The sequence below is a fragment of the Phaethon aethereus genome (assembly GCF_964289735.1).
Source record: "Phaethon aethereus genome assembly, chromosome: Z".
In the NCBI taxonomy this organism is placed as follows: Eukaryota; Metazoa; Chordata; class Aves; order Phaethontiformes; family Phaethontidae; genus Phaethon; species Phaethon aethereus.
In genome coordinates, this window is record NC_138577.1 from 53,453,449 (window position 1) to 53,741,806 (window position 288,358).

Here is a 288,358-nt window from a genome sequence, read left to right on the forward strand (position 1 = left end):
TAAACTGGATATCTAAAGGGTTAGAGACTTAAAAAATAAGTACTAGATCTACCCTCAGCACATCTTTCATTTTCGCTAAGCATTGCCTTTACATTTTTTTTCCTCTGCTCAGGAGGTACTCCTGCTCAGGAGGTACTGGGATTTCCCGGTGCAGATGCCCCAAACACATAGACGGTGTAAAGGAGTAATATGTATGCTAAATAAGTGGGACTTTCCTTCATGGAGAAGAATGGCAATTTCCTGGGGACATAATTTTGTTCTAAGAGGTATTCATATGCAGTATATGACTTTGGAGTAAAAAGAACAACAATGAAACACCAACTGAGTGTTTTGCCAGGAAAATACATTTTTAAAGAATTTCAGAGTGTTAAGGTTTTGGTAGCAGTTTGGGGGGATTTTTCTGTCCTTTATGTATTGCAAAGGCTATGTACTGTAGAACTTGTTTTTCATTTTTTAGGACTGTGTAGTGTGAAATAGGAATGAAATATCGAAATGCTAGCAAGGACGCCACAGACATGGGGAACTGCAACTATTTTATTTTATTTTCACTACACTTTTGCTCTAACTTATTAAGCAGTTGCTAATCCTTCTGGTTATTATTCAAACAGAACTACACTTTAAAGAACTTAAAAAATCATTCCCTCTGCAAGGTCTGCTGCATTTGAAGAACTGTTTCACCATGTCCTTTGCAGAACATTCACTTAGGTATTTGTTGTATTTTATTAAGTACTCCAGTGCCCCAAACAGCATATTTTTGGTTTTTGTTTTTCAGATGAGCAGGTCAGAAAATTGCTTCTTCAATTACAATATTAAAAGCTGCATTGAAGTGGATCAAGCCTTCATTTGCTTTATGGCACTCAATGTATACAATTTTAATACAAATCCGTATTGCAGAACATTGCAGTCATGATATTGTATTCAAAATACCAATAACTTCCAAAGACAACATTAGCAGTCAGATGCACTCACAAAGTTTGTTTTTTTTTTTTTTTAATTCCATGGTTTTACTCCTAATAAAATAGGAGTATAATAAAATTATGCAAAATCACAGTACATCAAAAGATGCAAATACCTTAAATGAAGCACTCTACTATAATACAGAAAAACCCAACCAGACAGTGTTCCACATCAAAGCTATTTCAGAAACAAATGTGGCATTTTAGGGAAAGAATTTGTAAACTAACAGCTTGGAAGCCATGGAAGGAAATGGCCTTCCCAAATAAAAAAGCTTGAAATCTCATCTTTTTTGTCGTCACAAGAACCTATTAAAGTGATAATAGATATTTTCCTCATATGTTCGTCATTATATATGGTTGATGTACTGGTTTATGTTTTGCTGTGCTTTCTAAACTTTCTGCTCTTCCTTTTTCTTCTGCAGAAAATAGGAGTTCTTCACAGGTATGTTTCTAGTCCCTCACCTCATTTTTGACAGAATGGAGAAGGCAAGTGTGCCTGTCCCTCCAGGACAACCTACAGACCTTGTATCCTGGAGAAAAGGAGAAAAAGTGGGCTGATGATGTGGTATGTGTGGTAAAATAGTTCTGGAGATATTGTGAGTAGGAACACATGAGCTTTTTTATTGTACCCTGCCTCTGACCACCATGACTTCTGGGAAAAAGCCTAAAAAATGTGGCTTAAGTGGAGAGGCATAAGGTATATTTTCCAAGGTTGTAACAGTCGTGAAATTACAGATACATCCAGACACTTAATACTTAACATAGCTGTCCTCCATTACTTTTCCTGAGCAGTATTCCAAACTCTTCTGTACTCTTTCCCTCCACAGCCTGCTGACTGAAGGTTTTGCCCTAGGCTTGTAAGACCTGTAGGTGTATACAACGCCATGATATTCTTCACTTAATTGTTCTCTTCTCCTTTCCCAAGAAAGCCCGATGCTCTCTTTGTTCTCTTAATCTGGTCCTTAGAAAACCATTCATAATGGACCTACTGTTTCTTTCTTAAATGTAACACATAATTAGAGCATGTTATGAAGTGAAGATAAGGCTAGTTTTTTTCTGCATGTACTACTTTGTACTCACTGATGCTGAATGACATTTGCCCTCTCATTTGCAGTCATGCAGCTTTAAAGGAACTTTCTGTAGCTTTTCCTGGGAGCTTTCAATGGAAGTATTTTGGATAATTGAGTACCACCTTCCAAGAACCAGTACAGAAGGTATCTAGTTGTTTTCCCAGCATCTAAGGTTTCTCTGCCCAAGCACAAACCTAGACCCTGGCAGATACTGAACTTGATTGAGGAAGCTTATTATATTACAAGGGAATGCAAGGCCTGAAAAAGTTGTTTCCAGGGAATTTGTAAATCTCAGTCTGCTCCTAACTGTCCCAAAAGGATGGTGATTTTGTCTCTGACTTCAGATTTTTATTTCAAAGACATATATTGTGCCTTTTGTATCATACAACTTACTCTCACATTTTTCATTTTCTTTAGAGCTTTACTTATAGTAAATTCCAGATGAAAAAATTCCTTATGTTTCCATCACTCCAGTTAGATACATAGGTTTCATAATCATTTGCTACCAAATCTGTATTCTGTATTTGTCTAACATTTGCTATAGCTGCTGGATCTCCTTGAAATTAAGATCTTGAACTCAGCAGATGAAAGATTTCCATGAATGTAAAGGAACTTCTACAGAAGTCACTGGAAAATAATTCTTTGTCTCGTTTATTCATTGGCTATGCTCTTTATTGTCTTTTTTATTCTTCAGGGAGTCATGATGTACTTTCCATTCCTGCAATGGGAAGTACATTACTCAGGAAAAATCAAAGACACAAGTTAAATCTGTCAGCAGTCTGGGTGACATTTTATGTAAATCACTTTATACCAAGATATTATTCCTGTTTCTATCACTATGCTAATGATTTGTTTCCCTAATGTTGCTAGTAGGTTTTCTGTAGAATAAGAATTTTAGTCATAATCTGCTCAAGTGCATTCATTCCTGATCACTCATTTCTCCAATTTAAGTGCAATTGCCATGTAAGTAGTAGCTTCATCAGAAGCCAGAACAAAGATATGCAAATACTTTTATGTGTATATAGCTCTAGGTTCCCATGCTTGAGCAGAGGATTGGAGCAGATGACCTCCGGAGGTTCCTTCCAACCTCAATCATTCTGTGATTACGTGACATGTCTGTGTTATGGGTAAAAATACATGTATATATATATTACATATATAATTGTCAAAATTCATTTCCCCTGAAGGCTGTCAAGCAGGCACAGCTACTTCTCTTATGATTAATTGATTATCTTCTACCTAGACAAAGAGAAAGCTTAATTAATATCCATTAAATAACTTGCATGACTTTCAAAGCATCATTTGGAATACATATCAATAAGTAAAATCCAGGAGTGATCCTCTAGACTAAATTAAAAACAAATCAGTTTTTAATTTGTTTCACTGTTTTTTCACAATAATTATGGAGTATTGTGAGGGAAGCTCTCACAATTTATCTGAGAAATCAGTGTGACCAGGTGCGTCTCTGCAGTGCAGGCAGGATGGGGAACAAACAGGAGGAACTGGAGGTCTGTGTGTCACTGTGAGGGTACAGACTCACTGGGATTACAGAAGCACAGTGGAAAAACCCACATGGTTGGAGTGCTGCAGTGGATCAGTACAGGCCCTTTGTAAAGGATAGGCTGGGACTGCAAGAAGTGGGAGTTGCTCTGAATGTGGGAGAGCAGCAGGAACACATGGAGCTCTGTCTGGGACAGGTTATCGGATGGCTTGGAGTTTATGGGTCAAGATTAGAGGGCAAACCAGTGTGTGCAGCATTGCGGTGGATGACTGCTACAGACCAACTGGTCAGGGAGAAGTACATAAGGCTTCTTCAGCCAGTTGGAAGAAGACCCTGGTGCTCATGGGGGACTTGAACCACCCAGATAATCTGCTGCAGAGACAACACAGCAGGACACAGGCAGTCCTGGAGGTATCTGAAGTTAACTGATCAATAACTTCCTAAGACACGTGACTGAGGAGTGGGTGAGGGAAGGTGCTCTGTTGGACCTTGTATTTACAAATAAGGAGAACTGGTAAGGGATGTAACGGCAGCATGAACTGCAGCAACCCAGGGAGGCTGCACTTCAGGAACCTGGAACAAGACAACAAGGCAAATAGCAGGATCACAACCCTGGACTTCAAGAGAACAATCTTTGGCCTGTTCAGGGACCTGCTTGGAAGAATCCCATGGCAAGTAGTCACAGAGAACAGATGGTTCAGAAAGAATTAGTTTTCAAGGATCGCTTCATCCAAGCTCAAGAGCCCCATGAGCAAGAAATCAAGCAAAAGTAGCAGGAGGTCTACAGAGATGAATGAGGAATTCCTGACCAGACTCAAACGTAACAAGGAAGCAAAAAGGAGCTAGAAGCAGGGACAGGTGACCAGGAGAAATAAGTAGGCAGTGCAGGAATGGGGCTAGGAAAACTAAAGCCACCTGGGCTTTATCCTGACAATCAATGTGAAAGGCAACAAGGGTTTGTACAGGTATATCAGCACCATAAGGAAGATGAAGGAAAATGTGGGCCCATTGCTGAATGCAGCAGGGGACATGGTGACAGAGGACATGGAAAAGCTCAAGGTACTCCATGCCTTCTTTGCCTACGCCTTCACAGATTTGCTTTCAGGAATCCCATGTCGAAAACCAGTGGCGAAGTCTAGAGCAAGGAAGACTTAGTCTTGATGTAACAGGGTCAGGTTAGGGAACATACAAACAGATTAGACATTTTTATATATGAGCCCATGAATGGGGTGCACCCACAACTGCTTGGGGAGTCGGCTGATGTCACTGAGGCATTGATCCTCTTTGAAAGGCAATAGTGATTGGGGGATCAGAGGAGGCAGGTGGTTCCTGAGGACTGGAAGAAAGCAAGTGTCACTCCTGTGTCACTCCAAACTCATGAAGGAAAACAGGTGATTGGGAGTAGTCAGAGAAATCATCCCTGACCAATCTGACAGCCTTCTACAATAGGATGACTGGCTTGGTGGACAACATAAGAGCACTGAATGTTCTTTATCTGGACTTCAGTAAGGCTTTTGACAGTGTCTGCCATAACATCCTCAGAGATCAACTTTTGAAGCACAAACTAGACAATGGGCTGAACTGAGAAGAGTCCAGTGATGGGCCATGAATATGATTAAGGATCTGGAGCATCTTTCACATGAGGGGAGGTGAAAGAACCGGAACTATTCAACCTAGAGAAAAGAAGGCTTAGGAGGATCTTACACATGTGTATAAATACCTGATAGGAAGAATGAAAATGAGGGAGCCAGACTCTTCTCAGTGGTACCTACTGGCAAGAAACAGGCAATGGACACACAAATTGAAATATAGGAAAAGCTGCTTAAACATGAGAAAACACTTTTTTTACTGTGAATGTGGCTGAACACCGGCACAAGTTGCCCAGAGAGGTTGAGGAGTTTGCACCTACGGAGATATGAAAAACCTGATGGGACACAACCTTGAGCAACCTGCTGATGCTGCTTTGGACTACATGATCTCCAGAGGTTCCTTCCAACCTCAACCACACAATGTTTCTGCCATTGCTGTTTTCAAGCAGCCTAGGCACTTTTTAATCATAATTTTCATTTCATTTAAATATTTTGGACAAAAACAGTGTCATGAACTATTCCTCAAGAACAGCACATAACACAAGAAATTTTAATAAAGACAAAGACAATGCACCCAGCAGCACTTCAACAGAAGAAAATACACTTGTCAGAATGCATTATAGTCTTATAACACACTTTGAACCACAGAACACGACTTTATGCAATATTAAACATAATTCAAAAAGAAAAGAAACAGTTCATCATAGGAAGTTTTCTTCATTTTAAGTTAATCACAATGCATGTCCTCAGACCCAGGAGGTTGATAATGTTCCAGTTTCTGTTTACTGCAGGTGAAAACCCCATAGCCACATAATGATTAAAATCCTAATAACACAGGTCTTGTTCATCCTTTACAGTATCTATGATTCTGTGAAAGTACAGCTATTGTTCTTTGTTATACAATGAACTGCATTGACATAAGTACAACAGCCTGCTGAAGAGTAGCTCTCCTACAGATAAATTAAAACATATATATTTATTGTTCTTTTCTGCACATCATTTTACTGTTCTAAAGCAGATGACAGCAACCAAGGCTGAAGTGATACTTTCATTCTAGCTGTCCTTTTCAGTTTCTCCTAATTTTCCCTAATACATGTCTTTGGGACCAGCATTGGTCCCAATGGTCCCAAATTGGTCCCATACTTGGTCTCTGCTTAAAACATGAAAAGTTTTTCTACAGTGTGAGTAAATGTAATTGTTTTTTAGGTATGCAACAGTGAAAACAATTTCTCTCCTTGTATATTCCAAACAGATACGTCATGCTTAGACAAACCTATCACGCAGAAAATAGAAAGGCCAATGAAAAGGAAAGTAGCTTATTTCATTGAGACTGCTATTATCAAGGACGTAGTATTTTCAGCATAATAAGTGTTCAAATTATCTGCTTCACTGTGGACAAAAGTTTCCTTCTACGATTCAAGGCATTTTCATGCTTGGTGTTCACTGATTGGAGAAGCAGGATGTGTTCAGCTTCATGGAGCAAACCCAGCCTAAGAAAACTCAGATGAAAGACCATAGTTTTATGGGAGGTGGAAAGCTGTAAGTCTGCTAATGACCTGGAGTCTTCAGCTTTTATAAATTCTGCCAGTAGAACTATGAGATCAAAGAGACTTTAGCAAGTAGGATTATTTAAAAAAAAAAGCAACCCACAAATGGATTTTGAAACAAAACATAGCAAAATAATTTTCGCTCATTTTCTTTTTATACCTCCACCCCCACCATTAATTTTAAAAAACTCAGAGATGTAGAGACCAGGAAGAATTCATATATTGCTACTCTGCTGCAACAGCAAGCACTCAATATAGGCTTCCACTACAGTTTTCAGGAAACATGTTTTGGACAAATACTGATGGTATAGGTAAACCGAATTAATTACTGCCAGGTCAGCTATTTGGCTTTAGAAGTGCTGTAGGGGAAGAAAAAATCAAACCAACCAACCAATAACAAAAATGAAAACAATTAAATAGAATCTAGGGAAGCAGCAGTCAGGCCAGTAGCCTCAGCATTAAGGTGCAACAGCCACAGAGGAGGGAGATTTGTAGATAATCATTCACTGAGAAGGCTTCATCCTACAGTTTGGAATTGTTTAAAGTCCTGAACTGCAGGAGGGAGTTGGGGATTTTATTCCTCACTTGTGTTATAAGTTTTCAGCCAAGACTTTCAGATGGGGAAGGATTCCCCCCTGTGATAATGTCTGGTGAACATACAAGAATGTTCTGAAGAAATGTCAAGATGTGATTTATGTTTTTTTAATGCTCCCACTTTCTTGCTTGATCTCAGTTTTAGTTTATTATTACCAGCTTAGTTCATACCTCCCAGCTACATGAGATGTTCTCAGATATACTTTCTGACACTCATTTGGGAAACATCTGTAATTATCTGCCATGCAGAATTAGGGACCATACTGTGAAAGGTTAGATTTGTTTCTTATCAACTTTGTTTACAGCAAAATCCCAATGTGACATCAAGTAAAAGAAATGATTGTTTATAAATAAAAACAAGGCAAAACAAAAAAAAATTATTATCCCATCTCACTGAGTCGTAGATGATTCCATGGAACTTCTGAAAGCATTCTATTAGTAAACAAATAGAGAATTTTTTTGATATTTTAGACATTTTGATTAAAAACAGTCTGCATAGTCCTTGGCTTTTTGCATTAACAGTGCACCAAGGTGGCCCTGTTTGATGAAGGACTGCAAAAGCCGGCTGAGAGCAATTCAAGGGAATAATTATGTCACCCTATGAATTAAATCTCACCACTGCTTTCCCAGAAAATCTGACAAGCAATAAGAGCAAGAGGACCTGCACTGAATTTTCAGTGAAAGAGTGTGTTCACTTTTGGAGCAGATATTTTCAGCACATTTGGTTTAACTCATTGTCACAGCCCCAAGAAATATAGGCTGACAACAAAGAGAACAAAATTGCAATAAAAGTTAACCAAGAAAAATAACAAGCTGCTTTAAGACATTGTTCAAAGAAAACATGGGTATTAAATTACTACAGAGGGTTCAGTTTCATGTTTTCAGACCTCTGCTGTAAACTCATTGAAATGAGGCTGGAAAAATGAAACTCATTCATGTTTTCATTTACATATTCCAGAATATTGCAAGGTGGTATGCCAAACAGAGCCATGCTGAAATCAAATATGTTAGTGTGCAGACCTTAAGGCAATTTCATAGCTACAGCTGAGTTGCTAAGGCAGCTGGGCCACTCAGTGAAATTAAACATAGTAAATTGAAGGCACATGTAATTGGCTCTCTGTATTTATTGTTCTCTCCCCTTTCAGTGCATCTGAATATGCTCAGGATTGATTTAATAAAACCTCTTTTGGCAGAATTCCTGTTTTCTTTCTTCTACTTTCCTATAAAAGATCTTAGTGAACATCAAAAACCAGATTACAACTAGTATTAAATGAGGTATATATGCAAAATGGTTCTTCAGAGGTTCTCAGGTCCCTGTGTTATTTGTTTGCTTTTCTCCATGGGGGTCTCAGAGGAAAATGAACTGATTGTTATGACCTCAACCAAGTCTCTGTATTCTTTTTCATACATTTGAGGCGATAATCTGTTTGTTTGAGTTTTCTACTGCCTCAGTAGAAGTTGGTAATGAAAACAAATATGTACAAACGAAGGCTACCTTTCTTGTACCCAGATATTTCTTTGACTTTAATAACCCACCAAAATCTGTCATCAATGCAGTAATTACAACAGCAAGTTAGAAGTGCTCCTCTTCCATTTACTTCCATCTGACACACTTGTTACCTATACAATCAGTGCTCCTTTGCAATGCCCAATTACCTCCTAAGTGTCAAGGTAGGTCTTAACAAGTTAACTGAATGTGGATGCAGCAAGAGCCCAGAAAAAATAAAGTACCATTTTTCACCATTAGGTCTTCACAATTGTGGGTGATCAAGTGCAACTACAACTAGCCTGCTATCCCAGGAAGGGGTATACCACTACAGTCCTCTCCTTCACCCCCTTTCTTGTCCAGCACCAACCATTCAGCAGCAAACTCATATACAAACTAAAGTCCCCAGAATGATCAGCTCCACAGATGCCTCCCCAGCACCTGTGCTGTACTGGCAGTGCTTAGTTTGTTTGAAAGACGGGGTAACCAAGAGACTGGCAACGCAGTATTAGTGCCACAATGACATATTAATTTCAGGAAGGGAAGCTCCCTTTTGCATTCAGGTCTGCAAAGAGCTGTTTTGAATTGCAGTGGACACCAGTTAACAGGCTTGTGTGCAGGGAGGTGGTGTGAACTCCTTCCCAGCAGCTTGGCTAGCTCCTCAATTTTTACAGACAAGGATAGTGAAGGGAAAGTACTCAGGCTCTAAGAGCATTTCATGTCACTATGTGCATGTGTCTGAAAGTAGACACAGATCTAATAGGATGGCATAAATACTGATTTAAGACAACATTAAAAAAATCAGCAAAAATAAATGAATTAACAGAAAACTAATATTCCCCCACTTTTCTTCTTTCACTCCATTCCCCTCGTAGATCTCCAGCCTTTCTGTGGCCACTCTTAAAACAATTAAAACTCAAGGACTTTAAAACTGCTTTGTTTGTTCTTAGACTGTGTAGCAGTGGTGGTGGGTGCTGCAGATCCCCAGTGAGGAAGCATTTGTTAACCTCCAGAAAAAGTAATTCTGTGGCATGTCTGCAAAATCACCCTAGTCTGCCAAATACAGCGTGGCTGGAGGAGACAATATCCTGGACTTTATCACTTCCATTGTAAGGACAAGGCAGGACATTGAAGCTTACATCATGTGAAAGTTAAAAGAAGACAGCAACATAACCTCATCTCTTGACAGCTTTGGTGGTGAACAAGAAGTGCAGAGCCTTCTCTCTCTTGCTAATTTTTAATGGGACTGCTAAAATACCTTAGTTATTGCATATTACCCTGCCTTACTCCCAAAAAGCCATTTCCTTCCCGCTGCAAAGCCTAACACATTATATGGCCAGCTTTGAGTACAACGTCTATCCTGCTCCCCCCTGCTAATGCCGCTCAGCACCACAGTAGTTCTCTGCATTTCAAGGAGAAAAGAAGACTTTACATCATTAACATTGGGTGAGTTACTCCAAACCTCACCACACTTCACAAAAAAGGAAGTTCTTGCCATTTATAAAATGGATAAATTGAACTGATACCAAAGGGAATCAATCAACACATAAAATACATGCAGAAAGTAAAAGGCACGCATATAACAGATTTAAAAGCCCTTTTGTAAACAAGAAGGATCTTCATTATCTTTAACTTAATGGAATATCAAATGTTACCAAAAGCACAGTGTTTCTGACAGATTCACATTAATTTCTCCAGTACTTACTGGAAAGCAATTAGCTATTAAAGGATTTCTTCTTTCCTTCCCCTTCCCCTTCCCCTTCCTCTTCCTCTTCCCCTTCCCCCTCCCCTTTCCTCTTTTCCCTTTTCTTTTTTCTTTTCTTTTCTTTTCTTTTCTTTTCTTTTCTTTTCTTTTCTTTTCTTTTCTTTTCTTTTCTTTTCTTTTCTTTTCTTTTCTTTTCTTTTCTTTTCTTTTCTTTTCTTTTCTTTTCTTTTCTCTTTTCTTCTCTTCTTTTCCCTTTCCTTTCCTTTCCTTTCCTTTCCTTTCCTTTCCTTTCCTTTCCTTTCCTTTCCTTTCCTTTCCTTTCCTTTCCTTTCCTTTCCTTTCCTTTCCTTTCCTTTCCTTTCCTTTCCTTTCCTTTCCTTTCCTTTCCTTTCCTTTCCTTTCCTTTCCTTTCCTTTCCTTTCCTTTCCTTTCCTTTCCTTTCCTTTCCTTTCCTTTCCTTTCCTTTCCTTTCCTTTCCTTTCCTTTCCTTTCCTTTCCTTTCCTTTCCTTTCCTTTCCTTTCCTTTCCTTTCCTTTCCTTTCCTTTCCTTTCCTTTCCTTTTTTCTTCTCTTTTTCCTTCCCTTCCCTTCCCTTCCCTTCCCTTCCCTTCCCTTCCCTTCCCTTCCCTTCCCTTCCCTTCCCTTCCCTTCCCTTCCCTTCCCTTCCGTCTCCCCTTCCCTCTCCCCTTCCCTCTCCCCTTCCCTCTCCCCTTCCCTTCCCTTCCCTTTTCTTCTTCTTTATAGGCAATTTAAAGTAGTTAAGAACTGTCTTATTTTATAATAAGTGGGGAAAACAGAATTATTACTTTTCCTTCATGTAGAAAATGAACTGCAGAAGATGTGTCAAAAAATTCTAAGAACCATAGTACAATATGACAAAATTGAAACTTTTACGAGGAAAGCTAAAAAAAAAAAAAAGAAAAAAAAGAAGTCAAAATAAGAAAAAAGAATTCAAAGGGCAAGATTATAATTTTATATATCCCTAATGGTTCATTACATTATTCTTACCCCTACATTCCAGCAGCAGCTTTAAAGTGGTCAGGTCATGTCTGATAAGCATCTAACTTAACATAGACTGCTTTAACTTGCTCTATAACTGAGCTGGTACTGGTCTACCTCAGTGCCTAAACCAGCTGGTGCAAGCCAGGTTAAGTGCTGAGATCCTCATTGCAATCAGTTATCTCACCCTAGCAACACCAGATTTGCCCATGGGAAAATAATGGCAGCACAACAATGACACTTCTAAGAGTCAGAGTGCCCATCTGCCTAAGTACTGGAATTGCAGACTTAGCAATAAGTACTGAGTTTGCATTTCAGAACAGATGATCCCACCAAGTGGGCAAAACAGGTTGCTAGAATAGGAATAGGTAACTCACTTTTTCATTCCAAATTTACAAATATTTTGCTTAGACTATCTGACTGTACTCATTTACAACTTTTCACCTCTTTCTACTTTTGCACATGCAGATTCCTCCTCCCACATTCCATTTCTTTTTTAAGTAGAAAAGGTGAAAGGAGAGGCTTTAAAAATGACTGAAAGTGCATGGAGAAATGTAGAAAGGGCTCCAGTGGGAAAAAAAGTAACATGCAACCATGTCAGGAAGACAGCACTTCAAAGTAAGGCAGAGTTGCTGAATCAATTATATTGCCAACTTTATTTCTCATAGTTCATAATTTCCAAGAGATCGACACGGCAATCTTTCTGGTATTTTGAAACATAATGACTCGATGTTACACTTCCAGTGTTGCCCTCAGGATCATTGCACAGGAGGCAAAATGTTTCCTGGGCATCCCTGGCTGACTGGCAGACTGTGGTCTTGCACGACTGCGCCTCGCCGTGTTTCTCTTCCAAGGATCACCATGAGCTGTCAGAGAGACTGACATCTTGAATTATCAATGAAGTCCCTCTCTCTCTTCCTCCTCCCTCTCCTCCTTTCTTCAAGAGCTGCTCATTTGACCTGACAGGATATTTCTTTTATTCCTAGACCAAAAGGATGTGGTTTATTTTCATATCAATCTCCCAGCCTCAACTCACCTGCTTACTACAGTGCAAGTAATTTGGTGCATTTGCTTCAAAGGAAGACATTAAGCTAATTTAACTATCTCAACACGGTTCACCAGAGGAGGACAACAGCCATGTAGAGGAAAAGCCCTCTCCACTCCACTGCCATTCTCCCACAGAAGGGTTTGCTGGAGATGGGGGAAGACCATGCATAGGTTTGGGGCAGGAGTTAGAGCTGCATGAATACTTTGCCAAGTCACTTGATCCCGAGCTGGGCCACAGCGCTCAAGTCTTCCCTTCACCAATGAGACCATGTCCAGACCTGAAGAGGACAGTTCTGGTCTGTTAGCAGATTAAGTTATTTTAAAGCTGTTGAATACAGCCACCTCTCATAATCCGGCTGTTACAACCTGTTGAAGTTAACACATTAAAGAGGAGTGTTTTTTCATGTAGAAAAGTGTGGGAAAGGCTGGAGAAGGATTTTTTTCAGTCATGCTGCAGGATTAGGAACCTCTGAGGTCTGTGTAGCCAAAAGGCAAGGCAAATCAAGGAGATTGACAAGGAAGAATTACCTTGTCAACCTGGCAGAATAATGAAAGTATCTGGGTATGTAACATCAGTGTTACATACTGTTGCAGATTTTACTGAGCGGTGTTATTCCCAGAGTATGCCCTCAAAACAATGTCCATAATATATAATTCTGAACCTGAGGAAAAAAAAAAGATCAGGTACATTTATTATGGTGTTACACTACATCACTGCATGAAAAATAGTATTTTCCCACTTGGTGATGAGGACTGGTCTGTGAATTGCAATAATAAGGGGTAATTGTAAACATGCCCTTTTTAAGCTGAATTTAGTTTCACAGTCTCTCCATAAGTTTTTTCACCCCATTTGCATATGGACACAGTTTTTGTTGAGATCCCACTAGCCTTTCAGAGGTTAATATTTAAGGATCACCTCCTCCAAACTCAAAAATGGTCCACACCATCACGCAAAGGTGGCAGGAGGCCCTGACTGAACTTGGACATAAAAAGGAAGTGTAAAAAAGGTGGAAGCAACAGCAAGTGGCCCATGAGGAGTATAGAGCTGCTGTCCCACCTTGCAGGGATGGGATTAGGAAAATCAAGGCCAAAAGAGTTGCCCCAGGGAGCCAGGGATGTGGAGGAAAACAAGAAAGGCTTCCAGAGATACATGAACAGCAAAAGGAAGACTAGGGAAAACACAGGCCCACTGCTGAATGGGACAGGAGAGCTGGTGAGAAAGGACACGAAAAAGGCCAAGATACTCAACATCTCCTTTGACTCAGTCTTTATCTGTGAAAATGGCCTTCAAGAATCCCAGGCCCCTGACACCACAGGGAAAATCTGGAGCAAGGAAGACTTAGCCTTCATATAGGAAGACCAGGTTGAGGAGAACTTAAAAAAATGGACATACATGCACACGTGGATGCTGAGGGAGCTGTCTGATTTCATTGCAAGCCCACTCTTGATAATCTTTAAATAATCCTGGTGACTGGTATAGGTGCTTGAGGACTGGAAGAAAGCAAGTATCACTCTTAGCTTCACAGGGGCAAGAGGAAGACCCAGGGAACTATAGGCTGGTCCGCCTCACCTTGATCCTTGGAGAGGTGACAGAACAACTAATCCTGGAGACCATTTCCAGGTACATGAAGGGTAAGAATGTGATTGCAAGTAGTCAGCAGGGATTTACAAGGAGGAAATTACTCTTAATGGAATAACCTGTTACAATCAAGTGACCAGCTTGGTGGATGAGAGGACTCCAGTGGATATTGTTTACCTTGACTTTAGTAAGATTTTTGACAGTATCCCATAACTTCCTCATAGATATCATGACAAACTATGGGTTAGATAAATAGACAGTGAGATGGATAGAAAACTGTCTGAACATCTGGGCCTAGAGAGTGGTGATCAGTGCACAAAGTCCAGTCTGTGGTACACTACTTCTTCTGTACTTCAGGGCTTAACACTGGGATCAGCACTGTTTAACATCTTCATTAATGACATGCTAACATCTTCTTTAATGACGTGAACAATGGGACCGTAAGCAAGTTTGCAGGTGATACAAAACTAGGATGAATGGTTAATACACCATTTGCTATCATTCAGAGGGACCTTGACATGCTGGAGAAATGGACAAATAAAAACCTCATTAAATTCAGCAAAGGTAAGTGCAAAGTTCTGCTCATGGGCAGGGATAATCCAGGGCAACAATACACACTAGGAGCTGACCAGGACTGGAAAGTGACATTGCGGAGGAGGATCACAGGTCCCAGTGGACAACAAGCTGACCAGAAGCCAGCAATGTGACAGCAAAGGTGGCCAACAGCCTCCTGCATTGCATTAGGAAGACCATTCCCAGTAGGAAGACAGAGGTGGTCCTTCCCCCCTACTCAGCACTGATAAGACAGCTCTGGAGCTCTGAGCCCCATTCTGGGTTCCCCAGAACAAGGAGACATGGACCTACTGGAGTAAGTCCAGTGAAGAACCACAAAGATGATTAAGGAACTGAAGTATCTGATATACAACAGAGGCTGAGCAAGATGGGAGTGTTCAGCCTAGAGAAGAGAAGACTCATGGGCATCATATCCATGTGTATAAATACTTGATGTGTGGGAATAAAGAAGACAGAGACAGACTCTTCTCAGTGGTGACCACCAACAGGACAGGAGGCAACCGACCAGTCAAACCATGAAATTCAATCCAAACACAAGAAAGCACTTTTTTTTTACACTGAGGGTGGTGAAACACTGGAACGGGTTGCCCATGGAGACTGTGGAATCTGTCTTTGGAGATATTCAAAACCCATCTGGACAGACCCCTGAGCTACCTGCTCTAGGCAACCCTGCTTTGAGCACAAGGACATATACTCCAGAGGCTCCTTCCAGCATCAACCTCTATGTGATTCTGTGTAATTGCAAGTGTAAGACTGTAATTGTAGGACTGCCAGTTTATACAATTCACTTGTTTGCCTCATCCATCCATTTAGCCACGTTCAACAGAATTAACTATCCAGCATCACGTATACCAAAAAAATACAATTGCAAAATGCAAATGGGGATTTCAGATCATTAATAATGCAAGTCCAAGTTTAGTTATTCTCATGTGATAACAAGGATTTGAAATGAATTGTGATAAAAGATACACGGAATCAAGGCAAGAATACACTTTTCTCTATGAAGTGAATAGGAGTTTGGCTTTTCATTTCAACAAAGACAAGATATGTGCAGTGACAGTGAATAATGTCAGACCCGCAGAATCTTCATGGAACATACAAAGGTGCAGTTTCAGGACAGAGTAGGAGCATTTGCATTAATTTTATTTCTTGGCTTGCTGAAATGGAAATGTTAATGCCATTTGGGGTTTGTTTTGATTTTTTTTTTTTAATTTATAGGGATAATTGCTTTAGCAGCAGTAGCTCTAATTGTAGCAATTAGCAATGTCACTTTTTCCTCTTTAAAAAAATTTCCAGCTGAGAGGGTGAAAAGAAATTATAAAAGAAATGAGATCAAAGGTACTGAAGAATTCCCATAATGGCATATTTCATTTCTACTCTCACTAAATAAGGAGACAGCAGAGTGATTTTCATTTTTGAGCTTAACATGCAATTTTGAGAAGAAAAAAAAATGACCACATGAAGGAATTGTAGAGACCACAAAAAGTGGTCTAAGACACCATCTGTTCTTCACCTGAACAAAACCTCAGTTTTCCATTTCACAGTTCCCTTTCTCCTGATGTGCTGCTCACCTAGAGGTAGGTGAGTGACAACAAAACGTTAAGGACTAGCCAATAAATACATAACTAAATGAACTGCCGACATCTGTGCTACATTTTGTGTCCTTTCTCTTCTTATGCCCTTATTCTGTATTTGTAAGGCTAATCAAGCTCACTGACTGTTGCATCTTCATTCATTGCAGTGCTTGTGTAACTGGGAAAAGAAAAAGAAACTCAAAGTAATTTACATTTCCAAAATGCTTCCTGAAATTTTTCCAGAAATATGTTGTAGGCCCAGCCTCCCCCAGTTTTGCCATCTAAACTACCCCATCAACTGCTTCATCCTCTTGTGAGGCAGATAATGATGGAGGAGCCTGGTAGCTCCTCCCTTTGCCCCATCCTCCGTCTTCATAAAGCAAACATTAGTAGTACCCAGTAAGGCCAAGATGGATAGAGCTTCACCTCTGCTACCCAAGTGAAATGCCATGGGTGGACAGCAAATCACTTGCAGAAGCATGTCATTGGACAGAGATGGAGACAATGGCACGGGCATCAGCTTTTTATATTGCTTTTTATCATCAGTCTCTATTCAGCAAGTTAATATCCCAGTATCCTTAAAGTCATGGCAGTTGCTTTTGACTCTCTCTTGCAAATCTATCTCAAAATCCTCTCAATCAATTACTGGTGCATTTTACACAGATTCTGGTCATGCAACTGAAACTAAGGCATGCCAGCTGTATCAGCCAAACTGAAAGAATAATATATTTTTAAAGGAACGATAAAGAGACAAGGCATTTGGGTGGCCTTTAGATGAATAGCTATGGTAAAACTAGTACTGTTCAAGGGTTCTGTTTCAGATGCCATTAATACACTAAGCAGCTGCATATTTAAGCCACCTTTAAACCATTCTGCCAGCCACAATGGCTGCACCTCTCTAGAAGCCTAAGTGCAACTTCTCTTCAGCCAGCACATAGCATATTTAATAGGCTGCTATATACCCTGAGGTAGTGCAAAGTGATATACATCAGTTATTTTATGAAACACTGATTTGCAGCTCAGTATCATTTCCTGGCACATGACATCACATTTTAACATAACACAAGATGGCCACTGACTTCATGCCTTTTGAGAAGAATATTGCTATAAGGGGAAAAAAGGCAGAAATACGTAGCTGCCTGAGTTTATGTTGTGAACAAAAGGCTTTACTGCACTAGAATATAGGGACTTTCACTATATTCCAAAGTTTTCCCTTTTGGCTCCAGTAAGCAGGACATGCAAAGCAAATTTAATTATGGATAGTTGCTCAGCTACTCATGTGACAGCACTTTATAGGAGGAAAGAAGGGAAGAGTGAAAGAGTGAGGTCTCGCTATAACATGTAGAATATAAATATCTTACTTGCAATAAGGCAGAAAGTCAGAGATTGGAGGCCAGATCATTGTCTGGCAAAAAGACAAAAGGCAGAAGGAAAGAAGAAAGGAAATAAAAGCAATGGGAAATAGGAAAATGGCATATACTTGACAGAATAGTTGATCGGGAAAAAGACAGAACAAGTGAAATATATAACTTCAAAAACAAGCATATATAAAAAGGTTAAGAGGAGTTTGTATATGTATCAGTTAAGATATTTGGCTGTTTTGAGTTTGGTCTCCCTTTAGAGAAGGCCTATTATCTTCAAGCTTTCAAACTAGAAGTTGTGAAAGTAGATTAAATCCAGTGAGAAACTAAAACCTAGAAAAACTTTTGTAGAAATTGAATTTTGGCTGTGAAATGAATACAGGATCAGGCTGTGTTTCAATCAGCAGAATTTGTTCTTAACCATCTGTTCTACATCTTGAATTAATATTAGACCCTTCCCTGGAGTGGTTTTGGAGTCTTAAATAATTCTGCTTCAAGAAACAGCCAGAACAACAAACAGGTGGGATTGGCCCTGATAAACATGAATGATGTCCAAAGGCACTGCTCTGGGTAGAAGCAGCAGGAGCATCCGACAATGTCTGTTCTCTAAGCACACTGCAGATTAGGTTGTGTGGATGTCAGGGTCATAAAGAGAAGAAAAACAGGTTATTATTGCCTTCTGACATCACTGTAAATGTACAAGGTGGGGTGGTGGAGGGAGGGAGAGAGAAACACATTAATTTTAATGGCTTTTTCTGGTAAATTAATTATTATTGTTGTAGAGAAAATTCAGCTAGCTGACCATGTAATTTATTCTTTGCAAGTTTTCATTTTAGTATCTTTTCAAAGAGAAACATTCTAAAGAGGATAACTTTCCTTAACGTAGTGCTCAGGGGAGTGATCCAGCTGCACTAAAATGTCTAGCAGCTGAGTTCAGTTTCCTTTAAAGACCATTTTATTATGGCAAAAAAAGATTGAAGGGCAAGATACTTAATACATTTGTGCTGTTGAAATGTTAGTACAAGTTCAGTTTTTCATTAACAATTCTGTGCTATACATCTAACTTGTAAAAGGTCAGGCATTTATTTCTGCCCATAATACCCCCAAGAAAGCTCCTCCAGTCCACAACTATGACCTTCCAGGTACCCTCCAAGAGGTCTCAGTCATTTCTTCAGCCCTGGCCACTGGATCCTCAATGGAAACCACAGAAGCATAGCCTAGAACATACTTCAGTTAGGAAATCCAGTGTACTGCCAGTTTCAGTATTAATGTAGAGGTCGACATCCAGGCCCCTTGTGGCAGTAACCATGGGTTGTCCTCTAGTTAGAGGAATGATGCTGTTTAGGTGAAGACTACATGGTGACACTTTCCTCACGCATGGGGGTTTCAGTCTGCGCTAAACTTTGTAGTTTCCTGGAGCTTTGAACAATGATGTGAAGATGGACAAATATGGGATAGTTAGTTTCTGTATTTCTTCTGAAGGCTGTTCATCACATCATAGCCCTTTCTTAAATATCAGGTGAATGAACACTGTGAATAACTAGCCTCTTGTCCATATGCACCTAATGAGCAACTGTAGCATCTTTCCTTTGCTCTACTTTATCTTAACAGTGAGTTTGCCTTTGTAAACTCATTCCTTTTATATTAATTTTCCTGACTTGTTTCCTGGAGTCACCCTTGCCCTACATAGAGCATTAGGAGCCATTCATGGCTTGATAATGAGGCCTCTGAAGTTCATGTCCTAACATGAAGAGGATTCTAGCTCCTTTGCAGCTGGGGAGGCCTTACGCTGTTAATGGCCAGAAACTGAGGCTACATTGGTGACGAAGATGTGCTGGACTTAGTCACTGAATTGGTGTGAATCCACCAACAGCTGGGGCTGATTTGTCTTATTTGTCTATATTTATCTATATTGTACACACTGATTTTGCTTCTGACACTCCTTAAAAGGTGTAATTGGTACTTTATCCCAGTGTGTGAAAGCAGATGAAACAAGGTGTAAAAGCCAGCACCTTCCTTGCCTTGCCAAGATGTTGCCCTGTGATATGAGGCATTGCTCATTCCACATCAGTCAACCTGCAAGATAATCATGACTGCCTTTTGCAGAGCAGGGCATGCCAAAAGAACAGCTTCCCTTTCTTAGGTCCAACACATCATCCCCAGGACCTCAGAGAATTTGACCGGCATTTGCTTATTGCTAAGCAGGTATATATTGTAGGACTAACGTGGAATGCTGAGCTGTCCCTCTTTTTTTTTTTTCTTTTCTTTAACTCTGCAATCGCTTTTAACCTAGCTCTCTTCTTTGCCTCTCTCTACCAGAGATGGCTGTATGTTTATCTCAAATATTCAAAGCTGCACAAGCTATTTACCTGAAACTTATTTCCTCTGGATTAGATAGGAAAGGCTTGCGAGCTCAGCTGCAGTTCAGGTGAGGGAACATGAGGGTAAACCAGACAGAAAATCTTTGTATGCACAGGATAATTCCTTGAGATCCTGCATATGTCTAGTGTTTTATAGGTGAGTCCCAAAATTGTCATTCTCACTGTACAAGCTGAGTAACTAAGGACAACTATGAAAGTTTTGAATTCTTTGCATATCTTTCAGTTGGTCTAAGCTTTAACATTAGACTGCTTTACCTCACTGTAGCCTCATAGCAGTGAACAATGTAAGCAAAGAGTATTAGTTAATACTCCTTAGACATCTGAGCCAAAAGTTTTGTTTCAATACCAATATTTTCCAGTAATTTCACTGCTCTCTCTTCCTTGTGATTACATATTAAATTAAACCATGATTGTTAAAATAATTAATTTATCTAAAAATCAAGTGTGGGATCTCTGACCAGAGCAACAAGATGAAAAAACTTAAAATTTATTCATCTCAGATTGAAATAAATTTTAACAGATTTGGAGAGCTTGTGAATATCATATCATCATGAGAATATTGTATCATCAGTGATACATGCAAACAGCCTCTCATGTGTACCCAGAAAAATATTGTAACTTTTTAATGAGAACTGAATGATGTATGTATATATATGTGTTACATGCACACTCACACATCAATTTGTTGATGAAGAGTTTTGCTGGTATGGGCCAAAATGTTGAAGCAGTTTTGCAAGAATTGGAAACCAAAGAACATGCAAACATTCATTTCTCAAAAGTCAGTGTCATTTATATTTGCTTCATACAGATCAAACTCCAAAAGGATAAATTCAAATAGTTTTTAAACGGTACATTGTTATTTTTAAAATGCTGCATCTGTTTCAAATTCATGCTTAAAGGACAGACGTTTTAGCAGGGCCTGTAGCGACAGAAAGGGTAATGGTTTTAAACTAAAAAAGGGTAGATTTCAACTAGATATAAGGAAGAAATTTTTCACAATGAGAGTGGTGAAACACTGGCCCAGGGAGGTGGTAGATGCCCCATCCGTGGGAACATTCCAGGTCAGGTTGGATGGTGCTCCAAGCAACCTGACCTACTTGAAGATGTCCCTGCTCATTGCAGGGGGCTTGGACTAGATGATCTTAAAAGGTCCCTTCCAACCCCAATGATTCTATGATTCTATAATTTAGTTTTAGGTAGTCCTGTGAAGAGCAGGGAGTTGGACTTGATCCTTATGGGTCACTTCCAACTCGAGATGTTCTTTGATTCTACGATTCTATGATTCTATGTTAAGATGTTGCATTCGAAAATACAGAATACTTACCCAGTATTAGCTGCTCTTCCTTGTGGGACTGTTCAATTTGAATAATACAAACCCTACAGCACATTGGTGGCACAAGTGCTTAGATTACTTCTACTTCCAAGAAATACAGCTGGCAAGCATCTGGAAACACCACTTTGCAAAGGTCTGGCAACTATTTGAATCATCACTTTTCTGGCACATTTCTTCTTACATGGAGGAGCTAAAACTAAACAACACTACAGAACTTCCACTTGGGTGTGTATTCAGTGAATTTCATAAACTTGCCTTCATAAACCAGTAAATTATTCCATTCCTTTGCCATTTAACTGAATCTTTTACACTGAGAAAGGAAAATGCTTTAAAACATAGGAAATGACAGTCTTAAAAAAAAGTCACATGAACCCACATCATCTTTTCCATGATCCAAAGACAATACAGCATCTGAACTAAGCCACTTGTCACCATTTAAGCCTAAATATTTCATTATAAAGGTTCTCCTGGAATTCTGAATTAATGTTACTCCTCCTCCCCACATTCACAGTGGTCATTTCAAAGCTATTGAACTACAGAGCACCTCACACTCACCTGTCTGCTTGCTCCAGCAGCAGGTGTTGGCCCTGATGCAGTGTTTCATGGCAGTGTAACCTGGAGACTACACAGTTTTATCTCACTGAACATTGTGACCTGGGGATTTAGAGTATTATAACAGAACAATAAATGTTTCAGACTTTTCTTAACTAAGTTCATACGATATTTTGGATTAAAAGTTCTTCACATATTGCAGAGCAGGGCACTATGACCGTCAAAAGTACTTCTGACATACAGTATGAGACCTCTGATCAAACTCTATTTCTCCTGCAGTGTTTACTTCAAAAGTCACACGTGGTGACAAATTCTTTAAGGAAAAGTTTTGATAGGCTGCATTTAAAGGGGCTAGCATTTGCCAGCATGCTAACAGACTCCCCCACCAAATAATGCCTTTAAAAAGTAGACTGTTTTGGTGTTGTTGCAATATTCAGATGATTATTCTTCCAACACAAATAGTTAGGATGAATGATGACATCTTCCTCTTTCAACCAAAATGATTGGAGCAGATTAGAACTTGCCTAGAAATACCATACATTTTTTTACCTCTGTATACCTAAAGTAGAAATGTTTTCCCTTCAACAATTTTAGACTCAAGCTGGTCTTTCACAAACACAAAGCTTTCAAAGCCATGTCTGCAGATTAGACAAATATAGATTTCACAAATATTATTTATAAAGCAATACACAATTTTAATCAAAGGAAAATGTGCAATCTTTGAGGACTGAAATTAACTACAAATTACTAATTCAATAATATAAATAAATTTGCTTTTTTGATAATGGTCTTTTTTAGGATTCTGATGATATTTCCTAATTGTAAAGATATAGTCAGTAGCCAAGGCATAGTTTTTACATAATTTTTTGTGGGTGGAGCTTTACACCTGAATCTCATACTCATTTAAAGAACTCAAACAATGGAGACATACAATTTTAAAATCATTGTCATCAAAATATTGCTGTATTATTTTTAAGTGACACATCTTTTATCTGAGGCTTTTATTTGCTATATTTCATTATTCATTTTTTCCAGAAGATGGCTTTAAAATAGTTTATATATAACATAGTATATCCTAGTATTTTGTAATGAGACTAGACCATTAATCAACAGCCCATAATGACTACAGAAAAACACAGGAAGCATCACTTCAGGTCCAGTTCTCCTGTAAAACAAGAGAACACATTGGCAAACACTCTCTTCTTTGTTCCCATTTCCATTCCTCTTAATTTTAATTTTGTTTATTGTGCAAGAAAATCTGCATGAAAGGAAAACCAATGTGTGCCACATCTTAAAGACAAAGAAATCAGTAATCAGGCAACGCATTTCTGGGCAAATATAATACGCCTGCAGTAGTACTGAAAGGCAGGGGAGCATAAGCCAAATGGCTCAGAAACATGCTACCTGGAGAACCTTATGAAAATGACCTTATATATAAAAAGAAGTGCAGCCGTCAGACTTGGCTGTGAGTGTAGGTGATCTTACAGATATGAGATCACCGGCAGCCAATGCAAAAGCTCTATGTCTGTCATACACCTCTAACTATTTCACAGATCACTGTGTTTCCTTACACAGAAAGTAATTAACAATTAACCAATGTAACGGACTAAATGTGTGCAAGAGAAAGGGCAGGAAACCCCATTTCCACAAAAGACTCTTGTAGAGTTTTTTTACAAGGGGAAGCACATGTTACCTTGGTTTTGGGTCTCCAGCAAGTTCTGGCGCTGAGGAACCGGACCTGGATTATCCCATATTTCATCTGTAGCTGGTGAGGGTTTGTGTACGAAAATTTAACATGAAAATTTACTCTTACGCTTTAAATGGCTTTAGAGAGCCAAGGAGAATCTCCATTCTTTATTGGATGGGAGGGGACATTGTCACCAGGATGAGGAAAAGGCTGAGGTACTTAATGACTTCTTTGCTTCAGTCTTTAATAGCCAGACCAGGTATCCTCAGGGTATTCAACTCCCTGAGCTGGAAGACAGGGATGGAGAGCAGAATAAACTCCCCATAATCCAGAAGGAAGCAGTTAACGACCTGCTACACCACTGGACACCTACAAGTCTACGGGCCCTGATGGGATCCACCCAAGAGTACTGAGGGAGCTGGAGAAGGAGCTTGCCAACCCACTCTCCATCATTTATCAGAAGTCCTGGTTAACAGGGGAGGTCCCAGGTGACTGGAGGCTTGCCAATGTGACACCCATTGTCCTGATTTCAGCTAGGCTAGAGTTAATTTTCTTCATAGAAGGTAGTGAGAGGCTATGTTTTGGATCTTGGATGAGAAAATGTTCATAATGTGCTGATGTTATGAACATCATAACATCATGATACAGCCTGAGGCAGAGAAAAACCTGAAAGTAGTATTCCAGCAATTCTAAGACTTTATGTTGAATCCCTCTCATATATACACAACATCTTAGTACAAAGACACTTTTTCAGTACAATCAAGGCAGAGTACACAGTTAGGAAAACAGAAATATGAAAGCAAGGTAAAGTATTGCTAAGGCAACACATAAAAAGGAAAGCAACATTACTCCTTCCACATGTACTCTCTATTGCATGGCATGCAATAATTCATGATAATTAAACAACTGGAGACTAATTTCAAATTCTTTCATAATGTGTTAGATTTTATAAAATTTTCTGAATGTGGCAAAACTGAAATTAACATATACAGTCCCTGCCTGCATAATACATGCCAGAAGCCTCTCTTTGTTAGTGCTCAGAGTTTAAGCCCACAGTAGCAGGCTCTTGCTGGCTTGATCACAACTTTTTCCCGTGGTTGCTCTTGTTTTATGAGCAGACAGAAAGATGATTTAGTTCCCTTTAACTCTCTTATAGAGCCATTCCCTCCATGAAAAAGGCATAAAGATTGGTGAACACTCAAAAACAGTGCTGAGTTGCCCCCCTATCGCTTTGCCCACTTTTTCTTACTTGAACTCAAGTCAGCGTCTGTAAGTTTTTGTCTTCTTTTTTTGGTCAACAGAATTGTAAATAAATATAGCTTGTATTATGCTGATTTATCTCATTTTAAAATCTGTTTACTGTTTATGCCAGAATTACTTAAGCTGGGGTTTCAAGTGTTAAAAGGATGAATATGAATTTTGAGTCACATTATCTAGCTCTTTTTGAGTCCTGAAAATGAAAAAGCGTTCTTTAGAAATGTGACCGTTGCTCAATTCAGTAAGACTATGCATTGCATGTTGGGCAGCTCAAAAATCTTTTTTGTTCTATTTTATCTCCAGGAAATCTAGCATTCTGGCAGTCCAATGTAGTGAAAAGCATGAAAGCTGAGCCGTGAATATTACTCTAGACATACAAAGAAGTGTGCTGATGAGTACATGGAAGGCTAATCTTCTTCAAGCCATTGTTCTTAAAATGAAGAGGGACTGTGGACTCTAGCAGCAAGGACAACTCTGGAAGCACATGTTTCTGTCATCCTTTGTCCTTCCCATTTTAAGCTATGTGTTTTTAATTTTCATGTGGAAATACGGCAATTTTCCCAGACGCTCTAGTATGTGCTGACTGCTAAATGCATTGTTCGATGATGAAATAATTGTATAGGCTTCTTCACAGCATTCCCATCAAAGTAGAAGGGAGCAGGGATATATCAATCTAGTTTGCAAATGAATGCTCTTGACACAATTTTTTATGTTCTTATTAACTGGAAAATTACATATTCAAAGGCCCTAATATAATTACAGTTAGATTCCTAAAATGGAAAAAGTAACTTTAAATTTGTCAAATTCTAAGTATTTGTCAGGACGTTCTGAAGTTTAAAGAGACCATTATATCTCTATTTTTTCCCTAGTTCCCATTACAAGGAGTTCTGAACCCTCCCCTTAAGGAGGTCAGTCAAGGTACTGTACTGGAAATGCTACATGCCTGAATCAACACGGTAATTCCTATTCACTTTGTGAGCAAAATATTACACAGCAGTATCACTTAGGGCCAGCATATGAACGCACAAGCATAAATAAATTCAGAATTAGTTATAAAGTGGCCACAGAAGAAGTATACTGAAGGTGTCCCCTCCACACTTACCCCTCTTAAGGGCCTATTTTGTAACTATATCAAATGCTGTCAGATGCTTCCAGCCAACTGACACTGTGATGCTGTAACCACATTTCTTTTCAGAATTCACTTCTTGTAAACACAGAAGCTGTCAGATTGAAGGGAAATATGTGAACACTAAAAATGCTAACACTAATTGCTATGGCAACGCTGAAAATTCTGATGTTAAAATTAGACATTTTGGTTTACATTTCCCCTTTTCGATGGAGAAAAAAAACCAGCTTAATAACATTTCATAGATCTTTCTTATGATGAAAATATTTAAATATTTGTACATTCTTTCATAGAAAATCTCTAAATACAGTTAGGAATCCCAAACAAAAACTGATTCAGATCTGAAATCCATAAAAGACTGTAAATATGAAATGAAAATATTCTACACATATGTTCTGCAGGTAGAACTGAGCGATGCAGTTTAGAAAGTAGACAGCAATTATCTTCAACACATGATTATCTCACGAGTCAGTAAAATGCTTTATTTCCAAAATAGTTAACAGCAACACTATATGGACAAATAAAAGTCTGCTACATGTCATTCACTGAAAGAACCAGAGGAATGTCAATGGTGCATTTAAGAGGCACAGAACATGTTCTTTGATGGTATAGAAATAAAAAATTAATTTTAAGAAAGATTTATCTGAGGGAGGGGGAATAAAAATTTCAAATAAAATGGAATAACATACACTGAGGTTCCCACCTTGATATCAAGACTTCAGCTGAAGCTGCCATGGCTTAAGCTAAAACCCTGAGTTATTCTAATATCTAAGAAGGGATGTAAGAATAATAGAATTAGAAGTCGTTACAGATTTTCATTGCTAGCCACTTTTGGATAGCCTTCCCTGCTGCTTTAAATGAATGTTGAAGTGAAGACTGATAAAGCATCAAGGCATGCGGTGTAGAGCGGAGGGCACCCGTGCTGCTGCCAGCTGTAACTGCTGTGTTCACAGGGGTGGTAAGGAAAGGACAGCCCCGCACTCAGCGTTTGCTTTTCCTCGCACACATCACAGCCTGAGCTGGTCCCTGAAGTGATCCTCTCGGACTGCCCCACAGCTCCCCCCACCCACCAATAGGACGGAAGGGGAATCACTGTATGAATAAATCTTGCTTGTACCGAGAGGAGGCTTGAGTGTCCTTCCAGAGCTAGGAGATGCTTCAAAGGCCCAGAGTGTAAGCTGGGTTAGACTCAAACCTAAAATAAATATTGAAGACCACTGACTTCAATAGAAATTAGCTCTGCTTCACCTGGTCTAGGTACCTGATTCAATAGTATATGGTTAGCTTTCAGGCATACTCCTCCCATACTTGAATGTCTCTTAGTAGGGCCAAAGCATACACATCTCTTGACAGAGACAGAGAATTTTTGAGAAAAAAAGATGAACTTGAGTGACATGAAAAGAACTCCCTCATTTTTATGTAGTCGGTACTGCTCAACAAACAGTTAACTTCAGTGGTAAAACGGTGAGGGATTTTATGCTTTTGTTCTCCTAAAACCAAGTAGCAATCAAATGCAACTACATTTTTACTGTTTTCAAAAAGCACTGCAAGAGCAGTGAGAAAACTGGGGGAAAGTTCATGCAAACAAAGATGAACAGCATAGTTCACCAATTTTCATAATGAAAAAGCATCAGAGTTGCTGGTTGCCCAGAACTAGAACACAATGATGATATGCTACATTGCATTATCTGTGTGGTTTCTTCACTTTACAACGCATGGAAAACGTGTGGGAGATGAGACAAAGATGTGACTCTTGACAGAGCAGGGAGCTGTGCTCATTAACAGGTTTCCCCTTCCCCCTCTTACTTTGTCACAGTTGTCAGCTCATCTCAGATTATGGAAATGCTTTCAATTTGCCTTTCTGCATTAGTCTGTCGCTGGTTTTACACTTTGTTCTTTCATCAGTGGCTCTTAATGACTATTATTTTCTTCTACAGTCTTTGATAAACTCATGCAGTGTCCCTTCTTCATGTTTTAATCCTATTGAATTGAAGGCAATGACTCCAGCAGTTGCAAATAGAGTTAATGCAGGACTAAAATACCCCACCACACACAAATTATTAGGTACCCACTTCATGGGTCCCTCTTCCGTGCAGTTATTTTGGGAGATAAAGCCTTCATGTGAGTTAAAGAAAGGCCAATATCCTGCACGTGTGGAAAAGAAGGAGAACAAAACAGATTTCATTACATTTTATCTGGACCTGGCTGTGGCTTCAGTCCCATTTCCTGGGCAGTTCTCTGCTGCCTGCTTCTGAGCAGCCGTCAGATGTCCCTGCCTGCTTGCCAGTGCCAGAGGCTGGCAGGAATAGGCTCTAGCTGTGCAACACGTCCAGGGATGGACTAGGGGTGATACACGTTGCTCGCTCCCAGCTGACAAAAGCAAAATGCTGAACAAACACAAGTGTTTTTCTGAAGATAACTTCCAGCTGACAGGTTCAGAACAAGTATGTTCAAAGGTAGAGTGACCCTATCTAAAGACAACTTTTATGAGACAACTGTGGTTTTGGTTTGGGGTTTTTTTTTAATTGATCCATGAAGACAAATTCCCTCTTACTGGCACTGTTTCTCTCCCTTCTTTTTCAGGCAAGAGACACCAAAGACAAAAGTGTGTAAAGCTTTTATATGATTAAATTAATTGCATGCTTGAACCTCATAGAGGGGGACTTAAAATGGAAGATCTACACAGTGGTAGAGGTAAGCCTCTGTAAGCAGACACAGACAAAAGTTTTCTGCAACATACATTTTTTCCATTGAATGCTCTAGCTATGAACTTCTAAATCCAGAACCATTCAGTGGAACTTCAAGTTGCAAGGGGACTTAGCTGCAGAACTCATTGATCTTAATGCAAATTGCACAGCTAGAAATGACTCATTTCTTTGCAAATGTATGAATAGATGTTCAGTCATTTTTTGTTATTTAGTATTTCTACTGACTGAAGCATTTATACATGAAGTAAAGCTATTGGAAGCTACTGTAACAGAAATTTCTATACTGTTCAAGTTTATGTTTCTATGATTAGGGTTTCCATAACTTGCAAGAGATTGTATGTAAGTTACGGAAACACTAATTATAGAGATTGTATCATGAGATCCTAAATCGGCATATAATTTTATTAAAGGGTGAAGCACAAAGACAATATACGGCAAAAACCACATGAGGCTTTTTTGTTACTGGAGTGCACTGAAGCCCCCAAACAGACATAATAGTCTATTGTACATGATACAAACACAGGCCAAGAAGTGGAATGGACCTCAGAGGCCCACTACCCATATTTTAAATGAGAAATGAAGAGAGCAAAATGAAGATTCAGCAAAATGAACTCAGCAATGGCAAGCAGAATCCACTCCAGATATCTGTGTAAGATGCTTGTTTAAAAACGTAACAACAGTTTCGCAGCAGATTCTTATGTTGATGATGAAAGAGAGGTGGTGGGTGTATAGACGAGCTCAGCTCCAAGTGAGTTTTCCAAGTGCAGAAAAGCAGCCTTCATTTTAAGGAAGTCAGAAGATAGTTATCCAGCATGTTGCTGAGTTCCTAACTTATGTTTACTCAACATACATAATGAAAAAAATATCGCATATTGTTTTGGATCTTCCTGGGTGTCTGATGGTTTTTGTCCTAACTTTGAGTTCTATCATGACTTCCAATGGAATTTATTAAGATTGTCAAGGAAAAATAAGGACATTGCCAAATTTTTCCTCACACAATAAATATAAATGCCCTTGTCAAAAATGTACACTTCATGTGAGTTACAATCGCTTTAATAAACTTCAGGAAATTGCATTATGCAAAACGGAGCATGTGTTGTCAATCAGTCAAGGTTACTTAAGCCAGGCAGGTACCCTCCACAAATCATCACTGTCAGTTGAAACTCATAATGCTGATAAAACTGACAATAAAAGAGGATTTCTAAGGGGTCAATGGTGATGGTGATGCTGATGTTTAATGGCATCCTATTTCTAGGAAAGGCATCTTGATCTCATAGGTTTTAGCAGGTTGTCAAATTGTATTGCTTTGATTAAACGTTGAGCTGCAAACTGATTGTTCCCATGATCAAAAACATACTAGCTGACAAAGCGAGTCACACTTGATTCCTTTGGCATTTGTTCAAGACCATCTCCTGTGACTGGGGAAGTTTTCCACCAGCTTCTGCCAGCAAGGTCCTCTGAAGCCATTTCAGCTCTGACAGCATGGACTTTCTCTAACAGTTCTCTAGCTTCAGTGATGTTTTTATCCTCACCTTTTCCTGTGAACAAAGTTAACAACCTATTTCCCAGGGTAAGCAGTAAATTTATTCCTGACCTCTCATTCTTATCTATACCACCATGGCATGCAGAGGGCCTGGGCACAGAGCCCATGGAGATAGGGTCCGTGTACACCCTATCATTATGCTTCTCCAGCCACTGGGAATTTAATCTCAAAACTCACCTCCAGCATTTTTTCCATTCTCTTTTTTTTTCTTGCACCCCCTGAATCACAGAATCATATAATCATAGAATCTTTGAGTTGGAAGGGACATTTTAAGGTCATCTAGTCCAACCCCCTGCCAGGAGCAGGGACATCTTCAACTAGATCAGGCTACTCAGAGCCCTGTCCAACCTGACCTTGAATGTTTCCAGGGATGGGGCACCTACCACCTGTTTGGGCAACCTGTGCCAGTGGTTCACCACCCTCATTGTGAAAAATTTCTTCCTTACATCTAGTCTAAATCTGCCCTCTTTTGGTTTATAACCATTACCCCTTGTCCTATTGCTACAGACCCTGCTAAAGAGTCTGTCCCCATCTTTCTTCTAAGGCCCCCTTTAAGTACTGGAAGGCTGCAATAAAGTCTCCCTGGAGCCTTCTCTTCTCCAGGCTGAACAACCCCAACTCTCTCAGCCTGTCATCACAGGAGAGGTGTTCCATCCCTCTGATCATTTTTGTGGCCCTGCTCTGGACCCTCTCCAACAGGTTTCCTGTGCTGAGGGCTCCAGAGCTGGATGCAGGACTCCAGGTGGGGTCTCACCAGAGCAGAGCAGATGGGCAGAATCACCTCCTCGACCTTCTTTCTCCTAGATGATACTTTTTATGTCACTTTTACAGAAGCTGATCTTACCACAACAGCAAAGGTGCTGCAAAGCTTCTGAGACAATTTAGGAGTTTCAAATTATGACTACTTTAATCAAACAAATATTGTCATCCAAATGACATTCATCTTTCACTCTGTTCCCCTTCCCTGCAGAATTACATTTTAATAAAAAAACTTCCTGCAGAAAATCTTTAAAATCCTACATCAAAGCTGTCTGTAAAGATGGCTTCATCTATAAATGTCCCATTAAATAACAGAACTTCTTCTGTCTTACTCTCAAAGTGAGCACAGATGAAGAGGCAACTATGATTCACACATATGGCTGAATGAAAGTGGCACAGATTTCAAAAAAAGTTCATTTATCAAAAAATGCATATCTTATATCACAAAAATACAGTTTATGTAGAATATGGCCTACTGCAATCTGTCTTATTAGTCTGATTTATTCATCCTATCTGGTTGCAAAAAAGCACTTTCTGAATCGCTTCATTTTGATACAGTCCTTTTTTGATACAGAATCTCACTTCTGTATCAAAATAGTATAAACATATCCTGCTCTGAAGGCCTGCTTTTCAGTTTCTCAGGAACTGAAGGAGCTTTTAGAAAAGGCAAGTCGTTCAGCTAGTTTGTGTCTTGACACCCCCCACCAATCTCATGCATTCAAGATGGGTATGAAAAAATGGGAAACTCTGGTTCACATCAAGTTTTGTTGGAGAAGACGGTAACAAAAGACTAAATAATCATGAGTTAATGTTTAAAAGTATTTAAAAAAAAAGACAGAAAAGATTTTGCAAGAAAAACACAGTTAAAACATCTAAACATATCTTGTTGTCAGTGTTGAAAGACTTGTTTCCTAAGCAAAGTTTTATTTCCTTAGAATGTAGATCCAGAACCAGATCCCGAGTGCTGTCCAAATGTGATCTTAGTGAGTGGCTGCCTTGACACTGTCTACAAGTGGCAAGCCATTCCCAACCCATCCATTTTGCTTATTTTCTGAGCAAACTCAAGACTACGGAGATACCACTTGAACTCCTATGTCAAGCAGCAGAAATTGTGCACCACACTCTCTGATGTTGCACATTGGGCAGGAATCATATTAGCTTTATGCTCCTTTTTTAGTGCTGGCATGCTTTCAAAGACTATTTGGAAGTCAGGTTACAACTTTATGTGGTCTGACTCATGCCAAAATTAGATATGTAAACCATCCAGAAAGATGGGGTGAATATGCCACTGAGTATATTTATAGGGAAAAGCCCTCTAAGTCCAAAGACATGTAAAACACACAATCTGTGTTACTGGTTTTACTCTGTAAATTCTGAAATTGCTACAGTAATCTGGACTGTACAGCTTGCCCTTGCAAGATCAATTACTTTTTAGCTGTAGGAAACCTTAGAACACTTCTATATTGAGTTCTAACAGATGCTTCAGTCTTAGAGGTATTCCTTCATAGCCTTACAAAACTGTCGCTTTTTCCTTCTCCTATCTGTTAAATGCCACCCGCAATAATTTAATTGGTCACTTGTTGCTCTCCAGAGTTTTAACCTGTACTGGTCCGCGGGTGAATCTGTTTTGACAGCTTTATGATGAAACCAATTTGGCATATACTTATTGCCACTACTAATAACCACCATATTTAGCAAGTCTAAGTGATCCAGAGTAGACAAAAAATATAGGGAAGTAACTGAAAGAGCCATTTGATCCCTTTCATGGAAGGAAATGTCACTGACTAAAAACCCTCAAGAACTGACAAAATACAGATTCTCTTATTTCTACAATCCTAACAGATAGCAATACATACAGAACATTTCCTATCAGTTTCAGTGACATTCACCTTAGTGCATTTTCTTCTATAACCAGGATATTACTATTGCTCTTTGGTGCTTTAGACTAGGTTTGCAGAAACCAAAATTAAGCCAAACTTTTTTCTATAAATACCTTTATTATTAGAAAAGAACATGAAAGGGGCAAATAAATTCACCATTTAATAGTAATTGGATCACAGTCCCAGGTTTTCAAATTCCAAATATGCAATGGCTTAGTTTATCAATACAGTATCATAGCACTTAACAGATATCTCTGGCCCTGCTGGTAGTCAAGCTGGTCAGCTTACTGTCTCAGTTCAGTCCTCAGCAGGTAACTGCCCTCTTAACAACAGCAGCACTGCAGTTTATCTTAGAAATATCAATAAAAAAACTTCCGTAAAATGATCCATTCTTTTCTGTCTGCTCATCCCTGCATCTTTTCCCTGTGGCATCTTCATATCATTGAGTATCCTACTTACTGCTGCTTACCCTCCTTACAAGGTGGGTCCTGGAGAGAAGCTTGTAGCAGCTGTTTTGCACCTATGTATTCACTCCACAGATGTTTTTCAATTAGCAATCCAGCAGAGTTTTTAGCAGTATGAATTACACCTGGAAACACATTTAGGCTACTAACTCAGAAAGGAATCAATCGTTTCTACTGGAAGGCTGCCTGAATGCCATCATTTGAAAAATGGACCTGCATGGATAAACAAAACTAAGCATAAAGCATACAGAAGGTGAAAGCAAGGACAAGTAAGCTACAGGGAAATAGGGAGACACTGTCCCAGCATGCAGAGGTGGGTTAGGAAAGCCACAGCCAAGAGTGGACCCTAGCAAATGGCATAAGGTTACAATAAAGGCTGCTAAAGGTGCATCATGAGAAAATGGAAGAGAAAGGAAAATGCAGGTCCATTTTGCTGAATTCGGTAAGGGACATCATGACAAAAGACATGGAAAAAGTCATGTGTCTTATTTGTCATAAGTCAGTGACTTAATTGCCTAAATCTCACTATAAAGATTTGCCTTCAGGAATCTTCACATCTCTGTTAAGACTTGCCTTCAGGAATTTGCCTTCATAGACAAGATGTTGATGTGTAGGCTGGATAAGCAGACAGTGATGTGGGTGGAAAACTGTCTGAATGGCCAGGCCCAGAGGGTGGTTTTCAGTGGCACAAAGTCTAGTTGGAGGTCACTAACTGGTGCTGTACTTCAGGGGTACAATCCTGTTTAACATCTTCGTTAATGATCTCAGTGATGGGGCAGAGTGTATCCACAGCAAGTTCGCCGATGATGCAAAACTGTGAGGAGTGGCTGATATCCTAGGGGGTCATGCTGCAAAGGGACCCTGACAGGCTAGAGAAATAGGCTAGAAGTTCAACAAGGAGAAGTTCCTGGAAAGGAACAAGCCCCGTTCACCAACGTATGTTCGGTTTGGTGGACAATTACCCAACTGGTAATCATCTTCGCAGAAAGCCCTGGGGGTCCTGGTAGACAAAAATTGAACATAGGCCAACACTGTGCTTTTGTGCCAAAGGTGTCTAATGATATCCTGGTCTGCATTAGGAGGAGTGTTGCCACCAGGCTGAGGGAGATGATCCTTCCCCTCTCCTGAGGACTAGTGAGGCTACACCTGCAGTACTGTGTCCAATTTTTGACTCTCCAGTACAAGATGGAGCTACTGGAGAGAGTTCAATAAAGGGCCACTAAGCTGATGAAGGGGGTAGAGCATCCCTCTTATGAGAAAAGGCTAAGAAAGTTGGGACTGCTTAGCCTAGAGAAGGCTTGGTGGGATCCTATTAATGTATATAAATACCTGAAAGGAGGGTGCAGAGAGGACAGAGCCAGGCTTTTTCCAGTGGTGTCCAGTGACAGGACAAGAGGCAATTGGCACAAACTGAAACACAGGAGGTTCCATATAGACATCAGGAATCATTTTTTACTGTGAGGGTGACTGAACACTGGCACAGGTTGCCCAAACAGATGATGGAGTCTCCGTCCTTGGAGATAATCAAAAGCTGTCTGAACATGGCTCTAGGTGTCTCTGCTTGAGCTGAGCAAGAGATTTGGATCCCAGGCCTCTGATACCAATGGGAAAGTCTGGAGCAAGAAAAACTTATCCTAGGTGGAGGAGGACAAGGTTAAGGGCTATTTGAACAAACTAGATATACATAGTTCCATGGGACCAGAGAGGTTACACTCATGAGTGCTTGGGGAACTGTCTGATGTCACTGCAAGGCTGCTCTTGATCATCTTTGAAAGGTGATGACACTCAAGGAAGGTTCTTGAGAATTGGAGGAAAGCAAATGCCACCCCACCTAGCAAGATGGAGGATACAGCGAACTACAGGCTGGTCAGTTTCTCCTTGATCCCACAGGGGAGATGGAGCGAATAAAGCTGGAAACCATTTCAAAATATATGAAGGACAAGGTGACTGGGAGTAGTCAGCATGGATTTTCAAGGAAGAAATCATGCCTGATCAAGCTGGTAGCCTTCTACAATGAAATGACTGACTTGGTGACTAAGGGGAGGGCAGTGGATGTTGTTTATTTGGACTTTAGCAGGTCTTTCAACCCTTCTATAACATCCCCATAGGTAAACTGAAGATCTAGACTAGATAAATGGACACTGAGGTGGACTGAAAATTATCTGAATGGCCAGGCCCAGAGATTTATGATCAATGTCACAAAGTCTAGATCCAGGTCAATCACTAGCGGTGTACTGTGGTAGTCAATACTGGGGATAATATTGTTTCACGTCTTCATTAATGACCTGGATGATGGGACTGAGCACATTCTCGTACAAAGCTAGGAGGAATAATTAGTATACCAGGTGAGTGCTACTATTCAGAGGCACTTTGACAAGCTGGAGAAATAGACAAACAAGAACCTCATGAAGTTCAGCAAAGGTAAGTGCAAAGTTCTTCTCATGGGCAGGGATAATCAAGGGCAACAGTCCACACTAGGAGCTGACCAGGACTGGAAAGCGACTTTGCGGCGGAGGATCGCAGGTCCCAGTGAACAACAAGCGGACCAGAAGCCAGCAATGTGACCATGCTACAAAGAAGGCCAACAGCTTTCTGCACTGCATTAGGAAGACCGTTGTCAGTACGAAGAGGGAGGTGATCCTTCCCCCCTACTCAGCACTGATGAGACAGCTCTAGAGCTGAGTCCAGTTCTGGGCTCTCCAGTACACGGAGACATGGACATACAGGAGTGAGTCCAGTGAAGGGCCACAAAAATAATTAAGGGCCTGAAGCATCTGTCATACCACAAGAGGCTGAGAGTTGGGAGTCTAGAGAAAAGAAGGCTTGTGGTGATGTCCTTGTGTATAAATATTTGATGGCAGGCAACAAAGACGACAAGAGCTGTAGTCTTCTCAGTAGTGCCCAGTGGGTCTAACTAAATGGGCACAGGTTGGCCTTTGAGGCTGTGGACTCTCCACCGCTGGAGACATTCAAAACCCAACTGGACACAGTTGTGTGCAACCTAAGCCAGGTGATTTTGCTTTGAGCAGGTGTTTGGACTAGATGATCTCCAGAGGTCCCTTCCCATCTCAACCACTCTGTGATTGTGTGTGATTCTGTAAAACACACACAGTACACAAGCATGAGAGTTTTTAGTAAGGTGCTTATTCATCTTCAGGGAACTCAACTTCACTATGCAAGGGAGGGTGCCCTCCAGAGGCCTCGCTGACTCCAGCACTCTGGGAGCACTAACAGAACCAGCCTTGCAGTGGAGAAGTATGGGTGCATTTCCCCACCTTGATTCTCTCCCAAACACTTTTCCTGACATTTTAAGTTTACTTCACAACTATTACTGTCAGACAACACTTAGCAGTTAAGTTTGCAATAAAGCAGCATAGTTGTCACGAGTGTTAGAAGGAAAAACAGTGTTATAAAAATGTGACCTCACAAAGTCTGATATATGACTGAAGAGCTAAGCACCTCCCACTTCTTCAACATTTTCTCTCTGTTTTCAAGGTTTCACTTCTCTGTGCCACTGAGCCCTTTAACATCTGCTGAATCAGTGAGTCTTGTATGTTTCAGCCCTAATTTTGGAGATGGGTTTTAAAGGCTGGAAAGGTTTTGTGTTCCTGTTCCTGGCAAGACACTCAAGATGTCAGGAGAAAAGACTAAGGGGAGTGGTAATAAAATTCAAAATAGTTTAAAGAAGTGACAGGCAAATGGAAATGGCTTCCAATGGAGCTGGGAATAATTCAACAAAGTGCTGTAGTTCAGCAGTTTTACACAGCAGTGACATCATTACAGTGTCTAACTTAATCATATTTGTATGAATAAACTAGCAAGGTGTTGAAAAGTAATTTTACCTGAAATAAATAATTTTGGGTTAAATGCATAAGCTCACAACAAAATCTGTGCCCAAAATGTAATTCCTCGCTATGGCAATACTAAAAAGGACACAGATTTCCTTAGTCCTCTACATTTGTCATCAGTACGTTAGTACAGCAGAAGCTAGAAACTGAAGGTGGAATAGGAAGGGGAAGGAAGATGGGAGAAGACTGCAGAAGCTCCCATGGACTACCAGCTTTTTGAAATTTGAGGGTATTAAAATCTAAAAAAGAAAAAAAATTTTCAGATGTACCATAGCATTGGTATTGCTGTTTCCCTACCACCTAACTTCAACTGTTACCACCAAAGACAACTCTTCAATCTTATTCTCTCTGTTCAGAAATAGAAAATCCCAGTAACACAGCATCAGAATAGATATTTACCACTCGGAGTGTGGGCAAACCAACATGAAACAAATGCAGGCATTTTAGGCTCTGATAAAAAGCAAACACAAGTAGGAATATTTTAATATTAGCTTGGCATTTGCTCCTTAAGCCACCCCCAGGTAAATCAGTGGGGTGCAGTGCTGCAGAAATGTTTCCTGTAACGTTTCCCATGTTTCTCAAAGAGCACTGCAAAGCATTCTGTACCCAGTGCTTAATGGTTACATCTACACTGGTTCTTCAGTTGTTTTTCATTAAACCTTTCTAAGTTCTTCTTTTCTTCCTGTAGTTTCTTTCCTTCTTTTTCTTGTGTTATTTTCCCCATCTACTTTAATTTCCACTTTAACTAAATTTTGTGTTTACACAGGTACTTTGTTTTCTGCACTCTGTATCTTCTCCTTCTTTTCAAATTCATGTCCTCTTATTTCTCCCTCTCTTTATTACTGGCTCTTGCCCTTACATATCAAGGCTAGTAAAATTGCTTATCCATGGACTGAATTTCTAGCTCACAAGCAAAAAACAAAAAATCTATTTTTTTGGCTCCTTACATGATTCCCCATGCATTTTCTTTCCCATCACCCGCCAGTATATGCTCCTGTCACATACACAGAATTTATGCTTTTCACAGGACTTAATGAATGGTCTTCCCCACCTGGTGCTGAGCTGAATCCAGGCAGGCCTGGTAGCTCCCTTCTGAGCACTGCATCGTGTCAAGAATACGGAAAAAGAAGAAAGGGAATCCTCTCTGGTTTCTTGTATAGTGCCTTCTTTGCCCAGACCCATGTTTCTCTCAGAGTGGGCTCTCTTTCAAGGGTGTTCTAGGTTAAATCTTGATCTCTCTGGTCTCTTTCTTACATGAGGGCAAGATCCGGGGATCTGCCCTTCTGTCTTTCCCTTAAACACCTGTTTATGATGGCAGAAGTTACGACTGAAATAATTCTAGAAGCAATACCAATCTTCTGCTACTGGCAGTTCTGGAGTGGAAAACACAACATTTCTCATTCACTTTTACCACAGACACCTTCCTGTAACTTGTTTTGTTAAAACACCTATATTCTCTGGATATCCTCCAGTATCAGCACATGCCAGGTGCACGGCTCATCACTTGGCCCCAGTTATTTAAATAAATTTGCTCAGCTTTGTCAACAGAAAATATTCAGTTATAACTCATATTCATTCTGGGTTTCTCATCAAGCAAAACCATTGTATCAATGCAACAAATAACAGACCGTAGGTGAACATCCTTTATTTCAACCATGTAGCTGCGGTTGCAAGATTATACCAGCTGTACACTACTGTCCAGAAGCCTTTGCTTAAAGAAACCTTTTCTCATTTAAAGCAGTCATGTGTCACATAACAGGGCAATATATGAAGTTATAATGGAAAGACTAGAGCGTCTTAGGCACAAATAGAACAAAGCTGACAGAGATCTCACTCCTAGTTAAATAACAACAAATTGTTCGTGGGAGCAAGTCATGAAGGCTTCCCAAATAGCAAATAATAAAAATGTTCATGATCTCAAGCACAAGCACTTTTTTCCCCATCATTCATTTTATTCTTTCTATCCTTTTTTGGATGAAATCACCTAAAGGCAATTTACCTGCTCTAAGTAGAAGTATTTGGCATCTACATTAGCTAGCATATATCTCTTTTAAGAGTATCTTCACAGAGCCCATTGCATAGCTGGAGCCTCCTTTTTAAAGGCATACCTTCAGTTGGTGTGCCCAGAAGTTGCAGCAGCAGGTATATTTGACCTAGGTACCTACCATCTGATTGTCCCACATCAGAGTCTGAATCTGAAGATCACTGTCTCACATATTTAGGTATGTAAATCCAGTAAATCTTGCCTGCTCTATGAAGCTGGATGTTATGCCCATAGCTTTGCAGTCACTTAAAATCACTGCTAGACACAGCTGATTTGTAAAGACCACCACCACCCTGCAGGCATCCTATGCAGAGCTGAGGAGATCTTCCCACCAGCACTACAAAAGAAACAAAACCCAGTGGCCTACAGTATGTAGCACATCTTTTCATCCATGCCTAATGGCTAAGCTTTCCACTAATACTACATAAACACTAAATAGGCAAGGATGTTTTTAATTTATCTCCTAAGTTCCTATAAATGGCAAATATCTGTTGAATAATTAGGTGCCTAGAAAATAAGGATGTAAAATTACAGTTTGTATCATATAGTCCATATATGTACTATCTTACATCCTAATAGCCATTATTTATTTTATTAAAATTATGGAACTAATAAATATGCTTCTGGGATTCTAGATAAAAGATTTGAAAGCAAACAAAAAAAAACCCCCGAAAAAAACCAGATTCTGTTCATTTTTCTGGACTTAATGATTAGAAATTTTTTGCATTTCCTTGCCTTGGTGGGATTCCAGTATGAAGGAGACCAGAGGAAGGGATAAAGTAATAATATTCAGAACACTTTTAACTTATAGTGAAAGGCAAATGGAAAAAACCTGAAGCAGGACTGGAAATTCATTCAGTGAAACGCTCTAGTTCAGCAGTTTTATATGGCAGTGACGTCATAAAACCATAACAGAAATATCATGCTAACTCAAAAAGTTTCAAATACTGTAGTAATATATACTGCAAATGGGAAGACGCAAGGAAAAGAAAAATAGGAAGGAGTGAGTCATGAAAAGCCAGCTCATTAATCAAGAGAATAAATGGTGACAAAAGAAAATGTAAAGAAAACTATTCTAAGAAATGAAAGAATTAAAAATGGACTGATGTAACTTCATACGTTACAGACTTAAGACAGAGAATTACCTTCGGTGATATTCAGTTATTGTAAATAGTTAGACTTTTGTGAAACATCTCATTGTGCTGCAGTTCAGGACCATAATCATCACTGCTACCCTCACATCATGGCTGATTTTTGTGTGTATCTTCTATAGTCATTTTTTGTTTTCTTCTCTTCTGATTCTCTTTTAAAAGTAGAACAGAAACACAAAACTTTCCTCTAGCCACAAATTCTTAGTCCATATTTTTTCCAAAAAATTTTAACTGATTTCAAGCTGCAGGAAAATCAGATTTAGACTGCACATGTATTTTGCCTCCATTGTAAAGCTAGCATTGTTCTTGGGAGAAAAATCTTCTGTGTGGTAAACTATGTCTAAACCAATCACTAGAATTACTTCTCAAGAAACCAAAACAAGTTTAAATTGCCTATTTAAAGAAAGTGGTTGTTAACTCATGCTCCTTGGAAGCATGAGTTAACTCACAGCTCCTCAGGATCTGCAGTACACTCCGATGAGTCATTTCACCGGCATTATAGTTTTTGCAATAGTCTTGAGGCACTACTAAGCACACACTGGTACAAAGTTTTGGGCACATCCTTCTGGTCTTTGGTAAGTGTAGAAGGTGCCTTTCTACTGCTTTTTGGGAAGACCATTTGGCACCTTTTCCCCCATACGTTCCATGATGTAGTAAGACTCCAAGTCCATGGTCCAGGCCACTAGCCCCACTGAGTGTAAAGACCGCTGGCTTTGCTCATTCCTTCACAAGGCCCCTTGAGAGGAAACAGGGAATAGATGTGGGACCAGACTTCCTTTCCACCTGTGGACAGGGAGGCATAGAATCTGCACAAGATAACCTGCCACCCCAACCCAGTGAAACCTCAGTTCACCATCCTCCTTTCATTCCTCCCGAGTGCTGATTAAAACAGCCCTTTTGCTTCCCAAAAGCAGCTGATGGCAGCAAGCGCAGCTCTTCTCCTGCGCTGGCTTGTGCTGCCTGTTGGCAGCTCCAAGGACAGGTATCTGGCAGTGCTGGTGGCAGCAAGGAGTTGACTTGGGCAGAAGGCACCGACTCCCATGGCTGAGCCTCATGCCTCCCCCCAGCTCTCTGCCTTTCTCCAGATTGAAACCAGTACCCCGATGCAGAATATACTCAGCAAGTCTCAGGAAGCCCAACTGGATGTTCCTCCTTCATCCAGAAGATGCAAATGCTCTGTTAAATTAAGTACTGTGAATGGGAAAACATGTCAGGATGGGGGTAGCGTGGGGATTTCTGAGGTTTCTGTGTGGGGGTTGCTGAGATTTTTTTTTTAAGAAAGGCAGTGTCGGAAAAGCCGAAGCGTGAGCAGTTCACAATGCAATTCCTAGCAATGAAACCAGGGAAGCTATTCCCAGGGTGAAGAGGTTTTGGAAAAATTGGTCATTATGTTGTATTGTGAATTAGTTATGCATTTACAAAGGGACATCATACACATAGAAATTTCATTTTACAATCAAGATTAGGATTCAGACTAGACAAAATCAAACAGTTGATTAGCAGACATTCCCATCTTAATCTATACATTCATAACATTACTCTAACACTTTTGTGCTTTTTTTTTCTTTTAATATGATCTCCTTAGAAGGCATATTATTCCTTAAACTAACACAACACAAGTTCTCAAGTTATCTCAGGATAGTTGTTTCAAAAGACAATGCAATATTTCATAATAAACATTTATAATCATTTTTTTAACAAAGTAATTCATATATAAACGAATCAGTCAGACACTAAATAAATATTTGTACTGGTAAATACTAGCATTTTGCTTATATGATGTAGGACCTGATCCTGCAAGCCCTCTGTATACATCTTTATCCCCACTGAATGATTGATTTCATTTCTTGTTCTGATCTACTATTTTACTTTGAGCTGAGCAAATACTTCCTGGCCACTAAGTTAAGTAACAAAATAAGCACTGGAATACATCCCAGTAGACAATGATTTCCATAGACGTCTTTGTAAATATTTTTTTTTTTCCATGTTTATGAAATCATCACAAATGTTCATCAACAGGCATTCATTTTTTTGATATTTATAATCATCTGACCTGCGTGTTAGTCGAGACTGATCAAATAAATTGCATGTTGCTTGTTCTTGGCTCTCTAACTGAACAAAGCAACCTCTGCACTCAATTTAAAGAACAGTTTCCAAGCATTATTTCATAGGCGATACTGAATTTTACTTTCTCCAGACGTCTGGGCTAGGAACACAAGAGCCTCCAGGAGAATAACAAGCCAGGAGCTCTCCCTGGGGAGGGCAGACAACCAGGAATTAACTTCTAACTGTTCTCATCTACTACAATTACTACCTTCTCCAGGGGAATGGGGACAGCCTTTTTTAACGCATACAAAAAGCTATGGCTGGCCCTTTAATTCTGAGTTTACTTGTTCCTTTTCAGTCATGCCTTTTTCCTTGCATGGTAAATCTAGAACAAAGAACTGCAGATAAGAGACATCAAGTGACCTACGCATGCTCCTGGTGCCTTAGGAAATTTATCAGGATATCTTCATACAAATCAATGTATTGGTGAATTCCAATCTCTTAGATGTTTTTTGAAAGAAAACACAGAAGGCGTCAGTTACAGCTGAAAATGTATTTAAGCATCAGAAAACTTAAAATCAATAATTGCTTATTTTTTCTTGCCCAGCTTTATTTGAAATATAGTTTGAAATCAAGGGTACTGAGTTTATTACACATACCCACTGTATTAATTTAAGTTTGTCCAAATTCTGATGGTTTCTTGGGTGCCTCTGAGTTCTTACCACAGTATAACATGAAACGTTCCAAGCATGTGGCAAAATAATGCTTGTAACAAATTGCTGCCTGAATTGAAAAGAACTTATTTTGAAATTGCTCTCTCTATATATCTATATATATAGGGATATACACACACGCGCGCACACACACACACACGTACACATATATCCCTATATAAACATTTCTCTAAAACACAGAAATTGATTTTATTATTTCTTATGTTGGTATAATTTTAAATACTTTACTCTGTGAATCCACAATATGACAACTTCAGGCTATCCAGAGAGATAAATCTTAACACAGTCTTATAACCTCCACTAATATAAATATATTGGCAAGGAATTTTGACCAGCAATAGAAAATTTTTAAACTTAAATAATTATTTTACAATTACTTTGATTTTAACAACAAATTTATACTGAGTACCAATATTCATGGAAAATATAAAAAAAATACAGCTTTAACTTCTAACACTGTGTTTCAAGTGAAGATTTATCAAAGGAATGTAAAAGAAAATTGTGTATTAGAGACTCATTCTAAAAAGAGAAATATTAACTTATACTATGTGTTTCAAACAAAGAATACTATATGCCTGCACTTTATCATAAACAACCATGTTAAGTCGTAGTTTCTTCTTGCCTGCAAATGAAAGACGTTGGTTCTCAAATCTTCTAAAGTGTACATGAGCATTTGATTAAATCCTGTTCTTTGGGAAAATAAAGTTCATTTACACTTAGAGTGAACAACAAGGAGGAGTTTGTTATTCTAATAAGACATTTAAGGACCTTGGTAGCCAGTACCAGTTGTATTTGCAAGTAGCTCCTCAGTTTTTCTCTTTTTTTAAAAAATAAAGGTACAATCATAGTTATTCATTTACTTTAAAAATTCTAAAGATGAAGAAAAGTAGCGTTTATACATATAAGTCCTCATATAAATTATAAAACTCAAGTTTATCTTACAGAGTTCCATCCCCAGAAGAAGCATAAAGCACTTTTGTGGTACCTTCACCAGTAAATATTTGTATCACATCAAATCTGAGAAATGCAATAAAGATGATACTGCATCCCAAAGCTGAAAGAGAACATTCTTCTGATGCACTCTCTTGTGATGGATGTGCTCCATGGGATCATATGATTGCTGTGACTTGACTGAATTTCAAATAAAGGAAATACGAAGGAATTCACCTCACCAGTTCAGTAGGTATGAGAAATATCAGTGAACAGCAGACTCAACCCATTTGAGGTCAACAGTCTTTGGAAGACAATGTGGAGGGAGTTTAAAACTACAACAGCAAAATCAATTAATAACAACAATAATGAGGTAAACTCCCCTAAAAAGGCCAAACGGGTTGAGATGTCAGGAGAGAGTTCGATTGTACCTGACACCCAAATGTTTCTGTAGCCAGAGTTCAGCGAGCTGCATGGTAGAGGCAAACGTACTTGCTTTGGATCCTAAGCACATTTTGTATTGTTTTGGATCTAAACTGGGGTCACACTGAACCGGATGAAAAATATGGACAACTCCTACTTCTTGACTTCTGAAAGCCTTCAAGCCAGATGTTATTACTTTATTAAAGAGGTCTACATCCTCAAGTCCCCAGCCTTGAATTGAAGTATCAAATCCACCAGCAGTAAGTAGATCACTTTTGTAAATACAGGTAATTCCAAATCCATACTCCCTCCAAAATCCAGTTCCTTTTGTGAAAACAAAACTACTGTCAGCTGGAGGGTTGCTGCCATATATTACTTTTGGATCATATTGGCTAAAGATGATAGGGTAGTAAACCTGTTCTCCCTGAATAGTGTTATCTCTGCATCGCTGGAGGAAATCTGGTGTGAATAACAAATCAACATCACAGAACAGAAGCAAAGTGCTGTTGTCAAATTGAGATGAGGCCATTTCAAGACCTAAACCTCTAGAAAACTTTCCTGCCATTGGAATCAGGGTCATATCTGCCTTAGGATACTTAATGCTGTATTCTTTCATTAGCTCTATGTGTTTGCTGGAGTCTTGGCCCATCTCGGAACTGAAGAGAATTATTGCCAACTTTACATCCTGCCTGGGAATCAGACAAGTCTTCTCAAAGTTATCCATAAATCTTGAGAAAATGTCAAATCTTCCTGTGAGAGGGACAAGAATATGTATTTTCTTGTCACTGCGTCCCCCGATGTCTTTGGTGCCTTGGAATGATGAGGAAAAAATCTTTAAAGAATTTGAAAGAAAAGAGAAAGACTGAGTGTTAGTGTTGGTATCCTCCAGCAGCCTTCTTACATCCAGCTCCTCTGCTTCTTTGAAGAAAGGTTTGCTAAACAATTGCTGAAGGTAAGCGTGGCGTCTCACTGGAACCGTAACTTTCCTTCCTTTGTGCCTTTTGTACAAAAGCAGTAAATCCAAGATGTACTCCACTCCGTGCAGAGGGTCCACCCTGCGGTAGCCATACTGTATTTCCTTGAAATCAATGAGCCTTCCTCTAGATCTAGAGTTCTCATTTATCATTTCCATGACTTGCATCACAGTGTCATCCAGTGCAGCCCGCAGGACACTGCTCAGGCTCTGTCGGGGTGGCTGGTTCTCCACCATCGAGTAAAGAAATTTTCCTGTCAGGAACTCCCACTCGATGACTTCATCCCTTTCACGTGGCTGGAAACGATTGAAAGATGGCATTACTCCCAGTTGCTGATCTTCCTTATTTACTTCACTGTTACTGAGCTTGCTCATCAGGGCACTTTCTCTATGGAGCTGGATGGTCCGATAGCGCAGTTCGGAAATTTTGCGACTCAGTATGTAATTGTGCAGTCTGTATTGGTAGGCTGGTCTTTTGTTTGGATGAAGTGTTATGGCTGTGTGAATCTTGCTGTTGTGAAGATCTTGAATGTAACCCTTGCGGTTGTGTTCATAGTTTTCATGGAACAATTGTTGCATCTAGAAAGAGAGAGAGAGAGAAGGAAAAAAAAAAGGCATTAAATGGAAGCACTTCGACCCACAAAAGGACCCACACTGGTACCATTGATCATTACTAATTTTTATAGATAATAGCTATTTTTAAGCACAGACCCTTAAATTATTCAGTAGGAACTATTTACACTGTTTTAGTCTCAGTTTCACTACTGTCCAAACTAAGCAAATATTGACCTCTAACTAAACAGAAGGACAGATATCTTGGGTTTATCTTTACTTTGTCTAACTGCAGAACTAAACGCAACACTTAGTTAACTGAAGGTCTGTAGGTAATATTTTTGAGTTCCTAGGTGCAGGCTGAATGCTGCTATGCATGAAAATCTAAGCATTCACCTACATCAGCACAGATCCTTACTAAAAGGCTAGCAACACCAATCATGTTTTTTAAGAGGACCTTGGATTTATGTCTGTGGAGCACAAAGCTGGTTGTATTTCCTACAGGTGTACGCAGATGGACACTGCTACTTAACATTGAAAAACTGAATGGACTTCACTTCAACAAAACTATTTTTTTTCATGCAGCCAAAGAATTCCATGACTGAAATATAACCATTGGAATATGTGTGTTGGCAGGGGCACATATAATATAGTATGTCAATTAAGCTATAGGTCATGCTAGTATAACTCATCCTAAGTAACTTCCAATGTATTCCTGCAGCAAGAAAAGGCATTCCACGTCCGTCAGTTAGTAATTGTAATATCTTCTAAATAGTGAAGAGATACATTCTATGGCTGAAGTACAGGTCTAGGATTTAAAAGTATCGCACCTTTATACCTTTCTGTGCTAACAGCGAAACTATGAGCAAACCATGAAATTTTCTGATTCAGTTTCCTCCCTAAAATAAAACTTAGAAGTGATATGGAGGAGTAAAATATTAACATCTTAAATACACTTAAGACCCACCACTCTTCGCTAAGCTAACACATACTAACTCCAGAGAAACAAAATTATTTTCCATGAGTAGCTGATAAAGTAGAAGAGGCTTCTCTTTTTTCATCTGCAAACAGACTGATCTGTAATTAATACATAAGGAAAATGTGTTAATTAGATAGAAAATGTTGTTCAAGGAGGTGTTGTAAGCATGAGCTATAATCAGATTTTGAGACGGGTATTGAATTTTGTCTTTTATATGCTGAGGAAATCAAGAGAGGTGAGGTCTGATGACACAATGCCTCATGCAAAACATTTAGCTCATTTTACTGCAATTCTAGAAGAAATGTTTTGCTGCTAGAAGTAATATAAAACATCAGGCAATAAACGTAAAATAACTCCTAGTAAAGCTAAGAACCTTGACAATTATTTAAAATCCGTTAGCATGTATGAGAAATATACGTTGTCATATCTAGTAAAACAGAATTTTAATACAAAATTTCTGGAATCTCCCTCCCACCACATTCAGACCCCAAATGACTCTGCTTGAGCAAACGTAACTACTACTATTAGTCAGCATTTTTGAGGCTACAGTCATATAACATGGAGAAAAGAACAGCCTAATTCTAAGAACTACTTTAAGCTATTTTAAATTTGCCTTTAATAAAACAGATATGTCTGTTATATTAAAGAGTGAATGAGAAAAAACATACATAGTTACAAAATGACTCAAATATTCCTCATTCACAGAACTTCTACCTAAATTTGTCAAGAGCACATTTGTTCTGTCTTGGGAGGTGGGTATTTTGCTTGTCACGCGAGATGAAATGAACCAGCGACATGAGGGTTTGGGCGACTTCCTTGCTAACACAGAGCACAGGAACCAACACCACCTTTACTGAGTCAGCATTTAGCCAGCAGTGCTGGCAAAATAGAAATATGGCTTCCTTGAGGACAAGAGATCGACACTGGCAGGACAGGCAGATTAGAGATTAGGGATTGAATCCCAGAGAAAAGTGCCTGGGAAAGGGCTGGGTGAAAATATTTGCTCTTTGCAAGAGTAATTTTCCCTTCTCCCTCTACAGTTTACCTTTTGAATAATGAAAAATGATGAGTTTATCAGGTGAGATTTTCATCTCTCCAGTTATAAACTACATTCCCTTTCTGGGCCCTTTTATTTAAAGCTGTCTACTGTGTGCTCTGCAAGATGACTGTGCTTTTGTATTCTTAATTTTTTCTTGAAAAAGTTGAATCCATGATTTTCATGTTTAGAGTTTCACATTAAAATTCCCTTAAAAGAAAATAAAGAAAAAGAAAATGTAAAACACTGAAAACAAAAGAAAGAAGGGGAGGCTGTTTGGTTGCTGAATTATATCAACATCCTTCCCCACAAACCATGATGCTCCTTTATCAAAGTCCTCTAATCAAAAAGAATCACTTGAGTTTTTCTTCAACCACAATGAAGAATTGTATTTGAGTATAACGGAAACAACCATTAACTACCTTTATACATTTAGCTTATGGTACATGAATTTTCACAGTAAGTTTTATACTAAGTAGAATAATGTACTTTATCCAAAAAGATTTTTAACAGATGACAAACTATTGCTGTAAAACTAAATGTCATCGTCCTATTGTGCAAATTCTTCTGTAACCCTTGACTTATTACAAGCTCTGCTTCACAGAAGATTCATTAGCAGCACTCATTTAACAGGAATACTCTATTAACTTAAATACCACATTTTTATTACATTCTAATTTCAGATGCCTTGGTTTATTAGATATGCTCTGCTGAAATCATAGCAAGAGGATGCACTCCATTATACTAATGATTTTGCTTTTGATAATCAACAACAGATTAACAGCAGCAATGAAAAAAAAAATTGAATCAACTCAGTAATACAATATTATCACACATATACCAAACTGTACTGATCCATTTTAAATTATGTCACTGAACAATTTTAATAGATCTCAATACAGTGAAAACAGTTCAGAACAAGTATGACACTGAAATCATAAACTCTTGCTGAAGATAGTAGGTTTTAATCTTCGTGCCACACAGAAATTTCTTTTCAATATTGCAGGACAAAAATATCTTTTTACAGCTAAAGTTATGAACATCTAGATGAAAGCAATTAAATGTGATCCTAACTTTGCTTTGAAATTTCTAAGCAAGGTGCTCAAGCCTATGAGGCAAAGGGAAAGATGACAAGTTTCCTGGAGAATGGATTTGTACAAGGGCCTGAATTGGTGAATGCAGTAAAAAAAAAATCTGGAAAAGGAGGTGATTTGGAAAGTGGCAAGAGCTACTGAACCTAAATTAAAATTATTCAGCATGGTTAAAGTAAACCTGCCTGCAAAAGTTCTCATGATTTTGAATGGCTAGGTTAATAAAACTGGATTAAATTCTGTGTAGATAAATGCAAAGCACATGTGAAGAAGGCAATACTAATCATACCTGACGAATGTCAGACCTTGTGCAAGCTGTTAGGACCCTGGAAAGAGAACCTAGTTACACAGTAGGCAATTCTGTGCAAATGCCATGTTGATGTTCAGTAGTGATGAAAGAAAAAGCAAATAGAGTAAGGACAAGCCTACAGTGAATCAGAAACGTCATTATATGGTTGTGTCCATAGTGCACTTGAATCTTGAAGGCTGTGGGCAGGTACCTTGTCAGTATCGTGATGCTCCATCTGAAATTGGTAACATATGTGTAGAAAGGTACTAATCCATGTCACCAGATGACCAAATGTGGATCATTAGATGAACAGATGACTATGGTAAAAGGGCGCAATCCAAACAGGACCAACCCCAAGATCTATAAAGTCAGTAGCACCATAAGAGAAATGGATAGGAATAGTAATCATCTCTTTTACATAAAAAACTATGACACGTACAATGAGGCTCTCAAGATTCAAAAATAGAAAAGGAAATATGTAGCTCAACCACAGAACTTACTGGCACAGCAAGCTGCTGATGGTAAAATTTTTGCATGGCTTCAAAGAGCAAGCCAACAGCTTAGTGGGAGACTTCCGTCATTGCTATGTTAAACACAAAGGTATGCTTTCTGCACAACACTGCTGTACTGCAGACTCCTGGAGCCACAGCTGAGCCTATATCACAATATGTCTTTATTGTCGTACATTCCTGCCTTGGCTTCTTCTACTGGTTATTGCACAGAGATGATATTTTGTGAAATCAATGTTTAGATGATATTTTGTGAAATGAATGTTTAGTCTGACATGATACAACCACTTTAAGTTCACTGAAAGCAGTGAACGGGAGAAGTTGTCTTTAATTCAATATAATACATGGAGGCACATTTTATTTTTTCATATTGCATGACTTTGTGACTTTCCTGAAGAGATTGCTGTCTTCTGACATTTCTAACAGCATAACTAACATAAGATTTGGCAAGGACTTCTGCTTGCCTCTTTTCATGCCAGCTGAAACTACAAGTTGGCAAGAAATGTGAATAATCTAATCATGCGCTGAGGAACTCTGAACTGCAAGCAGGAATAAAATAAAATGAGAAGAAACAAATTAAGAGTAAAGGCAACGTTTTATTATCGTGGCAGAGAAATACAATAGCTAATACGTAAGCACAATGTAATTTGCACTGCAAGTTCTGAAATCATTGTAATCTCTGTGATTTACTGATGTAATAAGAAATGAAAGTTCTTATTACATATACACAAAAGCCCAAACCAACCTACTTTATTATTGCAAGACTATCACATATTAAAAAATTGAATGCAAATAGTGCTTGCAATGCAAAAAGCAAATGCTTTTTAAATTAACATAGTTTTTCTTTGAGCATTGTTTAAGAACAATTTCTCCCATTTAACAGAGAAGTCACAGAACTTAATCCTTCATCAACTCTAGCTCTTCCTAAATTTACAGTAGTACTAAACTGTTGACAATTTTATCTAAACTGGACTTTTAATAAATTTAGAAGTAAGATGAACAGGAACTATTTCTCATCTTTCTTCACCCTGTCCTTTAGAGTTTAGCTCTCCTAAAGATGAAGATTTATTCACTATTTCCAGCGACTTTAAGGAGCATTTCATCCATATGAAGAACACATGTAAAATCTACTGTGTTCAAGATGATATGGTTTGGCTAAACAACAGCCAGATGAGTACCTTAATCAAAGGATAAGTTAAAAAAAAATAAAAAATTCAGGTAACTACAGACATATTAGGACATTCTCAATAATGTACTATAATAAAATGCAACAGTAAGCTATGGGTGATCATAACTTTCTGGACAAGAAGACATATTTCAGCAAGCCACTATGCATGGTGCTATGAGAAAAACTGTCAGCCTGGAAAAGATAAGGATTAATACTGGAATTATGAAATGCATATGAACTGGATAAAAACCAGCTATGTTTAAATGGGGAACTGTCAGTTTGGAGGGAAGTCATTACAGAAGCTTCTGAGGAACAACATCATACATACCTAGTGACACTGACACAAAATCTGGGGCACTGCTCATGACACAAAGTCAGGGACATAATGAAGAGAAAAGAAGAGGAGACACCCCACAACAAGAGCTGGAGAACTTGGAGAGAAGCAACACTGCAGAAATTCAGTTGTTATAAAAATACAACACACATAATACTACACCCATGGTTTTAAGACATAGGTGACTAAATATCTCAGGAAAGTTGACCTTTTAAACTGGAAATAACAAGTAAGGAGAATGTAAGAATATTAGCAGACAGTAAGGTGACATGGAGAGATGATGAAACATCAGCGTGAATCCTCCACAGAAAATGAAAACAAGATTTTGTGTTGCATCAGTCAGAATATTTCTGAAAGACACAGCAGGCAGACAATTTCTCAGAATTCTGAACCTGCACCTTCATCAAATGTGTGGGACCAAATCATTGTAAATGACATTTACCAGGATGAGAAAACTATCCTATGAGAAGAGGCTAATGTTATTTGGCTTTTTAACCTTGCAAAATGAAGGATAAAAATCATGTTGTCTCTAAATACATTAAATAAATAAGAAAGAGATAGTGAAAGCAAACTAACCTTATGTTTACCTGGGCAGGGCATTAAAGGAAAATTTCTAGCTATCAGAAGAAAAACGGTTTAGATCAGATTTTCAATATAAGTAATGCATACAATTTAATCAGGTTATAAAAAGTTGGATTGCTTGTGAGTAGGGGAATCAATGACTTGAGAGATGCATTCAATTTTTTCTAATGATACAGTGTTTGTTTTTTAGTAAGAATTAATTACATGTTATTAATTGGCAGCAGCCAACGTTCCTACAAAGAGACATTATATTGAAAATACTTAACATCTTCCTTCTGTTCACAGTCCTCAGCCAACAGTAGTTCCTTATGCTTCTACTTAGTGTAATGCCTAACAAAGCAGCTTTATATCTGTAAAAACGATAACTGATAATGTAATAGCTTTATAGCACAACCATTTTGCCCCCACCTCCTTTCTCACATAAATCAAGACATTGGACTGAAATCATGTCAGCACATTGTAAGCCAACCAATACCAAGACAGGCTAAGATAAATCGCTCATGAAACAGTGCTGCTCTGTTAATATTAGTAGACTTTTTTGACATGTCATCTCTTTACAGCTTTAAACTAAAACATCCCACTCCAAATCCCCAAGTTTTCTTGCCATGTAGGAGAGATAATATAAGAAGGATGTATAAAGTCATCCTGTTTTGTGTACGATTCTAGCTACACAAAACAGGGATGTATAGGGATACTTCACCAAGCACTCAATGTAATAAAATCCAACAAAACTGTACAGGCAAAAAAAGCATATGTCAGAAAAAGAATGGTGAATACTTGAACCGTTGTAATTTAGCCTATAAATAGGCAAATTAAACAGCACTGACATGCAAGTACAGGAGCATACATGTAAGAAAACAGCAAAATGTTTCAAATTACCCTCTGCACTACCAAAGTGGAACAATTGTGGGAAAGGCTGCATTTCAGAAGTCAACAGATTTAAGGAAACTAGGCTGTCACCCTTTTAGCTTGCTCATGTTTGGTGTGTCTGGTGTCACTAACCCCCTTCTTTGGCACAAACCAGCTTTCAGAGTAGGAGCACTACCGGTAACGGGGAAGGGGTGAAGGATTAATGAACTGGTAACAATGCAAGTGCAAACCGTATCCTGGGCTGCATTAAAAGCAGTGTGGCCAGAAAGTCAAGGGAGGTGATTCTGCCCCTCTACTCCGCTCTGGTGAGACCCCACCTGCAGTGCTGCATCCAGTTCTGGAGCCCTCAGCTCCAGGGGAAAGACATGGACCTGTTCGAGTGGGTCCAGAGGAGGGCCACAAAAATGATCAGAGGGATGGAATACCTCTCCTATTAGGACAGGTTGAGAGAGTTGGTGTTGTTCAGTCTGAAGAAGAGAAGGCTCCAGGGAGACCTTATTGCAGCCTTCCAGTACTTAAAGGGAGCCTATAAGAAAGATGGGGACAGACTCTTTAGCAGGGCCTGTTGCGATAGGAAAAGGGGTAATTAAATTAAATTTAGATTTACACTAGATATAAGGAATAAATATTTTACAATGAGGGTGATGAAACACTGGCACAGGTTGCCCAGAGAGGTGGTAGATGGCCATCTGTGCAAATATTCAAGGTCAGGTTGAACGGGGCTCTGGGCAACCTGATTGCTCCTTGCAGGGGAGTTGGAGTAGATGACCTTGAAAAAGGTCTCTTCCAACTCAAACTATTCTGTGATAACAGCAGCCCCCCACTCACTGCCAATCTTCTTTCCATTGGCATGTGAAAGGGCAAAGGCTGGCTCAGGGGTTTCAATGATGGTGAAGAACTCACTCATTCTCCCTATTCTGAGAAGGTGTAACTGATTTTTCTGTGATAGCTTCAGCTTTGTGTAATTCAGTGATCTTTAGATTTGTGGTTGCTCCTCCACCCCCATGTCACTGAATGCTCAGCAAAGGAAAGCACATCCATATTGTCATGGAGTTATACGGTGGAGTACTGGCAACTGTGCTGGGACCAGCTACATGCTTACAATATGAGTCTTAGCAGCTGAATATGCCCTCCTCAGCACTAACTGAGTATAGCTACAGACCAGCAGGTAAATCCCACTGCAGTTTCGCCATTCATTTGCCTCATTACTAAAGGTTATTTATCACAGTAGCATTGCCTGCTACTGCATCTAGGCAAAAGCCCCAAGCATCCACGCATTTTAATTCCTTTTGAAGAACTTGGCAGGACACATGCACTTGCGTAGGCAATAGGTCTGTGCTTACAACTTTTCTAAACAATAAAACTGTTCTCAGGTTCCCCCCAGTCAGGTGAAGGGACAAGCCACCCTCATGCAAGCCAAATCCTCCCACACCCTCAGGGCCGTACTGACAAAATGGATCTTGCCCCGTTTCCTGCCATCCCAATTCCATGCCAATTTTCATTGCCATGCAATTTAACGTTTTTGCTTGTGTATGGACAAATCTGTCACACAGCGAGAAAGGGACAGTTTAAGATCAAGAGGTAAAAACTATTTTTTACTTTTAATTCAAGGTCTAGTAAGGCCAGGTGCTGGGTCCTGCACTTTGATCACAGCCCCATGCAACTCTAGAGGCTTGGGGAGGAGTGGTTGGAGAGCTGCCTGGCAGAAAGGGACCTGGGGGTGCTGGTTGACAGCCAGATGAACATGAGCCAGCAGTGTGCCCAGGTGGCCAAGAAGGCCAACAGTGCCCTGGCCTGAATCAGAAATAGTGTGGCCAGCAGGAGTAGGGAAGTGATCGTGGCCCTGTACTCAGGACTGGTGAGGCTGCACCTCAAATACTGTGTTCAGTTTTCGGCCACTCACTACAAGAAGGATGCTGAGGTGCTGGAGCATGTCCAAAGAAGGGCAATAAAGCTGGTGAGGGGTCTGGAGCACAAGTCTTCTGAGGAGCGACTGAGGGAACTGGGGTTGTTCAGTCTGGACAAGAGGAGGCTGAGGGGAGACCTCATTGCTCTCTACAGCTGCCTGAAAGGGGGTTGTGGTGAGGTGGGTGTCGGTCTCTTCTCCCAAGTAACTAGCAATAGGATGAGAGGAAATGGCCTCAAGTTGTTCCAGGGGTGGCTTAGATTTGATATTAGGAAAAATTTCTTTATGGAGTGAGTGATCAAGCATTGGAACAGGCTGCCCAGGGAGGTAGTGGAGTCATCATCTCTAGAAGTATTCAAAAAATGTGTAGCCATGGCACTTCGGGACATGGTTTAGGGGGCATGGTGGTGTTGGGTTGATGGTTGGACTTGATGGTCTTAGAGGTCTTTTCCGATCTTAAAGAGTCTGTGAAAGCAATTATTTGCGTTTAATATTCACAGTATATTTGTCATTATAGCCTATAAAAGGGAAATGCTCTGAGGTATTACGTATCAGTGCAGTCAATTATTGTGATGCAAAGGGTTTTTTTTCACCTTGTTTGATTGGGTTTTAGGAGTCCTAGGAAGTATTATTGTTTGAGGCTAAAATTTGAGGCTAAAATGAAAGCAAAAAATTTTTTTTTCAAGATTTTTTACTACTTTTTACCCTCAGTTTTACCTAATTTTCTTCAGAATCCATTTTGATACAAAAGACAGCAAAAATGAACAGCCCTATGCTCCCTGAAGTCCACTGTTACTTGGAAACAGCACTTCAGTTTCCATAAATGTTAAAAGAAATAATAGGAACATCTTTACTGTAGCGAAAGGTTTCATCTACACAATGTACCAAAAAAGTTTTCCTTTTACGCTTAGCATCACAATTATTTATTAACAGCTAATTAATATAAACTGCCCTTGCACAGTGACAGGCATTCTACCACACCATTCTGTCATCCCCAAACTTCTCTTCTGCAAAAACACGAGTTTTGGGAACTTGTTAAGTAATGTTAATCCAGTGCAACCTGATGCAACTTTGATCTTCAGCCTTGAAGCTGACCCTGCTTGAAGAGCAAGGGACTGGACCAGATGATCTTTATTTAACTTAAATTATTCTATGACCCTACAATTCTATATTAATAAATATTCTGACATTCTGACATTACAAAACATAGTTTGAAGAGGAACAGACTGTGGCAGAAATGTCTACTGTACTAGCAGTATTAGGGAATCTGCACATGGCATCCTCCAAAGGTCGTTCAAAAAAACCATAAGCTTTGGGAGACTGGAAACACTGCCAAGTCAGAGTATTTTTAACTTGTTAATACATGACCTATGTTATATGGCACATATGCAGAAGCAAACATATAGCATGACGCAAAATTTTTTGGAGTAACTCAGCCTTAAAGAGATGCTACTTCCTCTGTTTATTTATCCTTTTTTCCCTTTATCTTACAGTTAATTTTTTGACCTACCACTTTTCTTGGGAGTGTCTTTCTCTTCTGCAGACTTCTAGAAAGGATTTAGATACAGCAAAAAATAATAATTCTCCTGTGCTTAGTAGACAGACTTCCATTCAATCAGATATCTAAGTCTTCTTTTTTTTTTTCCCCAGTAGGTCTAAAACTAAATAGTTTATATAGACCTGGAATTATGTATCAGGAGGCCTATGAGAAGAGTACTACAACATTCCTGAAGATGACATACATAGTCTCAACAAAAGTATTGTACACAGCCGGTTAAACAAAAGGACACCAATGGCAATTTCATCACCTGAACTTCCATGCAACTTTAAAAAGCTGACTGATGCAGTTGACGCCGTGAAGAATGCTGTATAACATACTGTGATGACTATGATATTTCCTTTTTGCTAACAAGACCGTATGCACATTTACCAGATAAATGGCAAATGAGAACACTCAGCTTAATACTGAATACTCAATACTTATTTAATGGTCAAAGTAGAGCCGTTAAAGTAATGCCTGAGGAGAAAAATCAGTTTGCTAAAGTTCTCTGAAAAGCACATGAAGGTGAGACTAGAAGTTAGTAAGAAAGAGGTATTTTAAAAAGTCAAAACAAAAAGTCAAAAGAGAAAGCATCACAAGAGGACAAGGATGGGACACCAACCTACCCTGTGGAGTAGTGAGGACCAATACAGCTACATGACGAAGCAAGACCTGGGAAGGTCAGATACACTGGAAGGAATTTATCAGAAAACATGTCTTGCCCCATATAGAAGGTGGCAGTATACCAGCAGATCTCTTCTCTGCTAATAAAATGCTTCTGAAGGTAAAGACAACAAGGCAGTCATTTTCTAATATTGAAGGGTTGCTAGACTGAAGATCAACCCCAAAGGGGCCTGGGACTGCCAGCCAGTCTCACCAGACCTGCCGGTATATGGCTGAAATGTTAGGTCATTGAAGTTTGCTGTCCTCTGCGGACTGGAACGAAACAGACAGGAGTTTGGTGAGTTTCTCAACACAGAGTTTGTTCAGATCTCTGATCTGATTTCTAGAGATATTTTCTCCTCAGATAAGAAGTGTTTTCATAGCTGAAAATATTCATAACTCATAATAGCAAATCAGATTACTAATAAAAAAATAACACAAGCAGTGAAATGAGAAAAATTATTTAAAAAGTCATTGAGGTCCTCACAAAAAAATCACATTACCTGGAAAAAATCCTGTAACTTTATCTGTATTTCAATACAATCCATAATTATGTATCTAAAATATGATTTCTCTGGAGGCACAGGCACACAGCTTGTTTTCTTTACAGTTCATCAACAACAATTTTCTTTATCTTAAGAAGTTATTATTCTACTGCAACTACACTTCAGAATACTGTTGGTTTTACCCTTTAAAGAAGCTTTTGAAGCCTTTAATTATTAGAAGAAAATTCAATAAAGGCTTGCATAACCAATTAAGTACATATTTATATTCCAGGACTATCAAATAATGTTGAAACGATGTATGAAGAACAGCATCCATAACTTCTATTAAGTAACACTATGAATTCTGTGCTTACAAATCAACTGTCTGAATATATTACAAATTTTTTAACATTAATGCCTAAACACTGCAACAAAAACAGTGTAGGAAAACATTTGGCCTCAAGTGTCTTTGTTTATTCGCAATTAGCAATATTTCACAAAGAATTAGATTAAGTATTTCAATTCCCCTGTCCATTAGGCTCATTTGGATAGATTTTCCACACAAAACAAAGGACAAACGTTATAAAGAGACACATAACGGAAAAACTTACTTAAAAGCTTAGCATAGGAGTAATACTTGGTTATATCTTTAAAGATGGAGAATAAGAATTCAATCTGCAGCATCCACTTTAAATTACACTCAGCCAGGCAGCATCAGATAAACTCACTGCAGTCTTTTATGCAGTGCTGGTCTAAGGACAGAGGCAAGAATGTGAGATAGAGGTAAGACATGTTTTTAAAACTAACTAGCATAAAAGGAAAATATAAACATGCTTCTAGGGAAAGAAAACTTTGAGAGACCTAAAAAGCTGCCTGGAAGCCTTTTGGATATCTTAGATAGATAGCTAACTAGTTTCCTTGCTTCAATCTCAGGCCATGATGTTTGGATTTCTGTTTTCTGGTAATGTGCAACATATTGATAAAATCTGAGATATCAAAAGGTATAAAGGATGACAGAAATTGGCAAGCTAAAAAGAGAAACCAATCAGGGCGAGTGTGTACCTAAGACTTACAAGAAAGAACATATTGTTAATATAAAAAAAGGCAATCTCATAAAAATCAGCACTTGTAGCAGAGCACTGACTTTCTGTTTAAAATTCTAAGGGCATTAAATTTATTTGCTTTGCTTTGAAGCCTGTGTGTTTATTCAAACTGCACTCAAAATCTGGCATCTTGCAAAAGCTCTTGGGTGGAGTAGGTGTTCAGTCATCGACATGCTGGAGCAGAGAAGTCCTGAAAGACAGCATCCAGAAAGGAAAAAAAAAACACAACAAAGAAACCATAACAAAATTTTTAAATCTGGCAGAGGCTACAACCCCTTCTGCACACATTTGCCTGGATATGAGACCATGAATGTCATCCCACTTCATGTGATTTCAGTATATCTAGGCTTGACAGACAAATGACAGATGACACAAGCACTGAAGTGTGTTTAAGCATTCAGCCATGATTTAATATATTCATTTACGTCTATATGGAAGTGGTTTGGGAGATTTAGAGCTATGACAGAGGGCTGCCCACAGCAGGAAATACTGCTGACTGGTAATTTTGACCTTAAACGATTGAAAAAACAGGGATAAATTGTATCATTACAGCAAGCCACTGAGCAATGCCCCACTCAGGGTGCCATAACCTTCTATCTGCATGAGGTAAGAGGGAGGAAATAGTTCTTCTTCCACTTGTCTTTGACCATGCTACAGCATTTGCCTGCTGTGTCCAGACCTTTTCTAGCTCTTTAGGCTCACCTTTGGGTATGCAGGTGTGAACACAGCGTTCAGTGAGACATGACGCCTTATTGCCAAGAGAAAGGAGATTTACAGAGCCCTTTTCCACAGAGCTAAGTCTAGGTTCCCCTCTTTGCTCATTGAACTAGTGGTGGGGCTTTGTATTCCCATTATGCAGAGGTCCTGCCTGCCTGGGTGCAGGGTCTACCCTTCCCAGGCAGGAGCAGGTGACTGAATTTGTCACTGGGAGCAGAGCCCTGAAGATAACTGCAACTAAAACCTGCCTCCAGCCAGATTTTTCTAATGCTAGAGATATTAATTTTACAGAGGAACCATAAAGTGATGCAGTTACAATAACACAGGAATAATTTCCAAGTAATAGGTAATGGAAATCAGACATGCCTTTTTTACTAGGACAAAGAAATAGAAAATCAGCAGATGAAAAATGGAGAAAAGGAAAAAGTCTGTGTGTGATAAAGTAGCTAAGGAGCCAGGGCTTCTTAACATCACTGACGCTCAGAACTTAGCGTGACATTAAAAGGATTAAACATACAGATAACAAGAACATCCAAGGCAACATTATAAGGCACAAATGCAGTGAGAACCCTTGCTGCTCTGGGGCAAAAGCGATTTGGTAGCTCAATAACAGCCTATTGCAAGGTCTCAGCATGAGATCACTGCAAAGATCAAGCCTACAGAATGCAGTATCAGTAACTCTTCTGAGAGAAATGTATTTAGTAAAAAAAAAGAATTTGAGCACTTTCACATACATCACATCACATTAACATACTGAAAAAAAGGATTTTCAATACCTTTGGACAACAAAACAATAAATGTGGACTGGTGAAAAGAGAACTCTTTTTTTAATTTGCTAAGCACATCTCAGGAACATTTAAATATATTGCAAAGTCCCATTTTCAACTCTCATGTTAAGTAAGAAAACAGAAGCATCAGCAGACATACCTAGTATGGACCAAGGCTCTCTATTCTCTCTCTGCTGATTAAATACTCCCTTCTAACAATAAACTTATGCATAGAATTTATAGCAACCTCTACAAAATTTCTGAATTACTGAAACCTGATTCTGGTGGCTGGCAGACCTAAAAGTGGTTTCCCAGAAGTAACCACTGGAGAATTAAAGACTGAACTAGAGCATCCAAGAAGTCAGAATTCTCCCAAATAAACAACAGGCAAAATCTGTACAGTAAGACTTTCTGTTACACTTCTCCATTCCCGTGACATAAAAGCTGCTCAGCAGTCTGCATACTGATAGCCTGCATGATAGGTCAGATTTAACCTCTTTTTGATTTAATTTTCCTACACTCGCTGAGTCATTACTCAGCTGAGGAAGTGAACAGCATGATGTCCTTGTCAACCTGGTTTTCCCTTCTTGCTTTGTCAGTAAAAAAAAAAAAAAAAAGGACGTTTAAATTAAGATTTTACTTCTTATGGTGTAATCAATGAGATTAAGTATAGCTTCCTTCCACCAGATTTTATTAGCAGTAAAATTTATGATAAATTATGAACCAACCTTGAGCTAAACATCCAATTAAAATAACATAAGCATGGCAGGATGTCTATTATAATGTTTTTCTTAGAAGAAAACCTAATTATATTGCTATTATACTTTTCCACAGGCATAGTTGTGTTTTCTGACTGAATAGGATGGAAATAGTATTAATTAACATGAACGTATTCTTACAACATCACTGAGAATTAGTCTTACACTTAAAATAAGCCTACTGAATTACATGCTTCTTGGGGACTGGAGATGTTGCATTGAACAGTGACTTTTCATCCCCCCAGGATTATAAAATATCCTTAACAAGATACTCCATTGTTGGATTTCTGAAATGGAAGTGCTGCTGTAAAAAGACAGTCTTCCAGCTACAGAGTGGTAACTTAAAACCCATTTTATACTGCCTCATATGTTTTGTGGCTGAAAATGTTAGTGGTTTTAATACATATTTGAAGATTTATGTTATGAAAAAGTGGTATTACCCTGCTAATGGCAATTTCTAATTCAAATAATAGAATTCAAACTTTTTTTTTTTCAGGTGTGCATTCATTGGCTCTTCAGTAATTAGCAATTTTCTTACAAATCACAAAATTATGTCTAGCTTGGCGACTAACTCATTAAGGAATTCGTAATCTACATGCACTGTGTCTTGTATAAAATTATATCACATCATTCTGTTTTATACCAAATCTGTCCTAGCACAATCAAATATACAGAAAGCAGTTCTACAACTGCTTACCATAAAGATTTTGGAACAAAACAAAACAAAACAAGATGATAAATGGGGAAGTACAATGGGGTAGAGCAAATTGCCAGGATTGATATATTTGGAGAAATACTCAAAAGAAGCAAATCCCTGGTGAAAACAATTCAGAAAGGACTTTGGATTTTACCAATACAATTGACCTAAGTAATTCAGAAATGAGTTGCCTCTTGTTTTTATTAAATTGTTGGTTGGCTTGATTTTTGTTTTGAATGGAGGATGTAAGGCAGAAGGGAACAGGGAAAGGAGAGTAAAAATCAAAACAAAGTGCAATAGTTCATTTTCATTTTCTCCTGTCTCTCAATGTAAAATGTTATAAAACCTTGAAGGAATGAGACCAGAACTATAGAAAGCTGGGCCTATTTCTGTAGGATAATATTACATTTATTTTTAATAGGATGAATATTTAGAAAATTACTCCTCTGTCAAGGTAGCCAATAGTTCTATTTAGTAATGATGGTGGCACCACATAGTAAGTTAAACTCTTTCTCACAGAATTTCATTTTATGATCAGCTTGAAAAAACATTACAGAGCTGTTTGAAACCCACCTAACGGGATTATTATTACATTTGTTTTCTTGGATATATGCCTACAGGAAGCTTTTATTTCTGTTACAACCGTGCCTAACAACTCCTATGAAGAGTAAAACCAGACAATGTTTGTTTAAAATACTGAACAAAATGGGGAAAATAATGAAGAACTTTAGGGAGAGATGATGATAGGAGTAAGTTCATTCAAAAGCATAGCAACAAAATTATTTTTCCTATACTGTGATGGAAGGCAGATGTGGAATGTGAGAATGCAAGCAGTAAGGCACAAAGGGTATTGACACTCAAGTCGCACTGAGATAGGGTTTAGGAGGATGGGTTGAAATGTCACTGTATCTGTCTCAAAACCAGGTAGACTTTGTCTTCTGAGAAAAACTATATACTATAATGTGCAAATGACTTCACCTATACATAGAGTTCACAAATCTTACCAAGAAGGAAGAGAGAAATAACGTATTGGAACTTCCTGCTAATAAGCTAAAATGCACTGAGAGACATAATTGGTTATTGTTACTATCACTATTGTGAAATGCTGAACTGAACAATTGTTTGCTGAAAGATTTCATCAAGCAAGCAGGAGATTCAGCTGTCTTCATTGGAAATCAGTTTCGGTCTTTTCTCTTTAGTGTCAGCTGGGTTCTTTAACATTCATAACATCTATCAACATATTTTTGTTACAGATGTCACCCACAGGATTTTCTTTCAAAAAGACATCTAAATATAGAGATCTGGCACTGTTTGGAATTGCAGTGACCTCTTTCACCAAATAGGCATGTTGTATTTAATCTATCTGTAAAAGGAAAAATAATGCTGTTAGTAACTCAGACTTAAGCTTTTTCATACTTAGCCTAGCTATACAACAGCTGCTATATCTTAATGTATTTCAGTCACTGCAAGTCTGAATTACAGATACGCAGGTGACATAGAATAGCTCAACACCAAAACAATGAAAAAAACCCCATCTAGCCCAAAGGATCTTTCTGTATTTACATAATTAGGAAGCATGTAAGTTGCATCAGCTCATTTCTGTACTTGAATCAAATTGAAAAACCTCTTTTCCCATTTTACAATTTTATTCTTTCTCTCATTCAGCTTATAGAAACTGTAGACATTTGAACTAGTCCTCACTTACCTTTCCAAGATAGGTGTCTACAACGTATTTCCTCACCAACCCCTAATTTTAAAATGCCCACATTAGAAGCCTTAACACATTATGACATGAAATCTATTTTTGTATAAAATAAATTCAGAATCATAATCACTGAACTTTCATCAATTTCGTGCAAGACTTGAAGGAGAAAGCAAACCCTGGACACACAGCAAGAAGCATCCACAGACAATTATGTTTAATAACTGCTTTAACATGGGCAATTTCTGGTACAGGAGGTGTATTTTCAGTGCAGTCTGATCTATTAATTTCCTACAGTTGACTTAGATTAGAAGTATGAGAGGAAAAAAACAGAACCACTTAAAATATGAAATAATCCAAAACCATTGTTTCTTATTAAAGACTGTTTCTGGAGATCCCTGAATAACAGTTTCATAATGCCTTCAAAAGCATACAAATTTAGGCATATGAGGCCTTTAAGGAGTTGAAATATCTCATTTGATACTACCCAGAAAGCTGACCCACAGTAGCTTTCATAATGTTATTTTAAGTGACTTTTGTTAACCTAGGAGAGCCACAGGCCTCTGCTTCTGCTGGCCTCCAAAGTCTTCACTTAGCATCTGGAAAAGCCTTCAGTTTTAAAAAAGATTAAGTATAACAACTTAAGAAACACAAAAAAACAAGACAACTTTTACTTAACAAGTTCAGAGAAACAGTGGATCAGCGTTTCTCAGTTGAAACAACTACCTTCGTCTTGGACACCAGTCACAACCACCAAAACTAAGAAGGCAGAATCCACAAAGGTGCTCATTTTCTGTAAATAAGCTAGAATATATACTAAAGATGTGTGTTTTAAGATACAAATTGATTTCATACGTGATTCCTTTTATATTTATTACTTTCCATTGCTCCATAGGCTAGTAACAACTAATTTAACTGACACTGACTTACTGCCAGACAGCTTTACTCCTGACTCTGTATAAATAAACACAGAAGGTAAGAAGTAATATACAGAATTGTTAATGTAATGTCCTCATTAGTAATTGTAGACATTTCTACATGCTTATTGCATTGTATGTACAGGCAACACACCTGCTTGCCAGTTCTGCTCTATCTAGGTGTACACAAAACACAGATGTTTATTGTTCTTATTCCAAATAAGCACTATACAGTTCTTTTTGTAAATGCTATGAAAGATGTAAGTGAAATGCATGACTAACTTTCCAATTTAGGTTCAGTGAAAGTGACCCAGAAGTTATCAGCTGAGAGATTACAGTAAAGGCTGTTCACCATAATGAAACAAATAGATTTTTCAGAACACTTAACTTTAAAGCTCATGATACCAACACTGTTTTTCTAAAGCTGACAGCCACTTGAGAATTACAGTAAGCATGACTGGTCTCAAAACCCTCTCCATTACCTACACATTTACCTTCCAGAGATGAATTATAAATTCAGTAAGCTCAGTATCTCCAAGTGAACAAAGTTGTAAAGAATGAAAACTTGCATAAATATATGTCGTGGTTTAGCCCCAGCCGGCAACTAAACACCACGCAGCCGCTCGCTCACTGCCCCTCCCGCAGTAGGGTGGGGGAGAGAATTAGGAAAAGAAAAAAAAAAACCTTGTGGGTTGAGATAAACACAGTTTAATAGGACAGAAAGAAAGAAGGAAACAACAATGATAATACCGACAAAGGAATGTACAAGAACAAGTGATGCCCAATACAGCAATTGCTCACCACCCGGCGATCGACAACCTGTCCCCGAGCAGCGATTTCCGCCCCCCGGCCAACTCCAGTTTATGTACTGGGCATGACGTCGGATGGTAGGGAATATCTCTTTGGCCAGTCTGGGTCAGCTGTCCCGGCTGTGTCCCCTCCCAGCTCCCCGAGCACCCCCAGCCTGCTCGCTGGCAGGCCAGCACAAGAAGCTGGACTGTCCTTGACTGCTCAGCAGCAACCCAAAACATCAGCACATTATCAACAGTTTCTCATCCCAAATCCAAAACAGTCTCACACTGGCTTCTGTGAAGAAAACCAGCTCTATCCTGGCTGAAACCAGGACAATATAGTATTTGGAAATACAAGTAGCTAAAATATGCATTTCCCAGAAACACTGCACAAATTACAATTCAAATTTACAATAATTTGAAGTTTGCAAATTAAGATTCAGAAGGTAGGAAGCACTGGGTCCTTTACAAAATATTAAGTGAATGTATTTTAAAAGGATTAAAACATAATTCACTTCCCATATTCTGCAAGCAAAAAGATCACCAATAGCACAGCATCTAATTGGAATAAATGACTGCATCACCTTTCCAACCCTGTCAACACGTCCTCCCACTTGCTGCAGTTTTTCCTCAGATGATCTAAATGTTTTCATACAATGAAGTGCCAAATAATTCTTTTCCAGGTGTATTTAATTGGAAATGAATGCTGTATTGCAGACTAAAAGAGGGTTTGTAGGTACAAATCCTATTTTCCACCTATATCGAGTAGATTAATAAACAGCATTAAGTCTCCCTACACACCTTTTCACTTGTAAAAACTCAAAAGCATTGATTCAAATACAGAATTAAGCCTGACCTTCCCCAGTTTCAAAGTGTAGAAGATTTCAGTGCCTCTATTCTTTACTAAATTCTGGATGTAATTTTCCTGTTCCTTGCCAAGAAACAAAAATTAAGAACAAGTAACCACTGTCCCATCCATACTACATAAATAATTGCCTTTCTCCAATTTCAGACTTCACAAGAAAGTTCAGGATCAAAGGTATGGCACATGGCAGCCTAGGGCTAGAAGATTAGAGAGTCAAAGCACAAAGGCTCAAGCCTGGGCCAGAAATAGCCACAGAGGGCCATTTTGACTCCTGGCTGCTAATATTAACTCAGTTTGGTCTCCGAGATCCACAGCACAGGCTTCATCCTTTGAATGAAGGCCAATTAGAAAAAAAATTTCCAGTCTGCTTTTAGCTACTGCTGAACAAAAAGGAGTGTAGAAATCAGAACTCCTAACGTCTGCTCTAAAAGGTGCATGCTCTAAAACCTACAGCTTCTTCTGTCTCTGTCCCCGTGGTCACTCCTAGTGTATTTTCTCCTTAAAGGCTTAGTCCTGGCCAGTGCTCCTCTGCCAGCTGTAGTGTCCACTCCCTCATTCCTTTCCTATCCACATTCCTGTACAATTTTGTGTACCCTCTCTACTCCCTGCTGCTGCACAAGGGTGTTTCTGTTTCACCCCCTTGAGTCATTGCATTTGTGTGCTTTGGTGGGATAACAAGTACTAGTCTTTTTGGCAGGCAGGAACTGTCAGATGGCAAAACATCCTTCCAGTAGATGATATCTTTGGAGAGCATCATTCTCTATGTCAGTTTGGAGGTAAATTTTCACATTGATGGCAAGTACTCATCTCCACCTTGGTCACCAGCCCGTTAACTTTCAAGCAGCCACCCCCAAGTACGAATGTGAAGCAATTTACCCATAAGAAGGCATGTCTTTTTTTCCTTAATACATATCAGCAATACAGTTTCCCTAATCTTGTTCTTCAAAGGACAGCAGTGTTTTTCACAAAACTTAAACAAATCTGTTTGTGGCATAGAAAATTTCAGACCAAATGGTTCAAATCTGGCAAAATTATAAGCAACAAAAATAAAGCCCTTTTCTAGGAAGATTTATGCAGCCTGTAACTAACAGCAGCATAATTAGCCCAGGCTACACTAAATAACAGCATACACTCTGTAGAAGAAGAGGGGCAACCTTGGGCTTCTTACAGAGAATTAAGTTTTCCTTCTGCTCACTAAAGCAAAAGACAAATAAATGTGTTTGATCAAAAGTCCAGGCATGTTTACATGATGCGTTCTGATTTATCCAAAATTTCCTATATATAAATATAAATTAATATAAATAGATATAAAAATAAATTTACTACACTATCTATACTTGATAAATGAGTTCTCCTCCTCAGGGACCTCCTCAGGGTTTGTGGCTAGATTTGCAGTTGTTTGAGTACTAATTTAATTGAGTAAAGATTTTAAATATTTTTCTGAAGATTTAAAAATTTCCTTAAGATTTAAAATATTGGGATTTTTCATTCTTTTTTCATCATTTTACTTATATATATTTCTATCTTTTTACATTATTTTCTGTCACCTTTTAACCGCAGTCATAGCAGATTTTTTTCCCCGTTAAGAGAAACAATATGCCATGTGCCCTGGCATTTACCAAAATTTAGGTCAATCTAATCTTCATTTCACATCAGAGATTTTTGAAGTTTTGATAGGAAAACACATCTTTTATTTCCCTCTAGGAAACTGCTGCTGCATGTTTGGATGAGATTAGCCAAAACATTTTACATTTGTGGCTGGTAAAAAAATTTGAAGTTTGATATTTGCAACTACTCCTTCAGATTCCCAGTTGCAGAAAACTCTGTACTTTACCCAAGGCTTCTCAGTACTTTTTCTATCCCCAAAGAACTATTTTCTCTGGACACAACACTGCAGGTTAATAGCTAACTATAAAATGTAGGTCTTCTCAGTTTTGGCCAGGCATTTTTTGAGAGGAGCCATTTTGCGTTCCAGCTGAGTTCTTAACTAGCCAAAGGTGCACTGGGTAATTCAAAATTATGAATATGGTATAATGCAGGCACTAAATACATAACTGAAGTTCATGGATTTTTCTTGCAATGTATTACCCCAGATTTGAACTCTGCTGAAAATGTAGAAGAAAACCCCATAATCTGACAATTAAGTAAAAAAATGGAAGGAGACTTCTTTGGATTATGAATCAGGTAAATTTAAGTCCTGAAAGGTTAAAAATATAAAAATAAGAAAAGCAACGTTCAATATAGTGTTGCTGTGCAAATATATCCAAAATTTGGAAGGGAAAGTAATGCAATACATTCTTTCACAGAATGAATTCCTACATACTGTTTTCTTCAGAAGGCATGATCATGCAGACTGTTTTTACGATCTTCAAGCAGGATGCGACATGGAGACAGGAGCCTGCACTAATAAAAGCCTCAAGGCAGAACTGCAGCACTGTAACAAACCTTTGCTGGAAGCAGCCCAACTTACACTTGTGGGCTCAGCAGTGTGTGTATTGTATTTACAGCCTTCTACCAATAGGAAATCTTTGCTGATAAAAGAAAAACCACCATCACTTACACTAGCAAAGTGCTTTGCACAGATGTTCAAGAGCTATGACAAAAATTACATGTCAAGCTGATTTTATACTTGGTTATATTTTCTTTTAAAACACATGGGTTTCTTTTTACAGCTTGTAAAGCCAATTTTTATATATATTTTAATTATTTCTATTCCATCCGTGCAGTTTAATTACTGATGTATTTCCCTGTTTAGCAAGATATCCATCTCCATATATTTAATTACTATCTATAGCGAAGAATGGAAATAACTTAATTTTCCTTATGAAAGTGATGAAGCATCTTTTAAAGACAGCACAAATAGGACATGTCATCACAAATAACTAACCTAACATCACAAATAACTAAACAAAGTGCAAAGAGTAAGAACTGTAACTGCAGTTACCTTTACTAGCCTCTATATTTTATCAGCTAATTGTAAAAAACAGTTTTGTTGATAAGACAAAACAATACATATTCAATGTCTAATTCCACCTCATTTTACATAAAGCTTGTCCAGAATTGCATTACAATTGTCTCTGCAAATCCACAAACTCTATCTCAGGGTCTCTGAAAAAGTGTCACTTTTTGGTGTAAACACCAAGATACAATTAGTACCATTCCCAGTTTAAACTTGGGACAGAATCATTCTGATTTTGATGCAATACTGCACATACAGAGAAACTGACACCACTCCCCCTTGAGAATGTCTTTTTTTGTAAAGCCATAAAACATAACGTGGGTCCTGTTATGAACATTCTCATGGTTTTAACAGAACCCTGACTAAAGGGCACAGGTGCTTAAACAGTCATAAAGAAACACCAGTAGTAAAGAAATCGTTTGAGTGACTCAGTTCACAATTCACAGTTGGAAGGTTACATATGTGGATATATAAAATTTAGGAAAATCCTGTAGTTAACTCCTTAGAACTCATCCCTCCGATTAGTAAAACTAGCATGGCTGCTTTAACCGATGAAACATTTCTGGTTCTTTTTTTACTCCTGGCTTTTCTACACATGTGAGATGTTTCCAACCAAATGGAGTGTAATATCATAAGCATCATAAGCATTTATCACCACAGCTCATAAAGCATTTTCTCTCCAAGAGCAACTGCCGAGAAATAACGGTGCATTTCAATGGCGACATTCTAATATAAGCAAAAAGACGTACAAAGCCTGCAGAGAAGCAGTAATATTGCCAGAGGCTAATATGTGTATTAGTGCAAATTCTGAAAGTCTTTTAAGAATGCATGGAACTTTTCAACAGGCTGAGACAAATGGGATCAAATTGTACCCAAAAAAGGGCATCTTTTACATTTGACCTAGCAGTAGTCACACTGATAATGCTACCAATGATAGAAGAAAGCAAAAACTATAGCCTACCATTCTTTGTAAACAGCAGCTGCATTTAATTTCTATCAGAGCTGCTGTGAAATATAAGAACTTGCTAATCACCTTATGACAGCTGCAGTGTTTTATTAGAAAGCTAAACAACTGAGAAGATCCTTCTCTAGGCACTGGCAGATTACACGTGTCGAAGTGCATCACTGACCAAGAACACAGGGTTTATGTTAACTAAAATATTGTCCCTTCCATTGCAGTCATCACCAAGAAAAGCTTCAAAACTGTAGTTTGTTGTGCTTGATTTTAATTTTAGATTAAGATCACACCTTCATATGTACTAGTTATCAGACAGCATTAGGAAGTCTTCAAAAATAAATGATTTATCAAGCAAATTCACTTCATGTGGTCCTGTTATATCAGGGTGAGGTCTTTATTGGAGCAGCTAGCTCAAGTTATTATACCTCAATTACTCTCCTTACTTCAGCGCAAATTAAAGCAGTCATTCTATGAAACAATACTGAAGCCAGCATGATTGATTGCGATCTCGAGCACTTCTGTAACTCCAGCTTCCACAGCTCCCTAAAATCGCTGTTCAGTTGTCAGCATCGCGCAAGTTTTAGGGCCACCTTCCACACTGTGACCTGGGCTGCCTGACATTATCTTAAATCACCTCTTCAGTCACATCAAGGATTTTTATACAGAAAATGGGTAAATTCAAGACCAACAATAGTCCGCCTTCATTATTGTGAGTAATAGGGAGAAAGGAGAAAGAGGACCAGCTCTGTGGGCCTGCTCATGCCCTGCTCAGTTTGCAGCTCAAATAATCCAGCCTTGATTAATTCAAGTGAGAATCCCACAAGAGAGCTGGGGGCACAGAGAAGATGGACCTCTAAGCCAGCTTCACCATCTATCACACAAGACTATGAACTGCAGCAATGGAGTCTCCTGTTGCTTGCAAAAGCACCATTTATTGCACTGACCATATCAAATCTGATTTCTAAAGGACCGTAGACCACTAACCCATGTCCAAAGGTGGTCTTATGTGTATATTAAAACCTGCAAGTGTGTTGTTAATTGCTGCCTGAGCAATGGAAAGGACAAAATCCACCAGCTGCAAAGTGCAAGTGATTTCTCTGATCTTTCTGGTGTGACGACTGGAGAGATGATTACTCACATTCCCGCGTGTAGCTGCGCCTTCCACAATTTCCACAGAGTTTGCAAATGGTTTTTAAACATTTCTTACTTTACTTACAAAGCAGTGTGCATACATATAGGAAGTGCGAATGACAAGCACTATAGTGCCATGCTATCTCACACAGGCAAACTTTTCAACTGGTTTCACTATGCCATGTCTTTGCCAAAAGCACATTAATTTTTCATGACTGCATACTGACAACATTAACATACTGATGACTTCCTACGATCCAGAATGGTGTGTGTGTCCCCAAGCAAAAAATCAGGCTATTGATATGTATACGAAACCGCTCCTTCCATGTGTAACTCAACTGATGAGGTCAGTGCCTTGTATATGATGTTTTTCTTGGAATTAAGGATTCCTCTTAGCCCGTAAGGAATTTTACATTAGTTAAACTTTTGAGAAAAACAGTTATTACTTTCAAAGAGTGCACAATAATCACCCTTGTGCCATATCCCTGCTCCAAGGAGGAACTAAATAGCATTTGATCTAAGAAAACAATGTAAGTTTCAAAAAATACAACAACAGAAAAAGATGGATATTATAATGCTAAAATGAGTTTTGCATCATGCATAACTTTTTTAATGATACTGTTTCCCAAAAAGTTCTCATTCGTATTCTATTTATTTTAGTTGCTTAAAGCTATATGTTTTGGTTTTTTCTAGGTATTTTAGCTGTTTATATGGTTGGATTTCCTGTGTTAGCTAGTGTAAAAGGATACTAAAATTCTTCTTTCCCTAGACAAGGATATCATAACCCTCCTTATGTAAATAGCAGTAAAACAGAGTCCTTTTCTGTAAGATTCTTTAGAAATCTCGATACTGAAGTCAAAAAAGAAAAGCAAGGTAATAACAAGACAAAACAAACACATAACAGACAAAGTCTAGTATTTTGCAGAAAATTAAAACTTATAAAGACATACAAGAAGACAAGATTCACTGAAAAGAGACGACCAGAAATACAGTAAATTCCAGCATAATAAACCAATGGAGAGAATTTGTAACTTGAGCATTTGTAACTTATGGATTTATTAAGTCTCAAAATAATAAACTGAAATAATTTAGCTGATCACCCTATTCTCAGACCCTAAGATTTAAGAAACATCCAGACGTAAGCAACATCACCTATGACCATCGCTGCAGCGTTCCAGTGTAAATCCTTGGCGAGTCTCAATGCAGAGACGGGACAATGTACAACAGTGAAGTGTACCCGAGACCAACCTGTCTGAAAAAACAGGACTCTCAGAAGGTGACTGAGCACAATTATTCCAGATTTTGTCACGACTGTTTCAGTAACAAAGTCACAAAGAAACACTGCTTCTATAATAATATCCTGGTAAACCAAATGTTCAACAACTTCCCCCCCTCCCAAAAAAAGAGGTAAACAAATATGCACTATATAGCCTACAAAAGGAATAACTTGCGTCTTATCTGAATGTACTTTCAGCTAAACATGGGACTAGATTTCCAAATAATGCTGATGAAGTTAAAATTGTATTAGCAAGACATCATGCATTAAGTTTATACCAGCAGCTAATTTTACAAGCTAATGTTCAGTAGCCTGTAGCTAATCTGACAGCTTCACAGGGTATTACATAGAACCATGCATTTTCCTCTTTTTTTTCCTGCATTCCTCAAGACAGAAACTTAAATATTTTTTTTAATATTCTGCAATTACTGTTGCTTGATCAAAGGTAAAACTTTCAAAAAATAAAATTAGAAAAAGGGAGGAGCATGCAAGTATGCAGGAAATGATGACATGAAATCCTAAACAAGGAGAGAAGGAATCAATCGTAAGCAGGTTTTGTTTTTTTTTCTCCAAGTTTAGTATTTTGTGTCAGGAAATAAAATAATTCAAAGAATCTGAAATTGTTCCAGTCAGAATAGAAGATAAATATGATGAAATCCAATTAAGATAAATCTCTAATGTCACATCTGGAAATACTAGCTAGTTACAAATCTTGTCACAGTTCATCAGTTCCCTTGACCACTACTTTCCCCCTTTACCTTGACTTGGGATGGCTACCGTAACTGAGCTGCCTTTTAGACAGCCTTTTCTTCTTTCATCTGTCAAACACCTTAAAAAGAAAAATGCACTTTAAGACATCATTAAAATTGAAGAGGGGGCATTGTTCTGTGCAAAAAAAAAAATATTATTTTGGTTTATTATATGGACCCTGCTAACATCAAGCCATAACACCAAGAGCTGGTAATCTGCTGGAATGGTATGTTCAACATACAATATAAACAACTGACAGTGCTGTAACACATGGTCAAGCCCAGGATCACACACATCGATGTTTATTGATCTCTCCCTAACCTACTGAATCCTTGAAGGAACATCTCAAAATAAACACTGCAGGGAGCCTAAGTTACTGATTACTTTTACAATAAAATTGCATGGATAAACTTAGAAAACTAAGCACTCCTGCACTTTAAAGGGGATAGGCTTAATATCAGCACAGATCATGTTAATTTGCACAAAAGCGCACACACACACACACAAAAAAAGTACAGAACGACTTTGACAGATGAAAACAGTCAAATTTTAACCAAAACAAAGTGAGAGATTTGAGTCAAACATCTTCAGCTATCTTTAGATATTATGGTTAAAACACCATGTTGTGTTTCACTTAGTTCTCTTCTTATAAAAATGACCACTGCATGTTACTGACAAACACGATTTATTAAGAAACTTTTTTGCAATACTTTTGTGGGATCTGGGTGGCATTTCCCTAATGTGATCAAAACATGATTTTATCATCATATTTTTCCACCTCCTTACACTTTTTCCCCGCTTGTGTTGTAGGTTTCTCACATGCAAAGCATTGTAAGAAAAAAAACAGTTTTCTGCAAATTGAACTTTCCTCAGAGCTAAAAGATGGTTGAGAGCAACAAATAGTGCTATAAAAATATAGCAATCATTATTACTGTTGCAAATGTAAACTGAAATAGAGCAATCTTGTAGCTTGCATTCACAACACAATTGTTCTTTAACATCCTTACCTGCAGGCATAAAATAACACAACTTATTTTGCAAAAAACTGTTTTCCTTGTGTTCTGTAGTCTTTTGCTGCACACATACTATGCTCCACAGAAAACGTTTGTTTTCATGTGAAAGTGAAAGAGAAACATATTTGCTGTTACATTTATTTTCCACCTAATTCCGTTATTAATTAAAGAAAATGGTAATGATGGCACAAGACTGGAATTCATGTGTTATATTGAAAAAGTCTTGTAAGAAATAAGCTAAAAACTAATGCCTACATAAAATATCTGCGTTGTTTGCTACCTTCACTAAAGGATAAGGATTATTTAGGGAGAAACTGCCAGTTTCTGGTTTGAAGATTCTATGGGTTCTCAAATTTCCAGACTTATACGGGAGAGTACCTCACCCTTTATTCCAATATTCAGATATACCTAACGAAGGTATTAATTCTAACAGACTCTTCAAGCCTTAAAAAAATAACATGGCATAATAAACATTTGGTTTTAACAACCTGTGGTGGGTTGACCCTGGCTGGATGCCAGGTGCCCACCAAAGGTGCTCTGTCACTACCCCTCTGCAGTTGGACAGGAGAGAGAAAATATAATGAAAGGCTCATGGGTTGACGTAAAGACAGGGAGAGATCACTCACCAAATACCATCTGTCGTGGTTTAGCCCCAGCCGGCAACTAAGCACCACGCAGCCGCTCGCTCACTCTCCCTCCCACAGTGGGACGGGGGAGAGAATTAGGAAAAACCTCGTGGGTTGAGATAAACACGGTTTAATAGGACAGAAAGAAAGAAGGGAACAATAATGACAATACCAACAAAGGAATGTACAAGAACAAGTGAGGCCCAATACAGAAATTGCTCACCACCCCGTGATCGACAGCCCGTCCCCGAGCAGCGATTTCCGCCCCCCGGACAACTCCAGTTTATGTACTGGGCATGATGTCGGATGGTAGGGAATATCCCTTTGGCCAGCCTGGGTCAGCTGTCCCGGCTGTGTCCCCTCCCAGCTCCCCGTGCACCCCCAGCCTGCTTGCTGGCAGGCCAGCACAAGAAGCTGGACTGTCCTTGACTGCTCAGCAACAACCCAAAACATCAGCACATTATCAACAGTTCCTTATCCCAAATCCAAAACACAGTCTCACACTAGCTTCTGTGAAGAAAACCAGCTCTATCCTGGCTGAAACCAGGACACCATCACAGGCAAAACAGACTCAATTTGGGGAAAATTAATTTATTACCAATCAAATCAGAGTGGGATAATGAGAAGTAAAAACTACATCTTAAAACACCTTCCTGCCACCCCTCCCTTCTTCCCAGGTGCAACTTTACTCCCAAACTTCTCTACCTCCTCCCCCTGAGCGGTGCAGGGGGACGGGGGTTGCAGTCAGTTCATCGTATGTTGTTTCCACTGCTCCTTCCTCTGCAGAGGGAGGACTCCGCATACTCTTCGTCTGCTCAAGCATGGGGTCCCTCCCACGGGAGACAGTCCTCCATGGACTTCTCCAACGTGAGTCCTTCCCACAGACTGCAGTTATTCACGAACTGCTCCAGCCTCAGTCCCTTCCATGGAGTGCCGTCCTTCAGCAATGGACTGCTCCAGTGTGTGTCCCCCACAGGGTCACAAGTCCTGCCAGGAGCCTGCTCCAGCACAGGCTCTCCATGGGGTAACAGCCTCCTTTGGGAGGGGTCCTCCATGGGCTGCAGTGTGACAACACATGTCACCATGGTCTTCACCATAGGCTGCAGGGGAACCTCTGCTCCGGTGCCAGGAACACCCCCTGCCCCTCCTTCTTCACTGACCTTGGTATCTGCAGAGTTGTTTCTCTCACATCTCACTCTTCTCTCCACTGCTGTTTTACAGCAATTTTTTCCCCATTCTTAAATATGCTACCACAGAGGCACTACCACTGTTGGTGATTGACTTGGCCTTGGCCAGCAGCAGGTCCATATTGGAGCCAGCTGTCATCGGCTCTGTTGGACATGGGGGGAAGCTTCTAGCAGCTTCTCACACAGGCCACCCTTGCAGTCTGTCTGCTACAAAAACCTTGCCATGCAAACCCAATATACAATCTAAGCATGGACAGTTGGTTATGGATATTCACAAAACCTCAGAAGGAAACATGCTGGGGGCTTGTTTCTCTCAAATCATAAGATCATTCAAGAGCCACTAAAAAAAATAATTAAAAAAAATGCTGGTCTTATGTCTTCAGGGCCAAACACTGTGTTTTCCTCTGGCAAATAGGTTAACTTTGTCAAGTGGAAGCATTAGGAATGAGATCACAGGCCACTTGAAGCACTGGGCAGCAATGTAGCTAAATAAGTCTGTGAGCACTTACACATCCTTAACGCCGCAAAAGGGTCCCAGTTACTTGTGAGCAACCACAGGCATACAGGAAACTGCATCCCATTACCTCCTATCTAACCATCTGCTTTCATCATGAGACTGTAGTAGTACACTCACTGCACTTTAATTAGAGTCAACTCCACATATGTGGTGGAAGGGAAGAAAGGGAGAAGTAACCCTTTATAGTATTTTTCTGGATTACTCCAATACTTCTTATGTCATCTGACTAAAAGAAATTAATCAAAAGCTTTATGACTTGTCTTTTGAAACTCAAATTACAGTTTTCAAGACAAAAACAATTTCTAAATGAAACACCGTTCGTTAGAAGACAATCCAGGAAAAAAAAATTGAATAGGAATCAGGAAAAAACCCCTAAGGACTGCTGTTTGTGTCCACTGCCAATTCAAAGTTACATTTATGCTGGAGAGGGAGCTTGTTCAGTTTTTCTGATTAGTTTGCTGCAGTACCTCTGCTCACTGACTACATATACCATCAAGATGTGGCACTAAACTAACCTAATGATGCACAAATATCTTTTTCAGTATAATTCAAAATCGGTTTCCAGTGTTCAAACTGCTGAAATATTGTTTAGAACAGTTCCTCTTATCACTCTTCCCTCCAAATGTGTTAAAGAATACTCTGTAAACACTAGCTCTCCCCAGCTGCTAGTATGTTTTAATGGACTCCCATCTTTAAGTAAGGTAAGGGGGTTGCTGGACTGAAGATGGCTCTTTTACAATTAAAGATGAAGAATACATAAACTAGGCTCCCATGAGGATATCTATTTTAGCTGTCATATTCTATTACAGTTCACAAGTGCTTTTTCAACACAGAGCAGAATATAAAGTGATTGTGCATAGAGTTTATCAAATGTCCTTTAGAATTTATCTGGAAATTTATTTCCATTACAGATAGCCACATACTATTTTACAATTTCAGTACTGTAAATAAGATGCTTTATTTCCATTAACATCTCCAGCAGGAAAAGACATGTAAACAACCTGTACCCCCCCAAAATGCTTATAATCATCTACCTTCTGCTTTTTCAACCCACAGGACCCTGACACTGGGTGTCACAAAAGAAATTCTGAAAAATAACTAATGCTGTAACACTTTGGACATGCCAAAAACATATACAGAAAAAGGGCTTCAATGATTCTGAAAGGGGAAAAAACTCATCACATTGAGATTATAAGTGAGAAGTTTTTCACTGGAAAGAGAACATTTCGGGTTTTCTCTGCTGATTTTCTAACACTAGACATCTACTTAAAGTTAGCTTTTTTGCAGCTACTCTCCAGCACATCTGACTTGTGTGCCAAACTTGCTTAAGAATTAGGGATTTCCATTAGGGAACACCTTGCAGCTGAAGAATACTCGCCAAAATATGAAACCTTGCTGCTATGTTAACATATTTTATCATACTCCCCACTGGTCCCCTGCTTCTTTCATAAAGAGAGTGTCAGTCACATTTTTCATTTGCTTTAGGCAGTAGACCTGATAGCAAAACCTTCCTGGGTCCACAGAAATGTATTACTGCAAGATCTATTGCTATACATTGCTTAATGGGTGCACAGAGTGTTGTCTTTTTTTTTTTTTTAACAGGAAAAAGGAGTGTCTTCATAATTTTGAAAACTAGATGTATTCATCCCAGAAATGGACTGACATACTACTTGTAAAAATAGTGATCATCTTCTTCATTGTACCTCAAATGTTCATTAAGCAGAGAGAATAAGAGTAGATAAATAAAAATTAAAGAAATGGCAGTTCTGTGATTCAGCCGCTGCAGTCTGAGGAACTCCTGTAACAGTTCCTTATGCCACCATAACTCTACTGGTGACACATGTGACAAGTCACTTTGAGTCATGATGAAAAAACTGAAGGATGCAAGCAAGAAGGCACTAAACAGAGACTTGGGCACGTAGAACACAAAGTCTGATTGAAACTAGTTTTAAAGCTTATGCAAATGCTTGCATATACCCAAGTCAATACTTGCAGATACTCATCCCAGCCTTTTTGCGCTTGCACGGAGCACTGCTGACTGCAAAAAGGTCATCCATAAACTGGCTAAATAACAATAGCAACAACAGGCACTGTCTGCAAATACAGATACACCTCTAGATGTACCATGACACTGTCTGGGTGTCAGTGCGCTGACTCCCAAAGATGTGATGAGCTCAAGCTCATGCAAGTGTTTCTGCTAAATCTAGACTACCTCCAGGAACGTGAGACTTCTGTTTTTGTATCCCTTCCCTGTCTTTCCTTGTTCTTCTCTTAGCCATTGTGCAGGGCTCTTTTTCTTTCTGGCCTCTTCTCTGGAAGTGAGAGAAAAGGGATATTCATGGAAGTAAGATTAAAACCCAGCTCAGTTCAACAAAGTTCCACCCTCCTCCACCTCCAAAACTTTTCAAAAGAATGTTAACAGCAGTTTTTCTCATAAAAACAAAACAAACCAAAACAACTCTCTGCAGTTAAAAAAAGAAAATAAAGGATACTGTAAAAAATTCAAACCTTCCTTAACGTTTTGTGTTTCAAATCCTTTAAGTGATTTCCCTCCTTTCTGTGTTTTAATGAAGTGTTTAAAAGCTTTAAGTAGCAATTATTTGACAGGTACAAGTCTCTTGTGTCTGAAAACTCAAACCCTGTATGACTGCTTAGTATTCTTCCATGAGAGGATCACACTAATACAATTGAATTTCTGAGCTCGTTTAGTCTACCAGAATTAACATACTTAGAACAAATAATTAGACATTTGCAGTGTATGAAGGAAAGACTTGTTTTAAAGCACCGGAAATCTGTCAGTTATCACCAGAAATTGAGACTCTTCTAACATGGTAGAAAGTTCTACAAGCCAATGGTTTAAACTGTACTAAACACCTCAACATGCTTTCACAGTAAATTTGCAGCAGCTGGCATATGCCAAACTCATACATTCTCTCTAGGTCCGTCTTTCTGACAATATTTGACAAAACAGCCTTTGTTTTTGGAACAGTGGATTCGACATTTTCTTATGCGCCCTCCTAAGTAGTTCTCCTTGTGCTTTAATACGCAGTTCCGAGGACAGCTGTAATGATCTCCCTGACCATCGAGCAATCGTGATTGCTGCCAGTAGACTTGGGAGTGGAATGAGACCAAGAAAATGACATAGGTTTTCAAATCAGGTGCTTAAGAACTTCAAGATGCAGACACAGGGCACCACGAAGGAAAGACATGAGAATATATACCACAATAGATTTTGGAAACAGATCCAGGAACTTTTCTGAAACATGTTAAGATGTTATCTTGAATAGTCTAATAGGAGAGTCTTCAGCAGCTCCTCCCCTTCCCCCTCTCCAATAGGTCCACAGATATTGAGGACAGCAAGCACCATTACCTTGACTTTCTATATTACATATTCTACAACATTTTATGCTGAAATTCCTTAAACAACTCTATAAATGTTTATTAAGTCACATCTTTTGAAAAGACTGTCAATCTTAAAATATCTGGAGAGAAAAAGCTTACATACCTATTCATAAATCGTTTCAACTTTTAATTGTCCTAACTACTAAACACTGTGCCTTGCTTCCCTTCTAAATTTGTCTTGTTTGGATTTTTGTTTGTTGTTGTATTTATGATGCCTTTGGGATTAAAAAATGTTCACCAAACCAAAACATTGAACCCATGCAAAATTTGCTGCACCAAAAGGGATGAGAAATGTCTGGGGAATGTATGATGGAAGTGGTTTTGTACAATTCCACACTTCCCCATTTCCATCCAGAATGACTTAAACTTTTGTATCTCCTAGCAAATTAGGGAGGAAGGAGGGAAGGAAGGCAGGAGGGGAGGAGGAGAAGAGGCAGGGAGGGAGGCAGGGAGGGAGGATAAGCATCTGGAACAGAAATTGAAAAAACAGTTAAATGTTTGCTATCCTTAGTTGAGCAGAGGAATTAGGCTCAAGAGAAGGGGAAAGAAATGCAGGAGGACAACATGCTTCAAGGCATTCAAAAGAACTCATGAACCTACTCAGCTAGCATGATTCTCAACTACCTTAAACTTAAAATGGATATTTCATTTCAATAGTCCATACAATTTAGTCCTTTTTGACATATACCACCTTCAGCATCAAGTTTTCCATTACAATATATAACTCCAGAAGAAGGATGTCAAGATTTGAATTGCCAGCATCTGTAAACCTGATTATAGTTAGGTATTTCATTGCTGAAATAAAAGAAGAGTTTTACCCCTTGTTGCCTCAATTTTATGAAGAAAGATTTAGAAAGATTTGTGTTATTGTTCCAAAAGAGATATTTCTGGATTCTCAGGCATAGAAATAACAGGAAAATCAAACTGTCCCTTCCTGGAATTTTTTCTTTAGAAAGATTGGATTGACATGGCAAGACATTTCTGTGTTTCCTGCCTTTAATTGGAAACACTTGGATATTCTGAATCTTTAGTAAATACATAATTTCTTTCATCTTTTTAAACTGTAATTGAGATCAGTGGGTGTTAAAACAAAGTACAGCTTTAGACATTGTTAACAAAACCTGCTTCCTTTTCTCCATCACATGTTTGCTCCTTAATTCAAAAAATAATGTATTACATGGCCCCGCCTTTAAAGGAAAAGCTATGGAAAAGACATTAACTTTAAATGCACAGAATGGGGAAAAAAGAGAGGTTTTCTATATTGCAGGGTGGCTAAGAGGAGCAAATGAAAGAATTCATATACATAAAGTATTTTTTGTATTTTATAAAGATCTATGTTATTATTATATAATATTGTATACATAACATGTAAAATAGTTTATATGTAATAAATAATATATAAAAGTTCTTAGCATGGCTAGTGAAAGAACACCTACAGGAATTTGAATTTCCCTACAAACCCAATCACAGTGTGTTAATGCTCCAAAGCATCATTTAAAATAACAGCAAATGTAAGACTGCTTAAGTAAAATGCACATACAAATGTGACCACCAATTTCCTTGCAGATCTGGTATCTGCACAGACAAGCAAACCCCAGAGATTCTCACTTGCAGATGTATCTAAACTGACATGTTTCTCTGTTCATGTAGTATATTGCTACTCAGGGTCTATTTTTGTCACTTACTGGATGCCTCCAATATTCCTGCACTAACTTTGAGCAGTTCCTGACTGTACCTAGAACAGAAAAGCTGAACTCTACTGTATCTATTCAATTTTTAATTTTTATTTTTTTTTAACTGCCTTTAAACATTTCTGCTCACTGCACCTTCACATTCCCTCTTCTAAGCACTTTGCAGCTCAGAGTGGGAACAGTGAACCGCGTAGCATGGATGTCAGCTGCTGTCCATAAACCCCAGGCAACACATTTAAAGAATGTACCAGTACAAAACTGGATTTACTGCTGCAACTGCAGAACTCCCCACTGTGCAACAGCTGCCCATTTGGGTGATCACAATGACACGCATGACCCAAAGGACAGATCCTGCTGTAGGTTTCCTCTTACCTGTCACCTCATCTGTTTAGGTCTCATTCCCAGAGTCTCAGATCTCTCCATGCCATATTTGCTTTATTCTGATCAAACAATGGCTACCTTGTGTTTCAAGTGCCAATTCGTTCATTTGTATCCCCTTTGTACTGACAGTTGTCAACGTTCATTTTATTTTAATTATCTTATATTATTTTAGCCCACCAGTAAGTTACAGTAACACAGCTGAGTTGTTTAATATGCTTCTTCAGTTGTTGTTAAAATTATTACCCTGGTTTTTTCTATTAGCAAAAATATCAGTAGCTATCTCCGCATTGTTTTAATCATGGCTCCTGAGAACTCTGTCCAGTTCTTAAAGTTCTTTCGTTTATAAGGTGACGAACTTCCCCACCACTGCACCCAACTTCCTCAGCCCCACCCTCCCTCCCAGTTCACTCCACCTTAGGGCTATCATTGTATTCTCATTTTCTACAGTATCATGCATGCTTTCATTCTGTCTCCTCTGCCATCGTTTTTGGAGGCTTTGTGCCCTTGCCATTTTCTTCATTTCACTGCAGGAAGACATCAGAAATGCAGTTTAAGTAAGTAACACATCCAAGAGCAACCTGCCAGCAAGTAAGCCAAAAAGGGGTTATCCATTTTCATGCACTAACAGACAGACTAAGAGATCAGAACATCCATTAGAGTACACAGACAAGCTTACAAACCACAGGTACTTACACACCTTCTAGTTAAGCCTGGTATTAAATCCTATATGTTATCTTTGGCAAAGAAATAGCTTTCCAAAAGGCATGCCCTGATTTGAAGGTGTCAAAGGGAAGAGTGCTGTGTGCCTCAGCTGCTGATCCAGGAAATAAACACATTACCTTTAATATCGTAAAATTTTCAGTTTGCATTTGTCTGCTTGCACATTTCAGTCTCTTGGTCTTGTTTTGTTTATTTCGATAAGAAAAAGAACCATTCAGTACCAGTGATTTTTTCACCTCTGTGTTCAAGTAATCCAGTCAAGTCTTCATCTCTTTCCTATAAGCAAAACTACTGAACTCTGTTTTCACCCCCACTGACATTTCCTCTAACTCCTGGACAGATTTCCCATTCTCTTTTGAATTATTCTCATCTTTCAAAATGTAAATGCTAAACACTCTCAGCTGACATTCACAGATGTCCTGGTTTCAGCTGGGGTAGAGTTAATTTTCTTCACAGAAGCTAGTGTGAGGATATGTTTTGGATTTGGGATGCAAATAATGTTGGTAACATGCTGATGTTTTGGGTTGTTGCTGAGCAGTCAAGGACAGTCCAGCTTCTCATGCTGGCCTGCCAGCGAGCGGGCTGGGGGTGCACGGGGAGCTGGGAGGGGACACAGCCAGGAGACCTGACCCAGGCTGGCCAAAGGGATATTCCATATCACACGACATCCTGCTCAGTATATAAAGCTAGGGCAAAGAAGAAGGGGTGGAGGGACATTTGGAGTGATGGCGTTTGTCTTCCCAAGAGACCATTACGGGTGACGGAGCCCTGCTTCCCTGGAGATGGCTGAACACCTGCCTGCCCATGGGGAGTGGTGAATGAATGCCTTGTTTTCCTCTGCTTGTGTGCGCAGTTTTTGCTTTACCTATTAAACCACCTTTGTCTCAAACCAAGAGTTTTCTCACATTTACTCTTCCAATTCTCTCTTCCATCCCACCATGGGGGAGTGAGCGGCTGCGTGGGGCTTAGCTGCCGGCTGGGGCTAAAGCATGACAACAGGTTTTCGTGGTGGAAGTAAACCCACCTCCTTTCTATTTACTTCTTTCTCATTTTCAAGGATTTTGCAAACTCTGGTGGCCACACTGTGAGCTCAGGTTCAATGTTTTCTGCTCTGACCCCTGAACCCTGTATAAAGCTGTTTTCAGAGACAAAAAGCCTCCCACCACATTTTATAGGAACACTTTCTTTTCCATGTTCCTGAGGCACTCACTCTTCACTTGCCTTGGTTAAAAGCATATGCAGGTCAAATTTACTATCCCTCTCCTCTAAATTATTTTTCAATTCTGCCTTTCACCATCTCTGTCAGGCCTAGTAGAAAATGCAGTTCCTAGAAAGAACTGCTGATGATCTCTCCCATTTGACAATTTTTTTTAAAGATCTGACACTATGTTAATTGTATCTTAATGGCTTTAACATGGGCTCTCTTCACAGCACACAATACTATTAAGAAAAATTATGCCAAGTGGTATTAAACATTTAACAAAAATCATTAGTTCCAGACAATTTATCCATATTAAGAAAACATGAATCTCATCAAGGGATGCAATTGAAGCCTGCTGACAGTTTTTATTTTCCATGTAACAGTTCTGATGAGCATTAACTATATTCGTCACTTTTAAAGTCATAGAACCATAGAATAGATTGGGTTGGAAGGGGCCTTTAAAGGTCATCTAGTCCAACCTCCCCGCAAGAAGCAGGGGCATCTTCAACTAGATCAGGTTGCTCAGAGCCCCGTCCAACCAGACCTTGAATGTTTCCAGGGATGGGGCATCTACCACCTCTCTCGGCAACTTGTGCCAGTGTTTCACAACCCTCATTGTGAAAAATTTCTTCCTTGTATCTAGTCTAAATCTACCCTCTTTTAATTTAAAACCATTGCCCCTTGTCCTATCACAACAGGCCCTGCTAAGGAGCCTGTCCCCATCTTTCCTATAAGGCCCTCTTTAAGTACTGGAAGGCTGCAATAAGGTCTCCCCAAAGCCTTCTCTTCTCTACACTGAACAACACCAACTCTTCTCAGCCTGTCCTCATAGGAGAGGGGTTCCATCCCTCTGATCATTTTTGTGGCCCGCCTCTGGACCCTCTCCAACAGGACCATGTCCTTCCTGTGCTGAGGGCTCCACAGCTGGATGCAGGACTCCAGGTGGGGTCTCATTGGAGTGGAGCAGAGAGGCAGAATCACCTCCCTCGACCTGCTGGCCACGCTGCTTTGGATGCAGCCCAGGATACGGTTGGCCTGCTGGGCTGCGAGCGCACATTGCCGGTTCATGTCCAGCTTTTCATCCACCAGTACCCCCAAGTCCTTCTCAGCAGGGCTGCTCTCAATCCCTTCAACCCCCAGCCCGTATTGATACCGGGGGTTGCCCCGACCCAGGTGCAGGACCCTACACTTGGCCTTGTTGAACCTCATGAGGTTCACACGGGCCCATTCCTTGAGCTTGTCCAGGTCCCTCTGGATGGCATCCCCTCCCTGAGGCATGTCAAGCGCACTACTCTGCTTGGTGTCATCATTTTAAGTCTAATTAATTTTTCTTCAAAAAATTACAACTAATAGTGAACTATTGAACTTAAAGATGTTAATCTGGTTCCAGAATTAATTTACAGAAACAAGTTATGGAAGAAGTACAATCTATGACAAAAGAGCAAACCACTCTGTGGGCTTGCAGAATCCCTGTCCTGGTTTCAGCCAGGATAGAGCTGGTTTTCTTCACAGAAGCTAGTGTAAGGATATGTTTTGGATTTGGGATGCAAATATTGTTGATAATGTGCTGATGTTTTGAGCTGTTGCTGAGCAGTCAAGGACAGTCCAGCTTCTTGTGCTGGCCTGCCAGTGAGAAGGCTGGGGGTGCACGGGAAGCTGGGAGGGGACACAGCAGGAGAGCTGACCCAGGCTGGCCAAAGGGATATTCCATACCACACCATGTCATGCCCAGTACATAAACTGGAGTTGTTCGGGGGGTGGGAATCGCTGCTTGGGGACGGGCTGTCGATCATCGGGCGATGAGCAATTGCTGTATTGGCATCACTCGTTCTTATACATTCCTTTGTTGGTATTATTATTGTTGTTGTCATTGTTGTTTCCTTCTCTCTTGCTGTCCTATTAAACTGTTTTTGTCTCACCCACGAGGTTTTTTTCCCAATTCTCTCTCTCATCCCGCTGGGGGAGAGGGGAGTGAGCCAGCAGCTGTGTGGTGCTTAGTTGCTGGCTGGCGCTAAACCACAACAATCCCTCTGAATCAAAGTACAAAACAAGCTACGTTAAAGCTATTTCCTTTATGTTACCAAATTTTGAAATGAGTTTGATCTGAAAAGGCTGCAGGGCACATGATTCCCTAGTGTTATCCCACAACAAAAGGACAAAGCATGCAGAGACAAAATCAGCAGCAACATATAAGAAAGTTACCAACAGCTGTCCCATTCTGACAGACATGATATGTTCTAATACAGTAAAGTATTTCACAAATTTATTAATTAAAAAAGTAAAGTCTTAGCAGACCACTATTTCAATGGCATGCCTAATGTCACCTTTTTGCTCTTTATTTTTTTTTTACAAGGAGAGCCATGAAAGTCCTGATAAATTCAAATGAAAATCACTCTTTGTTGTCTCAGCCAAAGCTTCTTCCTCTCTTTATCTCCCCTAAGTACAGAATCTACCTACAAGGTTACAGGAAATATTGAGAACATTGAGCTGGCCTCAAGCATAATAATCACTTACTTGTTGCTGAAGAACTGTTAGAAAATATCCAGGTCACGGAATTATAAAGAAAAGAGCAAACAGAATGGCCACAACCTGAGAGCATATAATACACATTTTGTGGACTGCAACAGTGAAACCTCAGAAGTGAACACAGTTTCTTCTGTCTGAACATAACCCCCTGAGGCCAGCAGCCAAAATAACCAAATAGTCTAACTGTGCTTTTACAGCAAATTATATAATTTCACAGTTGTAGATCGTATTACCAGATGACATCATATTTTGAAATGCTTGAAACTCCTGGCTGAAATCTACTGTTTGTGAGCATACTGTCAAAAAGTCTGTAGCTCAGGTATATCCTGAAATCTTACCCCATGCTTTACAGTTCATCATTAAATGCACAGATGACTATAAAATAGTAAAATATAATCATATAAAAACTCATTTTTACTCAGAAAATGAAGTATTAGGGTCAGATACGTGCTACCTAGAAAGTAAAAATAAACAAACCACCATAAATGGCTTAAATACAGTTAGTGCTTGCTGTGTACATCGGCTATGTGAAGACACAAAAACCAATGGCATTTTTAAAATAAATTGCACTGTAATTACAATGAAACAGGAATATATTAATGCAATGCATGAAATACAATAATCAGATAATATCTTACCAGGAAAGTGTGACTCAAAAGATAACCTTTAGTCATCACACAAGCAGTCCGCCAGGAGTCACACAAAGGGATCACAAGAACAGACTCTAACATACTAGCCACTCCCTCTAAAAAAGATTTTTAGTAAATGTACAACTCAATGTTATATGAAAGGAATCACTTCTGTTGATAAGTACACTACATACAGCATTCACTGGAAGTCTCAGAAAATAAACATACCCATGAACTGTCACCTGTGGCTATAACATAGGGATCACAACTGACTGAATTCAGGAAACTGACCCTAATATGGGGCTATTTGTGTCTACATGTTTAAGACTATACAACTGACTCATTGACAAAGTATATTTTATAATTTTTTGGCTGTGACTTGACTCTTAAAAATAGAGGTGGAGAACATTTAAGGTTCTGAGCATTTAAAATGAGAAAAGACTGGAGGAGTTGAACAAGTAAGGATATTCAAGAAAAAATGACTCAAGGACAAAGGAATATAGCATTAAGAAAAAGGCAACAAGAGGATAGAATACTGCTTAGCCAGATTAAGATTTACTGCACAATATATAAATATCTCTGAATAATATAAACCCATACATGTTACACTAAAGAAGATATTACGGTCTTAAGCTTGTATACAACAGTCTTCACAAAAAACAGGAACAGCAAAACAAATAGGCTCACTAAAAATATATTCTGAAAAGGGATGAAAACACTGTAATATTATTCAGCTTATTTCTATTTCCAAGAGAGTTTTCAAGATTGCAGGCAAATCTATCATTCTTGATTTACCCTACTCATAAATAGAATAAGAGTATTTAGGGCAACATCTGCTGGAATTTACCCCCAAATGTTCTCTCTAGCCACAATTTGTAAATAAATCTCCTTGGATTTAAAAATTATGATAACTGGTCTCCTCTGGATCTGACTTTCAGTGGTGTCAGTATCCAACAAGGACAAAGGCATAAATGTACTCTAATACACATCTCAAAATATTTTGTTTCTTTTTCAGAGACCTAGGCAACAAATAAACAAATGCTTGGTTTTTTTCCCAATGTTTATTTTACTTTTCTGCACTGATTACTTTTCAGTTCCATTAAAAACAGTCATTAGTTTGACTGTTTCATCCAGATTTGTTTCAAGGGAATCTAATCCTTATATAATCGGATGCTTTTCTGCATTGGTTAGATTTCAGACTCTGAAAGACTAGGTTATATCCTAGCCTTTTCATCTTATCACGCAATCCAAGTCTACTAAAAGTGTTTGACTATAACAATATAGCTAATGTGGCCAGAAAGAGCAGAGAAAGAGCTGCTGATTTAATGCTAGTATCATTAGGCACCAGAGATTCAATTCTGAAAGGGAAAAAAATGCACATGACCCTCTTTTATATTGCTCCTCTTCCAGAAACAAGAGCTCCCAGAATCCTAAATGTATAAATATACATATAGGAGTTTTGCAATTACAGTACGTCAGCCATAACATTACATTATATATAGCATCACTGTAAGAGGAAACAGATCAATTCTATGTGTACTTTCTTTTACTAAATCTCAAATCCATGGACCATCACATCTGCTTTGCTGTCAAACACACATGATGAGCATTATACCCATCACTTATGCAAAAATCAATTATTTTTCAAGTAGATGATCTAGGCAAACAGAACAAACACAGAAACCACAAAATGTTTGTGGCATATACAGTTTCCCTAGATAATTCCTCATGCAATAGATAAGTAGCAGTTTATCCCAGATGTTTTTCACTTCTACTCTCAGGTACAAAGTCGTTGGTTTCAGAGCAAGGAGTGGAAATTCACAGGGATCACTGAAATGACTTAAAAATCATGTAGCATCCTCTCACCCTACACACTACATGTCTATGACATTAAATAATTCTGCTAACTGTACGTCACAGAATAGGACCTGCCTAGTTAAGCTCCCGTAATCCTACAGTTACGCTTGTTTTTTCAAGCATCTGCCACTCCCTGCTCTCCTCCCTCACTACTTTATTCATCTTGGCAGGCAGCTCTGCAGGAACAACCAGCAGCTGCTGCGTCTGCAGAACCTGGCAGTAGATGACAACAATGCTCTAACAATACGCGCTGGAGACACTATTTCAGTGTGCTCTCTACAGGCTTCTCAGCCAAAATCCAGTCAGGATATGGAAGTTTCAATTATTTAAATGAACTAAAATAACAAATGGGAGACAAAATGAGGTTTCGCTCTGCATTCCAGAAGAGGCAAAGGCCTTTCAGTGCAAAGTAAAGATCCAACTCATTGAGAACAGAGAGCACAATAAATCAGGTTGCACTTATTAACAACAATTAGCTCAAGCTATTAAAAACATTTTAAAAGAATATTTAAAAAATAGGCTTACAGAGTGCCTTATAGACAGTAATGAGCCCTAGTAGGATTATTATCAATAATATTGGTGGAGAAAATCCTAATACCTATCCCATTACTAGTAGTATGCACACAACTGCAAATAGATTTATGTGAAGAAAGCACAAAACCCTCTAGATCAATTTATAATCTGTATGTTGAGGAAAAACAGGAGTTTATTACTGCTCGGATTTTAAGCACAGAATCAAGCACCACTTCATAACAAAAAAGGTTTTACTTTTTCCCACAAAAAAATATGCACAAACTTATATTGTGTTGTAAAAAAAAACCACCTAAAAAGACATTCCACCCAGCATGCAGTCTTCTTTCCACCATAAACTCATAGGGCGAAAATACCACCATTTCTATATGCTCAGGCCAGTAGCTAGCCAGTTATTTGTTACCTTTGAATCCACCAAGGGAAAAAGTAAAATGTTATTTTCATTAAGTAGCTGTAGTATTTAAATTTGGAGTGTTGTATCAAGAGGCTAGGTTCTACCTCCTGCACTGCTGGGATTTTACACAATATAGAAGGTTCCATGTTCTGGGTACATGGGGTGTCCATGTCCGGTGTTGTTGGGATGGGGCTGCGCAGTGCCATGCGCCCGTCATGACCAGTCACTGCCAGTTCCAACCACCTCCAACAGACCCACTGCAGGACACAGCCGAGCCCATTGGCCATGCTGGTGGTGCCTCTGTGAAAGCATATTAAAGGCAAAAACGGTGGGCAGAGAGAGGCAGCGGGAACAAAAAGGGTGAGAAACAGCAGAGGGAACATCAAGGTCAGAGAAGGAGGAGAAGGAGGTGCCATTTTAATCAGCAATAAATTAAATTAATTTTCCCCAAGCTGAGTCTGCTTTGCCTGTGATGGCAATTGGTAAGTGATCTCCCTGTCCTGATCTTTTCTTCCCCCACCCACTGAGGCAGGGGGGTGATCAAGCAGATGGGTGGGAGTTTTGTCCTTAGCCAAGGTTAATCCACCACACTGGGTCAAATGCTTAACGAGCAGCTTCCAGTTTTACAAGGGCAACTACCAGAACAATCATGTCCAAACACTTTTTGGCATGAAAAGCTTCTACATTCCAGACAAAATAACATATTTCATCACAAGGCCTGTTCGTGACCTAATTTTCTAATTTTGTCTGGAGAGAGCTGCCAGGATACATATTGCCAAGAACACTGAGCCAGTAAGCTGAAAACAAGCTTGAATCCAGAATTCCAGACTGCACCAGCAAAAAACTCATTCTGAATATACCCTAGGTTTACTAAGCTACGTTAAGACCATGACCAATAGCTACATCTGAGCAAAGATTTAATTTCTCTGAATGTAACTAAAGGGAAGTACAAGCCCCTGAGTACCTGGCTGACACAATATGCTTAGCAGACAAATTGTAATGCAACACTCATTTTAGGATGAAAGAATAAATTGAATCTAAGTTAGTAAAAAATGTAACTGATATATTCCATCTACATCTTTTTCAATATCCCTTTTGAGTGACAGCTGAAAATAGCAAACCTATAGTCCATTCTTCAGAGACAGAATTCAGTGAAACAAAAAGACATAAAAAAGTAACAGATGTTCCTTACTACTTCTAGAAAAGTTCTTCTGAACTTTTCACTCAGCCAAGCTTCAGCAGTATTGGTATTTTAACACCTCCAAAACAGTAGAAAAGAAAAATTCTCTAATGAATACATACATTCAATGCTCTAGTCTTAACAACACAACTGTTGCATAATGACCATCAAAAGATTTTAAAAAAAAAAACCAAAACCAACAACAAACCACCCTAGAAATACACCCTACTCTTTCCTTTCCAACACAGGATAGTTGTATATAGTCTGGAGTTAACCTGATTTCAGAGTATGTGAAGATATCAAGAAGAAATGCAGTTTGGGAGCAATGAGTGGTACACAGCTTCTTCACTTTTAACACTTTTTTTTTTTTAATATGCACCTAAGGCAGAGAGCAGCAAGGTCCAAAAATCAGGTTTCACCTTCCTTCTTAAGATGCTACAGTCAATGTAAATCAGAAAGCATTAAAATCACTTAGGCAAGTGGGAACAGAATGAGGACAAGGTCATAGAATTACAGAATAACAGAATCTTTGCATTGGAAGGGGCATTTAAAGGTCATCTAGTCCAACCCCCCTCCAAGAAGCAGGGACATCTTCAACTAGATCAGGTTGCTCAGAGCCCCATCCAACCAGACCTTGAATGTTTCCAGGGATGGGGCATCTACCACCTCTCTCGGCAACTTGTGCCAGTGTTTCACAACCCTCATTGTGAAAAATTTCTTCCTTATATCCAGCCTAAATCTACCCTCTTTTAATTTAAAACCGATAGCCTTTGTCTTATTGCAATAGGCCCTGCTAAAATGCCTGTCCTCATCTTTCCTATAAGACCTCTTTAAGTACTGGAGGCTGCAATAAGGTCTCCCCAAAGCCTTCTCTTCTCTACACTGAACAACACCAACTCTTCTCAGCCTGTCCTCATAGGAGAGGGGTTCCATCCCTCTGATCATTTTTGTGGCCCGCCTCTGGACCCTCTCCAACAGGACCATGTCCTTCCTGTGCTGAGGGCTCCACAGCTGGATGCGGGACTCCAGGTGGGGTCTCATTGGAGTGGAGCAGAGAGGCAGAATCACCTCCCTTGATCTGCTGGCCACGCTGCTTTGGATGCAGCCCAGGATACGGTTGGCCTGCTGGGCTGCGAGCGCACACTGCCGGTTCATGTCCAGCTTTTCATCCACCAGTACCCCCAAGTCCTTCTCGGCAAGGCTGCTCTCGATCCCCTCATGCCCCAGCCTGTACTGATGCCCGGGGGTTGCCCTGACCCACATGCAGAACCCTGCACTTGGCCTTGTTGAACCTCGTTGAGGTTCACACGGGCCCATTCCTCGAGCTTGTCCAGGTCCCTCTGGATGGCATCCCGTCCCTCAGGTGTGTCAACCGCACCACTCAGCTTGCTGGCATCTGCACTTGATCCCAATGTCTATGTCACTGAGGAAGATATTAAAGAGTACCGGTCCCAGTACAGACCCCTGAAGGACACCACTTGTCACCAATTTCCACCTGGACCACTACCCTCTGGATGTGACCATCCAACCTATTCCTCATCCGCTGAACAGTCCACCCATGAAATCCATCTCTCTCCAATTTAGAGGGAAGGATGTTGTGGGGGACTGTGTCAGAGGCCTTACAGAAGTCCAGATAGACAACATTTGTAGCTTTCTTCCCTTGTCCACTGGTCACTCCATCCTAGAAGGCCACTAGGTTGGTCAGGCAGGACTTGCCCTTGGTGAAGCCATGCTGGCTGTCTCGAACCACCTCACTGCCCTCCATGTGCCTTAGCATGGCTTCTAGGAGGATCTATTCCATGATCTTCCCAGGCACAGAGGTGAAGATGACAGTTCGATAGTTACCAGGGTCCTCCTTGCTACCTTTGTTTTAAAATGAGTGCAATGTTACCCTTTTTCCAGTCTCCAGGAACTTCATCTGACTGCCAGGACTTCCCGAGTATCATGGAGAGTGGCTCGGCAACTACATCAGCCAGTTCCCTCAGGACTCTGGGATGCACCTCATCAGGTCCCATAGACTTGTGCATGTTCAGGTTCCTCAGGTGGCCTTGAACCTGATCTTCTCTTACAGTGGAAGGGACTTTGCTCCTTCAGTCCCCATCTTGCAGGCTATCCCCTTGAGAGGTGTGTGAAGAGACAACTGCCAGTGAAGACTGAGGCAAAGACGTCATTCAGTACCTCAGCCTTCTCCTCATCTGTTGTTACCCATCTGCCAGTCTTGCTCATCAAGGGGGCTACACTTTCTTTGGTCTTCCTTTTCTGGCTGATGTTCTGGCTGACATACCTGCAGAAGGCCTTCTTACTATTCTTTGCATCCCTTCCCAAGTTCAGCTCCAGCCGTGCCTTGGCCCTCCTGACCTCATCCCTACACAACTGGGCAGCGTCCCTGTATTCATTCCAGGATACCTGTCCCTGCTTCCACTGCCTGTGCATTTCCTTCTTGCCTTTCAGTTTGACCAGCAGGTCTTGACTCAGCCATGCTCATCTTATGCCTGCCTTTCCTGATTTCTTACATCTGGGGATTGAGAGCTCTTGCACTCTATTGGAAACATCCTTAAAGATCTTCCAGCTCTATCTTCTGCTCCCTTGTCCCTAAGGGCAGTTTCCCAGTGCATCCTACTGAATGACTCCCTAAAGAGCTGGAATTTTGCTTTCCTAAAATTCAGGGTCCTGACTTTACTCTTCAACTGACTCATATCCCTCAGGACTGCAAACTCCACCAATGCATGATCACTGCAGCCCAGGCTGCCTCCAGTCTTGATGTCACCAATTAGCTAACATGCATTGGTGACCAACAGGCCCAGTACAGCAACCCCTCTGTAGAGCCGTCTATTACCTGGCTTAAGAAGTTACCCTCCATGCACTCCAGGAGTCTCCCAGATTGCCTATAGCTTGCCGTGCTACTTTTCCAGCAGATGTCAGGGTGGTTGAAGCCCCTCAGCAGGACAAGAGCCTGCAAGCGTGATTGCCTCCTGTAGCTGGAGTGAGAAGGCTTTGTCAGTAGACTCCTTTTGGTCAGGTGGCCTGTAGCAGGCACCAACCACAAGGTTCCCTTTGTTGCCTCAGTCCCTGATGTTTACCCATAAGCTTTCAACCTGCTCATGGCTATTCCTCAGAGACAGCTGTTCACACTCTATCCATTTCTTGACATAGAGGGCAATGCTTCCACCCTTCCTTCGTCGCTCGTCCCTTCAGAACAGCCTATAGCCACGAATAGCCACACACCAGTCATGGGATTTGTACCACCAAGTTTCAGTAATGACTACCAGGTCATAGCTTTCAAGCGGCACGGTGGCTTCCAACTCCTCCTGTTTGTTGCCCATGCTGCGTGCATTGGTTTAGAAGCACTTCAGCTGGGCTGTCAGCCGTGTAACCCTCTTAGAAGAACCTCCTTCAGTTCCTCTGAGGTCTTTCTCTGGTGCAGCAGGCTGAGAGGCCTTGCTAGCACCCTGTCCCTCCAACCTTGGTGTGTCATCCCACAGCTTCTCATGGGTGAGTCTCATATTAACCCCCTTCCCCTTCGACTCTAGTTTAAAGCCCTGTCAATAAGATCCGCTAGCTTGCAAGCAAAGACCCTCTTCCCTCTTTGTGAAAGGTCTTTTGTGTTTGTCAAAAACTGAAAGTTGTAACAAAGGATGCAAATGAGAAGAGTAGTAGATATCCACCAGAGAAGAGGACGGAGAAACAGAACAGGTTACACAGACATGGCATCAAAATGAGAAGAAATGCCAATACAAAACATGAGCCCTATGAATCATAATTTGTCTTTCTTACTACTAAAACCCAATGTCTAATCTCTTCATAGCCTGGAGAGGAAAAAAAACCACAATATCGAATTTCGAGATCCAGGTGCAATCATCTACTTCTTCCGATAATGCTAATAATACTGTTTCTCAACAAATCTTTCAAAAGCCTAAATGAGAAAGAGTAGAAAATAATTTCTACATAAAACACCACCATAAATCCTAGTTGAAACACAACTCTTAAATTTAAGCCTCTTTCACTACTTTAGAAAAGACCGAGGAGAAACATGCTGCTTGATGCAAAGAGATGTTCCCTGTCACCATAGTGGAATGCACAAGTATTAATACTAAACTGCAGCATGACAGAGGAACAGAGAAAAAAGGTAGTAAAAAGAACCTCGGTTAATACTGAAATAGATTTCTTAATGAGGTTATGAGAAGTCCCTCACTGGAGGTTTCTAAAAAGCAGCAAATATTTATCTGGAATGACATAGGAATCGATCCTGCAAGCATGAACTACGTGATCTTGTGGGGTCTACACAAACTTGATTTTTCCAAAAGTTAATGTTAAGAGCTTCTTCTATCAAGGCTAATAGCAGTGAATACAGGTGATAATTGCTTCTCATGAAGGAAATGAAAATACATAGGTAGAATTATTGTTGCTTATTTAAGAAAAGGACAAAAGAAAAGTCAGGGGTTTTTTTTAATTCAACCAATTCATAGCCTAAGCTGCTGTTTTTATAGATGCAACTTTCAGAAGATAGACCACATGTGATATGCTGACCATCATGTTTAAAAGAAGCTAAGGGAATCTAGAAAAAAGTTCTGAAACATATTTTGTATGGTGACACCTTACCTTGAATATTATCCTCAGGCTTGGGCATAAGTTTTTTATGAAGATTTCAACAATCTACAGAGGTTGGGGAAAGCACAAAACCAGCTCATGCCAGAAGCATGATCTAGCTGGGGAAAACAGAAAGAACTACAAAGAGAAGAATGATCAAAAATAAGGTATCAGCTTTCCATTATTCAAAAATACCACTATCAAGAATGTGGTTATGAACTTTTCCTCATGTCTATTAGGCCACCAGGGAAAGGATATAAAGAACGGGATTTAATTTGCAGCAAGGTTATTTTGCTCTCACATTAGAAACTGGCATTTTATCTATACATACAGTGGAAAAACTGTATGACATCATTAAATAGGATATGTTAGAGTGTCCTACCTGGGAGACTTCTAACATATTTCAATGTTCTTAAATTTATATAATGTGTGGTCTAAGTAGATTTAAGCAGGCCTCCGCCAACTGAATCAGTTGAGGTCAGATGACCTTCATGCAGTTATATTTGTGTGTCTAAATATCCCTGAAAAAGTAAGACCTACATGTTCAATTCAGCCATCAAAAATTTATGTAACCATGTCAGAAGAAACAAATCAGAAACTAAATATATTTTAACAGTGAACTAGGTTAAAAAATGATGCATTGTAGAAATGTCTGAGCATTTATGAAATAATAATTTATATAGAGAAACATCTACTTTTATACAGATACATTTTTGTAAAAACTTCTGCATTTTAAATACTGTCAACAATAATTAAAAAACAAAACCAAAACACCACCCCCCCAAACCTCTGAATGATTGGTATAAGATCTGAGTAAGACCATCAGTATCTGGAAAAATACCATACTCTTTCTGGAGGACTTTCAGTAACCTTGGAGTTTTCTAAACTGCTCAAACCCAATACTCAGCAATAAACATTGGTCCTATCTCAAAGGCTATACTTTGTTTGACTCTGGAATACAAAGATAGGTCAAAACATTTGTGGTTTCCTCAGAGGAATGCCCTTCATGTACTAAGTGAGAAGTGCTATATCTACTCTTGAAATTATCAAAGCTTTTATACACGTCAGGCAGAAGAAAGTCTCCCTCCCTTAAATTTGTCCTCCTGAAGACCACTACAAAACTCTTGCTCAGAGGCATTAAAGTTTATTCTATAAGTCTCATTGCTTTTTTGGTCCTGTTTACCGGCTGCTTTGTAAAGAGGAGAAATCCAAGGTTTTCTTTTTAAAACACTCCCAAGGACCGACAGCATATGGCAACTCATTCACAATCAAGTGGCAAAAAGGCTGTAACACTACATTGCCTAGAGGAGCTCAAGCTCTCCAGCATGTGGGCGGCAACCAGTATGTTCCAATACACATCTGCGGGTAAGACATCGGAGGTCTGAACAGAACCAACATGATATCAAGGACAAGCAGCAACCTTCTAGGGATTAACATTACACCCCGTCAGAGCTCTTTGAAGTTCATGTTCAGAGAGGTACTGTTAAATTCGACTTGGATGGGAAAAAACATATCCACTTGAACAGGTGTACCTGGAAATCCCACCTGTGAATTCAGCACTATAATCTCCCCATTTCATTAATTTTCCCACTCTTCTCCAATGCCACCGTCACTCTAACTCAGGGTTCATAATGACACACTGTGCTGAGTTTCTCCCACTCAGCTCTTTTATAAACAAATTATCAATGAATAAAAGTTTTGGCCATTTTATCCACTTTTTCAGGGTGATATGAAAATGCCATAATGTGACTGTCTCTCACGACAGAACATGCGACGTTCAAATCATACAGAAAACAGCCTTCATGCATTTTGGTGTGTTCCAAATCAATGACCAAGAACTACAAACAAGATCTTGGCATTTTAATAGGCACTCTAATAAAACTTTCAGCTCAGTACTAGGTACTGAAATACAATGAACAGAATTTTAGGAACTAAAAGGACAAGGATAGAGAAAGTAGAAACTGCACTATTGTAATCAGTGAGTGCTCTTCCAGACTTTCTCTAGTTGTAAATTTAGAAAAGGATATAGCAGAACAGAAGGGAAATGGACACACAAATAAGAAGTAGAAAGGGAGGACGTGAGTGAAAAAAATAGTTACAAGTCAAAATAGCTATAAGGAATGTGAATGAAGAAAATATGGAAAAAGGAAAAAAAAGAAAGCAGAGGAATTACTAGCAGAGGATCCTGCCATTTATAATTAAAATATATGTGGCATAAGGTACCTAGAAGAAGCTCCAACACAGTCAAGGATATTACAATGTCTTTATGAAACTCAGGTTGGCAAAGCCAAATCTTCCATGATCATGAGAAAAGTGAAATGAAAATCCACAACTATAAATAATAACGTAGGTTTTAAATACTAATGAATAATAAAACACATGAACAAAATGCTCAGTGACATTCTGATCTAGTGACTAGAATATTTACTGAAGTTTTTCAGAATAGAAAGAGGACAGCTGTTTAAACATATTTTGGGGACAAATTATTCATTATTCCTTTGATTTGTGTAAGCTTTTTGATAACTTGTTATTCAGTCTAATATTCTATAAAATTGAGTAAATGATGAAGTTACTGCTTTCACACTATTCCTTTTTACTAGACCTGTTTTCTCTTTTTTATAATGTAAGTTTGATCACTCTTCTGTTCCTTTCTCATTGCACACCCTTTTTCCTACTCTCATCTTTTCTACTTTTCTTCCAGCTCAGAACTGTATTTGCTGCCTCACTATTTTTCTTCCACAAACTCAAACCTTCATTACCGTCTCACAATACATACAGGTGCTGCATGCCATTTGATATATGAAAGGCAACAAAGCAGTCGATCAAGAAAGGAAAGAAATACAATGTTGAAGTTGAAATACGGAGTATCATCCAATTGATCATTTGTCAGCCAACAGATTAAGTAATAAGAGCTTCCCCCTCACACAAAATTTTATGCACAGTTCAATCAATGCTTGTCATCAGTCTGGGCTTGGCCGTTAAGTTTCAACCACATCAGAGACTGCAAGTTTGAAGAAAATCAGTGGTGGTGTTGACTCCTGATCTGAAGAACTACTCATCTAAAGCCCCTGCTGCCTGGATCTAAACACAGGGCAGGCACCCAGCTAGCACGTGGGTGTGCAGCATCCTAGCCCAGCAGATGGGCTGCAGGGAGAGTCTGTCAGAAGAACATTTATCAGAGCTAGTGTTGAGCACAAATCCTTGACTATGCCATTTAACTAATATTTCTGTATTGAATGCACAACTTCACATGCTGCAAACTCTACAAGCTGGAAAAGTTATTTCTTGGTACCTCTGTGGGGTGAAACACGTCGGAGGGAGCAATATCCCTATATCAACATTTTGAAACACAGATATTATATTGTTCGAGTGGACTAAAAAAAAAGTCTTTGTCTTGTTAATTTTTAACATTAATATGCACATTTCCATGGCTAATGTGACCTACAGACCTGCAGGCAAATTCTGGATTTATATCTAAAGTATTTTTTTCACTGGCATGGTTATTGTCAGAGGGCACATCTCCTTTGCTCATTCATCTGACATGGGAAATGGCTTCAGACTGCATTATACACACTTCACTTTTTTGCTTTCTGTAAAAGTCATTTTTAACAGTTTGACTAAGTAGAACTTTAAAGGGCTTCAATTAACAAGAATTCAGCCTACCCAAATAAAATCCTTATTAACAGAGGCTAAATGAAACTTGAACTGCACTATAACCTAATTAAACATTTTTAAAGGAACATCCATGAGCTTAACCTAAATTGGTTTAACCAACTTAAACCACTGTAACTTCGAACACCAGTAGGCCTCAGATTTCTTACCCTCTCATGATTTCAGCACAATCTGAATGTACACAAGTACTGAACTTTGGCAGCAATTCAGCTCTGCACCATGCAAACACCACAGCTACAGGAAAGGACCATGGTCTACAAAGGTGCCAGACCTGGCCTTTCTTTAGGTCTAACAGAAGTTTTGTGAAACTAAATTTTGTCAGTATTGCCAGATTTGTCTAATGCAATGTGATCTGGAAACCAGTTAAATGGCATTTTGCCACCTTTGTACTGTGAGTTTGTAGATCAAGTTACCTAAATCTATACAGATCCCATTTTTGGGTACAACCCTTTACACAAGCATTATCCAAGTATTTTCAGAAAACCATGACTCCTCTTAATTAAGTTTTAGTTTAAAAATCTGTTATAAGGTTGTCTACATGATAACATAATCCAAGAGCCTTAAGAGGCCCCACAGAAGGTAGGATGTTGGTACAGTAAAGCCCATCTTTGTGCGGCTCCTGCTCTGGCAAGACCCTAGGCTGAAACGGGGGGTGGCAAACCCACATGCAGTTAGAAGGGACAGTATGGGTCTGTCACCGTCAGTGACTTGCCACCAGCATCTAACTCCTTGTCAACCCTGACTGGACAGATAACAGGATAGATTATAACTTAGACAGTTGGTAGAACAGGAGTGGAAGGAGGGGGAAAAGCATCTAGCTCTGGAAGAAAAACATTTGAACTGTCTAAATGCAGAACCTAATTTAGCCTCTCTCCCTGAGTCACCTTTAAAAAGATGGAGGCATCTTCTTCCACTCAGTGTAGAAAGAGTCCAAGAAGATGAGCTGATGAAGCTGACATGCAGTAAGCTCATAGGTAGACTCACAAGTAGGTGACCACGAAATCCCCATCTGTACTTTTCCACCTTCGAAGGTGTTATCCTTTGTTATTAAGTCTATCCTTCTGCACTTTTGAAACAAAAGGAACACAACCCATTGTTTTAAAGTGCTCATCTAAAAGATCACACTATTTGAAACTTGCATCACACCATAATTATCCTGATTTATTTGGCCTCCAGTACCAACTCGCTTTTAAACTTCACAGCTAAGTAAGACACACATAAAAAACCAGAAACAGCTTGCATGTGATATTTAAAGATACTATATTTAAATGTCATGTCTTGACAGGAAAGAAGCTACTATGAAGACCTTGAATATGGAAAGCAATTAAATATTGATATAAAAATTAGTAGGAATGGAAAGCTATTAATGAAGATTAGATTTGCAAGGTCACATGTGAAGACAATGAAAATTATTCTGGAACTCTTCACAGGCAAACACCCCTGATTGTAGTAAAATTTTAAAGTGTTACCTATACTCCAAAGTGTGTCTCTACACAGCTATAAAGCATCTGAACGATTTAACTGACAAGTAAAGAAAACTGGAGAATGTATTATACACAGATTTCTAGTTATATATATTTAACACTAAATTCAATACATTCTGCCTTCTCCTCTAGCGTAATATTCATCTGCAATTCCTGTTGTTACTACCTTCTGGATAAGAAGGAAACTAATTTTCTTTCATTAAAAGTAATTAATTAATAAACAATAACAAATAGATAATAGTAATAATAAAAAAGATGCAGACCTTTAATGATATCAGCATATTTTACTAATTAATCAGTTGTAAGTAGGTGCCCCAGAAAAAGCAAAGGTGTAGTGCTTTGGCAAGACAGATTAGGAAGACGGTACAGGAGAAAATGTTGCAAAGAGCAGTTGAGAAACTGTATTTTCTGTGTCCTAGGAATACTTTTTTTGTTTACAAAACCCAGAAAATTAAACATGCCAATGAGTAAGATATCATGGAGAACCAATGGGATAAAACAAATATCACTTTAAAAGAGTGATTTTTTTGCTGCCTACCACTTTGCATCACTAATAAAAGAATTTTCACTCTTCTGTGTGGATCTCAACATGCAATTTACAGCATCAAAAAATGAAAGCTTTAGGTTTTTTTAAAAAATTAATATTTTATTATGCAAGATACTTTTCAAGGACAGGCTGTTGTAAAAAATCTGACTCCAGTATATTCTGTTGGAGAATAGAAGAAATGGACCATGCAGTATATACTGTAACAATTTATAGTTCCTAAAGCCATTTGAAACTCTTCCCAGCACATATTTTCAGGCTTCTTCCCCACCCTCCCACCCAGGCATTATAGCAAAACACTTAAAGATGCTACTAATAAACCAGCAGTGAATCTTTCAGGGTTTCACCCAAATACATTAAGCCTGAAATATAACTTTTAGCCGTGGCAATTTAGGTAAGGCTGTTACAACTGCATTGTCTTAGAATCATTTTGCAAGCAGTTGCTACCTGAACTTTTAGAGGAGTGAATTCAAAGCAATTTTTCTAAGTGATCATAAATCCTCTGACCTTCACTTGCTAGTTCTGTCTTCCTTCATATGTTACCGTGAGCTGTAGAGTGGACCTGCTTGACCCGAGTGGAAAAATGGCAGGTCCTTTTTCCATGTTTATGATCAAACAAAGCTAAAATGAAACTAATGACCATCACTTTGGTGTCCGCACTATCTAACTTCACACAGGGATCAGAATTTATTTTAAGCACCAACAGCTCCCATTAGGACTAATGGATAAAACAGTCGAGAAAAAATTTTAGGAGAGCTGTTCAGCTTAGGTAAGGGTGAGAGCTGGCCAAACTCTGGATATGCCATTTAGTTAGAGAAACCTGTTCCTAGCTCTTTTATAACCCATAACAGAATTGCTTGCTCCTCAGAGAGCACGGTTCCTCTATGTGCACTAAGAGTAAAGACTGAGGAGATTGTTCCATCTCTTTCATTCTGTTCAGCACCAAATCTCTCCAGTCCACCCAGAATCAGGTATCTGCAATGATATGACAGACAAGAAGAACTTGCCAAAGCAAACCTACATGCACAGTAAACATAAAAACCAACCCTTTTTCTGCTTTCTGACATGCTGAGGACTGCACTTTAGGGAGAAAACAGGCAGATGGAGGCAAACAACATGTGTCCTACTCTCCTGCTGACAAACTGCTTTTTTTTCTTCCTGCTGCATGTCTTGCAGTGGAAATGCTTCCAAGACTTCAGCATTTCATACCAAAACTTCTTCATGTCTTCCTTCTGGAGGACAAAGAAGTCTCAGTTTTTTCCTTTTTATGAAAGTCGAACTTACTTCTTTGCAACAAACGGTACACGGTTTGTGTACCTTCTGGTTGATGTGTCACCAGAATTCAGCAGTTTGGTATCACAAGACTATAGAGGAAAAAAAAGAAACAAAAGTAATTAACTAGTTAAAAAAAAAAATCTTCTAGGTCAAGAATACAAGATCCCCAAGCATTCTGTGGATGATCATCTTCTAAATTACTTTTTTTGAAAGCACAAATATTGTTTTGTGGATGAAGATTCCAGGAAAATACAATATTGTAGTTTAATATTTAGTACTGATGTTTTAACTAGCCAGGTTAGTTACACTCTTTTTTTCCCCACAGTAGAAATTAACTCTAAATATTTTGAATTTACAGGTCTGTAAAATGGCACTATTTGTTCTACAGATCAACAGGACTTACTCAAAAGGATGACACACAGCGCTCTAATAAACCAGTTCCTGCTTCCAATCTGTGGACAATCCCGTTGTTACTCAAAAAGCCGCACTCTTGTGTCTATAGATACTGAGATAGGCAGAGAGATCAGTCACACTTCTCTGGTCTGCTGCTACTTGGATTTCCAGCTGAGAAGTGCCTAAGAGCAGGCTCAGTGCTGTGCTCAAGCCACCAAAGCTACTCTGCCGTCAGCTCTCTGGTTCTGCAGCACAGCTATACCCACCTGCTGCTGTGCTTCTGGCCGCAGCGCTGCACCATCTGATATCCAGACAGGTATCTTAGCAGGCAAACTCACACTATGGAGCCACTAAGTGTAACTTAACTCTCCTTTTTTTCAAGCTTCCAGTCAACGGGGAAGCTTGCAGCAATGGCACAGAGCTATCCAGCTGAAAATTACTCAACATATAAAGCTCTGTGTTGGCTATGTGCTACAGGACATTGTATTAGACTTACAGCCTTGTCAGTGGAAAATAATATACCACGATTTCACCTGGTTATTAAAATGCCTTCAGAAAAATAATAATAAGAAAAGTATGTTCATGCTGGGCTAGCTCAAAAGTTCAGGCTGTCACCTTAGGGTGACAGCATTCACAGGCAAAAGTTTGTACCCACAACTTTTGTAAGGATGACTAATGAGCAAAGGCAGTAATTACCACTAAACTTTGTAGTGGGGCAAAACTATGTTACACGTATCAGATATTTAGAAGCTAAATATTCCTATAAAAACATGTACTTTGTGAAACACAAATCATAAACAGATTTAGAGGCCAAAGTGAAAACCTATTCAGTCAGGGGAGTGATGATGCAGTAAGTCTCCATGACTGGAAGATTCACTTTAAAAGCACACCCCTAGCACAATTAAAAGTGCTAACTGGCAAGGAATAGCATTTTAAATGCTAACAATCAGTGTTTTGCTATTAATCCTAGACATGTAATCAAGATTTGTGACCATGGGAAGATTTTTCCCACAGTTTTAGGCTTAACGTAGGTCCTCCAGGCTTGTTCACAGACCAAAACATGTATTTAAAACGCAGTGACTTCTATAACTATTGCAGATACTAAAGAAATCTAGGTCTGTTTTAACTATAAATTTCTTGTTATAGTAGTTCAGTATGCCAAATGAAAAATATGGTAAGAATAACAACGTAAGCTATGTGCGCTTTTTGAAAGTTTGGATTTGCGCACAGAAGGCTCATTTGATCCCATGGTGGCTCTTACACTTTTCCAGTAGTGGAAAGCTCAGGTGAAAGCTTTCTAGCTGGTATGCATGTGGGTGCTTGTCCATGTGCACAGGCATACATTGCAGTGGAAAGGAATGCTATTGCCCAAAAGAACAGCAACAGATTAGTCATTATCAAGACCTCTGTGTTGCATGGTGCCCAGATAAGTAATTTAAAAACGTATGTAAAGTAATTCCTGTAGATAAGGAATGTTGTCCTTTCCTCGGTTGTCCTTTCTATAGGATAGGATATGTTTTCACAGCAAAAAACACTGCACCTGAGAGGTAGTTCTCGGTGAGAACTTTGCCATCCCCAAGCTTGCAGAGATGGGCTGTGTCAGCTCAGGCTGAACCCACAAGGAGCCATGCAGGAGGCAGCCACAAGGTGCTTTACACAGAATCCATTGATTTTTCTGTTCTCAAGCACGTAACAGCTATTTCCATCTTGTTAGTATTATTTTGATGCTGAATAACCTATACCATTCTTGCTTTGTGTAACACTGCTCTCTTACACCTCCATTGCACGATGCTGTTACTGTGTATCACCACTTAAAGCAGAATAAAAATGAATTATTTTAGCAAGTTGTGTAAAGTTCTGCTGTGGGTGGACTCCCTCTATAGCTAAGGTAACACCCTGGCACTGTTACAGTCAAAGCGCACTTCCAGTGCCCTGTGAGGCTGCAACAAACATAGGCTATCAATCATTTTTGATCAAATCAAATTTAATACCAAAGTAACCACATAAAACCTAAAAAAATTCCAGAACAATCTCCCCACCAATTATCTCCTGCCCAGGTATCCTCACCTCAAAATCATCCACAGACATGGTCCAACTCTATAAGGGTCATTTGGGCTGATGTAGTTTGAAAGCGGTAGTTTAAAACCATAATTTGTCAAACAAATCTTCCATGTAAAGTAGCTGAAGAATTTGTAACTATGTTGGGCAATCTGTAAGTAAATGGTGCTAAATATCATCAGTTTCATATCTATCACTACTGGAATGTCAACACACAGTGCAGACAAACACTTCAGCTACCAAACAGTGCCAGCTCTAGATGTAACTCGAGAAAAGAAAAATACTTAATTGTCTTCAGAAAATACAGACAGCACTGATTTAAAAAAAAAAAAAAAAAACCCCACACCTTATGCTGGAGATCTGGACTATTGTTTGCACTAAAACAACAGTAAAATATTTCAGTAGTCAGCCTATGACACCTGTAAAATCCTCCCACATACAAGTGAAAGGACAGATGGTATCAATAGGAAGCTATTTACTGGATAATAAATATGGACTTACTAGACTGCCATGTTTATGTTGACAGACAGAGAACATATCTGTCAGCAGTACATATATGTATCAGCAAAGGTTTACATATAGGAATGAAACTGTGTATTTCACCATAATGAATTCTATTTAAATCCATCTGAAGATATTTATTTCCACATTTATTTTTATTTTCATCCAACTAGTTCCTGTTATATTCATTAGATGTGCTTTCATTTAATTGGATTCTCTCTATTCTCACAAGTTGCCTTTCCTATCCTGAGGCTACTCTCTTCGTTTCAAATTTCTTGTTTCAGGTTACTGCTTGTTGCACTCACCTTTGACTACTTTCACTGTTATTTCTACCTGCATGGATTCTATTGCTGATAATATTTTACAGATTTTCCTCTATTAGGACAAGTACATGACAAACTTTTTTCTTCCATTTATGTCCACTCATTCACCCTTTCATTCTTTATACGCGGACTCCGTATTTTCCATGGAAATATCAGGGGGAAAAAAAGTAAAAAAGGGAAGAGTGCTTCAATTTGAAAGTGCTACTGAAAACACCAGTCATGTCCCCACTCACCCCCCCACCAATCACAGACCAGAACATTGCATTGAAAGGAATTGTAGCCATGAAACTGTGAGAGAATATAGTTTGCTATCAGTGTTATACTGAAGAAATTGTATGTTGGATTGACCATATCGCATCAGTTCCCATCACAAGTCTGAAAATCTGAAAATGCAACTATTGTATGCAGTGTTGTCTTCAGTCCCTCCTAAAACACAGAATTCTTTGTTGTTTGTGTGATCCCCACTCCCTTCATGTCTCCTGGGCCAGTGTGTATTTTCTCCAGCACTGTGGCTTCAAGCATCACTATAGCTGTTATAAATCTCCTAAAGTTTAATAACTTCTCTTTTTGAGAAGGAAGAGAAAATAAACCTTCATTCATCAACGTAGGTTGTATTAAGCTAATGACATTGTTCACAGTACCCAAACTAAAATTCTCTATTTCTTTATTCAGATTTGACATTTGGTATTCCTGCAACCTGAAAATATTTTTTAGATTCCATATATGAGATGTTTGTGATGTATTATTTTTAATCAACAGTTCCATATTCCTACAGACTGAAATTGATTTTTCAAAGTTTGCTAAATTTATTTACAGTGAATCTTCTCTCACAAAATGTTTTCAAAACAGAAGGCAATCACATTAGACCTCTTAAGTGGCATTCAGAAATAATGCATAGAAAATCCCTAATTATTATTGTGACTTTTATACATAACATGGAAGTGTAAATAAAGATTCTTTAAGGTTTATTCCACTTGCCTGTTGTCAACCTTCCTGAGGTTACACAAGGATTTTACACATAGAGAGAAATTGTACTTAAAACCCACATGCTGTGAAGCTTTATTTCATTGTATGTTCTGCTCTACTAGTAAATAACCCCATAAATCAAGCGATCTAAAATCATACAGACTGTTTATTGAAAAATGTTATTTGAATGTAGAAAAATTCAGAAGTCTTATTTAAACACACAGAAGTGCATCACTGCCTAAACTAGACCTATATTAGAAGAGAAGCAATAATGACAAAATCCCTGATTCTCAGATATGAATAATAATCTTTTAAACTTTTTGCCCATACAAACATTGCAGCAAGGTTTGACTAAAGCAACACATTGTTGACTGTCCTAGACAAACAGGAAAAGCACAATCAATTCAAAAGCAACTGAGAAAGTCTAACACTTAGATTTAGCGTTGGCTGGGTTGTTGGTTGGGTTTTATCTGAAGCTCTCTCTCTCTATATAAGTAAAATACTTACATAAGTATATAAGTAAATAAAATATATATTTAAAGTAAATATTATATATATATAAAGTAAATCTTATATATATATAAGTAAAATACATAGAGTTCGTAATTTATTATTAAGTTTTAAAATGTATAAAAGCATTTCTAATGAACTGTCACATTTTAGTAATCAGGTGAGTCAAAGTTAGTCACATGTAACCCTTCATGACTGTGCCCACATAATACAGCAACCCTTGACTTGCATTTCCCAAAGGTATGGTTCCATCTATAAATTTCTTCAGTATTTTTTCTGCAATACTTCACCAAACAAAAACAACCATCAAATAACACAGAAAACAGAGAAAAAAAGGCAAGGTCTTTCCTAGTCTTCAAGTGTTAAAGTGAAATTGTCAGGTATTTTGTCATCAGAAGAGTACATTTGTAGCTCAAACATAAGTATTGTTCTAGCATGAAATCACTAAACACACAAATGTTAGTAACTGTCCAAAATGAGTTAAATGTAAGCCAGTGAAATAGAGAACTGTCATAGGACATAAAATTGGTACTGGTATACTCACATGTCTACTTGTACAGAACTTGTGCAAAAGAGTCACAGAGAGAAAGTAACATAAAAACTAAAGAAAACATTCAGTTTGAATAAAACTTATATCTAGACTGCAAATAGGATTTAACAATTTGAAAGATTTTTTCTTCTTTAATGGATAAACCATTTATAGGTGTCTTAGAACTATTACAAGTGAGCAAAATGTATCAAAGATTAAAATATCACAATACTACTGGAAATTGGCAAACATATGAGGAACTTGTAGGAATAGATTACAAACCTGACGTATAAACATCATTGTTCTTTTAGCATCAGGGTTTGTGTTTACTTAAAAACAGCACAGTGTCCAGATTAATTCCAATTTAATTTAAAGCATTTATGTTAGAAACCCTAATACACAAGGTTCAACCAGTGAATGGTAAAAGCATTTATTAAGAATAGACAGCAAAGGCCAGCCTTAAGAGCTGTAGTAAGTAAACCTTCAATGTACTGTCTTCCCATATATACAGATATTGGGTATAATTCTATCAGTAAATATTGTTCCTCTTAATGTTTCAAAGGCCTTATTTATCAGATAGTAATAGTACAATCCATTTTGCTCCAACCGGAATGTACACTGCATTTTTAGCATGTAAAATACTCTTGAGAATGTATTGTCTGAAAAGATTTTGGAAACCTTAAAAATTAATATAAATCTGGAGAAGATATTTCAGCCTACTTCAATGACTTCAGTATGCTGTACTATACTAAGGCAAGTTCCGAAAGACTACTCCAGTAAAATTCAGTAAAATGTAACAACTGCAAGACAACATTGAACTACAATTAAGATGCCAAAAGTGTCTGTAATGACATAATCACGGCTTTAAACAAAACAAGCATTTCAAGCAATCAACTGGTGAGGTAAGTCATTATTATTTATTAGGGAAAAACTAAATGTTCAGTTATAATGAAAAGCAAAGCAAAGGTGAACTTATAATAACTGTTTTGGACACAACAGAAATAAGGCTTAGTACAGAATTCTGATGTAATTATATTTCTGCTGTCATAACTTATGGTAAACCTTAAATATCCATGGTCACACCATTTACTTCAATTCTTGTAGGACAAGTTCCTAATTACATTAGACTTTTAAACTTTTAAATCCATGTGGAAGATTTGGACAGATACACCAAATCTTCAAAAACTTACAGAACTATGTTTCAAATTCACTGACTTCTATCATTTTATTTCACCTAGATCGAGAGCTTTTTGAAACAAAATGACTCTTTGAATCATTTTCAGATGAAGTTATAAACTGATGAAAGCATTATTCTATACTAAAAATTAAATAAAAAAATTAACACCCAGGGACTGCATAAAGCATACTTGCTGATGCAATTTTGGGTTGCAGAAGCAATACTCATCACTACCTCTGCAACTGAATTAATGGGATTTGCTTGCAGCAAAACATGCCATGTTTACTTATAATTTGAAATAAAATTAATAACTTTATTATATATATATTTCACTTTTCTAATTACCCAGATGAGGTTAACTGGAAACACCTGTTGATGGAAAGAACATACCATTTTTTTTCAATCCTGGTTTCTTTTTTTAAAGCAGTCGCAGGAAAAAAAAAAGGAAGGCACATCTTGAAAACTGAAGACTCTTTATTCAGAGAGAAAATCTATTTCAGTCATTTTTAGAGCTTAAAGCGTGCATGTGGGGACATTTGTTCCCAAATGAACCTTTCAAAATGGATAGATGAAAAAAATTCATGTAAAAAAAGTGCTTACAGCTTTCTGAAAGTGTTCAAAAATCTGTAAAATGTGTGTATGTACTACATTAGAAGAGTATAATGCAGTATCACTAGCACCTTTTGGGAAAAATACTTCTGTTACTGGGTGCAATCAGTTTGCATTATAATGGTGGAAGTTTCCCATTGCCCTGCAATTCTTCAGGCGTATCCACATGTGTACGTACACCTGACAGCAAATGCCTTTCACAAAGTTCTTCAACAAGAGTGAGAACTGCTAGTATCATTTTTTAATATTGGTGAATTCAATTAGTATTTTAGAAGAACAGAAAGTCCTGCGATTAAATTAGCTGTCATGTGAAACATAAGAATCAAATCTTATGAAGCTGAATAACTGCAGCAGAATATTCACTCCTTACATGTATGACTTGTGCTGTGATACAAATCTGTCAAATGGTCAGTAACCCATCAAAGTGACCACGTTTATTCATTCCAATAACTTACTTAGCATAATAAAAGTTAAAAATCACATCAGAATAGATGTGTTCAAACATAAAACCACACTGCTTTGATAGCAATTGAACCTTCTTTACGATAGTCCATGGCAAAAAACTTTGCCAGAAAAAGACAAATATTGGTGCAACATATTTTTATCAACCACCTAGAAAACATTGATATTAATCTCTGTTTCACTATGTTTTGAAAATAATTTTAATATAGATACATATTCCAATGGGCAAATTGTTCATTCCAAGAAAAAAAAAGAAAAAAAAGAAAAAAATCCAAACCTTTCCTTGATTTATTTCCATAAATATTTTCGTCGTGGTACTACTTTGATTTGCAGTTTGGTATTTTCTTACAATGCTACTTTGCCTTCTGCAAATTAGCACCCTACTTAAAGTGTCATATATGAACAGCTTCTTTTCCTGTGTGCGAAGACTGTGATTTGCTGAGGCAAATAAATTTGATGAACTATTTGCTGTGGAAAATATTATTCCCATAGACTGAGAAAGTAATTTTTAAAAACAAACCTAGATGTGTTAGAAGTTGTCATTATTATTAATGTAATCTGTTCAAATCTTACAGTCTAACGTAAAGGCATTTTACGTACAGCCCTTTAATGTATGAAATCTATTTTTTTCCACTGTGAATCAAAGTAAAACACTATTTATCCTTTCCCCTTTTGCTAGAGTTGAATTAATACTCCTGCACTTACTAATCTTAGTTGGTTCTTTTCTCTTTCTTGATCAAAGGCACAGATAAGCCAAGCAATTGTATTCCAAGGGAAGATTTAGAAAGCAAAACACACCACTGCAAATTCATTGCACAGAAGAGCAAACATAATTGGTTCTAAATCTGTCTTGGGAAAAACGATCTGAAGCAACAATAAATTATAGCAGTGAGCATACAGGAGTTACACAAGATGAAAACTGGACCTCCACTGATTTGAAGTTATCAGCTAATACTTCTAAAACAAAACATATTAGTTATCTCCTAGCGGAGTTTATCACATTATTAATGGCGCTCCTACTGTTCAAGTCGTTCATATTATCCAAGACAATATCCAACATACATGAGAATTTCTGAAACAACTTTTCTTCCAACACTTGAGCTCTGGTCTCCTCCTAAAAAGAGAGTCAGAGCTCTCAATATCCGGATGTGCCCATCACATGCATGGATGTAGTAAACAGTGCAGACTCAAAACCAGAGCAAGAACCCTCTTTTTTAGAAAACTCGTAACACCCTTCTCACCCACTTACCCCACAGTATTGTAAAGCAAACGTATAGTAAGACAGTGAAAACCCTTAAACACATTCCCTTTCATATCTGACCTTCCAAGTTTTCCAAAGTTCAGCTCATCAAACTTTTGCATCCAACTTTCTCTGCCTTTGCATTCCTTTCTCATCTAGCTATTCAGAATAGTTTCCAACAGCACACAGGCAGGTGTGTTTTGTTTGGGTTTTTTTTAAAGATTCTCCAGTAAAGAAGGATGTGAGATGAGATCTACTGTTTCGCTAATTTTAACACTGAAGATAATATATAGAAGGCACATACAGGAAAATACTGTTTCCTTACAACATGCAAAAGATGAGACGGTACTAATGGGAGACAGCTACTGAAAATAATGCCTACGGATTGTAGGCATTCAAATAATTTGGGAAATAAAACATGAAATTAAATTTATGCACTAAAATTGGAACAGAAAGATCTATACATTATATGAAATCTAGGTTCTTAGGAGTTTTGTGAAGTCAACATGAAAGCTAATGGATCTGACTAGCCTTGGAGACACATTTCATCCTTCACATCTGGCAGCAAGGATCTGCACAGCATAGTGCCACCTGCCTCCCCTCCCAAAGAAATAGTCTCCTGTCTGGAGGCATTCAACATAGCATGTAATTAATAAATAGTTTGAATAATATATTAATGATATTATATAATTAATTATAGTAAGATAGAATTAGACATTTCTTAACATATAATTGGAAAATGTATTGCAAGTTTGAAAGTTCTAGGGGAAAGTTCTTACTTCTGAATGAAGTAAAATAAGATACCAGATACTGGATAAATACCAAATTTTCAGCCCCAGCTGTAATCATTCCCTGTCTGCTTACCGATGTAGTGTTCAAGACAACATAGCCCATAGAATATAGCAGAATTAATAACATAATCCCTATAATAAGATAAATAGAAAAATGTTAGATTAACTCCTGTATCAGAAGATAGGAGAGCAAAGGAAAGAATCCATAGGGAAGTAGCTGAAGAGAGGTTACAAATTATGGTAATTAAGAAGCAGAGAATACCACATCAAACAAGCCTATTGATTAATTCCACAACATCAATAGAAAGCAGAAAGAGAATGAGGCTAGTTTGACTTCCTGCAATGCTGGGAAAATAAGTTTACAGATTAACAATTTGGATAAATGTAAAAAAATGTTACCTCGTTAAGACCAGCATCTGCCGTTATGAAGACTGTATTTACTAGAGCTTGGGATGGCAGTGAGAAAAATCAAATCAAATAACAGAGGAAACAAATGGAGCAGAAACAGAGGTATAAGGAGAGAGAGAAATCAAAACAGAAAGAAGATGGACTGCAAACAAAGTCTATTACTGCAGACTGAGTGTGACACAAGATCCTGAGAAAGATACATAACCCTGAAGAGAGAACTGTGAAGGTTGCCTGTTCCTAGAGAATTATCTGCCCAAGTTAGCTAGATCTCATAAGTTATTTGATTATTATCTGGCTATACTATGAATTTACTTTGGCTACTATTGCTAATGCATGTGAATTCACAATTTCACTTAACATTCTTCTAGTTAATGTCACTCCTTAATTATATAAATATCTTAAAACTATAAAGCATTTTTATTATGGCCTCATGGTGCAAGATCTTTCACTATTGTCAGTACATACATAGTCATGATATATATTATAATCTACACTCAAATAGTACTCTGCACCTCATAGGATGGTTTCATTTGCAAAGTAACAAAATAGGGTACATCACACTATTTTTATTGCATTATATGATATCCCTGCATTTCACAAAATGGAAATAATCCCCCAAAACAAAAGGGTATTTTTTACAGATAATATACAGGCTTTATTTAACAGATTTGAAAAACAGTTAGACAACAGAGTATTTCTGAAATGTAAGTATCTAGACTAATAAAAACACTGTCAGTGAGAACCTAACCATATTAACAGAACTGCACTACAAGAAGGTTTACTTTTTTAAGATACATTCAACCCAGGCTAGGGCTTGCCATGAACTCTACTTTTTTTTTTGGCCTGGGATGAACTCTACTTTTCAAGTGAAGGTGTTAGCAAATGAATGTGAAAATAGCAAATACTGTGTTGTCTTGATAAAAGAAGTAAAAGCATGTTTCTGTAATTCCTAGACCAAGAACTCAACTCTTCTTCAACTAATACAGCATAGTTCTCTTCATCTCTATGATCTACATCCAAATGTAAAGAAAATACATATGCAGAACTTCCAAAGGCGAGTTTTTTCAGAATACCTGCACTTGAGTATTCTCATGATAAGCTGATGAGAAGTATTACATTTCTCTAGGAGGACACTGACCACTACTGACACCATAGACAGCAGGACACCGACCAACAATCTTACTAGATTAATTACATGAGAACTAAATCAGGCACCACTTTTTACATTACCTGCTGCTAATTCTATTTGAGGATCTCAAACCACTTTACAACCATTAGCTTTTAGCCTAATGACATACTTGGGAAGAAGCCAGATATGATTTTCCTCATGTGATTTATATATGCCACAAAAAAAGTTATTTGCCCAAAAGCACTTCTGATGCTCCCTAACATACAAATTCTGATGCCTACCACATGTTGTATTTCTTCCTCCTGCTTTCTGTATTTCCCTATCCTACCTCAACTTTTAAAAATCACATAATTAGAATGCAGGTTATGGAAAATTCAGTAAAGTGTCAGCCTAGCATAAACATATTAGCACAACATTCCAGCCTAGTCATCAAAAGCAAAACCCAAGAAAACTATTTTTAGGTATGAAAGGATGGAGAAAAAAGCCAGGTGTGAGTTATGAATCAGATGACTATTTGCATTATGCTCACTCCCTAGACTAAAAATATCTTAATAAAGAGGGCTTATCATACTTTGGGGAATAACGTGTACAAAATTTATCTTTTTGTTAAAACCCACATACAGCAGCACATAAATGCCAGATCTGTAAGAATGGCTTCTGGAATAAAGAACTCAAATATTCTTCCTTTGCAATAATATCTGCTAATTTTTCTCTTTTAATAAACTATCATTATTTCTACAAAACAGAGACAGCTCAAAATAATTATATGTGAAGTTGGAATCAGAGAAAGTGAGATAAGATAAAGTAAATAATTCCTGTGTAATTAAACAGAACAAGAAAGTTTTCCATGAAAGAAAAAACAAAACCCAAACAAAAAACAAACCAGAAAACAACGAAAAAAACCCCACAAAACCCATCCCCACCAACACAAACTGAAACCCCACCACACTCTTCCTGGCTGTGTTCCAACACATTAAAATTTATCTTCTGATAAAACATCAGTTACAAATATTTCATAGTAAGAAATACAATACTGCTAACTGCACTCAAATGTTGATAATCTGGAAAGTGGGATTGCCATGCTATAAAATACATCGGTAATGTTCATCTATTTTACATGCTGAGGGGCATCTTACAGAAGAGCATGCTAGAGTACTCCCAGCTACATTTGGGATCGACTTATGCTACTGTACACACAACAGAAACAAAACTCACATTTTATCACGTTTCATACATAGCAAAGAATAGCTAGCTTTTCAGGAAAAAGCAAACAATAAAACCAGAAGAAAAAAAACAGTGGAGGTTATTCCCCCAGTGTAGGTTATAAAGGATTTCTAAAGACACTCCCCCAAGCAAATCTGTGACAAATATATTCCTCTCCCCACAGATGGCTGAGGACATGCAACAACAGCTCTAGCTTCCCAAGTCTATTCCCTGTTCTGTGTAGCTCCTACAGCTCCCACATGGGGAGTCCTCCCCTTCCTTCACCACCTGGTCAAGCCCCCAGATTTCCTTTTTTCCTCCCATCCATTCATCTCAGTTTCCTCTGAGGCTTTGCAGCCCTATTGCCTGGTTTGAATTACCGAGTAATTTGCTATTAGAGGGAAGAAAGGGGAGGTGTTGGGGAAGGAAGAGGGGATGATACGTTTCTTTATGTACAAAGGAGAAACCTGAAGATATAGGTAATCTCTCTCCTTAGCAAGGCAGCACCACTGTTGGAGGGATTCAAGCTGAAGGAGATGAGAGTGATAGGAGACAGAGGATAGAAATTCTGTTTATCACCATGGAAATGGACTTTTGATATTTATAATCATATATATTCATTTGGTACACCATTAAAATTATTTTTTTCAAACCATATTTATTAACCTACACCACATTATTCCCAGCAAGTACAATGGGGAAATTTGCAGTTTTTCAATATGCCTTATGAAAGTAAGCTGCTAATTTTCTTTTTTATAAATGAAGAACTATGGCAGAGAAATTAATGATAAGGTTTATATTAATGGTGGGTATAAACCTATTTTGTGCTTGCAGTCACTTATGTCACTCATTATGTGCTATCCTTTGTTCCACTGGCAAGAGCTCCATCTATTTATCTCCTAAGCATTATTTTTCCCATATGCAGGTAAAAAGTACATGTATATAAAATTGGAAATTGCACCATAATGCACGTGAATGAGGGGAACAAATTAAGCTGTTATGGTCAATCTTCATATCGACACATTTTTAAATGTGACTGTGCAACATACCTTTGAATATAGTATCTACATAGTCAGATAAAGAACTTCATCATTTTTTAATACTCTTTTTGCATCAATTAAAGTCTAAATCATAAATGTCCAGCTCAGTAAAATTCAGTACCAACTTCTCAATAACATAGTTATGAATATTTTAAAGGGAAATACTAATCTTAAATACTAATCAAAGCAATGAGACACAGTTATATATACACTTGTGAAATTTTATTTTATAAATTTAATGGGTTTTATATGTGCTAAAACTAGTTGAGAAAAGATTGCTATCTAGACTAACCAATTCTAAATCAATATCAAAGCACCACTTCGAGCCAGAAAAGAAGCATTGCTTGTCAAACAAAAAACCACCTTTACCATTTGATGAATGTACATTTAAAGTTTTCACAGCATAACTGTTGAAGGAACAAATGCTCTCTCCCTCCCGAATGTTTTATATTACATGAGTGAAAAATAATTAAATATTACATTGCAATTTTCGTTTAACTAGTAGGCAAATTCTAAGCTTTATCATCACCTAGAATAAACCTAGGCTCCATGTAACTAGCTCTATTACAGACATGATAGAATTATTTCAATTCTGTGTTGCTGGTTTGGGCAGTAAATAGAACATGATGGATTTTTAGATGGTTATTTCACAATATCACTGAAACAATTATGTTGAAAACTTGGCAGTAGAAATAATTAAATTTATGAGACAATTTGTTCATCAATATCACACCTGAGAAGTTTAATCAATCATTCAGTCATTCACTATCAGTCCCTGGAAAATCTCCCAGTGTGAGGAATAGCAAAGGTAATTTAAAAATAACAAAGCACACCCGCTGGAAATGGAAGAGAAAATATGTATAATTTATTTTACACACAATGTGACTAATACGTATACTTGTTGCAAATGGTAGAGGCTGACAGTGACCAGCATAGCAATAAAACACATCAAACCAAGTAAGGTAGTCTACTTCGAAATCAGAAGAAAATTTGGAACCAACACAATCCCAATAGCCAAAACACAAACTTTTCTGCTATCTACAGGGTTTTTTGGGGGGAAGGAGGATGCAGAAGAGTCAGGAACAAAGGAGAGAACTTGAGCCTGGAAGGAAAGGGGACTCAGGATGGGGAAGGTGGTTGTAGTTTCATCTTTGCTTCTCTCCATCCTACTGTATTTTTAATTGGCAATAAACAAAATTAATTTTCCCCAGGTTGAGTCTGTTTTTTCAGTAACCCTAACTGGTATGTGATCTCCCTGTCTATTTCAATCCATGAGTTATTCTGTCTAATTTTCTATCCCCTGTCCTGTTGAGGAGCCGTGAAAGAGAAGTTGGGTGGGCATCTGACAGCCAGCCAAGGCCAACCTACCACAGTGTGTGTGTGCACATGCACCAAGACAGCCACAGATTACCTGGAAGATTAACAGCCTCAATTACACAGTTCTTGCACAACATAAAGAATATATTCTCCAATATCTCAGAAAATTACTTGGCAATGCAATACCACATTAGCAGGAGCGAAGCTTACACATACGCACACACAAGCTGCCCCCCTCTACTGTTGTCCCCGTCCCGCTCTACCGGCAAAAACTAAGTATTGCTGCAGAAGCCCAGAATTAAAAAGCAATTTTTATTCCTCTAGTCCCATTATCAAATTCAGATACCTTGTAAATATGGGAATTCATCACCACCCTTTCAGCAGAATGGTATCATCACTGATAAGCACTGCCTGCACTTCTTGTGCATCCTCTACACTCCAGTGTCCGCAGTAATAGCCAGGTCTGCTCTCATAAACGCGGCACAGCTGCAGCACCCTCTTTGAAGTATGTCTTAGAGAAGAACATCTTCACTTACGTTTAACAACCTAAGAATTGGGACACTGCTCTTTCAGTAAGTTCTACTAAATCTCATTTTCTTTACTAACTGGAGCTCGCAGTTGCTATCTGCTTCATAGTTCCAATATTTCAGCTTTATTTTTGGTAGATAAAGATATATAAGCGCACATTTATATAAGTGTATTTTCCAATTCAAACCACAGAACATTGAACTTAGTGAAGACAAACCTAGCTGCCTTCATATTTTCCTGCTCATTTTTCACTCTCTTCATAAGAATGAAAAATTTTATTAAGGGCAGATTTAAAGTAAAAAGGAGTCAACATTTTCCATTAGGAAAACAGTACTGTTTCTATATCCAAGTCTTTCTATATGTATTGTATCTCTATACTACTGGTTAGTGTGATCTGGTAGAATATGCTGGTAGCAAAAATGCTGGATGAACAACAAGTGAAAAGAAAATGTCATTATATGATAATTACTGCTGAATGTCATCTCTTGCTGTTTTATATTTCCAAGGGGGAAAAACAAGTAGATCAGAGAACATTTTTTCACTAAAGCAGAAACCACTTGAATCCCGATGATTACTGTTGAATTCAGCAGAACCATCTTCTCCAGCTTTACAGAGTGAAAATGTTCTTGTCTGCTTTTCTACACAGTATGAGGGATTCATATAAAAGATTATAGGACTTACAACAATATTCAATCATAAATGGCATAAGCAAAGGCCAAAGTTTGCAATGATCAGCTTCTCCAGCTTTCTTATTTTTTCTATATATTCTTTGGCCTACACCAGCAGTATCATGAGATCACATTATCCTAAGGTGGTAATACTGGCAGGCTGTGAATATTTAATTTGAAATGGCGAGAAGGGGAAAATTTGAAGTGCTATTCTAGCAACAGCAAGGACACTAGAACTGAGACTCCTTTCACATTCACTAAGGATCCATTTGCAACCACAAAAATTACTGGGCTGTGCAGCAGAATTGCAGCTGAAAGCTAAGGTAGATTGGGGGGGGGGAGTGGGGGGGTGTTTTAAATCTGCCAGAATTCACTCAAAACAGTGGGCTTTCCCAGGCATCCATTTCAGTAAATCTTAAAATTTAATGGAGAGTTTTATTTTCAATTTATCAACTATACAAAATTAAGCTAGGAGAAATCAATAAATAAAATATGCACATATATGAGGGAAGATTTATTTGAAGGAATATAGTATTCTAAAGAACCAAATACTTTCTGAAATTAATCATCAGGTTAACATCACAATTTCAAAACAAAATTACAGCTTCCTTATCTTTACAACTACATAACTGAATATTCTCTGTGGGTGACAAGCTTAAGTTTACATTGATAAAACTCCACCATCACAGTAGGAAAATCAGGAAATGTTATTCAACCTCATTCACTTCTGTTTTGTAGAGGTTTCAATGTTTGCCTTATCCAATTTGAAAGTTAAATAAAATGTTTCAGAATAAAACAAGCAAATGATACAGCAATTAAATTATGTCTGACGAGTCTTACTGTGAAGACAGAAAGACATAGTTATTCTGTGAAGCAAGAACTTATGTTGCTGTAGTACAGCATACTTGAAATAAAGTTTTAACTATTCCTGTAAAATAACTGATAGAAGAAAGAAATTACTTACATGAATGAAACCATAGACTCTCCCTGAAGGAGAAAAAGAAAGTATGCTGTTTCACATGTGGTTTCCACAAACATGTATCTTAACAGCTGATACAAAAAATTTTAGTAGATAGGATTCAAAAAAATCTGGCGAATGGTCTCCATCTGAATTTGTGAAAGGTGGATATCTAATGCTAATTACCACAGATTTGTTGTGTTTAATATTTTGACAGACAAATTTTCTTCCTCCTTATATTAGCAACTTTCAGAATCTGATGACATCCTATTTTAACAATTCCAGAGTTTCCCTGAAATTATTGGCAAATAAAGAGGGATGTGATATTTCTCATAAGCAAAAGCCAAAATTAACTCTCCCCATTACACCCTTTCTCGCCACCCAATGGAGAGAAATACAGTACTTTTAAACTAACATTTCAAGTTTCTTAACCAATGAGAAGACTGAAAAAGCAGTACCATCCTTTTTCCACAACGTTCTTCTAGTGTTAACAACTCTAGCTATTGTTTCCATGAACAGCCAGCATGCTGATGAAACTATCTCCCTCCAACAGCTTTCAAGCATATCAATTCAAAAACAGTACAAAATGAGAAAAAAAACCCCTGACATCCTATAGATATACTTTTCTTCTTACTTGACATACAAAACACCAAAAAATAAGACAAATTATGCTTCTCTGCTTTCCTTCTACAAAGGGTTTTAAGAACAAATGTTGACAGACTCGCACAGAAAAGCAAAGTGGCAAAATTCTCTCATCTAGATTGGGAATGGTCAGTATTCCATATATTTCTGTGCCATGGAGTCTGAAAGGCTACAAATAAACCCTTAAAGTAACAACTGATACAGTACAACCTTGCATCTGATTTTATGACAGGATTTTTTTTTTCCCAACACAGCAGATAGCGAAGGCTGGCAAGATACGTCCTGTCCAAGTTGACTCGAATGAAGGGATGCTTTTAAGTTAACACAGAGCAGCTGGGTTCACAAATGCACTTCTTCAGCGGATTATGGGTGAGCTCACAGGGCTAACAAGAGGCTTTATACATGTCTATGTCCAGTTTTAAGCAGAACCAGGTAGGCAAAGTTCTCTCTTTTCCATTTTCAAAAGCAACAGTTTCCCCTGGTCAAAGTAAGTGTGTTAAATTGCTTAAAAAACTATTTAGACAAAATACAGTCTTTTTAATCAAAAAGTTTTACTTTCAAGTCATCTTGCTAATTCAATGCCTGTATTCTCTCATTGAACAAACATTGTCAGTAGGAAGGGGTAAACTGATATTTATTGATGGAAGAAGCCAGCAACAGGACTTACTGCCATTCTCTATTCTGCAGAAGTGCTTAACAGCCCAACACCCAGACCTCCTGAGTGCAGGGCTACTACTCGATCCACTGCATCACCACTGAGCTGAAAGTAAAGCGTGTGCACGTGCAAACATGTTGTCCCTGTGCTTAATCACACTGCTTTGTAACAGACATGCAGTAAGTTCTCACACTTGTTTTCCAAAACCAAGGTGCAGCTTATTTCTTGTAATAGTTACTACTGTTCATTATTTTTCATTACCTCTAAGTGAGAATCTATGTAGGAATTCTTACTAACAGAATTTACAGCTTCCATTTAAGAAACCCACCAGAAAGACGATGTTCTTCAGAGAAAGTATGCTCTTCTCACAGGTGAATATATTAAGGATAATTTATAGCGTATTAAAGGCTACAGGTTTATACTATTTATCAGTAAACCTCAAAAAAAATCTGTTTGGCAATAACTGACATATTCCCTGTGTGATATTGTCAACTTCATCACTTTTATCTCTGTCTTAAGAAAGCTGCAAAGAGAACAGACAATGAGGGGCCGTATCTCCTGCCTAAAATTTGACAGCTGTTTGGGAGTGCTTTTCCTATGCTCTGGCCGTAAAGCAAACAACCAGCTGGACTCTCTATTTCTATAACATTAACTAGTCCAGAAGAACTGAAAAGTCATCTTTCTTAAATATAAATTGAAAAAACAGTTCTTAAGTTTTGTTACCACTTTCATAATCTCTGAAAAAAGACTGTCTTGTAGATGCAATGCTTTTCACAGTTCCTACCAACTGAAGACTCTTAGGGGGCTGTAAGACTTGGCAAACTTGTAACACACCATTATCAATAAAACCAAATTTTTGCAATTTCGCTTGCAGGCCTTTGTTTCCTAGCAGTAGCTGCATCATACCATTGGAAGCTTTATGGCTCTGAAGTTTCTGCTCTAATCTGTTGTTGGCTTTGGTAGACGTTATCTTTACTCTTCCCAGCTGTCTCTTCCTGTCACTGTTTTGACTTCAGAAGTTATTAGCCATATGTTGTGTCTCCTTAGCCTACATGATTCTTCATAAAATATATGGTTGTTCATAGTGATGCTCACAAATTAAAAGGAAGAAAAGAAGTGATGTGACAGCAACATAAGTACTCTGCAGGTCTCAGATGAGCACTGCTGCTATAACATAAATAATATTTTATGGCCTTTAAGATTGGTGAGGAGGTAGAAGGAGAAGAAACCACAAAGAAGTTCCCCACTAATACAAAACATCTTCAAGAAACAGGCAAAAATACATCAGAAGACATGCTGATAAGTTTTATACAACACCAAACTGCTCTGTCTGGTTTTATGTAATGAGAAGTTCAGATAACCTAGATGCAAAGGATAAGAACAACTAGCTCAAAACCAATGAATGAAGTTCTTACAAGAATATTCTAGTTGTCCATTAATTAAGTCTTATCCTTTGTTTAATTTTAAATTAGCTGTTTCCCTCTCCAAATTAAAGTATGCGGATGTCTTATTAGTGGCACATATTAATTGGACTGCTCTAAATATAGTGCGAAGATGAAGATCACAGACAGCAAATTACCTGTAAAATGTGGCCATTTTAGATACGGTTGCTAGAAGCTTTTCTGTGCAATGATCTGTTTCTGCACAACGTTAAAAAGTGTAGTTTACAGGACCCTAATGTTTAAAGGTACCAGCCTCAAGTCAGAACACAATACCAGGATTATTCCTTTGATTCTGTGTAATATCCTGGTTTTTAGGGGTTTTTGGAAACCCTTCCCCTAGGTTGATGTGTTTTCTTTAACACTGTACTTATCTAAGTATCATCAAGGTAAAATTTAGTAGAATGCGTATGAACAAAGGTGTTATAATACTACCATAGAAATTTCGGCAAGGAATTTTAAATTACTCAATAGCCAAACTTTACGACATTCAGTTCCAGAAGACAAAATTTAGTCAGTCCTTCCACGGAGTAAGAACACAACGGAAATTATAGCAACATCAAGAATATTAACATCCCTTATTAATCAGTGAGGTAAATGAGATATTCCTTTCTAGTAATTTTATAAACAAGCATATCTTAAAACAATGAACTCTGCAACAAAAAGGAAAGTAACTAAGCAAGAAAGAATTGTGATGTGAAGGGTAAATGCAAAGACACCTAAATCTGACATCTGAAGGAAAACTACCTCATGTGTGGGGATGTGGCATGGCTGGGGTAGTAAAGTTTAGGCAACGTGGTTTAAGTCTAAGCACAAAATGATTCAGGAAACAATGACTGGAATGAATGGCTCTGCAACTGGCAAATATAGTTAACCTTTCTTATATATACCAGCAGGGGAAACAGGTGGAAGACTTAAAGGCACTTTAGATTCAAATAAAATATTTTTCCACTATCTTCAATTACATACATACCAAGGTGAGAGGAAAAAAAGGATACATGCAACTTCTTTCATTGCTCAATTTTAAGTCATTGTTTTCATGATCTTTGTTTTTCATTTATTATGGTGCCCTCCCAAACAATTTGTGCATCATTTATTATTAGTAGTTTATCTTTGTAAGTAGAATTCCAAGATTGCAAATAAAATAATTTTACAAAGAACATAGCAGATACAAGCTAAACACATTTCCTATGCTGTTTAGACAATAAATTTAATTTTAATATGTTTAATGCAAAAAACCAAGAATTATGTAAGAAAGAACACATTTATTCTGATGCATGCTCATACATGGCGTTCAGCCAAATACTGAGTTGTGCTAACCAAAAAAAGTTACACATACACAAGTCAAGCTGTGTTTACAACACAGGGTAAGAAAATCAATCAAAAAACAAAAACCTTGCAATAGCATATCAGTCCAGTGTTCCTTGGTTTATGAGAAATGGAAGATATATGCATCCCTGTTTACACGACCAGCTAATAAAGTCTCTTCTGCTGCCTACAATTGCTTAGACTGTCAGGTCTGTAAATAAGCAAAACTTCAGAAAGAGCCATTACTGTTGCAAAACCATTCGCCAATCTGTGTTGTAAAAGCAGCAGCATTTAATATTCATTTCATCCCAAGAACACATTTTCAGTATATCTCCATTATACAAGAGTCACCATGAAATTATAATCAAAACCCTCTGAATGACAATCAAGATTTTTCCTAATAGTTTAATTGGTACTTTCCCATTTGACTCATAAGAATCTTAAAACAGAGACGTAAACAATTGCAGCCCCGGTGCTCTTACTGTCTCTTTCACACTAACATTACAGAAGGAAAAATAAATAATGAAGCTGTGGTGTGTCTGACCATCATCTTTTTCACTCTCTTTTTCTCTCTATTGCAAAAACAACTCAGAACTATCCATAATTCTGGAAGAACAAGGACTACTATCTTTAGAGTAACTTATCATTATCATGAATATTTTCATAAAGGCAGAGGAAAAAAATGACAGGTCTTAATGGAGCAAAGGTGCTACTTTTTAATACCTCCTAATAAAAGGAAAAAAAAAGAAAAAAAGAGAAAGAGGTACAGATTTTAGTATTAAAATCAGATTTTTATTTTGTTTGTAGTTAACTAACTATTTTATAAGTCTTTGAAAAAGAAATCCTAGGTAGAAAAAAAATATCCCAAACTTGTGTATCTATCCTGATGGGAAAGGCATTTGAGTTTAGCAACTGTTCTCAGAAGAGTATAAAAATACCTTAATTTAATGCTACAAGATTACCACGACCACGGTGATGAACTATGCACCAAAAATAGAAATTAATTATCTTAGGAAGTTCTAAGAATATTTTAAGATTAATCATCCTTTTCATTCACCCAGAGAGGTCAATCTACTCAGCTTTTGCTCTTTAAGTTCTAAATGTGCAGTTTACACATCAAGAGCATAAACCAGCTGTTACAGTAGAAATGATAACAAACTGCCAGTGTTTTGGTTAATTATGTTACATTCCAAGTTTAAAAAAAAAGCAAGGATACTTATGAAGACACTAGGAATCGCATGGTTCGTGAAGACATTGTTTGCAATTTATTTTTATTATTCCTTTAAAAGCTTCATTATTTTTAAATTAAAAAGCTGTTTCATTATATAACGTCGTATTGAATCTCTACAGCCTTTATAACACCACTGTTAAACATAAATAGTCTTTTTCTAAAGGCTTTTATTAAAATTAACTCAGTTTCTTTAATTTCTCTTAGAATTCATGGCAACTATGAAAACATTTATGGAAATAACTCCACTGGTGAAACCGTTTCCTGAAAGTGAACCACCTCGTCAGAGCAGTGTCTGCCAGAATAACGGTAGCTCTGTACTGAAGCAGCCATGGATTTTTACTCAGTTAGGTAAAATGTAGAAATAAAACGCACTTGAGAAGGAGCTGCACATTGTTTGCAAAAGGACAGAGGAAGGCAGTAACAGAAAATACTACCTTTTCCATAACTGTAGTTTTATAAACACATTTGAAACTTGCTCCAGGGTTTTTGCTGTTTGGTGATAAAAGCAATATATCTTCTTCCAAACAAATCAGAAGCAGAATAACATAAACTGCAAAAATATTTTTCCACTCTTAAGAATGCCATGCTACAAAGCCAAATAATTAATAAAAAGTAGGATGTTGGTGATACTGACCAGATCCTCTTCAATGAAGAATTCCCAGTTTAAGACAGCGCATCGTATACCTAAACCTGCCTACACAAGTCTATTGAATCAAATGGAAATTAAAGACTAAGAGCTGTTCTAACTTAACTTGTATATAATTATACACATGTATATATGTGAATAGCCTCATTCCAACTGAAATACTTTGGAATTGGAATATACCAGTGCAAAACAAAAACAGACATACACAAACAGCAGGAGTTAATTAAAGAATTTCCTCCCTACAGACAAGCTCTTCAAGTTTATTTTACATCCATATATCAGAATCCACATACATTCATGATCAGAATTACCATTCAAACCAATGGTCAAATATAGAGATTGTAAAATTCCCAACAATAGTTTTTATCGTAAGTAATGTATAAGACTACATCCAAGCTGACAGTTGTTAATGATTAAATTATATAGACATGTTAAATAAATTCAGAACTAAAAAGGAGACGCTCAAGTGCCTCTGTAATATTAACAAATAAAATATTAATCTATCCCTATGAAAAAAGAACCATGCGCCTACCTACTACTCAAGGAAAACTGGCATCATTGCAAGTAGGGACTTAACTTACCAAGTGTTCTGCTTGTTATTTCTAATTTTCCATGTCTGTTTTTTCAAGTTGTCTTACAGCTCCTGGCTAAGGAAGACTACAGTTGCTTCTACATTTAAAATGTTTAGCTAGCTAGCCCCCAAAGGCCAGCTTTCCTAGAGAGCTGTTTCTAAATAAGAGACGTCAAGTTACATGTAATGTCTCTCCACAAAAATATTCAAAGCTACAGTCTACAGAAGTGTTTATAGGCTACATGAGCTGTAAGAGAGTCTTGGTCTTCTCGTTATCTGCCCTAACCTGAAGAAATTAGTAGCTACAATAGTACTGGCTTCCAGGAAGTACAAACTTTTAATGTTTATATGCTGTCTAGCAAAAGGAAAATCAGTATCTGATATCATTTCATTCTGTAAAACAGTGTAATTAAAATTATCCATTCCCTCTGCATTTTTAGGTCAAGTACTGGGTGACTGATCAAGCTAAGGGCCAGTTTAGGGTTGAACCAGAGATTCCCTTTAGCGGTAACTCTTCCAACTGATGTGACGGCAATACCACTTCAAAGTTTCCATCACTGCCAGAGACTTCTGGCCCCTTGATTTATCAGTCAGGCTACTTAAATTAAACTGATGTTAAATGAGTCCAGTTCATTTTCATTAAAACAGGACAAGGTGGAATTCCAAGGACAACAGTTGCAGAGAGAAGTGACCTTCCTTGGAATGACAGTGGCAAAAGGAATATTTCAACTTTCCTTTTAAAACCAATATATTCCAATCTCAAAGAAGCTGCATAGAGAAAACACGGACAAGTATAAAAACCCCAAAAGCTTCATGACCATTGCAGTCAAGGGCTGAAGCTGTGGTACAGCAGTGTAAAGCTTCTGCTATATCATCACTTTTATTTATATTTTTAACACTTGTGGGTACTTAATTCATGACTAAAAAAATAAGTCTTGTTAATGAGGTAAGCTGACACTGAGAAGCTGAAATCTAAGTGCAAGTGGAAGTTATTGGAGAGTATGCTTTTCCAGAGAGGACAAACAGTGGTGGAATCAAGCGTTTAGCAGTTCATAATTGAGATACAATACAATAGTTAGAAAAATATGACTGCAGGTGTCTGAGAGATGGGGTTTCCAAGAAAGGGGAGCTCAGGTTTTTAATACTGATATGGTAAGACTAATTTCCACAAGCAAAAGACAAGCATGTATGCTTTTCTGCAATGATTAATACTACTATTTTGTTGCTATGTAGTCATTTAAATAATCTAGTAAATTATTAAGCACAGATACCTATCAGTCTGTGTGGCTTTAAAAGCACCAGTGTTTACTGTCACTGAAACTCTCAAGTAGCCCTTTGTATTAAAGAGTGCTTGTTTTATTATGTTACTAGCCTAAGCCAAACATGTTAGTAAAAACAGCTGTGAAAAAAAAGAGGCAGGAAAGAAGCCTTAAACACAGAAAGCCAGACAGTGCTATCTTTTATTCTTTATCTTTGCACGAACACCATACTGTCAGGTTTTTCTCCCTCATCTTTGATGGGGCACAGCTTTAACCAGTGGAGCCAGACAGTTTGCTTCAAGTGCCCAGTAGCTGCCATCAAAGGCTTTCTGGGTCAATGAATTCCATTCACTGCGATGCAGATAGGATGTGCACAGAAATGAAACAAGAGCTCAGGATTTTCAAGACAGCAACCCATCTCAGCACAAAGGTAACAAGTCCAGTAAGGTCTTGCAAAGCCTGAAGAAAAGTTTTCAAACGGCAACTTTTGACCTAATGCAAGATAACCCTTAACTAAATTACTGTTTGGCTCTTCTAGACTTTTGAGTAGAACAAAGTAACTTCATTTCAGAAGCACTGCTGCCATATGCAGTTCGTCTTCTTTTTGATTCACTCAGAAATAAGGGAGCAGCTCCTCTATGGCAGTTATCTAAACAGCGTAGCGTCTTCATCTTCTCAAAGCGCTCCTTGTTCCAGTCTTAATCTCAAAAAAACAAATTGTGCTTTTAATTGGGATAATTCAGGGTGCTAATACTCTGGATTGCAAAATTGCCAAGCCAGTTGGATAAAGTTTCTTTCATGCATCAATTAACATGTAAAGAAAACCCTTAAATAAGAGGTAATATACTGAAGAATACTGAATCTCACATGCCCTCCATTAATCAGAGATTGATTAATTAGGCTGAAAAGGAACAACGGAACAAATGAAATGGAACTTTTATATAGCATCACTCAAATTCAAGGTGTAGTGTAGGCTACACTACACTGACTATTTCATTGCCTTGTGCACTTCCTTGCTGCTTAAAATTTCTTAGCATAAATCAGACCATATTTTGTTTCTGGATAAAATAGTAAAGATTAATTATAATGAGAACTTTTAGCTTAAATTACCAATATTTGATGCTTAGACTGGTTCTCACTTAAGAAGAGGTGGGAAATGGAGTAATATGGCAAGACGAGCTTTAGAGTAAGTCTTGCCAAAGGACTTGTTTCTCTTTGTTTATTAGTTGGACCACAGGGATGCTATCTCACAATCTGTGACTATGGTTAAGTTTCAGGGAAAGTTATTAAATAATTTGGTGTATTTCAATGAAGAAAATTTTTACACACACTAAAAAAGTTACAACTTGTATCATTGTACTTAATATTACTGATTATTATAGGACACACAATAGCAGTTCACACGAAAAAATGTTAACCCTCCATAATGTTTCTTTCTGTCATTCTAGAAAACACCAAAGCCTTCAATAATTAAAATGTCCAACTTCAAGCATGTGAACAGGCCTGCCAGCAGCATTCATGTGGTCATGCCTAAGATTATTTAAAAGAACCTGCTGAGTGTGTGTCTTTGGCATTTAAAGAAAATATTTTTTTTGTCCTTATGTCTCTAATAATCCAGACTTAATTCCACCATAACTGGCAATTGATAAAGCAGACAAAAGAAAAATATGGAGATGATGATTTTCAAATGCAGGCAAAAACTATCTTGTGTGTCTTCTTAACATAATGGTAAGTGGGAAATGAGGACGAAGGACCTCCCCATGCTCAATTGCCCTTTACTACAAATATTTTCAAATACGAGATACACCTCTCCACTACCCCTCTCATTGCCCAGACTATCACCTCCTGCATTAAGTAGGATTCTGCAGGAGGAGACCACGTATAGATCGAGAAGGCATCTTCAGAATTCTCTTGGCAATTTTCACAAAATCGCATGTCATTACTACACAAATACAAAATAAAACACAAAAAACAATCATGAGATTACCATAGAAGGTGTTAATTAAGTTTCTACAAATAAAGTTTAGAACAGGTGGTAAATCTAGTGAAGGGTAGATAGTCTTGTCCCAATCTGAGGCATCACACTAGCTACACAAGGTACCTAGGTAGAAAGCAATTTATATAAAAGATACCATTTGAATCTTATATTGCCTTTCTTCCCTCTCTGTTGCATACATGCCCATGCGTGGGGATGCCCCCATACAAAACTTTAATCATACCTACCTCTACACGTATTTATAGACACTAGTGGAAAAAGATGACAGGCAGTGGGCAGCAAAATAGTCACTATTTACTTGATGTAATACAGATACAGCAGTCAAACCTACAAACAATTCTATTTTTTCTGTAACATTCTTAGGTACTTATCTCTATTTGCAGAACAAAACCAAATTTCAAAGGCTTGACAGTCACCATTAAATGAATTCTAATCCTCCTGACATGCCATCAAATACATTGATCTCTACTGAGAATATGCAGGCTACTCCAAAGATAAATGTAATTAATAACTTACAGCCATGCAATCTCATGAAGTGCATTCATAAAAAGTGATTCAGAAAAAATAAAGAACAACTGAAATGAGCAATTCAGTTTAGCTTCATGACAAAGCTTAACACGGATTCTGAAACTAACTCTTGACAAAGAGTTGACAAGATTTCAATAATGGTTTCTTCAGACTTAAATCACAGACACGCTATCATTTCACACTTCTCTACACAGAAAATACCCCGGGATTTTCTATCACTTCCCTCTGAAATTCTTCAGTCTCTGTGTTAGGAGCAGGGACACACCACATTTCAGCATTTCAAAGATTACCTGAAGAGCCAGCAATACCCCTGTGACAGCTGTTTCTCCGCGATGCTTGGGATAGCAGACAGGTTTTTTCAGTCATCTCTGGGGCAGTGCACTCACCCCAAGACAACAAAGCGTCAAAGGGGCTTATGCAGCAGGGTTGCTGAAATGGGTCCTATTTAATAAAAAAAAATGGGATCCAGTTGATAAATAGAAGAAACGCAACCACTTATCTGAAGGAGGTGGTTTTGTGCGTACTTTGGTACCACTTCTCGAAGCTAGAGACGGAGAAGGCTGCTGCCAGGGCTGCAAGGCTCGCTTGGTGCGGCACAGGGCTTGCGTAACTCCCTCGCCCTGCTGACGGACTTACAAACAACAATCTACCTGTTGAATTTTCTGTGCTAGTGATCCTTTCTCATTGGCATGCACTGGGTACATGTTTGAAAGAGAAAGAACTACTTCACATTTTTCTTTTAAAAATGGTGAAGCCTGAGATTTAGCTTCATTGTACAGATAGGTCCTTGCTTTGACAGTGTCATTCCCTATGCTCCTTCTACACCAGCAAATGCGCGTCATTTCAGTGCTAAATATTTCATATCTAAGCATCATATCTTCACCTACAATGATAATAAAAGGCAAAAATTGAATACGTGATTTTTTTTTTTTTTAACGATAAGCACGAATGCAACAACGCATCCAAGAATCGGTTTTAAGGTGCATGAGTTGGCTTGGACATGTTATAAAAAGTTGTTACATGTACATGCACACAGATGTACACACAGTATTATTAATAGTTCTTTAGAGAACCCCACTTTGCTGCTTCTCATATTGCATTACTAATCGTGAATCTGAACCTGAACCTTGAAAATCTCACTCTACATGAAGGAAACTTCAAAGCATTTTTGGTAAGACGATAAGGACATACATGTATCTACAATGTAAGGATTCTTTCTCACCCTCAAGCCTCCTTCAGTTAATGCTCATGTGGCAAAAGTTGGCTAAAACAGAAAAATGTTGAAATCATATATCCTCTATAAACAGATGTCAAAGTCAGAAAGTATCAAGTATGCTACTAAAGCCTGATTAAATTTTATCAGCAGTAAGCATCATTCGAGATTATGTTCAGACTGAATTCTAACATCCAATATCTACATTGTGTATGTCTGTGTCTCTACAGTGTGTCTAATCCAACTACATAGCAGGTTTAATTAAAAAGCGGATTCTCTCCTTTCCTGCCCTCCCCCTTTTAAATCTAACTAGCTCAGTATTCCAATCCCAACTCCAAGTTGAATCAACATATGCTGTAGCATCAGACAGCCTTTTCCTTTTAACTGAAAAGTTGTTTTTCCATTTCCTTTCCTAAATACCTGTGTGGTACACTAACAACCAAGCTCACTCTCAAAGCTGGTAAAATAGTACACTTATATATATACACACACGGACAATACATACATGAATAAATTCCTTAAAACTTGTTCACTGAATCAGTCCAGAGCCAGAAATAAAATTAAAACTTTTATCACAAATCAGAAAATAAAGATTTTAAAGCGTTAATTAACAATAGCATTCCTAAAAATAAGAAGTAAACAATATTAGCTTCTGGGGATAAATTTGAGAGAGTTTAAAGCACAATAAAAGACAGATTAAGTCTTGCATGGTTTATGAATGGCTGAGGTCAATATAATGCACACGTTTGAAAAGTCAAGCAAGTAAGTTAGGATGAAAAATATTTTATGATTCCATGTCCTGGACAACTGAAATTGGTAGTCTGCTGAATGAACACTAATAATAGAACATGGCATGATCAAAACCTTCAGGTTTGATTGTTAGTTTCTGTAACTTTATTATTCTTACTGTCACATCTAAATGTGTATTCTGCCCTTGCCCAACAGACCTTTCTTCTTGAACTTTAAGAAGTCCCTTGGTTTCTTTCACATCTGACTCTAATAATTGTCCTCATACCAAAATCCTTATCCTCTTACTTTTAGCAATCCCTCAACAAAGATTGCAATCAAAAGCTGTATTCCCTAGCCTGGCTGTTGACAGTTAAGACAAAGGAGTTTTGTTCATTTTGCAGCTAACCAGAATTTCCAGAATAAGGTTATAAAACACATGCTCCTTGGATTTTCTCACCCCTGCTGAGGCACCTCATTTTTTAAAATGTGTGCAGGCTAACAGAAGCTGCCCTCCTCCCTATTTATTATCACCCACACTCATGGAAACTTGGCTCCAGCCAGCAGTTCTGCAAAGCACCCCCATATACTCTGAAGCTAGACCTGTGAATGCAGAATTTTTGGTAACACCTAGAAACCTCCTTCAACATTGTAATCCTACTGATCTGCACACTGTCCCAACACACTGGAAGTCATGACTTTTTTTCACAGTTATTGTTAAGTCTCTTCATAAAAACACACCTTTGTTGACAAATATTCATCTGGATTACTCAAAAGCAAGAAAAAAGTAAAAATCATGTCGATGCAAAAACAAGACACTACTTAATATTGCACCTGTTAATTATTGTAAACAGGTCAAATTAAGTATATCTTGATAATCTTCACAAGCTTGCTTCCAAATACTTTAGAATATTACAGAGTTAGATAATCTAGGAACTGAACAAACCCTAGAAACTGGCATTGTAGAGCTTTTCAAATACAAATTATTTATGAAGTTGCAAATAAAATTTTAATGTTTCTGAGCCAGAAAATAAAAGGAGGGATCTGTCAAAGCTGCAAAAGCTACCTGATACCCAAATCTAAGTTTTGAAGAGAGGTACATTGAAATTTCAAGATATCACTGATCAGAATAGTGTGCATATGCTATTACTGTGTTGCTATAACTTTTGTTGTGAGTCTGCTCCATGTTGTAACACCTTTCATGGAGGATAGATTGTCATTGGCAATAAGAAAACACAGAATCTGATTTTTTATTCTAGCATTAAACCAGAAATATCTGCTAAGTGTCTTTTAAAATCCATGGTTAGAAACATTATTATTAGAAAACCTTTCTGTTTGAATATTATAATTGCGTTTTTTAAGGTTCTTCCAATCAGACAAATAAACTATTAATGAAGTGTAAATTTAGAAATAAAATTCCATTTTTCTAGCAGGTTTCAACACAGGCACTGGTAATGACCATCAGTACTTAGAGAGGTAAAACAAGGAAAGCTTTTCTAAACGTGATTTCTCTGGCTGAAGATGGATGTTTTCAATCTCTTTTTTCACACATACCCTCAGAGTTGAGCCTCGCTATAACGGAAGACAATGCTAACACTCAGGAAATTTAAATAACTTTAAAAAAACCCCAACAACTTATTCCATTACATTTGTAAAAACTGTTTAAGCATCCTATTTATGACATACTCCTACACAGGTATTTTAAAGCCTTTATAGTTCTGTAGAAGTGAGGATTTTTTCTGTGACAGCTACAGTGACATAAAGAAGCAGAAAGAACCTGCTGTATGATTTGACACAGTGCACATTGGCCAATAACTTAAGGCAGAGACTTCCTGGAAAAGATAAAAGTTCAAGATCCAAAATAAAAATTTGTTTTCTCCGTAGGAGTAGCATTTGAAGGGTTGCTGTCAAGGGTTTTTTTTTTTTCTGCCAAATTCTGGATCCCAGCTCCTTCCCCAAAATAGTCCTGAGCAACATCCTCCAGATTGTTTGACAGAATCAAAGCCTTGCTTCAGCTTCTTGATGATTCCTAAAGCCTCCTTCACAGAATAAATTTTCTTTCAGACTTTCAGTCATCCTGAGGTAGCTAAGTTACTCAAGTCAATCAAACTGAAATGAAAAATACTTTTAAAAAAAGGTTTTTCTCCCAAAATAAGCTACAAAGAAAAAAAAAAACTTTCAAAGCTACTACAAACAAATCATCTGATGCTACTACCCATAGCTGACATATGTGTAATTATCAAAAAGATTTTGTATTCATTTGAACAAGACAATGGCTGTGAAGATCTAAATTAATATTCAATCACCCCTTTAGAATAAAATACTGTAATTTTTTTCCTTAACACTCTTTTGCTTTTTTACCATCAGAACTGATCATAAGAAATAATTTAATTTAATTCTCCTCAGCTGAATACTGAGTTTGGGTGTGACTTTTTTTCTTTAACTTTCATTTTTCCCCTAGTACTGTCATGTTTTGGTTCCTTTTCTTTTTCTCTTTCTATAAACTTCCTTTTTGATTTTTCAACTCATTTCCACAGAGCTATGATATTTTTAAGGAGATTCCATTCAGTCTCCCCATTCCGCTAGTCTGTGGGAAAGAAAAGTGTGTCCAGACCACATTACTGAAAAAATGCAGTCCATTCTTAAAAATAAAACATGGTTGAATAAAAATTACTGGCATTAATATTAAAACACACTTAATTAAAATAGAAATAGGAATGAAAATGGTTTGTTTCCTGTTGGGAACAGAATGACACTTTCACTGCTGAAGATAGACAGTGTTTAAAAACCAGCTTCTCCCTTAAACAGTACGCAACGTAGACACTGCAAGAACTGTGAACTGTATGTCCCCTGTGCATCTACAAGGGCACCTAGGAAACAGTTAACATAGAGTACAAGTTTTTTTATCTCATTTGGCCTATAGGAGAAATAATTTAACTTTTTAATGTTATTTTGTGTATGGTGCAGATGTTGTGGGGGAGGGGAGGGAAGCCTTGACCATACAAATGAATCTATGTACTTCAAAAGGGCTAAGAGTCATGAATTATTTTATTATACAGTATTTTCTGGCTCACCCATTTCTTGCTGTTATCTTACTACAAGAACGAAATTTTTGCTGGGGAATAAGTGTTAACATTAATTACTTAGGCTTTTTGTTTCTCAAAACTGAGTTATATTCGCCAAAGATTTCAAGAGTATGCACCAGAAGAGCAGCGGACTGCTGGTAACCTGCGTTCTTCTCCAAGGTGGCTGAGGGGGGGAAACCAGGGTCCAGCGCACTCAGGACATTTCCTGACGGTTCACCCACCCTTCTGCTCACTGTGCTAGGGCTTGCCCTTGCCACAGCAATATAGTGTGGTGTGTACAAGAGTTTTAAACAGTTTAAATAATTTCAGATACAATGTGTTGCTTAAAGTCTCAGTAGTCAGAAATTCTGTGCACACCAAGAAAAAATGGAAAAAAAAAAAAAAGGGTGATGTACAGCACTTGTCAGAAAAAGAGAGAGCAACCATACCTTCAGATTCTGAATTCAGCTACTCCCACCACTGGGTCCCCCTCTCCTCAAGGAAACCCTGTACACACTTGCCATATACACAGAAAATGTATATCCATACTCTTTTCCCAAAGACAGCTTGATATAATCAGCGTTACCTAACTCACCATTCTACCACATACGTTTTTGATATGTAGGATGAAGTCCAGCTCTCAAACTTTAACAACGTCACAAATAGGTAAAAACACCCAGTGTTTAGTTTTGGAAGTATGAGTCAGAGAAGAGAACCTGCTTTTCTTCCGTTAAAGGTAAAACCATTGATTTGCATTTATCTGGAACTCTGTGAAATCCAAGTCAGAATTATAAAGTTTAAAGTTTATTAACTGTTAGCCTGAGGGATCACTAAATACACATCAGCTAATCTTCTAAACCAGTACCATATCAAGGAAAAAAATATAAAAAGTAAATTTAAATTAATTGTTCAGAGTTTCCTTTTTAGTTTTGTATTTATAGAAAGTTCGATAGAAAAAATTACCACTTGTGGCCACACCCAATTCTAAAACAACCAGAGCTCATTTTTTAATGAGATATTATATTTTTCCAGAACTGGAAGTGGGTAAGAGTATGAATAGCTAGTGAGATTCAAGGTGGATTAATAGGCAATATATTTCTATGTACCTACTCTAGTACTAGTATAGTCCATATCATCTGGTTCTGATTATGCTAATTTCTTACTGTGTTGCTTTTCTAAGATTTCATTAGCAGATGCATTATCTTCCACCATCTTTAAGGTTTTTACAAATGCTGTCAATTAGGAGTCATACCTTTGTTTCCAAATTAAACTGGCAAAATTGTCAAAGGTGAGTATTATGCACAGAAACAGTCTAAACTCATGATCAGTCTTCTGCAGAATAAAGAGTTCAAGCACAATTCAAATGCAAAATGTGCAGCCCAACTCTTAATGGAACTTCAGTTAAAGAAACTATTTAACTTTAGTTAAAGAAACTATTTAACTATTCAACTATTTAACTTTAGTTAAAGAAACTATTTCAGAGATAATGTTCTGAATTTCCATCCACACTAAAAAAAAACCAAACTCAAACCCAACAACCACCACCCCACAAAAAAAAAAAAAAACCCACAAACAACAAAACAGAAACATTTGGAAGGTATAATATAATTCAATAAACACAACTATGCAGTTTTGTCAGTGTAAAGAGTCTGCCAAGCAGATATAGACTGATCTGAAGAGCAAGACCTCAGAAGGCCAACGGGAAAAAAAAATTCCAGGCAAGTGAATAAACTATAACATCCTTAAAAACTTTTGGGATACATTTCCTCACACATTATTTAGAGACAATCAGGACAAAGAGGCTCTTAAAGCCTGAGGCTACACACCCTGCTCAAGCAGTTAGTAGCTAGCAGCTGCCCCTTCCCCTTTCCACCCAGTGCCCAGAGTTCCAACTGTGACCTGCGAAACTCACGCAGTTTGAGAAAATGAAAATGCAAATTCTTATCTTACTGTATCTTCCACACAAGTAACATGAAGGACTAAGCTACCACAACCCACCAAAAAATGAAGCTGCAAGTATCATTGAATAGGAGCTTTTGTTATAAGAGATATTATCAAAAGGTTTTTATATATACTATTTTTTTATGGATAGTAGGACAATAATTAGAGAGCTTCACATGAAGAAACTTCGTATTTATTGAAATCCATGATTTCCATTAAGTTAAATTTTTCAAAGTGAGAGTTCATTTCTCGTTAACAGTACAGCAATACTGATACAGAGGATGTGTACATTTAATAGTTTTTTGCTCCATCCCAGCCTTTTAAACAGAACTGTTCAACAAATTCAATCAGTTTTACCTCTGCAAAACCAAGCACCTATTTTTAAGATAATAACTTCATAATAAAGACAGAAAGAACATCTATTGGCTGAGGACATTTCCTGTGGAAAGAAGCAATATGCAGCTAACATTAAGCTTCTCAGGGTCACTGACTTGCTATTGGATAAGGTTTCCTCAGTGTCACAGTGAATCGGGTCACAAGCTTGTAATCACAATTTAAATAATTGTTTTACCAAACTAGTGGGCTGCATTTGAAAAACAGTTACAGAAATCTTATACAAATACAAATTTTAAAATTAATTTCACATAGTGACAGACTACTACAGTTGCTCTGAATTAAATTCATGTACCTGTGCCCATAATTCTTCAAATGCCCAGAACCAGGTAACAACAGAGATTTCAGTGCCTTGTAAATTGCTTTTTATTTAACATACAAGACAAACTAACAGATGATGTGAAAAAGAAATATTATGAAAGCATCTCCATTGTTTCTAATATTGATGATTTAATTTGGATCTGACCAAAAGGAGGTCAATGTATTTTACCCATTTTATTGGATTTTGGATTTGCCTCTGCCTATTTTGTCCTTAAATTGATTTTGTGCGTACATGCTCATTTATACTGCCTGTATGGAAATGAGGAAGAGTAGAAACCCTAAATAGCTGTGCAGACTGTCATAGTTAACCTATGTCCCATGCACTAAACATTGCATCCCTGAAGAGAACACCAAAATAATAATGGTAGCACTAGCTGCTCATTTTATACCTGAAATGAGACACAAAACAAGACAGTTTTTGGATAGCATTCACAGTCATCCAACTGTTAGAAAAGTTTTGATTTTCTGGAGAGGAGTTAATTTCTCCAAGCTAATTCTAAGTAATGAAATACACATCATTCTGAAACATTAATACAAAGCAGAAATTGTTCTATAGCTAACCATCAACAAATAAAGCCATGCTGTAATATGCAATTAAATGCTATGAAATGCAAATTGTTGGCAAATCTATACAGGGTACAGTTCATTGGCAAAGAGCAGTGAAATAAATGATTTTGTAAAATGCATCTTCTTCTGTAATGTCTGTCGAGATAACCTTTATTACATCACATATTTGATTTAAAGATTGTTATTGTTTTTATAGATCAAGTATGAACTAGTTGTTGGTTGGCTGGTTATGTTCTTGTAAGACTGACCGCACAGAAAGAAGGTCCAGTATTAGAAACTGATTGATTGATTAGTATTAGTATTTAGTATTAGTATTAGTATTAGAAACAGATTGCTGACTGATAAGACAATTATTCCCAGAAATGATGTCCATATTCAGTTTTCCAGCATACAGTACAGTGAACACTTCTATTTAACATTGACTTCTGGCAACAGCTTCTGGCTTCGTAGCTCTGTTATCAAAGGCTTCAATTGCACAACCATACTCTTATTCAAAGCTGTTCATTCAACCATATAAGAAGTCTCACCCCAACTGGTATTTTCTGTCAGTACAACAAAATTGGGGTAAGTATGCAATACCAAATATTGGCAACAGCATATTAAGTTTCAAGTTTCAGTATTTTCTTATTGGTAACAGTACACATATTTTCTTATTGGTAACAGTACACACATTCCAGGAACTGTGAACCAAAAATACACAGTTCCGGCAAAGCTACACTTCCAAGTCCTATTTGCTTTGGAACTAAAATACTGTCTTAAGATGCAAAGGAACTCCAAATCATTAAATACCATAAAAATTAAATTAAAATTTAAAGATCAAGCAGAATGCCCCAAGGAGATAAAGTTCATAGTACATGTGTCATTTTTGGTTTTGCTGCAAGGCATTTGAATATTCACTCCTATGTAAAATCATTTTTCAATCGAGGATATTAGAATATTATAGTAAAAGGACAAGTAAAGCGGAGACTAATAGAAGTTTAATATGTGATCATTCCGTCTTGCCATAAATGAAGGGCAACATCACTGGCAATAGCACTTTTTAATCAGTAATTCCACTGAAAAGTAATAAAAATGATACTTATAAAATTCTTCAACCACAACACCTGGAAAAACAAATTATAAAGCAAAATATAAAAATATTATTACATTTCAGCTAATAACTAAGAATATTTATTTCGTCTTTCAGGGATGATATTTACAAGGTTGGGTAGTTCATTTTTTCAGAAGAGGGAAAAAAAACCAACAGAAAATAGAGAAGGATAGAGATGAACAGGTACCCTAAAGAAATACATTAGAAAAGCTGAAGTTAGATTGAAAAAGCCTCAAAATGAAAACATTAAGGTCTTCACTTAGTTGTAAAACTCAATACAACAGTCTGATGAATGAATCATTCTCCTTCTCCAGCTAGCTTATTTAACTCTGCTGTTTGCATATTCTTTTTACCAGGGGAGTGTTACAGTAATTTCGCCTATAGCTGCCGTAAAATCTCAGATATGCCTTCTGTGTGCTAATACAGTCTTAAACAGGATGTAAAAACCTGAAGTGTTTTATTAATGTTTTTTAAGATATTCACCAAATGGCAAACTAAGCCACGGGAAGTTTTCCTTTAAATTTGATGGGAGTTGACATGTATTTAAGAAATGACTCAACCTACAGACTGCCTTTCAGAATAAATAAATAATGAATGAAACCCCACTCCATTTAGTTCCAGGTTCAAAAATAAAAATATTTGAGGAATGCAAAAGAGAGAGCTGCAAAACTGAGTTGTCATACATTGGTAGCAAACCTGATAGTGAGGAGAAAAAGGATAGATAAATCTTCTCTCTGGAAAAAAATACAGACAGATCAGCAAAGAGGCAGAAAGAGTAAATGGTAAAAATAGTCATACTGCAAATGCTTTATATAGAGAGAAAGTTTGAAACCCTTTACAATGAAAAATAATTCTCCAGAGAGGAAATACCTTAATTAGAAGACATAAGATGATCTAAAGCAATACTCTAGACAAACGGAATCAGGGAACAGAGGCCAGACCTCAACCTCGTAATGTTGCAACCCATATAAAGAGCGAAGCTGGTTCTCAGTATGTACCAGGCTAAACAGAAATATTCAGTTCATCTTTAGTAACAAATAACAAGTACTTGGAAAAAAAAAAACCCTTTAAAAATCCTGCAATAATCAAAAATAGTGTGAGAAATTAAAAATCTTCAGAAAACAGAACAATTTCAGAAGTGGACTGGAGTCCACATGAGCAAGACAACCATTATAGGACATTTCAATACACAAAAATGTGGATATGCTTTCAACAAAGCTCCCAGTCAAGAAATTTAAACCAAGGAAAAGCCTTTGACTTTCAGTAGAATCGCATGAAATTTCCAAATAAAAATATTTCAGGAATTAAAAATAAGAAAACTTACAGCAAATCCATTTCTAAGTTCATCAGGATTTTGAGAAAGTATATCAAAGCAACAAAACCAACACTTTTTCAATATTTCAAAAAAAAAGTGCTTTAGTGAACAGGTTTTTTTTTCTCAAATTTCACAATTTTAAACAGAACATTAACATACAAAACTATTTCTTCTGGATTCAAACAGATACTTCATTTGTTCTAAAACATTTTCTACTCCTCTGTTTCCTCTTCCTACCGCATGATTTAAAAGATACCATGAAAATTAAAAAGTATTAAAAAAGAAAAAAAAAGCAGGAGTAGTATACTTCTCACCATTTCTTTGTTTGTTCAAGGTATAAGCATATCTTAAAATCCAAGCCAAAAGATTAGATGTCTGCCATGATCTAGCAGTAACTGCAGTTTCCGCTCTGCTCTGATAGTTGAAAAAGGAAGCACAGAATCTTCAAGCACCACAGATTTTAGAATAGGTACAAATACAAATGTTGTTGCATAGTTTTCAGGAGACTCTTCAGTAGAAACAGTTCCTTAATTTGACCTTAAGTATAACCTTTCTTAAGATTTAGAACGTATTAGATGACTAAATGCAGCTATTCAGCAGCACCTCACCGAGCTTAGAGTCTCACGCTCACAACTGCATGAAGTGAATTACACACTGTTTAAGGAAAATTCTGAGCCGGCATCTCCCTTGACAGTGTTTACCTGAACAATGTGGTGCTTGTTTTAATACTGACCCTCATGCCTGCCACCTCACACCTCACAGCTGCCAGCTAAGCTACTCTACAATAATCATACAAAATAACCAGACAACAAAATATAGTGGGAAGAAAAAAACAAATCTAGCTGTATCTTAATATCCCGCAATGAAAATTAAGTAAAAATCTGACTTCTATTTGACACAGCATTCAAAGTTACATTTGTGTAAAACATGTGTACAAAGTGAGCTTTAAAAAAATTCTTCCTTGAAATACATTCTGTGAGACTTTTGTCCATTCAATAAAAGCTTCAATATAAAGCACTTTCCTGCTAAAACTTGAGGCTATTGGTAATGAGAAAAAACAGTTTAAAAAAATCTGTTTAAAAAAAACTTTTAAAAACTGCTTAAAAAATCTTTTATAATATCATTTTCACTAAATTCTATTAAATCAAATTCAAAATATTTCAGTGGAACACACAAGTTTTTAATACATTGCTAATTTAAGAGATTTCAGGTGTAGCTTTGTAATTCTGATTCTTTTTTCTACTTAAACAATACCTGAGCAATATAATATTATATTGTGTACTGCATTAAGCATCAAAATATTTCATTGCTGGAGAGAGTAGGAGAGGAAAGAGTAAGAAACTTTTGCTTTTTGTTCACATCCCTAAAGTATTAAGCAGTTCCAATTTACTACAGTTCTCAATAAACCACATATTATTAGCAATATATTTAATTTTTGTATTTACATATTCGTATTTTTCCCTATGACTCGTCACAGAATTTTTGTATAACTACATTATTTTGCACAGGGAAAGAAACTAGATCATGTATGACAGAAGACTGTGTTAAGAATCTGTAGAATCATTGTCAACAACTTACTTGAACATTTAGAAACTACTCTTAAAAAAACATGACTTTCCTGTTGTGTGTTGCTCAGACGTATGAACTTCGTCAGAGCTCCTTTAAAATCCTCAGGAATGGTCCTGTTCAATAAACATCTGGACAACCAACTTTGAGCCTGATCTTTATTAAATTTCTTGTCTGGTTGCTCTGAGATCAGCTAGTTGGGAAGAACATGACCCTGATTAAGCCACTGGAAGAAAACCTGCCAACATTTTTGTGATTCAGTTCCTGTAAGTAGCAGTTTGCCGGAGTTGATTAAAGGGACAACTCAGAAAAAGAGGTGGAATGGAATGCTTAATGAGGCAGCCTAAAAACCAAATCACTCTCTCTGTCTGTCACATATGCACAGTGCTATGAATAGCCTCATAGCTACATTTTCACAGAAACAGCCAGCCAGATGATACTTTTATGATGAGTCAGTGCTAAGATGAAAAAAAAAATGCACAGCAACCGAAAACACCTAAATAGCTACAGAGTGAACTGTAGGGATTTTTTTTTTTAATCAAAATATATTTTGGGTAAAAATACCATTTAATTGTAATTTGCACGTATGCACAAACATTTTACAGAATGGTAAGATAGTGATAATCACCACAAGGGAGGCAGCAAAAAGAAGAACATTCAACACTTGGAATTACTCTTATGTATGAAGCACAGCTAAAAAAACCCAAAACCCAAAAAGAAGCAGCCCTGCAAAAACCTACTACAGTCTTAACTGAAATTCCAGTTCCTGTTGGAACAAACACGTGAATAAACAAACAGTGATTAGAATTTAGGTTTAAACATGCTATCAAATCTTAGTCAGTGTTACACAATACATGAAGTATTAGAGATTCATAAGAGAGGTGTGAAAAATCTACCATCACTTCCTGATTCCATTAACTTTATGGAAGGAATATTAGTAGAGTGGATAAAACACAGAAGCAGGCTTAGTGAAATGTTATTCTCCCAGAGGAAATAAAACAAAAAGAAAACTCTCTTCCTAGAGATAGTACCTCAAAAAAGCACTTAAATGCACATATTAAAAGACAGTTCTCAAAAAGAAACACACACTTTGCACGACATAACATATGGAAGACAAAATAACCCCTGATTTCAGAAAGGACTTTGACGGCTTCATCAATGAGAGGAATCATAGGTAGAAATAAGGAGCTTAATAGAAGGATAAAAAAATCACAATTAGAATAGATTTTAACAAATAACATGACATGAACTGAAAGAAGACTGTTAAGAGTACACAAGATTTAGGAAAACATGAAAGAAAAAGTAGCCTAAGAATATAGGTAGTCTCAGTCAGTTTACAGAATGAGAAATGTGTTAAATAGTCATAGAAAATCTTCTTCCCCTTTTACGAAACATAGAGGGGAAAAAAAAGGAAAAAAATGTTAGGAAGAACAGATCTTTCTTTTAGTTTTGCTCCCCAGCTCAGAATTGGAGGTATATATACAGACACCATCAGAGAAGGCTGACACTTTTCTAGAATATGAACTGAACAGAATGTATGCTGATGTATTTACCAGAAACCGTACGATAATACAAAATGGCAATTTTTTTAACTCAAAAGAAGGAAAATACACCAAAACACATGGTAAAGAAAGATGAGAGGAGAAATCAGAAGACACTAAATAATGGCAGAAATATGAAAAAATAAGAAAAAAAAAATTTTTAAAGTTAAATATAAGAATAAACACAGAGTAATAGGGAAAGTAGTGCCTTATATAAATATGAAGATGACTGGAGAAAGGACACCTGAAAAACTACTTTCAACAGCTCTTCCCAGGCACCAATCTCTGATAGAAACAAGTGTTACAAATGCAATACCAAATGCATTTGAGACTGCAGTAAAGAATCACCTTAAAAAAAACAGTCCAGAAAAAGGATTCTTTTCTCCAAATGAAAACAAAAAAGTTATGTTTTTACATCGGAGAAAGCAATGATGGATAAAAAACAATCTACCATTGTAAAACAATAATGTAAACAGTAAGAACAATTTAGAGACTGATAGGAATTATGACTTGATGAACAATACTGAGAGTGAGAACAAGGAGGGGTATAAAGTCCCAAAGCAATCTGCATAAATAGAATGTAAAGGAGGATACATGAAGGATCTAAGGAGACCTCCAAATATGTTAAAACAAAGAATAGTACTGGAAGTCAGCATGGACATAGTTATTCTACTGCAGCTGAACACAGACAAAAAAGGAAGGTACTAGAAAACACGTAGCTTATGTGACAGAATGGATGAAGAGAGCACATATGCTATAGAAACAAAAGTGATGGCTCCTCTCTTGGGTAGAAATATTAATAAATGAGCAGATTGAAATAAACATAACACACAAAGCACATAAGCATGGCTTCAAAACAGAAACGATTATCAATTGAATCAGATCAACTCTCATTTCAAATAAGTAGCAGGCACCTATAATCTCAGAATTATGACACTTTAAAACTACCGCAATTCTATGTCTAAGAATACAGCTGCTTTTAAATACCATATGTAAGAACAAAACACAATAGAAATTACTTAGATAAACTAAAAAGTTTGCTTTTTCTTTTCTTGTGGCACATGACATCCCAAGGTGATGAAATTAAAGGCATAATATATACATGGTTCTACAGATGATATGGGAAACAGCATTACCAAGAAACTCAACCCTGGAAATGAACTGCAATATAATTGCCATAATTATTTCATACAGAATTACATTTTTCTCCAAGGGAATGCACAATTATCTTGTTTTCAAAATACAGTGTTGCCTCTGGGAATTGAGCCATATTTCTGTTTGTGATATCACGGAGAATGAGCTCCCTGTGTTAGTGATTAATGTACTGTGAGACTAAAGTGTTTTATGCATTCCTTTATAAAGCAACAGCTGCAAGCACTGGTCAAGAAAGTGACCATGATCTGACATGAAAAACTCCCTACAGTTTCAGTTTGGAGAAATAGAAAAAATTCCCACCATTGTTTTTATAACTTTAGTTTGTTCTGCCTCTCTATTTTCTTATCGAGTGCCAGCTCCTTTTGACAGTATACACACAAAAGAATCCCAGCGTGCCTAATATAATCAAAACATTAAAATCCTTTGTAAATCAAATGGTATTGCGTAACATACAACTAAGGAAGTAGGTGTGCTTGCTCAAATAACCTAAAGGACTGGAAAACATGGTTCATTTAAACTGACCTTTACATATATCCACCCAATGCTTGCATTGACTCAGTCACTTTCAAGAACACAATGTTCTGTGTTTACTGCTCAGTTATATAAAAACTCACTATGTGGTAAAGTAATAATACAAATGCTACATTGTCTTACAATTACCAAAGTTTCAAGTTACCATAGAAAGCCTTCTATATTAAATACACTCTATTTTGCAGTGTAACAGACAAAGGAAGAGAGACACCCTGCCAGCAGTTAGTGGTGGTCATTTAAGTCTGTTTTGCAGTGTTCAAGTGCTTCTGTTCTTTAAAAGGAACACTGGACTCATCAGGATCTTTTTGGCAGGTAAGAGACTAAACTTCCGAACGAACAAAGCAATGCCCAGTAAAACTGAACTACAACAAAGTGAACCAATACCTCATTACAAAACCAGAATACTTGCAAGAGAGCTGCTACTTCAAATTCTGATGCAAATCCAAGCATAGCCATGAAGATTTGCATATCCAGAATGTGTCAGTAATTTACGTTGCACTGTGTATGCATTGAACAAGCTGCTTTTAAAGCAGTAATCCCGAAAACTGGCTTAATATTTAGCAAAAAAAACCTTAGTTACTTAATCTTTATTAAATAGTAAATTATAACATTGTAACATGTCTCAGCAATATTTAAACATTGTCAAAATTAAATTACATATAGACTTACCACCAAAACTAACTGAAATGTACCTGAAACTACTCCTATGCTCAAATACTCACATACTTGCCTTATATTTTATGAAGACACAAATCACCTAAAAGATATTCAATGAACTGTCTCTGTAATTAACCTACAGATTTTAAAATTTGTGTTTTTTCTCTGAATCATTACATACTCTTCTTTCCTAAATTAAACTGCTTTGATCCTGTCACTGTTCAGTCTCATTTATTACAGAACAGTTTCTCTGTACTACTGAACTGAATTAACACTTTTCTGCCATCAAAAATAAGAGCTTTTTCTCTCTTTTCTCCTCTATGAAGGAGTCAATCTCACCTCTTGACTGTGTGTACCCACTGTTTACCTTAGCTGAATTCTGATGTCTTACCAAGCAGAAGGTAAGCCAACTGAACTCCACTATGCCATTTCAAAATATTAATGTTTCTGGGGTCATTACTTTGCTGCTTCTGTGAGCAGATGGGGCTTCTGACTCAGGGGAATATGAGCTGGATCAGAAAGGGATGGGACTGCTGTCCTGTTACGGTGACAGCTGACCATTCAACTCAAGTTGTGCAAATGTTCAACCACATACTTAATAATGGTATAAAGCACAAGACCGTTTTCAATGGTTTCAACATAATTCTAGTTAAAAATAGAAAGGAATACAGTTTTTCTGCATTTTCTAAGGAAAAATAAACTCAATTTCTTTCACTTATTATCATACCTTTAAGGATGACCCTAAAACAATTCAGGAGTTGCTCATGACATTGAGATGCCACTCTTGATAAATTTTTGAGTAATAATAGTAATTGGGAGAGGTGCTTGAGAACTCAAGGAAAGCAAATGTTACTTCTGTCTTCCAAAAGGGCAAGAAGAAGGACCAAGGAAACTACAGACCAGTCAGCCCTACCTTGATCCTTGAGAATGTGATGGAGCAGATAATCCTTGGAACCATTTCCCATGCACACGAAGGACAGGAAGGTGATCAGTCAGCATGGATTCACCAAGGGGAAGGCATGCTTGACCAACTTCATAACCTTCTAAAATTGAAATGATAGGAGACAAGGGGAAAGCAGTGGACATTGTCTACCCAGACATAAGTAAGACTTTTGAGACTGTCTCCACATAGAGACATCCCCAAAGAGAAGCTGTTGATATGTGGGATGGATAAGCAGACAGTTGAGGTAAGCGGACAGTCTCTGAAAGGTCACGCCCAGAGGGTGCTTATCAGTGGCACAATGTCTAGTTGGAGGCCAGTAACTAGCAACATATCCCAAGGATCACTACTGGGTCCAATCCTGTTCAACATCTTCATTAATGATCTTGATGATGGGTTTGAGGGTACCCACAGCATACCTTTGTTGATGAGGAAGGGACACAGGAAGAAACATGGAGAGAGCTCAGACTGTTTGGCTTGGAGAAGAGAAGGCTCAGGGCAAATCTCATCAAGCTGTACAGATATCTGAAGGGATGGTGTGAAGAAGACAGAGCCAGGCTATTTCCAGCAGTGCGCAGGGACAGAACCAGTATGAATAAACTGAAAGACAGGAGGGAGGTTCCCCCTCAGCATTAGGAAAGACTCGTTTACGGTCAGGGTGACCAATCATTGTCACAGGTTGCCCAGACACCTGGTGGACTCTCCATTCTTGGAAATCTTCAAAGCCGTCTGGACATGGTTCTGAGCAATGTGCTGTACGTGAGCTTGCCTGAGCATCATGTTGAACCAGATGACCTCCAGAGATCCGTTCCAACCTCAACCACTCTGCCATCTCAGGGGCTTCCCCTCTGGCAACAAGGGGTGCACTGCGCAAAGCCCCTTTCAGAGCTCCTCTCCCCTCTGCCCAGCTGTGTGGTACTGCAGGTCTCGTTGGCACCTGTCCCAAGACCATGGGCATGAGGAGGGTGGTGGGGACATCAGCAGCAGTGAAGACTTCCAGCAAGTTCCTCAATCATCCTTGACTGCCTCCTGCAGCTGAGGAATCTGGGTTTGTCTAGTTTGCGGAAAAGGAAGCTGGGGGGCAAGCCCATTGCTCTCTACAGCTTCCTGAGGAAGGGACGTGAGGAGGGACGTGCTGATCTCTTCTCCCTGACATCCAGCAGCAGAACACGTGAATGGTTCAAAACTGTGTCAGGCGAGGTTCAGACTTGATATTAGGAATAACTTCTTTACCAAGAGGGTAGTCAAACACTGTACCAGTCTTCCTAAAGACGTGGTCAATGCCCTTTTTCTGTCAGTGCCTTAAAACGAGGCATTTGGACAATGCCCTTAGAAACAGGTTTTACCTTTTGGTGAGCCCTGGAGCGGTCAGCCTGTTATTCTAGATGATCGCTATGGGTCCCTGCCAACTGCAGCTGTCCTAGCCTGGCCTAGCCTAGCCTAGGCTAAATAAATGTTTGTGAAAGTCCATGAACTACAAACCAGAAAACTGCTGAACCAGAAACCAAAAAGTGGTCTTCTGACATCGCAGCTTCTGGAAACTCTTGCACCCTTGGAAACGTTTGCTGTATTTCCCCCAGTAATGTTTGCTCTTCCAGGACTTCAGTGAGCATCCCTTCACAGGCTTGTGACAGTTGTGTTCTGGGTTGTGGCCACTCAGGTTTTGAAGACTTGCAGGTTCAGGGATCCCAAAAGCTCTCTGGCCAACCAACTCCAGTGTTTCATGATCCTCACAGGGATTTCGTTTTTCCTTCCTTATCTCCAGCCTGATCCTCTCTAGTTTCAGGAGATGCCGCTGTCTGTCACCCTCCCACCACGCAGTGCTGGGAAGAGCCTGTCCCCATCCTCTTAATGCCTTCTACATAGGCACAGGGGTGTGCTGCGAGGTGCCTCAACACCTTCTCTGCTCTGTTATGAACCACCAGAGCCTTACAGACCCTCCTTGCATCCCCTGAGCCACTCTGGTTTGTCAATCTCTCTCCAGGACCCCAAAGAAGGTGTAGTTTCCAGATGAGGCCTAATCGACCTGTTGGTCACCAGGTGAGCAAATTGGTGATGTCAAGATCAGAAGCAGCCTGGGCTGCAGTGATCATGCACTGGTGGAGTTTACAGTCCTGGGGGATAGAAGACAGTCAAAGAGTAAAGTCAGGACCCTGAATTTTAGGAAACCAAACTTACAGCTCTTCAGGGAGATAGTCAACAGGACTCCTTGGGATACTGCCCTTAGGGACAAGGGAGCAGAACAGAGCTGGCAGATCTTTAAGCATGCTTTCCACAGAGTGCAAGAGCTCTTGATCCTCAGGTTTAAGAAATCAGGAAACAAAGGAAAGAGACTAGCATGGGTAAGTCAAGACCTGATGGGCAAAAGAAAGGGCAAGAAGGAAATGCACACTCAGTGGAAGCAGGGACATGTATCCTGGAATGAGTACAGGGACGCTGCCCAGTTGTATAGGGATGAGGTCAGGAAGGCCAAGGTGCGGCTGGAGCTGAACTTGGCAAGGGATGACAAGAATAGTAAGAAGAGCTTCTACAGGTATGTCAGCCAGAAAAAGAAGGTCAAAGAAAGTGTACGCCCCTTCATAAGCAAGACTGGCAGACTGGTAACAATGTAACAACTTCAGGACAAGGCTGAAGTACTCAGCAATTTCTTTGCCTCAGTCTTCACCGGCAGTATCTCCTCCCACACCTCTCGAGTAGATGGACTGCAAGATGGGGACTGGAGGAGCAAAGTCCCTCCCACTGTAAGAGAAGATCAGGTTCAAGGACACCTGAGGAGCCTGAACATGCACAAGTCTATGGGACCCGATGAGAAAGACCACAGCAGAGAGGAAACAATCTGGGTGGTTTATGGAGTGTGTGGAAGGTAACTTCCTGACACAGCTGGTAAGTGAGCCTACCGGGGAGGTGCCTTGCTTGACCTGCTGTTTACAAACAGAGAAGGACTGGTGGGAGATGTGATGGTCAGAGGCCGTCTTGGGCTTAGTGACCATGACATGAATGAATTCTCGATTCTGAGTGAAGTAAGGAGAGGGGTCAGCAAAACTACTACCATGGACTTCCAGAGGGCTCACTTTGGCCTGTTCCGGTCACTGGTTGAAAGAGTCCCTTGGGAGACAACTCTGAAGGGCAAAAGCGTCCAGGAAGGCTAGACAGTCTTCAAGAAGGAAATCTTAAAGATGCAGGAGCAGGCGGTCCCCATGTGCCGTGAGAAGAGATGGTGGGGAAGACTAACCGCCTGACTGAAGAGGAAGATTTTGCTGGGACTCAGGGAAAAGAGGAGAATTTATCACCTCTGGAAGAAGGGGAAGGCAATTCAAGAAGAGTACAAAGGATCTCATTATGTCAAGCAGAGACAAAATGAGAACGGCAAAAGCCCAGCTAGAGCTCAATCTGGACAAAGTCATAAAGGTTAACAAAAAATGCTTATACAAATATATTAACAAGAAAAAGAGAGGCAAGGAGAATCTCCATTCCTTACTGGATATGGTGGAGAACATTGTCTCCAAGGACGAGGACAAGGCTCAGGTACTTAATGCCTTCTTTGCCTCAGTCTTTAATAGCCAGACCAGGTATCCACAGGGTTTTCAGCCCCCTGAGCTGGAAGACAGAGATGGAGAGCACAATAAACTCCTCATAATCCAGCAGGAAACAGTTAAGGACTTGCTATGCCACCTGGATACCCACAAGTCTATGGGGCCTGATGGGATCCACCCGAGAGTACTGAGGGAGCTGGCAGAAGAGCTTGCCAAGCCACTCTCCATCACTTATCAGCAGTCCTGGGTAACAGGGGAGGTCTCAGGTGACTGGAGGCTTGCCAATGTGACACCCAACTACAAGAAGGGCTGGAAGGAGGATCCTGGGAACTACAGGCCTGTCAGTCTGACCTCGGTACTGGGGAAGATCATGGGGCGGTTCATCTTGAGAGTGCTCACAGGGCATCTGCAGGACAACCAAGGGATCAGGCTCAACCAGCACGGGTTGATGAAAGGCAGGTCCTGCTTGACCAACCTTATTTCCTTCTATGATCAGATGACCCACCTAGTGGATTGAGAGAAAGGCTGTGGGATGTTGTCTACCTGGACTTTAGTAAAGCCTTTGACAGCATATGCCACAGCATTCTCCTGGAGAAACTGGCGGCTCGTGGCTTAGACAGATTTACTCTTCGCTGGGTAAAGAACTGGCTGGATGGACGAGCCCAGAGAGTTGTGCTGAATGGCGTTAAATCCAGCTGGCCACAAGTGGTGTTCCCCAGGCCTCGGTTCTGTGGCTGGTCTTGTTCAATATCTTTATTGATGATCTGGAGGAGGGGATCGAGTGCTCCCTCAGTAAGTTTGCAGATGACACCAAGTTGCGTGGGAGTGTTGATCTGCTGGACGGTAGGAGGGCTCTGCAGAGGGATCTGGACAGGCTGGATCGACGGGCCAAGGTCAACTGTATGAGGTTTAATAAGGCCAAGTGCCGGGTCCTGCACTTCAGTCAACAACCCCAGGCAACACTAGAGGCTTGGGGAGGAGTGGCTGGAGAGCTGCCTGGCGGAAAAGGACCTGGGGTTGCTGGTTGACAGCCGGCTGAACATGAGCCAGCTGTGTGCCCAGGTGGCCAAGAAGGCCAACAGCGTCCTGGCCTGTATCAGAAATAGCGTGGCCAGCAGGAGTAGGGAAGTGACTGTGCCCCTATACTCGTCACTGGTGAAGGCCACACCTTGAATACTGTATTCAGTTTTGGGCCCCTCACCACGAGGAGGGATGTTGAGGTGCTAGACCGTGTCCAAAGAAGGGCATCAAAGCTGGTGAGGGTTCTGGAGTACAAGTCTTATGAGGAGCAACTGAGGGAACTGGGGTTGTTCAGTCTGGAGAAGAGGAGGCTGAGGGGAGACCTTATTGCTCTCTACAACTACCTGAAAGGGGGTTGTGGTGAGGTGGGTGTTGGTCTCTTCTCCCAAGTAACTAGTGATAGGATGGGAGGAAATGGCCTCAAGTTGCGCCTGGGGAGGTTTAGATTGGATATTAGGAAAAACTTCTTCACCCAGAGTGTGGTCAAGCATTGGAACAGGCTGCCCAGGGAGGTGGTGGAGTCGCCATCTCTGGAAGTGTTCAAAAAACGTGTGGATGTGGCGCTTCAGGACATGGTTTAGGGTGCATGGTGGCATTAGGTTAACAGTTGGACTTGATGACCTTAAAGGTCTTTTCCAACCTTAGTGATTCTCTGATTCTGTGAGATACATCGCAGAGTCCTGAGGGAACTGGCTGCTGTAGTTGCCTAGCCACTCACCATGATATTTGGGAAGTCCTAGCAGTCAGGTGACTCCCTGGAGGCTAGAAAAAGGGAAACACTGCACCCACTTTTAAAAAGCGTAGCAAGGAGGACCTGGGGAACTACCGACCTGCCAGCCTCACCTCTGTGTCTGCAAAGATCATTGAACAGATCCTCCTAGAAGCCATGCTAAGGCACATGGAGGGCAGTGAGGTGGTTCGAGACAGCCAGCATGGCTTCAGCAAGGGCAAGTCTTGCCTGACCAACCTAGTGGCCTTCTAGGATGGAATGACCACATCCGTGGACACGGGAAGAGCTACTCATGTTGTCTATCTGGAATTCTGTCAAGCCTCTGACACAGTCCCCTACAACATCCTTCCCTCTAAATTGGAGAGAGATTGATTTCATGAGTTGGCTTTTCAGCAGATGAGGAACTGGTTGGATCGTTGCATCCAGAGGGTAGTGGTCAACAGCTCAATGTCCAAATGGAGATTGGTGACAAGCGGTGTCCCTCGGGGGTCCTTACTGGGGCCAGGGCCCTTTAATATCTTCATCAATGACATAGACATTGGGATCAAGTGCACCCTCAGCAAGTTTGCAGATGTCACCAAGCTGAGTGGTGCGGTTGACACGCCTGAGGAACGGGATGCCATCCAGAGGGACCTGGACAAGCTCAAGGAATGGGCCCATGTCAACCTCAACAAGGTTCATCAAGGCCAAGTGCAGGATACTGCACCTGGGCTGGGGCAAGCCCGGTATCCATACGCACTGGGGGATGAAGGCATTGACAGCAGCCCTGCTGAGAAGGCCTTGAAGGTACTGGTGGATGGAAACTTGCAGCTGAGCCAGCAATGTGCGCTCACAGCTCAGAAGGCCAACCATATCCTCGGCTGCATCAAAACAAGCATGGCCAGCACATCGAGGGAGGTGACCATGTTCCTCTACTCCGCTCTCGTGAGACCCCACCTGGAGTCCTGCGTCCACCTCTGCAGCCCTCAGCACAGGAAAGACATGGACCTGTTGGAGCGGGTCCAAAGAAGGGCCACAAAAACAATCAGAGAGATGGAACACCTCTCCTATGAGGACAGGCTGAGACTTGGGGTTGTCCAGCCTCGAGAAGAGAAGGGTCTGGGGAAACATTCTTGAATCCTTTCAGTACTTAAATGGGGCTTATAAGACAGATGGGGACAGACTTTTTAGCAGATTCTGTTGCAACAGGACAAGTGGTAATTTTTTTTAACTAAAAGAGGGTAGATTCAGATTAGATATAAGGAAGAAATTTTTCACAATGAGGGTGGTGAAACACTGGAACAGGTTGCCCAGAGACGTGGTAGATGCCCCATGCCTGCAAATATGCAGAGCTCAGAGAGTGGTGATCCACGGCACAAAGCCTCATTGGAGGCTGCTAATTACTGGCCACCGGTACGTGCTGGGGGCCAGCTGTCCAGAAAGCAGCTGTGCAGAAAGGGATTCAGTGGGCCTGGCAAGTTCAACACAGGCCAGAACTGTGCCCTTCTGGCAAAGGCGGCCAGCGGTGTCCGGGGCTGCATTAGAATGACTGCTGCCAGTAGGCCGAGGGAGGTGATCCTTTCCTGCCTCAGGACTGTTAAGGCCACTGCTGGAGTACTGTGCCCAGTTCTGGGCTCCCCAGCACAAGAGAGAGAGGGAGCTACTGAAGAGGGTCCATCCAGTGAAGGGCCACAAAGATGATAATGGGACTGGAGCATCTCTCCTAGGAGGAAAAGCAAGCTGGGACTGTTCAGCCTGGAGAAGAGAAGGCTTGCGTGGGACTGTGGACAGAGGTGGGGACAATGTGTATACCTGAAACAAAAGTGTGAAGGCATACCTGAAGGGAGAGTGTAAAGACAACAAAGACAGGCTCTTTTCACTGGTGCTATGTGACAGAACCGGAAACAGTGGGTACAAACTGAAACACAGGAGGTTCCATAAAAACATCAGCATACACTTTTTTGCTGTGAGGGTGACTGAGCACTTGACAGGTTGCCCAGGGAGGTGGCGGAGTCACCATCCTTGTAGAACTTCAAATCCATCTTGACATGGTCCTGGGCAACCAGCTCTAGGTGGCCCTGTTTCAGCAGGGTGGCAGGACCAGATGGCATCCAGAGGTCCCTCCCAATCTTAACCACACTGTGATTCTGAGTTCAACTCGCTCTTCTGTACTGTCTGCCTGTGGCACCGAAGTCAGTTACAAAGCACATTAATAATCTGAGGGGCAATTCTTTTTCAAGTTCTTCTTGAGTACATCTTTTCTCAAGTCCTCACTTGACTCGTTCCTTTTTACGAGCTTGAGCTTTCCACATTACAGTCTTTATCTCCCAGGAAAAAACTTGCTCTGACAGTTATGACTTACCAGTCCTCTCATTAGCCTGCCATGACAGTGACTGTTATGCTTTATCATTTCTCACTTTGCATTATTTTCCAAATATACTGAAAGAAGTTTTTCTGTTCCAAGCTTTAGCATATGAAGATTCATGTTAGGTTTTCAAAGTCTATTATGATAGTGTTTCCATCACACATAACAGAAAATTAGCTTCATCTCCAACTAAGAAGCAGATACCATTGATCTTGGCAGACAATGGGAGAGCAGTGGATATTGTCTACCTTCACATCAGTAAGGCTTTCGACAGTGTATCGTATAAGATCCTCAGAGAAGAGCTGATGAAGTATGGGGCTGCACGAGCAGACAGTGAGGTGGACTGAGAAGGGGCTGAACAGCCAGGCCCTTTGCAATAGGCTTTGTTATCCTAAATGCCTTTAAATTGCTTGCCATCAATATGGTGGTTGTTTTGGTCCTACACAACTAAGAACTGAGGCAAGAAAAGAGGCAGCTCAAACACACTCAAATCCCCGACAGGAGAGCTGCTAATGGTTCAGAATTTTTAACAGGATTTTTAGGAAACATACTCATTTAAACACTCACACTATTTCTGATTGTAAAACTGTCTATTAAAAATGCTGCATTCTTACTGTAATTTCTTCAGCATAAACATTCTCCAGAATGTAAAGAAATGTCACATTCATAGCAATGTGCAGGAAACCAAAGTAGAGTGAGAAGCAGAATATTTCAGTTTAGCAACTACTAAATGTATTGCTTACCTCTATTGATTAGAAGCAAATATAAACCAGCCACTTTATAGATAGTTAGTTTTTACCATCTTTAATACTATATGCTGATGATACTGCCTTCCTTTGCTCTTTAGTTATTAAAAGACCAAGTAATCCTGAACAAAAATTACACAAATCAACTTGATTTCATTCAGTATACTGAACACTTTGATTTCCAACACCATACTCATCGGAAAGAAAAAGCTGGAAAGAAGAGTGTACAACGACAGGTACTGGGAATGTTGTCTGGATGCTCAGGCTACACAACACTTTTGAAATCCATTTCTGAATTGCATATAGGGATTGATACTGTTTTGCTGTGGATAAAAGGTCAATACAGCCACCTGGCTCCTGTCGTGCCACTTGCCCAGTGGTATGTGTTACCAGAAAATACTAATAAGCAATTTAGGGCCTTTGCCCACCCCTTCCTTCCTTGGAGTATAACTTTATCAAACTCTTCACCACCAAGTCTCAGCATGGAAATTGTCAATGTCTGCCTCAGGATAAATGTTGTTTTCTGGGGAAGAAAGGAGGATGGCCAAACAAGGGAAAGGTCATGCCAACTAAACAAAACACTGTTTGATATCAACATTTTGGACAACTATCCTGGCAAAGTTGCAAGCAGAAAGCAGATACTTGAAATCTGGCAGAAACTGAGCAAAAGGCATGTTGCTTTCTGCCATCCTTTTGGAAAAACTGTTGTGCAAAACAGTCCTCCTGAAAGACAAAACATTTTATATAACATTTAAAGGACTGTGGTTGCAAAGTCCAACATTCCAAAACCTACCAGTATGTAGGTTCCTCATGCAGCCTTAGTTTGGATCACGTGTATTCGTAGAACACCATCTTGGATATACATCTCTCCGAAAGGGCTGACACTCATATGAAAGCACAAAACGTACCGCAGTCATTCATAAAAAACTATTCACTACCCCTTTTTTCTCCATAGTGAGATACTGTGTGTCATTTGAATTATGCTCTGAAGTAACAATTATTAGTTTTTCCTATACTTTTCTGCAGTGATCATAGTTCACTGCAGTGAGTGAACATGTCTCACCTTTATGCTCTCACAACACACCTCTTAAGTTTTTTCCACTGTAACAAATGAAGGAATAGAAACAGATTAAGATCCTAAGTAGGCACAAGCTCTGCACTTTAGGTTTGAGACATGTAGCTTAATTTACGAGTGATTAAATACATATATCAATCTGCTAATGCTAAAGCACTGCTAAATTCAGCATCTGCAATTAATGAAATAGAGTTTGGGTGATTTTACATTTCAGTTATTTTACTTCTTGATTAATAAAATGTGTATTAGTTACATCTAATGTTAAAGAAGAGACTGGCCTTTTCACATCAAGAAAATCCCATTTTTGCCTAGCAAAACAAGCAAGTGGTTGGCTATTTGTAACAGCAGGACCTGTAATGGCAGAATGCTGAAGTCTTTGCCCTTAGTTGACATCCATGAGATTCCTCAAAGATATAAGGAGCTTTGAAAGCTTAAGACCACAAGCTTTTCTACTCCAAGATACCTGTATTTCCTCACGTTACATTCTTCAGTACTCTTCTACTTCCAAAAGGTCAGATAACTACAAGCTATGCCCAGGTTTCCATGCATACAATACAAAGACAGTAGTGCTTAGGGTTTTAGTATTTAGGGAAATAAAGTGAAAAGCTTAAAAGATGTACACAGATAAATATCGCAAATCAATAACTAGCCCACAAAGAAGAAAATACACCCTTACAGTACAGACATACAATTTTCTAGGAATTGCATCAGCAGTAAAATACATCTGTATCAGAGCCCTAATTCTTACTGCAACAGACTGGGTTTGGACAATGCTGAGGCACCAAAACCACTCCATTTTTCCTCTACAAACTAAATTTATGCATAATCCTAACTTAAAAAATGGAAATAAAAAAAGAATATAGAATGAAAAACAACTATTTCATTGCAGATTAAATTCATTTTGCTGAATTTCTAGTTAAGATTTTGTCCTTTTTCTCAGTCAGGGAGCATTTTTTTTCAAGGTTTTACAAAGACCTAAACATTAAATTTAGAAACTATTAAAAAAGTCTGATTTCACAAGTGTACCAAATACCCTAGAACTTGAAGACCTAATAGAAAGCCTGGGTTTTAATTTTGTTTTTTCTTAATTTCTTCAAACATAACACAACAGCTATATTTGATTCAAACAATTAAAACACTGAAAGAGTCTCAATTCATAAGAACTGAAACCAAACGTCTGTCCACAATTTTTGTATTGTTCAGCTACCGTAAAAAGTCCAGCCTGAAAACTACAGCCACACACTCTTCCACAGAATATACACCCCACTTTGCGTCTTCTCTCTTCCACGTTCCCAAGGGAGGTGAAACGTGACAGCACTCTGTGCACAGTGATGGAGCGATCACTTGCTTCTTGCTATTGGCACACAGATTTGGTCCTGTTAGTTTTGAAACAGCTCCAAGGTTAAGAGTTCAGCCCTGCAGCCTTTAAATAATTTAAGGTCAATGTTGTTATATGCCACACTTTACATTACATATGCATATATTTATCTACTCATACTAGTATCAGTAAACTATGAAATAGATAACACTATATCTTATAGTGCATGACACAGGATTATATCATGATACAACACATAAAATATGAAAAATACAAAATATTGTACAGTATATTCTCTCCATACTTTCTTTATGCAAGTGTAAAGCAAGGGAAAAATTATCTAAATTTTAAGGCACACAATCTAACAAAGGCTACTCTTACTTGAAGTTGGGCTGATACTTATTACAATCCTCATACTGTTGCTCAAGCTATGATGTATAGTACATCCTATCACAGTACAACCAAATGCTGAAGCAGACACTGACAACACTCTCTGAATTGTACACTTCAGTGACATTACTTGAGAAAGCAGAAGATACAAGAACCGGCAGGTTGGGGGAGAAGCCAAATTCACAACTAGGAATGAGCTCTCCTGTTCAACCTATGCCTCCTTCGGAATTCAGTATTTGTACAAAAATAGGTAACTTCCTCCAGGAGATCAAGCAAATCTCTAGCTCGTCTTGTTTTGGATACAAATTAGGAATTTGAGCAGTGAGGTAGTTACCTGCTTGTTGGAAATCTTGTACAGCTTTTTGCCTTATCACATCAACAGCAACAAATTTAGCCATTCTTTTAAGTTCTTGTAACACTCTGACACCTGCAGCCTGGTCAAGATTTTATACATCTATGTATATTGCATGACTAGGTGCCATGGCAATAGTACTACCAAGACTTTACATCATGCCATAGGTACCCAAACATATTTTTTCCTTAACTTTGCCAACAATTTTTGCAGAGTGAATACTTGATTCCTTTTAGTAATACACATTACTAAAGAAAGAAAAATAAAATTAATGGTTCTTTAGCATTTTCAGTGAAGAAAAGCAGCTGTAAAAATACGTTTACCTTCCATTATTTTTCCAACAGAGCAAAGCTTGTGCCACAAAGAGGCACACTACAAAAAAAGAACAAGGTCTCAAGTGTCAAACATCCCTGTACAATATGAGAACAGTCTGAAGTGCTGCATGTGTGTAACAGTGACACAGCCCCCTTCAAGTGATTCTGCAATACGTCCATGGAAAAACTGTTTCTCCTCTCCCTGGAGATTATACTGACCACTGAAGAGTCTGTGGAAGGTTGCCAAAAAGGGCATCCTCACATAGCTTTTATGAACTACCTTTCATGGGAAGTTTGCAGATACAAGATCACCTTACTGGCTCCAAAAGCTGTTCCATAAAACAAGCATGTAAACATCCAAACAATTTCAAAGCAATTGGAACAAAAATATTTGCATGAAACTATTACACTGAAGAGAACAAAATTCCCTAGATTTGTTATATTAGAAAATCTAGAAAGAAGAGTTATCTGGCTCAAGGGGAGAAAACATGACTCTCACCATCTCTGCTCTCACATAGTACATCAATGTATTACAGACTAAATTACATCTCCTGAAGGATACCAAAGGTATCAAATCTAATTCTGTAAATAATACTTTCCCGTAAGAAGCACCATCATACACTTCACACTTGCCCTACCCTATAAAAGTATACGCATACCTATTTTTTCACACAATGAATTAAAGAAAGACAGAACTACAAATCAAGCAACTACCTATTTCATTTTAAAGTAAATTAAACCTCCGAAGTCCATCTGAAGTATATTCAAACTCCAAAGTCCACATGAGCTTATATGAACAAGAAGAAATGTATTAATGAATTGGGTTAAAAAGGTGGAACAATGCTGTTCACAATTTTATGCTTAACTAAAAACCTTTCCTGCTCTTACCATTCACATTACAAGTTACCTAGCTGCCACCTCTTTTCCCATCAGTTTCTCTCTCCTTAAACACACCTTCAAAGCTGCAAATCTTTTTTTCTTCCTCTCCACACCTAGAGCTCCACTCATTTCAGGAGCCTGTACTTCTTGTTCACATGGGTGATAACTGACTCTTGAAAGCACAGGATAACTCCTTGCAGGAGTAGAGTATGTGTCATTGTGTGGTAATTAAGGTAATGAGTGCCTGCAGCAGCAGATCTCCTTCCAGTATCACAGAACTGCTATTGCTGACAGTGATGTATTTGTGGTGAGGTGTGGGAGAACAGAGACCAGCAACACCGTTGCTTGAAAATGCACATTATTCCCATTCCAAATACGTATGTGAACAGACTGAGTGACATCATGGGAAACAGATAACAATATGGGTGCTTGGGTGGAAAAGAAGATTGAGTACCTTCAAATAATAATTAAGGTAACTGCAATAAAAAAGTTAGCATGTTTTCAGAAAGTTTATGTTTATCCTGAAAAAGACATTCCTTATTTCCCGTGTTTTAGGAGTTTGACTCAAAAGAGGGCAAAGTAATGTTAACAAATGTTTTTTCCCCTTCCTAGTGCAACACATTTTTGAATAAATATAGGCAACTTAGATGATCAGCACAGAAATATACTACAGAAAAATGTATTTTACGTTCAGTGAAGACCACAAAGGAGAGACTGAAACTTCTAGTAGACATGTTTAATAGTATATTGTTTATCCAATAATGAACGAGGCTCCAAGAGGTAACTGTTGCAGAGTCTAAGCAGGAAATACTGTTGGGCTGTGCTGATGATACACATCTACAAGGATTACATTCCAGGCAGTCAGTAAAAAGGCACTGGAGAAGACACCGATACCCTGCAGTTTTGAACTTCACCTTCCGCAAGCAATTACAGAACTGACAGATTAGAGCACCAGTTTCAGATGCAGAAGCTCCAATCCATGATACACATTTTTTAGGGGAAGCAGAAATAGTTCAGGCTGCCAGTTCTTAATACTAACGCTTCTCTGAAGTCTTCTGCTTCCAAAAATATTACATTGAACTGCAGCTTTAGAAAGTGACAGATGAGTTCAGTGAGGAAAAAGACTTTAAAACTTGCTGAAGGAAAAAGAAACATACAAAGTGCTACTAAAACATAACTCACTTTGGCCAATCTTGGTGCAGTAGAAAATGCCTCCAAGATGTGATACACCCTTTCCAACATGATCCTACTGAGAACAAACTTAACAAGGTTTAGAGGCTACCAGAATCAGCAGCTTCTTGAGGACAGAAGGCGTGATGATGACTTCCATTTTTAAAGCTGAACTTAAAAAGCCTGTCCAGGTTGCCCAGAGAGGTGATAGATGCCCCATCCCTGCAAACATTCAAGGTCAGGTGGGACAAGGCTCTGAGAAACCTGATCTAGTTCAACATGTCCCTTCTCATTGCAGGGGGGTTGGACTAGATGACGTTGAAAGGTCCCTTCCAACCCAAACTATTCTGATTCTAAGAAGTCTGCAGTAGAGAAAAACCCATATACCAATGTATTTGAATGGAACAGGAACGTAGCTGCCATAATTTTCCAATATATTTTATATTGCTCTGCCAGAAATGTAGTTTTGCACTGATCTAAATCCTCAGATGCTCAAAAAATAGCAATTGTACAATTGTGTCAAAAGGGAACTCTACCTCATATTTAACCTGTGGTCAGATTAAATAAGAGGATTACTTAGCTAAATTTAACAATGTTTTCATAAGTTTTTCTGTTAAATTCCTTAGTGATGAGTTACCCGAATAGGAATGAAGCCACTAATATTCAAGAAACGATCCTTAGAAATTATGAAAAATTGCTGAAATTAAATTATTTTCTGATTGGCTGAAATAACCAGATTCTTTAACCCCACATGGAAGCATGCAAAGAAAACTGAAAAAGAAAAACAAAAAAAAAAAAAAAAAAAAAGAAAAAACCCAGAAAAATAGCATGTAATAGCTATTATACCACTACCAGTCAAAATGTGCAACACCTATAGCCTTATTAATTTGGAAAACCAATAGAGACATCAGGTTCCCTTGACAGAATTTCAAGCAGGATAACTCTGCAGATACAAGGACTGCACGTAACAATCGCAGAGGAATCTGTGAAAGACCATCAGAGGCAAAGGAGAATACATTCTTGCAGCAGCAGAAGGTGCTCACAGCCCAGATGAACGAGAGCAGCTCAGACATGTTTAAGAGTCCTGAAAAAAAAACTGACAGAGTTTGCAAAATCCAAGTGTCTGTACCAAATACGCACAATGGAGTCGCAAAAGAAACTCCATGTATGCATCTAATGGAATAAGTATGAAGACTATTCAGGTAACATCGTCCCACACTCCCAGTCCCAAAAGACACCTGACCAAATTTTAGAGAGTCAAGTCAGGCACTCCAGGTGCTGGGCTGATCACTGGGACAACAGAGGAGGGTAACGCAGCCAAAAGAGAAACTTTAAAAAAAAAAAATCTCTCTTGCTGCTCTTTAAGAGAAGACTACTCACCTACAAAATCATTTAATCCACGAGACAACTGAAAATGGAAACTCAGTGACCAGCTGGTAACCTTAAGATGCTGGAAAGGTCTAGTTCCTTTCAAGAACCTGCAGTAGCTACTCAATAAAAATAAATACAGAAATAGCCAGGGAATATTCATTTGTTCCCCACTCTAAGTACCACACACATTTAAAATTTAAAAGGCTCATGAGGATAAAAGCAACTGATTAATTTCTGCACAAGGGAAGAGAACAGAAGAAATTAAGATTAAGTTAGTGCACTGACTGATACATTGCATTTTCCTGAATACGGGTGACCAGTGTTACACCATGAGCTACCCACCATAGCTATACACAAGCCAAAAGAAGGCCGAACTGCCCTGTTGAAAGAGTGCTGTACCTATGACTAAGAGACAGCAGGCTGGAGAAAGCAACAGACCTCTTTTTAACCCGATTCCCTCACGAAAGGCAATGCAAGAGGGAAGGGTATGGAGAGTCAGCAGGCTGAAAAAACGGGGAGCACAAGATCAGAGAGTTAAGTCTAGACAGTGCAGACAACCACCTCGTTGCTCAGGTTGTCTTCCAGACAGCAAAGTCAAGAGGAACACAGGAATCCACCTCTTCAGTACCTCATTGCAAACACCCTGCAGAACACTAACCTTTTTATTACCTTCCAAACACAGACTACTGATGTATAGTGAGCTGCCACTGCCACAGATCCTTTGCAGCAAAGTCACGCAAAATTCCCCTCCAAATAACAGAGAATAGCGCATAAGAAAGGAAAAATACATCCCCGTAATGCAACCCAACCCAGTCCCAAAGGATATAACAACACAGGGAAAAAAACCCAGCCACTCTTTAGCATGACACAACGTTGAAAAGTGAAGTAAATAAACAGAGAAGAAAACTGACACGCCACCAGCCTTTTTACACTACACTTCCATACAACAGAGAATGTAATAGCATTCGTTCTGATTAGTCTTCAGTCCTATCAATTTCCATTTTTTCTCTCAAATGCAGGAATGCTAACCTGGCTTATAGCTAGTAACTAAAAAAAAAATTAAATCAGCACTGCAAAGATATTGTTCATGCAAATCAATTATGTCTAACGATGAAACCTAGTACTAGCATGGTTTATGCTTTTGAAAAATGATGGTATTTTTCACATCTATAATGAATGCTGCAGTCATTCACACAACTTTGAGTAATAAAATTTATTCAGAGCAATCCCTTGATGAATGTAATGACTAATTACAATAAAAGGGAAATTATTTCAAGCAAGGAAATGCCTAATAACAATTAACCTCTTTATTTCTACAGGAGCATTTGTAAGAGTAAAGCAAGGACAATTTGTCTTAGGGTAGATGACACTGACACACTACTCAGAGAAATGCCATAGGCATAGCTGTAGCATAATTGTTTGCACAACAATGGCAGAAGGCAAAATTATAATTGCAAAACAAGAGTTCAAGGGAAAGCAAACAACAATGGTTTGAAACAGACCAAACAGCAATTCCTGTGGTAGTCATTATTATTCTTAGTACCTAAACAAAAATTTCTGTTTACCAAAGTGGGAATTAGAAAGCCCATACTTACTTCAGGGACACCTAAGGCAAATGGCCTGACAAATTCTAAGGAAAGCTAGACAGACTTAGTACCAGTCTTTTCTTTGGGGGTTTGCTGTCAGGCAAGTATTCAGAGATCTTCTGTTTATGCTTCTATTCTTTCATCTGGGACAATTAACTCATATTTCTACGAACGCTGCAAGCCACGATGAGAGATAAAATAAAAAAACCTCTTTTGCACATCAATTCACATTTATATTCTGATTCTATAAACTATAAAAGAAGGCTGAGGGGAGACCTTATCGCTCTCTAGAACTACCTGAACGAAGGTTCTAGTAAGGTGGGTGTCAGTCTCTTTGCCCAAGTGACAAGAGGTAGGACAAGAGGAAATGGCCTCAAGTTGTGCCACGGGAGGTTTAGATTGCATATTAGGAAAAATTTCTTCACTGACAGGGTTGTCAAGCATTGAACAGGTTGCCCAGGGAAGTGGTTGAGTCACCATCCCTGGAGGTATTCAAATGACATGTAGATGTGGTGCTTAGGAACATGGTTTAGTGGTAGACTTGGCAGTGTTAGGTTAACAGTTGGACTCAATGATCGTCAAGGTCTTTTCCAACCTAAATGATTCTATGATTCTATATTTCTAATATAGCATCATAAAAATTTCTGCCTTAATGCTTGAGCTGGAAGACAAAAAAATGATCATTTTAGTCTTTTCTAATATTCTCAATAGCCACACTGCAGTGTTTCTTACACAGATAAAAGCACTAAATAAAGGATGCAAAAGCCACCATTGAGCTTCACCCCAACCCAACTACAAAACTGACCTCAACAAGCTCTACTACTTACACTTGAGTGCCAAGCCTTGAAAAAAAGATGTATTCTAGAAATTAAATCTTGATTTAAAGCAGTTCTCTGAAAAACTGACAATTATTGCTAATTTGTTCTTGTATCACAAGATGGAACAACATGTTGAATTAAAATTACATCATATGCTGTGGAAAAGGATATAGGAGGATCACACTTGTGGTCCCTTTATGTCAACAGCTATGTGGTACCACAATACCAGCAGAAAAGTGATCTGTTACTCGTATTAAAAAAAACCAACAAACTACTCCTACACAAAAACTCAAAGAGCTCCTGAATCTCCACTAAATATATTTATATTTAATTAAAATACAGGTTAATTTAATAAGTCTTATTTAAAAAATTAGTACACAGCTAGTATACCCAGAACACAATTTAAAGTCTGAACTTTTATTTTCTTGAACTGAATGAAAACTTTGTTTTTCATCTGCCATTACTGCATACTAATGTAATTTGCCAAAGTCTTCAGCTGGACTTAAAATTTGTGTGCTGTAATACCCCACTCTCTAGTGTGGACTAAAATTAAAGGTGATGATAGAAAAATGGACATTTCTATATCCCCTTCCATGGTATTTTTTTTTTTAAATCCAATTAAATGGAATTAAAAGTAGTAGTTAATGCAGTGCTTTGCACTACCGTGATTACAAAATCCCACTGGAAAGATTTCTTGTTTATCATCAAGGCAAATGTTTCTTAGTAAAAGACAAAATATTTTATTTTTCCAGTTCAAGGTGCCTCCTCTACTTCAAAGTTCAAATTTTGGCCTATGTGAATTTCCTCTGCCCTTTATCCAAGGATGGCATGGACTTTTGGAAAGTAGTCTTCTTTGGACCTGTGTTTTCTGGCCAAACTTCATGGTCTTCTCCTGGCAGAAGCCCTGCACTATTTAGGGGTATCCAATGTCATCCACATGCGTTACAAGAAATTTATCCTGTGCAAGCACAAGCCTTCAAGGGAAAAAAATCACACAGCAGTTCAAAACTCAAGGAGTAAAAAGTTTTTTTCTCATTTAATAAAAAAATTCTTGATATTTCAGGGAAAACTCAAGAAATACATCCAGGAAGCAGCCATCAATGTAGAAGAAACTCCTTTCACTTGATCCTCCTTTCCCCTGTGGTGGTGTTTCTACACTCACACTTTAGGAACAACTAAAATCTGACACTTTTCACTCCCTGTTACTCAACAGTTGCCTCCAAGCATCATGAACCAACTTTAATGGCTTATCTTTCAATTTTCTTTTGCTGTTTCTTCCTACACTTCTGATATACACATACCAGTTTCTAAGATCACACAAGCGATCAGTAGCCACACTGGTCACAAGACATAAATGTAAGACGGCCACTTACAAAGTCATTGCTTTAAAGCCTGCTTATCTAAAAGACTGCATCTGGCTGACGCACCCGCGTATTAAGAAATTCATAAAATGCATCATGGAAGAGGTTCAAATGAAAAAGGCAAATCTCTGCAACAAAACACAAGACTAACTGTGGAAGCACTGACAGGAGTAGCTGTAAATGTAGAAAACCAAAAGTGTATGTTTCACAGTCATCAAGAAAGTTTCAGATTCAAAAAGTGTTTAAAATAGCAATAACTACAGTCTAGATAGCAGACAACAGACTAAACCACACTGCTAGCAGAGCAAGAAAATAAAGCTTTGGAGGAAGAACAAGTATGTTAGAAACAAATGTAACTTCTGCAAGTCTTGATAAGCAGCATCAAGGACCACGTTTAAAAGCCCACGAGATGCTGAACTTGCACAGTCGTCTTGGTATTTCGAATAGCTCCTTCCATAGCTTATCCTACTGGAAAAACTACCCAAAAATCTTCTGCCTCATACCTTGCAGAAGGCTGTTACACCGTTTCCTACCTTTTTCCCCTCCTCTTTTCTGGGCATTAGGACTTGTATTCCAATGCCACAAGCTGTCACCTTCAATTTCAGTGATCACGTATCCTTGGACAACATAGCTGTACAGAAGTCTGTGCCAACTAATAACGTACACAAGGACAAGGGACATACTTGGGAGGAACTGTTTTCACATCAGGAGTTAGTCACCAGGTTTCCAGAAATACACTTTTAAAATCAGATACAAAAAAGAATACTAACACGCGATGATATTAGGCATAGAAGTGCCTAACTCTTGGGCTTCTGCCATCGTAAAGTTTTCCCAAAGTACCCCATTAAGATCCCTGCCCAATTCATCAAAAGGGCATAGAGCTTAAGAAAAAAAAAATTTAAACTGCAACATCTAAACTAGCCCTGCTTCAGTACGCTGATTAAGTCAGCCAAATGAAGCACCTAAGAGAGGGATATGCCGGAAATCTTACTCCTTCCCAGGACTTCAGGCTGCAAGTGAGGTGCCACTGTAAAACAACAAATAGAAAACTGATGAGAACAGAAAGGGATCACAGGTCCATGGCTGTGATGGAGATACCTACATGAGTAGATAGAGATGTTAGCTCCATCTGCACTTCTGTGATGGGTTTGGCATTAAAGCTAATATAAAAAGTTGCAGTGTTAAAACACACCAAGAAACCCAAAGAGCCTCAGATACGAACGACATCTGCAAAGGTCTGCCAAAATTAATGCTCCTGGACACGAACAACAATAAAGCCCTGGACACCAGGTGCTTATAATGGTCTACTGACCTAGGAGGATGGGTGAGAGAGCACATCTCAGTCTTCAGCATCTAAGTCCACCCCACATAGAATTTGGACCTTAGTTTTATTTGCTGAAAGTCAGCGAGTCAATGTTTAGTGTCGAAGTCTCTGAGAAGGAAACCAGCAGCTGTGAAATATCTGTTGTCAGACAAGCCTTAAATAACTTGAATAGAAGGACAAGGATTTCAACAAAAAAACATTCTTTTGTTTGTCCTGGGCAGAGATCAGCAGAACAAAATCCCTACAACATGTGCAGAGATTCTGTTTGTTTCTTTAAAAAGCTGTGTTGCAACAGGGAAGAATATACCACAGTTTTATACTGCATACACACAAGACAAACATAAAATTCACAACTAAGAAAGAAAGAAACAAATATGAACGTTCAGGAATTAACACTTCAAGAGCAATTGTGGTTTGGCAAGATAATGAGAATCATGTGACTAGTTGGTTATGTATTTTCTCCCTACTTTAGTTCATACATTTGCTTAACTCAGGAGTACAGGTTTCAAAATATTGACCTCTTATTATCCCACATCATGGTACCAAAGCTAAATATTGCAGTGAAAAACCTCAAGTTGGGTTCCCGTTACTACATCCCATGTACTTTGTTCAGTAAGCTGACCTGTGACACAGCTTGAACAGGAGGGAACAGCACATGCTAACTGAAATTTTTGGATTAAGGTACAGTGACTTACAGTTTTTCATATCACTTGACCAACCCTGTGTTTTAAGTGCACATTGTCTGTGTAACTTCATAAAAGCCCACAGAAAACCAACACATGACTTGGTTCCCAAAGGACTCATGGTGAAGCAGTAACTTACAAAGCTGTCTGATAGTTTAAGTGGCCAACTGATCACAGTGCATTTGCACTTCAAAGATAACACGTGCCATATGGATGATTCACACAATTAATACTGTGCTTGGATCAGTGATTCATGAAGGGCAGCAGATCCTTCATTGATGCCTTTCCTGAATACACCAAATTATGTAAGGGGTTAGATAATTCTGCTTCCCAGGTTACAATGGATTTACAGACCAGTGAGCACAGATCATTCCACCTAAGAGCAAGAGAGGTTGTGGTGGATTGGCATTTGGGGGGGGGAAGCCCCCAAGCTTTTGGGAGCAGAAAATAAGCTTGAATTGTAGCTAGGGAGTTTCATATGTCAATGCAGCACAGGACTTCATATACAGCTGAAGGCTGCGAAACACGGACTGCATAGGTATCAGCACTTCAGTGCTTGCCTCAAAGACCTGAACTGTGGGTACACTCACTATTCACTTCATGTATTTATCCGGGCTAGCAAGCATATAATTCATTGTGGTTGGCTTTGGGGCTTTTTGGGGTTGCGTTTTTAGTGTTCATCCTTCACTGCTTTAAATTAACTTGCTTTATAGGACATGGCTCTACATAGCTTTTCCTCAATTTGTAGAAGGCTTGACAGGGGCACGCTTTCATAAGCTACAAACACCAGCAAGTTAACATGACTATCATTAGTATCACATAGCACATTAAAAGTCTCAACCTGTTTATTAGCACCTAAGCCAAGGAACACTTACACAATGTTACCTCAAATAACAATATATTAAAAAAAAAGTTAGAAAAATCCAACAACTTTTTTCGCTAGACTTGAAGATCCTTCCCTTTGCTATTCTTCCATTTGCAGGACTTACACAGACTTCCCACAATCAGACCGGGACTTCAAACCCAGGTAAAAACGGCACTTTCGTTGCTCAGAGCTGCCCATAAAACAGGGCCCGAGAAATTCTTCGTTTTAAGATCAGTACAAAGATTCGTGCTATGCTCATGAAGGATGTGACTTAGAAGCACCCCAGCAACCGCAGGTCACGACAGCCAGATTGCACTGGGATTTCCCTCATGTGACACAAAGCAGCAGGGATGATGCATTTTGGCCACAAGCCCAACATCTGGCAAACAAGCAAGGACAACAGCCCGCCATCACGTAATTAGTACCTAATTAAAAAGTCCAAACCAACCACAGCTGCCACTGAACCACAAGACTGGGGGGTGGGGGACACGACACACCGCAGAGAGAGAAAGAGGTTCTGTGTCTGCGTCTGTGTGTGTGTTGGAGGGAAATCCACAGTTAAAAAGATTCGTTTTTCTCTGTTGCCTTATACTACTTCTCCCTCGTGCTCCCTCTGTATCTGTAGTAATGCACCCTACAAGCCACACCAGCTCCGAAGTGAGAGCCCAAACACGCTGGCAGTAGCAGGAGTTATGAAATGGCTGTGCTCTGGAAGGACGCAGCTTCAGTGAATGCCTTTAATCTACACAGAAACAAACCAACACTATTATTTGAACTTCCTAATGCCGTATCAAGACTGACTCTACCACAACTCTTAACAGCATCAGAAGAAGTAATATAGTCATCTGATCTTTTGTACAGTGTCAGATAAGAAAACTATTAGAATCCTGATTTCAGTTGCTGCATATAGGCATATATCTATAGAAGTAGTATGTAATAGAAAGAGATCCAGTCTTCATTAAAAAAATACACTGGCTGCCCAGGTAAGGGGTTAAAATGCTTTGGTCTTCCTCTTTCTCAGCACAGTTTTAGATCTCATTTTGAATCTGAGTTCATACAGCTGTTGTTTTCAGATGATGATTGTGATGCGATAATGCATTTCATTTAGTTTTGATCAGTTACACTTCTCATATAGATTTTCATCAATTGTAAAGAGATTACTTTGTTTTCCCTTTTTTTCTTTCTATTCATGGATACGAATGAGGTATAAAAACAAACTGAAACTACAGAAATTACATCATTCTACCCACTGAAACAATTGCTGCAACATCAAAAGCAAAATCAGCCTTATTCCAGAAGTAATTTCTAAACTCCATATTGGTTTTGCCAACAGAAGACCATGTGAATCAGGATGGTAATGATTTATATGAAAACATGGATTTAGCTTGCAATCCTCTAGAAGACACGTGCTGCAGAAAGAAATTATCTTTGTGTCTCAGTTCCAAAAGAAGACTGTAGAAAAAACATCTGGGGGTTCACTATTTATCTGTCTCATGGATTCCATGCAAAATTTGCTCAGGTGGTAGACAAAGAGCTTTCCTCATTGGAAGTACTGCAAATTTAGACTAGGCTCAGAGCCAAGATAGACACCTTCTGCCTCAGGAATTACCATAAATATTAAAATATGTTACCCCCTAAGCAACATTTATGAAATCCACTCAAATCTGGTGGGTGAAAAATGTATTTTCCTCCATCCAGCCCTCATTTCATTTTAAAAAGTAAAAGATGGGAAGGAGAGGGAGGAGTGTCCTATCTTCTGCTACTACTTTATTTTTCTTTTACTCTTCTCATTTTTCTCCTTAGTATAATAGCAACTTTTAACAAAAACATTAGCAAATGTTCTTTCAAGCTTGGAGGTAGCATATCACTGACTATTTAGTGAATTCCCTAACTATTTCTGTGGGGACATGAACTAATCAGGATCATACTGCTTTTTAGTGGACCGCACTACTGTCTCATTTGTCTTCTCAACAGACCTAGTTTGCCTACAGTTTAAACAGATTCATTCTCCCTTCAATATTGCAGCCTACTGTATATCACATCTCTTCCAATCTCTCCTTGAACACATCGAATGGGACAGCAGTAGCACGTCAATGCCTTAAGTAAGCATGTTTTTGATTAATGCTTCCAATCAGTAACAAGCTACCTTTGCCCCCACTTTAAATCTTTCACCTACCTCTCCTTATGTCTTACCACCTGAAGTGTTGAGTCTTCCAAGAGATTTGTGGAGTGTGATGATCCCATCAGTCAGTTCTTCCCCATGCAAAGAACAAACGGCCTTTAATGCATTGCTCCTCTAGATTTCAAACAAATACCATTTAATATAATTTTTCACTGATTTTATTGTTAGGCTGTCAAAAATACTCCTTGTTTCCTTTTTAAAGCATGCAGTCCAAACCAAGTTTAACTACATAACCATGGCAAGCACAAAACAGAAAATTGCTCATAAATGATGTGGTTAACAAGGCACAGCATACTCGTTGACAAATCTTCATAAAATGTGTACTTTATACCAAACTGCATGCCTTTAAAACATGCAAAGTAAACATATTATGCTACAACTCACAGCAGCACTTTTTAACAGCCTGTCAGCATCATTTACAGCTTAGGTATGATTTCACATTAAGAGGGTTCTCTCTTTTTGTCAGATTTTTTTCACCTATTTTTTTTCAACTCTATTTGCTGCTTTCCAGCTACCAGAAGCCTCCAACAAAGATTTCAGGATAAATGACTTGACAACAGACAAAATTAAAAGGATTCCAAATAAAAATGACAACTTTGGGTGTGACCCTTTAGGCTTTATCATAGGAAAATCTAAACATTCAGTTTAATTAAGATCCATCAGCAAAAAGGTGCAATGCCTAAGGACAAAACCAGCTGTCAAGACAGCTTGTCTTTGAATCATCCTTAAATCTGAAAGATTCCGAACACAGAATATGGCTGCAGGCATTCAAGGAGAAACTCTAAGAAACACACAGCACCGTGTTGAAAACATTTTTATTGCTGGGCAATCTCATCTTCTGGAAACCCCATGGCACTAATGCGTATGAAATTATTAAACATTAAAAATGCTTTCTAAAAGCTATTCCTTCCCTGAGTTTAGGCAAAACCTTGAAGACAGGTGCCCCAGGATGATCACATTATTCAGTTTTTGGAAATTCCTGACAAAGAATGCTACGTATCATGAACACGTAATAGCTGAAGAACTTTGGATTGTGAGTGAACAGAGAGGGTGCGTATAAACAATGTGGCCTCAGGAGTTCAGCAACAGTTTGTATGGCTTTGTGCAACAGAACAACTGTACTGAAGATAAAGTAGTTAAAAAAAAAAAAACACACTCAATATGTAGAGGTGTACAGGAAGCCCCAGGAAACCTTGAGTCTATCTTAAAGTATGTCTGGTGTCAAAGCAGCACTTCAGGCAATGGCATGCACCTGCTCAGCGCTACAGCATGACACAGAAGGAAGAAGGAAGAGCACTGTCTTCAGTGCCTTCATCATGGTGTGAAAAACACAAATTTGGTGACTCACGCTCTTCTGTTCCAGGATGGACTGCACTGCAGATCAACACAAGAGTAACCTACTCCCCACCCAACCTCAGAGAATTATTCGTGTCCCAGTTGTCACCTTCTTACAACAGAAACTAAAATGCTTTTGAAAGGATTGTAAGACTTTCTCCAGAAATGTAAGACTATAGAAGCCATATTCCTAGGGAAAAAAAGCATTTTCAACCGAAGATGTGATGAAGAGAATGCAGCTGAGAAGTGTCTGGGCACGGATTTCTTGATTTAAGCAAGCACAGGAAAATAGAGCTACTTTTATGGGACTTCAGAGAAAAAAAAGTTCAAAAATGACTGGAAAAAATGTACTTCCTCCTCACGAACCTCCAAAAGTTATTAACGTTTCATGCACGGAAAATGACATCTCCCCTTCCTAGGCATGTTCAAACCACTCAGTGAAACTGGAACAGCCCACATCATTCCTTCAGCAAGTTTGCCTTGCACATCTATTTCATTAACAAGATTTTTTTTCCTTTTACAGACAGATTGTAGCCTTCATCAAAACAGTTTCAATCCCACAGTAACAGAGAGCGGTTCTTTATGGTTCTATGGGCTTTCATGTCACTTCAAAAGCAGAGGCAAGAGCCAGAGCAAAAATCTTACTGCAGACAAGACAAGGTGGCAACAGAACGTGAAGGGCGAAGCCACAGAAAGGGACAGAATGTGGAGGGAGTGTGAGCCCTGAGCAAGGGGCAATTTCATGGCAGGAAATAAGTCCCTGTATTCAGTACGTGACATACATTGAATTGAACTTCAACTTGAAGAGGTTTCCCACAAAGCAGGCTAGAGAGATCAGATGTAGGAACGAACACAGTTCCCTCCCTGTATACAGACAGCACGTGGAGTAAGACGGGGAGGAGACAAAACTTCCCCTGACTGAGGACTGTCTGCGCTTAACCAAACCCTTTGGTGAAGTTTCCTGCTACCACATGGTTTGTGTTAGCCAAATGCAAAGCACAAAAAAGCCACTACAGCCTATGCCAAACTCAAGGGCTGCATCTCTCCTGCAAGCCAAAGATTTCCCTGGTCAGCTCTAAGAAAAGGGTATAAAAAGACAGGGGGTTTGATCCGAGCAAAGACAGAAGGTGGACTCATTCCCTTGCAGCCACCACCACCTGTCATAGACAGCAGCTTTAATGCCTGCGTCTGCTACGGCCCCCCACAGCTTCCTCAAGCGTGTGTCTTTTCTCACCATTCAACTGCCAAAAGGGCACAGAAAACCGATCTATTTGAACCTAAGGATGTAGCAGCAGGTGACACAGGCCACTGCAAGGAGGCTCTAGAGGCAGCTTTAGGTCAACCACTTGCATTAATTTACTTACTTAGGAAAAGTTGAGTTCTGCAAAAGTTGGCACCTCTCTTCCAAGAAAGCTCCCAGAGCTGGCAAAGACGCTGCAAAGACTGAGCTCTTCATTTCACATTAGCTGCAGGACTGGTGCCAACCTTAAGACACAGGCGTGATGTAAACTCCTTAAGGAATATAGGTACACATGAGATTTAACACACGTGTATTTACTAGTTAGTATTGAAGTTGAAAAGCTCAGAAGCAGCATTAACGCTGGAAATCACCCTTGCATTTATACAAGCCCTGTTTTCATGGGAATGTATTTTCCAACCTATCCAAAAACCTCTTTTAGAAGTCTGTAGATATTTTGTTGTAGATATTTCATGGAAATTGCCTCTAGCTATGACATTAAAATGTACTGGCACGCTCCCCTAGCATTTGTTATGTGTATATATATATACACATACACATATACACACACATACACACGTGTGTGCGTACACATATACACAGACACTTCTTCAAGATTTAGTTCCTCAAACAATTAATTGGACTCTTCCATTTCAATTCATCATGACTTAAAGCACTCATAAACAGTATACATCTGATCTTTCTTTTCCAAAGTAGGTATGAAGTCACAGCTTTTCCACAGAAAAGATCTGTACTACATGGTCAACATGCTTCAGTCAGAAAGATCAACTCTACCAGCAGACTCTGGTATTCATTCAGTATTTCTCCTGCCTACAATGGCTGTGGAGACGAACTGGAAACTACTGCATGTTTGTCTTCCACAGATGTTCAACTTTGGATTCAAGTAACTGTCTTCAAAAAGAAAGTCCAACATTCAGAGATAGTCCTTTGATCTCCTTCAGGGGTTTCTGATAATTTACATGTTTATTTGCAGTAATTTCACAATGAACAACATCAAAAAGGAAAATGGCAAATCACAGAGTATAAAGTTGAAAGACCAAAAGGCAACTTTCCTCTAAGATGCACTGAATTGCTTCCTTTAGTTGGAATGAAAGCTCTTAACAATTAACATCATGTGTGATTAAGCTCTTTGTGAGATAAAATCTTTCTTATTCACTAATCATATGTCTGCTAGGAGGTACAAGTAGAGTTGGAACAACGGCTAGCATTTTCCACATGTGATATGCTCTACAATACAGCACATTCCCTCTCCTACTCTCACAGCATCTGCCCTTGCTGTGGAGGTCACCGTACTAACCAGGCACGTTCCCTTTACACAGGAAAAGGCAATTTTTACCTGATACTGCAACATCATGTTTAGGACAGCATAGTTTTCCAACAGCAACAGGATTAAGCATGCGACTACTGTATTTGTAAATTTTGACACAAGTGAAATATTCTAGCAGTCAGAAGCTCAAGATGTCAAAATGGCTGAAGATGACGCTGACCTAGTAGTAACCAGTTGCAAAATGATGAGTTTACAATGTGATGAAGCCTTAAAAATGCTAAGTGTAATCCTCAGCTGCAGTAGTGAGGCTGAGCACCACAGCAGGAGCTACAGACGACTTCTCATATGTAGTACCATACCTAATCCTGATCACACATTTTTTTAAAAAAAAAAAAAAAGGAGACTGAGGCAAGTGAAAGGAAGGGTGATTAAAAGAAAAAGAGAAACAGAAAGCATGGATTCTGGCACCTCGCCAAATAAATGCTCTGTAGCATTTAGGAATATCGGTGGGTAAGTAGAAAGGACGAAACAAGAGCTATCTAATATAAATAATAACTCATAGCAGAACAAATGGCTGCATATTTGCCTCAAACAAGTTAAAAGCATAAGTCAAGAAGTTACTTACTACGGCAATTGAATTTTTGTAACAGTATTCCAGTGGCACAGCACAGGAAAAATGGAAAACCCCATTATTTTAGATGGAGCTCAACACGTTTATAAAAACAAATGATGAAAAGTGTGGAAGGTATCTTAAATACCTCCTTAGAGTGTGTGAATTAATGCAAATATCAACCTGTTAAATACAAAAGTGTTGCTGTTTTATTATCTGTACTGATGAACAGATGCCAAAACACTACTGGACATCTCTCATTACTATGTATTGATCCCCAGTGAACAAAGAATAGTAATTATACTATAAAACACATACAAATTTTCTTGAAACTGTTTAAAAAATAACAGAGCAACACTGTATGATTCTATCCTTGTACTTACCCATTAAAGCTTCTCGTCCCACGTAATTGAAATACTTAATCCAGCAACTATTTTGTTACCCACTTACATGATGATAATGGATGTGGTAAGGATGAAAAGTTACTTCATTTGCACAAGGTAGTATGTAGCCTGCAGAGACAGCCTTATTTTGACCAAGCTGATTAATATAATTATGGCTAAACATAGAAACAACTAAATAAAAATCAACAAAAAAAGCACAAATCCCTTCCTCCCCCAACCCAGGGCATCACATTTAATTTTCTTTCAAGTTTCAAACAATACAAAGGGTACCTACACTGAAGGTAACATGGATATTAAAACTGGTGAAACCATCAACTGGTTTGTTTTTATTGCCCACTCCACAGATTTATGGCAGAACCTCCAAAAAAGCCTTTTCAAAGTCCATTTCCAAGGAAAAAAGTAGGTGTCCAAATGACGTTTAGCAATGGAAAATTAACAGCAAAGTTATTTACTAAAATTATGAGTTTAGTACTAAACTAAACATGCCAATTAGCAACCACAAAGTTCTTTTAAACTGAGATGGGTGGGAAGCTCCTGCAGTTCTGGACTTACCTGCAGGAATGCGACTACCAAAATGTATTTTCAGACACTAAAGTAGGTGTCAACAACGTTCAGAAATATGAAAAATTTGAGAGCTCCCATTTAATCAAGTCAATAACTAACTGACACTCAGGAATATATTTTAACACAGTTGTTCCAACAGCCTCAGTTAGGTTTTTCTGCTTCTGAACTAATGAACTTTTAGGAGAGTTTTATCACCAGCGTGCACAGCTAATGGAAACCCTGTTGAGATACATGTGGGAGCCCAAGTGCTTTCACATCCCTCCCTGCACCAGCCAAGACACCGTCAGGAGGTGAAGATAACCGGTGTGTTTACCAGAAACAACATTATACCACGTAGGGGTGAGGTTCCTACAATCCCAGACAGGTCTAGGCACAGCGATTGTTACAGTGGTCATCAGCCTCCAGAAACAGCTGCCAGCAAGCCCAATGACGTTAAGTTTAATAGTCTTTATGATTATTCACAGCTCAAAGCAGAGCAAAAAGGCAAATGGCAATACACTGCATTATTCTTAAAAATATATACACACCCACACACATACATAGACATCCACACACACATGAACACCAAGAACATCAGCACCCCATCCTTTTTAAGGCAAAAACTCATGAAAGAAGTCCTGCTTGTGAGGATCCAACACCCAGTCATGGGCAGCTGATTTGTAGTAGCTGTTTTCTAACATGCCAAACTCAGCAAAGGCATGTCAGCCTGTTATTCCCACCTACCTTCTTCCAGCATTTTGCCCTCCTGCTTCTGGCATTATGTGCAGCTAAAATAATAAAGCCACTGCTGTTCAAAATACTTTTCTAGCGATGAGTTAGGAAGCTCAGGCAGGGCTGGGATAGTTGAGAAGCTCACTGGAGAACGAAGACCAACCCTTACTCAGTCAAGGCTCTCTGCCTCATGAAGACCATACCTCTCCGACATCTCTCTCCCATGACACAGTTGTCACGTTCAAGCACACACGCCGACAGCACAGCATGGACAGGAGTTTCAGACCAGAGTCTGAAGGTAGGTTTATTCTTGGGTTTCGTGCAGTAAAAACCAAGGCTACCAGATTTGGAGAGGGAAGTGAGCACCAACTTACCGTGGCCAGGACGGAGGAAGGCCCAATGCATAATTGCAGTACAGAATTCTTTCCTGAAGGCACAAACAATAACCAGTTTTTGCTGAGATGTAACAGACGTGCTCTACAACCCTAAGCAAACCTCAAGCCACAAATACCACAAAAGAAATACATACACATTTGCATGACCCTCTTGAATATGCAAATGCTACATTTTCCAAAATTACTACAGCCAAATAGTAAGAAAAAACTTTTTACCGTTTGACAATATTTTCTATTACAGTCAACTACCCTCAGCGAGGTGCAACTACTTCCCACCACCACAGGAAGAAAAAGATCTTCAATCACAAAAATACAGAGTAGAAGAAAAGAAGGATCCAAAATACCAGCACCTGCTTTCGTTGCTTCTAGCAGGATTTATACCTAGATTTATACCTAACAAATTCTTTTAAAACCACCATTAAAAATATCAATAGCACATAACAAAACTGTTTCATTTGCCGAGTTTCATTTGCTAAAAGCTGTGTCATCAACTACATCTCTCCTAGTTAAATTCCCTGACTTCCAGAGCTGAGACTCATGCACATCAGAAAATTTTGCCCAAAATTGATAAAAAGTGTCAGAAAAAGTCACTGTGTTTTATCACGATCAACAACAGCAAGCAGTGCGATTCTGGCAGGATAAGAGCTGCTCCATAAGATAGTCCCCTTTGGTGATGAAAAGTTCTTATGCTAACAGGTGTGCTACGTGCGTAGCTGGAAAGAAAAGGCTTTCAAGGAAAATGGAAAGCCAAAAACCTAAGTTCTGTTGAAGCTGGAAGCCAAAATACATGTGTATACAGAACAGAAGGGCACAGATATAACTATGAAGAGAAATTAAAAACAAGCTGAAAGCTAAATTCTTGAGCTTTCCCAGAGGGAGGCTGAAGTAATTACCTAGAAGCACAGCTCAAAAGCTCCAAAGAACCTCCATTTATGGCTTGGTTATCAACCAGGCACGAGCTCTAACTATATGCCTATCTATGTACAAATGCACGTTTCCGTGCACACGGACCTACAGCGTGTGCCTCATGTCATGTATAGTCGAGGCCACATACACTTCCACTGCACTGCGGCCACGTATACAACCAAAGAAATGCTGCATTTCTTCAGTGCAGCTGCTTCCACACCATGAGGAGCTTGTTTCTACCTGCCGCACTCAGAAAGGGCCACATGAACAAACACCTCCCTCATACCGGCACATGCAGACTCAAAAAAGGAGCAGCGTCCCTGGTGATCGAATTATCGTCCTTTGGATGTTAATTTGCCCTTGAATGGCTGTAAAAAAATAAGCATAAAGAAGGAAAAAGCAAAGAAGCTTAGGGATGCACTCAATGCACTTTAAAGCAACCTTTATGATTATGAAAACACAAAATCCTTCAGCGTATCAAGTGCACACAAGAAGCAGGCACAAAAGGACGATCCTAGCTGAAAATTATTAAAAGAAATACTTCCAGGTTTCCACATCAAATGTTTTACCACAAACTAAAAATTAAGAAAAAAACAAAAACTAACAAACAGTCTGTGCAGTCAGTACCTCAGGTTTTAATCTTCAATATCCTAACTGCCTGGTTAAACGAGCACATTCCAGAAGAGACCTTCTTCCATTTTTGAATGTTCACAAAGGTTAGATTACTCAAGGTAAAACTTCAACCGATGTGGAAGATGACTGCCAAAAATGTCTCTCAAAAGCACTACATAAAAAAATAAATGAAGAGGCAACCTTCCCTCTCCTAGGTTTGCTTCAAGACTAAATCATACACAAAACAGTATTCAAGAATCCTGGGTCGATTCCCAGGCTGCTTCTCCTCCTCCAGAATTTCCTAAAATTATACCTCTAGTTTAAGATGTTCTTTGTTTCCTAAAGTGTATGCATGCTTTACAAGAATTCTTAAAAGCAGACCAAAAATCTTTTCTCCATGTGATACCCAGGAAGCCAGAAACATTGCAGCCGGGCTGGAACTACACATTCACTTGCTGCCCAGTTCCAAGTCTGTACTAAAGAGTAACCAACCTGTGCACTAATCCCGAGCTCAAATCATTAGCCAAGCACCGGTCGGATGGAATTAACTCCTCCAGGCGTAGCAGTTCTTGCTACACTTTAAATAATGTATGTATTCTTTCAGTGTTTCATGTTCTATAACGAAATCAAATAACTAAACAAAAGCCTATTTTAGAGACTATGTTACAGCAGCCTATAGTGGCAATGACTTAATACATACCTTCTCACATAAGAACTGAAACTAGGTGGAAATCAGTCTGACCATGTAAACCACAGAATAAAGAAAGCCTGAAGACCTAAAATGATCTGGCCACACTTTATACCTATTTGTCTACTTCCAGAAAACTCCCAAGAAACATACCAAACTGGGAGAGTAGCTTGAAAGCCACTATTCTCCTAAGAGAAGAAACATGGCCCATTTATGATACCTAATGAAATATTACAGTAAACATAAGCACATTTAATTAGCACTTATTTCAAATAATTTCTGTAACTCTGCTTGTTTACAACTTCCAGCTTCTCTTTGTGAGCATTTTCTACCTCAGTAGAAGCTCATCTTTTGATCCCATCAGAAGACGTGACACTGGAAAACGCAAGTCAGGAAAAAAGTTATCTCTGGGAGATTTTCCAAGTTGGGACAAGAAGAGATACGAAGAACAGTCCAGGAAAAGTAACAAAACCTGATCAGCTCTGGGGATTGGCAAGAAGCAGGAGGAAAACAACCTGTGGACTATCAGTGTCTTTAAGAAGACTACACACACTTGGAGCGACTCTCTACTTTGATTTACCTGGTAACCTGCAACAAGCACTTATCTTCAAAAAGGCTCAAGCAGAATAGTTTAGCAAAATGCATTGTCAAAGGATGACCAATAACCATGATCAGCTCTGTACGCATGAAAGAGACATTCAGAACACCTAGGAAAGACAGTATTTTCAAAATAAAGATAACTCTGAGGACACCAACAGAAACTAATGCTTCCCATGTGGCTTGGTTTACTTGATTTTATGCTGAAGTACAGAAAACTATTTCAGGGTAAAAGGTAAAAACATCAGGGTTTCATTGTTCTTTGTTCCATGGATTCACTTAAAGCACTGAATCCACTGGTGACCCTAAAGCAGACAAGTTCTTCCTCTGCAAGTCTCTTTTTAAAAATCAAGCTCATTCCTTGTATAATGTCACAGGCACTGTCAAGCCTGATGATGCGATGGGTTTAAATGAGGTGACTCTTACAGTAGTTGTGCCACAATGACATCATCTCATTTCAAACACTGCTTTTAAACACACTTCAACGGCGAGCCTTCTGCACTAGACTTCTATGGAAGTACCACCTCCAATACACCAACTGCACATAAGTCTTGAGAAAACATCTCCCATCAAATGAGAGCAAACATGAGGAAAAAGCTGAACATGTTGAGGTCTAAATTTCCATGGAGGTTGAGAGATGGTTCTGGATACCCACATGCAGAACTCATGAGACATTTTTCATCACTTGAGAACTTCTCCTAATGTTTGTCTCTTGCTTGCCTGTGGGATGCTTTGCTAATTCAAACGAGGGCTTATTCTTAAAGAGGAAAACCTTTGAAATACTTGCTTTAAGAACGTACAAACCTTCAAAACTGACTAGAAAGCTGTGAGCTAGACCACAGAGTCCTACACATAAATAGCTGCTGACATCTTAGAAGGAGGCACATTAAGAGGAAGGTGTATCCACCCTTTCTTCATGGACATGCAGACACACCCCAAGCGTGCTCCAGCACCTTGGTAACTCAGCACCAGGAGTCAGAATTACATTCCATGTACAAAGTACAGTATTCTCTTTCAATATCAACATACGCATTACCAAAAGATCAGAAGTATATAGGGTGGTTTTTATGGATGCAGTTTTTTGTATGAATGTAGTTTTAAAGTTTAAAATGAATGTAGCATGCGTTGGACTTGATGATCCTTATGGGTCCCTTCTAACTTGAGGTATTCGATGATTCTGTGATACTTTCTCCCACAGAAGGGGGGAAAAAGCCTACACAAAGAAAAGCTTTACAAACTCAACATTAAAATAAATGTCTCAAATACACTGACAAATGGTCTCTGAAGTCTTTTTATGATGCATTTGTCATTGTTCACTTCCTGACGAAAAACCTTCCCTCATAGTCTGTATTTATACCCTGACAATGTCTGATTTCTGCTTGAATTGTTATAGCCACTTAACTCATGCGTTGCATTTTATTTTGTCCTTTTCTGGAACTACACTATCTGGCCTCTTACAAACTTAGGTCACAAATTACAGAATAGTCTTCTGAAACCAGAAACATCATTTAAAAAGAAAACGGGGGGGGGGGAGCGTAGAGGGGGGAAAGAAAGCAATCGGCCTTTTTTCCCAAATGGCCCTCTGTAGTCAAGTCCCTTCCGAACAGCAAAGCGAGGAACACCACCACATCTCAGCTTTTTAACTATATTTTGTTTCCAAAGAATACAACGAGTATGAGTCACTAAATCCAAGCTAATCTCCTCACTCATTTCAAGAAAAACATCCCAGGGCTTCAAAATTAGTGGAAGAGAGAGTGCTAGCTCGAAATACAGATTCTGAAAACACAAAAGCAAAAGGCCCTTTTGAATCTCTACTGTTGTGGATTTAGGGAAGCAGAAGTTGCTGACACCTAACAAAACCAAAAATATCTCCTTGTTTCACGGAGAGATTTTAGACAAAATGTGTCAGGTTTATTACACCTTAAGCATTACAGCATCATCAAAACTGAGGGATAAATGAAGACAGAGTTGAAAAATGTATCAGAGCAGGGACGGATCTTCTGCAGAAAGAAGATGATCCATGCAAAATGCAACGCTTCTAGCAGATACTTCTTCACGCAGCAAGGACATGTACTAGATTTAGGCTGCAGTTCAACTGTTGCTTCCAGCCAATTCGAGTGCAAGCTCTGCCAAGAAGGGCAGTTTGACACTCTCCTGCCCCTTCATTCCCGGCTGAACGTGACCAGCCCTTCTTTCCTCTGATGCTCCTGCTCAGCAAAGCTTTGCCATGGGTACTGATTCAGCTGAAGAAAACACTTTTGGTCACGTTCAGGGTTCAAGTGGATCCTGCCCCTCCTCCACCTCACCACAGAGCTGCACAAGTCCTGCAGAACAGGGCTGCAATCCAAAGGAGCAGCCACCCTTCACTGAAAGCCCATACTTATGTCACCTTAGAGCAACCAACCGTCAAATTGCAGCCCAAGGGCAGGTCTTTGTCTCCTTTATTCTGCATAAGTGCCCTAAAAACCCTGTTATTAGATTCCCTCCCTCAGCCACCCCATGACTATTTCTTTATTGAAAGTGGAGGAGCTCCATCAGCAGAGGCAGAATAAGACCCATCACCTCAGCTGTAAGTCATTTGGTATGTGGGAGACCCAGCCTTTACCCTGCCTTCACATCTGGCAGAACAGGAATTAGACTCTACAAAGCCCCAGGGACAAGACTGGCTCATTGCAGGCCTGTAAACCTCTTCTTTTCTTACGCTTTCTGTCCAAAAACAAATATGTCCCACCCCCCCAAGTCACAGTTGTAACCCTCGCCTTGCCCGCAAGCCAGCACAGCTTACTAGCCAACTCTGTAGGGCAGCAGAACAAATCCTGACAGGCAGCCAGTCTTCCCTACGCCAGTTGAGCCACCAAGCAAAGATCAAGCATTTCAGTTTTTCTCTTGAACACTTTGATTTCTTTCATCCTCACCAAAAAAAACATAATCCTATTCAACACAGTCGCTATCACCCTTTACCCTTTCTGGCAGTTGCATGCTTAGTCTATTTTTACCTACAAAGATAGTCTTAGCCTCTAACCACAGTATTTCCAGAGAAATTGGCCTGAACTTTAGTTACGGCATTGCAAACAAACTTTCTGGGTATCACAACACATCTTTAGTACTTCAGAAAATGCTGCTACTGAATGACGGCACTTGCTCTTAAAATGACTCCAGCATAGGAAGATTTGTTAAACTGTGTGTGCCCTTAATACATTTTAACACTGTTTCACCTAAGAAAAACACCTTTAAAAGCCTGTCAGAGGCACAGGCAGAGTAGCAAATTTCATTTCTGCACAACAAAAAAAGAAAACCAGCCCCAGCTTCTGCCTCTGCCAGTAATGAACTCCAGTCCAATACATCTGAATAATTAAGAAAATACAGGCAAGTCTCCTTCAAATACCACAAAGTATTTTAAGAAGCTGCGACGCAGACAGATACGCCGCGTACTTACGCAAAACCCAGTTCTTAAAAAGATCCAACCTGACCAGCATGCGTCAAATGCAGCAGCATCCTGTCAAGGATTAGCTATAGAAACCCTCAAGGTAATGCTTTAGCAACGTAGAGCATAGCAATGCTTACAGCATGGCTGCAGCAACTGTCACCGATGAAAATTGAAAGACACAAGTAGAAATAAATACACTTGCAGCAACATGTCATGAATGTTTCCCGCTTTCTTCCTTGCAGCCTGCAGGTTACCCCCTGATGCACGCATTGGAACACAGTTCTGGTGGAAAGAGACTGCGGGTACAGATACCTTGCAAGACGTCAGACTTTGTGAACAAACAGCACATTGCAATTTATGTGGTCACTTACCTCGTACGACCAAACACACTGAGTTCCTCCGAACCTTCGGACACACCTGCCCACCTCCACGTCCTCATGAGTGGTGTACAGTTCTCGAAGGCATTCACCTATGTGTGGCACCATTCTCCTGAGAACCTCCCGGCTGAAGATCATTCCCGGCCCTCCCATGCAGAAATTCTCTCCAGGCTCCAGCCCGAGTTTTCCCAGTTCTTCAATATTACCCAGACCAGTCTGGCCCAAATACAGGGGTTTACTGCTGTTCAGTGAACGAAGAAACTCCTCCAGTTTTTCACCTGAAAAAGGGAAAAGATTACTGGTATTTCTCTGCTTAGTCTGCCAGCGTTCTCCTTCCCCAGACCTACAGCTTTTTTAAAAACATCACCCACACCTGAGACTGTCACAGGTAACCTCTTCCAAAGCAGTATCCTATACCTCATCAAAAATATCCTGGGACAAGTTTACCTTTGACAGACAACTTCCTTTTTTTCTTTTATTAATTAGTTAACATTGCAACAACATTTCCATTCAGCCAAAAGCCAGAATATAATCAAAACTTAATTTTATCAGCAGACCTTGTTCTCTTCAACCGACACTGATGGAAAGCACTCCCTCGCTAGTTTAAAATGCTCTCTAAAGTGGGACAATTTGCCAATCTAGTTCCAGGCTGGGGAGGACGGGGAGGGGAGGGGAAATGCCAGGTATTATTTTAAGAGGATAGATTTTTGAAAAGAGCAGAGCAAATCTCAATGAACTGAGATCAGTATGTTTGACCACAGAGTAACTGTCAGAACAAGGTAAGACGTGGGCTCCGTCCAAACTACTCCCACGTGCTACAATATCTACATGCTTTTCCTTCAAGCCCCTTACCTATTTCTTTTAAGATACTGTGGTTCCATATTCACTCGAAATTAAAAGTTTCTGGAGAGGTTTCACTCGGAATGTGGGACCCAGTCAAAGACAGGTTCGTTATGACTCCAAAATGAGCCCAAAGGAAACAAGAGACAAATTTACGTCTGCAGCCGCATATATGTACATGTAGATGTACCCGTGTACGTGTGCGAGTATGTCACAGACGACTGTCAGCTGACAAGCAAGCAGCCTGTGAAAGGACTCGAGCAAAAGAGAGTGACAAGCAGGGAAGGAGACGGTGACCTCCAGTTCAAGAGAGCTTCCGACAGCGCCGGCAGCCACGCTCACAGCCCCGGCTCAGGCTTCCAGCTCCAGCCTCCCGTTCTTTCCTAAGCGCAGGACGCTGCCCGAGCAGCAGCAGCAAGCGCACACCACGGGCAGCGGGGCCGGGACAGCATTTCCCAGCGGTGCTGGAAAACTCGCAGGGGAACCGGGGCAGCGCTTTTCAGAGGCACACGCTGCAGCCGGGAGCAGCAGCTTTGCGAGCAGCCGTCGGAGGCTGCGCTTGCTCAGCCGCGGGGCCCGTGAGCCGGCGGCGGCGAACTTGCGCCGGTGCTGAGAGCGCCCCTTCCGACGAGTACCGCACCGAAGCCGTGGCGCCGGGCCGCAGCCGCGGCGGGGGCTGCCCGGCCCCCGGGGCAGGACGCGGCCCGCAGCGTTCGCCGCCGCTCCCGCCCACCGGCTGCGCAGGGGCGGCGGGGCGAGGCGGGACTGCCACCCTCCGGCCGCGCAGCCGAGCACGGCGGAACGCGGCGCTGCCACCGCCCCGCCCCTCCCCTGCCCACGCCCAGTCCCGCCGCACCGGCCCAGGCCGGAGCGGGCCCTTGCCGCCGACCCACGGCATAGCCTCGCCCGCAGCAAGCGCGGATGCGGGTCCCTGCAAGGACCGCTCGCCGCGCCCGGCGCGGGCCAAGCCGCTACCTCGTCCCTTCAACGCGCCCCGGCGACACCTCGGGGCTCCCAGCAGCACTTCAGCGCCCGCAGCGACGGCACCGCACGCCCCGCACACGGGGACTGGAAGCAAACGCCGCCAACGCGGCGGGTGAGGCGAGGCACCCCTTGCGCTCCCCTGCCCGGGCCGAAACCGAGTCTCCCCAGCCGACCACACGCGGGACCCCGACGCGCCCCCAGGCCAGCGCTCCCGCTCGCCCGGCGCGCCCCGGTCACCTTTAACGTAGACGTCGTCGTCCGCCCGCATAAACCACTCGTATTTGTCTAGGTAGTGGTCGTGCATGTACTTGAGCATCAGGAAGGACTTCTTCTGCGGCGGGTAGGAGTCGTCCACGCCGGGCAGGGCGACGACGGGCAGCGGGGGCAGCCCGGGGGGCGCAGCGGAGCCCTGGCTGGAGAAGAACTCCACGCGGCCCGGCACCGACGGCGCCCACGTTCGCTGCGCCGCCACCGCCCGGCTGCCCAGGTACTTCTGGGCCGTCATCACCCCCACGTAGAGGAAGTTGCGGGGCTTGGCGCAGCCCGGGGCGCCCCCCCAGTCCCCGCTCCCGTTGCGGCTGCCGCCGGGCCGGCCGCTCCGCTTCCCGCCGCCTTCCTCCTCCTCCTCCTCCTCCGGCTCCCCTTCCCCGCCGGCGCCGGGGCTGGACGCCGTGCCCGCCGGCGGCAGCTCCCAGGGGCTGCTTCTGAAACTCCTGCCGCCCAGCACCGCCGCTGCCTCCGCCGGCGCCTGCTGCCCGCCCGGCGCCGCCGCGCCCCCGGCCGCCCCCGGCCCCGCCGAGCGGCCGTAGTAGGAGCAGAGGCTGGCGCCACGCCTCTTCTTCTCGCTCAGCTCGGCCACTCTGGGGGCGATGAGCCAGGAGGCGGCGGTGAAGCCCAGCACCAGCCCCAGCACCACGCTCAGCCAGGGTCTCCGCGGCCGCGCTGCCATGGCGCGGGCGGGGCAGCTCCCGCAGTGCCGCTGCCGCTGCCGGCGTCCTGCCGCCGCCTCCCGCTGGAGCCGACCCCCGTCCCGCGGCGGCCCCAGGCGCGGCGGCTCCCGGCGCGGCTCCCTGCCCCGCCGCGGCGGCCCGGGCGCCTGCGCTGCTCCCCAGTCAAACTTCTCCGGGCGGGAGAACGGCGGAGCACTGGCGGCGGGCGGCCCCTCCGCTCCGCTGGCACCTTGTCACCGCGGCGGCTGGTCCCTCCCCGCCCCTCCCACCGCTCAGCCCCCGCTCCGCGCTCGCCGCTCAGCCGGCTTCCTCCGCGGCTGCCGAGCGCCTCACCCCGGAGGGCGCCGCCGCCGGTGCCCGAGCCGCGCCGGCGAAGGGGCGGCCGCCGCTCCGGAAGGAAACGATTTTTTTAGGTGCCGCCCGCGGCTCCCCCGCGCCGCGGCCCCGGCGCCCCCCTCCACCCGCCGGGGCTGGCAGGCCGGGGGCTCATCTGCGGCCGCAGCTTCACGTCGCCCGAGGGAGGCCACGGGACGCCGGCAAGGACCGTCCCGCCGTGGTTGCTTGTCCACAGGCAGGTCAGGGGTGTAGTTTCAGGAGGAGGGACGCCGTCCCCTCTGCCCCTGCTCCACCCTCTGCTCCCCGGCCCCGAGCAGTTAACGACGCTCCCGCCGGGAAGGGTGGCCCTCCCTGACGGTGTCCTTCCCTCTGCCTTGGGTTCGCGCAGCCCCAGTACGTTGTCATCCCGTGCTGGGACAGAGCTGCCTCCTCCTGCTCCCGACCCTGATCAGGGTGACAGCACTGCCCACAGCCCCGCGTGACTAACAACAGGAACGAGACGCTCCGGCCACCGTGCCTGTAGAGGCAGTCCGAAGTTTAAGACCTCCCTCATATCCGCTGCATCTCTGTGCATCCCTAACCCCATGCTGCAGGACGCTCATCTCCAGCAAAAGCCATTAATTGTTCCTCGCATCCGTTTGTCATGTCACTGAAATATATGCGAGCTAACAAAGGCCCGGGAGCATATCTTTAAGCGCTTGTCAGCAAAACCACCCATTTTGGTAGCTAAGTCTGTGGGGTTGTCTGTCGCTTCCCGGGACTCCATCAGTTGCCAGGCACATGTGTTAAGGCGAAAGCTGGAGTGTGGAAGCTGGTGGTGTGTGGCACTAGCAAGGGTAAGGGAATAGTAGTGAGAGAAAAAAATGCCAGCCTTTTTCTGAAAAGGCAGAAATTAACTTCACCCGCCTAGCGCAGAAGAAAGCCTACTCTGCATAGTCGTTAGCTATGAAGAAGTCACTTGCTGCAGCAATTCTCGGTTTTTCCGTGTGCCTCCACCACCCACATCCAGTGAGCCAGCCATGTGCTCTTTGTATTTCTGAGATGTGCAAGCATCAGGCTCAGGAAACCCACCCTCTAGCCTCCCCAGGGCTGAGCACCCTTTCCAAAGCAGCCCATCGTTACGCTCCTCTCTACGCGCAGACAGCCTGCAGCGTTTATGATGCTGAGCATCAAGGCGTTAGGCACCAGGCATTCGCTCTGCCATCACCACTAAAAACAACAGCCCAAGCAGTGTGTCCGGGCACACAAACGTGCCACCCAAGGTGCCCTACGAGCAACAAGGTGGCAGATGCCGGGTCTGCCTTCGCCGACCTACTGACAGGCGCCAGGCTCAGGGAGAAGGCTGTCCTTCAGAAAGCCTTCACAGTGGCGTTAGGGATTCCCGGTAGTACGAGCATTTCAGCGTTCCAGGAGAGTCTTCCATTTAAAAACAGTATCGCCCACTCCTCCCCTGCCAGCTCCCTGCAAGCAGTTGGGGTGTCTGGGTCCCAGCGAGTCATGCGCAGCACGACCTCCAGTAGTAAGGGCTCCTTTACACCTAGACAAGCCCGTCATCACGGTGTCCTAAAATTTCAGAGCACTTCCTGCTGTGGCGGTGCACAGGTACAACGTGTGACACTAAGCCACTTCCACTGCTTATGCATACACTGCAGTGACTCCCGACAGCGTCTGCTGGGCTGACTCCTCAGGTCTGACAGCGCTTGTTTTCATCACAACAAGAGCAGGCAGACCCGTGAGAGGTGACCACAAAGCCTTTTACACATTTCCACAATGAAAATGCACCTTAAGGTGTTGTATGTAACCAAGATAGCTTGCAAAGGGATTGAGTATAAGGGTGTTTGGAGCAGAAGTATTGCAAGTGTGTACCTGCATTTATATGTTTAGTTCAATGCTTTATGGAATGTTGGTACACTGTGGGGAAACCTCTTGCAGGTTTGTGGGCTTTGATGGACAGACCAAGACACAGACTGGGCTGCTTCTTTAGGAACAGCGGTAGCATCTAGTGGGAAATAGTAACAGTCCTTTACCTGTGTTCAGTAAAGGCGTGAAATCCAGAATGCCTTTCCAGTTCATGTGAATACTGGAGATAATGACTTGTTCAGCTGAATATGGTGAGTTTGTGTCTACACGGCTTATGATGTGTTATAATGCGTTTGATAAGAATATCACAGCAATGTCACACAACGTGTGTTTGGAGGGAATGGGAGAAGACGGGGCGATAGCTTCAGAAACATGAAAGATAATTTTCTAACCAAAGCTGGTTCGAGAATTAGAAAATCTGCCTCCTGTCCACTGTACCGTGTGTTTCTAATTGTAATCTCGGGGGCGTCTCTTAACACTTTTGGACTTTCTCTTGTGAAAAAGGTGGAAAATGCAATCTCCCATTTCACCCCAATAGTTTTACAGCCACTGATCGACTTTTCACACACATAGCCTTTGACAAAGGAACTGCAGAAACATAGGAGTATCCTTGTCCTTAGTAATACTTTTGGATTGACATAATATTTTTTTAGCTCAGGAAGAATGGCCAGTCTTTCTTCCACAGTGATACCAGCAGAAGCCAGTGTTCCCATGTGTGGGTATCACGTTCCCACCCTCACTTTTACTTTTTTGAGAGTCGTTCTGGCCACTCGGCAGCCAGTCATTTTGCCTTCAACAGACAACACGCTAAGGGGAAAGGTTGTTCTTCAGAAAGCCTTCACCGTGGTGTTGGGGATTCCTGGTTTTACGAGTCCCTCAGCTTGCCAGCAGAGTCTTCTGCTTAAAAATACGTGTCGATTTCAATGAGCCTTGCACTGGGCCCGAAGACTACCTACCTGGCCTGTGCCTTCTGCGACTGAACGCAAGTAGGCTCTTTCGCCCCTACAGCGGGAGGCTGATTCGATGCTGAGGCTCCCTTGGCGCCCGAGCAAAACTGTACCTGCACACTATGAAGAGTAATTGTGCCACCTCGTGAAACAATGCCGTCGTTGCAGTCTGATGCTTTCTGGCAGCGTATCATGCTCATTCAAGCCGTCATGCGATACCTGCAGCACCAAGTTCTTACTGCACCGTTTTATTTTATACCCTTTATTAGAAGAAGCTTTGAGAGAAGCCGCTCCTCTACTTGCTTTCTGAATTATTTGCTGAAAATTCCATTACAGTTTTGAAAACGTCATCCTTCGCCCGCTGATTTCCTGCCATATGTAGCCAGAACAAGTTGTGCAAAGTGTAGAGAGCTCTTGATAGCAGAAGTTTTTCCAACAGAAGTGTATCTTTGGCAAAAATAGCAACCAATTTCTAGAAAGGGTCTTGTCCAGAGAATCCACAACTTTGAGGGAAAGGCAAACAAACAAACATTCTACAGGCACAGGGCATTTTCTGAGGGAGAAGTTCAATTGTGTGTTTTATCATTTTATAATCATTTTACACTTACATTCAAGAAGTAAAAAATGTTGAAAGCCGTTTGAAAAAAACTTTTTTGATTTAAAAGATAGGATGTTTGTGTGAGTAAAAGGATGCATATGAAATACCCATCATGAAATCAGTTCAGCAAACTTCTACAAGGAAACAGTGGCTCTATTATAAAATACATCATATAAAAGAAATACATTGTGATTTTTACCATCTCTGCTTACCTATAATAGAAATAGCAGATTGGATTCGTAGTGTCTGACGTGCATTTGGCTGAAGAGAGCCCAACAGTTAAAGAAGGAATCATCCCGTGTTTCCTTTCCACCTTCCATTTGATTAAGGAGTAATTTGGGGCATATTTTGGCCACTCAGTTACCCAGCACACAGTGGCCCAAATTCAGCAGAATATACTCTTTTTAGCATAGAAGCAATCCTAATGGAACTAGGACATTAGATTCTACAGCTCTCAAACAAAGAAGTATGGAAGGTTCGTTGGTCATTCTTGATAAAATTAAGAAGATGCCACAAAATTTTGCTTTAGAATGGCTATGTTGTTGGAAAATGCCAGAGGTGCTACAGAGTCAACATACTGGTTTACACTTAGAAGCACCAGTTCCAAATTGCTCATATGGGTGTTAAGCTTGTTGTGATTATGGAAAGGCTGTGTGTGAAATGATGACCGTTTTACCTCTTTTTTAAGGAGAAAGTTCAGAATTTTCTTTGACCTAAGCACATTTAAACATAGCCCAAAATACAGTTTACCAATTGAATGAATCTTTACACTGCAAGTGGCTATAGTGAAGCAAGACGTTACGAAACGCACAGTTTGTGACTCTCATGCGTTTAGCAACTAACTTTCTCAGAGCAAGGGCCTCAAGGGTGAGGTCTGGCAGATTTGCTTTGCAAAATCTCGCTGCTTATGTAGCCACTTGTATTTTATGCAGAATTTGGGAGGAAAAAGTTGGCGTATTGGGAAACTGCCATTTACACCGCTGCTGAACATCATCGTGTACCAAAATGCAGAGAACACCTGGGACTCCGAAGAGTTCGTCAGATTAGCTTGTGGCCTTGGGGTGCGAGGGCAGAAAATTTACAGATTTACAGGCATGAGTTTCAAAGAGGTATCGCCCCATGGGCTAGCTTTTAAAATTCCAGGTGATCATAAGACAAGCACAAATAAATTCCTCTGACGATAAAATAAGCCTGTGTGTCTCATTTTTTTTGGATTATCTTGACTATGGCTGTCTCCAAGACTGTGGCTATGCAAAACTTGGATTAAAGCAAAACGGCTTTGGATTTCAAAGGTAGTCTGGCGAGCCAGTTTTCTTTACCATTAAAAGCGCCCACAAAAATCCCCGTCGTTAATGAACCTGTCTTTGACTGGGTCCCACATTCCGAGTGAAACCTCTCCAGAAACTTTTAATTTCGAGTGAATATGGAACCACAGTATCTTAAAAGAAATAGGTAAGGGGCTTGAAGGAAAAGCGTGTAGATATTGTAGCACGTGGGAGTAGTTTGGACGGAGCCCACGTCTTACCTTGTTCTGACAGTTACTCTGTGGTCAAACATACTGATCTCAGTTCATTGAGATTTGCTCTGCTCTTTTCAAAAATCTATCCTCTTAAAATAATACCTGGCACTTCCCTTCCCCTCCCCGTCCTCCCCAGCCTGGAACTAGATTGGCAAATTGTCCCACTTTAGAGAGCATTTTAAACTAGCGACGGAGTGCTTTCCATCAGTGTCGGTTGAAGAGAACAAGGTCTGCTGATAAAATTAAGTTTTGATTATATTCTGGCTTTTGGCTGAATGGAAATGTTGTTGCAATGTTAACTAATTAATAAAAGAAAAAAAGGAAGTTGTCTGTCAAAGGTAAACTTGTCCCAGGATATTTTTGATGAGGTATAGGATACTGCTTTGGAAGAGGTTACCTGTGACAGTCTCAGGTGTGGGTGATGTTTTTAAAAAAGCTGTAGGTCTGGGGAAAGAGAAGGCTGGCAGACTAAGCAGAGAAATACCAGTAATCTTTTCCCTTTTTCAGGTGAAAAACTGGAGGAGTTTCTTCGTTCACTGGACAGCAGTAAACCACTGTATTTGGGCCAGACTGGTCAGGGTAATACTGAAGAACTGGGAAAACTCGGGCTGGAGCCTGGAGAGAATTTCTGCATGGGAGGGCCGGGAATGATCTTCAGCCGGGAGGTTCTCAGGAGAATGGTGCCACACATAGGTGAATGCCTTCGAGAACTGTACACCACTCATGAGGACGTGGAGGTGGGCAGGTGTGTCCGAAGGTTCGGAGGAACTCAGTGTGTTTGGTCGTACGAGGTAAGTGACCACATAAATTGCAATGTGCTGTTTGTTCACAAAGTCTGACGTCTTGCAAGGTATCTGTACCCGCAGTCTCTTTCCACCACAACTGTGTTCCAATGCGTGCATCAGGGGGTAACCTGCAGGCTGCAAGGAAGAAAGCGGGAAACATTCATGACATGTTGCTGCAAGTGTATTTATTTCTACTTGTGTCTTTCAATTTTCATCGGTGACAGTTGCTGCAGCCATGCTGTAAGCATTGCTATGCTCTACGTTGCTAAAGCATTACCTTGAGGGTTTCTATAGCTAATCCTTGACAGGATGCTGCTGCATTTGACGCATGCTGGTCAGGTTGGATCTTTTTAAGAACTGGGTTTTGCGTAAGTACGCGGCGTATCTGTCTGCATCGCAGCTTCTTAAAATACTTTGTGGTATTTGAAGGAGACTTGCCTGTATTTTCTTAATTATTCAGATGTATTGGACTGGAGTTCATTACTGGCAGAGGCAGAAGCTGGGGCTGGTTTTCTTTTTTTGTTGTGCAGAAATGAAATTTGCTACTCTGCCTGTGCCTCTGACAGGCTTTTAAAGGTGTTTTTCTTAGGTGAAACAGTGTTAAAATGTATTAAGGGCACACACAGTTTAACAAATCTTCCTATGCTGGAGTCATTGGAGGAGCTTTGCCTTCATTCAGTAGTAGCATTTTCTGAAGTACTAAAGATGTCTTGCGATACCCAGAAAGTTTGTTTGCAATGCCGTAACTAAAGTTCAGGCCAATTTCTCTGGAAATACTGTGGTTAGAGGCTAAGACTATCTTTGTAGGTAAAAATATACTAAGCGTGCAACTGCCAGAAAGGGTAAAGGGTGATAGCGACTGTGTTGAATAGGATTATGTTTTTTTTGGTGAGGATGAAAGAAATCAAAGAGTCCAAGAGAAAAACTGAAATGCTTGATCTTTGCTTGGTGGCTCAACTGGCGTAGGGAAGACTGGCTGCCTGTCAGGATTTATTCTGCTGCCGTGTAGAGTTGGCTAGTAAGCTGTGCTGCCTCGTATGCATAACGTGCTTGTGGGCAAGGCGAGGGTTACAACTTTGACTTGGGGAGGGGGCATATTTTTTTTGGCCAGAAGGAATAAGAAAAGAAGAGGTTTACAGGCCTGCAATGAGCCAGTCTTGTCCCTGGGGCTTTGTAGAGTCTAATTCCTGTTCTGCCAGATGTGAAGGCAGGGTGAAGGCTGGGTCTCCCACATACCAAATGACTTACAGCTGAGGTTGTCACCGAAATCGGGAATAAACCTCATAACACCAATGTAGTGTTACAAGGCAGGCATTCTTTATTCACGGCGCTGGGAACACGGGGGATAGCTCCTCCTAAATCATGTTCGTCGATCAGTTCAAAAATCAAACATTTATAGGCCTATGATTACAAGATTAATACATATTCATCAAGTTTCCATACAATGATTGGTTAAGTATTCCTCGCCTCACATGTAAATGACCACACTTTCTCATTATAATTTCGTGAGATTTTACTTCCTTAATCTTTGAGTCAGAGGTTTTCTTGAGGGGGTGGTCTCTGAGTCGGTGGTCGTGATCTCCCCCTGCCGGAATTACCTTTCCTACAAAGTTCACCTAAGCTTGGCAACACTAAATAGACCTTCATGGGCTATTGGTCCAATCTGCAATCATTCACCCCACAGTCCTTTGTTTTAGGACAAGACTGTAGAATGAATAATTACCTACCCACCGGACCGTAGAACTGACCAAGGTGTTCCTTCTTTCTAGCTACTTGTTATTAGAACAAAACATAATATCATGATCACAATGTTACACTTAACTTCTTGATAATTAAATCAAAATGGGAAGGGTTAGGTGAGTTCTCGAGCAGCATTGCTGGTGCATAATGTTCTTATAGTTACAACTTGCTACAAATTCACAAACCTATTTTCTAACCCTATTTTGTCTTAATTCCCTACCACCTTGGCTACAAACGGGCACGCTTGAGGTAAGACTCCCGCCACCAAATGGAATCAGCAAGTGGGCCAGTTGGCCCAAATCTCAGTAACTACTTGTGAGAAGGAAGACTGGGATCGTTGAGCTGAATGGCTACACGTTAGACAAGGCCATTCGGGCAAAGCAGATCTTTGCTATGAATGCTGATCCTGAGGCTGGCCGGTACCCGTGAAGGCATGTGAGGCAATTCTTACTGCTTGCCCACAATGTCGGGTAAGACTTAAAGCCAACCACCCAAACCAAGCCCCTCCCCAACACACGAGGCAGGGGAAAGCCCTCTGAAGCACCAGAAAAATTGACCATATTGGGCCTTTAAGGCCATCTCACAGGAAAAGTTACATCCTGGTAGGAGTCGAGGTAGTGTCAGGGTTGTCTATGGCCACCGCTGCCAGTGCCGCCACGGGTGATCAAACGGTGCTGGTTCTGTGGGAATGGTTCGGCATTCTGCCCATGCCCGAGTGCATCCAAAGTGACAATGGGTCACATTTTACAGCCACAGTCGTACAGGACTGGGCACAGGGAGAAGGCATCAAATGAGTGTTTCACACACCGTACTACCCCCAGGCCAGTGGCACAGTAGAACGGGCTAAGGGCCTGATTAAAAGGCGTGCCAATGTCTCGCATCACACTTGGGACTTAGGATTGCCCCAAGAGGTATTCATCATCAACCATTTCTGGGGAGACTGGGGGAGCCCAAAGATTTGGGCATTTTGCCCTGCCGGACCACCAACAAGCAACATCCCCTTACGTGACAGTCGGAGGGGTCAGCTCCCATCAAAAACATGTGTGGGACAGCCTGTCGTTCTGTTGGCCTTGTGCCTATGACTCTGACAAAGCCCAGAGGCTTGCATACCCGGGAGGCCCTAGGTGGGAATAGGAAGGCTCATCACATCAGCACTCAGTGGATAATCTCTGATTTTTAGTAAAGACCTGGTCCCAAGGCCTGAGGTGCACTTTGTGTTCTTTTGCAGGACCATCAGAAAGCAGATCCTTCCAACACTCCTGCTGATAGCAGTGGCGACAGTGGACAGCCAAGGTCTGGAACAATGACATGGTAGTCAGACTGATGGTCTGCGTGTGTGTGATAAACTTCACTTCAGTACCAGCCTTCTTGCCTACCCGTAAGTCAGTGGACAACCCCCTACCAATCTTTGTGCAAAACATTAACGTATCTCTAGTCCTTGAACGTACCTGGGGACAATGCAATAACTACAGGTGGGCATGGGGCACAGAGGGGAACGGTGGGGACTACGCCCTGACCACCTATCGCTGGTCACCAGGCGCAATAAATGCCAGTTCAGTGTGGGAAGCCAAGTGCAACTACCTCTTCCAAGCCCCTGAGAAGCCCAGGGGGTGGGGTTCTAACAACACAATACCCTGTTTTAATGTCCCCTGGGGAACTGCCAGACAAAACACCCAATGGAAAACAGACAGTCATTCCCTGCAATACACCAAACCGCCCAAGGCCACCTGGTGTATTAAACATGCTGAAAACAATAGTAAGGAATGTGCCAACATTTGCCAAAAAGACAGGGTTCATGGGAGCCTGCGAGAGCAGGCCCCTCTGTTGCACACGGGGACCTGATTGGATTGGGCGAAGGAATTGGGCACCCCCGGTAAAGAAACCCCTGTTTTGGGACTGCCAGAAGGAAATTCTTTGCAAAAACGTAGACAAAACGCCACTATTGCAGCTCTACCCTCCCGTCTGGGAAGCTTTGATACAGGGCTGCCAGTGTAGTAACACCAGCTATACCCAGCCCAGCAAATAAACATGTAACTTACCAGTTACAATTTGGAGAAGTACAGGGAGAGATCATTCAGCAATTGCCGTCATGGGCAAAACAGACTCGACCTGGGGAAATTAATTTAATTTATTGTCAATCAAAATCGGAGTAGGATAATGAGAACTAAAACCAAATCTTAAAATACCATCCCCCGACCCCTCTCTTCTTCCTGGGCTCAACTTCACTCCTGATTTCTCTACCTCCGAGGGAAAAGTGCTTTGGGTTTATGCAGTAGCTTTGCTGTTTTGTTGCAATGAATCCGTGTCTTTTTTCACTCTCCCTTCCCTCCTCTTCGTAGGGAGCAGAGCTACTGACTGTTAAATGTTTGGTGGTTTGAGATGAGGGGGACAGTCTTAACTTCTGGGTGTGGGAAAACGTGGTTTCGAAAGCTGTAATGGTTGGGGTTGTATAAACAGTGATCTTTTTTCCAGCTAAACTAAACTAAGCAGAAGTGCAGGCAGGAGTTTCCATTATATTCAGGTGGTCTTTGCATCAATGCTGTGGCCTGTACAAGAAAAGCAGAATTACGGTTTTCTTCTTTTAAACTTCAGTAAAGGCAAACGTGACTGTTTATATGATAGCACGGATCATTTTTCAACTGCCAATGGATGAGCTGCTGTTTAAAAAATTATGCAAGTGCAATATAAATGCTCCCTTTCAAGTTTAGCAACAGACTTCTGAATTAGGTTCACTACATTCATTCATCTGTTGTCAGGAATTTCCCCAAACTGCATAATGTGATCATCCTGGGGCACACGTCTTCAAGGTTTTGCCTAAACTGAGAGAAGGAATAGCTTTTAGAAAGCAGCTTTAATGTTTAATAATTTCATACACATTAATACCATTGTGTGTTACCACATGGTAATGTGTGTTTTCCTAGAGCTTCTCCTTGAATGCCTGTAACCATGTTCTGTGTTCTGAATCTTTCAGATTTAATCTGTTAATTGTGCCTGGTTCTCAACATTACTGGGATGGGAGACTTACGGAAGATCTTAGGTGTCTGAAAGAAATGATCTTGGCAATGCCTGGTGCAGTTCTCACCTCCCTGAATCCACACTCCGAGAAAGCCTCCAGACTGTAGTGAAGAGTGGAGCTCTTGGGGTAGTGCTTGTGGAGATGCTGTCTCTATAAAAGATACCGAGTTGTGGTCCTGGCAACTAATGACCCAAAGAGATGGCATGTCAATCGACACGGCAGCCCTTGTTTAGCTTTTGTTGGTTTATGGTCAGCCTACATAAATCTCTTTGCAAAATGTTACAGTAGTGCCCTGTGTTATCAGACAGCGCCTTAATCTTCATTTCGTAGCTAGATGAATTCTTGTCCTGTAGAAGAGCTGAACTCCTTGGACTTCTATCCAATACAACTGGTTTTAAAATCTTTCCAGGTTCACATGGTCTACGACCTTCATGCACGTGCCTTTTCTTTCACTACGTGTGTGCTCAGTGAACAGTTTAAGTAATTGATGGTATGCAAAGCTGAACGGGTTGTTTGGATTGTGAACTGCTAGTACATGCCATTGGGTTGGCTGCAGAGTTTCGCTAACAGTATTGTGAAGTGTTCCTGAAGTGTAGTTGCAGAAAAAAAAACCCCATTAAACCCTTTAGTTTAAAGCTTTAGGAGGATATACACTCTCAAGGGATGAAGAAACCCAATTAATTGCCTGTGAATAAAGATCACGTAAGTTAACTTGATTATGTATGCACTAACGTATACATAAGCAAACCCTTCTTGAGAAAAAGAATACTTAAAGTAAAAGTTTCTGCTAAAACCTCTGCCATCTGTAATTAAATAGTCATCTCTTTTACCAAGCTGATTACACATTAGTTTAGATGGTTTAGAAATAGTCACTAAACTGATAGGCACCGTCGTTTGGATGATTTGGAAGGTTGCACAGGAATTTTAGTCTTCAGACCAGAAACTGTCTTTGCCTGTGTGTTTCCCGCTAGTAGAGGTTATTCTCCATGCTGCTGAAAAATAGCACTGTAGCCAAGATGCAAGGAATGCTGTTGTTTCCAAAGCGTTCAGAGGACAAGACCCTAACCCAGCAGGCGACCAGGTGCCAGGAAAGGCCTGCAGTGGTGAAGATCTGCGAAGGGTAGGAGCATCACATCTGCAGCTTGCACCTCTGCCTGATCAGCACTGAAGTCAGAAGGCGAGAAGATGGGAGGTGAGATTGTGAGATGTTGTTAGTAGGCAGGATGAGGATACCTGAGCAGACGCTCACTTGAAAAGTTTTCTACGAGCTCTTGAGAGCCGAAATGGAGAACTCCATGCAACAGTCTCACCATCTTCTTCCGTGTAGGGGGAGAAGCATGTGACAAAGGGAGAGCTTGAGAGAGGAAAGCAGAGAGTAGGGAGTCGCTGATGTGCTGTCTGTCATTCTTTAAAAGAACCTGTGTGTTACGGGTTTATACCTAACACAAATGAAACTTGAATGAAGGATTTAGTGATCCTCTCCCTCAGTAGCTTTAATAAACTGGACATTTCTTTACAGCTTTCCAGGTTAGGTTAGTTTCTTCTATCCATTCATTTATTTTTTTATTTTACTTAGTTATTTTTACAGCAAAGGTGTTATGCACATCACTTTCAGAATGCACCGGTATGTCTTATTGACTTGTCGAGTGCTGGGTTTCCCACAGTTGCTCCTGTGATAAATGATTTAGTCCCAAACAGGATTCCAATTTAAGTTTACAATTTATTAAACGAATAGAGGCAAGCAAACAGCGCTGGATGTGCCGGGAGTCTCTGCTCCACCAAGACGCACACCTTCACTTCTTACAATTCCTTCCTTTATACTTTTCTAGGCTTCGTTTCTCGCTTTTCTCCTCCTTTTTCTTGGAAGATGACTCCTTCTCTAAGTGTGTCACCACTTCCCCGGTCTGCGCATGCTTCATCCTTTTTTAGGTGGTCGTCTGGTGGTCGTTGGGACGAAGATGCTCCTCTTCGTCAGTGCACTCTACATGACCTTTCTGTTTGCGCATGCGCTCTGTTATTCTACTTATATAATGCTACCTTATTTGGCTATATATCTTCTCAACTTTTCTGCGGTTATCTACAACACTGGTTTGCACTAGTATATCAGGAGCTAACATACACATATCAGGAAGCTACATAAGCTACACATATCAAGAAGTTACATAAGCTATACATATCAGGAAGTTACATAAAGATTATGGTTTCTTCTATTTAACACCACTCCCCTGTTTATGGTCATGCCCTACATACATTCTTTTATTACAATATAAATAACATTTGCTTCAAGCATATATTCACTAGATTTTCTTTACACGAATCACTCTTTCCTCACACTCCTTTCTTTGTTGTTGTTCTTTTTCTTTTTCCCCAGGTTGATGGGGGTTGACTGGGGTTGACCCAGTTGTCACTCTGGCCTTCTTGGTCTGTAATTTCTTGGGATTATAAATCCCCAGCCTTCCACTATTAACAACAGCAGCAAGAAAAAGGTGCGTCAGAGTCTGTGTGGTAGGCTGCTGATGTTGTTCATCTTCTTCACTTTCAGAATGCACATGTGTGTCTTGTGGCCTTGTCGAGTGCTGGGTTGAAACACCCGGCTGTAGCACCTGGTTGCTTCAGCAGTTAGGTCAGACGGGACTGAGGGTGTCCATCCTACTAGGTCTGCCTCCGGTTAGGAACCGAATTCTTTCTTCTGTAAAAATGCGTGCTGTGAGTCCAGTCTGCATGGGCAGCAGGGGGAAAAAACAAGTAAAAAACTGCAGCTTTAGCGACTCCTAATCACCTTTCGGCAACCATTTCTAGGTAGAAGTCCTACTCTGTAGCCCCCATTTAATACCTGGTAGGCTCATGTTTTCCTTCAGTTGTTGCTTTTTAGGCATTGGGTGAAAGCGAAGCTCTTTTTCTGTAGTCCGAATGCACAGCCCAAGTCAAGAGCACCTCTCTGTCCAGAGGCGCTGGTTCCTGCCATTTCAAACTGGCTTCTCAGGCCGTGGGGAGCAGTAGGGGGTTTGAACGCAGGATTTCAAAATTCATGGGGTTTTTTGCTCTCTACACATTGGATGCTTCCCATCTTGCTTGAAAGAATTTTTTGTTTTCAGCCAATTTGTCCTCTTCCTATGGAAAATTACTATAGGCCAAACAAAAGGACTGGAAAATGTGTTCCTCTTCATTCTGTCAATTTTACGGTTTTGCCTCATCGTCATTCTCATCATCAGAACGCAGACAATTTTCGATTCTACTTAGTGATTTTTTGGGACACTATGCCTTATTTTTAACCCACTATATATATGTTATCCTGCTTACCCTCCTGCTGCACGGATTTGCAGTTGAAAATGTGTACTTTTACTTCACTTCTATCAACAGTTCTCTTCAGTAAGCTTACTGCAAAGCCGCTCAGACTTCAGCATGCTGCAGCGTAGAGCAAGTTCTGCACATGCGAGCCGAAGGTGAAATTCTGTCGTCTTGGTAAGTTGTCTGTTTTTGCAGACTATGCTGCGTGGTCCGGAAGTAGAAAAGCAAACTGACCTCAGAACGGCTACTGTGCAGAAGGAGAGGGGTAACAGCATAGGTGACCCCTGTCCCAGCATAGTCTACAGACTTGCAGGGTTTTTGGTAGCTTGTCTGAAGACAGTAGCTCTAAATGGTGTGTAAATTGTTGAGTGATTTACCTGAATCGATGTTGGCAATTCTTCTTTGCATACAGGTAACAAAGTGTGATTGCTTCCAAATGCTTGCTAGGCGCAAGGGGTGAACTAATTTGTCTGGTTTCCCTCCCAACACGTTTCAAGAGAGTTATACTGAAGGCAGGTATCCAACATGAAAGCAAAAGAATTTATATATATATATATATAAAAAAATATATATATATACACGGGGGGTGGGGGGGCTCACGTACTTACTATTTGTGGAAGAGTATTTGTGTGACTGCATGTGTGAATACCTATTTGTTCACCCGACCTACGGTTCCAATATTCCTTTCCACAGACGGCGTTTCAAACCAGTACGTGTCATGAGAGTTCACATTGCTCTTCATGAAAAAAAGTAATGTCACGTGTTTTGAAACATGCTGTTCTATGTAGATGCTTTATGATGTTGTTCTGTTTGCAAGCCCCTTCTGTTGTATGAGCTCTGCTTACTCTTATTAGCTATGCTACAGCTGTGCAAAGGAACCTGCTTTTTAACGACTATTTTTTAAGTAAAGGCATACTTAAATGCATGCCCTTTTGATAAATTTTTAGTTTGTTTATATTATTGCTGGAGAAGACGGAAATACTGTAGGACAATTTGAAAGGTGTTAACAAGAGATTTGGGAAGATCTCCAATGCAGACGGGCAGTGTCCTTACGTCAATATGTCTGTGTTCAGGAAGTAATTACAGGTACAAATAATTTGCATTCTGTACATCAGGGAAAAAAACCCAAAGACCAAAGTTGGGGAGAAGGCCTCTTTCTTCCCAAAAGGCAGTTAATGCTTAAATTGGTTTGAAAGCATGTTACTTACAGCGGCTCTAAACATTCTCTCTTTGACACATTCCTTTGCGTACCCAAAGCGAGTTTTATTTCAGTCCATTAGACTGGCACAATGTCCTGGTTTCAGCTGGGTTAAAGTTATTTTTCTTCCCAGTAGCTGATATAGTGCTGTGTTTTGCATTTGGGATGAAAAAATATTGGTAACATGCTGATGTTTTCGGTTGTTGCTACGCGGTCAAGGACTGTCCAGCTTCTCATGCTGGCCTGCCAGCGAGCAAGCAGGGGCGTACGGGAAGCTGGCAGGGGGCACAGCCAGGAGAGCTGACCCAGGTTAAACCACGACACACAAGAGCAGGATATATCAGAAAAAAAGGACTTTAAATAGTTGGTTTCAAGTGAGGCCATTCTGAATTATTGCAGGACATACAGTAAAAGCCCATGACAAAAACAATAGCAAGGACAATCTGTGTAGTGTATGTTTTCTCCCACTGGTGAAATAGTTTCAGGCTATCCTAATACAGACTGCAAAATGCAATGCTGTTCCATTTCCTGAAGAAAAGGCATTTTTAACAAAATGTTTCCATAATTCTTGAATTTATCCCTTTTGCAAATTTAGTTTTGTCAATGTTTTGGTTTTCTCGATTTGTTATTTTTTAGTTGCCTATGCCTCATCTAAACGGCATTCTGTAGCTCAGGTACTTGCTAATGAAGATGCCACTGCAATGAGCATGCACTCAGAAAGATGTCACCACCGTTCTAGTAATAATCTTTAACTTTTATACTCTGTACCATATGTGCTAATCATTACCTTCTTTGGAAGTGAGCCTGAACTGTTTTCCCTGGAGGAGTTCTTTTTCTTTTCCTTTAGTCCTTTAGCAGTTTTCTGTGGCTTTGAGTAGTCTCTTTGCCTAGGTACTAGGTTTAAATGTGCTAAATACAAACGGTACAAAAAAGGGGAGATGACTGACTTTACCAAGGTGTGCAGAGCAGGAGGGAGTTCTCCAGTTGTGTTGGGACAAGCAGGTGTTGCAAACCACTCAGGCAGCTCAAATCCTCAGGGATGACTGCAGTACGTTCCCTACAACAGGCAAATAGCATGGAAAACACACAAAAAGAAAGCATGTAATGGAGAAGAGTTAACGTTGCGGAGGCAAGCAATGCTTGACCAGCCTTGCTGCCTCTGTGATGAAATGAGAGGCTTTGTGCTTGTGGACAGAGTGGTGGACTGAGTATACTTCCACTTCAGAAGGCTTTGGTGCTCCCATGTTCTTCTCGTTTGTAACTGAAGAAGTACAAGCTGGATGAACAGAGCACTGTGTGGGCTGAAAAATGCCCGGACTGCTGGACCTAATGGGTATAAGTGATGGTTCCATGTCCAGTTAGTGTTTGGCGAAAAGTGGTGTAGCCTCGCTGTCCAGTTCTGGGTGCAGCCTTGTTCAGTATCTATCTCCCTCAAGAGCCTGGTCGCTGGGATGGAAAGGAAGACTGTACCCTCAGCAGGTCTGAACATTAAACTGGGGCAGTGACACTGGATGGTACTTTAAGTATGGATCTTTCATGTAGGCGGGTGTCATCTTCAGTACCGCTTAATTACTTGCTTTGGCTGTCTTTGGACTGCAGCAGCAGGGGCAGCCGGGCACCTGCCTGCGCTCGGCGCTGTTGGCTCCTAAGATGAGCTCAGCAGTGTCGGCTCCCGAGATGGGCTCGGAAGTGTGGGCTCCCAAAAAGTGCTGAGTGCGGGAGTGTCATGAATGAGTGGCTTAGGCTGCTTAAAGAATCACTGCCAAAGACATTAGAAAGCAAATGATGTTAATAGCAATTTGTAAAAAGTGCAACTTAACAGAATCCGATGGCAAGGTCCACACTATAACTCTTCAATATGGAAAAAGCATACAAAGCGAGAAATCCTGTTAGAATTAGGTTGGAATGATTTACACATGGATTGGGAGGAATGATTTACAGAGAGTCAGGTTCTAGTTTCAGTTTTCAGTTTCTCAGGTTGTCAAACGGCCCAGACCCAAGGCATGGAGAGTGGGGGGAAATGCAGCACCACGGGGAGCCGGCTGGCAGGAGGCGATGGAGGGCCCCGAAGCTGCACCCTGCCTCTGTGCGCGGCTGGTCCCTGCAGGTGCGCTTCTGCCAGCCGAGGCAGGGGTGGTTGTTGGATGGCCACTTGCCCAGTTTGTAGCAATCCTGCGAGGACCAGCTGCGGGCCCTCTCCATGGCCATCGTCCTGCGCGGGTGGGCGGGCAAGCCGACCACGTACTCCTCGTAGTAGTTGTCCCCTGGCACCGAGTGCAGCAGCTGCTCAAAAGGCTTCCTGCGAGTGGGCAGACATGTGCTCTCCTGGCCCACCACAGGATTCACGCAAAGCAGAAGCGGTGCATGCAGTAGGCCACGCAGGCTGCCTTTTTGACGTGTCCCAGGCAGATGGGGCACTGGGAGTCTGCTGCTGCCTCCGCCAGCCCAGCCTGGGGCGGCTGGTTTGTGCCGCTGTCCCTTCCGGCCGAGCTTCTCTCCCCCATGGCCTCCTTCGTGCCTGACACCATGTCCTGCCAAGAGAGATGTGCAAGTGCTGGAGCTGTTCTGGTGCTAGGAGTGGAAAAGCCAAGGAAGCCGCAGAAGGCTGTGGGAGAGGGGAGGCAAGGGCCTCCTGAGGGCTCTCCTTGCAGGCTGCAGGGCAGCAACCGCAGCCCTTGTGCTGGCTGGGACGTGCCCCTATCTCTGTGCCCCATTGGAGCGGGGCTGCAGGGAGGGAGGAGGGAGGGGGTGGAGAGGCAGGAGGGGAAGCTCCGATCTCCTGCACACCTCGCCAGTGCTGAAGCTGGGATGGGCAAGATGCCTGCGGTGGGCTCTGCCAAACTGTCAGTGGGCCCTAGGGGAAGAGCCCCCACACTTTCCCCCAGACACCACCAGCTTAGCACAGGGTACCAGCTGCAGCAGGTGGTCCCGCAAGGTGGAGGAACTTGCCAGATGAAATGAAATCATGGGGCACTCCAAGAAATTCTCCTCTTTGTCTTTCCCGCATGCCAAGGAAGTGTTGGAAGGCCTTCCCTGCGGTGGATTGCTCCTTGTTCAGGAAACGCCCCCACCCTGTAAAGCATCAAGGCGGAAGAGGTAGGTGCTGAGGGGTTTTGGTTGGAAGGGACCTTTAAAGGTCGTCTAGTCCAACCCCCTGCCAGGAGCAGGGACATCTTCAACTAGATCAGGTTGCTCAGAGCCCCGTCCAACCTGACCTTGAATGCTTGCAGGGATGGGGCATCTACCACCTCTCTAGGCATCCTGTGCCAGTGTTTCACCACCCTCATTGTGAAACATTTCTTCCTTGTATCTAGTCAAAATCACCGAAAACCTGAGGCAGTCATTTAGTGATTAGTCAGCACACTCTTCCCATCATTTTGAACTGAAGGAAGCAAGAAGACAGACTGTGAAATCTGAAGGATGAAATGACCTTAAACAAGCAATTTTAGCAGGAAAATTTAATAAGTTAAATACCTGCTGCTTTTGGCCAGCTGTTTAGCCATCTTGTTCTTTTTTTTCACCTATGTGGTGCCTCTTAGCAACAATAAATGACCTTGTATCGGGGTTCCTAACTGCTTCTACTGTAAACGGAGTACTTCTTCTTAATGTATCCCCACATCTTAAAGTCGGTACTATAATGCTGGATTTAAACACTTTTCGCACTTTGTGGACAAGAATGTGTTTTTTAGTAGTGTTTGCTTTCCTCCTTCTCCTCGCCTTTTCAGGATTTATTTGAGGATTTCTAGGGCAAGTTCCAAGCAGTCCCAGGTCAGGGCCGTGTAATTAACTGGGGCAGGATACGCGTGCTGAGGCGACCGGCGCCGGGGCCGCCTGGGCCGGCAGCAGAGAGGCTGCTGGCGGCGAGCGGGGGAGTTTCCCGAGCCCGGGAAATGCCGGCCGGGCGGTGCTGGGAGCCGCCAGCTCTGAGGCAGTTAGGGAGTGTTTTGACTGTCTGTAGAGCTTGACCACGTCAACGGCGCGGTGGAGTGGGATTTATGATAGCTGGTCTGGCTCGTAAAGGTCGAGACAAGGCATTCAGTGCCTCAGCCTATTCCACGTGCTGCATGACAGGGACTGCTACCACGCTCAGCAGTGGGCCCACGTTTTCTCTACTGTTCTCTTTGCCACTCTCGGATTAGGGAAGCTCACAAGGGCATGGTGCTGGCTGCTGTGCAGCTCGCTCTCTACCATAGCCCCCAGGTGCTCTTTGACAGAGCCGAGATGGGTCACCCCTGGAAACCCCCCTGCGTGGGGTCCTGCAGGCTGAAAGGAGTCAGCGCTGCCAGCACTGCAGGAGTCCTTGCAGGATGCAGGGCAGGAGTGCTTGGGCATGCCCAGACCTTCCCCAGGGATGATGTTCAGGGCCTTGCGGAAATGTGTGGTGCTCATACCCCGATGTCTCGGGGGAGACCCAATGGTGGGGGAAGCTGGATGGAGGAGGATGCAGCGTGGAAGGAGGGATGGAAAATGGTGGGCTCCTAGGAAAGAGCGGGTTGGCAAGGGCTCCAGGAGGTGCCCCGTCAGCATGGCCTGTGTGCATGGCCGCTGGACAATGCGCAGGTGTTCAGGACCTGGCAGCTGGTTCGAGGGCTTGGGCAGCCATGTCCTGGTGCTCAGGAGTGGGAGGTTGGGAGAGAGCACAAGGGACACATGGCCTGCAGCACCACTTAAGTGAAATGCAGTCATGGTGCACTCTTAGAAATTCTCCCCTTTGGCTTTCCCGCATGCCGAGATAGTGTTGGAGAGCATTCCCTGAGGCAGGTTGCTCCTTGGTCATGAAACACACACACCCCCCGGAAAGCATCAAAGTGTTTATCGGAGCTGAAGGAGGGGGATGCTAAGGGTCCACAGCTACACTGTGCCATTGCGTGGGTCCGGAGCAGGAGCTGGGCCAGGTGGGCGCTCACCTGCCCTCGGTGCTGTGGGATCCTGAGATGGGCTGGGTGCGGGAGCCGTCTCGGAGGTGGCGTTGGAGGGCCCTGGAGCTGCACCCTGCCTCTGTGCGTGGTTGGTCCCTGCAGGCGCACTTCTGCCAGCTGAGGGGTGGTTGTCGCTGGGCCGACTGCGCAGATTGTAGTGATGCTGCAGGGACCGGCTGCGAGCCCTCTCCATGGCCATTGTCCTGCGCAGGCGGGCGGGCAGGCCGACCACATACTCTTCATAGTTGTCATCTCCTCGCACTGAGTGTAGCAGCTTCTCAAAAGGCTGTCTGCAGATTGGGCAGACATGCCTTCTCCTGGCCCACCGCAGGATGCACGCAAAGTGGAAGCGGTGCATGCAATAGGCCACGTAGGCTGCCTTTTTGACGCGTCCCAGGCAGATGGGGCACTGGGAGTCTGCTGCTGCTTCCACCGGCCCAGCCTGGGGCGGCTGGTTTGTGCCGCTCTCCCTTGCAGCCAAGCTTCTCTCCCCCATGGTTTCCTCTGCGTCCGAATCTATGTCCTGCCAAGAGAGAAGTGCGAAGTGCAAAATGCTGGAACTGTTCTGGCATGGGGGGCACTCGGTCTTGGTCTCAACCCACCACAGGATGCACGAATAGCAGAACCGGTGCACGCATGGCGTGCCCAGACAAAGCCAGCCTGCTCCCTGCTGCCCAGGCAGACAGTGCTCCTCCAGCTCCGTGGCCATGCTGTGCAGGTGCTGCGGTGGGCTGGGAGGAGCTGGGGATGTCAAGCGGCTCCCTCTCCCCAGCACTGCTGCACTGGGTGTTGTGAAGGCAAAGGAAGAGAGGCCACGGTCGTTGGCTGGCCTGGGGAGTGTGGAAGACATGGCTGGGTCCCTGTAAGAAGGAAAGCCTCCCAGCTCCCCAGGGTGAGGCTTCCCCTCCCTGCTCACCTCTGTACGCTGCTGTGGTGTCCCGACTGTCTGAACCTGGCAGGGCCAGGGAAAATCCTCCGAGGACTCTGGCGTCAGTCACACAGAGCTGCAACACACAACTCCACGAGCACGACACCAGCACCAAAGGCCTCGCTCAACACTCCAAACAGCACGAACTCGCTCGGATGGAGTTCGGGCGTGAGCCGGTTGGGCGAGACTCGGTGCCTGAATATAAGCAGTGAGGGAGGCCGGGTCACAGTCCATCATTGGGGATGTCACAGTCCATTGCTAGGTGACATCACAATCCATCGCTAAGTGACATCCCAGTCCGTCATTCAGGGACGTTTCAGTCTATCCTTCGGTGACAACAGAACCGGGGGTCTCAGTGACATCAGAACCCACTGCTTGGTGATGTCACAGTCCATTCCTTGGGGTCATCACAAGGGGCCATCCTCGCCTGTGGTGCTTGCCCCGGCAGTGCTGCGGCCCCAGCACACGCGCCTGGGGTTACCGCAGCACCACTGCCCACTCCATGCCCCATCTCTTGTCCTGTGCTCGGCATCGCTGTTTCACACCAGTCCCCCAGGCCTCGGCCATGTCTTCCCAGGGTCCCGTCAGGTCGCTCTGGCCAGGGCAGGCGTCTCCGGGCACATACGGCGAGAGGGTTCACTCGGTAACACCTCGTGCCTCCCTGGGAGGCTGCAGGACAAAGTCCCACAGGCTCTCCCCACACCCCAGCCCTGCTGGCCAGCCCTCTGGGCTCCCCAGCTTCCTCCCATGGTGGGTCACCCATGGGGAGAGCACTTGGCTTTCTCTCGCTCGTCTTCTCCTGTCTTTCTCCTCAAGCCAGAGGGCCCAAGAGTTTCCCCCTCTGCTCAGCACCCAGCAGGCCTCACCTGGGCACTGTTTCCCATTTTGGGTCCTGCACAGGAGGGAAGCTGAGAAACCAGAGGGGCTCAGGGAAGGCAAAGTGGCTCTGTGGGGCTGGAGCTGGTTCAGCATGGAGCAGAGGGGCATTGGGGCACCTCACAGCACACCCCGGTGCCTGTGGGGAAGGCATCAAGGGGATGGGGACAGGCTCTTGCCAGCACTGCCTGGTGGAAGGGTGAGAGATGGTGGCCTCTCCTGAAACTAGAGAGGCTCAGGCTGGAGAGAAGGAATCACAACCAACACCCTCATGTGGACCATGAAGCACTGGAGTGGGTTGCCCTGAGCGGTTGTGGGATCCCTGAGCCTGGAGGTCAGCCTTCAAGACCTGAGAGGTCACAAGCCAGAGCACCCAGGTCTATATTCATTGTTGAACCTGCCCTGAGCCGCTGCAAGTCTGTTCTCACCGTGGCGTCAGGTGAAATGCCAAGAGGCCAAGTACCAGTTTTTAATACTGTTCCTCTCTGGTTGCAGGGGAGCTGCCACAAAGGCACCATGTGTGCCAGCAACTTATCCGGGCCTTGTGAACCTCTGGTGAGGGTGAATTTTGACCTCTGAGTTTCTTAAAATATCCACTAGTTACTGGATGCTGTTAAAAAACCCCAACGAACTACTGCTACACAAAACCTTAAAGAGCTCCTGAATCTCCATTAAATATCTTTAATTAAGAGAGAGGTTAATTTAATAAGTCTTATTTAAAAAATTAGTATTAAGCTAGTATACCCAGAGCACAATTTAAAGTCTGAACTTTTATTTTCTTGAACTGAATGAAAACTTTGTTTTTCATCTGCCATTACTGCATACTAATGTAATTTGCCAAAGTCTTCAGCTGGACTTAAAATTTGTGTGCTGTAATACCCCACTCTCTAGTGTGGACTAAAATTAAAGGTGATGATAGAAAAATGGACATTTCTATATCCCCTTCCATGGTAATTTTTTTTTTAAATCCAATTAAATGGAATTAAAAGTAGTAGTTAATGCAGTGCTTTGCACTACCGTGATTACAAAATCCCACTGGAAAGATTTCTTGTTTATCATCAAGGCAAATGCTACTTAGTAAAAGACAAAATATTTTATTTTTCCAGTTCAAGGTGTCTCCTCTACTTCAAAGTCCAAATTTTGGCCTATGTGAATTTCCTCTGCCCTTTATCCAAGGATGGCATGGACTTTTGGAAAGTAGTCTTCTTTGGACCTGTGTTTTCTGGCCAAACTTCATGGTCTTCTCCTGGCAGAAGCCCTGCACTATTTAGGGGTATCCAATGTCATCCACATGCATTACAAGAAATTTATCCTGTGCAAGCACAAGCCTTCAAGGGAAAAAAATCACATAGCAGTTCAAAACTCAAGGAGTAAAAAGTTTTCTTCTCATTTAATAAAAAAATTCTTGATATTTCAGGGAAAACTCAAGAAATACATCCAGGAAGCAGCCATCAATGTAGAAGAAACTCCTTTCACTTGATCCTCCTTTCCCCTGTAGTGGTGTTTCTACACTCACACTTTAGGAACAACTAAAATCTGACACTTTTCACTCCCTGTTATTCAACAGTTGCCTCCAAGCATCATGAACCAACTTTAATGGCTTATCTTTCAATTTTCTTTTGCTGTTTCTTCCTACACTTCTGATATACACATACCAGTTTCTAAGATCACACAAGCGATCAGTAGTCACACTGGTCACAAGACATAAATGTAAGACGGCCACTTACAAAGTCATTGCTTTAAAGCCTGCTTATCTAAAAGACTGTATCTGGCTGATGCACCCACGTATTAAGAAATTCATAAAATGCATCATGGAAGAGGTTCAAATGAAAAATGTACGTCTACTAACAGGAGTAGCTGTAAATGTAGAAAACCAAAACTGTATGTTTCACAGTCATCAAGAAAGTTTCAGATTTAAAAAGTGTTTAAAATAGCAATAACTACAGTCTAGATAGCAGACAACAGACTAAACCACACTGCTAGCAGAGCAAGAAAATAAAGCTTTGGAGGAAGAACAAGTATGTTAGAAACAAATGTGACTTCTGCAAGTCTTGATAAGCAGCATCAAGGACCACGTTTAAAAGCCCACGAGATGCTGAACTTGCACAGTCGTCTTGGTATTTCGAATAGCTCCTTCCATAGCTTATCCTACTGGAAAAACTACCCAAAAATCTTCTGCCTCATACCTTGCAGAAGGCTGTTACTCCGTTTCCTACCTTTTTCCCCTCCTCTTTTCTGGGCATTAGGACTTGTATTCCAATGCCACAAGCTGTCACCTTCAATTTCAGTGATCACGTATCCTTGGACAACATAGCTGTACAGAAGTCTGTGCCAACTACTAACGTACACAAGGTCAAGGGACATACTTGGGAGGAACTGTTTTCACATCAGGAGTTAGTCACCGGGTTTCCAGAAATACACTTTTAAAATCAGATACAAAAAAGAATACTAACACGCGATGATATTAGGCATAGAAGTGCCTAACTCTTGGGCTTCTGCCATCGTAAAATTTTCCCAAAGTACCCCATTAAGATCCCTGCCCAATTCATCAAAAGGGCATAGAGCTTAAGAAAAAAAAAATTTAAACTGCAACATCTAAACTAGCCCTGCTTCAGTACGCTGATTAAGTCAGCCAAATGAAGCACCTAAGAGAGGGATATGCCGGAAATCTTACTCCTTCCCAGGACTTCAGGCTGCAAGTGAGGTGCCACTGTAAAAAAACAAACAGAAAACTGCAGAGAACAGAAAGGGATCACAGGTCCATGGCTGTGATGGAGATACCTATATGAGTAGATAGAGATGTTAGCTCCATCTGCACTTCTGTGACAGGTTTGGCATTAAGCTAATGCAAAATTTGCAGTGTTAAAACACACCAAGAAACCCAAAGAGTCTCAGATACGAACGACATCTGCGAAGGTCTGCCAAAATAAATGCTTCTTGACACGAATAACAATAAAGCCCTGGACACCAGGTGCTTATAATGGTCTACTGACCTAGGAGGATGGGTGAGAGAGCACATCTCAGTCTTCAGCATCTAAGTCCACCCCACACAGAATTTGGACCTTAGTTTTATTTGCTGAAAGTCAGCGAGTCAATGTTTAGTGTCGAAGTCTCTGAGAAGGAAACCAGCAGCTGTAAAACATCTGTTGTCAGACAAGCCTTAAGTAACTTGAATAGAAGGACAAGGATTTCAACAAAAAAACATTCTTTTGTTTGTCCTGGGCAGAGATCAGCAGAACAAAATCCCTACAACATGTGCAGAGATTCTGTTTGTTTCTTTAAAAAGCTGTGTTGCAACAGGGAAGAATATACCACAGTTTTATACTGCATACACACAAGACAAACATAAAATTCACACTAAGAAAGAAAGAAACAAATATGAACGTTCAGGAATTAACACTTCAAGAGCAATTGTGGTTTGGCAAGATAATGAGAATCATGTGACTAGTTGGTTATGTATTTTCTCCCTACTTTAGTTCATACATTTGCTTAACTCAGGAGTACAGGTTTCAAAATATTGACCTCTTATTATCCCACATCAGGATATCCAACTCAGGAGTACAGGTTTCAAAATATTGACCTCTTATTATCCCACATCATGGTACCAGAGCTAAATATTGCAGTGAAAAACCTCAAGTTGGGTTCCCGTTACTACATCCCATGTACTTTGTTCAGTAAGCTGACCTGTGACACAGCTTGAACAGGAGGGAACAGCACATGCTAACTGAAATTTTTGGATTAAGGTACAGTGACTTACAGTTTTTCATATCACTTGACCAACCCTGTGTTTTAAGTGCACATTGTCTGTGTAACTTCATAAAAGCCCACAGAAAACCAACACATGACTTGGTTCCCAAAGGACTCATGGTGAAGCAGTAACTTACAAAGCTGTCTGATAGTGTAAGTGGCCAACTGATCACAGTGCATCTGCACTTCAAAGATAACACGTGCCATATGGATGATTCACACAATTAATACTGTGCTTGGATCAGTGATTCATGAAGGGCAGCAGATCCTTCATTGATGCCTTTCCTGAATACACCAAATTATGTAAGGGGTTAAATAATTCTGCTTCCCAGGTTACAATGGATTTACAGACCAGTGAGCACAGATCATTCCACCTAAGGGCAAGAGAGGTTGTGGTGGATTGGCATTTGGGGGGGGAAAGCCCCCAAGCTTTTGGGAGCAGAACATAAGCTTGAATCCTAATCATACTAGAAGCAGCCTAAAATGTCAACAGTGTACCTGCTTCCATCTCTCTCTGTATAATCCTGAGGTTTTACAAATCCTGTCTGTGGCAAGTGCTCTTTCTCATCCTGTCAAATCAAAGAGTCAGCTGCCAGAAACAGGAGCTGCTTCATAGAAGAAATAGTAAAACTAAGTTCAGAAGTGCTTTTCTAAAAGCATAAAAGCAAATCACTAACAATCAGTCAGAGTAAAGTTAGGCACTACTTGAAAAATGAGGGAGTTGCTCAGGTTGCCAATAATTATTTGGGCATTTCACTATCACTTCAAGGTTGTCAGAACAGAACTCTAGTGTCATTTGTAGTCTTTTTAAAGTACATGACAGTAGCTTTTTTAAATATCCGAGTATTATTACTTCCATATTGTATGCCTATTCTTTAAAGTGTGTAGACTAGAGATTGAAGACAACTTAAAAATTTGAGAGATAAATGACTGCATAAAATGAGCTTTAGAATAAATACCTCATCAGAATCTTACAAGCGTAACTGCTTTAATCTGTCCAGCTTCTTTTCATGCACAAAAACGGAATCTTTTCCTGACATCTCAGAGTACCCAGATCCTTCGGCATCCAACTCGGCTACACCCTCTTGAAAGAAGTCACTGTTACTCCCTCTGTAGTCAGTCATTAGTTATGGTGAGGAAACCATAACTTACGGCTGCACTTTTACCCACTTAAAGAGGAGCACTCTCTAGCATTTTGGAACAAATCCCTGTTAGTCAAGATGAGTATACATTAACATGCTCATTCTCCTCCTCTCCAGGAAATTTTCTCTTGTCATCAGCTCTGAAAGTTTGCTAGCTGTTACCAGTTTAATTTTGTTGCAGGTGACAAGCCGTGACAATGCCTTACAACTCAGCGATGAAATGCTAAATGCATACCCGTTCCTTTTCCTTTGCTTTGTCTTTAGAGATTTTAGTCTTATCTTCATCTGCTTGCTAAAAACCAAGCTAGCACCAAACACCAGACAACAACCACAGATACTCAAAAGACAGATTTCTTGAGACACGTTAGTTCAACTGAAGTGGCAAGATGCTCTCCTCAGAATGGGCACAACCTCACAGATACTTACAGCGATTAACTTAACTGCCCTCTAACAGTCAGTAGCAAAAGGTAAACTTCCCATCAAGGATAATGCAGAGCAGGCATCCCTTTTCCACTATACACTGTGTAAAGCCAGTGCTTGCAAATAAAATGCCTGTCTTACTTCTTACTTACTTGTAGCCTAATATAAAAAGCATTTAACTGCTCTGAGTGTGGAGTTACTGGGCCTCTGACCAAAACACCACTACCGTGAAATAAATTCTCTGCAAGCTGTTGCAGGCATAAGCTTGCTAACTGGGGGTTTTGTTGCAGTGGTTTCCAAAGGAAAGTTTAATCCCATGAAGACCCAAACCTCACCCTCCCCTACAGGCATACAGTTCAACAAAACCCCTGATCTTCTATACTTGCCTTTTATGAGCACTGCATACTCGTCACAGTTACATCTGCTTTCCAGTGTAAAATGTGATGCTCTACCCAGCCTGATGATATTGGCACTGATAGGAAGGTAGTGTCTACTGCTTTGTCAGTTTTTGGGTGGGGAACAATTATTTCCATGGCATTGAGATAAATGATTGAGGCTGTGATAAATGATTGAGTCCCAAACAGGATTCCAATTTAAATTTACAATTTATTAAACGAATAGAGGCAAGCAAACAGCACTGGGTGCGCCGGGAGTCTCCACTCCACCAAGAGGCACGCGGTACAGTTCCCGTTCTTGGTTTATATCCTGTCTGCTAATACATATTCATGAATAGGCGTGTCTGCTAATACATATTCATGAACAGGCGTGTCTTCTTCGGCGAGTCTTCTCGAATCTTCCTCAGCGTGCCGCCAGGATGACCCCAAACTTTATGCTTGCACTTTACAAGTTTCTCTTTACACAATACTATGCGGCCAGTGGTCAAACTGGTTTGAGCTGATATACCAGCAAAGTAGTTTAAGTGTCTCCTGTAAAATAAAAGTTTTGGTGGGAAAGGCCGAAGGGGTTACCCCTTTTTATGGTGCAGGAGAAATCCATAAAAGTACAGAAGGTTACACTTCATCACACGGATCAGATGAACATATTTCACAGCATCAGACACCTGGTATTCTAAACACACAACACTGACTTCACTGTTAGGGAAAAGAAGCAAAGCTGGAGCAAAAGCCTTTAAAAGCTCAGGGAAATTAAGAAAAACTCTGTAAGATCTGAGAGTCAGCAGACTAGTCTAGCTATTAGGAATGAGAAAAGTCGAGCCAGGGCAAGGTACTTCTATCTTACAAGGATACATTCTCATGTTCCCTAAACTGCATTGCTCTCCCAGTTGCAGTAGCAAAACAGCACTGGCGAGTTAAAAACAACTTTGTAGAAGTTCTCTATGTTCTTGCAAAAAATGAAAAAAAAAAAAGTAAATGAACAGCCTCATTTAGGAGATACTTTAACTGTCAAAATCAGTATCAGAAGAGCTTTAAAGATACTCCTGTGTTTCGCTGTGACAAACATTACACCAATAGACTGTCTGGTATTTTGTATGCATTTCAAGCACCTTATCTCTGTTTTTTGCTCTGATACTGATGAAAGAATCTATGAGATTCTGCAAATCATATCATAGATAAAACATGCACTGCTTTTCATCATGTCTGGATTTATTTCAGAAGCCTGAAACATTAATCCACCTCTCTCAGTCCCCACACCCAACCCTGCAACCCTTCCATGAACAACTGTGCAGGCTACCACAACTTAGAGAAAACATGTTATGCACATGCCATGGAAGATGTGCCGCCATTCGCCCTGTACTTCTGTAGGCTACTTCCATTAGTACAATCGGATCACAGGCTAGCAGTGGTTCTCCTCAAGGGTAACAGAGAAGAGGGAATAGGATCATTATCGCAGGTAGGGAGTTTCATGTATCAGTGCAACACGGGACTTCATATACAGCTGAAGCCTCTAAACATGGATGGCATGGGTATCAGCAGCACTTCAGTGTTGGTCTCTAGGGCCTGAACTGTGGGTACACTCACTATTCACTTCATGTACTTACCTGGGCTAGCAAACACGTAATTAATTGTGGTTACCTTTGGGGTTTTTAGGGTTGTGTTTTTAGTGTTCATCCTTCACTGCTTTACATTAAATTGCTTTATAGAACATGGCTCTACAAAGCTTTTCCTCAATTTGTAGGCCTCCCAGGGGCAGGCTTTCATATGCTACAAACACCAGCAAGTTAACATGACTACCATTAGTATCACATAGCAGATTAAAAGCCTCAACCTGTTTATTAGCACCTAAGCAAAGCACTAAGCATTCCAACAGGAACACTAAGAAAGAATTAAAGGACCACAAAAGGAAAACAAGCATGTGTTCTCACATGAGGGAGCAGCCTTTTGGGGCTTCAAAGAATATTTGCACTTCTTTCATTAAAACTTCTTTTTATACACGTAACTAACTGAAAATGTGAAATGCAAGGAAGAAACAAAACCCAGAATTTGCATTTACCACTCTAACACAGTTTCATACATCCTCACTGAAGCGGATAATCAGAAGCCAGCTCTGGGTCAGTATGTACCCTGCAAAAAAACAGGGCCTTAGGTTTGATATTTGTTCAGTCCAGAATGCCGGAGCACTCCAAGCAACTCAGCAGGCAAGCTCAGCACAGGGAGCAACAGGGGGGCTGACACTTCTCCCCACTTACGGCTGCTCCAGGCCTTGCAAACGCCATATGCAAGTGACTGTAAGCAGTGCAACACTTCTTGCTGAGAAACAGCTATTTTACATGCAAATATATAATAAATTGCTGTGTATTTCTGTTGCCTAGGTTTTTCCTAGCAAATTGGTTTTGTGCCAGTGCAGACCTTTATTACTGGAAGGTCGAACAAAATCGTTCCTTGTTTCTATTGAAGCCCGTACAGGCTATCTTCTAAAACTTTGTCAGCATGTTTAAGTGAGGGCTGGATCGGAGCACTGGAGCATAACAATACCATTCCAGTTTTCATGCTAATGGATTCTGTTAGTCTTGAGCAGACCTCCAAAAAATCTTTCTCTGCAGCTGTCCTTCTGAGAAAGAGAACTGTTTCGCTCAACGACAAGAGTACATCATACAATTGTCTGGTCAATTCCTACATAAACACTACAAAGCATATGTGTGTGTTTAACAACGGCCATGGTTTGAGTACCCATCCACATATACGCAGAGAAGACAAGATTTTTTACACAGAAAATCAACACCTCTCCTACTGACTTAGAGAAGAACATTTGCTCTGTTACAGCAGGTAATATTTCTGGAAAGCGTATCTTGAAGACGTTACGTACTCATGCAGACAAAGCATGAAACTGCATGGATACATATACACAGTTCGGAAAACTAATATATGCATGCCTGTGTGTACATATGCTTATATTGCATATGCTTGGGCTGAATTATTCTCTGTGTTTTATATAGAAATGGCAACATCAGAGACCTCTAGCATGAAAGTAATAATTCCAGTCTCTCTCTCTTACACAAACAAATAAATCTGAATCTACTCATACTTAGCCATATTACATCTTCAAAGTTAACAGAATCACACAAGCAATATACTTTTAAACGTCTGTTATAATTCTCATCTAATGCTAGCTTCATTTTCAGAATGAGAAAACAAATACACAGAGCTTGCCGCTGCTCTTGTTACTTATATTTCAAACTGTCCTAGCCGTGTGACTGTGAGAGCAGATAATTCTTCCAATAGTCCAACTCTTATCTCATGTTTGTTCCAAATGAGAATTAGGATCTTGGGCTCATAAAAATTGCCATCAACAGACCCATGATTCATATAATTCAGTATCCTGTCTTCCAGTTAGACATGTTAGACATATCAGAGAGTTCAGAAGGTTTAGAAGTCCTGAAATATCCATGAAACACAGACAAAGGAAGTATCTTCAGTGCCTTGGGTAATCAAAGACAATTTATGCTATAGATTATAAGGCTTTGGAGTAGTATTTTTAAAAATTGTCCTTAATGTCACTATAGATGTTACTCATCCATAAAACTTACCTTTTTTTCTTAAGTTCTTAACCATGCCCTCTCATAGGCTTGTGTTTCCAAGCTTACACACACTGCACTGAGAAGTCCTTTTGTTGTTTTTAAATTTGATCCTTCTCAATTTCGCTGCTAGCCTATCTACCTGAAAGCATGAAAGAGGTTAAAACAGAAATCAACATTCCATTCATGTTTTATTATTTCATCTATATACTTATCTCAAAACTGAGTAGTACTGGCTCCTGACTGGTCAAATTACACTTTTTAAAAATCTTTGACTTTCGGCTACCATTTCTTTTGCAGGTTACAGCCGATGGGCACTTTCACCAATCCTGTCAATGCGTGCAGGAACCTACTGACATAATAGCTTATTTTTGGATTTTCCACCCCATTTCTTAGCAACAGTAATGTTTTTTCCTAATGTAGTCCTAAAGATCGTGCTGCCTATTCACAATGCTAAGGCAGGCAAGAAGCTTTGCAGCCTTGGCCCATCCAGTGGCTGCAACACATTTAAAACACAAAAATGTAACTTGTGCATTCTGGTATAAATTACCGTAACATTTTGCATAAGAGCTGTGCCTGCCAAATTACTTTGGGGTCAATGGAAGCTCTGGGTTGTTTTACAAATGACAAATCGAAGAAAGTAAGTTTCAGACTGAAGGATGCACTCTATTTGACTGAAAGTTTTATTTTGGCATGCTACATATTTTTACATAAAGCCGAAATTAGTTTCCATATGCAAAGTCATTTTGGAACTCAAGAAACAAAAACATCACAGATTTCTGATTTCAGAGCAGAAGAAGGTGTCTCTCCCACTGTCTCAGTTAACTTAGTGACACTGATGTGAACTCACCCAAGAAAGAAAACCGCACGCTTTTTGATGCTCCAGGGGCCATATACCTGTGTCTAAGGTACTTGACTGAAAAAAGCCACAAACAACACATGCCCAGTTCTGACATGCTGAAGACATTTAAATGGTTTTCAGTTCTTCCGAGCATGTTGTGCTCTGCTTTTGCAGGAAATACCTTCTGGAGTTTCTGTATCATAATGATCCTAGTCAGTTCTTGCAATTCGATTTTTCTTCATGTGTCCAAAATACAAGTCTCCCAAAGGCCCACTGCTGTATTGAAAACATAACCTGTGTGTTAGACACTTTGCTTCAAGTTACATCACTGTGATCAACATAAAATATGAAAACATCCCTCACTAAGTGCTAATGACATAGGGGTTGATCAGTGTTGCTGGAAAAAGCACAGTCTAGTCCGCCGACGTGACTCCAACTGCAGGCAGACCAAGCATGCTACTCCCAGTTTCCCCCACGTGCTTCCAGTCGACCAAATGGAGACTTGCTTAAAATAGACACACACTGGATCAAAACTGTTTCCATGCCAAGTGCAGAATTGCATCGGTTGGAAAAAAGCTCTCCCAACACCATTTATATGCCACTGGACAGTGGGGCAAACCTTTCTGACCACGTTAAAGGACTTCGTATGTCCAAGAGTCACAACTTCCAAAACTCAAGTGTGGGCAAAACCCTGGGAGCAGCCCAAGGCTGGAAAATGGCAATGTCTCCCTGAGGCTTAACCTCTCTGTGGCTCACAGAGGAAGGCAGTAGCCACAGCTGGCTCACCAAGCAGTGAAGCTAAGAATAGGGAGGACCATGCAGGGTGTCCCCCAGGGAGACCGTGCCCCAACCTGTCATGGCAGCAGCACCCCAGCACAGGTGCCTACTTCCACTGAGCAAGCACAAGACACAGCTCAAAAGCCAAGGAACACTTACACAATGTTACCTCAAATAACAATATATTAAAAAAAAAGTTAGAAAAATCCAACAACTTTTTTTCCCCAGACTGAAGATCCTTCCCTTTGCTATTCTTCCATTTGCAGGACTTACTTACACAAACTTCCCACGATCACACCAGGACTTCAAACCCAGGCAAAAATGGCACCTTCATTGCTCAGAGCTGCCCATAAAATAGGGCCCGAGAAATTCTTTGTTTTAAGATCAGTACAAAGATTCGTGCTATGCTCATGAAGGATGTGACTTAGAAGCACCCCAGCAACCGCAGGTCACGACAGCCAGATTGCACTGGGATTTCCCTCATGTGACACAAAGCAGCAGGGATGATGCATTTTGGCCACAAGCCCAACATCTGGCAAACAAGCAAGGACAACAGCCCGCCATCACGTAATTAGTACCTAATTAAAAAGTCCAAACCAACCACAGCTGCCACTGAACCACAAGACTGGGGGGTGGGGGACACGACACACCGCAGAGAGAGAAAGAGGTTCTGTGTCTGCGTCTGTGTGTGTGTCGGAGGGAAATCCATAGTTAAAAAGATTCGTTTCTCTCTGTTGCATTATACTACTTCTCCCTCGTGCTCCCTCTGTATCTGTAGTAATGCACCCTACAAGCCACACCAGCTCCAAAGTGAGAGCTCAAACACGCTGGCAGTAGCAGGAGTTATGAAATGGCTGTGCTCTGGAAGGACGCAGCTTCAGTGAATGCCTTTCATCTACACAGAAACAAACCAACACTATTATTTGAACTTCCTAATGCCGTATCAAGACTGACTCTACCACAACTCTTAACAGCATCAGAAGAAGTAATATAGTCATCTGATCTTTTGTACAGTGTCAGATAAGAAAACTATTAGAATCCTGATTTCAGTTGCTGCATATAGGCATGTATCTATAGAAGTAGTATGTAATAGAAAGAGATCCAGTCTTCATTAAAAAAATACACTGGCTGCCCAGGTAAGGGGTTAAAATGCTTTGGTTTTCCTCTTTCTCGGCACAGTTTTAGATCTCATTTTGAATCTGAGTTCACAGAGCTGCTGTTTTCAGATGGTGATTGTAATGCAATGATGCATTTAATTATGTTTTCATCAGTTACACATCCCATATAGATTTTCATCAATTGTAAAGAGATTACATTGTTTTCCCTTTTTTTCTTTCTATTCATGGATACGAATGAGGTATAAAAACAAACTGAAACTACAGAAATTACATCATTCTACCCACTGAAACAATTGCTGCAACGTCAAAAGCAAAATCAGCCTTATTCCAGAAGTAATTTCTAAACTCCGTATTGGTTTTGCCAACAGAAGACCATGTGAATCAGGATGGTAATGATTTGTACGAAAACATGGATTTAGCTTGCAATTCTCTAAAAGACAAATGCTGCGGAAAGAAATTATCTTCGTGTCTCAGTTCCAAAAGAAGACTGTAGAAAAAACATCTGGGGGTTCACTATTTATCTGTCTCATGGATTCCATGCAAAATTTGCTCAGGTGGTAGACAAAGAGCTTTCCTCATTGGAAGTACTGCAAATTTAGACTAGGCTCAGAGCCAAGGTAGACACCTTGTGCCTCAGGAATTACCATAAATACAAAAATCTGTTACTCCCTCAGAAACATTTATGAAATCCACTCAAATCTGCTGGGTGAAAAATTTATTTCTCCCAGCAAAGACAAGGCTCTTAAAATCACTGCCCCATTTCTCCATCCTGACTTTGCGTCCAGAGTTCTCTGCTAAGTTTTCAGGGCACCTGGTGTTATCCTTTCAGGCAGACACAGCTTCCGTATTATAGAAAGTGCTGGTGCTCGTGGAGCCAGTTCCCAACTGCTACACCAACGTCTGTGAGCTTCTGTCCTGATTCAAGGCAGAAAAATGGTGCTCCTAGCTGGGGCATGTGAAACCCAAAAATAACAGTCGGTCATGACAGTATGCATCAGGAATAACTGAGAGACTGGGTGCAACTCCAAGTTTTGACTGACATTTGCCCTGCCCAACTTCAGGAGCACTACCAAATGCAAATAACATGTTTGATCATGCACAAAGAGACAGGATGCTCCATAGATTAAAATGCAAAAGGGTTTTTGGAAGACAACTTTACTTAAGGGTATTCTCATTACTACTTTTCTTCCAAAACATTAATCCCGCTTTTTTTTTTTTTAATGCAACATGAATGATTATGGTTTTACTAGTGATTTACAATATGTAAGGAAGGAGGAACAGGAGTTCCTCCATCCACCCCTCACTTCATTTTAAAAAGTGAAAGGTGGGAGGGAGAGGAGTGTCCTATCTTCTACTGCTACTTTTTTTGTTCTTTTACTTTTCCCACTCTTCTTGCTAGTGCAACAGCAACTTTAACAAAAACATTAGCAAATGTTCTTTCAGGCTTAGAGGTAGCGTATCACCATTTAGTGAGTTCCCTAACTGTATTTGTGGGGACATTAACTAACTGGGATCGCACTGCTTTTTAGTACACCACACTACTGTACCATTTGTCTTCTCAACAGACCTAGTTTGTCTACAGTTTAAACTAATTCATCCTCTCTTTAGTATTCCATCCTATGTATATACTGTATATACATGTATATACAAGTGTATACACATATATATATGTATATACAATGTATATACAAGTGGGTGGCAATGAAACTGCAACACATAGTCCAAGGGTGATCAAAAGAGACTTCAGGGCCTTGGGACGGTTGGTAAGGGTATCTGGAGCACGGGTTATTTTCAACTCTCTCCTTCCAGTTGTGGGCAGCAACACAGGAAGAAACAGACAGGCCCAGTCTCTAAACACATGGCTCCATGACTGATGTCACCACCACAGTTTTGGGTTTTTTGATAATGGGATGGCCTACACAGCACCTGACTTGGTGGTGTCACATGGGATTCACTTTTCTCAAAACAGGAAGAGGGTCTTGGGTCACAAGCTAGTGGGGCTTATTGACAGGGCTTTAAACTAGACTTGAAGGGGGAAGCGGATAATATCAGGCTTGCCTGTGACAATCTGTGGGATGACCCACCATGGTAAGAGGGGTGGGTGATAGTGAGGGCCCTGTTGCTCTGAGACGTGCTGGCTACACTGCAGCACACTTCAAGTCTTACAGAGATGAGCCAGGGGCTCCTGAGGTAATGGGAGCTCACAGGGAAACACCAGCAAAAGACCTCAAAGGAATTAAGGGGTGTTCCTCTAAGAAGGTGACACAGCCGACAGCCCAGGTGAAGTGCCTCTACACCAATGCATGCAGCATGGGCAACAAACAGGAGTAGTTGGAAGCTAGAAAGCTATGACCTTGTTGCTATTACTGAAACTTGGTGGGATAAATCCCACAACTGGAGTGTGGCTATCGATGGCTACAGGCTGTTCAGAAGGGACAGGGGAGGCAGGCATTGCCCTCTACATCAAAAAATGGATAGAGTGTGAAGAGTTGTCTCTGAGGAATAACCATGAGCAGGTCAAAAACTTATCGGTAAGAATCAGGGACTGAGGCAACAAAGGGAACCTTGTGGTTGATGTCTATTACAGGCCACCTGCTCAAGGGGAGCCTACTGATGAAGCCTTCTTGCTCCAGCTACAGGAGGCATTGCACTCACAGGCTCTCGTCCTGCTGGGAGACTTCAACCACCCTGACATCATCTGGAAAATTAACATGACAAGTTGTAGGCAATCCAAGGGATAACTTCTTAAGGCAGGTAATAGACAGCCCTAGCAGAAAGGATGCAAATGCTGGACCTGTTGGTCACCAACGCAAGTGATATAATTGGTGACATCAAGATCAGATGCAGCCTGGGCTGCAGTGATTGTGCACTGGTGGAGTCGCAGTCCTGAGGGATATGGGTCAGGTGAAGAGTAAAGTAAAAAAAAGTAAATTCCTCCATTTTGAGAAAGCAAACTTCCAGCTCTTCAGCGAGTCAGTCAACAGGACACTCTGGGAAGCTGCCCTCAGGGACAAAGGAACAGAACACAACTGGCAGATCGTTAAGGAAGCTTTCCATACAGTGCAAGAGCTCTCAATCCCAAAATGTAAGAAATCAGGAAAGGAAGGCAAGAGACCAGCATGGCTGAATGGAGAACTGCTGGTCAAACTAAAGGGCAAGAGTGAATTGCACAGTGGAAGAAGGGACAGGTATACTGCGAAGAGTACAGGGACACCGCCTGGTAGGGATGGGGTCAGGAAGGCCAAGGCGCAGCTAGAGCTGAAATATGCAAGGGATGAAAATAAGAAGAAGGGTTTCTACAGATATGTGAGCCAGAAAAGGAAGGTCAAAGAAAAGTGTACCCCTCTGATGCACAAGACTGGTAACAACAGACAAGGAGAAGGCTGAGGTACTCAATGCCTTCTTTGCCTCAGTCTTGACTGGCAATCTCTCTTCCCACACCTCTCAAGTGGAGGGACTGCAAGACAGGGACTGGAGGAGCAAAGGCCCTCCCACTGTAAGAGAAGATCAGGTTCCAGACCACCTGAGGTCTACAGGACCTGATGAGATACATCCCAGAGTCCTGAGGGAATTGGCTGATGTAGTTGCCAAGCCATTCTCCATGACCTTTGAAAAGTCCTGGCAGTCAGATGAAGTCCCTGGAGACTGGAAAAAGGGAAATGTTGCACCCATTTTTAAAAAAGGTACCAAGGAGGACCCTGGGAACTACCAACCCATCAGTCTCACCTCTGTGTCTGGGAAGATCAGGGAACAGATCCTCCTATAAGCTATGCTAAGGCGCATGGAGGACAGGGAGGTAGTTCGAGACAGCCAGCATGGCTTCACCAAGGGCAAGTCCTGCCTGACCAACCTAGGGACCTTCTGTGATGAAGTGACCACATCAGTGGACAAGGGAAGAGCTACCAATGTCATCTATCTGGACTTCTGTAAGGCCTCTGACATGGTCTCCCACAACATCCTTCTCTCTAAATTGGAAAGATGGATTTGATGGGTGGACGGTAGGGTGGATGAGGAATTGGTCGGATGGTCACATCCGGAGAGTAGTGCTCAATGGCTTAGTGTCCAGATGGAGACTGGTGATGAGTGGTGTCTCTCAGGGGTCCATACAGGCATCAGTGCTCTTTAATATCTTCATCAATGACATAAACAGTGGGATTGAGTGCACCCTAGCAAGCTTGCAGATGACACCAAGCTGAGCAGTACAGTTGACACACCTGAGCGACACGATGCCATCCAGAGGGACCTGGAGAAGCTCAAGGAATGCGCCTGTGTGAACCTCATGTAGTTCAACAAGGCCAAGGGCAGGGTCTTGCAACTGGGTCAGGGCAACCCCCATTATCAGTACAGGCTGGGGGATGAAGGGATTGAGAGCAGCACTGCCAAGAAGGACTTGTGGATACTGGTGGATAAAAAGCTGGACATGAGCTGGCAATGTGAACTCGCAGCCCAGAAGGCCAACCATATCCTGGGCTGCATCAAAAGAATTGTGGCCAGCACGTTGAGGGAGGTCATTCTGCTCCACTACTCTGCTCTGGTGAGACCCCACGTGGACTCCTGCGTCCAGCTGTGGAGCCCTCAGCACAGGAATGACACGGATCTGCTGGAGTGGATCCAGAGGAGGGCCACAAAAATCACTGGAGGGCTGGAACACTTTCCTATGAGGACAGGCTGAGAGAGTTGGGGTTGTTCAGCCTGCAGAAGAGAAGGCTCCAGGGAGGCCTTACTGCAGCCTTCCAGTACTTAAAGAGGGCTTAGAAGAAAGATGGGCACAAACTTTTTAGCAAGGCCTGTTGCAACAGGTCAAGGGGTAATGTTTTTAAATGGAAGGAGGGCAGATTCAGACCAGATATAAGGAAGAAGTTTTTCACAATGAGGGTGCTGAAACACTGGCACAGGTTGCCCACAGAGGTGGTTACATGCGCCATCCTTGGAAACATTCAAGGTCAGGTTGAACAGGGCTCTGAGCAGCCTCATCTAGTTGAAGATGTCCCTGCTCATGGCGGGGGGGGTGGACTAGATGACCTTTAAGGGTCCCTTCCAACCCAGAGTATTCTACGATCCTATGATTCTGTACCACATCTTCTCCAATCTCTCGTTGAACACATCGAGTGGGACAGCATTAGCACATCAAGGCCTTAAGTAAGCATGTTTTTGGTTAGTGCTTCCCATCAGTTACAAGCTACCTTTGCCCCCACTTTAAATCTTTCACCTACCTCTCCTTATGCCATACCACCTGAAGCATTAAGTCTTCCAAGAGATTTATGGAGTGTGCTGATCCCATCAGTCAGTTCCTCCCCATGCAAAGAACAAACATGGCTGCTCTAGATTTCAGTTGAATACCATTTAATTTTTCACTGATTTAATAACTGGTTGCTGAAAATACACCTTGTTTGCTTTTTAAATCGTGCAGTCAAAACCAAGTTTAACTATATAACCACGGCAATTACAAAATAGCTGCTCTACCAGCTTTGGTGTCGGAGAGGAAAGCAGGTCTGGGCACTGTGCAAAGGCAGCTCCTTCCAGCGCTCCTCTCACCTCTGCCAAGGTGGGTGGTGCTGCAGGTACAGAAGGCATCAGTCGCAGAGCCGCAGGCGCAAAGAGGGTGCTGGGGACATCAGCAGTGGTGAAGACTCATGTCTTCAATGTCTGCAAGTATGTCCACCTTCCCCGACCATCTACTGCAGGTGGTACCCTGTGCTGACCTGGTGGTGTCTGGGGGAAAGTGTGGGGGCTCTTCCCCTAGGGCCCACTGACAGCTTGGCAGAGCCCACCCCAGGCATCTCAGTCGTCCCAACTTGATGTGGAGAAGACTGCAGCTTCCCTTCCTGCGCTCCCTGCAGCCCAGCTCCAAAGGGGCACAGAGATAGGGGCACGGACCATCTCAGCCCCACATCTCTTTACCTTGTCTGAGAGCTGCGGATGGGGCTTTCCAGCCCACAAGGAGAGCTGTCAGGAGGTCCTTCCCTCCCCTCTCCCACAGCCTTCTGGGGTTTCCTTGGCTTTTCCGCTGCTAGCACCAGAACAGCTCCAGCACTTTGCACATGTCTCTTGGAAGGACATAGATTCGGGTGCCAAGGAAGCCATGGCAGCTGGGGGAGCTGGGGTTGTTCAGTCTGGAGAAGAGCAGGCTGAGGGGAGACCTTATCACTCTCTACAACTACCTGAACGGGGGTTGTGGTGAGGTGGGTGTTGGTCTCACCTTCTCCCAAGTAACTAGTGAGAGGCTGAGAGGAAATGGCCTCAAGTTGTGCCAGGGGAGGTTTAGACCAGATATTAGGGAAAATTTCTTCACTGAAAGAGTGGTCAACCATTGGAACAGGCTGCCCAGGCAGGTGGTGGAGTCACCATCACTGGAAGTGTTCAGGAAATGTGTAGACGTGGCACTTCAGGATATAGTTTAGTGGACTTGGTGGTCTTGGGTTCACGGTTGCAGCTGAGGATCTTAAAGGTCTTTTCCAACTGTAGTGTTTCTGTGATTCTGTGACTCTGTAACAGAAACGTCCCTCTGTTATCAACAGTTTTCAGAACAAATCCAAAACATAAAACTGTACGAGCTACTACAAAGCAAAACAACCCTTCCCCAGCAAATCAGCACAGAGTCTCGCCAACACGTCTCGTACCCAAACTGCACCTGAGCGAGCTCCCAAGGTTTGGAGTGTTGAGAGAGCACTTTAGCTCTCGGGGAGCTGTTTGTTGCAGCTCTCTGTGCCCGACCCCAGAGCCCTCGGAGGATTTTCCCTGGCCCTGCCAGGTTCAGACAGTTGGGACAACCCGGCGGCAGGCTTGCAGCAGCAGAGGTGAGCAGGGAGGTGAAACCTCACCCTGGGGAGCTGGGAGGGTTTCATTCTAGAGGGACCTGGGCATTTTCTCCACCCCTCCCCAGGCCAGCCAACAACCGTGGCCTCTCTTCCTTTTCCAACACCTGGTGCAGCAGCGCTGGGGAGAGGGAGCCACTTGACATCCCCAGCTCCTCCCAGCCCTCCACAGCACCTACACAGCATGGCCATGGAGCTGGAGGAGCACTGTCTGCCTGGGCAGCAGGGAGCAGGCCGGCTTTGTCTGGGCACGCCATGCGTGCACCGGTTCTGCTATTCGTGCATCCTGTGGTGGGTTGAGACCAAGCCTGAGTGCCCCCCGTGCCAGACCAGCTCCAACACTTGCACATCTCTCTTGGCAGGACATGGATTCGGGTGCCAAAGAAGCCATGGGAGAGAGAAGCTCAGCCGGAAGGGACAGGGGCACAAACCAGCCGCCCCAGGCAGGGCTGGCGGAGGCAGCAGCAGACTCCCAGTGCTCCATCTGCCTGGGACGCATTAGAAACGCAGCCTACGTGGCCTATTGCATGCACCGCTTCTGCTTCGCGTGCATCCGGCGGTGGGCCAGGAGAAGGCATGTCTGCCCAATCTGCAGGCAGCCTTTTGAGCAGCTGCTGCACTCGGTGCGAGGGGATGACAACTACGAGGAGTACATGGTCGGCCTGCCTGCCCGCCTGCGCAGGACGGCGGCCACAGAGAGAACCCGCAGCCGGTCCCCGCATCGGCGCTACGACCCGCGCAGTCGGCCCACCGACGACCACTCCTCAGCTGGCAGAAGCGCGCCTGCGGGAACCAACCGCGCACAGAGGCGGGGTGCAGCTCCCGGGCCCTCCAGTGCCACCTCTGAGCCGGATCCCGCACCCAGCACTTCTCAGTAGCCACCACCGCTGAGCGAAGGCGAGCACCCGTCTGGCCCTGCTCCTGCTCCAGACATACACAATGGCACGATGTAGCTGTGGTCACCTTTTTCACCTCCAATAAACACTTTGATGCTTTCCGGGGTGTGCGTGTGTTTCATGACCAAGGAGCAACCCGCCTCAGGGAATGCTCTCCAACACTGTCTTGGCATGCGGGAAAGCCAAAGGGGAGAATTTCTAAGAGTGCACCATGACTGCATTTCACTTAAGTGGTGCTGCAGGCCATGTGTCCCTTGTGCTCTCTCCCAACCTCCCACTCCTGAGCACCAGGACATGGCTGCCCAAGTCCTTGGACCAGCTGCCAGGTCCTGAACACCTGCGCATTGTCCAGCAGCCACGCACACAGGCCGTGCTGACGGGGCACCTCCTGGAGCCCTTGCCAACCCGCTCTTTCCTAGGAGCCCACCATTTTCCATCCCTCCTTCCACACCGCATCCTCCCCCATCCAGCCTCCCCCACCACCGGGTCTCCCCCGAGACATCGCGGGATGAGCACCACACATTTCCGCAAGGCCCTGAACATCGTCCCTGGGGAAGGTTTGGGCATGCCCAAGCACTCCTGCCCTGCATCCTGCAAGGACTCCTGCAGTGCTGGCAGCGCTGACTCCTTTCAGCCTGCAGGACCCCACGCAGGGGGGTTTCCGGGGGTGACCCATCTCGGCTCTGTCAAAGAGCACCTGGGGGCTATGGTAGAGAGCGAGCTGCACCGTGCCCTTGTGAGCTTCCCTAATCCGAGAGTGGCAAAGAGAACAGTAGAGAAAACGTGGGCCCACTGCTGAGCGTGGTAGCAGTCCCTGTCATGCAGCACGTGGAATAGGCTGAGGCACTGAATGCCTTGTCTCGACCTTTACGAGCCAGACCAGCTATCATAAATCCCACTCCACCGCGCCGTTGACGTGGTCAAGCTCTACAGACAGTCAAAACACTCCCTAACTGCCTCAGAGCTGGCGGCTCCCAGCACCGCCCGGCCGGCATTTCCCGGGCGCGGGAAACTCCCCCGCTCGCCACCAGCAGCCGCTCCGCTGCCGGCCCAGGCGGCCCCGGCGCCGGTCACCTCGGCGCACGTATCCTGCCCCGGTTAATTACACGGCCCTGACCTGGGACTGCTTGGAACTTGCCCTAGAAATCCTCAAATAAATCCTGAAAAGGCGAGGAGAAGGAGGAAAGCAAACACTACTAAAAAACACATTCTTGTCCACAAAGTGCGAAATATGTTTAAATCCAGCATTATAGTACCGATTTTAAGATCTGGAGATACATTAAGAAGAAGTACTCCGTTTACAGTAGAAGCAGTTAGGAACCCCGATACAAGGTCATTTATTGTTGCTAAGAGGCACCACATAGGTGAAAAAAAAGAACAAGATGGCTAAACAGCTGGCCAAAAGCAGCAGGTATTTAACTTATTAAATTTTCCTGCTAAAATTGCTTGTTTAAGGTCATTTCATCCTTCAGATTTCACAGTCTGTCTTCTTGCTTCCTTCAGTTCAAAATGATGGGAAGGGCGTGCTGACTAATCACTAAATGACTGCCTCAGGTTTTCGGTGATTTTGACTAGATACAAGTATAACCAAGGTGATGGGGAAATCAAACGATAATTAGAAAATAGGATAGTAATAAAAAACGTAACTATAGGAATAGGTTACGCATTAGTGTTATGCACCAGCAATGCTGCTCAAGAGCCCATTTAACCCTTCCCATCTTGATTTAATTATCAAGGAATCAAGGTGTAACATCGTGAACACAGTACTATTTTGTTTTAATAATGAGTAGATAGGAAGAAGGAACAACTTGGTCAGTTCTGCCTAGTTAATGGTTCGATGAAATGTAATTTTGCTGTACTTATATCTATCCATATTTTAAAGAAAGATACAACACTGAAGAAGCATCCAGAGTGTAGTGCGGCTGGTATGCAAGGAATCCAGTCCACGGGAGTTCCCTAGGCCTCTAACTTTAGATGTTGCCACACCAGGAGAGCTTGGTGTGCTGATTCTAGGAGAAACTGTACGGAGGGGGGGAGCGGAGTGGAGACACCGCGGCCAGGCTCTGTGAGATATAGAGAACTCGAAGGTACAATGAAACTGATAAGCTGCAGATTCACTGCTCTGAGCCAACAGTCTGTCATGTTTTTGACAAAGCACTATACTTGGAGTGAACTTTGTAGGAAAGGTAATTCCGGCAGGGGGAGATCGCGACCACCGACTCAGAGACCACCCACTCAAGAAACCCTCTGACTCAAAAGATTAAGGAAGAAAAATCCCAAGAAATTATAATGAGCATGCGTGGTCATTTACATGGTAGGCGAGGAATACTTAACCAATCATTGTATGGATACTTGATGAATATGTATTAATTTTGTAATCATATGCCTATAAATGTTTAACTTTTGAACTGATCGGGGAACACGATTTAGGAGGAGCTATCCCCCGTGTGCCCGGCGCCGTGAATAAAGAATGCCTGCCTTTTAACACTACATTGGTGTTACGAGTTTTATTCCCAATTTCGGTGACACAAGGAAGAAATTTTTCACAATGAGGGTGGTGAACACAGACATATTGACGTAAGGACACTGCCCATCTCCATTGGAGATCTTCCCAAATCTCTTGTTAACACTTCTCAAATTGTCCTACAGTATTTCCGTTTTCTCTAGCAATAATATAAACAAACTAAAAATGCATCAAAAGTGCATGTATTTAAGTATGCCTTTACTTAAAAAATAGCCATTAAAAAGCAGGTTCCTTTGCACAGCTGTAACATAGCTAGTAAGAGTAAGCAGAGCTCATACAACAGAAGGGGCTTGCAAACAGAACAACATCATAAAGCATCTACATAGAACAGCATGTTTCAAAACACATGACTACTTTTTTTCATGAAGAGCAATGTGAACTCTCATGACACGTACTGGTTTGAAACACTGTCTGTGGAAAGGAATTTTGGAACCGTAGGTCGGGTGAACAAATGACAGAATAGGTATTCACACAAATACTTTTCCACAAATAGTAAGTACGTGCGCATACACACACACGTGTATGTATTTTCATATATATATATGTATTTTTTTTTTCTTTTGCTTTCATGTTGGATACCTGCCTTCAGTATAACTCTCTTGAAACGTGTTGGGAGGGAAACCAGACAAATTAGTTCACCCCTTGCGCCTAGCAAGCATTTGGAAGCAATCACACTTTGTTACCTGTATGCAAAGAAGAATTGCCAACATCGATTCAGGTAAATCACTCAACAATTTACACACCATTTAGAGCTACTGTCTTCAGACAAGCTACCAAAAACCCTGCAAGTCTGTAGACTATGCTGGGACAGGGGTCACCTATGCTGTTACCCCTCTCCTTCTGCACAGTAGCCGTTCTGAGGTCAGTTTGCTTTTCTACTTCCGGACCACGCAGCACAGTCTGCAAAAACAAACAACTTACCAAGACGACAGAATTTCACCTTCGGCTCGCATGTGCAGAACTTGCTCTACGCTGCAGCATGCTGAAGTCTGAGCGGCTTTGCAGTAAGCTTACTGAAGAGAACTGTTGATAGAAGTGAAGTAAAAGTACACATTTTCAACTGCAAATCCGTGCAGCAGGAGGGTAAGCAGAATAACATATATATAGTGGGTTAAAAATAAGGCATAGTGTCCCAAAAAATCACTAAGTAGAATCGAAAATTGTCTGCGTTCTGATGATGAGAATGACGATGAGGCAAAACCGTAAAATTGACAGAATGAAGAGGAACACATTTTCCAGTCCTTTTGTTTGGCCTATAGTAATTTTCCATAGGAAGAGGACAAATTGGCTGAAAACAAAAAATTCTTTCAAGCAAGATGGGAAGCATCCAATGTGTAGAGAGCAAAAAACCCATGAATTTTGAAATCCTGCGTTCAAACCCCCTACTGCTCCCCACGGCCTGAGAAGCCAGTTTGAAATGGCAGGAACCAGCGCCTCTGGACAGAGAGGTGCTCTTGACTTGGGCTGTGCATTCGGACTACAGAAAAAGAGCTTCGCTTTCACCCAATGCCTAAAAAGCAACAACTGAAGGAAAACATGAGCCTACCAGGTATTAAATGGGGGCTACAGAGTAGGACTTCTACCTAGAAATGGTTGCCGAAAGGTGATTAGGAGTCGCTAAAGCTGCAGTTTTTTACTTGTTTTTTCCCCCTGCTGCCCATGCAGACTGGACTCACAGCACGCATTTTTACAGAAGAAAGAATTCGGTTCCTAACCGGAGGCAGACCTAGTAGGATGGACACCCTCAGTCCCGTCTGACCTAACTGCTGAAGCAACCAGGTGCTACAGCCGGGTGTTTCAACCCAGCACTCAACAAGGCCACAAGACACACATGTGCATTCTGAAAGTGAAGAAGATGAACAACATCAGCAGGCCACCACACAGACTCTGACACGCCTTTTTCTTGTTGCTGTTGTTAATAGTGGAAGGCTGGGGATTTATAATCCCAAGAAATTACAGACCAAGAAGGCCAGAGTGACAACACTAGCCCATCAACCTGGGGAAAAAGAAAAAGAAGAACAACAAAGAAAGGAGCAACCGTGGGAAACCCAGCACTCGACAAGTCAACAAGACATACCGGTGCATTCTGAAAGCAATGTGCCTAACACCTCCACTGTAAAAATAACTAAGTAAAATAAAAAAATAAATGAATGGATAGAAGAAACTAACCTAACCTGGAAAGCTGTAAAGAAATGGCCAGTTTGTTAAAGCTACTGAGGGAGAGGATCACTAAATCCTTCATTCAAGTTTCATTTGTGTTAGGTATAAACCCGTAACACACAGGTTCTTTTAAAGAATGACAGACAGCACATCAGCAACTCCCTACTCTCTGCTTTCCTCTCTCAAGCTCTCCCTTTGTCACATGCTTCTCCCCCTACACGGAAGAAGATGGTGAGACTGTTGCATGGAGTTCTCCATTTCGGCTCTCAAGAGCTCGTAGAAAACTTTTCAAGTGAGCGTCTGCTCAGGTATCCTCATCCTGCCTACTAACAACATCTCACAATCTCACCTCCCATCTTCTCGCCTTCTGACTTCAGTGCTGATCAGGCAGAGGTGCAAGCTGCAGATGTGATGCTCCTACCCTTCGCAGATCTTCACCACTGCAGGCCTTTCCTGGCACCTGGTCGCCTGCTGGGTTAGGGTCTTGTCCTCTGAACGCTTTGGAAACAACAGCATTCCTTGCATCTTGGCTACAGTGCTATTTTTCAGCAGCATGGAGAATAACCTCTACTAGCGGGAAACACACAGGCAAAGACAGTTTCTGGTCTGAAGACTAAAATTCCTGTGCAACCTTCCAAATCATCCAAACGACGGTGCCTATCAGTTTAGTGACTATTTCTAAACCATCTAAACTAATGTGTAATCAGCTTGGTAAAAGAGATGACTATTTAATTACAGATGGCAGAGGTTTTAGCAGAAACTTTTACTTTAAGTATTCTTTTTCTCAAGAAGGGTTTGCTTATGTATACATTAGTGCATACATAATCAAGTTAACTTACGTGATCTTTATTCACAGGCAATTAATTGGGTTTCTTCATCCCTTGAGAGTGTATATCCTCCTAAAGCTTTAAACTAAAGGGTTTAATGGGGTTTTTTTTTCTGCAACTACACTTCAGGAACACTTCACAATACTGTTAGCGAAACTCTGCAGCCAACCCAATGGCATGTACTAGCAGTTCACAATCCAAACAACCCGTTCAGCTTTGCATACCATCAATTACTTAAACTGTTCACTGAGCACACACGTAGTGAAAGAAAAGGCACGTGCATGAAGGTCGTAGACCATGTGAACCTGGAAAGATTTTAAAACCAGTTGTATTGGATAGAAGTCCAAGGAGTTCAGCTCTTCTACAGGACAAGAATTCATCTAGCTACGAAATGAAGATTAAGGCGCTGTCTGATAACACAGGGCACTACTGTAACATTTTGCAAAGAGATTTATGTAGGCTGACCATAAACCAACAAAAGCTAAACAAGGGCTGCCGTGTCGATTGACATGCCATCTCTTTGGGTCATTAGTTGCCAGGACCACAACTCGGTATCTTTTATAGAGACAGCATCTCCACAAGCACTACCCCAAGAGCTCCACTCTTCACTACAGTCTGGAGGCTTTCTCGGAGTGTGGATTCAGGGAGGTGAGAACTGCACCAGGCATTGCCAAGATCATTTCTTTCAGACACCTAAGATCTTCCGTAAGTCTCCCATCCCAGTAATGTTGAGAACCAGGCACAATTAACAGATTAAATCTGAAAGATTCAGAACACAGAACATGGTTACAGGCATTCAAGGAGAAGCTCTAGGAAAACACACATTACCATGTGGTAACACACAATGGTATTAATGTGTATGAAATTATTAAACATTAAAGCTGCTTTCTAAAAGCTATTCCTTCTCTCAGTTTAGGCAAAACCTTGAAGACGTGTGCCCCAGGATGATCACATTATGCAGTTTGGGGAAATTCCTGACAACAGATGAATGAATGTAGTGAACCTAATTCAGAAGTCTGTTGCTAAACTTGAAAGGGAGCATTTATATTGCACTTGCATAATTTTTTAAACAGCAGCTCATCCATTGGCAGTTGAAAAATGATCCGTGCTATCATATAAACAGTCACGTTTGCCTTTACTGAAGTTTAAAAGAAGAAAACCGTAATTCTGCTTTTCTTGTACAGGCCACAGCATTGATGCAAAGACCACCTGAATATAATGGAAACTCCTGCCTGCACTTCTGCTTAGTTTAGTTTAGCTGGAAAAAAGATCACTGTTTATACAACCCCAACCATTACAGCTTTCGAAACCACGTTTTCCCACACCCAGAAGTTAAGACTGTCCCCCTCATCTCAAACCACCAAACATTTAACAGTCAGTAGCTCTGCTCCCTACGAAGAGGAGGGAAGGGAGAGTGAAAAAAGACACGGATTCATTGCAACAAAACAGCAAAGCTACTGCATAAACCCAAAGCACTTTTCCCTCGGAGGTAGAGAAATCAGGAGTGAAGTTGAGCCCAGGAAGAAGAGAGGGGTCGGGGGATGGTATTTTAAGATTTGGTTTTAGTTCTCATTATCCTACTCCGATTTTGATTGACAATAAATTAAATTAATTTCCCCAGGTCGAGTCTGTTTTGCCCATGACGGCAATTGCTGAATGATCTCTCCCTGTACTTCTCCAAATTGTAACTGGTAAGTTACATGTTTATTTGCTGGGCTGGGTATAGCTGGTGTTACTACACTGGCAGCCCTGTATCAAAGCTTCCCAGACGGGAGGGTAGAGCTGCAATAGTGGCGTTTTGTCTACGTTTTTGCAAAGAATTTCCTTCTGGCAGTCCCAAAACAGGGGTTTCTTTACCGGGGGTGCCCAATTCCTTCGCCCAATCCAATCAGGTCCCCGTGTGCAACAGAGGGGCCTGCTCTCGCAGGCTCCCATGAACCCTGTCTTTTTGGCAAATGTTGGCACATTCCTTACTATTGTTTTCAGCATGTTTAATACACCAGGTGGTCTTGGGCGGTTTGGTGTATTGCAGGGAATGACTGTCTGTTTTCCATTGGGTGTTTTGTCTGGCAGTTCCCCAGGGGACATTAAAACAGGGTATTGTGTTGTTAGAACCCCACCCCCTGGGCTTCTCAGGGGCTTGGAAGAGGTAGTTGCACTTGGCTTCCCACACTGAACTGGCATTTATTGCGCCTGGTGACCAGCGATAGGTGGTCAGGGCGTAGTCCCCACCGTTCCCCTCTGTGCCCCATGCCCACCTGTAGTTATTGCATTGTCCCCAGGTACGTTCAAGGACTAGAGATACGTTAATGTTTTGCACAAAGATTGGTAGGGGGTTGTCCACTGACTTACGGGTAGGCAAGAAGGCTGGTACTGAAGTGAAGTTTATCACACACACGCAGACCATCAGTCTGACTACCATGTCGTTGTTCCAGACCTTGGCTGTCCACGTCCACTGTCGCCACTGCTATCAGCAGGAGCGTTGGAAGGATCTGCTTCCTGCAAAAGAACACAAAGTGCACCTCAGGCCTTGGGACCGAGTCTTTACTAAAAATCGGAGACTATCCACCGAGTGCTGATGTGATGAGCCTTCCTATTCCCACCTAGGGCCTCCCAGGCATGCAAGCCTCTGGGCTTTGTCAGAGTCATAGGCACAAGGCCAACAGAACGACAGGCTGTCCCACACATGTTTTTGATGGGAGCTGACCCCTCCAACTGTCACATAAGGGGATGTTGCTTGTTGGTGGTCCGACAGGGCAAAATGGCCAAATCTTTGGGCTCTCCCAGTCTCCCCAGAAATGGTTGATGATGAATACCTCTTGGGGCAATCCTAAGTCCCAAGTGTGATGCGAGACATTGGCACGCCTTTTAATCAGGCCCTTAGCCCGTTCTACTATGCCACTGGCCTGGGGGTAGTACGGTGTGTGAAACACTCATTTGATGCCTTCTCCCTGTGCCCAGTCCTGTACGACTGTGGCTGTAAAATGCGACCCATTGTCACTTTGGATGCACTCGGGCATGGGCAGAATGCCGAACCATTCCCACAGAACCAGCACCATTTGATCACCCGTGGCGGCACTGGCAGCGGTGCCCATAGACAACCCTGACACTACCTCGACTCCTACCAGGATGTAACTTTTCCTGTGAGATGGCCTTAAAGGCCCAATACGGTCAATTTTGCAGGTGCTTTAGAGGGCTTTCCCCTGCCTCATGTGCTGGGGAGGAGCTTGGTTTGGGTGGTTGGCTTTAAGTCTTACCCGACATTGTGGGCAAGCAGTAAGAATCGCCTCACATGCCTTCACAGGTACCGGCCAGCCTCGGGATCAGCATTCATAGCAAAGATCTGCTTTGCCCGAATGGCCTTGTCTAACGTGTAGCCATTCAGCTCAACGATCCCAGTCCTCCTTCTCACAACTAGTTACTGTGATTTGGGCCAACTGGCCCACTTGCTGATTCCATTTGGTGGCGGGAGTCTTACCTCAAGCGTGCCCTTTCACCCCTTTAAGGGTTGCGACATCCCTGTTTCTAGGAAACGCTGCCAGTCCTCTGCCCTCCACACTTTAGCATGGCCTGTTCCCCACTGGCTAGGCTCCCCACGGCACACCCACTCAGTGGTGCCCTTACGGGCTGCGTAAGAGTCCGTGTAAATCGCGGTGGCACCACTTTGGGCACCTAGCAGGAGGGCTCGCAGCTCTCCAACGTGTGCACTGCTTTCCCCTTCTTCCTTGACGGTCCTCCTGGTGTTCGTTTCTAATGCTACTGCTTTGTATTGCCACTTTGGCCCTACCCGTCCAGCAGGCATGTCAGTAAATCACACCTTGCTGTTGCAAATGAATGGTTTAGGCTGCTTAAGGAATCATTGCCAAAGATATTAGTAAGCAAAGGATTTTAATATAAATTTGTACAAAGCGCATTCAACGGCAAGGTCCACTCTATTACTTATTCAACATGGAAAAAGTACACAAAGAGAAACCAAATTAGAATTAGGTTGGAACGATTTACACGTGGATCAGGAGGAATGATATATGCAGAGTCAGGCAAATCAAATTGGGTTGGTGTGACTTATGTGTGGATTAGGGAGAGAAAGTGAGGGAGACCCTCCCATTGAGTCACGAGGTTCACAGTGGACCAAAAAAGGACCACTGCTAATCCCAGACTTGGTTAACGGTTAATGACTAGGGTTGGGTACAGGCAAGGATAAGGGATGCCTCCCCGTTGAGTCATGAGGTTCAGAGTGGACCCCCTTGATTTCTAAACTTCTTCTCAGAGAGGAGTAAACAACCTGTGCACTAATCCCGAGCTCAAATCATTAGCCAAGCACCGGTCGGATGGAATTAACTCCTCCAGGCGTAGCAGTTCTTGCTACACTTTAAATAATGTATGTATTCTTTCAGTGTTTCATGTTCTATAATGAAATCAAATAACTAAACAAAAGCCTATTTGAGAGTCTATGTTACAGCAGCCTATAGTGGCAATGACTTAATACATACCTTCTCACATAAGAACTGAAACTAGGTGGAAATCAGTTTGACAATGAGAACCACAGAATAAAAAAAGACTGAAGACCTAAAATGATCTGGCCACACTTTATACCTATTTGTCTACTTCCAGAAAACTCCCAAGAAACATACCAAACTGGGAGAGTAGCTTGAAAGCTACTATTCTTCTAAGAAAAGAAACATGCCCCATTTGTGATACCTAATGAAATATTACCGTAAACATAAGCACATTTAATTAGCACTTATTTCAAATAATTTCTGTAACTCTGCTTGTTTACAGCTTCAAGCTTCTCTCTTTGTGAGCATTTTCTACTTCAGTAGAAGCTCATCTTTTGATCCCATCAGAAGACTTGACGCTGGAAAACGGAAGTCAGGAAAAAAGTTATCTCTGGGAGATTTTCAAAGTCGGGACAAGAAGAGATACAAAGAACAGTCCAGGAAAAGTAATAAAACCTGATCAGCTCTGGGGATTGGCAAGAAGCAGGAGGAAACAACCTGTGGACTATCAGTGTCTTTAAGAAGACTACACACCCTTGGAGCGACTCTCTACTATTTGATTTACCTGGTAATCTGCAACAAGCACTTCATCTTCAAAAAGGCTCAAGCAGGATAGTTAGCAAAATGCGTTGTCAAATTATGACCAATAACAACCTTTGAAATACTTGCTTTAAGAACGTACAAACCTTTAAAGCTGACTAGAAAGCTGTGAGCTAGACCACAGAGTCCTGCACATAAACAGCTGCTGACATCTTAGAAGGAGGCACATTAAGAGGAAGGTGTATCCACCCTTTCTTCATGGACATGCAGACACACCCCGAGCGTGCTCCAGCACCTTGGTAACTCAGCACCAGGAGTCAGAATTACACTCCATGTACAAAGTACAGTATTCTCTTTCAATATCAACATACGCATTACCAAAAGATCAGAAGTATATAGGGTGGTTTTTATGGATGCAGTTTTTGGTATGAATGTAGTTTTAAGGTTTAAAACGAATGTAGCATGCATTGGACTTGATGATCCTTATGGGTCCCTTCTAACTTGAGGTATTCGATGATTCTGTGATACTTTCTCCCACAGAAGGGGGGAACAAAGCCTACACAAAGAAAAGCTTTACAAACTCAACATTAAAATAAATGTCTCAAATACACTGACAAATGGTCTCCAAGTCTTTTTATGATGCATTTGTCATTGTTCACTTCCTGACGAAAAACTTTCCCTCATAGTCTGTATTTATACCCTGACAATGTCTGATTTCTGCTTGAATTGTTGTAGCCACTTAACTCATGCGTTGCATTTTATTTTGTCCTTTTCTGGAACTACACTATCTGGCCTCTTACAAACTTAGGTCACAAATTACAGAATAGTCTTCTGAAACCAGAAACATCATTTAAAAAGAAAAGGGGGGAGCGCAGAGGGGGGAAAGAAAGCAATCGGCCTTTTTTCCCAAATGGCCCTCTGTAGTCAAGTCCCTTCCGAACAGCAAAGCGAGGAACACCACCACATCTCAGCTTTTTAACTATATTTTGTTTCCAAAGAATACAACGAGTATGAGTCACTAAATCCAAGCTAATCTCCTCACTCATTTCAAGAAAAACATCCCAAGGCTTCAAAATTAGTGGAAGAGAGAGTGCTAGCTTGAAATACAGATTCTGAAAACACAAAAGCAAAAGGCCCTTTTGAATCTCTACTGTTGTGGATTTAGGGAAGCAGAAGTTGCTGACACCTAACAAAACCAAAAATATCTCCTTGTTTCACGGAGAGATTTTAGACAAAATGTGTCAGGTTTATTACACCTTAAGCATTACAGCATCATCAAAACTGGGGGATAAATGAATAGATAAAGTTGAAAAATATGTCAGAGCAGGGATGGATCTTCTGCAGAAAGAAGATGATCCATGCAAAATGCAACACTTCTAGCAGATACTTCTTCATGCAGCAAGGACATGTACTAGATTTAGGCTGCAGTTCAACTGTTGCTTCCAGCCAATTCGAGTGCAAGCTCTGCCAAGAAGGGCAGTTTGACACTCTCCTGCCCCTTCATTCCCGGCTGAACGTGACCAGCCCTTCTTTCCTCTGATGCTCCTGCTCAGCAAAGCTTTGCCATGGGTACTGATTCAGCTGAAGAAAACACTTTTGGTCACGTTCAGGGTTCAAGTGGATCCTGCCCCTGCTCCACCTCACCACAAGGCTGCACAAGTCCTGCAGAACAGGGCAGCAACCCAAAGGAGCAGCCACCCTTCACAGAAAGCCCATATTTATGTCACCTTAGAGCAACCAACCGTCAAATTGCAGCCCAAGGGCAGGTCTTTGTCTCCTTTATTCTGCACAAGTGCCCTAAAAACCCTGTTATTAGATTCCCTCCCTCAGCCACCCCATGACTATTTCTTTACAGAAAGTGGAGGAGTTCCATCAGCAGAGGCAGAAAGAGACCCATCACCTCAGCTGTAAGTCATTTGGTATGTGGGAGACCCAGCCTTTACCCTGCCTTCACATCTGGCAGAACAGGAATTAGACTCTACAAAGCGCCAGGGACAAGACTGGCTCATTGCAGGCCTGTAAACCTCTTCTTTTCTTATTCCTTCTGGCCAAAAAGAAAATATGCCCCCCCCAAGTCAGAGTTGTAACCCTTGACTTGCCCACAAGTTATGCATAATTATGCATTATTACGTTATACATATAAGCCAGCACAGCTTACTAGCCAGCTCTACATGGCAGCAGAATAAATCCTGACAGGCAGCCAGTCTTCCCTATGCCAGTTGAGCCACCAAGCAAAGATCAAGCATTTCAGGTTTTCTCTTGGACTCTTTGATTTCTTTCATCCTCACCAAAAAGGGACTGTCCATTCCAGATCTTAGAAAAGGAACCTAGTAAAAAATGATGCAACAGTGATTCAGCTCTTCTAGAGCTTTTCTGCTTCTATGAACTTCAATGGAATAGTTTCCACTTTACATTAGTCTTCAGCAACACATGCTAAATAAGAACTATGCATCTTCCCACAACCAACAAAGTTCATAAAAATCTTGCAGCTCAAAAGGACTCCGTTTAACACTTACATACAACAGCACTTCAGGACAAAAGTGCAACTGGCTATGCAGAAAGTCCCGGCCCCAATCTGAGCTTTTGCACGTGTGTATCTGAGGGAATAACTCCCCTTCGAGCACACACACTGTTGCGGATCTAAGGCAGGAATGAAAAGGCACACAGCAAGAGTTTCAGCGCCCTAGGAAAAAAGTCACCCTTGTCACCAACTGACAAGGGTGTCACCAAGTTTACCAACCCGCAACATGCCACTCTGTTCAGCGCAGTATCAGACTGCTTGGAACCACCAGCTACACCACACAAACTATGCCAAAGCACGAATGCAGCTTCTCGCCCTCCGCGCACCCCATTGCGCTCCTTCCCTTCCACACAGGCTTAACACTGGGATAGCATCCTACGCAGCTTTGTCTTAATCATCGGCATCTTCTGGGGCATCTTCTGTACTGGCAACAGAGTCAGAGATTCTTCAAACAGACGGAAATCCTGGCCAGAAATGAGCAGCTGCCGTTTTCCCATTCTTTATTGTATAGACCTAGGGCCTTCAAGGGCAACTGGTGGTCAAGACTGGTATCACTCTGTTCCAGATCCCATAACATCACCAGATTTTTCCAAAAAGTTTATGTTGTCAGGCCCCAAGCCCACCACGAATAGCTGAGTTTCTGGGCAGTCGCAGAACTCCGGATCCAAAACTGAAGAAAGTCAACACAGTTTTTCACCCTAGACCACTTACACTCAGTACCTGGAGACAAAATTTCCTGACATTCAATAGCAAAATAAACCATAACTGTAGCGATAATGTTATCTATTTCAGTTTTCTTCCCAAGATTACAAACCTTAAAAACAAAACCAAAACCCCTTCCAAGAGACGACTGTCAAGGCAGAATCCCAATTCTGCCATCTGACACAGATCAGCAGGCATCACATGCCCGAAAGGATTTGAAAACAACCTTGTACAGACACAGCCCAAACACAGTGGAGGGCAAGATTAAGCTGCCAACGTACTGTGCGGTCAGCAAGTCTGATTAAGAACCACAAGTCCTACATCGATATTCATCTGCACCATAAATGCCTTCCCTGCCCTACCAGTGCCATGGGTGTATTATCTTAGATTGCCATTCACAACATTTGCTGAAACAGTCTCTAAAAGCACTTTTCCATTCTGAAGTAAAGCATAGAAGGCTTCCACCTCTAAGATCTCTACCTCGTTAGTATCAGCTACTCAAGATTTACTTTTCTCCACCTGTTTACAGGCACTGTGGCCTACCAAACCCATTCTTAAAATGGCCACCTTTCCCCAGGCCATTCAGAAAAACACTTATCCACCAAACTAATTGTTTTTCCTGTCTTTTTGTTGTTGATAGCACAAAACCTCCTTCAGCGGCCCTTGAAATTATTTTTCCTGCTTAACCAGGGAGTGCCACAAGGGCAAGCCTATATTAATATTAAAGAACCGCAAAAAATAACTAAAATCCTATTCAACACAGTCGCTATCACCCTTTACCCTTTCTGGCAGTTGCATGCTTAGTCTATTTTTACCTACAAAGATAGTCTTAGCCTCTAACCACAGTATTTCCAGAGAAATTGGCCTGAACTTTAGTTACGGCATTGCAAACAAACTTTCTGGGTATCGCAACACATCTTTAGTACTTTAGAAAATGCTGCTACTGAATGAAGGCACTTGCTCCTCAAATGACTACAGCATAGGAAGATTTGTTAAACTGCGTGCACCCTTAATACATTTTAACACTGTTTCACCTAAGAAAAACACCTTTAAAAGCCTGTCAGAGACACAGGCAGAGTAGCAAATTTCATTTCTGCACAAGAAAAAAAGAAAACCAGCCCCAGCTTCTGCCTTTGCCAGTAATGAACTCCAGTACAACACATATGAATAATTAAGAAAATACAGGCAAGTCTCCTTCAAATACCACAACGTATTTTAAGAAGCTGCAACGCAGATAACACTGCGTACTTATGCAAAACCCAGTTCTTAAAAAGATCCAACCTGACCAGCATGCGTCAAATGCAGCAGCATCCTGTTAAGGATTAGCTACAGAAACCCTCAAGGTAACGCTTTAGCAACGTAGAGCACAGCAATGCTTACAGCATGGCTGCAGTAACTGTCACCGAAATTCTCTCCAGGCTCCAGCCCGAGTTTTCCCAGTTCTTCAGTATTACCCTGACCAGTCTGGCCCAAATACAGTGGTTTACTGCTGTTCAGTGAACGAAGAAACTCCTCCAGTTTTTCACCTGAAAAAGGGAAAAGATTACTGGTATTTCTCTGCCTAGTTTGCCAGCCTTCTCTTTCCCCAGACCTACAGCTTTTTTAAAAACATCACCGGCACCTGAGACTGTCACAGGTAGCCTCTTCCAAAGCAGTATCCTATACCTCATCAAAAACACCCTGGGACAAGTTTACCTTTGACAGACAACTTCCTTCTTTTCTTTTATTAATTAGTTAACATTGCAACAACATTTCCATTCAGCCAAAAGCCAGAATATGATCAAAACTTAATTTTATCAGCAGACCTTGTTCTCTTCAACCGACACTGATGGAAAGCACTCCCTCGCTAGTTTAAAATGCTCTCTAAAGTGGGACAATTTGCCAATCTAGTTCCAGGCTGGGGAGGACGGGGAGGGGAGGGGAAATGCCAGGTATTATTTTAAGAGGATAGATTTTTGAAAAGAGCAGAGCAAATCTCAATGAACTGAGATCAGTATGTTTGACCACAGAGTAACTGTCAGAACAAGGTAAGACGTGGGCTCCGTCCAAACTACTCCCACGTGCTACAATATCTACATGCTTTTCCTTCAACCCCCTTACCCATTTCTTTTAAGGTACTGTGGTTCCATATTCACTCGAAATTAAAAGTTTCTGGAGAGGTTTCACTCGGAACGTGGGACCCAGTCAGACAGGTTCGTTAACGACTCTGAAATGAGCCCAAAAGAAAGAGACAACTTTTACGTCTGCAGCCGCATATATGTACATGTAGATGTACCCCTGTGCGAGTATGTCACAGACGACTGACAGCTGACAAGCAAGCAGCCCGTGAAAGGACTCGAGCAAAAGCGAGTGACAAGCAGGGAAGGAGACGGTGACCTCCAGTTCAAGAGAGCTTCCGACAGCGCCGGCAGCCACGCTCACAGCCCCGGCTCAGGCTTCCAGCTCCAGCCTCCCGTTCTTTCCTAAGCGCAGGACGCTGCCCGAGCAGCAGCAGCAAGCGCACACCACGGGCAGCGGGGCCGGGACAGCATTTCCCAGCGGTGCTGGAAAACTCGCAGGGGAACCGGGGCAGCGCTTTTCAGAGGCACACGCTGCAGCCGGGAGCAGCAGCTTTGCGAGCAGCCGTCGGAGGCTGCGCTTGCTCAGCCATAGGGCCCGTGTGCCGGCGGCGGCGAACTTGCGCCGGTGCTGAGAGCGCCCTTTCCGACGAGTACCGCACCGAAGCCGTGGCACCGGGCCGCAGCCGCGGCGGAGGCTGCCCGGCCCCCGGAGCAGGACGCGGCCCGCAGCGCTCCCCGCCGCCTGCGCAGGAGCTGCGGGGCGAGGCGGGACTGCCACCCTCGCCGCGCAGCCGAGTGCAGCGGAACGCGGCGCCGCCACCGCCCTGCCGCTCCCCTGCCCACGCCGAGCCCGCCGCACCGGCCCAGGCCGGAGCGGGCCCTCGCCGCCGGCCCACGGCACAGCCTCGCCCACAGGGCCGCGCCGGCAGCAAGCGCGGGTGCCGCGGCAGCGGGGTCCCGCGCCCACGCAGGGACCGCTCGCCGCGCCCGCCGCGGGCCTAGCCGCCACCTCGGCCCTTCAACGCGCCCCGGCGCAGCGACGGCACCTCGGGGCTCCCAGCAGCACCTCAGCGCCCGCAGCGACGGCACCTCACGCCCCACACACGGGTGCTGGCGAGGCAACCCTTGCGCTCCCCTGCCCGGGCCGAAACCGAGTCTCCCCAGCCGACCACACGCGGGACCGCGACGCGCCCTCAGGCCAGCACTCCCGCCCGCCCGGCGCGCCCCGGTCATCTTTAACGTAGACGTCGTCGTCCGCCCGCATGAACCACTCGTATTCGTCCAGGTAGTGGTCGTGCATGTACTTGAGCATCAGGAAGGACTTCTTCTGCGGCGGGTAGGAGTCGTCCACGCCGGGCAGGGCGACGACGGGCAGCGGGGGCAGCCCGGGGGGCGCGGCGGAGCCCTGTCTGGAGAAGAACTCCACGCGGCCCGGCACCGACGGCGCCCACGACCGCTGCGCCACCACCGCCCGGCTGCCCAGGTACTTCTGGGCCGTCATCACCCCCACGTAGAGGAAGTTGCGGGGCTTGGCGCAGCCCGGGGCGCCCCCCCAGTCCCCGCTCCCGTTGCGGCTGCCGCCGGGCCGGCCGCTCCGCTTCCCGCCACCTTCCTCCTCTTCTCCTCCGGCTCCCCTTCCCCGCCGGGGCTGGACGCCGTGCCCGCCGGCGGCAGCTCCGAGGGGCTGCTCCTGAAACTCCTGCCGCGCAGCACCGCCGCTGCCTCTGCCGGCGCCTGCTGCCCGCCCGGCGCCGCCGCGCCCCCGGCCGCCCCCGGCCCCGCCGAGCGGCCGTAGTAGGAACAGAGGCTGGCGCCGCGCCGCCTCTTCTCGCTCAGCTCGGCCACTCTGAGGGCGATGAGCCAAGAGGCGGCGGTGAAGCCCAGCACCAGCCCCAGCACCACGCTCAGCCAGGGTCTCCGCGGCCGCGCTGCCATGGCGCGGGCGGGGCGGCTCCCACAGCGCCGCCGCCTCCCGCTGGAGCCGACCCCCGTCCCGCGGCGGCCCCAGGCGCGGCTCCCTGCCCCGCCGCGGCGGCCCGGGCGCCTGCGCTGCTCCCCAGTCAAACTTCTCCGGGCGGGAGAACGGCGGAGCACTGGCGGCGGGCGGCCCCTCCGCTCCGCTGGCACCTTGTCACCGCGGCGGCTGGTCCCTCCCCGCCCCTCCCACCGCTCAGCCCCCGCTCCGCGCTCGCCGCTCAGCCGGCTTCCTCCGCGGCTGCCGAGCGCCTCACCCCGGAGGGCGCCGCCGCCGGTGCCCGAGCCGCGCCGGCGAAGGGGCGGCCGCCGCCGCCGCCGCTCCGGAAGGAAACGATTTTTTTAGGTGCCGCCCGCGGCTCCCCCGCGCCGCGGCCCCGGCGCCGCCCTCCACCCGCCGGGGCCGGGGCCGCCCGGCCGCCGCGCGGTGGGGCAGGGGAGCGCCCGGCCGCGCCTCTCGGCCGCGGGCGCGTACCGTTGCGTCCCGCTCCCGCCGCTGCCTCGGGACGGGCCGGGAGCTCACCTGCGGCCGCAGCTTCACGTCGCCCGAGGGAGGCCACGGGACGTCGGCAAGGACCGTCCCGCCCTGGTTGCTTGTCCACAGGCAGGTCAGGGGTGTAGTTTCAGGAGGAGGGACGCCGTCCCCTCTGCCCCTGCTCCACCCTCTGCTCCCCGGCCCCGAGCAGTTAACGACGCTCCCGCCGGGAAGGGTGGCCCTCCCTGACGGTGTCCTTCCCTCTGCCTTGGGTTCGCGCAGCCCCAGTACGTTGTCATCCCGTGCTGGGACAGAGCTGCCTCCTCCTGCTCCCGACCCTGATCAGGGTGACAGCACTGCCCACAGCCCCGTGTGACTGACAACAGGAACGGGACGCGCCGGCCACTGGGCCTGTAGAGGCAGTCCGAAGTTTAAGATCTCCCTCATATCCGCTGCATCTCTGTGCATCCCTAACCCCATGCTGCACATTAATTGTTCCTCGCATCCGTTTGTCATGTCACTGAAATATATGCGAGCTAACAAAGGCCCGGGAGCATATCTTTAAGCGCTTGTCAGCAAAACCACCCATTTTGGTAGCTAAGTCTGTGGGGTTGTCTGTCGCTTCCCGGGACTCCATCAGTTGCCAGGCACATGTGTTAAGGCGAAAGCTGGAGTGTGGAAGCTGGTGGTGTGTGGCACTAGCAAGGGTAAGGGAATAGTAGTGAGAGAAAAAAATGCCAGCCTTTTTCTGAAAAGGCAGAAATTAACTTCACCCGCCTAGCGCAGAAGAAAGCCTACTCTGCATAGTCGTTAGCTATGAAGAAGTCACTTGCTGCAGCAATTCTCGGTTTTTCCGTGTGCCTCCACCACCCACATCCAGTGAGCCAGCCATGTGCTCTTTGTATTTCTGAGATGTGCAAGCATCAGGCTCAGGAAACCCACCCTCTAGCCTCCCCAGGGCTGAGCACCCTTTCCAAAGCAGCCCATCGTTACGCTCCTCTCTACGCGCAGACAGCCTGCAGCGTTTATGATGCTGAGCAGCAAGGCGTTAGGCACCAGGCATTCGCTCTGCCATCACCACTAAAAACAACAGCCCAAGCAGTGTGTCCGGGCACACAAACGTGCCACCCAAGGTGCCCTACGAGCAACAAGGTGGCAGATGCCGGGTCTGCCTTCGCCGACCTACTGACAGGCGCCAGGCTCAGGGAGAAGGCTGTCCTTCAGAAAGCCTTCACAGTGGCGTTAGGGATTCCCAGTAGTACGAGCATTTCAGCGTTCCAGGAGAGTCTTCCACTTAAAAACAGTATCGCCCACTCCTCCCCTGCCAGCTCCCTGCAAGCAGTTGGGGTGTCTGGGTCCCAGCGAGTCATGCGCAGCACGACCTCCAGTAGTAAGGGCTCCTTTACACCTAGACAAGCCCGTCATCACGGTGTCCTAAAATTTCAGAGCACTTCCTGCTGTGGCGGTGCACAGGTACAACGTGTGACACTAAGCCACTTCCACTGCTTATGCATACACTGCAGTGACTCCCGACAGCGTCTGCTGGGCTGACTCCTCAGGTCTGACAGCGCTTGTTTTCATCACAACAAGAGCAGGCAGACCCGTGAGAGGTGACCACAAAGCCTTTTACACATTTCCACAATGAAAATGCACCTTAAGGTGTTGTGTGTAACCAAGATAGCTTGCAAAGGGATTGAGTATAAGGGTGTTTGGAGCAGAAGTATTGCAAGTGTGTACCTGCATTTATATGTTTAGTTCAATGCTTTATGGAATGTTGGTACACTGTGGGGAAACCTCTTGCAGGTTTGTGGGCTTTGATGGACAGACCAAGACACAGACTGGGCTGCTTCTTTAGGAACAGCGGTGGCATCTAGTGGGAAATAGTAACAGTCCTTTACCTGTGTTCAGTAAAGGCGTGAAATCCAGAATGCCTTTCCAGTTCATGTGAATACTGGAGATAATGACTTGTTCAGCTGAATATGGTGAGTTTATGTCTACACGGCTTATGATGTGTTATAACGCGTTTGATAAGAGTATCACAGCAATGTCACACAGCGTGTGTTTGGAGGGAATGGGAGAAGACGGGGCGATAGCTTCAGAAACATGAAAGATAATTTTCTAACCAAAGCTGGTTCGAGAATTAGAATACGTGTCGATTTCAACGAGCCTTGCACTGGGCCCGAAGACTACCTACCTGGCCTGTGCCTTCTGCGACTGAACGCAAGTAGGCTCTTTCGCCCCTACAGCGGGAGGCTGATTCGATGCTGAGGCTCCCTTGGCGCCCGAGCAAAACTGTACCTGCACACTATGAAGAGTAATTGTGCCACCTCGTGAAACAATGCCGTCGTTGCAGTCTGATGCTTTCTGGCAGCGTATCATGCTCATTCAAGCCGTCACGCGATACCTGCAGCACCAAGTTCTTACTGCACCGTTTTATTTTATACCCTTTATTAGAAGAAGCTTTGAGAGAAGCCGCTCCTCTACTTGCTTTCTGAATTATTTGCTGAAAATTCCATTACAGTTTTGAAAACGTCATCCTTCGCCCGCTGATTTCCTGCCATATGTAGCCAGAACAAGTTGTGCAAAGTGTAGAGAGCTCTTGATAGCAGAAGTTTTTCCAACAGAAGTGTATCTTTGGCAAAAATAGCAACCAATTTCTAGAAAGGGTCTTGTCCAGAGAATCCACAACTTTGAGGGAAAGGCAAACAAACAAACAAACATTCTACAGGCACAGGGCATTTTCTGAGGGAGAAGTTCAATTGTGTGTTTTATCATTTTATAATCGTTTTATACTTACATTCAAGAAGTAAAAAATGTTGAAAGCCATTTGAAAAAAACTTTTTTGATTTAAAAGATAGGATGTTTGTGTGAGTAAAAGGATGCATATGAAACACTCATCATGAAATCAGTTCAGCAAACTTCTACAAGGAAATAGTGGCTCTATTATAAAATACATCATATAAAAGAAATACATTGTGATTTTTACCATCTCTGCTTACCTATAATAGAAATAGCAGATTGGATTCGTAGTGTCTGACGTGCATTTGGCTGAAGAGAGCCCAACAGTTAAAGAAGGAATCATCCCGTGTTTCCTTTCCACCTTCCATTTGATTAAGGAGTAATTTGGGGCATATTTTGGCCACTCAGTTACCCAGCACACAGTGGCCCAAATTCAGCAGAATATACTCTTTTTAGCATAGAAGCAATCCTAATGGAACTAGGACATTAGATTCTACAGCTCTCAAACAAAGAAGTATGGAAGGTTCGTTGGTCATTCTTGATAAAATTAAGAAGATGCCACAAAATTTTGCTTTAGAATGGCTATGTTGTTGGAAAATGCCAGAGGTGCTACAGAGTCAACATACTGGTTTACACTTAGAAGCACCAGTTCCAAATTGCTAATATGGGTGTTAAGCTTGTTGTGATTATGGAAAGGCTGTGTGTGAAATGATGACCGTTTTACCTCTTTTTTAAGAAGAAAGTTCAGAATTTTCTTTGGCCTAAGCACATTTAAACATAGCCCAAAATACAGTTTACCAGTTGAATGAATCTTTACACTGCAAGTGGCTATAGTGAAGCAAGACGTTACGAAACGCACAGTTTGTGACTCTCATGCATTTAGCAACTAACTTTCTCAGAGCAAGGGCCTCAAGGGTGAGGTCTGGCAGATTTGCTTTGCAAAATCTGGCTGCTTACGTAGCCACTTGTATTTTATGCAGAATTTGGGAGGAAAAAGTTGGCGTATTGGGAAACTGCCATTTACACCGCTGCTGAACATCATCGTGTACCAAACTGCAGAGAACACCTGGGACTCCGAAGAGTTCGTCAGATTAGCTTGTGGCCTTGGGGTGCGAGGGCAGAAAATTTACAGATTTACAGGCATGAGTTTCAAAGAGGTATCTCCCCATGGGCTAGCTTTTAAAATTCCAGGTGATCATAAGACAAGCACAAATAAATTCCTCTGACGATAAAATAAGCCTTTGTGTCTCATTTTCTTTTGGATTATCTTGACTATGGCTGTCTCCAAGACTGTGGCTATGCAAAACTTGGATTAAAGCAAAACGGCTTTGGATTTCAAAGGTAGTCTGGCGAGCCAGTTTTCTTTACCATTAAAAGCACCCACAAAAACCCCCCTCGCCCCCAAATGCCAGCAATGCTTTCTGTTCAAATACAAACAAGAATAACATGCATGTGTGTGTTTGTACAAGGAAGTGGATTAGTCGCAAGAGGAAGCAAGAACATGAAAGGAGAATAAAATCTGGGGTTTCAAGTGTTGGCACGTGGCCAAACTGGCCTTTTATTTCCATAAAAGGGGAAGGGGCTGGATGCATGTCATCGTTAATACAGCAAAATTTATTGACTTTTTCCTCACAGGGTGAAGTGTTAGCAAACGCGAGTGGATAAAGACCTGTTCTTCATGGGGTGGTGGAAAAACCCAGGTCTGTGCCTGCTGACCACAGCCACTGCTGCCTGCCCCCGCACAGCCGCAATTGCTCTCCTGGCACGTTTCCCCCAGCAGGATGGCTCACCCCACAGCTGGGCCAGCGCTGGCTCCTGTCCTCCTTCCAGGCTGGCAGATGCAAGGTTGACGACAGTAGGCTGATCCTGATGAATTTTCGTTTCATTTCTATTAAAAGGAAGTCCATTGTTATCATGCCCCATTAGAGCATTTGGCTTTGCTCTGCCCCGCTTGGTGACTGCTCCTTCAGAGCTCCAGCTAAATAGCATTAAATAGCACTTAAATCCCTCTCTGTGCAGTTGTGACTGGGGCACTAACTTGGCTCAGGGTAAATCAGTCTGTTTGAACTGCTCTGCTTCAAGGCAGAATGTCGGCGTGTTGTTTTAGGCGAAAGAGACAGCGCCCAGGGTCCACAAAGAAGGCAGGGCACATACTTCTTGGTGTCTTCCTGTGAGCATCCTGACTTTTCATGTAGGCCAGAAAATTCTTTCTGGTTTGTCCTAAGCAAAACTGTAGCCTTTGGCTGAGGTGATGAAGTAATTACCGCACTGTACCACTATTAAAACACCCTTTACATGCCACCTGGTTTCTTGTGCCTCCGAGCTGCTATGGCGTATGGGAGCCGTAGCAGAAGAGGGCTGAGAAGATCTGCTGAGTGCTCTGTGGTCAAAGGCAGGAAAGTTGCCCTGGGGCAAGGAGGATGAATTGCGGATTTCCCTTGATTAATGCACCAACGACCGAGAAATCATTCCTCCAATAATCTATTCCATCACTTCCATTATGCAGCGCTCTTTCCAAATGGCTGGGACCGGGGCACTTTGGGAGTGATCCGCAGGGGTACCATCTGGCCACCCGAAGGAAAGAGCCATGCAGAATCCTGTGGGAGGGAATGCACCGCTTGTTTTGGCTGGACTGATACGACTGCGATGGCTGTCAAAGCTTACCCTTTGTCATTTTCCTTGATCAAATCTTTCAAAAAGCAAGAGGGGAAGAAAGGAAAAAGCCAACAACCAAGCAAACCAAACTTTGTAAGGCTGTGGATACACCTGAAGGAATAGCTGTGCAGTGCAACAGGGAAATATTCCAGGGGGACACACAACACTTTCCTCCCAATTCCTGGGACATGGACAGTAAACCACACTTGATCTCATCACCTAAAGGTATTTTTATAGGAAAGTTAATGGTTCAAGTCTATTATTCGCGATGTTTGTCTTTATTTCACAAGTAAATAGTAAATAAGCAAGCAAGGAATCAGGAATACTTTGCCCTTGCTGTGTCTGTATCACTAATCCTTATTTCTGCCTTCTTTCATTCAGGTACTCACTACTTGGAGCATCAAGGCTAGAGCTTGTATTTGCCAGCTGACAACTTCTTTCTCGTAACAGTATTTTGAACAGGTTTCAGCTGTGCAACAGCTAGTGCAAGACCGCATCCAATAAACCATGCCCTGTCATTTGCAGCCTTTAGCTGCTGCCACACTAGGAAAGGTGATTAACACCCTAAACCAACTGATACTTAAAACAATAAGTATAGCTCTTAAGTATTTTTCCTTAGACCAATCGAGCACACGTCAAGATCCCTCCTACTACCTTGAGAGTAGCATTCCCCAAACAACAGTTTGACCGCACAGTGTGTTTGCTGGAGAAGAGCATTTGCTAGAGGTCAACTTCCTTCTTCTGATGTAAAGGTACCGACCTCAGCTCTTCTCATAGTCCATTTTCCCCAAAATGTGTTCACCTGAGCAGAGGGGAGGCAGAGGATTCCTTACCTGTCTCTTGCAATGTCAGGCAGGAAATGATATAGGATGCATTGAAGACTTAAGATTTGCCATTCTCTCTCACTTATTTAGCTTCACTGTCTTCATCCTAGGACAGGGGGAAGAGCCATATCGTCACCTGCAATACACTCAGTGATTGATCTCTGCTGTTTTCAGAGTTACATTTGAAAGCCTCTTCACACTGAAGATGCTCAGCGTGCTGCCTTGTTCTTAATCACCGGCTGACAGAGCCAACGTGAGGAAAAGAGCTTCCTTTTCAACGAAGCTGACATTAGCACGCGGGGTGTTCTTCTCATTGTGTGCTTAGAAGAGAGCCCACCGCTGACACCTGTTTTCAGCAGAGTGCTACGTTACAGAATTGGCAGGCTTGAATAAGCTCAGAGCGCTGCCGGGCAAAAATCCCTTGGGAGGTAAAGGAGGCGAAGAGGCTAGGGCTAGGAGAAGGAAATTTCCTGTTATGTGCATTTGCAGAGCACCCACTGCTATGTGAAATACCAGGCCAGCCTGACTGAATTGTGCATTCTTTAATACCTTAAGGAAATGAAGGTGCCTTAAATGCAGAAAGTGAAAACCAAGCCAACTTACTGAGGATGAGGATGACGCAAGATAGCAACAGGTATCAGAGGTAACAGGACCTTATCCTGTAGGCGCACAGAAAGTGCGTGTCAGGAAAGCAATGATGCTGAGCAGGCCAGTGGCGTGCAAGTGAGCGCTCATGATATCTTTCTTTCCTTTAAAATGCCATCATATTTATCTTTTTCGCTAGTTTTCACTGAAGAGGCTATTTGTGATCTGGTTGATAACACGGTAGGTATCAGTGCCCAAGACATAAGAATTCTATTTAGAATAGGGTAGGAAGATAGCATGGAGAGCCCTTGCCGAAGTTGGATGCTGCTGAAGTTGGCTGAAACTGCCAAGCTTCATCGTAGGATGCCTGGAGAACTGGGAAGCAGCTGTAAAGCCAGAAGTTACCTCAGAATGGTGAGTTTGGTGAGATGCTAAGAGAACGGAACAGGACCAATACAACTTCGCTGTTCCAAAATTGATCTATTTGCTTAACTGTGGCTTCTAGACAGAATGAGCAGAAGCAAGCCCTCCAACTTGTTAGTATGTAAAAACATAACAAGAGCTGAGCATGGGAATGTCTCCTGAGCTGGGGGCTCTCCTGAGCACAGGAGGCTGCGCTTGGCCCATCTCATGTCCTGAAGCACTGAGGTGCTTCACATAATCAGATTGGCATTTCACAGAATCACAGAATCATTAAGGTTGGGAAAAACGTTTAAGATCATCAAGTCCAACCATCAACCCAATACCATCATGCCCACTAAACCGTGTACTGAAGTGTCACGTCCACAAGTTTTTTGAATACTTCCAGTGATGGTGACTCCACCACGTCCCTGGGCAGCCTGTTCCTATGTTGGACCACAATGTTTGACCACGTTTCTCAAAGGTGACTCAGGTTCAGTCACTCAAAAATCCTACTGGAGCAGGGGGAATTCAGGAGACGATTCTTAGTACCCATGCTTTGACTCCATTCAGATTTTGCAGGTCCTCTACTAAGAAAATTGACATTGATAAGTAAGGAGCTGCACTGATGTTTTTATTTTAAAAGCCCTCCACCTTAGTTCTGCTCAGGAGCTCCCATCTGCTCTGTCTAAGCACAAGGGACCTCGGCTTCTCCTTCCAGGTCCCCTGGGCACCTCCGTAGTACTGCTACACTCTCCTGAACTTGGATGAATAATTCCAAAGATTCCTCTTGAGGTTTCTACATGGAGGCAGCAGGGAATAACCTACCCTGATGGAAGGAGATCTCACTCAGAATGGAAGCAGGCTTTTTGGTGGTAGAGTTGCCATGTGAAAACAAGGTCACTGACTCCTCGCTCGCCACAGGGGTATGGACACAGCACCGGGGAAAGTATCTGACCAAGGCACGCACAGTTAAACATAGTCACTGAGGTAAAACTTAATGGGCATCCATATAGCGATCCACCACATAGCTTTATTCTTCTTTGTCAAGAAAACCTCGAGGAAGCTGATTTCTCACTTCAAGGTCAGACATGCATTTAGCTCCTTGGCGAATTCTTCTCTCCCTCGGCAGTTTCGTTATTTCTTGCAAGATTAATTTCCACACAACACGACTGCTATAAACCCTAGGTTTTACTCATTTGTTTTCTACTGCTTGGGGCTTTGACAACTTGCCAATTTAAGGCACTGGCATCCAGGGTGCAAACAGATCTTTATTCCATTTGCTAGGAGAGACCGTTCTTCTCTGGCTTTGTGCTTTGCCTAATCTTCTACTTCAGACCTAATTACTTGTAATGTTTTATATTTTTACCCATATGCACAAAGCCAGAGCTGCTGTTGTATCAGCTCGTTCCATTTTAAATGCCTCATTCAGGATTTAGTCTTGTTCTAAGTATAGACCACTTTCTGTGCCACATTTCAACCAGGGGCAAAGCCTGATTTAACGTCATGGCTGTCTCTTTATCCTCAGCTTAATCTTAACAAATCAGGAGGTTTCCCCTTTCCTTTCTTGTTATTTTATTTTTAATCAGTCTGATTAAAAAGGTCTCTCACATTATATTGTACTGAAAATCATGCTATATGGTAACTTAATAGTGTAGGCATCTCAGAGGTTTTACGGGGTGCAAGGAAGATACAGCAACTTACCAGAGCTCTAGAGCAATACAGACCATTTCAGAGCAAAACAGAGCTTTCTGATTCCCGATCTGAAATTTTCCCCACATACCTGACACAAACGATTCTCAAATTCAGTGCAGTTAATCTTAAGAAACAGCCTTAAAAAAAAGTAATTAAAAAAAGAAACAGCACTGTTGGCTCCTGACTACGTACGTTACCCACAGGCCAATTTACTAATGCTTGGTTCAGCTCACGTCTCATTGAGGTGAGACAGCATTTATGACATTGCTTATTACAAAGAAAGAGAACTAATGCAAATGTGAAGATTAAAGGCCCTGTGCTTGTTTTACCCTAACAGCTACTTTTATAAGGCACCCAGCCTTTCCCTCAGCAATTTACCGCTAGCAGCGCTCGCCGTACACAGAACATTGTTCACTCACACCTCCTACCCCTGTAACCCCAGCTTGTCTTGTATCCCAAGCACTTTCAAAAGGTTACTGTGCTTGCAGTTCAGGAAATGAAAAAGAGGGTGAGGGTGTGAAAAAGAGAAATCGGACCTGGAACAAGAGCAAGCATCTTTCGCAACAAAACCATCCCTTGTCGTCCTCACTGTGGATCTTCTTTATCACTTCCTTTTCTGAGGAAGCATCAAGTTATTTAGAAGAGAGAGACCCCAACAGCTGAACACAAAGTACTGCTTCAACATGCCCATTTCTGTGTGTTTTCAGTATTCAGTTGTGCCTAGCGGGAAGAGGCTTTAAAGACTGAGCGTTTACTTCATCTGCCACACCCCCACAGGAATTAAAAAAGAGCAGTCCACCAAATAAGCCTGATACCCAGTAGGTTTGTGCTGTGTGTGGTACAACAACTGTGCGCTGCCATAAAACTCTCTGCCTTCCACCTGACCCCCACATCGCTTCCTCCAGCAAGACTAACCTTACCACATGCAACAAGAATCCCCACAGATGAACCCACTCACAGCTGCAGAAGTTTCCGTTTACTGCAGCAGCTGCAGCAAATGGATTTCTGAGCTGGAAGTGGCCTTTTGGAGAATTTCCAAGAGCAGCACAATCAGCACAGAGGAAACCCCAGAGGGAAACAAACCCTCTTTGGGAAGGCTGGTTCATATGCTGGGTTGTCTGTGACGCTAAATAACGTGGGTGGAGAAGCTAATGCCCACCAACTCAAGATTTGCATGTTCTCCTGAAAATGCAATATGTCATATTGCTATGCTCAACTCTTCCCCTCTCCCAATGTAACACAAAACCTGTCTGCCAGCTTGTTTCAGTAATGCATTGAAAATATAGCTGTGTACAGGAATGTTGTTGTTGGCTTGCCTTAACAGAACGTGGTGTAACAGGGGAGAGAGTGTCCAGTGTTTATTTGCCACAACCAGATGGCTTATATTCAGCCTGGGGATGAAAAAACCCCTTAACAACATGTCACTCATAACTGAATATTCCGACTCCTGCATTCAGTGTGTTGTGGTCAGCGTTAGAGCAGTATCAGGGTCATTGTGAATCGTGTCCAGCTGCAGAGATTCACAAAGTCAGCCTCGACGACTAGAAAATCCTGACAAGTCCCTCTGTCAGGAAGAGAGTTGCTTCTCAAGATGCACCACCACCACTGACCAGACTGGCTGCTCCCAGGGAGAAGTCCACTGAGAAGCAGCTGCAAAAGGGAGAAGTCAGCGTCACACCGCCTGGAGGATCTGCTCAAAAGCTCTTTATCCTAAACCACACGTGCACTCAGATTCCACCTCAGTTCAGACTTGAACTACATCTCTACTCCAGCAGAAATCTGCCTGGATTGTGTCTGTGGTTGGGAAGTATCCATCTAGGGGCAGCCCTGTGAGGAGCGTATGTGGATAGCTGCAACCATCACCCATTGCTGTTTGCAGTTGAACATGTCCAGAGAAGCCAAGCACCTGCAAATGCAGGCAGCCAGCCATTTTCAAGATTGAGCTTAGTAAGCTTATGGTTTGAGCCCAGCTCAACGGTATAGGCCACGTAGCTCTCAGAAACACAAATCTCAGCCCTAGGGAACTGAAATGAAAGATTGCCAGTAAAACTCATTGGAAGAGGAGAGAGAAGAGGGAGAGGAGGGAGAGCGAGAGAAGGGAGACAAGGGAAAGGGGGGAGAGAAGAAGGATGCTCCCCAAACCCTGAACCTTGCAAGTTAAATCTTTTGCAGATTTAGATTCATAGAATCATAGAATCAGACAATAGTTCAGGTTGGAAGGGACCTGTAAAGGCCATCTAGTCCACACCCCCTGCAATGAGCAGGGACATCCTCTACTAGACTGTGTTGCTCAGAGCCCCATCCCACCTGACCTTGAACGTTTCCAGGGATGGGGCATCTACCACCTCTCTGGGCAACCTGTGCGAGGGTTTCACCACCCTTATTGTGAAAAATGTCTTCCTTCTATCTAGTTTATGTCTGCCCTCCTTTATTTTAAAACCACTACCCCTTGTCCTATCGCTACATGCCCTGCTAAAATGTCTGTCCCCATCTTTCTTGTAAGCCCACCCCTGCAATAAGGTGTCCCCAGAGCCTTCTCTTCTCCAGGCTGAACAACCCCAACTCTACAAGCCTGTCCTCATAGGAGAGGGGTTCCATCCCTCTGATCATTTCTGTGGTCCTTGTCTGGACCTGCTTCAACTGGTCCATGTCTTTCCTGTGCTGAGGGCTCCAGAGCTGGACACAGGACTCCAGGTGGGGTCTCACCAGAGCGGAGTAGAGGGGCAGAATCACCTCCCTCGGACTGCTGGCCACACTTCTTGTGATGCAGCTCAGGATATTGTTGGCCTTCTGGGCTGCGAGTGCACACTGGTCCAGCTTTTCATTGGTTCGATGGTCGCATCAATGGGCAGTGGTCCATGACTCAATGACAAGGTGGAGATAGCTGGATTGCTCAGGCCCAGCTTTTCATCCACCAGTACCCCCAAGTCCTTCTTGGCAGGGCTGCTCTCAATTCCTTCATCCCCTAGCCTGTCCTGATATTGGAGGTTGCCCCAACCCAGGGGCAGGATCCTGCACTTGGCCTGGTTGAACCTCGTGAGGTTCACATGGGCCCATTCCTGAAGCTTGTCCAGGTCCCTCTGGATGGCATCCCGTCCCTCAGGCGTGTCCACCGCGCCACTCAGCTTGGTGTCGTCTGCAAGCTTGCTGAGGGTGCACTCGATCCCACTGCCTACATCATTATGAAGATATTAAAGAGTATTGATCCCAACATGGACGCCTGAGGGACGCCACTCATCACCTATCTCCACCTGGTCATTGAGTCATTGGCCACTGCCCATTGATGCGACCATCCAATCAATTCCTCATCCACTCAACAGTCCATCCATCAAATCCATATCTCTCCAATTACTACACAACCTCACCTTAATCTCTGAAGTCATCAAGCCTGGAAACTGAATAGGATAGAGTGCCCAGTGAAAGAAACACCTGGGGGTGGTCATGTAATTAAAGATTGTGCAAGGATATCTGTATACACAAGAGAGACTTTATATTTGCATATATAGTTTGACTCTGATGATCTATCTACAGGCAGCTTCTAAGTGGACACTGCTAATGAATGGCAGTGTCTGTCATGCTCCTGATTCTGGGTTTTTTTGTAGACCTTTGGTGAACAGAGACAGATTTCTTGGTAGCTCTTTCATGCACAGCAAAGGGCAAGTGCAACAGCCACAAGTTACAACATGGGGAATTCTGATTAGACATTAAAAAAAATCATAACAGGAGTGGTAAAGCACTGGAACAAGGGTTAGAAGGCTGTGTCATCCCCATCCTTGAAGAGTTTCAAAGGTGGACTGCGCGAAGCCCTGAGCAACCTGATGTAACTGCAGTCTAGCTCTGCTTTGAGCAAGGTTTGGGCCAGGTTACTGCAGCAGTACTTCCAACCCAAACTTTTCTGTGACTATCCTTCTGTGATGTCTCCACACAGCTTATACTTCATAGTGGGGTGCAGAGACTTCTCCCATGGACATATTAATTGTTCCAAATGAGAAGGAAATAAATGGAGCCCATTCCAGATCCACTTAATCTTGAAGGTGCCGTTTACAATATCATGTTATTGATTATTATGTTATTATGATACGTTATTTATGGCTGATCCCTTCTAGGTCTGCCCACGACTAAGCATCACACAAATGCATACTCCCAGAGAGAACTCACAGTTTGGCTGAGGCAATTAGATCATCATTACTGGAGATTGTAGTGAGCTGAATTCTCTCTGACATAAGTACATTCAAGGGAATGAAATACTTGGTTCCAAAGTATCATCCATCTAGACTTTCTGATAGTTCTGAAAGACAGATGGTATAGCAAATGGCTGAAATCATCATACGGGTACAGTTTAACTCCTAAGACATGTTAAAATGCAATGTTTCATGCAATATTAGCAGAAATATCAACCTGCAGACGTGAATGGGGCCTTCTAATTGGGTAGGTGCAGTGAAATACATCAGTAAAATGTCAGAGGACATTTCCTTCAGATATTTTTCACTTTCAAAAAGCAGTTTAACAAAAAATGTAAACATGACCACAATTCACCGATTTACTGTTAGTAATAATGAATCTCTCCAGCTCAGACTCCATGATTCTTACTTTGAAACAACTCTTCTTTGAGATGGTTGAGAGATCTTCCAGGGAAAGAAAAACACAAGACCAATGCATGCATCAATAAATGATATTGCAAAGCTACATCTTGTTAACCAAACAAGGCCAGAGCTTGATCTCTGATCTTGAAGCCAAATGCCACAACTGCTCCTTGAAACAGGGTGGACATGTTTGGAAGATTCATGGGCCAACTTGTTCCCTAAAGCGTGCCTCTGGTGTTGCCGGGAGAGCACTGACTGGCATGAGCCAAACAAGTGCCAAAAAGCAGCTAATGGGAGCAGTAAGGCCAGTGTTCAGGCTTGTGTCCAGGCTTACAGTCAACTCACATATTCGTATATGTGCTGCAATGTGTAGTTATATAAATATATCTGGAAGACACATGTTGTTGCCTTACAATACAGACATAGACTTCATTGGTGCATAGTCCTATACGTATCAAGGTTTTGTGTATTGTATACAAGAAAAAAACATGATTCTTGACGTTCTCAAAGCATTACCTGAATTTATCAACTAACAACCCTTACAACAAATAATCTCAGTTTGAACTCAAAACACGACCTCTGTACCATACTCATTTTAAAGGACAGGAGTTTCTGGAATCACAGAATGACAGAATGACAGAGTCATTAAGGTTGGAAAAGACCTTCAAGATCATCAAGGCCAACCATCAACTCAACACCACCAAGCCCACTAAACCATATCCTGAAGTGCCACATCCACACATTTTTTGAACACTTCCAGTGATGGTGACTCTACCACATCCCTCGGCAGCCTGTTCCAATGCTGGACCACCCTCTCGGTGAAGAATTTTTCCTAGTATTTATACTAAACCTCCCATGGCACAATTTGAGGCCATTTCCTCTCGTTCTGTGGCTATTTACTTGGGAGAAGAGACCAACACCCACCACACCACAACCTTTCAGGTAGCTGTAGGGAGCGATAAGGTCTCCCCTCAGCCTCCTCTTCTCCAGACTGAACAACCCCAGTTCCCTCAGCTGCTCCCCATAAGACCTGTGCTCCAGACTCCCTGCCATCTTCATTGCCCTTCTCTGGACATGCTCCAGCACCTCAATGTCCTTCTTGTAGTGAGGGGACCAAAACTGAACACAGTATTCGAGGTGCGGCCTCACCAGTGCTGAGTACAGGGGCACAATCACTTCCCTACACCTGCTGGCCACACCATTTCTGATACAGGCCAGGACTCTGTTGGCCGCCTTGGCCACCTGGGAACACTGCTGGCTCATGTTCAGCTGGCTGTTAACCAGCACCCCCAGGTCCTTTTCCGCCGGGCAGCTCTCCATCCACTCCTCCCCAAGCCTGTAGTGTTGCATGGCGTTGTTGTGACTGAGGTGCAGGACCTGGCACTTGGCCTTATTAAACCTCATATAGTTGACCCCTGCCCATCGATCCAGCCTGTCCAGATGTCTCTGCAGAGCCCTCCTACCCTCCAGCAGATCAACATTCCTACCCAACTTGGTGTCGTCTGGAAACTTACTGAGGGAGCACTCGATCCCCTCCTCCAGATCATCAATAAAGATGTTGAACAAGACCAGCCACAGAACCGAGCCCTGGGGAACGCCGCTTGTCACGGGCCACCAGATGGATTTAACTCCATTCACCACGACTCTCTAAGCTTGGCCATCCAGCCACTTCTTTACCCAGTGAAGGGTACACGGGTCTAAACCACGAGCCGCCAGTTTCTCCAGCAGAATGCTGCGGGAGACAGTATAAAAGGCTTTACTAAAGTCCAGGTAGACAATGTCCACAGCCTTTCCCTCACCCACTAGGTGCATCCCCTGGCCATAGAAGAAGATCAGGTTGGTCAAGCAGGACCTGCCTTTCATGAACCTGTGCTGGCTGGGCCTTATCCCTTGGTTGTCCTGCATATGCCCTGTGAGCACCCTCAAGACGAACCACTCCATAATCTTCCCTGGTGCTGAGGTTCAGCTGACAGGCCTGTGGTTCCCAGGATCCTCCTTCCAGCCCTTCTTGTAGATGGGTGTCACATTGTCAAGCTCGCAGTCTTCTATGACCTCTCCTGTTACCCAGGACTGCTGATAAATGATGGAGTGCCTTGGCAAGGCTCTTCCACCAGCTTCCTCCGTACTCTCAGGTGGATCCCATCAGGCCCCATAGACTTGTGGGCATCCAGGTGGCATAGCAAGTCCTTAACTGTTTCCTGCTGGATTATGAGGAGTTTATTCTGGTCTCCATCCCTGTCTTCCAGCTCAGGGGGCTGAATACCCTGCGGATACCTGGTCTGGCTTTTAAAGACTGAGGCAAAGGCACCCTTAAGTACCTCAGCCTTTTCCTCATCCTTGGTGACAATTTTCCCACCCTCATCTAATAAGGGATGGAGATTCTCCTTGGGTCCTCTTCTTGTTGTTAATATATTTGTAAGAACATTTTTTGTCATCCTTTATGACCGTGGCCAGATTGAGTTCTAGCTGGGCTTTTGCCTTTCAAATTTTCTCTCTGCTTGACCTAACGAGATCCTTGTACTCTTCTTGAGTTGCCTTCCCCTGCTTCCAAAGGTGATAAACTCTCCCGAGTCCCAGCAAAAGCTCCCTGTTCAGCCAGGCCAGTCGTCTTCCCCGCCAGCTCTTCTTACGGCACACGGGGACCGCCTGCTCCTGCGCCTTTAAGATTTCCTTCTTGAAGAATGTACCTGGACCCTTTTGCCCTTCAGGATTGTCTCCCAAGGGACTCTCACAGTCAACAACCTGAACAGGCCGAAGTCTGCCCTTTGGAAGTCCACGGTAGCAGTTTTGCTGACCCCCCTCCTTACTTCACTCAGAATCGAGAATTCATTCATGTCATGGTCGTTAAGCCCAAGACGGCCTCTGACCACCACATCTCTCACCAGTCCTTCTCTGTTTGTAAACAGCAGGTCAAGCAAGGCACCTCCCCTGGTGGGCTCACTCACCAGCTGTGTCAGGAAGTTATCCTCCACACACTCCAGAAACCTCCTAGACGGTTTCCCCTCTGCTGTGTTATACTTCCAGCAGATGTCCGGTAGATTGAAGTCCCCCACAAGAACAAGGGCTAGCTAAATTTTGCATTTTCTAAGACGCCCTTGTGATTTGGTAGAGCATTTTTATTAAAAGCCAGTTAAAAGTAAAGTTCAGTGGCTTACGTAGTTTCGAAAGTTAATCCTTATTTGCTGGAGAGAAGGAAGTTACTTTTTCTAAAATCACGTCTGAAATACAGCAACTGCCAGCGCAAGTGTAAGTTGCCAGAATCTGTGTGAACCAGTGCCCTTACTTGCTTCCAGGTTGCAGCTGTACAGTTTACAAGAGATAATTCCTGCTACATCTCACTGCAAATGCCAGCTTTCCTGGTCACAGTAGTATTCTACCACAGTTGTAGCCTTGTTACAGCCTTGTTCTGCATCTTATGCGCAGGTGCTGGTAAGATACCGATTTATCAACCCCGTGTTGTACGTCTGGGTTGTTACTGACTACTAAGTAGGAGACTTTGCTGCCATTTGAGCTGATTACCCGTGGAATAAAAAATCTAAACCCATGCAAGATTTGTTTCTGTTCTGATCCAAATTTGACTACTTTCTTAGCTTTGAGCACCTGCTCAAATCCTACTGAAGTCAAACAAAGCGTATGTGTAAGCGTTCTCCCAGGCCAGGAAGAGACCAATGGATGTAGACCTCAGAGATTACTTACCATGGAAAAAATGCCGTGTGTCCTGTTTTAATGTCATTACCTAGTAGAGTTGTTTTATTCATCCAGTTTTAAAAGCACTTTTGGAGAATTCTGTTCTCCAAACTCCGGTACTGATCCTAGTTTATAAAAGTTACGTGATGACTTTTCTGCCTCAGTCCCTCTCACTAACGAATTACGAAAAAAAACCCAAGACAAAACGAAAAAATTACACGGTAAAAGAGGCAAGACAAAGCAACTTTACCAACCAAACCCCGCAGTTGTTCTTGTACAACACACGCAACCTAATATTGCATGAAGTGGTTAAAGAAGGGGTGTCTCCTTAATTGTTTTTAGACTAAGCACATTGTGCAAAGGATCCCGAGGCAGCGGCAGCAGGACCTTCCCTCAGAGGCGCCCGCAGGGCACGAATGGGCCTTTTTTCCCCCCTCTTCCACTTTTTAGCAGGGCGGCACATCCGCCACTGAACACGCGTGTTTGCGACGCGCACCTGCTGCCGCCGGGGCGGGGCGGGGCGGGGCGGGGCGGGGCGACGGAGCTGCAGGAGCCGCGGGGTCCTTCCTTCCTTCCGCCCGCCCGCCCGCCCGCCGCGCTCTGCCACGAGGTGTCAGCAAAGGAACTCGCATCGCAGCGGCGCGAGCGGAAAAGAAAAAATCAACGCTACGACATTCCTCCCCCCCCCCCAAAAAAAAGAAAGAAAACAGAAGGGAGGAAAAAACCCAAAGGCAAGTTACTCCAAACCGGCACCTCCGCGTCTGAAACGTTTTTCCTCTTTTCTGACTCTCCGCTAGATGCCAGCAGCGAAACCAGACTGAAACATCCAGTAACGGGCTTACGCAGAAAATGGTTTTATTCCTACTGCTAAACCTTCAGAGAGCAATGCAGTTAAGAAACTCTTGTTACTGGCTGTTTTCCTGGAAATTACAGAGTGCTTTGCTTTTAGACTTCCCTTACTTACAGGCCTCAATAATTTGCAAAAATATGTCTCTGCGTTGTATACGATGCACTTAAAGAAAATTTGCTTGGGCTGGAAAAAAGAAGTTAAGTATTGTTGCCTTAATGTGAATAATTACTTCATAATATCAGCTATTATTCTTGTAAAATGCTCCCAAGTTCTTACTTTCATAAGCTGAATGGACCTGATCTTTCAGACAAGAACACCCATCTATGCTGAAACTGCAGCAAGCCAGGAGTCTGAGTTCCCCTGTATATTTACAGCAATGTTTAATTTTCTAATAGGGATACTAATTTTATGCCAATGCATTAAAATGTTGCTACACTTTTGCTGTTGGCTGGTCATCAGATTAAAGCTACAAGTTGTTTAGCTTGGGTCTTCCAACCAGTTATGGTACAAGCTATTTTGTTCCAAAACAGGGTTCTTTACCCAGTGTGCAAAGAGCCAGTAACACACACAGTCAAGATACCTGCTTTTATTCCACGTCTGCACAGAGTTGGATGCTAGGTAATAGAGCTAGCACACCTCAGTTGACACATGGAAATTATTTATGTGTTTTGGTCAACAGTTATCAGCACTTTCGCAGGATCGCTCAGTCACCCTTGTTCCTATTGGTTCTCACAAGCCTTGTCTCCACCTAAAAGTCCAAACATCCTCCTCCTTTTAGAAGGAGATCAGGTTGGTCAAGCAGGACCTTCATGAACCTGTGCTGGCTGGGCCTGATCCCTTGCTTGTCCTGCACGTGTCTTGTGAGCACTGTCAAGATGAACCATTCCATAATTTTACGTAGTATGGAGGTCAGGCTGACAGGCCTGTAGTCCCCAGGATCCTCCTTCCAGCCCTTCTTGTATATGGGCATCACATTGGCAAGCCTACAGTTGTCTGGGACCTCCCCTGTTACCCAGGACTGCTGATAAATGATGGAGAGTGGCTTGGCAAGCTCTTCCACCAGACCCCTCAGTACTCTTGGTTGGATCCCATCAGGCCCTATAGACTTGTGAGTGTCCAGATGGTACAGCAGGTTGTTAACTGCTTCCCCCTGGATTATGGGGAGTTTATTCTGCTTTCCATCCCTGTCTCCCAGCTCAGGGAGCTGGATACCCTGTGGATACCTGGTCTGGCTTTTAAAGACTGACAAAAAGGCAGCCTTAAGTATCTCAGACTTTTCCTCATCCTTGGTGACAATGTTCCATCCTCCATCCAATAAGGGCTGGAGATTCTCCTTGACTCTCTTTTTGTTGTTAATATATTTGTCAAAATATTTTTTGTTGTCCCTTATGACCATGGCCAGATTGAGTTCTAGCTGGGTTTTTGTCTTTCGAATTTTGTCTCTGCGTGACCTAATGAGATCTCTGTACTCTTCTTGAGTTGCCTTCCCCTACTTTCAAAGGTGATAAACTCTCCTTTTTTTCCTGATTCCCAGGAAAAGCTCCCTGTTCGGCCAGGCTGGTCGTCTTCCCCACCAGCTTATCTTACAGCACATGGGGACTGTTCTCTCCTGTGCCTTTAAGATTTCCTTCTGGAAGAAATGTCCAGCCTTCATGGACCCCTTTGTCCTTCAGGACTGTCTCCCGAGGGACTCTCACAGTCAACAACCTGAACAGGCCGAAGTCTGCCCTCCGGAAGTGCACAGTAGCAGTTCTGCTGGCCCTGCTCCTTACTACTCCAAGAATTGAGAATTCGTTCATGTCATGGTCGCTAAGCCCAAGATGGCCTCCGACCACCACATCTCTCAGCAGTCCTTCTCTGTTTGTAAACAGCAGGTCAAGCAAGGCACCTCCCCTGGTGGGCTCACTCACCAGCTGTGTCAGGAAGTTATCCTCCACACACTCCAGGAACTTCCTAGACTGTTTCCGCTCTGCTGTGTTATACTTCCAGCAGATGTCTGGTAGATTGAAGTTCCCCACAAGAACAAGGGCGAGCGATTGTGAGACTTGTTGATTGTAGAACGCTTCCTCTGCCTCTTCATAGAGGTTGGGTTGTCTTTAACAGACTCCCAGCAGGACATCTGTCTCATTTGCTTTCCCCCTCATCCTTACACGCAAGCACTTGACCTTGTCATCACAATTGTTGAGTTCTATACAATCAAAACACTCTCTAACCTACAGAGCCACCCCACCGCCTCTGCTTCCCTGCCTATCTCTTTGGAAGAGCTTATAGCCATCTACTGCAGCACTCCAGTCATGAGAGTCATCCCACCATGTTTCTGTGGTGGCGACTAAGTCATAGCTGTCCTGCTGGACAATCGCTGTGCAAACAGCTCCTCCTGTTTGCTGCCTATGGGGTGTGCATTGGTGCAGATGCACCTGAGCTCGACATTGATTTTGCCCCCAACATCAGCACGCCACCCCTAGGCTCGTCTCCAGTGAGCCTGGTTTTATCCCCTTCTCCCTTCAAATCTAGTTTAAAGCCTTCTTGATGAGCCCTGCCAAATCATAAGCAAGAATCCTTTTCCCCTTGGAGATAGCTGAACTCCATCTGCTGCCAGCAGACCCAGTGCCGTGTAAACATCTGCATGGTCAAACACCCCAAAATTCCACTGATGGCACCAGCCTCTGAGCCATGTGTTAACCAGGTGTATTTTCCTATTCCTTCCAGTGTTCCTCCCTGCCTCTGAAGGGATTGAGGAAAACACTACCTGTGCTCCTGCTCCATCAACCTGTTGCCCCGGTGGTCTGAAGTCCCTTTTAATCTTTTTTAGACTTTGTGCAACCTTGTCACTGCCAACCTGTAGCAGGTAGTAATCAGTGGGCCAGACCAGTTTCCTTAGATCTAAATCTCACTTAGATCTTTTCATTCTAAAATCTCCATTGTTGGGAGGCTTCAGGATTTTTCAAAACTACTCTTTGATCCCTTCCCATTGCCATATGTCATGTTGTAATTTTTTTCTATAATTTATAGGGAGATTTTCAGGTTTGAGGATTTTAGTTTCCTCTGTCATGAGCATGCATACCCTGGATGATTGCATTAGTGCTATTTGCTTCATCATGAGCAATCCTTAAAGTAGAATATGATTATAAGCAATAAACATAAACATGTTAGTGATAACAAGATCACAATGGGATGTAGCATGAGATTAAGAATGCCTGTTGCCGTGGGTGACCATCCAAGGAGAGCTTCCTGTACTCCATCCTTCTTCACTTAGTCCAAAACACGATGTATCTCTTCTGTGTCATGGTGAACGGTGGTTAAAGTTCCTTGTCCATTGTCCTGGGCATGTTCCAGCAACTGGCGTAGATCATTCTGTTGTAAAAGTTTTTTTACTAGGGTGAGATTCATCCCAATGGGAGTAGGCAATAGATTGTTATCTAAACTATAACTGGTGTAACAGCTGCTAAGATGTAATGGGGGCTGAATAGTTGAAATCACATCCTATAATGTTAATACAGTTACAAACACAAGTATTCGAGTGATTACTTATTCCAACAGTGATATTATCTATGACTAAAAAATTACAAAGAATTCATACACATACACATCCCTTCCCAATACATGTAAGGAGAGTTCCAGGGATCTCTTCCGTTTTTATCTCAAAGTGACAAACATTTTGCTCAGTGTCAAGGCAAATGTCTTGAGCTTTAGTGGTGTTACTTTGGCAAACAAATTCCTGTTGTTTCCATACCACACATGCATCAACTTCAATAATCTACCACCTGCTATTATTTCGTTGGACCCATGCTCTATGCTCTAATGGATAAAATACTGTCCTGTTGTGATTTAATCCTAATGCAGTGATTGGGTAGATGGTTTTTACTGATTCTGTATAGTTAAGACAAAAGCCGTGGCTTTGTTATTGATAGGTAATTTATTTATAGGTCGTATAGATATTGATTATAAGTGAAATTAACTAGATATCACCAATATTGGAATTTTCTTTCAAAATTGTTTGCATTTTCTCAGATTCTTTTCTGAATTTCAGTGGGTAAGGTGCCATCTTCACCTTCTCTTACAATTGCTGCTCTTGTAGATTGCACCCACAGTTGAGCATGGATACAACTAAGACCCAGAGGAATATTATTTTGGGCTACACCAATTGTATCCATGATTAATTGGTGGTCCTTTTCATCAGCTTTTTCCCACTGAGGCAATACCTCAGATAAGAGCCATTGATGAATTCCTAAAGCTGACAGGGAGGATCATAGAGGGGATCCCAGGAACTACAAGCCTGTCAGCCTGACCTCGGTACCAGGGAAGATTATGGAGAGGTTCAGCTTGACAGTGCTCACAGGGCATGTGCAGGACAACCAAGGAATCAGGCCCAGCCAGCACGGGTTCATGAAGGGCAGGACCTGCTTGACCAACCTGATCTCCTTCTATGACCAGGTGACCCACGTAGTGGGTGAGGGAAAGACTGTGGATGTTGTCTACCTGGACTTTAATAAAGCCTTTGACACCATCTCCCACAGCATTCTCCTGGAGAAACTGATGGCTCGTGGCTTAGACAGATTTATTCTTCGCTGGGTAAAGAACTGGCTGGATGGCCGAGCCCAGAGAGTTGTGGTGAATGGCGTTAAATCCGGCTGGTGGCTGGTCACAAGCGGTGTTCCCCAGGGCTCGGTTCTGAGGCTGGTCTTGTTCAATATCTTTATTGATGATCTGGATGAGGGAATCGAGTGCTCCCTCAGTAAGTTTTCAGACAACACCAAGTTGGGTGGGAATGTTGATCTGCTGGAGGGTAGGAGGACTCTGCAGAGGCATCTGGACCGGTTGGATCCCAATGGGCTGAGATCAGCTGTATGAGGTTTAATAAGGCCAAGTGCCGGATCCTGCACTTCGGCCACAACAACCCCATGCAACGCTAGAGGTTTGGGGAGGAGTGGGTGGAGAGCTGCCCAGTGGAAAAGGACCTGGGGGTGCTGGTTGACAGCCAGCTGAACATGAGCCAGCAGGTGCCCAGGTGGCCAAGAAGGCCAACAGCATCCTGGCCTGTATCAGAAATAGTGTGGCCAGCAGGAGTAGGGAAGTGATTGTACCCCTGTAGTCGGCACTGGTAAGGCCACACCTCGAATACTGTGTTCAGCTTTGGGCCCCTCACTACAAGAAGGATGTTGAGCTGCTTGAGCGTGTCCAAAGAAGGGCAACGAAGCTGATGAGGGGTCTGGAGAATAAGTCTTATGAGGAGCAGCTGAGGGAACTGGGGTTGTTCAGTCTGGAGAAGAGGAGGCTGAGGGGAAACCTTATCGGTCTCTACAACCATCTGAAAGGGGGTTGTGGCGAGCTGGGTATTGGTCTCTTCTCCCAAGTAACTAGTGATAGGACAAGAGGAAATGGCCTGAAGTTGCGCCAGGGGAGGTTTAGACTAGACATTAGGAAAACTTTCTTCACCAAGAGACTGGTCAAGCAATGGAACAGGCTGCCCAGGGAGGTGGTGGAGTCACCATCTCTGGAAGTATTCAAAAAACGTGTGGACATGGTGCTTTGGGACATGGTTTAGTGGGCATGGTGGTGTTGGGTTAACAGTTGGACTTGATGATCTTGAAGGTCTTTTCCAACCTTCATAATTCTGTGATTCTGTGATAGTGGATGTTCTAATTTGTTTAGATCATGTGTGGCTGCACTAAGTTTGTTTGCAAGTACTTCAGCATCTATGTTGTTTAAGATTCCTAATCATGTCCCTACAATACCAGTTACATCTCTTCTTGCTCATTTTGAATGGGTGAGAGAATGCCCATGTAACCATGCTAACCACCCTGAGTGGGACATACTTATGAATAGTGAACAGGTTGGTTTAACTGCAGAGATACTAATCTGCATTGATAGTTCTGCTCGTTTGAGAGACCATGATGGATTAAACATCACTCACCATCTTCCTACATATCTGATTGTGTATGGTCCAATTTCAGATATTTGTGTGGTCAGCTTTTATCAGTGTGAGAGTTGATATTAAGACATCCATTTTAAAACCCAGGGATGTAACCTTACCAGTTGATATGCTGGTGACAGTAACCGGCTGCATTAGTGTAAAATTGAGATTTATACTCGTGCCCAGCATTAGTCCGTCCCAGGTGCAGAATATGGCATTTTGACTTGTGAAATATCACAGAATCACAGAATCATCCCATTAATCATTGCCCAATGATTAGTGAGCATAAAAATTGGTGAGCGTAGAGGGGGGTCCCCACTGGGTGAACTCCACTCTTTCCTGAGGAGTTTCCCTCACAAATTGCAAACCTTAATCTTTATGGGGCCTTGAGTTACCTTTAGCATCATGACTGTGTGGTTGTAGCTCTTAATTTCATATTTATCAACATAAGCAGTGATGTCAGATACATTTTGGCACCTTATTCTAATTTTTGTCCTCCTTGATTCCTCCCAGCTGGGGGACTGTTTGATTATGTGAGTCCCAGGTTTTTGGTTTACTGTTTCCCACCATTACTGATACACTTAGCCTTGCAGTGTCAGTCTTTGGAGTTAACAGTATCAAGAGCAGTGAGAGTAAGAGTATCTTCATTAATACTCTTATTGTCATTGTGACTTAGTTTGAAAAGGTTGGTGTTACTATGAACCAATATTATAACTATATAGTTCATTAGCCCATAGAGTTTTAGAAAGTCTTAGCTTTAGCACTCACATGGGTACAGGTGTCCGCTGTTCCTCTGATGGAGCTTCCTTCACTCTCACGTAGTGGATCCAGGAGCTGATCCCTTCTCCTTTTACTGCAGGAGCATGAGGTAAGTTCCCCTCCACTTTTCTTTTAGTGGTCCATCCCTCCAGGTCCAGATGTAAACCGGGCTTGAAGTTACATACCAGAGAGTCCAAAGGAAGCAGAGCCTGCTTGTTGAGATAGCTGCGTAAAGATGATAATGCCCGTGAGAGACATAACAAATAATCTTTCAGAATTCCTTCACCTTTAATGAGTATCTGGTCACTCTGGCTACCCACCTGATTGACTAGATGTGTTTTTTCATAGAATATTTCAAAGGGGCTTATCCCTTCCCTCACTTGTGGAGTAATCCAAATTCTCATCAAGGCAATAGTTGGAATATCTACACATTTAAGATGGGTTTCTTGACATAACTTAGAAATTTGTCTTCTGAGGGTCTGATTCATTCTTTCTACCTTCCAGCTACACTGTGATCTCCAAAGGATATGCAGATCCCACTTTGTCCAGAGGAATTTAGATACCCGTTGACTCTCTCTGAAATAAACTGAGGTCCTTTGTCTGAGGATACACCCTCAGGAACTCCCAACCTGGGAATTATTTCTTTCAACAAAAATCCAATTACCTCCCTAGGTCAATTGTTGTGGCAAGGGAAAGCTTCTGGCCCCACAGAGAATATGTCTACCAAAACAAGTAAATATTTATATTGCTTACACTTTGGTAACTCAGAGAAATCAATTTGCCAGTGCTCCCTGGAGGTTATTCCCCTTTTTGCTTCACCCATCAGCAGCTTGCTTTGAATCCTAGGGTTGTTTGCACAGCAGGTGTGACACCTTCTTATTATTATGTCTGTACTCGATTACATTTTAGGCCCTATAGCATATTTCTTGACAGCCTTTATCATAGTATCTGCTCCTATGTCAGTTTCTTCATGTAACTTCCTGAGGAGAGCTTCCATCGTTTTGGCTATAGTAAGAACTTGCTGATTTGGGGTTACCCACCATCCTTCTGTGTCTCTTGAGCGTTTCAGTATTTCTGCCAATCGATTATCCTTTTCTGCTATGCATTGTAACAGAGTTAGTTACATTATCGCTCTCATCCTGCCATTGTCCCAAGTCTTTTGCCAATATGTTAGCAAAGAGTAGGGCTTTTTTAAAATCCTTGAGGAAGCACAGTCCAACATAGCTGCACCTTTCTTCCCGTTGTGGGGTTTTCCCATTTGAAAGCAAAGACTGTTTGGCTTTGTTCAGCCACTGGGATGCAAAAGAAAGCATCTTTTAAGTCCAAAGCAGTAAAACAGGCATTTGTTTCAGGTACCTGATTTAGTAAGGTGTAAGTGTTCAGTACCGTCTGGTGTATGTCTATGGTTATTTGATTTATTGCCCTTAAGACTTGTACTAGTCTATGTTCTTCAGAATGAGGCTTCTTTACTGGTAAAATAAGAGCATTAAATTTCAATTAACATTCCCTAAGTAGTCTGTACTACATAAAATTATTTAGCAAGGTTGTGTGCTTCCAATCTGATAAGGTACTGATTTACCCTCACTGGCTTTGCCTCCGGATTTACTTCTATTTTAATCAGAGTTACATATTTCACTTTATCTAGTTTATTAGCAGCCCATTCCAGGGGAATTACCACATTTGATACAGCATTTGGAATATTCTCTTTGGATTGTTCTGATGTTTCATCTGTCAGCAAGCAGATCAAGGCTATCCGAGCTGATTATTCAGGCTATCCAGGCTGTTTCACATCCCTATGGATCTGTACAGCATTCTCAGAAAAGGTTACTTGTGCATTTAATTTACACAACAAGCCCTGTCCTAGCAGTAGAAGAGGGCATCCTGGCATATATAGAAACTTGTCAATTAGTTTAGTACTTCCAGTTGTACATTTCATAGGTTGTAAAAATGGCCTTAATGGTCTCTTTCCCCTTGCTCCAACAATCGGTATTGTAGCTTTGCTTAGGGGCTCTTTACAACCAGTTGCTCCTGACTGAGTGGCTCCGCTGTCTATCAAAAAATCTGTTGTTTTACTCCCCAGCTTTATTTGAACCAGGGGATCTTCTGGGGAGGCTTTAACATTTCCCCATGTCCCCTTCACTCATTTTCTAAGTCTTTTAACATTATAACATTGATGTCTTCAACTAGCTCTTCTTTTTCCTATCAGGGCATTATTTTTTCCAAGGTCCTCCCCATCTGCAGGTAGCACATTGATTTGGGCCCCAAAAGGGAGACTCTGTGCTCCTCTGCAGATTAGAGGCCTCTTTCTCCACGACTTCCTCTTCCCCTACCTGTTTTATCCACAATTGCTGCAGTTAAAAGAGAGGCCTGCAAATTCATTCTTGCTAGTTCATTTTTCACTTTCTCTTCTTCCTTATAATCAATTGAAAAATAGACATTGCCCCGCTCCATCCACTTTTTTGTAACTTATAATCCCTTGTATTTTTTCTTTTTCTTTGCTACCTGTCATTAGCATATCTCTAATTTACACTTTTTCTGAATACTTGTATTTCTATACAATCATAAAAGCATCAACATAGAAAACGTCATCCCTTTTTTCCAAGTTGATGACAAAAAAAATTAACTGCATATAATATAAATATAATAGATATAATGATGTATAATATATATAATAATGTGTAATAATAAATTGTAAAGACCCATTTTCTGGACATTGTTCACCATCATCCAATTTGTAATTTGATATTGATTACAATATCTTTTCATTGTATCTTTAGTCATGAGATCACCTCCAAACTTAATTTTTAAAAAAATACACCCCAAAGGCCTACAGGGAGGAATCATAGATTGGCTTGTTCCCATTCCAATCAAATACCTAAATTACTCCCTTGGGTACACTCGGCTCTAGCCCCACTGGTCAGTTGAGGTATTCCTTGCCAGGGTCTATGTGCAACTTTATGTGCATGCCACTTAATAAACTTCCGTGGAAATAAAGAAATTTTAATACTCACCAATCCAAGGATTCACCTCCTTTTCACCCCCATACAAATATCTCTTTACAGGTGTTGTGCCTTTGAGTTGCTCATTGCCCTGACCTTGGAGGAGATCCAGAGTAGTCCCCAGTCAAAAGGTCGGTGCGTGCTAGAGTCCAACATCTCCGGTGTCAAGGTTGGCAAGATAATCCAGGCAAAGCCTCATGGCTGTCCCACTTAGGTTGCCAAAATGTTGTCCCAAAACAGGGTTCTTTACCCGGTGTGCAAAGAGCCAATAACACACAGAGTAAAGATATTTACTTTTATTCCATGTCTGCCCAGATTTGGGTGCTAAGTCGTAACTCCACAAAGCTAGCACACCTCAGCTGACATGTGGAAAGTATTTATGTGTTTTGATCAACAGTTATCAGCACTTTTGCAGGATCGCTCAGTCACCCTTGTTCCTATAGGTTCTCACAAGCCTTGTCTCCACTTAAAAGTCACCGCGTCCCCTTTTTTACTGTGCGTGTTCTGTGAGGCAGGGGCTTCTGTGGGTAGGGCGCTTCCCTTCTCGAGGGTGGGTTTTTAACCTGTCGATTAGGACAGTTCACTTAAAGTCCAGTAGTAGAGTTCGCCTTGTGGTTATCTTGTCCCCCGCTCAAGGTTGCACCTCATTAACTACTCACAGAGGTTAAGTACCACCCGTTGTTTCATTCCTTGCATATCTCTAGCAGCTGAACTTGGGTCCAAGCAGTTATGGCACAAATAAGATTCAAACATGGATCAGATGAAGAAGGAAGGAATTAAATGTGCTTATTGTACTGTCACACTGTACTTGAAGATGAATCCATCTTGACCTGAGTTAAAGTACTGCAAAGCTGCTGTAAGTAGGGCATGCGCTGGAATTCAGAGGGGGAGATACACACCCTCTTACCTTCGTCCTATTCCTGACTTATTCCATAGCATTTTTTGTGTGCAGAGAGGTAGATCTGGTATAAACCAAATTTTCCAGCTTTTGTGCACCTGTGAGATTCTCTTGTGTGAGTGAGGGAGATCCCCATCTCAGTACTATTCATAGCCCCTCACCCTAATATAGAGGTATATAGGTTTTGCAGCACTCAGAGTATTTTTCAGAAAGGAAAGAAAACATTTACTTTCTTCTGTCTCTGTTCACTCACTTTTTTCGCTCATTTTTTCTCATGTTTTCATTATCCTGAATTATTCTGAGGTATATGAACTTACTTGTCTTTAATCTTTTAAAGGTGTATTTTAATTCCAGTTTATACTTCAGTACTCCACTAATTTTGCTCCGATTTTTGACATGTCAGATTAAAAAAAATATTGGCACTCCATTTTTGGGGTGACAGAGATGTTACATGTGCAAAGACCATGACACAAGGATGAAGAAACCCTGACTCAGGTCTCAGGAAATTCTTTTGATAGATCAGGTCTATTTGTTGTTCTTCTTCTCTGAAAAATTATAAGGAAATATTTATGCCTTTAAGCTGGCTTTTCACTAAGTGCTGCATCATTAAAGCAATGCATTCAGTCACTAAGTAATGCATAAATATTTCTTTTAGAATTCTTTGTGATATCTTGAATGCTGCTGTGCCATGCTTTTCTATATTCCAATAATAGCTATAATAAAGAGATGAACAGGATGGTAGATGTTTATTAGAATGAATAGTCAGCTGGTTGTCTGTACATACTATATGTACCACACCACACATACTGACCCAAATCACTAGTCCAAAGGAGAAGGCACTAAGAAAAGTAGAGTATTTGTAGTTTTTTTAAAAATTATGCCCATAAGGAGACATTCTGCCATGCTTAGAGTATTTTTCTCTTTTCATGATCAATTCCTTATGCTGCACAGGAACATTGTAAAATAGTGATGTCAAACAAATTGTATTTGTGACAAAAAATTGGAATTCAAATAAAACAAGGAAGGGGAATAGCTTAATAAAAATATTTATTGAAAAAATTCCCATCAACATCATTTGGCTGTAAGTAAAATGCTGAGCGTGACTATGGTAATCAGGATGCAAAGAGCTAATACCGTGAGCAGGATCATTCGGCAACATTTGGAATGCCTTTTTTCTCTCTCTTTCTTTTTTAACAAGGTATCATACCCAGGAGTATAAATATCCCCCATCCAGAACTGTAGATCATTAGGATTTTCCTAAAAGAAAAATCAGAAAATGAATTCAGTTCCTCTCTCTTGCACATAAAGTCATTAGAACATAGCCAGAAGTGTTTTGGCTATCATCAGATAGTGATTAATGAATTTAAAGCATCTCAACACAAATGCAAGAAACTTTCACTTGAACATAGGTTGCACTACTTGCCAGATGCTGCAAATATTCCACTGGGGAAAATTAAAACCATGCTTTTCATCCAGAAACAAAGTGTAGGACACTAGCCATTGAAATTTGATTAAAAAACCCAGAAGGAACCATGTTGTCTTCTCAAGAAGAGATGCTGGTTTATGAACACAGATATACGTCCCTTCCCAAAAAAAGGGAACAGTAGAAAAAAGTTCACAAAAGTAACCCTAAGAGTGATTTGTGCCAACCCATATGCAGGTGGGACCCCTTAGAGTGGTGGATGAGGCTGAAAAAATACATGTTATGTGATAACAGCATGATGTTATGAACAGTTATTAAAGTGGGCATGTAGTATTTAAGTGCCTTCTTTGTAGTTCTTTATATAAATGGGGAAACTGAGTTGTGGGGTGCTGCGGTTTAAGACTTTCCCTAGCCAGAGGTCGTGTTCTGTAGAACTGAAATTCCTGGAGTCTAACCAGATATGTAGACTTCTCTTCCTGATCAGACTCATCCTAGCGTCATGTCTGTACTGGAAAATACATCCATATTTACGCCTGGAATCCCACCAAAAGAACCAAGCAGGCTGTGTGGTGGTCCACGCACACACCACACAGCTCATAACAATTCTCATAGCAATAGCACTGAGCTCAAGTGCAGCGCAACAGTGCATTACCTTTATGTGGCTGGCCAAGTTAGAGTGCAGCCAGTGTCTGTCATAGTCTTGCACAGTCCAGGACGGGGTGTTTTTCTTCTCCTCCCAGTCATCATCCCTCTGGTTATCACTATACAAGGGGTTGCTTTTGATTGTGGATTTCAGGGTGATGGGTGTAATGTGTTTCCCAAGGGCTTTGTCTATCATTTCTTGACGGACCCCATTTGAGTCTAAGCCCGGCAGCTCAGTGACATTTCTCTTTTCTTTCTGTAAGGCACAAGTTAGATCAGAAGTTGGTTTCATCTTCATTTACCTAGGACACAGGCCCCCTTCCAGAGTTATCATTTGTAATAAAAAAGAATAATTTTTGAAATTACACATGCAACAATTTTTTTGTTCTGGCAAGCATCTACAGTGCAGTAAGGGAGCCTGACTCTTCACTCTGGGAAGATTTCTTCTTTCTGGGGGAAGCATGTGGGTACAATCTGAACATTAAACTCTTTTGAAAATGTGAACTGACATTATAATGTCTTCTGAAAGAAAGCCTCTGCTTTAGCAGAACAGTGCTATGGAGCTCTGTGGTAGAAGATGCTGTTCTGATGAAAGCCATAGGTGTATGATGCAGAAGCAGAGCTGTAAGGACAAAGCAGAATGAAGCACAGGGGTAATGGTGTGTAAGTGACCACCTTGATGGGAGCTGCACCTCTGACAGAAGGGGTATGATTTGCAGTTCTTTTCAGGCTGTTGAATGCTAAACCCATGTCAGGATGTCAAAGAGGCCCTTCACGCAACTGAGGGGGAGTCCTTAATTTGCACACTGGCAGAAGTCATACGTAATTAAGCATCTGAGCAGTGTCCCAGCAATGACAATTGTTAAGTTGGATCTTTTAGAACATGGGGGTGACAAGAGAGGAGGATGAACAACCCTGGTGGGATCACATTTTTGGAGAACTCACAAGCTGCTGCTTAACACAGCACTAAAAGCCTCTTCAGGAGCTGGTAAGATGGTACTTACTACACATTTTTCGATCTGTAATTGCATGGTGGAATGCAATCAGACTCTCTAATTCAAGCTGTTCAACATTTTGGTTTACCACAACCTTTTGTCCCCAAGATTTTGAATTAATCAGTCACCAGCCTCCAAGTTCCAGCAGTAAGCTTCCCAGGAGACTTGCTTCTGGTGGAGCCCTTGCCTCATGTTAACACCTCTCCTGTGTTGCAGGGCTGCTTCTGGAGAACCATCACAGTGCAAATTCAGCTTTACTCCTCAGCAAACACCACTTGCCCATTAGCACCTTTGTCCTTAGGAACTTTATGTTGAGACAAGGGAAGCCTTGGCCTGACCCGGTGGCCAGGCTCCCATAAAGTGAGTGCACATGATAAGCTGCTGATGAAGAGGCTGGGACCTGAGAAACTTCTTTCCATGAAAGGACATCTTTCCCAGGATATTTCACTTATATTGGCACCTCCAGCCATTAAGGTGTCATGGACTGGATGGACTTCAGCAGCCAAAGGGCTCGCTGCTGCTGGGTTCACATCCTGCTTCTCCTTCCACCTTTCTGGTGGGAGCCGAGGGGATCTCACCTACTCCCAGACACTGGCTTTGGGAGCTGCTCAGATCCCACATCAGCCAGTGCAGGTCCCTAAACTGATGGAAAACTTTTGTCTGCTTCTGCTTGACTAATTTTCTGCCACCTTAGTGAGCCTGAGAAGCCAATTTCAGTGGAAGCCAGCTGCCACATGTCATCACCTACTTTATGCCTCAGTGCCTGTGCGCACGCATAGGCATGCGTGAGTTGGTCTGGGGCAGGCAGGTGTAGAAGGAAGCAGGAGGACTGGTGTCCTTCAGAAAGGAAAGGTGAAGATGAGAAAACAGCCACCTTTGTTTAAGAAACTCTAGGAGGAAGCTTCATGCTGGCATTCTTATCACTAAATCATGCACAAGTGACTAAGCATGTTTCCCATCAATAGTTGCCATTAGTAGTAGATTACCACAGATCCTCAGTGCCCTCCCAATCCCTCTATTATTTCATAATTTCCATATGTCATTCCTTAGCCTTGACACATCCCCTGACAATATTATTCTTTGCATTGCAGTTACAGCTGGCACTGAAGCCCTCTGGGTTGTACTGGCCAGATTTCAGCTGAGCTGGTGTTTTTAACTGTCATTTCTTTCTGACTGCATTTTATTATTGTATTTTATTTTATTTTATTTTATTTTATTTTATTTTATTTTATTTTATTTTATTTTATTTTATTTTATTTTATTTTATTTTATTTTATTTTATTTTATTTTTTCTTATTTTATTTTATTTTATTTTATTTTTTCTTATTTTATTTTATTTTATTTTTTCTTATTTAAAATTTGTCATTGACTTTAATGATGCTTCCCTCAGGCTTGCTAGATAGTTGAACTTGGAGAACATTTTGTTGAACGCGAACTGTCTCACCAGGGGATGCTTGGTCTCCCTAGGCTAAAATATTGTGAAAAGAATGTGACTTGACAGTAATTTCTAAAGCTGTTTTAAATAAAAGGCTCCAAAACTTGCAACAGATGGCATCACACCATTTTTTTTTTATAGAGAGTGCTTTGTGGCAAAACTTTTTTCCCCTTTTGTCTGGAGTACCTTCCTTTTCACGGGCATGAGAACAGGAGAATGTGGTAGCCTGGAACAGAAGTAGAGAGGGAGTAGGATGGAAGGAGCAACAGAGGTTTACCGTGAGAACTGGACTGGAATTTGGGGTAGGAGATAGTTTGCAGAAGTTTTAGAGAGCAGATATTGAAGTGCCAAGCTAATTGGAAGAATACACTTGAGTGAGGGCAAATGCTTTGTTGTGAAACTTCTACAGTCGATATGTCCTAGAGACTAGTTAGGCAAAAGGAAGGACAGAAGCCTGAAACACATTAAAAAAAAAAAAAGTTTAGATCCAAGAAATGATACAGAGAAATATAAAGAACATTGTGTGAAACATATGCATTTATAGGAGCAGAAAAGCAGAAGGAGATTAGATAATAAAAATAAGCCTGCTAGTATTAATTCTAGCAAAAACTACATATTTTTTCTTTTAAGATTCAAAACATCTCCCAACAGTTTTCACAGACTTTTGTCTTTTGATTCTGATTCATGAAGCAAATGTTCAAAGACAGAGAAAAGTATTGTAAACTTAGGTATCCACATGTGTTACAGAATTTTTATGATATACACTGTGTCTAAGAAGCCAGTGTGAATGAGGATGGAAGAGATCAAATCACAGCTAATAGGAGGCAATTTATGTCACTATTCACTGAATGAAAGGAGGGAACAGAAAATACTCAAAGCAGCAATAGTTACGAAGAACTCTAAGAAACCGTAGTTGAAATGTGTTGACGAAACACTCATTTAACAAGATGAAAAATGCTCAACTCTGCAAACACATAACTGTGTTTGATCTACATATAGCTCATGAGCAAGAAAGCTGTTATGGTTTCTAACTCATGTTTCACTGAGAACAGTTTGTCCCTCTTTAACAGACCCAGAGACCTGACATGTACAAAAATAGGATTCTGTAAAAACCTAAAGTTCTATAGAGAGTCAATGTTGGTTCCATCCCTGGGTCAAAATGTTCTTACCATCCCTGGGTCAAAATGTGCTTACTCCACAGGTTTTTCTTGCTGATTATTTCATAATGGAAATTATGCATATAGATACATTACAATATATATAATTAAAATTATAAATTAATCTGTATCGCTAAGAAACATGTTAATCTCACTTTTATCTTGACTTCACCCTTTTGTTCCCACTCTTGTTGTTAACACTGAAACAACTTGAGAGTCTAACTGTTCTTTCCTCAGTCTGTGATGTGAGACATCAAGCTAGTCACCCACCAAAACCAGGACATCAACAGTTAAGGCTAGGCCTTGGTCTCAAGCCCATTTACCTGCAAGCAGAGATCAAAGAGACACCTAAAAAACCAAGGAAATTTACTTCCTGCAAGTCAAATTCTTCTTTACTCCGCTGCAGAGAGAGTTATTTCCTCTTGTCCTGTGGCCAGCCATAGTCTCCAGCTGCAGCCAGCAGAGATACTCAACGAACGTGACAATTACTGTCGATGGGCAGCTACACCTAAAAATTTTAACCAAGAGAGTTTTCAAGAAACTTAGGGCCAGCAGATACTGCAGGATTTGTTTTCTAACAGCCTCTTCAATCCTAATGAAAGTGGGTAGCAGAGTGTTTACTATATTTGCATGTAATTTGCTTAAGACTGTAACACTCGGTTGTGCAAAAGCCTTGTAACGCACCCTGGAGGATTCTCCCAGTGCTTGGAAGGGCATTTTTTCTGATGTAGGCACCTCTTTCTAAGACAGACAAAAGGTGTGACAGACAAAAAGCTCCTAGGGAGTAACCCAAGAATCCCCCTGATAATTGTAACAACTGTATAGGTTTTGCTAGGCGTTTGGACAATAAAAAAGATCATGTATCAGGCTAAATAATTATTAGCTCTTTAGAATTTCCCGAACAAATCTGATCTCATCGGGGATGCTGTGGAAAAACAGTTAGGAAGGCAAGGAGTAACCGAGGGTAGGTAAGCAGATCTAAAAGACAGTAGGGCAGACGGCTCACATCAAGGATACCTGAGAATGCAAGTTTTCTTATTGAAGGAACTGAAGGGGATCAGAATTGCTTGTCAGAGATGTAAGGCAGCATCAGGTACTACAAAGCAACTTCGGAAGTCACCTGACATGCATAGGGAGGAGATCAGTAGATGGTCATAAACACTTAAGCTGAAGTGAGAGGACTATGTAGAGAAAAGTAGGCATTCATACAGACTATTGTAATTATGCAGCACTGAGAATACTTCTGTCCTCATAATGAATTGTTTACTTAAAGAAAGCTGTTTTATCATCATTGGTAATGGAGTTCTGCAGGGTTGTGAGTGCATTATATAAAAAATTCTGTACAGTGTCAGACTAAAGCTCCTGCCAGCCTTGCAGCTGGCTCTGATTGCGGCCAGTTGCAGATGTCTAGGGAGGAATAAGAGTGGAAGTATGTAATGCACGCCCGAGCCAGGGGACAAACAAGTGACTATAACCTAGCACTTACAGATAAGAAACATATCTTGTCCTGGTACACTGAGAAACAAGCAAAGGCAGGACACAGGCGTTACCTCAGATGAGAGACCAGGAAGGGTTAGGAGTGCAGTTAGTGTGGTAACTGTAATACCTGCAGGCCAAAATTTGTTTGGAGTTGTGAATTCTTGAGGAAGAGCAGCATGAAAAGAAGTAGCATGGTGTTCAAATGCTCTCTGCTGTCTTCCAGAAATAGGGAAAAAAGGGAAATAAAAGCAGTAAAAAGAAGTCCGAGAATTGCAGAAAATGACTAGGTATTCTACAGGGGAGACATGCACCCTGGCTATCGGAAGCAGATACAGGGGATTAATCATCTGGTGTATGCTGAGCACTAAATTATATTGTGGGGCAGAGAGTCCAGTGGGACTGGAAATTTTCAGGGCTATCAGGAAGCGGTCAGTAGCTAGCCATTTGCAGGAGAAACAGTCTGTTCTTTTTATGCTGCTTTTCGCAAAGCAGGGCCAAGATTTCTGGACTGCTTTATGGTTTGTTTTATTCAGAGTAGATGATGAAAATATACTTTAAGCAGGGAAGCTGTTCAGTTTGCCTGATACAGAAGAGAAGAGTAAGGAGAAAGAGCAGCAACTTTTTGGTCAGCAATAGGAATTGTCGTTATGTCAAGCTGTTTTTTATGATGGAAATAAATCTAAAATCTTATAGGTGGAGAAAACACATAAGCGCTTAAGTGCACTTGAATTTAAGTGATCTCATAATAAAGGTCTGGAAGAGACCACAAACACACCACTGAGAAGTCACTTTACATGGGGAGCCCTGAGTAGCAATAGTTTCTTAAAAGCAAATGAATTTCTGAAACGGGAATCTAGGCTACTCTCAAGGTTTAACGACTTTGGGAGTCTGTAGGTCATGCACATATGTTCTGAAATGAATTGTCCTCCTTTGCCCCCCACCCTCCCCTGTTTCCGTTTCTGAATTAACTAACCCTTAACCCCATTAGCTCTCCCATCTTAAAGCAAAACATGTTATTCCTGCACCATTAGTTCTCTACTGTGCCATCGTGTTTATTCTAACGCCTGGAACTCATCAGTTCTTTTCCCTTTATTTGATTGTCAGCAAAAGGGAAAAAAAGAAGGCAAGCTCATAAGGGAGAGAGAATAAGGCACAATGAATTTTATCTGGACAGCTTGAATTCACTAATGACTACTCTTAAAAGTATAGGTTGTGCCCTAGGTTTAATGTTTATAAAACATACTGCATTGCAAACTGCATTTCTGGAGACGTGGTAGGCACAGACATTTCCTTTGAAATGGCAATCCTGGGCCTGGGAACAGAGTTCCAGGAAAACCCTCTCGTTGGTGGCGAAGGGCAGGACACAAGTCGAAAAAGCACAGGGCTCCCCACACATTTTCAATCCTCCGGCAGCTCTGCAGCCCTGGCTCGGTGACAGTGCGTCCTGTTAAACGACAATAGGGAGAAGGATCCCCGCTGAGGAGGAGGCTCTGTGTGTGGCTGCCTCCCTCCTGCACAAAAGAGGGGCTTAGGTGGGGTGGGGAGCGAGGCCAGCATTGCACCATACCCTATTGTTTGGGATCCCGCAGGCTCCTTCCCTTGGTTAGGGATCTTTGCATGGGAGAAGATGGGCAACTGTGCGTCCCCCCCTGCCAGCTCTCCTTGGGGAATTGCCAGCAAAGATTATACAATACGAGCACAGGCGGCTGGAAGCTTTGGGGTTGGCAGAGGGAGGGGTGTCTGGGGTGGGGAAAAGGCTAGGGAAGGTAAGGAGGGGTCATGGAAGCGGGTGTCAGGAGGGGGAGGACTTTTGCATGTGGATGGGGACTGGAACTGAGTCTGGGGGGGAGCAAAGGGGTTTGGGGAGCTGACAGGGAGAAACGTCTGAGAGGGGAGAACTGCAACTGGAAGTAGCTGTGGGAGACTTTAAGGATCTTTCTCTTCCCTTCCCCCAGGCTGATGCTTTTTCATCTCTCACTCACTCCCCTTGGGAATTGGACCTGCACCCTAAGGATCCTGAGGATGCGGACCCTTCTCCACTCCCCTCCCCCCCCGCTTATGTGCGTCTCCATCCCTTGACAAGAACCAGACCTTGAGCTTTTGCTCATGCTCGGGGTGGGGAAGGGCGAGGGGCTCCCTGGGCAGCAGGGAAGGAGCGCTGTGGAGCAGCAAGTGGGGCCCAGAGGGGTGTGAGCTGATGCAGCTGTACTGCTGCTGATCCAGACGTGAACTTCTCCTCCGCGGGATCCAGGGCCTCTCCCAGGCAGCGCACATTTACGTTTTTACCAAGAAACTGCTGCTACCCCTATATTATAATCTGGATTAATACAGTCAGCATGTTTCACACTTTCAACCACTGTCTGTCAGGGTAACAGGAAGGTCGAAGCAGAGTAAGAAAAACAAGGCAAAATAAAGAGGAAGCTATAGCGAACTCTGTAGACATATATAAGCTTCCAAGACACTAGCAAGAATCTCTAATGCTCTCTCTAATGTGCATTTTCATCGAGTTTGAGTGATATGACCTGACTTTCAGATTTAAGTCTGGTTGTTTTTTTTTCCTTACTTCTTCAGAGAGAGCATTCCATTTGCCCTTTTAGTACAATTAATCGGTATTTGACATCAGCAGACTTCCCGGGAAATGCTATGAAAATGTTACAAGGAGCAGTACAAAGCCTAACATACCGAAATAAAGACAGTGGACTGCCCTGAAGAGAGTAACTCTTCTCTTGGAGCCTGATCCTCGCTGAAATCAATGGGAAAACTTACGGGGATATTAGTGATGCAGATTCAGAGATGCAGGAAGCTGAGTCCAGAGACTAAGTCTCAACCTCATGTCATTTGTCTCCTGATCCCAAAAACGAAGTAGAAAAATCAGGAAAAATGTCAGCCTCTTTTAGACCTTACCTGCAAATAGATCCTGTTGTGCCACTGCTGCGCTCCAGGCAAAGTTGCTTCTGGGAATTTTGCCAGGCTGGCTTGTAGAAAGGCAGAATTTTTCACTAAAGACTTCACATTCAGTTGCAGGAATTTATCAGGATGGTTGTTGTTTGGCAAAACGGAGAAGTCCATGTTTCTGTCCTGTAAAGTAATAATGAAAACAGCCCCAGTTTCTGCTTCCTGGCTGTGCACACTCCTTCTATTATTAATGATGTGAAGAAGGATACGACAGTTTCCTGAAACCGTATCTGACCCCTGTTTGGTGTCAGGCTCACTTATATCATCTACCAATGATAAAAGATTGTTTAGAAGCGGCAGAGCAGACAGGACATGTTTCTGTAAGTGCCTAGCTTAAGTTTTCAAGTTCAAGGTCTATTTTGATAGATACATATGTGCTCATTAAAGCTAACAGAGTACCAGTGAGTAGATGCATGAGACACTTAAATGCATACCAGCACTTCCTCAAGTGACCTGCCAAAAATGTCAAGCTTACAATACTTCAAAGCAAGCTTTTTTCCCAGAAAATTAGAAGCAGCTCCCAGTGCAAAGCAAGTCCTCCCTTTCTGTGGCAGAACTAAGAGGCTCCATTGTGCTGTGTGGGACGATACTGTTTACCACGATGGCTATGACATGCACTCCTTTAGGTTCAGGGATTTCTTTCACAGTAAATTCTTCTTGACCCTGGGAAATATTAGATTGTTTCAAGTAATTGATAACAGAAGTTTTCAAGGAATTTATTCTGCTCCTGTTCAAGCGAATAGAAAAAACTCCTACTGACTTGAACAGTGTCTAAGTCCCTTCACTTTTTTTGAGATTTGATATTTTTGTCATCATTTTCTAAGTCTTAAGTTCTTTTGACTTTCAGCTAATGAAATTCGCCTTCTCATCATGGCCATTACTTAAAACCAGTAAAAGTACTCTCCTCATTTTTACTTTAAGGTTCTTTTTCAAACTTTTCTGTTTTTCTCAGATATGCTTCATTTTTAATGACACTGCCACAGAGGACAGGTTTTTAAAAATTCATTGTTGGAAATCCAGGAAAACCTATTTTGGATCAAATCAGTCCTGAGAATTAGGGCATTACAAAAATTTTAGCCTTGTACTTAGACCAGAGAATCAGGCCAATCTATTTTTCTTACAGAAGATTGCTGAAATTTAAAAAGAAAATAAAACTAGTAAACTATTTTTAAAAATGTAACTAATGTGAGATCCTAATGTAATAAATTAATACGTTGATATACATATAAGTTAAAACACTTATCTACTTATAAACCTCATGGTTTTTCCTTGCATGTATCAGCGTATCTGCTAAAAATTATTAATCTGTCACCTTTCAAGTAGATACTCAGAGTATTTGTGAGCTACCACAAAAGAGACAGTCGTGACCATGTTTCTGCATGCTTCTGGGGGACCTCCTGCTACATTTAGAACTGTTTCTCTCCAGTGTAATGAAGACCTGAAACCCTAACACAGCTATACAGCGTACCATAAGGGACGACCATGAAGCTGCTGTTTTATAATTACCATGACATGTAGTCCCCCTTTTCCCCTGTGCAGAGCTAAGATGGTAATAATTTGTGTTCTAAAATTGCTGGGTATATACAACCATACCTTTGTTCTTAAACATATATATACCCTTTCCAGCATCTCTCTGAACACAGGATTCTTACGTGCTACTGTGGCATATGTTGTGACGTGTGTCTGTGTGAATTTACTTACCAGCGTTTCATTTTGGTAAGCAAATCCTTAAGGTAAGTAATTCTACTTCATTTCATTAGACATGACCTAAGAACATGAAAAACATCCCACTAGGTCAGATGCCCAAGCCCAGGATCTATCACTGTGTTTGAAAAAGGCAAGAAGGGAGGCTGTTTAGGCAGACGGTGTACACCTGGCTACTTTCTACAGTTCATTCTCCTTTTACTCCCTAAGATGCCACACAATTTCTGTGCTGGAGTGTCTCTTCTCAGGTCTTTTATTATCTATTTATGGACTTCTTGTCCATGCATTTGTCTAATTGCATTTCAAATCTTTTGGTATTACTTCTTCCAGAAGCAAGCTTCAGAATCTCATGACCATCTGTCTAAAGTGCTTAGTTTTATGTGTTTTGAACTAATTTCCATACTGGTTTTATCAAGGATGCCCTCTTTGTTGTACTGCAGGGTTTTAAGAACAAGAGTTCCACATGCAGCTTATCCATCACCTTCAGGATTTTTTAAACCTTGACCATGCTCATCTCAGCTTCTTCCTCTCCAATCTGAACTATCAGCTTTTTCAGTCTCATCTCATAAACCCACCTGGTCTATCCCCTTGCTCATTTATTTCCCTTTTTTAATGTGTTACAATGTAATTCCACTGCATTGTTCATGAGAACACAACAACCATAAATGAATGCAATGCTCAAGCTGTGAGTACACCACAGTTCCAAAAATGGGAAAAATGATGCCCTCTCTTCTGACAACATCTATCATTTTTGGGCTTTTTTTCTTGCTATTCTCATAGAGCTAATAACTTCAGACTACAGTAACCAATGACACTATGATTCTTCTCCACGTCTATGACTGCCAGTTGCAAGTTCAGTATGTTGTAGGAGTAGTTAGGCTCTTTTCCATAGCTTACTACCTTACGTATACCCAGGTCAAAGTTTATTGGCTAAGGTCTTGCCTAATCACTCAGTTTTGTGAGTTTCTTGCCAAGTGAGGCAATAGCTGGTCAACCAGCAGAACTTAATGTCAACTGCAGAACTGGAGATCTCAGTTTTTACTCTCTTCCTCATACCATTGATGAAAATGCTGAAAAAACTAAACCCAGCATCATTCCTTGGGGAGTCTGCTGTCTCCACTCCATCCTGAAAGATGACTGTTTTGCATCCAATCCTTTAACCATAACAGATATGGGACTCTGGAACTTGAGGGCCAGGCATATGAGGATATAAATGAAGGTCCATCCAGGGGGTTGTCTAGGCTGAGTCAGTCAGCCCCAAGCATTGCGACTGCCTCTGTTAAGAAAAAAAGGAGAGTAGCTATCATAGACAATTCCCTCTGAGGGGACCAGAGGGCCCAGTATGCTGACCAGACCCAACCCAGAGGGAAGTCTGCTGCCTCCCTGGGGCCCAGGTTAGAGATGTTACTAGGAAACTCCCTGGTCTGGTACGGCCCACCCGCTGTTGGTTATGCAGGTTGGCAGTGATGAGGCTGCACAAAGTCCAAAAGTGATTAGAAGGGACTTCAGAGTGCTGGGGCAACTGGTTGATGGAGCAGGAGCACAGGTAGTGTTTTCCTCAATCCCTTCAGTGGCAGGGAGGAACACTGGAAGGAATAGGAAAATACACCTGGTTAACACATGGCTCAGAGGCTGGTGCC

At 41.5% G+C, this 288,358-nt stretch overlaps 2 protein-coding genes across 2 annotated transcripts; both read right to left on the minus strand.

Annotated features, from left to right (window-relative positions):
* Nucleotides 1-44,432: 44,432 nt before the first annotated feature.
* On the minus strand, nucleotides 44,433-186,322 carry CHSY3 (chondroitin sulfate synthase 3; the record flags this gene model as incomplete). Its single annotated transcript, XM_082013011.1, has 3 exons — nucleotides 44,433-45,998; nucleotides 183,544-183,827; nucleotides 185,611-186,322. 3 exons carry the CDS (start codon nucleotides 186,320-186,322, stop codon nucleotides 44,433-44,435), a joined length of 2,562 nt encoding a protein of 853 aa, XP_081869137.1.
* Nucleotides 186,323-275,999: 89,677 nt separating this feature from the next.
* MINAR2 (membrane integral NOTCH2 associated receptor 2) lies at nucleotides 276,000-285,128 on the minus strand (the record flags this gene model as incomplete). Its single annotated transcript, XM_082013307.1, has 3 exons — nucleotides 276,000-276,185; nucleotides 277,004-277,249; nucleotides 284,964-285,128. 3 exons carry the CDS (start codon nucleotides 285,126-285,128, stop codon nucleotides 276,000-276,002), a joined length of 597 nt encoding a protein of 198 aa, XP_081869433.1.
* Between the last annotated feature and the right edge of the window lie 3,230 nt (nucleotides 285,129-288,358).